The sequence below is a fragment of the Pleurodeles waltl genome, chromosome 5, assembly GCF_031143425.1.
Source record: "Pleurodeles waltl isolate 20211129_DDA chromosome 5, aPleWal1.hap1.20221129, whole genome shotgun sequence".
Taxonomy (NCBI): domain Eukaryota; kingdom Metazoa; phylum Chordata; class Amphibia; order Caudata; family Salamandridae; genus Pleurodeles; species Pleurodeles waltl.
The window spans coordinates 383,748,368-384,036,725 of NC_090444.1; the positions used below are offsets into that span (position 1 = coordinate 383,748,368).

The 288,358-nt window shown below is 44.7% G+C and overlaps 1 protein-coding gene across 2 annotated transcripts; it reads right to left on the reverse strand.

Moving 5' to 3' along the window:
* Positions 1-9,523: 9,523 nt before the first annotated feature.
* Positions 9,524-186,570, reverse strand: LAMP5 (lysosomal associated membrane protein family member 5). 2 transcript variants are annotated; one of them, XM_069234138.1, is made up of 7 exons: positions 185,606-186,570; positions 185,145-185,314; positions 103,451-103,582; positions 99,868-99,973; positions 62,383-62,571; positions 58,283-58,328; positions 9,524-13,849 (listed from the first exon to the last, which is right to left on the reverse strand). In XM_069234138.1, exons 1-7 carry the CDS (start codon positions 185,679-185,681, stop codon positions 13,843-13,845), a joined length of 726 nt encoding a protein of 241 aa, XP_069090239.1. In that variant the 5' UTR covers positions 185,682-186,570; the 3' UTR covers positions 9,524-13,842. The 2 variants fall into 2 exon arrangements, with proteins under 2 accessions (XP_069090239.1, XP_069090238.1); XM_069234137.1 differs by lacking the exon at positions 58,283-58,328.
* Positions 186,571-288,358: the final 101,788 nt, after the last annotated feature.

Genomic DNA, 288,358 nt, shown 5'->3' on the forward strand with positions numbered 1-288,358 from the left:
CACACTCAGGGACCAAGCGTACCATTTGTGTCTCACCCAGCGATCAAAGCGTAATCATATATCACCCCCAGGGTCATGTGTACCATCTGTGTCTCGCCCGTGGGTCCAAACAGAACCTACATCACACCCAGGGTCATGCGTACGATCTGTGTCTCGCACAGTGGTTCAAGCAGAGCCCTATATCACACCATGGATCAGGTATACCATTTGTGTCTCACCAGTCTCACCCAGTGGTCCAAGCAAAGCCCTAGTTTGTCATACGCCAACTGCTGGGACTAAGGATCAGATGTAGTCTCTTATCCACTAATGGCAGCTTCAGGGTGGCCCTCCACCCCATGGATTCAGCAAAACGTTCAATCAATTGCCGCGTCTCTTCACCGCTCTCTGTTGCGCAGATGGGAATCTGTATGGGTGGGGTCCCAGTCCTTTGGCCGCAGTCTAGGCTCGGAGAACCAATCTCTCCTGGCTGCACACCAAAATGTTGCATGAATGCGGATATCCCTTTACACCTTCGGTGCTGAGGAAGGAATGGTTCTGTCCTCAGCATCAGTGCTTGTGAGCCTCATTACACGACCACCAAATCCTTCTGCTGTTTACAGCACAGGAACAGCCTCAGAAGCTGGGAAAGAGCTTTCCCAGCTCCTGAGGCTGTTTTTAGTTTGCCTGAAATGACAAGCAGTGTGCATGGCACGCTGATGTCATTTCAGTGAAAACAAAAGTAAAATGAACCAATCAGCTCATTTTACTTTCACTGCCTCTGTACTCAGGGGGCTATCTCTCCCTCGAGCACAGAGGCAGAAGGAAGGGGTATCATTCGAAAAGGGAGAATTTCCTCTTTACAATGGTATCCCTTCCTAGTGGATCCCTACTGGGGGTTCACCACAGGAGGGCGATTCCCAAACAGGGACCCACTCCATTAGGCACAAGGGAGAAGGGAGTGACCCCTTGAGCAAGGGCTTTTGTTCCCCCATAATACTTTTGCTAGTTTAATGTTTCTGCCTCCCCACCACTAGGGATTATTTTTTTCCTTCAAGCCTCCACCCATCCAAAACACAAGCAACAGTCTTTCTGACCTCTTGGGGGCAGATAGGGGCAATAGCTCCTGATCTGCCTCTGCTGAGGGGGTAAAAAGCACACTAGGCACAAGGGATTATTTTCTTTTGTAAGTAGGGTGGGGGGTTGCCAAGAGTGGGCATGCCATAGCCCCCACTCCTCCCCAGACATAAAGAGCAACAGTTCTTCTGCCCTGCCTGGGGGCAGATGGAGATTATTATTCCTGATTTGCCCCCTTTGTGGGCAGAAAGCTCATTAGACACCAGGGTTTTTTTGTTAAAGAGGGGTAAGCCTGCCCACCATGGACACGGCCAAGCATCCACCCTATATAAATAGGGACCAAATTCTTTCTGCCCACCCTGTTGGGCATGTAGGGTAATTACCCATGATCTGCCCACTCCTGGGGGTAGAACGCCCATTAGGCACCAAGGAGCATTTTTTTTTTAAATGTCTAAGGCTGGTGGCTGCCCAGAATGGGCACGGCAATGCCCCCCCAAAATAGGCACCGACTTTCCGCCCCCTTGGGGGGTGGATTGAGTGTGGGTAGATTGAGTGTTATTACTTCCAATCTGCCCCCTGGGGGGACAGAAAACCCACTGGACACCAGGGATTTTTTTTTATAAAAGAGGGGTGAAGGCTGCCTACCATGGACATGGCCATGCACCCTGCCCCAACTGATAGGGACAACAGTCTTTCTGTCCCCTCCCACCCCATGGACTAAAGCATCTCATTCCAATCGCAAGCAAGAGGACATTTGACTTTTGGGTTTTGATTTTACAGAGAGCTTGGCTAGCTTCCAATATCGTCCCACTTGCAATGGTGAGCGCCTGGACTTTTTGGACTTGGGTGCGCTGCCACCTGGAAACATCTGCCAGACCCAGATAAATCTGAAAACTATACATCTGGGAGAATCCATGGTGGTGTGCTTCACATGCACCCCACACCATTTTGTTACCCACAATGGCCTGCAAACCTCCAACTTTGTATGAAATCAAACATTTTTCCTACATTTCTGTGATGGAAAATTCAGGAATCCACAGCATTGTTACCACACAGCATTGCCCCATCTGTACTGATAAAAACTCTGCTCCATCTGTGTTGGTGCCTAAAACAGAGCCAGCCTAAAAACGTATAAAAAAAACTGCCCTTTTGGACCTGCTTTGGTTCCACCTCAATTTGCACACATTTTTGTCCCTTCTCTGTCGCAGGCACTTGGCCCACCTACACAAGTGAGGTATCATTTTTATTGGGAGACCAAGGGAAACCATGGGTGGTAGGACATTTGTGCTGATACAAGGATCCCACACAGACATGTGAGGACAATTAGATTTGTCAGCTAAATGTGAGGTTTGGAGGCAATTCTGGGTAAGAAAACATTGGGAGATCCACATAAGCCTCACCTCCCTGGACTCCCCCGGCTATCTAGTTTCAGAAATATCTGGGTTTGGTAGGTTTTCCTGGTTGGCGGCCGAGCCAGGGAACAAAACCACAGGTGACCCTTGCAAAAACAAGTCATTTTATGACAGATAATTTTGATGTGACCACTATATGTTTTGGGCAAATCCCTATCATCGGCACTGGGCCAACCCACACAGGTGAGGTACCATTTTTACAGGGCGACCTGGTGGAACGCTGGTTGGTAGCAAGTTTGTAGTTTCCCTTATTTTCCAGAACTTTACATCACAGAAATGTGAGGAAAATGTGGTTTTTAGACAATTTTTGAAGTTTGCAAGGGATTCTGGGTAACAGAACCTGGTGAGAGCAAGACAAGTCACCCCATCCTGGATTCCCTTAGGTGTCTCGTTTTAAAACATCTACAGTTTTTGTAGGTTTCCAAGGTGCCAGCTGAGCTAGGGACCAAAATCCATAGCTATGAATGTTGCCAAACAAGGGTCAGTTTTGGGTGGAAAAATGTGATGTGTCCATGTTGTGCTTTGGGCTGTTTCATGTTGAGGGCACTAGGCCTACCCACACAAGTGAGGTACCATTTTTATCAGGAAACGTGAAGGAATGCTAGGTGATAAGAAGGTTGTGGTTCCCTGAGTTTCCCAAACTTTCCATCACAGAAAGGTGAGGTAAATGTGTTTTTAGATACATTTTGAGGTTTGCAAGGGGTTCTGGGTAATAGAACCTGCCGAGAATCACACAAGTTTCCCCATCCTGGATTTCCCTGCATGTCTAGTTTTTAAAAATGTACAGGTTTGCTATGTTTCCCTAGGTGTCGGCTGAGCTATGGCCCAAAATCCTCAGCTAGGCACATTGCAAAAAAGGGTCAGTTTTGGGTGGAAATGTGATGTGTCCAAGTTATGCTTTGGGCCATTTCCTGTCATGGGCACTAGGCCTGCTCACACAAGTGAGGTATCATTTTTATCGGGAGACTTAGGGGAACACAGAATAGCAGAACAAGTGTTGTTACCAATTGTCTTTCTCTGCATTTGCACCTTTCAAATGTAAGACAGTGTGTAAGAAAGAAGTCATTTTGAGAAAGGCCCTCTAATTCACATGCCAGTACGGGTACCCACGAATTCCCCATATCTCTATATCTTGTGCCCAGTTCAGTAATACATAGGTTTCCTTGATATCTATTTTTCACTCTATCTTTTACCATATTAATTTCTGTATACCCTGTACACAATGAAAAATCATTGCAAGGTGCACCTCAGTTATTGGCTCTGGGTACCTCAGGTTCTTTGTGAATCTACAAGCCCTATATATCCCTGTAAGCAAAAGGATCCAGCGGACGTAATGGTGTATTACTTCTGAAACTCTGCTATAGTTAGATGAAGTAATAGATTAAAATGTGGACACAAATGACAGTTCAACTTAATTTCAATATGTTTGTATTTCAACTGTTACTTTCCAGAAAACCTTGAAGGATCTACACAAATGACCCCTTGCTGAGTTCAAAAGTTCATCTACTTTTTAGAAATGTATAACTTTACAGGGTCCTATGGTGATTTCACACCCATTTCCACCACTAACTGGAAGGAGGCTGAAGCACAAAAAATAGGAAAAATGGGCTATGACCCAGTAAAATGTCAAAACTGTGAAAAATTAGTTTTTCTAATTCAAGTCTGCCTGTGCCTGAAAGCCAGTAAGATGGCGATTTTAGCACTGCAAACTCATTGTTGATGCCATTTGCAGGGGAAAACAGACGCTCTCTTCTGCAGCACTTTTTTCTCATTTTTCCCCAAAAACTCAAAATATAGCATAATTACTAATTATCTCGAATCCCACCAGAGAAATGCACAAACGCTGGACACCTTTAGAATCCCCAGGATGATGGAAAAAAAATATTCAAATTTGGTGTGGATAGCTTATGTGGACAAAACGTTATGGGGGCCTAAGAGTAAGCTACCCCAAATAGCCAAAAAAAGGTTTTCATGGGGCAGGAGGGAAGGCACCGCAGCAAAGGGATTGAATAAATGAAAAACAAAAGGTGTCTGGCAAAGCAGGAACACACTGTTTAATGAAACGCAAGAGCCGGTAAAGTGCGGTACAGATTCGGGGTCTGATGTCTGTCTCTCAAAATTACAGAGTTTTGAGTGTTTTTTTGTGCATTGCGCAGTAAAACGGTTAAATACATTCTTTGAAAAAAGGAATCCAGGCCTAGTCATGAGGCCATAAATCCGACCATCTGATAAAGTGTGCAGGTAGATCTAGACCTTGTGTGGACATTGTGTGGGCCAGTAGGTAACATGTTCAGATGTCTCGCATGGGGAGATCGTGATGGTGTATGTGCTGTATTCTGATTAGCTGTGTGTTCTTAACCTCATGTGGCATCTAACTTTATGGTGTTTTGGGAAAGCGTACCCTGCTGGCCAAATGTGTTGTACTGGGGGCCAACTTTCTATAACCTTTGTGGTTTTGCTGTCTATTTGGGGAATCGATCTAGGTCTTTCCTGTTTTTCACTTTTGTCTATGGGCTACGTGTCACCCCACCTGTGATCTGTCAATCGGTTGCTTCAGGTCTGGGTTGCAGAGCCTGCTTGACCACGTACTTCTGGCTTGATGTGGAGGTCATGTCAGGTGGAAGCGACAATAGCAAAGCAAGTTTGTTGTTATTCTGGCACGCATCATTTCATACATTGACATTGTTTTTATGCATATCAACAAAGGTGTCCCTTCCTGTACAAAACAATCCTGACTGCAACGCAGGCACCCTTGCACCATAGTGCAAGGGTATCTTCGTTGGGACTAGGCAGCCAAAACTGCACTAGCAGAAAGAGAGTGCAAGAATGCACCATATCTCAATAGATATGGTGCATTCCCTCCCTCTTCCTTTCATGTGGCTTAGAAAAGTGTCCTTCTCCTTGTATTACATGAAAAAATTATAATTATGGCTCAGGGTGTGAACTGCTCTGATGAGCTTGAACAAAAACTATTATTATATAATACAGACCACAGGCCTTCCAAATCCACTGGGTCAAAAGCCTTCTCTGCACCTATGCACGTTTTTACTGGCGGTACCTCACTAACTTTTGCAGAATTAATGTGTTCCTAAACATAATGGTTATTAAAAGCAGGCTGTGGCTGTCGTCCATAAAAAGACTCTTTAATTTGAACTTATGATTGTAACAATATCTTTGAAAAACAATGTTTTTTTTTATTTTCCTTTATAAACCAAACATTAGGTAACATGCCAGGAAAACTTTGCAACCATAAGTGATTTCAGTAGTAAATTCTGAACACACCAACTGGTTTAATTGCTAACATTTTGCTTACTACACGAGTACCCATAAAAGCACCATCCATATCCATATCCATATACCATCCATATCCCCTCAGTTTTCATACGAAGGATTTTCTCTGCAGACATTGCGGCTGTGTTGGAGCTATCATTTGTACAAAACTGTGAAACTTAGTCCATGAGAGCCATACTTATTCAAACCACCTACACATATCTTTCCGTCAACATACACCAGTCCATATTGGAAAATCCTCGAACTGTTAGCTGCTTCCTCCACTTACCTGCAATCTGCCCATATCGCGATGAGCCACTGTCAGCCCCATATAATAAAATAACTTTGTACAGTTAGGAGGTGTTTGTTCTTCGCATATAGCCAGTAGCATAATTGTGACATCACTTTCTATGGGCAACTTTATCATCCTGGTCAAAAAAATCTCACAACATTCCATTGTAGTCATGCATTGGAACACAACCAGCAAATATTAGTAACCTGTTACCAATAAGCCAACCTGGCTGCAACCCTTGAAACAGCGATTGATTTGGGCCTTCCTAAAATTCAGTAGCTCAACACGTATGTGAAAATCCCATAACATATTACATGTTTCGATGTTTGATTTGTACAGTATCAGTCAAAATTCTGTTGAGAACTATTCCGTAAACATATCTAGTCAGTTTTTAGCAACTTCATGCTATATTTTAGAGTCAGTGGTGAGCAATGGAATTGTTCAGTAAGACTCACTACGTGTATATTGTGGGATTCAAAATAATAAAAGTAAACCTATATGTAAAGACTCAGGAGACAACTCCCTTAAGAGGTGCATATTAATCACTTTAAAAACGTTACACCCCATGCAGTAAAACTGATGAACTTTGTGCTGGGGCTTTATTGTTTGAAAGTGATTGTATAGCTTGCTTAACTTCGATTAAAATGATATTAATAGGACATTTTCATCCTCAATATCTATTTTCTACAAATCTATTTTAAAAAGATAATTAATTATACTTTCGGTCAGGATGTCAAATATTTGTCCTAAAATTTTACATACAACAATTCTGTAGGTGGATATAATATATTTAAGATAGTGCTCTGTGTCTGCATACTTCTATAAGAAGTTACTGCACACACAGTTACTTTTGTGTATACATTCAAAAGTTCCACCTGAGAATAAAACTATTTTGCAATCAGTAGAAACCACTAGCATCACTATCTGGTTTAAAACCTGGGTATTTCCTGATATTACCTCAGAACAATTGAAAACACAACATGTGGCCTACTGTGGTATGGTCACATAGGGAGAAAGCTATTGCTCAAGCCACTCTATCTTTCTTTTGGATCTTTAGAGAACTAAACAAAGCAGCGGAAGGGCATGCGGAATTCTGCCAACTCCTCCCGGGTTAAGGATAGCGAAAGAGGAGAAATGATAGACGATGTCATGCATTCCCTTTCCTTTTTCAGGTCTTCGTAGAACAGAGTGAGTTGGTCTCCCCTGTCAAAATTCATGGTGGTAGGGAAGGCCCAAATGGTCGTAGAGGAAAATCACAGCAGACCAGTTATTTCTGTTTCCAAGAGAGGTCAGGGATTGTGGCAAGATTCAAGTATTTTGTGTTGTTTTATAGGATAAAAGAGGGAATGGCCAGATGTGGGCAGGTGGTAGGATGAAAGGTATTTATTTTTTAGTTTTTATAGCTCTGAGAGAGTTGGGATGAGGTGACAAAGTTAATTTTGTGTATAATTCCTGTGCTGTTATTGAGGCGGCGATGTTAAATACAACAAAAAATGTGTACATGGATATCAATGATGGATAGTTTCCACCTTCGTATTATATATATATATATATTTTTTTTTTAAACAATTGGAAACAATTGTGCTGCTGCACTCCAGGAAAGTTTGTATGCTTTTTAATTCAGTCATGTATAACACCAACCATCACCATCTTGGTGGTGATGGTTGGTGTTATACATGACTGAATTAAAAAGCATACAAACTTTCCTGGAGTGCAGTGGCACAATTGTTTCCAATTGTTTGTTTGAAAAATATTAAAGAGGAAAGGTCCATTCCTCACGTCTGCACCAGCATAAAATGCGCGCCACAATTAGGACCGTTTTGTTAGATTATATATATATATATATATATATATATATATATATATATAAATATATATATATATATTTATATATATCACACACAAACACCTGGTCGTAGATAGCAATGCGCATTCCTGCCAGTGCAGCGTTAAGGTTAAGTCCAAAACCTTCATAACTAAACACAGATGAACGATGCTGCAATCCCAGAGGCTGCAATAATGACTTTTCATTTATTTCTCTTGTTTTCCTCATGAAAGCTTTCCATCAGACACCACAACACGTTTCGACATAGTGGCAAATTTCCGAGTGAGCAAGGAACTATTTATCTCCTGCCTGTGTAGATTACACTGGAAGACAAGGGACTGTGATCTGACTTCTAAAAGCGCCTGGTGCTACCCCAGAATGGAAGCCACAATCTCATCAAGAAAAATATGGTGAGCAGATGCCTCTTAAGTCTTTTACATAGCTGATGCGGCCCTAAAATATAGGGTCTGGAGACTACATGTTTAACTTTTTTATACATCTGAAAGCATGTTGAGCAGGAAATGGACTGAGGGTTTAAATCTTGTATGGAAACAAAGAGACATTGAGGATGGTGTTTTAAAGGGCACGGTTTTCTATGAACATGGTGGTTTAAGAAATGACATATACTACCTGACCTTGGAGTGAAATAAATGTGCTTAAAGTGAAAGAAAAATTCTGCAATGATTAGTGGGTGAAGAGACATTGAGAATGGCATTTATGTAAGTGCAGACTATCACAAGCATGAGGAAATGCTGAAAATTGAAAATTCACATTACCATACTATTCAAAGTGAAACGAACGTGCTGAAGGTGTCGTAATTGTTTTCAGGTGTGAAAACTTGTGGACTATCAATCCCAGAATGCTGCATATAAATCAGGATGGCAGTAGAGAATCAGAAACAGCAGACAAAATCACCTGGAAGAAGACATTTGCCCTCATTACAACCGCGATTCTACCGCCAACTGGCTGGCGGTACAAATCACCATGTTTTGACCACGGTGTTAGCACAGCGGTCACACCGCGGGGACTGGCGGTTTTCCGCCATGGTTGTCCTGGCGGTTTGAATCCACCAGGGCAGCGCTGATGAAACTACAACTCATGCCGGAAAGTAACATTAGGCCACGAGCTATAGTTTCTTAACATAAGTATAACTATAAGTATAACTATAACTGCTGAATTTCTATGGTTTTGTATGGGTAACGCGTCAACCTAACTATAACTTCCCTGTAACCTTTTTTTTTTTTTTCAGTGATATATATATATATATATATATATATATATATATATATATATATATATGCATATGTTCACTAAGTATACTAAGTAAACAACCTTGTTATTAGCTTTTGGAGGTGTTTAGGAGGTGATGATTGCTTAAGCTGTACCATCATTTAGCAAAAAAAAAAAAAGAAACTATTATTTTCAATCATGGATAGACTAAATTAATTAGCCAAAATGGTTCCATCTACTATCCACGATACTGATACTGACAGATATGTTACCTTGTTTGCAATTACTGCCCCATTTCAATGGGCAATAATGAACAAATTGCATGTGTTTTTCCCTGTCAAGCTTCAAACGTTGATTGTACTGTGATTTGCTTGCACCATTTGCCAGACCCCCCCACCAGAATTGTGATTAACAAAAGAACAACGAAATTAGCACTTTTGTAAAAATTCCACATTGTTTTAATAAAAGGCCCTTCAAAATTGTCATTTGTTTAAAAAAAATGAAGCAGATCCACTTTCATTGGGTTTGCGCCAACATCTAGCCAATAGAAGTAGTGTGAGCAGGAGTCCAGTTGGCAGCAGACGTGCTACATTCCTCTGTGTCTACCTGCAGGGTCGTAGCTTTAGAGGGGGTGTGTGTGGTGTTGCACCCCCCCCCCACAAAATGTAGTCTTTGGTAAATAGTTAGGTTCAAGGGCTTTCAGTCCGGTATGTTGAAGTGTCTGTCGGATTTCACCCGGAATTTTTACATGCCCACAATGTCAAAAATACACACACACACACACACTCTCTCTCTCTCTCTCTCTCTCACACACAAACACACTCTTTCATCTCTGTTTTGAAGACCTTAAAAATGTTGATTAGTTTGAGAAATGTTGTGTTTTAAGTGCCCCTAACTGTTTGCCCTCTCTCTTTCCACTGCCCAGTAAGCCCACTTCATGCCCTGCTCCTCATTTAATATGTTTTAGCAACATATCCCAGCAGGTTTGTTGGGAAATCTGAAAATCAATACCCCCAATCTTATTGACCATGCTATCTGTCTGCCTGTTAACACTGTTCAAATTCACATGGCCACCCTTTGTGCTACCAGGATGCACCCAAATTCTTGCTTTCATCCCTGGCCCTATAAGCCCCCTTTCTCCTCACTTCTCCTTGCCTTGTGGAAGCCACTATCCCACTGCGGTCCCGTAACTCCTCTACACTCCCACCCATTGCTGTGTCCTTAAAGTGATGGGGGTGCATTATGTGTGTTTTTAAGAGTGCAAAATCTGAAGAGGCTTTCCCCAGTGTAACACACTGCTTTCGTAGGCTAGTGTGTCATTTCCAATTCTATTTTTTGATTTCCTGTGGACCAATTATGTCTGCCACTGCCAAGCTTGTGTGATTTTGAAAAAAGCTTCACAACTGCTTTGTGCTATGGTCATTGAATGTTCCACCATTGAATGATGAAATGTAAAAGACGTGGGGGCTTATTTATGGGGAAATGGTGTAGGGCAGCACCACAAGTCTTCTTGCTGCGCTGTCCTAGCTCAATAGAAAAGGGCAAGAATGCACTATATTTTTATAACATGCTGCATTCTGGTCCTTTCTCCCTGCGCTGGCACACAATTGGCTACGTAGTGCCAATGCAGGGACCCTTGCACCATGGTACAAGGCTGTCTGCATTGCATGGAGGATTGTTTTTGTGAAGGAGGGGGCACCTTCCTGCACAAAAACAATCCAGAGAGGTGTTTTCTTCTTTCTTTGGAAAGAGGGAAATACGAGGTGGAAAACAAATACTTCTCCTCATTATGCCTCTCCTGGGGAGGCATAAGGTTTTGGCACTCCCCAGGTTTACGTGATTAAGTAAATCTGGGGCAGTGTCATAACCAATGTGTGTTGCATGGAAAAACCCATTGCAACGCCCATTGAACGGCTCCCTGGGGCAGAGCAAGGCAACTCAGAGACTTGCACTGCTTTGTCTTACTCCATATCTATGAGGCCATTCAAAGCCACAAAAAGTGGCATTGTGTGACCTCATAGATATGTTTGAGATGTCTGCGATGGTGGAGTGTCAGCAAAAGTGATGCTCCGGGGGTGCAAGCCTCTCATAAATAAGCTGCCCTGTGTATTGCCCTGCGTGTCTCCAGTAAGTAACAAATACCATTGTCACCTTCATGAAACACACTGCAAAACCGCTGTCTGGCAGTGGCATAAGATCACAGGAATTTTCTCTCTGAATTTAGGTGGGCACGCTGCGTTGTCCTTTCTTAAATTGACAGCTTTTCTTGATACAGTAGCCAATAGGGATGATATGCCTTGGTGTGATTTCTCAGAGTTCGGGCAGCTGTTTAAAAATGTGCAAAGGCACTGTTTAATGATCTTCTTCATTCCCTTATCCCTTAAAGCAACTTTTATAAAGAAATGTCCGATTCTCAGTTACTTGAGGATTTACCTATGATAATGGTGAGAAGTGGAGACAATGGGAGGCTACATTATGCTCACAGACAAGATTGCGACTGGATTGATCTGATAAGACTCGCAACACCCTTCTTCTCCCTCCTACATCCTCAGGACATTTATCTGGTCCCTATTTCCCCTTCACAACCACCCCGCCCCCCCACCCAGTCACCTGAAACAACCTCAGTGTATTTACCCCTCTGCCCTGTGCATCTTTGGACTGGAGGTTGTCGGATGCTAAAGACAAAGAGTTTTTAAATTTAAATCAGCATTTTCTAGCATCCGAGACCCTCCCCTTCCAGGGTTCGGCGCTGGACACTCTGCCAGGTCACAGAGAGACTTGGTAAAGACAGACCAAGGAGCTGTATTTTTGTGACGCACATTTTCTGCCTGCCGCAAAAATACTGCAAATCTGGATTTGCTGGCAGGTTGACAGGCGGCCCAGTGCGTACATCACAATGTAGAAGTGGTGGGCAAAAATAATAAAGTGAAAAAAACTATCCACTCAACTATGGCCATCACTTTGGTGCTTGAGCAACACAATTTATAGCACCGCATCCAGGCTAGGGCATACATGAACACACCCTTGGGCTTGTCCAGTATACTTTTGATATCCAGATGGGATAAAGTCTGTAAAGTGACCTATATTTTTTAAAGAAAAGCAGAGAGGCAGATTTCTGAGATTAAACATGCACAAAAAATGTGTAGAGTTTATTTGAGGCAAATCCTGAAAATCGACATTGATAAAAGAGGATTTCTACTTTTACTAACAATAATTCTGTGCTAATCCGTCCTTAATTTATCTCTTACACCTTTCACAAAGATATCGAAAACTAAATTGTTTATCTATTGAAGACTTTCAATGAGGCTGGTTGCATAGTTTAAGTTGCATTGTATGTTACCAGACCGCCAAGTTAATGTTTCTCTCGCTAACCATTCAAGTAGCATATTCTAGTGCAGATCTTTTCTAACGCTCTCTTTTGTGAACATATGAAAGCACACTTAACATGAATTGAAAGCATAGTTATTTCTTCACATGCATTATGCATTGAGCTTTTTTCTGATTATGAAATACTACAATATATTTCCATACTCTGCTTTCAACAGAGCTTTCCTTTGTGCATAACAAATATTATTTACATTAAAGTTCTTTAAATATTCCTATGTTGACTTATTTATGTACATGAATCTGAAAGTTAATATCCTTATTTGCCTTACATTGCCTTTGTATAACTTACACTGGAACAATTACAATAGGTTTCAACTGGACCCAGTTGCTAGCCACTGGGTGTTCAGATATGTTTTGAAATTGACATGGAGAAATGTCAGTGTTATGTATTTACACTATATGGTTGCAACTGATGTCTAATTGTGATCACTGGTTTCAATCTGTACTCCTGTATTTCCATTAAAATTTCCATTGTTTTTCTCCTGGACATATGGCATGCAATGTCCTAAAACCATAAGGTTGAAAGAAACCGCATGTACGTGGTCAAATGGAACCTCTCTACTGCAGCTTTTTTTATGAAACTGTTACAACCAAAACTTAAAAAGAAGTACCAAGTCATGCTCATACGGAGTGATAAAAGTCAACAAAAAAAACCCAAATATAATATGATTCTACAACATTGTGTTAGCAGGGTAATACCACGTTATGCAACTTAAGAGAGTTCGTCAATAACTCACTGATATTCGTACAACTGGCCCGCTGCTATAATTTCATGGCATTAAAATCAATAAAATGGCATCTTCAACCGAATGGAATTGTCCTCATACAGCGGGCATACGTGCTGCCAGTACTCGAGAGGCAGTCCATGTAAGTCAAGGTTCAGCCAGCTAATGCAAATGACCTTCCATTCGGTTGCACTGAATCTAAATGTATCTGTTTAATGTTTATTATGTGTATGATTGACTGATTAATTGATTGATTGATTAAATACACTTCTATGGTGCACTCAACACATAAAATGTCCTCTTGCCAAATGCTTGACTTTGTTTGCCCACTCAAGAATCATTAGCAAGTAGCCATATCGAACATTCATAGCAGATACATGGATTCAAAATGCTATTATATACAAGAACAAAGTGCTTTTTGAGTGAACTTGCTGACAAATGTTTAGAATCAAACCATACAGATATAAAATAAGAATCTATCCCATGTGCTTGTAGTCAGATCTGTCTTGAGGAATGTGAACCTGGTTGGCCGTTAGTTTGTGGTGAACGTGGTAGATGGCCAGAGTTATCACAATGGCAAATCCTAGGACCAGACCTAAAATCAAAGGTAGTGTTTCTTCAAGTTGTTCCTGCTGGTCCACTGGACATTTATATTCTGAAATTGAAGAAGAAAAACTCATTAGATTATGCGGTTTGAAACAAAATGAAAATTTCTATGTTTAGATATCAACACTCGGTAACTGCAAGAGGACCATTGTGCCATGTTTATCATGTCGCTAGATCTCTCCTCTTTAAGAGGATAAGGTTTAGACTCCTTTGTCAGGAAATGTAGAGTTAAGCAGTACCTTAAAATATGTCATTTGCAACTAATAGTTTTGATCAAGGTAATGATTTCTGATAAATCATGAAGCACCTACACTCCACTATAGTTTTTAGGACCTGACGGGCATGTTTATGAACCCCTTGCACCACTGGAGTGTCACTTTTTGTGACGCTCCAGCGGTGCACACTATAAAAACATATCTATGAAGCCACACAAAACCACTTTCTGTGGTAAGATATAGAGTAAGGTAAGACAGCACAAATTGCTCCGTTGCCTTACTCTGCACTCTGGAAGTGCTCCATGGGTTTGTGGTGGGTGTTCCTATGCAACACCCATGGATTTTGAAGCTTACCCAGATGTACAAAACCATTTAAAACTGGGGATGTACCAAAACCTGAGGTGAGGTGTAGTAGGAAGAAATATTTGTATTTCTCTTAATGTTTCCTCTTTCCATGTGTGCTGCATTCTGAAGCACACATAGAAAGAGGAAAACGCCTCTCAGGATTGTTTTTGTGCAGGAAGGTGCACCATACTGCATAATGCACCATATTGCATAATGCACCATATAGCATAAATACAGAGCATTCCTGCCCTTTCACTTTGGCATAGGGCACCACAGCAAGGTGGGTTGCTGCACTGCCCTATGCCAAATCCCCGTAAATAAGGGACTGAGTTTAAGCTTAGCAAACGATGTAGAACCATTTCAATGATTCTTAAAAAGAAAACAGTCTGTATTGTCATGCTGAAATTTTGGAGAAACACTTTTCTCTGGTGTCATGTTTTAGGTTTCTTCCCATTACACATTACAGAAATCACTATCTTTTAAAGGGTGGTGCTACTACACAGATGGAGTGCGAGTTCCAGCACTGTCTTTCCTGTTTGTGGCAGGCAAGGTTATGTATATTTCAGCAATCAATTCATGATCATGTCTACATCCTATAAAAAGAGTTTGAGAGACTTCCTTCCTCATGTGGTGTTGCTGAGATTTTTATGCATGCGAGAAGGGGTCCTCTTGCAAGAGAATAAAGGATGTGTAAAAATGAATAACATTGTGGATGTTAAGAATCACCATTTTAAATAGGACGTAGTTGTGGTGAGAGTTATGAGTCAACTGCAATTAAGGTAACAATTCTCTCAAAAACCATTTCATACTAGAACATTATTCATTATCTTTTGAAGGGGGTATAGTGAATTTGCTAAAGCCAAGGAAAACTATGAATGGCAAATCAAACTGACCAGTTATGTTGTTAGATTTAAAATATTGGTTAAAATGTTCTCAAATCAATTGAATAGGGTGGCAAATAGTTTGGAAAATGCAAAGCAAATCAGGCCTAGAGCTAGGAGGTAAGTGACATCTCATACCCATGGTTGCTAGAAACAACTGATGATATGAATATAAAAAATAACAGCATTATTGTTATTGCTTCATATTGAAAAGGCATTGTCTAGGTAAATTAGGAGTTCTCTGGAAAGTCTTAATAAACATGCAAATTCTCTCAGTTCACCAAGTGACCGAGAGGGGTTGTTTTTAGCAATAATCTACAACCCCAGCTACAGCAAATGAGGCCCTGCTGGGAGAGATGTGGTAACCAAAGACACTAAGCAGGTATCATCCTCTTTGGTTATATTATTCATAGAACCACTTACAATTTACACAGAGAAGTGTGTTTTTTTTCTACAGTAATGAGAATGGTAAGCTAAAAGTTGAAGGTATAGTATTTATTTTGCAGGAATACTGTCTTTCAGAAAGCTTTTAGAATGAAACAAGCTTTCGCTCATGTAGGGGTTTCAAAGTTAATGAAAGCAAGGCAACAGTACTTATAATGTTCATCGATAAAATATACTGCCTAATGAAGTGAGATAACATCATTATGTTAAATAAAAGCAGTGTTTAGATGTGTTCCACAGAAGCGGAGCAAATGTATGAATAGACATATGCCAGTTTTATTGCAAAAAAAACCAATCTAGGCATTTACCCAATTTGCTCTTGACTATTGTGGGAGGCATTAATTTAGATAAAGTGGTAGGAATACCTAAATAGCTTTGTTATTTCCATGTCTATTATGCTGATTACATGTGATATCCTTTATACAAAGATATCAATTTGTCACTGACTAATATGGGCCAAGAACACGCCGAGACCCCGCCTTACTATTATTTGTTATAGGATCCACAACTTAGCTAAATATTTCCCCCCACAATTTGTGACAAAATGTAATGATCTTAACCTTTTTATGATTCAGTTTAAGTTAATTACTGCATTTGGGTATTATTTGGAAATATACTATCCAGTCAAAAAACAAATCCATTCAGTCTGACCACTATGCTAGAAAACCTAGAATCACCGCTAACATATTGTGATGCTTATATGAAAGTATGTCAACATTGTGTAGTGGCTATAATAGGGCAAATAGTTGATACTGAACATAAGACATATTTTAAAACAATAAAGCAGGTAAATATCTGATTTGATATACACTAGCCAGGATCTAAGCAAAAAATGTGGAAGGTATTGTGGCAACATGCGAGTGTTTAAATAGACCTTTAGCTTTTCGCCAGTTTTCTTTTTGCAAAATAAACGCCAAAATAGCGGTGAAGCCTGATTCCCTGATATTAAACACATTTGCCAATAGAAGCATATAAACATTTGCTGTCTGTTGACACAGTCAAGGAAGCGTGCTATAAAAGTGTTAAGATCTTATGATTCTTAAAGAAAATACTTTCTACTTGACAGAAACCATGAAACTCCACGTTACTTAAATTAATAACAACCGGTGGGATTTTTTTCTCAATTACTTATATCTATCTGTATGTATTTAAATATGTCGTGTTCTAGCCTATATATAACGTTTATAAAATGTTGCAAAAAAGTAAATATCTTTTTTTGAGCCCACTCTTTTGACAAAGTACAGCACATTATTACACATTGAAAGGCTCATTTATTCGTTTTTATAGCGCAATCTTGCCCATTATTGTTTATGATTAAACCCATATTCTCATACTTGCTGTGGAATTTCTATACGCTACAGGGCACATTTATAAAGAATTGTGGTAACTCAGTGCAGCAATAAAAAAGAGAGCCACATCTACTTAAATATAGCAGCTTTTCTCACCATAGGCAGGCTTGCACAAATTGACACGCACTTGTGCCAAATTACAAGGGCTTGTGTAATGTCAAGCATTGGTTTTGTATTAGAATAAGATCCTTCCAGAACAAACTTCTTTGCTTTGATATATTTTAACACTTTCATAACTTTGTATTTGTGCTATTCAGTACAGCATGCTTGAAAATTTAGAAATACTTTAAGAAAAGAAAACGTTTCTCTAACTTTATACCAGCTTCGAGAGGAGTATGTTTGAGGCACAAATTCCTGTCTATCAAGGTAAACAGATAGAGATTTGCGCCAAAACCCATGGGTAGTTGCAAAGGAACTGCTTTGCACCACCCCTCATATGCCCCCTTGATGCAAAGAAGTGGTGAGTAGTGCAAAGTGCTACTTTCTCTTGCCTAAGGGCTACGCTTCCACTGCAAAACCTGGAAACCTAAAAGGTAAATACCAAAACCAACAGTTGGCTTTGAGGTTGCATCACAACCAGACACAAATCTGTTACAAAGTGTTAATATTAATATAGCTTGCTATAGGGCCGACTCACCCGCAAAGAGGTATCAGGGCGCTGGTAAAAAGCACAGGCAAGCAAGACAGAATGCAAAGAGTAGAACAGGACTGTCTTAAGCAGTTTCCTGAACTTAACATATTCAGGACAGGTGAAGTTGTGATAAGGCAAGTTATTCCAATAAAACGGGGCCAGGTAAGTTGAAGGACCTGCTGCCCCATCTTGTCAATTGAACACAAGGGACTGTTAGTATGGCTTTATCCCTTGAATGCAAGTTCCTAACTGGACAGTAATGTTTAAGTTTCTGTAATAGATAGCTAGGACCGTTGTACGGAATTACTTTGTATGTAAGACAGAAGATTTCACAAATAGTCCTTTTCTTAATTGGCAACCAGTGTAGGGCTCTCAGCAAAGGTTCGGATGGCGAACCAGAAGGAAGATTTGGAGAGAAGCTGCACAGCCGTGTTTTGGACCATTTGAATTTGGACAATAAAGTCTCATTTTCTGAGGCAAGTAAAGCGTTGCCAAAATCATATTTGCTGATTATCAGAGCCTGAACAAACGTTTTCCTGGCAGAGGATGGAAGGTAAGAGAAAGCTTTCTTCAGCAGACACATCATGTTGAAGCAGCTGCAGCTAATTGCAGCAACATGGTCTTTCATGCATAAAGACTGATCTATTTGCAGGCCAAGATTCTTAACTACATGTTTGGGTGTAGGAGCAGGGTCTAATTCTAAAGGCCACCATTCCAAAGTCCAAAGTTGCTGGGCTTTACCAAGTAGCATGATCTCAGTTTTATCAGCATTCTGTTGCAAGCAGTTTGTTGCATCTTTTCAACAACTGCTTTCATGCCATTGGAAAACTGGTCCTTGACTTTCTCCAAGTCTTTGTCAAATGCAAACATAAGCTGAGTATCTTCAGCATGTGATATAATTGCGAAACCAAAGGTTCTGGCAATAGCAGCTAGGGGGGCTACAGAAATGTTAAACAGTGTGGGGCTTAAACAGGAACCCTGTGGTGCCCCCTTAACAATCGACATGATGCAAGACTTGAATGTGTCCAAAGAGAGAGTCTGAGTTATATTTTTTTAAGAAATCACAGAGCCATTCCAAGGCAGTCCCAAAAAGACTGATCTTGTACAGCCTTTGAATCAGCCTAGAAAGAGACACTGAAGATAAATCCAGTAACACCAGCATAGATGGAGTGCCTTTGTCCAAGGAGAGTATTATGAAGTCAGTAACCGCAACCAAGGCAGTCTCAGTACTAGAAGAGAATCAGAACCCAGATTGTGATGGTTCCCGGATCTTATTTTCCTCAAGGTAGGCTGTGAGTTGAGTAGTTATTAAACCTTCCAGTAACTTGCCAAGGAGCAGAAGCAGCAAAATAAGACAGTAATTTGCCAGATTTCTAGGATCAACGTTAGCCTTTTTTTGTACAGGTACAAACTGTGCAGATTTCCAGGCATGGGGAATATTTCCGCTGTCCACAGATAGATAAAACAGTGACCCAGCAGCGGGTGCCATCTGGTGGTAGAGTAAGACTATATTCCATGGTGGACAGAGATCCAATAGTGAGTCAGATTTGGCTTTTTTTAGATTCTTTCAAATGTGCTTGAGAGAAAAGGTTGCAACATTTTCTAAATTGCAGGCACAGTTACAAGGGAGGCAGTATAGTTCAGCAACTCAGCAGATTGATCTGCAGGTATAGCAAATTTCAAATAAATTTGGTTTTGTCGGCTAACAAATTACACAAGTCTTGTGAAGTTGGAATAGTCTGGGAGCAAGCAAATGGATTAACATAGTCATTGTGGACTTTGAATACTTCGATAGGAGGATTAACAGCTAGCTCAATTTGAGTATCAGTGTGGGATTTACAAGCTAATTTAATCTTCCAGTAATAGGAGGACAGTGCCAGCCTTGTTTCTTTGGGATTAGTCTTACACCACCTTATTTCCAGCTTTTTACAGGAAGATTTCTCCTGTGTCAGCTCCTTGGAATACCAGGGACAATGTGGCCCAGGAAGCGTTTTAGATCCTGTTTTTTTGAGGTGTTGATACATTTGGCACTCTGTGTTTCCAGTTACTATCTAACCTTTGCCTTTCTTTATTATGAGGAAACAAAAGTGCTACCCTTCTTTGTTAGGAAGATTGGAGATCATAGCCTTTCAAATGTTGCAACATTTCAACTTAAAGAACTGTTGGGTCATTCTGTGCTGGTATTGTGTACGCCTTCCATGGTGTATGTGGTGATTAGGATGTGCACTTTTTAAAATTTGCTGTCAACTTAAAATCTAAATCTCATCTCAATGTTCTTGTGGCCAGGGTATAGTATAAGAGTGTATTAGTGGGATGACACTAAATGGACAGATCTGATTGAGGCAGCTAAGATTGGTGATAACACAACATTTTGGAGAATCATAGCCCCTGCACGCAAGGACCTTTACTCACAGATCAATCACTTTTCAAGTGCAAGTGAATGGGTTGAACATTTTTCTAATCTCTACTCATATAATAATGATAATGATAATTTGCCACCTGTAGTCTCTTACAACTCACACAGGAGTCACCTACCCAGTGATATGATAATGCATTCATTTTTCACCATGGAAGAGACAAAGCAGGCCATAGAAACTATTAAATTAGGCAAGGCTCTGGGTTCAGATAAAATTACAAGGGACCTACTGTGGTATAACGTATCTGTATTGGTCCCTTATGTCAACTTGCTCTGCAGTGTCATAGCCTCTGCACCTCCAGTTCCCGACACATGGAAATGAGCTGAGATTATTCCTATTTTCTAAAAAGGTGACTGTAGGAAAGTACCATCTTGCCTGGCATGTTACCCCCATTTTTCACTGTATATATGTTGTTTTAGTTGTATGTGTCACTGGGACCCTGGTAACCCAGGGCCCCAGTGCTCATAAGTGTGCCTGAATGTGTTACCTGTGTAGTGACTAACTGTCTCACTGAGGCTCTGCTAATCAGAACCTCAGTGGTTATGCTCTCTCATTTCTTTCCAAATTGTCACTGACAGGCTAGTGACCATTTTTACCAATTTACATTGGCTTACTGGAACACCCTTATAATTCCCTAGTATATGGTACTGAGGTACCCAGGGTATTGGGGTTCCAGGAGATCCCTATGGGCTGCAGCATTTCTTTTGCCACCCATAGGGAGCTCTGACAATTCTTACACAGGCCTGCCACTGCAGCCTGAGTGAAATAACGTCCACGTTATTTCACAGCCATTTTACACTGCACTTAAGTAACTTATAAGTCACCTATATGTCTAACCTTTACCTGGTAAAGGTTAGGTGCAAAGTTACTTAGTGTGAGGGCACCCTGCCACTAGCCAAGGTGCCCCCACATTGTTCAGAGCCAATTCACTGAACTTTGTGAGTGCGGGGACACCATTACACGCGTGCACTACATATAGGTCACTACCTATATGTAGCTTCACCATGGTAACTCCGAATATGGCCATGTAACATGTCTATGATCATGGAATTGCCCCCTCTATGCCATCCTGGCATTGTTGGTACAATTCCATGATCCCAGTGGTCTGTAGCACAGACCCTGGTACTGCCAGACTGCCCTTCCTGGGGTTTCACTGCAGCTGCTGCTGCTGCCAACCCCTCAGACAGGCAGCTGCCCTCCTGGGGTCCAGCCAGGCCTGGCCCAGGATGGCAGAACAAAGAACTTCCTCTGAGAGAGGGTGTGACACCCTCTCCCTTTGGAAAATGGTGTGAAGGCAGGGGAGGAGTAGCCTCCCCCAGCCTCTGGAAATGCTTTGTTGGGCACAGATGTGCCCAATTCTGCATAAGCCAGTCTACACCGGTTCAGGGACCCCTTAGCCCCTGCTCTGGCGCGAAACTGGACAAAGGAAAGGGGAGTGACCACTCCCCTGACCTGCACCTCCCCTGGGAGGTGTCCAGAGCTCCTCCAGTGTGCTCCAGACCTCTGCCATCTTGGAAACAGAGGTGCTGCTGGCACACTGGACTGCTCTGAGTGGCCAGTGCCACCAGGTGACATCAGAGACTCCTGCTGATAGGCTCCTTCAGGTGTTAGTAGCCTTTCCTCTCTCCTAGGTAGCCAAACCCTCTTTTCTGGCTATTTAGGGTCTCTGTCTCTGGGGAAACTGCAGATAACGAATGCATGAGCTCAGCCGAGTTCCTCTGCATCTCTCTCTTCACCTTCTGATAAGGAATCGACCGCTGACCGCGCTGGAAGCCTGCAAAACTGCAACATAGTAGCAAAGACGACTACTGCAACTCTGTAACGCTGATCCTGCCGCCTTCTCGACTGTTTTCCTGCTTGTGCATGCTGTGGGGGTAGTCTGCCTCCTCTCTGCACCAGAAGCTCCGAAGAAATCTCCCGTGGGTCGACGGAATCTTCCCCCTGCAACCGCAGGCACCAAAAAGCTGCATTACCGGTCCCTTGGGTCTCCTCTCAGCACGACGAGCGAGGTCCCTCGAATCCAGCGACTCTGTCCAAGCGACCCCCACAGTCCAGTGACTCTTCAGCCCAAGTTTGGTGGAGGTAAGTCCTTGCCTCACCTCGCTGGGCTGCATTGCTGGGAACCGCGACTTTGCAGCTACTCCGGCCCCTGTGCACTTCCGGCGGAAATCCTTCGTGCACAGCCAAGCCTGGGTCCACGGCACTCTAACCTGCATTGCACGACTTTCTAAGTTGGTCTCCGGCGACGTGGGACTCCTTTGTGCAACTTCGGCGAGCACCGTTTCACGCATCCTCGTAGTGCCTGTTTCTGGCACTTCTCCGGATGCTACCTGCTTCAGTTAGGGCTCTTTGTCTTGCTCGACGTCCCCTCTCTCTGCAGGTCCAATTTGCGACCTCCTGGTCCCTCCTGGGCCCCAGCAGCGTCCAAAAACGCCAAACGCACGATTTGCGTGTAGCAAGGCTTGTTGGCGTCCTTCCGGCGGGAAAACACTTCTGCACGACTCTCCAAAGCGATTGGGATCCGTCCACCAAAGGGAAAGTCTCTAGCCCTTTTCGTTCCTGCAGAAACCTCAGCTTCTTCTGTCCAGTCGAAGCTTCTTTGCACCCGCAGCTGGCATTTCCTGGGCATCTGCCCATCTCCGACTTGCTTGTGACTTTTGGACTTGGTCCCCTTGTTCCACAGGTACCCTAGATTGGAAATCCACAGTTGTTGCTTTGCTGGTTTGTGTCGTTCCTGCATTATTCCTCTAACACGACTATTTTGTCCTTAGGGGAACTTTGGTGCACTTTGCACTCACTTTTCAGGGTCTTGGGGAGGGTTATTTTTCTAACTCTCACTATTTTCTAATAGTCCCAGCGACCCTCTACAAGGTCACATAGGTTTGGGGTCCATTTGTGGTTCGCATTCCACTTTTGGAGTATATGGTTTGTGTTGCCCCTATCCCTATGTTTCCCCATTGCATCCTATTGTAACTATACATTGTTTGCACTGTTTTCTAAGACTATACTGCATATTTTTGCTATTGTGTATATATATCTTGTGTATATTTCCTATCCTCTCACTGAGGGTACACTCTAAGATACTTTGGCATATTGTCATAAAAATAAAGTACCTTTATTTTTAGTATAACTGTGTATTGTGTTTTCTTATGATATTGTGCATATGACACTAAGTGGTACTGTAGTAGCTTCACACGTCTCCTAGTTCAGCCTAAGCTGCTCTGCTAAGCTACCATTATCTATCAGCCTAAGCTGCTAGACACCCTATACACTAATAAGGGATAACTGGGCCTGGTGCAAGGTGCAAGTACCCCTTGGTACTCACTACAAGCCAGTCCAGCCTCCTACATTGGTTGTGCAGTGGTGGGATAAGTGCTTGAGACTACTTACCACTCTTGTCATTGTACTTTTCATAAGAGAAAAATATACAAAACAAGGTCAGTGTATATACACATAGCCAAAAAGTTTTGCATTTCCTCTTTGCACTCTTTTCTAAGTGCTGAAAAGTACTTCTAAAACTTTCAAAAAGTTCTTAAAAGTTTAAAAAGTTTTTTTCTGTCTTTCCAAAAAGTTCTGAAAACTTTTTTCTCTTTTTCTATCACTTTAACTCTCTCTAAAAAATGTCTGGCACAGAAAAAAATGTTGAACTGTCCAAACTTGCATATGATCACCTTAGCTGGAAAGGAGCAAGGAGTCTCTGCATAGAGAGAGGTTTGAGTGTAGGGAAGAATCCTTCCTTAGAACTGTTAATTAACATGCTTAGAGTACAGGATAAGGCCATAAGTGCCCAATCTGTTGAAAAAGTAGCTAATGGTTCTCAATCTGATCCAGGGACTCCCCCAAGAAAAGATTCAGGAAAGAAACTTCTCAGCCTGCCCATTACTAGACAGTCTAGCATAGTTGGTACAGAGGTTGAATCACACCATACTGATGGTGTGCTCTCACATTATACTGGTAGCCAAGCTGTTAGGGTGCCCTCTGTAAGGGACAGGTCTCCTTCTGTTCATTCCCATCATACCTCTGTATCTAGAAATGTCCCTCCCACCCACCCTGATGACAGATTGTTAGAAAGGGAGCTCAATAGATTGAGAGTGGAACAAACCAGACTGAAGCTCAAGAAGCAACAGCTGGATTTGGATAGACAGTCTTTAGAATTAGAGAAGGAAAGACAGAAGTTGGGTTTAGATACCCATGGTGGCAGCAGCAGTATTCCCCATAGTCATCCTGCAAAAGAGCATGATTCCAGGAATCTGCACAAGATAGTTCCCCCTTATAAGGAGGGGGATGACATTAACAAGTGGTTTGCTGCACTTGAGAGGGCCTGTGCTGTACAGGATGTCCCTCAAAAGCAGTGGGCTGCTATCCTATGGCTATCATTTAGTGGAAAAGGTAGGGATAGGCTCCTTACTGTAAAAGAAAATGATGCTAATAATTTCCAAGTTCTTAAGAATGCACTCCTGGATGGTTATGGCTTAACCACTGAACAGTACAGGATAAAGTTCAGAGAGACCAAAAAGGAGTCTTCACAAGACTGGGTTGATTTCATTGACCAGGCAGTGAAGGCCTTGGAGGGGTGGTTACATGGCAGTAAAGTTACTGATTATGACAGCCTGTATAACTTAATCCTGAGAGAGCATATTCTTAATAATTGTGTGTCTGATTTGTTGCACCAGTACTTGGTGGACTCTGATCTGACCTCTCCCCAAGAATTGGGAAAGAAGGCAGACAAATGGGTCAGAACAAGAGTGAACAGAAAAGTTCATACAGGGGGTGACAAAGATGGCAACAAAAAGAAGGATGGTAAGTCTTCTGACAAGGGTGGGGACAAATCAAAAAATGAGTCTTCATCAGGCCCACAAAAACACTCTGGTGGGGGTGGTGGGTCCAAATCCTCCTTTAATCAGAACAAGGAAAAGAAACCATGGTGCTATTTATGTAAAATAAAAGGCTATTGGACAACAGATCCCAGTTGTCCAAAGAAAGGCACCACAGCTCCTACCACTACAACCCCTACTGCTACACCTAGTGTCCCTACTAATAGCAGTGGTGGTGGGAGCAAACCTACTAATAGCCAATCCAAGGGAGTAGCTGGGCTCACTTTTGGTAATTTAGTTGGGGTTGGTCTGATTAGGGAGACCACAGAGGCTACTTTAGTCTCTGAAGGGGCTATTGATTTAGCCACTTTGGTTGCTTGCCCCCATAACTTGGAGAAGTACAAGCAACTAACCCTAATAAATGGTGTTGAGGTCCAGGCCTACAGGGACACAGGTGCCAGTGTCACAGTGGTGATTGAGAAACTGGTGCACCCTGAACAACACATACTTGGACACCAGTACCAAGTAACCGATGCTCACAACATAACACAAAGCCACCCCATGGCTGTTGTAAATCTCAACTGGTGGGGGGGTAACTGGTCCAAAGAAAGTTGTGGTAGCTTCAGATTTACCTGTAGACTGTCTATTAGGGAATGATTTGGAGACATCAGCTTGGTCAGATGTGGAGTTGGAGGCCCATGCAGCAATGCTGGGCATCCCAGGGCATATTTTTGCTTTGACAAGGGCTCAGGCCAAAAAGCAAAAAGGACAGGGAAGCTTGGATCCTGGAACAATGGACCAAGTGCTCCCTAAAGCTAGGGCTAGTAGAAGCAAACCACTTCCTACTATCCCTCCCTCTACAGTGGATTCTACTTCTGAGGAAGAAGAATTCCCTCCCTGTGCAGAACCTACACCAGAGGAGCTGGAAGCAGACACTGCTGAGCTTTTGGGTGAAGGGGGGCCTGCCAGGGAGGAGCTGAGTGTGGCACAGCAAACCTGTCCCACATTAGAGGGTCTCAGACAGCAAGCTGTCAAACAGGCTAATGGGGATGTCAGTGACTCTCACAGGGTTTACTGGGAGGACAACCTCTTGTACACTGAGCATAGGGATCCTAAACCTGGAGCTGCCAGGAGATTAGTGATTCCTCAGGAGTACAGAAAGTTCCTCCTAACACTGGCACATGATATTCCCCTAGCTGGGCACCTGGGTCAAATGAAAACTTGGGACAGATTGGTTCCCCTGTTTCATTGGCCTAGGATGTCTGAGGACACAAAAGAATTTTGCAAGTCCTGTGAAACCTGTCAAGCCAGTGGCAAAACAGGTGGCACCCCAAAGGCACCCCTTATCCCACTGCCTGTGGTTGGGGTTCCCTTTGAAAGGGTAGGGGTTGACATAGTTGGCCCCCTTGACCCTCCTACTGCTTCAGGCAATAGGTTTATCTTGGTGGTAGTGGACCATGCCACAAGATACCCTGAAGCAATTCCTTTAAGGACCACTACAGCTCCTGCAGTGGCAAAGGCCCTCCTGGGAATATTTTCCAGGGTGGGCTTCCCAAAGGAAGTAGTATCAGACAGAGGAAGCAATTTCATGTCTGCATACTTAAAGGCCATGTGGAAGGAGTGTGGTGTAACTTACAAGTTCACAACACCCTATCATCCACAAACAAATGGACTGGTGGAGAGATTTAATAAAACTCTGAAAGGCATGATTATGGGACTCCCTGAAAAACTCCGCAGGAGATGGGATATCCTTCTACCATGCCTCCTTTTTGCCTACAGGGAGGTACCCCAGAAAGGAGTGGGCTTCAGCCCCTTTGAACTTCTTTTTGGACACCCTGTTAGGGGTCCACTCACACTTGTAAAGGAAGGTTGGGAACAACCTTTAAAAGCTCCTAAGCAGGATATTGTGGACTATGTACTTGGCCTCAGATCAAGGATGGCTGAGTACATGAAAAAGGCCAGTAAAAACCTTCAGGCCAGCCAAGAGCTCCAGAAGCAATGGCATGATCAGAAGGCTGTTTTGGTTCAGTACCAACCAGGGCAGAAAGTGTGGGTCTTGGAGCCTGTGGCCCCAAGAGCACTCCAAGATAAATGGAGTGGACCCCACACAATTGTTGAAAAGAAGGGTGAAGTCACCTACTTGGTTGACTTAGGCACTGCCAGGAGTCCCCTTAGGGTGCTCCATGTCAACCGCCTGAAACCCTACTATGACAGGGCTGATCTCACCCTGCTCATGGCAACTGATGAGGGACAGGAAGAAGACAGTGATCCTCTACCTGATCTCTTCTCTTCCACAGAACAAGATGCTCTTGTGGAAGGTGTAGTTTTGGCTGATTGTCTTACTGCTGAGCAGAAAGATAATTGCATAAATCTCCTAGGACAATTTTCAGAACTCTTCTCTACTGTGCCAGGCACCACTTCTTGGTGTGAGCACACTATAGATACTGGAGACAGTTTACCTGTCAAAAGTAAGATCTATAGGCAGCCTGACCATGTCAGGGACTGCATAAAGCAAGAAGTTCAGAAAATGTTGGAACTAGGAGTGGTTGAGCACTCTGACAGTCCATGGGCTTCTCCTGTGGTACTGGTACCAAAACCCAATTCTAAAGATGGAAAGAAGGAAATGAGGTTTTGTGTAGACTATAGAGGTCTCAACTTGGTAACCAAAACTGATGCTCACCCTATACCCAGGGCAGATGAGCTCATAGATACATTGGCATCTGCCAAGTATCTAAGCACTTTTGATTTGACTGCAGGGTATTGGCAGATCAAATTGTCAGAAGATGCTAAACCTAAGACTGCATTTTCTACCATTGGAGGACATTACCAGTTTACTGTAATGCCTTTTGGTTTGAAAAATGCACCTGCCACTTTTCAGAGGTTGGTGAACACAGTCCTGCAAGGGCTGGAAGCTTTCAGTGCAGCATATTTGGACGATATAGCTGTCTTTAGCTCCAGCTGGGATGATCACCTGGTCCACCTATGGAAAGTTTTGGAGGCTCTGCAAAAGGCAGGCCTCACTATCAAGGCTTCAAAGTGCCAGATAGGGCAGGGTAAGGTGGTTTATCTGGGACACCTTGTTGGTGGGGAACAGATTGCACCACTTCAGGGGAAAATCCAAACTATTATTGATTGGGTTCCCCCTACCACTCAGACTCAGGTGAGAGCCTTCCTAGGCCTCACTGGGTATTACAGGAGGTTCATTAAGAACTATGGCTCCATTGCAGCCCCTCTTAATGACCTCACATCCAAGAAAATGCCTAAAAAGGTATTATGGACAGCAAGCTGTCAGAAAGCTTTTGAGGAGCTGAAGCAGGCCATGTGCTCTGCACCTGTCCTGAAAAGCCCTTGTTACTCTAAAAAATTCTATGTCCAAACTGATGCATCTGAATTAGGAGTAGGGGCAGTCCTATCACAACTTAATTCTGAGGGCCAGGATCAACCTGTTGCTTTTATTAGTAGGAGGTTGACCCCTAGAGAAAAGCGTTGGTCTGCCATTGAGAGGGAGGCCTTTGCTGTGGTCTGGGCTCTGAAGAAGTTGAGGCCATACCTGTTTGGCACTCACTTCATTGTTCAGACAGACCACAAACCTCTACTTTGGCTAAAACAAATGAAAGGTGAAAATCCTAAATTGTTGAGGTGGTCCATATCCCTACAGGGAATGGACTATACAGTGGAACATAGACCTGGGAGTAGCCACTCCAATGCAGATGGACTCTCCAGATATTTCCACTTAGACAATGAAGACTCATCAGGTAATGGCTAGTCTTATTGTCCTTCGTTTGGGGGGGGGTTGTGTAGGAAAGTACCATCTTGCCTGGCATGTTACCCCCATTTTTCACTGTATATATGTTGTTTTAGTTGTATGTGTCACTGGGACCCTGGTAACCCAGGGCCCCAGTGCTCATAAGTGTGCCTGAATGTGTTACCTGTGTAGTGACTAACTGTCTCACTGAGGCTCTGCTAATCAGAACCTCAGTGGTTATGCTCTCTCATTTCTTTCCAAATTGTCACTGACAGGCTAGTGACCATTTTTACCAATTTACATTGGCTTACTGGAACACCCTTATAATTCCCTAGTATATGGTACTGAGGTACCCAGGGTATTGGGGTTCCAGGAGATCCCTATGGGCTGCAGCATTTCTTTTGCCACCCATAGGGAGCTCTGACAATTCTTACACAGGCCTGCCACTGCAGCCTGAGTGAAATAACGTCCACGTTATTTCACAGCCATTTTACACTGCACTTAAGTAACTTATAAGTCACCTATATGTCTAACCTTTACCTGGTAAAGGTTAGGTGCAAAGTTACTTAGTGTGAGGGCACCCTGGCACTAGCCAAGGTGCCCCCACATTGTTCAGAGCCAATTCACTGAACTTTGTGAGTGCGGGGACACCATTACACGCGTGCACTACATATAGGTCACTACCTATATGTAGCTTCACCATGGTAACTCCGAATATGGCCATGTAACATGTCTATGATCATGGAATTGCCCCCTCTATGCCATCCTGGCATTGTTGGTACAATTCCATGATCCCAGTGGTCTGTAGCACAGACCCTGGTACTGCCAGACTGCCCTTCCTGGGGTTTCACTGCAGCTGCTGCTGCTGCCAACCCCTCAGACAGGCAGCTGCCCTCCTGGGGTCCAGCCAGGCCTGGCCCAGGATGGCAGAACAAAGAACTTCCTCTGAGAGAGGGTGTGACACCCTCTCCCTTTGGAAAATGGTGTGAAGGCAGGGGAGGAGTAGCCTCCCCCAGCCTCTGGAAATGCTTTTTTGGGCACAGATGTGCCCAATTCTGCATAAGCCAGTCTACACCGGTTCAGGGACCCCTTAGCCCATGCTCTGGCGCGAAACTGGACAAAGGAAAGGGGAGTGACCACTCCCCTGACCTGCACCTCCCCTGGGAGGTGTCCAGAGCTCCTCCAGTGTGCTCCAGACCTCTGCCATCTTGGAAACAGAGGTGCTGCTGGCACACTGGACTGCTCTGAGTGGCCAGTGCCACCAGGTGACGTCAGAGACTCCTGCTGATAGGCTCCTTCAGGTGTTAGTAGCCTTTCCTCTCTCCTAGGTAGCCAAACCCTCTTTTCTGGCTATTTAGGGTCTCTGTCTCTGGGGAAACTGCAGATAACGAATGCATGAGCTCAGCCGAGTTCCTCTGCATCTCTCTCTTCACCTTCTGATAAGGAATCGACCGCTGACCGCGCTGGAAGCCTGCAAAACTGCAACATAGTAGCAAAGACGACTACTGCAACTCTGTAACGCTGATCCTGCCGCCTTCTCGACTGTTTTCCTGCTTGTGCATGCTGTGGGGGTAGTCTGCCTCCTCTCTGCACCAGAAGCTCCGAAGAAATCTCCCGTGGGTCGACGGAATCTTCCCCCTGCAACCGCAGGCACCAAAAAGCTGCATTACCGGTCCCTTGGGTCTCCTCCCAGCACGACGAGCGAGGTCCCTCGAATCCAGCGACTCTGTCCAAGTGACCCCCACAGTCCAGTGACTCTTCAGCCCAAGTTTGGTGGAGGTAAGTCCTTGCCTCACCTCGCTGGGCTGCATTGCTGGGAACCGCGACTTTGCAGCTACTCCGGCCCCTGTGCACTTCCGGCGGAAATCCTTCGTGCACAGCCAAGCCTGGGTCCACGGCACTCTAACCTGCATTGCACGACTTTCTAAGTTGGTCTCTGGCGACGTGGGACTCCTTTGTGCAACTTCGGCGAGCACCGTTTCACGCATCCTCGTAGTGCCTGTTTCTGGCACTTCTCCGGGTGCTACCTGCTTCAGTGAGGGCTCTTTGTCTTGCTCGATATCCCCTCTCTCTGCAGGTCCAATTTGCGACCTCCTGGTCCCTCCTGGGCCCCAGCAGCGTCCAAAAACGCCAAACGCACGATTTGCGTGTAGCAAGGCTTGTTGGCGTCCTTCCGGCGGGAAAACACTTCTGCACGACTCTCCAAGGCGATTGGGATCCGTCCACCAAAGGGGAAGTCTCTAGCCCTTTTCGTTCCTGCAGAAACCTCAGCTTCTTCTGTCCAGTCGAAGCTTCTTTGCACCCGCAGCTGGCATTTCCTGGGCATCTGCCCATCTCCGACTTGCTTGTGACTTTTGGACTTGGTCCCCTTGTTCCACACGTACCCTAGATTGGAAATACACAGTTGTTGCATTGCTGGTTTGTGTCGTTCCTGCATTATTCCTCTAACACGACTATTTTGTCCTTAGGGGAACTTTGGTGCACTTTGCACTCACTTTTCAGGGTCTTGGGGAGGGTTATTTTTCTAACTCTCACTATTTTCTAATAGTCCCAGCGACCCTCTACAAGGTCACATAGGTTTGGGGTCCATTCGTGGTTCGCATTCCACTTTTGGAGTATATGGTTTGTGTTGCCCCTATCCCTATGTTTCCCCATTGCATCCTATTGTAACTATACATTGTTTGCACTGTTTTCTAAGACTATACTGCATATTTTTGCTATTGTGTATATATATCTTGTGTATATTTCCTATCCTCTCACTGAGGGTACACTCTAAGATACTTTGGCATATTGTCATAAAAATAAAGTACCTTTATTTTTAGTATAACTGTGTATTGTGTTTTCTTATGATATTGTGCATATGACACTAAGTGGTACTGTAGTAGCTTCACACGTCTCCTAGTTCAGCCTAAGCTGCTCTGCTAAGCTACCATTATCTATCAGCCTAAGCTGCTAGACACCCTATACACTAATAAGGGATAACTGGGCCTGGTGCAAGGTGCAAGTACCCCTTGGTACTCACTACAAGCCAGTCCAGCCTCCTACAGTGACCAACACTATCCTGGCAACTATAGACCAATTAGCTTCCTGTATAGCCTTCAAAAGGTTTATGTTAGGCAGATCCTGAATAAGCTTACTGAGTTATTTGGAAGTATATATAATTGAGGGAAGGACACCTATATATTGCATTTGTTGATCTGAGGTATGCTTTTGATCTAGTCACAAGGTGCTCATTATGGGACTCCCTTGAGAGGCAGAATCCCCGAAGTCTTCATCGCCCAATAATAAGATTGCACCATGAGAATTATGCCCAAGTTTGCTGAGGGCCACAAGGAGAACTTACTGATCATATTCCAATTTGAAGGGAAGTGAGACAAGGCTGCGTTCTTGTGCCCACACTCTTTTCATTTTATGTGAGTGATGTTATAAACGCTCTTCTAGAGTGTAATAATGACTCTCCCAAGTTTGAATGGGTCCCAGTGCCTGCATTTCTATTTGCAGACCATACTCTCCTGCTGTCAAAAACCCAGAAGAGAATGCAGTCACTATTGGATAACTTTAACTTTATACTGTGAAAAGAAGGGATTAGAAATCAATTTAACTAATGCTAAATACAGGGCAATCAGACTCCAGAAGACCTTTGCAGAAAATATATTTTTGCAACAGAAGAGGTTAGAATGTGTTTCTAAATTTGAGTACTTGGGCATAATGCTTGGTATCAAATTGTTTTGCATCCCACACATACAAAGGTGCAGAGCCATTCTCCAACTCAGGGTGATGGAAATATCCAAAAAGCACCAGGCAGTGATTGCTAGAGCCATTTTCCCAGCCTCTGAAGATTAAAAGTCAAAAACTCATGCAGATACTCTAAAGGAACTGAAATCTTCGGACTAGATTATGCTGAAATGTTGACACTGAGTGAGAATAATTTTTTAGGGTAATTAATATATCTCCCCAAAAGCACTATTCACTTGTTCCATGATGTAGCCCTTAAGAGAGTAGAGCAGGAGACAGCCCTAAGATCCTTACGCTAATGGGTGGGGATCTAGACAGTGTAGGAGTTTGCTCCATATAGCGAAGGCATGAAGGAACTACTGGAGATTGATAATCTTACCAGTTTCCTGTGGTTCCGACATGTTGAAACCTGGTTTGCCACACTAGTTCAAAGATTTTTTTGGACCAATCCCCACTCTTTGACTAGACCTTGTAAAAAACGATTGGAACTGTTTGATTGCGACTATATTATTGCCAACCTACATCAAAGCTCTACGCTGCAGAGATTTTCTGTACAATTTTTGAAAGTTAAACCCATACCACGTTTCAAATTGTTCATGGATGTTATACAACCTCAGCTAGCTAAGACAGTTTACATAAAATTTCACTATAACAACAAAGAAATTAGATGTTATACAATGAAAAGGAACATTTGTAATGGTGACCCGGAGATTGTAACTGTATTATTTTTCTTTACAGCATAAGTGAGGCCCAGAAGGAGATGGCTATGTCCATTATGCCTTAACCTAGGGTTCAGGCAATAATTACAAGCCCTAAGGGGTTCTAAAAAGTGACACATCCATTCATATAGGTGTATATTTATGGCATTGTGGCACAGAGCAACGCGGCAAGTCACCTTGCTGTGCTGCCTTGTATCGAAAGGAAAGGGCAGGAATGCGCCATATCTATGGCATACCACCCCCATCCTCAGGCCGGTTTTAGACCCAAGGACCCCATCATCTGGTGTGATTTACAAAGGGGAACTCGGCCCCCTGTCCCCAGATCATACCCCAGGACCCGGTGTATTTTTTAATGGGAGGGGCCATGTGGCCAACTGTCAGGCTGTTTTCAGACCTGGGGAACTCATCCCCTGGTGCCCGGCAGGATGTTCAAGGAGAAGGCAGCCCCTCTGTCTGAGCCTTTAAGGGCTCCAGGGACCCCATCCCATGGGGCTGTGATACAGTGAAAGGAAGGAGACCACACAACCCCCCTCCTCAAGTCAATAATGGCCCCAGGGATCCCATCCCCCAGGGCTGGCTCACAAGCTAGGTCTCGTGGAGCCTATCCCCTGGGATAGAATGCTTTCCCTGCCTGCACTGGTGCAGACCGAGAAAACCTGTGCTTGCTCTCACTTGTTGGGAGCATTTTGAAAACTCCCGCCAAGTTGGAGCAAACACTAAGGGGGTCATTCTGACCCTGGCGGTCATGGACCGCCAGGGCCAACGACCGCGGGAGCACCGCCAACAGGCTGGCGGTGCTCCCATGGGCATTCTGACCGCGGCGGTACAGCCACGGTCAGAAACGGAAAACCGGCGGTGTCCTGCCGGTTTCCCGCTGCCCTGGGGAATCCTCCATGGTGGTGCTGGATTCCGACCCCCTTACTGCCAGCCTGGCTCTGGCGGTTTTGACCGCCAGAATCTGGCCGGCGGGAACGGGTGTCGCGGGGCCCCTGGGGGCCCCTGCAGTGCCCATGCCACTGGCATGGGCACTGCAGGGGCCCCCTAACAGGGCCCCACCAAGATTTTCAGTGTCTGCCAAGCCGGCATCCTCATGGAAGGGGGTTTCCCGCTGGGCTGGCGGGCGGCCTTCTGGCGGTCGCCCGCCAGCCCAGCGGGAAACTCAGAATTACCGCGGCGGTCTTCTGACCGCGCAGCGGTATTCTGACGGCGGGACTTTGGCGGGCGGCCTCCGCCGCCCGCCAAAGTCAGAATGACCGCCTAAGTCTGCTCCCAGCAGGTGGGAGCTTTGAAAATACTTCCACGAGCTGAAATCAGTTTCCCTGCCCACACTGAAGCTGGCAAGGAAACAGAGCAAACTGTTGCTCCCGTCTGGAGGGAGCAGCATTAGTAGCTGCTACCTATGGGCAAAAGCAGTTTGAGTTCCTGCTGCATGCAGGGAGCTAGCTGGGGTTGCGGGGGCTTTGGGGCTCTGCCGTGGCTCCCAAGCAGAGTATGGTTGGTGCCCTGGGTGGGCACCAGGGCACCTTCCTTTAATTGTGAGTACCCCTGGGGGTGGGGTCCCTGGGGCCACATATGGCTCAGGGAGGGAGGCTGGGGAGCACCCCTCCCCTTTTTTTAAAGTAATGCCCCTGGGGGATGGGATCCCCAGGGCATAATATGGCCCAGGAAGGGGATGCCATGCGCCCCCTCCTTTAGTTAAAAAAGGCCATGGGGGGTGGGGTCAGTTCCGCTTTTATGTCCTTGAGGCCATTAGGCTAGCCCTTGGAGTCACTCTGGGTTCAGATGATGCAGGTCCAATCCTTCTCACCCAGGCAGGGGAACATCAGGCAACAGATCCAGAAGTGTACTGAGTTGGTGGTGTCAGACATCTAGTACTTATACACAGTTGGGCCTTTAAAGTGGCAGACACTTCAAAGACATGTCTTTGAAGTGGACAGAAGTCCTGCCCTACCGGCCCCGGCTCTAGACTCACTACAGGGGGTTATGCAGCCCTTTGTGTGGAGACAAGACACAGCCTATTCTGGTGTAAGTGAGGCTGTGTCCAGCCCAACTCCTCCCTCCCATCCTCTCAGGATGACCTATCAAGTGACACCTAAGCTCCCATTGTGTGTGACTGTCAAGGGGAAATACACAAAGCCCTGCTGTCACCAACCACTGACAAGAGATCAGAGACAGAGAGAAGGCACCAAATGGCTTCAGAACATGTCAACTTTCTAGACGTGGTATTTATAGAATTGCAATTTGAAATCCGACTTCAGCATATGTAATGATTTTAAATTGTGATTCTAGAGACACCAAAAAGTTTATTTCTTCCAGGTTGCAAATTACACTTACAATATGTTAACCTTTGGGAGAGATAGGTCTTGGAGTAGTAAAAACGACTTTGGGAGTTTTTCACTACCAGGACATCTAAAACTTAAAAGTACATGTCCTGCCTTTTAAATACATTGTGCCCTGACCTGCGTGTTGTCTAGAGCCTGCCTCGTGCTCTAAGATAACTCTAACTCGTGCCGTTGTCATGTACATCCAATCACCCCACCACTAGGTGGTTATAGTTAGGACCAAGGGCCAGATGTAGCACACAGTTTGCACATCGCAAACAGCTAATTTTGCTGTTTGCGACGTGCAAACTGCACTTGGCAATGCACAAAACCCCTTTTGCGATTCGCTAACCTGATTACCGAATCGCAAAATGGGTTTGCGAGTCGCAATTAGGTAGCGGAGTCCCCTTCCTAATTGCGAGTTGCAGTGCAATGCCAGATTGCTTTGTGACCGTGAACGCCGTCGCAAAGCAATCACAGTTAGCACCCATTTCAAATGGGTGCTAACCCATTCACAAAGGGGAAGGGGGTCCCTATGGGACCCCCTCCCCCTTTGTGAATGGCATTAAAAACATTTTTCCAGAGAAAGCAGTGGTCCTATGGACCACTGCCTGCACTGAAAAAATGAAACGAAAACGTTTCATTTTTTTGTTTTGTAATGCATCTTGTTTTCCTTTAAGGAAAACGGGCTGCATTACATTTAAAAAACTGCTTTATTTAAAAGCAGTCACAGACATGGAAGTCTGATGTCTCCAGCAGGCCACCATCCATGTGAGTGCTGCGAGTCTCAAGGGGGTCGCAAATTGCGACCCACCTCATTCATATTAATGAGGTGGGCCTTTGCGACCCCCTTGCGAGTCGCAGATGGTGTCAGGGACACCATCCTACATTCTGAATTGTGACTCAGAAATTGCAAGTCGCTCTGACTCGCAATTTGTGGGTCGCAATTCAGAATCTACTTACATCTGGCCCCAAGTTTCTATGGAAAGACTGTTTCCTGTTTTTCTAAATACGTCGGGCCGTTTGATGAATCTTCACCAAATTTTCCCCAAAATACGACGCTCGCTCCAGTGTCTTTCTGAAAAGTTTTGGGTAGTCCATCACAGTGGGGCCAAGAAAAAGAGGGTTCCAGTACACTTTTTCCCCATTCATCTTTGCATTGGGTTTTGAACAGCGATAGCACCTGAACCACTGGACAAAATTAAACCAAATTTGGCAGAAAAGTAGCTCTTTGTCCAGAAATCACCTGTTAGAAATGGGGTCTTTGGTTGGTAGTCAGGTTACCCCCTGTCCAAGCAAGGACTCTCACTCTAGTCAGTGTAAGTCACACACAATCCAAATTATCCCGCGCCCACCCTCTGGTAGCTTGGCACTGAGCAGTCAGGCTTAACTTAGAAGGCAATGTGTAAAGTATTTGTGCAATAAATCATACAATAACACAATATAGCACCACAAAAATACACCACACAGTGTTTAGGAAAATATATAATATTTATCTGGATATTTGCAGGTCAAAACAATCAAAGGTGCAATAAGTAAATGGAGAGATATCACTGAAAAGTGATATAAAGTGTCTTAAGTCTTTTTTAAAGCAAACAAAATCCCTTTTAGCACCAAGTACCTGGTTCGCGTGAAAAATCTCCGCAATAGGCCGCAGAGGAGGAGAAGCGTGGAAACAAAGGAGTGATGCGTAGTTTAGTTTCCACACAGGGAAGGCTGTGCGTCGATTTCCGGTGCTCGGTCGTGGATCCTCTTCGGGTTGCGGGGTTTCCCGACGTTTGTGGGGCAAAGTCACAAGTACTGCGTCGTTCCAGTTTGGTGTGCAGTGAATTATTCTCTGCGGAGCAGGCTGTGCATCATTTCTAGCAAGCTGTGCGTCTAATTTTCTGCGCACAAGGAGTGCAGTTGCAAGACAGAAGTCTTTTTGGTCCTGAGACTTCAGGGAGCAGGAGGCAAGCTCTATCCAAGCCCTTGGAGAGCACTTCTTCACCACGGCCAGGGAGCAGCAACGCAGCAGGGCAACAGCAAGGCAGCTGTCCTTCACAGAACACAGTCAGGTGAGTCCTTTGGGCAGCCAGGCAGTTCTTCTTGGCAGGACCCAGGTTCTGGTTACAAGTTTCTTCTCCAGGAAGTGTCTGAGTTGGAAGGGGCAGAGGCCCTGTTTATATACACAAATGTGCCTTTGAAGTAGGGGAGGCTTCAAAGAGTGGCTTAGAAGTGCACCATGTCCCCTTTCAGTTCAATCCTGTCTGCCAGGGTCCCAGTAGGGGGTGTGGCAGTCCTTTGTGTGAGAGCAGGCCCTCCACCCTCCCAGCCCAGGAAGACCCATACAAAATGCAGATGTATGCGAGTGAGGCTGAGTATCCTGTGTTTGAGGTGTGTCTGAGTGAATGCACAGGCAAAAAGTTAGGTGTGACCACCCTAAGGCTGTCAGGTCTAACATGTGCGCCCCCCAGCTGAAAGTGGGGAGAGGTACCCAACCTCCTGCAAGCTCTCACCGCTAAGGCAGAAGTATCTGGAGAGACCATCAGCGTTGGTGTGGTCAATCCCCTGGCGATGCTCCACCATAAAGTCCATCCCCTGTAGGGAAATGGACCACCTCAAGAGTTTTGGATCTCACCCCTCATCTGCATGAGCCATCCGAGGGGCCAGCTGAGGGGTCTGTCTGAACCTGGAAGTGAGTCCCAAACAGGTAGGGCTACTTCAGTGCCCAGACCACAGCAAATGCTTCTCTATCAATAGCACTCCACCTCTGTTTCCGTGGTAATAGCCTCCTGCTAATAAAGGCTACTGGTTGGTCTGAGCCCTCCTCTTTTAGCTGTGCTAGAACAGCCCCTATGCCAAGCATCTGTCTGCACAATAAATTCCTGGGAGTAGTCAGGGGCCTTGAGCACGGGGGGCCGTGCACATGGCTTCCTTCGGAGAATCAAAGGCTTTCTGAAAAGCCTTTGTCCAATTCACCAACCTAGGTTGTTTCTTGGAAGTGAGTTCTGTCAAGGGTGACACAATGGTACCATAACCCTAGACGAATCTGCAGTAGTATCCAGTGAGGCCTAAGAAGGTTCTCACTTCAGTCTGTGTTCTAGATGGTTGCCAGGCCTTGATAGTTTCAATCGTGGCCTGGAGTGGCTGCACCTCGCCACCACCTCCTAGGTGTCCCAAGTACACCACAGAACCCTGCTCAATCTGGCACTTACTAGACTTGATGGTCAGACCTGCCTGTTGCAGAGCCTGAAGCACCTCCTTGAGGTGGAGCAGGTGTTCCTCCCAGCTGGAACTGTAGACAGCTATGTCATCCAGGTAAGCTGCACAGTAGGCATACTTGCCAGCTAGGACCCAGTTAACCAGCCATTGGAAGGTAGCAGGGGCATTTTTCAACCAAAATGGCATTACCTGGAACTGGTAATGGTCATCATGTGTAGAAAATGCTGATCTCTCTTTGGCCCCCTCAGTCAGGGAGATCTGCCAGTACCCTGAAGTAAGATCAAACGTACTCAGGAACTTGGCAGCGCCTAGTCTGTCAACGAGCTCATCAGCTCAGGGGATGGGGTGATCATCAGTCCCTGTGACTGAGTTGAGACCCCAGTAGTCCACACAGAACCTGAGTTCTGGCTTCGCACCTGGGGCATCTTGGAGAACTTCTCCTTGATGCTGGCCTTCACCTTATCCGATAACCTGTAAACTTTGTTCTTCACAGGGGGACTGTCACACGTGTCAATGTCATGAACACATAGATGGGTCAAACCAGGAGTAAGGGAGAACAGGGAGAACAGGGAGGAGAACTGGTTAGCATCTCATAGCAGTCTCCTCTCTGGTTTAGAGTCAGGGAGTCAGAGAGAATGACACCCTCCACTGACCCATCACCTTCTTTGGCAGAGAGGAGGTCGGGGAGAGGTTCACTCTCCTCTTCCATGCCCTCATCTGTGACCAGGAGCATAATGATCTCAGACCTCTCAAAGTAAGGTTTGATCCTGTTGTGATGGAGGACCCTTAGGGGGTGCCTAGGGGTCTTGAGGTCTACTAGGTAAGTGGCCTCCCCTTTATGCTCCTTGATCTCAAAGGGGCCATTCCAGCGGTCCTGGAGAGCCCTGGGCTCTACTAGCTCCATCACCCAAACCTTGTCTCCAGGTGAGAACTCAACCAGAGTGGTCTTCTGGTCATACCACTCCTTCATCACCTCTTGACTGGCCTCGAGGTTGCTCTTGGCCTGCTTCCAGAAGCGTTGGGTTTGGTTGCGAAAGGCCAGCTTGTAGCTGACCACATCATGGGAAGGTGTCTTGGGAGCTTTCTGCCAGCCCTCTTTAACAATGCTTAGAGGTCCCCTGACAGGGTGACCATAGAGAAGCTCAAAGGGGCTGAACCCCACCCTTTTCTGGGGTACCTCTCTGTAGGCAAACAACAGGCATGGTAAGAGGACGTCCCACTTACACCTCATGGCTTCAGTCAGGCCATTAATCATGCCCTTCAGGGTCTTGTTGAATCTCTCAACAAGCCCATTGGATTGAGGATGATAAGGGGTGGTAAACCGGTAGGTCACCCCACACTCATCCCACATGGACTTCATGTACGCAGACATGAAGTTTGTGCCCCTGTCAGACACAACCTCCTTAGGGAATCCCAAAGGTAAATATTCCCAACAGGGCTCTGGTCACCATCGGTGAAGTCACTGTTCTCAGAGGGATTGCCTCTAGATAGCGGGTGGCATGGTCCACCAAAATCAGGATAAACCTGTTGCCCAAGGCAGTTTTGGGGTCCAAGGGACCAACAATGCTGATGCCCACCCTTTCAAAGGGGGTGCCAACGATGGGGAGTGGGAGCAGGGGGCCTTAAGCTTTTTCCCTGTCTTCCCACTAGCCTGGCAGGTGTGGCAAGCTCTGCAGAATTTATCTGAGGCTAACTTCATTCTGGGCCAATGGAAGTGGGCAACAAGTCTGTTAAAGGTCTTGTCTTGGCCCAGATGTCCTGCCAGGGGAATGCCGTGAGCCAGACCCAGTAGGAAGGCCTGGTAACACTGGGAGACCACCAGCACACGTGCTGCCCCAGGACCTGGAACCTTAGGCTCACTGTAAAGGAGATCATTCTCCCAGTAAATATGGTGAGTGCCAGAGATGTCACATGCTGCTTGGGCTGTGGCCTGTTGCCTCAGACCCTCAAGGGTGGGGCATTCCTTCTGCGCCTTGCAGAATTCTGCCCATTTGGCCCACCCTCTACTTGCCAGCCAGCAAGTTCAGGTAGGCTACCCAGTTCAGCTATGTCCTCCCCAGTTGGCTCAGGGGCCTCCTCCTCCTCAGGGGCCCCATCCACAACCACTGTGGGAACATCTGAGGCGGGTTTCCCACGCCTCTTGCCCTTCCTCTTTGCAGCTGTCTGCGCCATTGTTCCAGGCTCCAGACGCCCTTGACTCCCTTCCCGGGCAGCCATGGACCGTGTGGTCATGATAACTCACTCAGGCAAACCTAACATCTCCAGGTGGGATCTGAGCTCTACCTCATTCCAGGCAGTATGCTCAAGATCATTGCCTAACAGACAATCTACAGGCATGGCAGGGCACACAGCTACTTTCAGAGTACCAGAGACCTCCCCCACTCAAGGGGAACCAGAGACACTCTCGCGATTGTCAGTGACTATGACCTAGTGGAATGTATCTGGGACTATCTGCTCTGATGACACCAGCTGACTCTTGACAGTAGTCATACTGGCTCCTTTGTCACGCAGGGCCTCCACCCTTTGCTCATCAATGGTGACCCACTGCCTATACTTGGAAGTATTTTCTGGCATGTAGGCTTTAGGAACCATCTCTCTCTCTCCTAGGGACATTAGGAAAAACTCTGCCTGCTCCCCAAAGCTAACTGAGACTGTCTCCTCCCCGAGTGCTACACTAGCCAACCCAGGTGTCTGTCCAGTGGTGGACTGTGCCCTCTTGAGGCACTGGGAGTCGCCCTTAGAGTGTCCATGCTGGTAGCACTCTAAGCATTTGGGGATGAATTTCCCTAATGTTTTATCAAAATACCCTGACTTCTTTGCAAACCTAGAAGAGGAATGGTATCCAGCCCCCCCGGGAACCCTGACCATCTTTGTTGGAGTCCCCCCCAGATGCCTTTTTGGACACTCTGGTGCTAACCCAGAGGTCCGCCTCCTCAGCAAGCTTCCTGGGGTCAGTAAGCTTACTATCTACCAAATGCTGGTGCAACTCTGTAAAAGAAATATTGAGTATATGCTCTCGCAGAATCAAGTCATATAACCCTTTATAATCATCTACTTTGCTGCCCCGCACCCATTAATTCAGTGCCTTACTGGAAAAGTTAAAAAAAACTACCCATGTTTGTGTGGACTGTTTGGTACTGTCCCTGAACCTCTGACGGTATTTCTCAGGGGTCAGCCCAAACGTGGCAAGTAAAATGGCTTTTTGAAGTGGGTATGTGTGTTGATCCCTTGGGTCCAGTGTGAGAAGTGTGTCCCTCCCCAGTGCTGGCACATAACTCCACATAGCTGTACCCCATTGCCCTTCAGGAACCTCATGAGCCCTTAGTGCAACTTCATAAGCAGCTAGCCATTTATCTATGTCATCTCCCACCACAAAACTGGGCACCACATTTTTGGGTATACGTACCTTCATTTCTCCAGCAGGTCCTGCCTGTATGCTGCCACCATTACTGCTGGACTCAGACTGTCTCGTCTTGATCTCCAGCTCCTTGATACTCAGTTCATGAGCCAACAATAGCTTTTTCTCAGCCAAGTCTCTCTCAGCTTCAGCTCTTTCAGCTTCAATCTGTTTGGCTGCTCTTTCAGCTTAAGCTTGCTTGGCTTCTCTCTCTACCCTCCTTTCTTCCTGTTGAGCCTCAATTTTTAGCCTTGCCATTTGCAACTGAAACTCTCTCTCCTCTCTCCTTTCCTCTGTGGTCAGGCTTTGATCTGAGACACTGCTCCCTAGTTTGGCAGGGGGCACAGTTGCAGTGGTAACATCCACTGATGGCAAAAAAATCCTATGGGGGACATCTTCTGGCTCGTCCTCCTCAGCATCCTCCTCTGAATGGGCTTCTGCCCAGGCCCTCAGCGCCTTCTGAAATTCCTCCTTTCTGGAGGCACCTTGGGTGGGTACTCCCATATCCCTGCAGAACCCTTTCAGCTGTTTGACAGTGTATGTCTCCAACAAGGCTAGGTCAAAATCTCCTGCTTGGGACCCAGCCTGAGACATGTTGAGTGAGGATTTTGGTCAACAAATTGACAGGATAAACGAAATTGCAGAAAAAATATAAAAATCAAGTTGACCTTCAACTGTGGGTAGTTAGTGAAATACTTACCTACTGTATATAATCAATAAACCTTTTGGAAGAAATCTGTGAAAATTTGCGTCACTATATGCTCTACAATATGGAACTATGTACAATTATTATTTGTGACTCTGTTATTGATTATTAATTGTGGTGCACAACCCTCTTTTTTGTATTGGTGTTTCACCTTGTTGGTTCTTTGTGCAGTAGGAACTCTGTTGGAAGTGCACACTTGATTTTTCTATATATATTATTGTTCATGTACATTGTGATTAATTGGTAATTGTTAGGGATTGATGCGTCTTTTCTCTGGGCTTACTGCACTCTGTTTTGATTAAGGTACTTAGCTACTGTATGTCACTGCACAAATACAAGTCCTATCCTCACCGCTGATCACCAATGTTAGAAATTGGGTCTTTGGTTGGCAGTCAGGTTACCCCCTGTCCAAGCAAGGACCCTCACTCTAGTCAGGGTAAGTCACACACAATCTAAATTATCCTGTGCCCACCCTCTTGTAGCTTGGCACTGAGCTGTCAGGCTTAACTTAGAAGGCAATGTGTAAAGTATTTGTGCAATAAATCATACAATAACACAATATAGCACCACAAAAATACACCACACAGTGTTTAGGAAAATATACAATATTTATCTGGATATTTGCAGGTCAGAACGATCAAAGATGCAATAAGTAAATGTAGAGATATCACTGAAAAGTGATATAAAGGCCCTGATTCTAACCCCGGCGGTCTTCGACCGCCGGGGCGAGGGTCGGCGGGAGCACCGCCGACAGGCCGGCGGTGCCCCGCAGGGCATTCTGACCGCGGCGCTTTGGCCGCGGTCAGAAAGGGTAAACCGGCGGTCTCCCGCCGGTTTACCGCTGCCCTCAGAATCTCCCATGGCGGCGCAGCTTGCTGCGCCGCCATGGGGGATTCTGACCCCCCCTACCGCCATCCTGTTCATGGCGGGAAAGCCGCCATGAACAGGATGGCGGTAGGGGGGGTCGCGGGGCCCCTGGGGGCCCCTGCCGTGCCCATGCCAATGGCATGGGCACGGCAGGGGCCCCCGTAAGAGGGCCCCGCAAGGTATTTCAGTGTCTGCCTTGCAGACACTGAAATACGCGACGGGTGCTACTGCACCCGTCGCACCTTCCCACTCCGCCGGCTCGATTACGAGCCGGCATCCTCGTGGGAAGGGAGTTTTTCCCTGGGCTGGCGGGCGGTCTTTTGGAGACCGCCCGCCAGCCCAGGGAAAAACTCATAATACCCTCCGCGGTCTTCTGACCGCGGAGCGGTATTATGGGGGCGGAATTCTGGCGGGCGGCGGATTAGAATCACCCCCAAAGTGTCTTAAGTCTTTTTTAAAGCAAACAAAGTCTCTTTTAGCACAAAGTACCTGGTTCACGTGAAAAATCTCCGCAATGGGCCACAGAGGAGGAGAAGCGTGGAAACAAAGGAGTGATGCGTCATTTAGTTTTCACGCAGGGATGGCTGTGCGTCGATTTCCGGTGCTCGGTCGTGGATCCTCTTCGGGTTGCGGGGTCTTCCGATGCCCTAGGGTCTCTTGCGTGGAATCCTGAGCTTGTGGAGCAAAGTCACAAGCGCTGCGTCGTTCCGGTTCGGCGTGCAGTGAATTTTTCACCGCGGGGCAGGCTGTGTGGCGTTTTTAGCAAGCTGTGCATCGAATTTTCACCGCACAAGGAATCCACTTGCAAGAGAGAAGTCTTTTTTGTCCTGAGACTTCAGGGAACAGGAGGCAAGCTCTATCCAAGCCCTTGGAGAGCACTTCTTCACCACAGCCAGGGAGCAGCAAGGCAACAGGGCAACAGCAAGGCAGCAGTCCTTCACAGAAAGGAGTCCTTTGGGCAGCCAGGCAGTTCTTCTTGGCAGGATGCAGGTTCTGGTTACAAGTTTCTTCTCCAGGAAGTGTCTGAGTTGGAAGGGGCAGAGGCCCTGTTTATATACCCATATGTGCCTTTAAAGTGGGGGAGACTTCAAAGAGAGGCTTAGAAGTGCACAAGGTCCACTTTCAGATCCATCCTGTCTGCCAGGGTCCCAGTAGGGGGCTTGGCAGTCCATTGTGTGAGGGCAGGCCACTCTCCTTTGACATGTAAGTGTCAGGCCCTCCACCCTCCCAGCCCAGCCCGGGAAGACCCATTCAGTATGCAGATGTGTGCAGGTGTGACTGAGCATCCTGTGTTTGTGGCTGTCTGGGTAAAATGCACAAGTTAGCTGTCAACCAACCAGCCAGACGTGGATTGGAAGGTTCAGAAGGATTTAAGTGTAGAGAAATGCTCACTTTCTAAAAGTGGCATTTCTAGAATAGTAATATTAAATCCAACTTCACCATTAAGTAGGATTTTCTATTACCATTCTGGCCATACAAAATATGAAGTGGTTACTCCTTTCAGATCAGAATCTAGCACTCACACAGTATGTGAGGGTAGCCCTAATGCTATCCTATGAAAGGAGCAGGCCTCACAGCACTGTAAAATGAATTTAGGTGATTTACACTACCAGAACATATAGAACACATATGTTCATGTCCTGCCTTTTACTTAATAAAACCTTGCCCTATGGGCTACCTACAGCCTACTTTAGGGGTGTCTTCTATGCAGAAAAAGGGGAGTTTAAGGCTTGGCAATTACTTTTAAATGGCAAGTCAAAGTGGCAGTGAAACTGCAAACACAGGCCTTTCAGTGGCAGGCCTGAGACATGGTTAGGGGCTACTTATGTGGGTGGCACAACCAGTGCTGCAGGCCCACTAGTAGTATTTAATTTACAGGCCCTGGGCACATGTAGTACACTTTGCTAGGGACTTACAAGTAAGTTAAATATGCCAGTTGGGTATAAGCGAATGTTACCATGTTTTAGGGAGAGAGCATATGCACTTTAGCACTGATTAGCAGTGGTAAAGTGTGCAGAGTCCTAAAGCCAGCAAAAATTAGGTCAGGAAAAAAAGGAGGACAAAGGCAAAAAGTTTCGGGGTGACCTTGCAGAAAGGCCATTTACAAGAGTGGGCTTGAAGCGCTGATTGTGCCACCCACATGAGTAGCCACTGCAGTGTCTGTGTGTGCAGTTTTAAACTACCAATTTGACCTGGCAAGTGTACCCACTTGCCAGGCCCAAATCATCCCTTTTTATACATGTAAAGCACCCCTAGGGTAGGCTCTAGGTAGCCCTATAGGCAGGGTGCACTGTATGTTGAAAGTAGGACATGTACTGATGTGTTTTACATGTATGGACAGTGAAATACTGCCAAATCTGGTTGTCACTGCTGCAAGGCCTATCTCTCTCTCAGGTTAACATGAGGGTTGCCTTTAAATATCTCTTAAGTGCAGTTTCCCTTTGGGAGCAGATAGAGATCTAGAGTTTGAGGTCTCTGAGCACACAATTTAAAAATGCATCTTTTGGTAAAGTTGGTTTTTAGATTGTCAGTTTAAAAAATGTCACTTTTAGAAAGTGGGCATTTTCTTGCTTAAATTATTCTGTGACTCTGCCTGCTTGTGTATTCCCTGCCTGGGTCAGACTGACAGTTGGGTTGTTTTTGAATCTCCACTAGACAGTGACACAAAGGGAGCTGTGGTGCAGCCTACATATCCTGATGGGTCTTCTGGGCTACAGTGGAGGGAGGAGATGACACTTACACCTGAATGGTCTGTGCCTGCCGTCACACAATGCAGTCTCCAACCCCCTGGTGTGTGTCTGCAGCCAGACCCGGGCAAGGCAGGAGCTTGTGAACAACATAGACATTCCTTTGAAGTTTGCCTACTTTAAAGACAAAAAAGGTATACCTAGTGGACCTAAAACCCCAGATTTTCAGATCACTTCTGGAATCAAGAGGAACCTCTGCCAAGGAGAAGAGCTGAAGAGCTGGAGGAGAAGTACTGCCCCTTTGCCTGTTACTGTGCTTTGCTGGGTGGGCCTGCAGTTGCTGCTTCTGCCTGAAAGAGGACAAAGACTAGACGTTGTGGCATATTCCTGCTTGTGAAGTCTATCTAAGGGATTGGACTGAGCTTGCCTCCTGTTTTGAAGCCTTAGGGCCATCAAAGACTTCCTCTGCCAGCACCGGGACTCTCTGCTGAGACTTCTACCCTGCCAAGTGGTACCCACTCCAGTCCGTGGGCCCTTGAAAGGTGAAGCTGGTGGTACCAAGGTGGAAATGCACACATAGGAGCAAACGGAGAAAACTTTGACGCACCACCTGCAACGCGGCTGTAAAAATGACACACCACCTGCATCACAGCAGAGAAATCGATGCACCACCTGCATTGCAACTGGGAAATCGACACATCACCTGCATCGCAGCTGGAAAAACAACACTGAAATCGATGCAACCCCCTTACAGTGTGGTTCTTCATCACTGTGTGGCCGGATTTAATCTGCTTCATAGCTAGGCATCAAAATCGACGTGAATCTGCCCGGACTCAAGTTGCCTGTCTGGAAATCGACGCATTGATCTCTTGCAGGTGAGAAAAAATATGCATTTCCTACCCGACCGGAGAAGAAACGACGTTCTGCCTCACTTGTAAGGAATCGACACATCACTGACTCGCCCGTGCAGCTTTATTTTTGACGCAAACCAGGCACTTTGTGTAACCTCAATGCACCCATTGTTTTCTATGGAGTAGTACTCTTTTTAATTTAAAAATTCATAACTTACTTGTGTATGTTGGATTTTTGTCTTGTTTGTTTTAGATAAATATTGCCTATTTTTCTAAACTGATGTGGTGTCTACATTGTAGTGTTTTCACTGTATTACTGTGTGTTTTGATACAAATACTTTACACATTGCCTTTGAGATAAGCCTGACTGCTTGTGCCAAGCTACCAAGGGGGTGAGCAGGGGTTATCTTAAGTGTGTATCTCCCTGTCTGGAGCGAGGGTCCCTGCTTGGACAGAGTGCAAACTGACTGCCAACCAGAGACCCCATTTCTAACAGTTCCAAACCATAGAAATTCAACTATTAGAGACATCTCAAGTAACTATAACTCGTGCCCTAAAGTAACTGTAACTTGCACCCTTGTCATGCACTGCTAATTACCCCAAAAATTATAGCACTCAGAACATCTTTGACAACATCACTGAAAATATCAATGTAACATTTGCAGCAAAGTTTTTGATGAAAAAACTGCATGGTGGGGGCGCAAGTTATAGTTGCCTTAGGGTATGAGTTATAGGTACTTAAGATAACCCTAACTACAACAGGTAAATTTCTATAGTTTGCTACATTTATAATCTGAACCTAACTGTAACGTCCCTGTAACCTTTGGCTTTTAAGTGAATTCCTATTTTGTTTTTACTTCTATTTCCTAACTATAACATCCCTGTAACCTTTGTTTTTTCAGTGAATATATGTACATGTGTGTGTGGATGTGTGTATATATATATATATATATATATATACTTTATTACAGTTTTAGCTAGAGAAAACACTACCAAATGGCATCAGAGTGCTTTACATGAGCACCATCTTACATTACATAAGTCAGATTCATTGAATTTTAAGGACAGAGGGATTAAAATGATTTGCCTAGAGCCAATGCCGAGACTCTAATTTGGCTCCCCAGATCAAAATTGGCAGCAATGGCTGTTAAGCTACATCCATATTTCTCTGTGAAAGTCATATGCAAGTGATATGATTGTGCCTGATAACGCATAGTGAGCACATTCTATGTTGAAATGGCTTTGTGAAATAAAACAAAATAACTGCCAAAAGTATTGTGAATACTTGCAAGGATTTGCTTTACAACTGGACTTAGACATAGTTTTGCACCTTTGCACTAGTGGAAGTTTCACCCTTGTCCTTGCTTGAGAATAATCATTGTGTGAGAAATTGCGTTGTTGGTTGAGTTGGGTGTGAGCCTTTGTCAATCAACAGTCACAATCCCTTGCAGGGTGAACCACAAAAAGTCACTAAATTAACTTGTGCTTAACCCTGGGTAGCTTGGTACAAAAAGCAGTGAGGCTTAACTTGTTATGCCGCAACAAAACAGTAATAAAGTGAAACCACAACACAGTAAAAATCCTAAACAAATTTAGAAAAATAGAGTATATTTTAGTAAATTATTTGACACCAAAACAACAAAAATCCAATCAGTAGAACTGGAGTTATGATTTTTTAAACAATAAACTGCAGTATAGGACCTAAAAGCTGAAACCGTCAACTGTGGACATCTGATCGCACTGAACCGGGTCAAAGTCAAAAGTTCAGGCCAACTGTGATGGAACGTGGGTCAGATACAGTCCCTGATTAGTCCTGTTGACGGTTTATCTTCTCATGTTTTCTGCCAAGAGTCAGTTCTCGTGGAAGAAGGTCGCTGGAAGCAAGGAAAGCATTGAGGGTCGTAGTCAGGGTGGGTCAAAGAGCAGCCAGGCATCATGGACTGGAGGGCTCAAGCTTCATGTTGGTGGCCCCCCACAGGATGGCAATGCTTCTGGGCAAAGCAATGGGCTTGCAGCAGCCGTTTCGGTGCGAACAGGCCCATTTGCAGCTGCAAACAGCCCAAAAGCTTGAGTTTAAGAGCTACACCAAGGGTCCAAGACCTGAGAGGCAACTCTTAGGGATCAGGAACTCACTGAAAACAGGTCCAGGAGTTGATGGGAAAGATTTTATGTTCCTGAGACTCCGATCATGAGCCCAGCAGTCTTACCTTTTGAATCACTCCTGGGTGCTGGGATCAGGATGAAGTTGCAGGTCCAGTTCTTCTTCCCTAGGGAAGAGAGTAGCAGGTCGGCACACCAGAACAACAGCACAGCAGAGTGACAGTTCTTGTAGCAGCACAGCAGTCCTTGTTCTTCACAGAGTATCCACAATTGCAGAAGTGTACTGAAGAGTTAGTGCCTGACTTCCTTCTTTTGTACTCTGGTGCCCTGGTTCTGGAAATGTGGCAGAAGCTTCTAAACAGTAGCATGGAATTTCCTGTCTCCACTGCCCTAGCTCCAAGCTGCTGAAGTGACAATACAGGGTAGTTAAATCCTTTGTGTGAAGGCAGAGCGCAGGCTATTCAGGTGTAGGAGGGTTGTGTTCAGCTCCAAACCCCCATCCTGCTAGCAGGTGACCCACTCTGCCACACCTAATCCCTCTATTGTGTAACTGTCTGGGAGGAACTCACAAAGACTAACTGTCAGTTACACCTAGTCATGTGACCCAGGCAATTGGCACAATAGCGCTAATGGCAGAAAAATGCCAACTTTCTAAAAGTGGCATTTTTAAACTGATGATTAAAAAAATGTCACCACTAAATAGGGCTTTTCACCCAATTCCAAAGACACTAAACAAATTACACTTATAAATGTAATAAGGCAACTCCAATGGGAGAGATAGGCCTTGCATGGCCTAGTGAAAAATTAATGTAAGAATGTTTCACTACCAGGACTTGTAAAACTTAAAAGTGCATGTTCACCTTTTTAAACATATTGCACCTTGCCCTCTGGGCTGTCCAGGTACTTCCCTAGTGGTGACATATATGAAAAAAAGGTTTGGGTGTGCAAAAGGCTTATTTTGCCAGGTCAGAATGGCTGCATAAAACTGCACACACAGACACTGCAATGGCAGGCCTGAGGTATGTATAAAGGGCTACTAAAGTGGGTGGCACAATCAGTGCTGCAAGCCCATTAGTAGCATCTAATTCATAGGCTCTGGGTACAAGAAGTGCCCCTTTATAAAGGAACTACAAGTACATCAAATAATCCAGTTAGGTATAAGGCAATCTAACATATTTTAAGGAGAAGGCACAGACACATTATTACTGGTTAGCAGTGGTACGGTGCACTGAGTTCTAAGGCGAACAAAAATGAATTCAGCAAAAAGTGGAGGGTACAAGGCAAAATGATTGGGGCGACCCTGCCGAGTGTGCCAGGTCCAACACATAGCTTCACACAGAGGAAGTATTTATCACAATTTTGTGCTGGGTTGGTGTCATAAAAGTGATGCAAACCAGTGTAAGATGTTTTTTTAATTATTTACTTTCTAGCATGAAACTTGTTTTACTCTTTAAACTGACTAAAAGTAAGGCAAAGCAGCTCCAAACACTGCATTACCTTTAGCGTCAAGGGGCCATTACATGGGTGTTCCCATGCAACTACCTACCATTTCTAACATAAAACCCTATCTACTTAAAATGTGAGACAGGGTTTTGCATCAAAACGTTTTACTTTTTGAAACCATGTGTTATAAAGATAAATGTATTCATTTCTTCTTCCTTGTATCACTTTGCATGTCTGCAGGGAGGACTGTGTGCCATCTTTGAAAAGTGTAGGTGGCTGCCATCTGCACTGTGAAACACTGTGTAGCTTGAGGGAAGTTGCTCCATGTTTTCAATAACATGCTGCCTCTGGTAGCTGCGAGTTCGCAGCTGTACTTGGTCCGACATATTGTTTGTAATAGTCCACACTATCACTGTTTGCATTCGCAGCACTTGCTTAAAGGTGTGCCATGAAGCAAAAAGGGACAGTGTGCCCATTGCATATTTCAGGTCCTGGTACATCCTTTGCCATAGCTAATTGCAGGCAGTGCCACTAGAAATTGTATTGGTAGACATATAAACTTTAATAGAAAGCAACATTGAAAATACTAGAGCTGTTACACTGCATTGGCTAAGAAATAAAGGAACTGCATGTTACTTAAGTTCCCTAATATAATAATGGAAGGGAGGAATTCATGGATAGGACTGTTAGGTGTGCAAGCGCCCCCAATTCAGAAGGGCCTCATTGTGTGGCATTCAAGAGGGCTGCAAAACTTGCTGCTGTTTCCTTGATAAATATTACCATTCTTACTTCTTTAAGTATATAAAACTAAAAACTGCTATGAAATTAGGTAAGGTTTCATATTGACGTCTGTTAGGTATTTGGAATTGGTGCTATCTTACAAGAGTCTGTGATACCCGTTATTTTCACCTACTATCATCAATAAATATTACACACAGTGAATTCAGCAGAGTGTTATTTAAGAGAGAGAGGCAAATGGCACAAGGTATCCACTCATTTTATGGTACCTGGAGTATTAACATATTTACAACCGAAGGAGTGTACTCTGTCTCCAAGCTATCTTTATGATGGAACTTCACCCAATTCATCATTTTAGAACTTCAGAAAGTTTCAGTTTATTACTCTGTGTTGTGGGATGACATGTTTTCTGAAGTGAATAAGATAGGTCGGTCTAAGAACAAGAACAATGGAATAAATAAAGAGGGCATTATAATAGCACTCGCCACTTTAGAGGTGCATGATACTAATAAATATGTGTATGCAAATTTATCTCCCTGTGGTCAGAAGATATTATTCCCATAATGGTATTTCAGCACGGTTTTAGATCTTGATCACCTTGCCTCACATCTAGGGACTTAGAATTAAGTTCTTATTTTAGGATTGTGACTGTCATGTTATTGCTAAATGTTAGAAGCACTTTTTCAATATCAACATAAACTGTGGATTTATTTGCTTTCTTTCAACTGGTGTCATTCGTTTTGGATGGGACCATTATGCTTACATTTTATTAATACACAATCTACACTTAATATCTCATATTTTATTTGCATCTTCATATATGTCCAATCTAATTGTTTCATATATATCCTTTTCTTTACTTAATGTTTGTACGGTGTTCTTCTCTCCTAACTCTAATGTAAAAACAAAAATGCAGAGAAGGAACATGATTTAAGAATCCTGTGTGTTTTAAGGATCACAAAACTTGCTAGACTGATGAAACTCTAGTTGAAAATGAACTTGACGACAGCTCAGAGTAATATAGGAAGGATAGGCAGACCCAAGATATCTAAGAATAGATGAGTGGCTCATGTGAGTAGAAATTGGATGATTTCATAGGGATTGTTGACTGCCTACAATAATTATGAAAAGCATGGTGAAACGGGAGAGAACACTTCAAGTCAGAATTACGACATAGTATGGAACTAAAAATAACCAATGGAATCTGATGCCTGGCATCCAGACTAGTGCTCAAGGTCGCACAGTGTGGGTCCGGTAAACATAGGGCTCATGTCAAGGGGACCATTACCACATTTATGTAATTGTTTGATAACATGCTAATATTTTCATTATGAGAATCCAATAAAGAGCTTCATTAAAAAAATCAACATAACGCTTTTGGAGGAAAGCAGTGGCATAGAACAGTGCTAGTTCTAGTGACACCACATACCTGATAGATTTGAAATGCACAATGATACATGACATTGATTGACTCAGATGGGCCACAGATCTACATCACCTAACCTCATCTCTGCAAAAGTTCATGAGGCTGACTTACAGGTTAATGGTACTGAAAAGCTTAACTTTTCTGAAAGATGTACAGTATCGATCAAAATGCGTTGATGGGATTTACTCCTACTCACTTTTTCTATGTTGGAAACATTTTCCTCTAAATTTAGGAGCATATTTATACTTGTTTTGTGCCGAATTTGCGTCATTTGTTTAACGCAAATTTGGTGCAATACTAACTCCATATTTAAACTTTGGCGCTAGACCCGTCTAGCACCAAAGTTATGGAGTAAAAGTCATTTTTGGGACGTGGAAACCTACCTTGTGTCAATGAGATGCAAGGTAGGTGTTCCCATGCAAAAAATGACTCTATGGCCTTAGCGCCATATTTATCCCTCCATGCTAAAATCATGCACGGGGGAAGAGGGGTCAAATAATGGGGCAAAGCGTGCTTTGCCCCATTATTCAACACCTGGGTCAGGGCAGGCATTGGGGGACCTGTAGGCCTATTTCTGGCCATTGGGGTCGTGGGCATGACTTCTGTCTTTTTTAAGATGGTTTTGCATCAGAAAATTACACTAGGCTGGTTAGAGTATTTATTTTTTTACTCTAACCTGCCTAACGTCATTTTTTGGTGCAAAACCCCCTTCTCCGATACCGCCACCCGCGTAACATCATTTTTGTTTACGCTAGCCCACCCTTTGTGCCAGCTTGCGCCATTCCATAAATATGGTGCCCGGCTGGCGCTTAGGAATGAATGGTGCGAGCCAGTGCAAAACGTTTTGATGCAAAACTGCGTTCGTGCAGTTTTGCAACAAAAAGTATAAATATGCCCCTTAGTGCTTTCATCAGAAATTGAAAACATTTCAATTACCAAACACCTCTAAAACAGAATGGTCACAGTAAAAAAGAGAAATAAGAACTAAGCATGGGACAACAGATGTGTGGGGTTTTTTAAATGGAAAAATCCGACTGTTGGTTGATGGATTTTATGCCAGCTCATGGTCTTAGTTACCTAAATGATAGGACATAGTGAGAATATGGCGAATTATATGTATATTACCAGAGGGTACTAATTTAAAAGCTCAATTTAGAGGAGGGTGGCAAAGGGACATCTGCCACAAAGCAGAAGTCCTGTCTACCTTCCACAGTATAGACATTATTGAAGTATCATCACCATGTTTGTAGCATACACCTGCCTTGTTAGGCCAACGATTTTTACATTCCCAAACTGCCAATCTAAGCTCCCTGCATGTCAGGGGATACATTTGCGGTACTCACTGTGGAGGAACTTTCACACTTCCATGGTGGAACTGTCATCATTGCATTTTTTCTAAGATGGTTCCCACCATGCTGACAGACACCACAGTGGGACAAAGGACCTGCTGATGTCGCTTAAAACTCTAAATGGGGTAGATCTTCCACTGCTTCACATAATATTCCTTCATCATACTGATGGCTGGGTAGTCCAGTCACCAAATTAAGCTTTTTATCACCGAATACACAGTTACTTCTTTGAAGTGTTCCTTCCATATACAGTTTTGGGATAACAACTATGCTATGACAGAGAATGATGCAACACTGCTGATGGTTACACTGAACTAAGGTTCACACGGTTTCTTGAAACCTATGCTGGTAGTGTTGGACAGTAATTGAAAACGTATACCATGTGATTCTTGAGATACAATGGCTGCTTTAAAAATGTACTAAAATCTGTGAAGAAGTATAATACATAATTGTTTGATAAACTGGACTTATCAGCTAATATGTTTCCAGCAGATAGCACCCTAATCCTTAGATTTCTTCAGAACGCGAGGTAGCACACTTCAGACTGTTATATTATTAGTAAATATATATTCAAATGCACTCAGGACACATGCAAACAATCATGTGAAGCAAAAATACATTTCGAGGTAACAAGCTTTTAAACATGTTTTAAATAAATTGCCCCGGTGGTGTTCTTCATTTTTTATCAGTTATCTGAGCTGTTATAATATGATGGCAACTGGCATCATGTTGACTTCTGGCATCAATCAGTTATAATGACAATTTAAAAAAAAGTGTACATAAGACAAACCCAACCTGCAACTGACTAAGCTCATTGATGAATGCCACAGCAACAATTAAAGGCAGTCTGATATTCTCAATTATGCAACATTGGGCAGAATAAAGGAGAGTTATGACATATTCAGCATGGAGTTAAACCATAGTTATCTATTGTCAATGATTTACTATGTGCTTGTTGGTATCAAAACATCTTATTGCAAGGATATGTTCCTTAAGGTGAAATAGTTTTGTTCAACATGAGGCTTTAGATGTGGACCTGTCTTGTGCCACTCCTCCTCCATATGTGCATACATTTATTTTTAGATAAGTGGCAACCTGCTTAGTCGGATTCTCCAATCTTTGTCAGAGACACATCTCTTTGGTAATATATAGGATTCAGTTGTAATCTCATGTCCAGCCAATGGACTAGAGTAGTTCATTTCCTGATGTGTTTAATATATGGATTACCATGATTTAAATATCAGGTCCCATTTTAAGAAATAGTCAGTTTCTTTCTAGGAAACTTTTTTATTAAATCCTAAAAGGTATATGGCAAGATCAGTGGATAATACCACATATGAAAGCAGCATTTGGGGCTATGTGAATTTACATCCTTTATAACTGGAAGAAGATAGGTTCATTAGAAGGTTGTTGCAACACCCCCAAGCAACTGCCACTTTCATTCTCTACTTTGAGATATCCCTGCCATACATGACTATTAGTATGAATCTGAATCTGTTATTTTCCTGGGCCCCTATTTGGACCAAAGCCTATGTGGCCTCATATAAAGCTATTCTAATGAAAGCATACCTTGATGCTATCACCATCCTTCCCTTAATGTCCTCCATCAGTCCTATGTTAACCTAGGCCATCCCAGTGTTTACAAGAATACAAACGTAGTTACTGTAATGCTGGAAAGATGACATCATAGATATCAAGAGTCAAAGCTAGGTCAATAGTTGAGCTATCAAAGTCACACAGAATGGTGAACACACCTGCAAAATGCTTAGAAGGACCTTAGTGTTATTTTCTATGTGATACAAAATGTATATGTTGTAATTGTGATTATTATGTTCCATCTACAAATAAGAGTACCCAATGGAAAAGTCCTCCATTAATGGTTATTTCTTTCTTTGTGAGTTATCAACAGATTCTTTGTTTTATTTGCCTCCTTGACAATAAACTGAGGCTAATAGCAAATACACCTCTATCATCTTTCTGGTTGTTAAGCAATCCTTCTGCGTATTTTATTTTTAAGAAAATCTGTGAGAATACGATTAAATTACATATTTGATCAAGGGTGAACGTAACATACATATAGTTAGCAGATTCTTTTAAATATGGTATTCGAATGGTGGGATTCTTTGTCTAATTTATAATATTTGTGTATATTTTAATTAATGTTTCATGATTGCATACTTTATGTTATGAATGAAATTGTAGATATATAATAATGTGTTTTGAATTAATTATTTTTTGTCAATCAACGTAAATGTTGTTTCTGATAATTACTTATCTTGATTGTTTTAATGGAGTTTGTATATGACTTGAGAACGCTTTTAATACTCAAATACCACTTCTTGCACTCTTTCACATACATAAGTGTTACATAAAGATCTTGAATCGGATAGTTAGGATTGTTAGTAAAAACTGTAATTACCCCCATTACATGTAGGGTTTTTTAAATATGTAATCAGTGTTCACTAAATTATTCAATGAAGAACCCAGCACATGAAGATTGATTCCTTGGTTAAATGTCCAAGAAAAGATTTTCCTAACAGTGGTGCTGATCCATTGGAAAACTAGAACATTAGGAAATGAATGTATCCTCTTGATTAATAAGACACGATTTAGACAGGAAGTCGTACCATTCATCATTGTTGGACATTGAATAGATAGTAAAGAGGTCCAGAAAAATAAAACGTTGTGAAACCGAAACATTGATATGTATTCAGCATGGGGGAGGTATTGTTATATTCCACTAATCTACATGACATAGGTATTACATTAATATTTTTAGTTTTAGTGTTAGAATATATTTTATGTATGTTTTCAGCTTCATGAAAATGTTCTGTTCTTCAATTGTTTTTGGTAAACAGTGGATGGAACTCTACCAGGTAACATAAAACGTTACATGAGAAGCAAAATAGTGTATTGTTCAATTGAAAAACTCAGTTTGCTAAACTGCATTTAACGTCTTCAGTTCTGGCCAGCTTGTAAAATGAATAAAGACTTTGTATTTAGAGAGTGGTGGACAAGAGACATCTTTGAAAAAACAGTAGTGGCCCATCCACCATTCATATGCTGTTCCTATTCCATTTGAGCATGTTAATAAACCAAGGGATTCCACTGGCAGATCCTCAATGGCGGACCCTTGAACTGATGGCTCTTTCACCACTGTACTGCAGAATGTGTTTTTAGCTGGGAAGCCACCTTTTGAAGATGGCTTCTTTAATTACCAAATAGTTTCTGGCACATGCATAAAAAAATGATGCATTTCAATAGAGGCACTTCTTATTCTATGAGGTGGGATGATATACTAAACAGACATTGTCACGAGGTAAGTGCTGCATAATATACTGTGTGTACATTTCTTGGAAGATTGGAAGATTGGTGACAAAAGCTCTTGCAGAAAGCTATGGTGGTAACCCAGACCTAGGAAACTGAGCAATACAAGCCTGCCAAACCACATGATATTACTGTGCATCCTAACAGAGAGCAATCCAAGCCTGCAATACCACAGGCGTCTCAAGAATAAGCAGCACACCCTAGCAGTACCACTTGTTACGAGATGTGAAAAGAGTGATCAGCACGAACCATCAGTAGCACAGGTGGTTTCTATGTTTTGTGAGAGTGAACAGCACCAGCCTGCAGTTCCACAGGCTATTACAGAGATTTAAATAGAGCAGCTGCAGTTTATTATAATGGGCTGCAAACTTTACAGTTATATAATTTGGAAAATACTTAGGAAATTAAATTGTATTTATAATAGCAAGAGTGAATCCAAAGTTGCCATATTTAAGAACAACCACAATGGCACACATACCAGTGACATTAAACATAGACTACAGTGACTACAGTGACACATACAATCAGAAACACTGACAAAAGACCACAGTGGCACCTCTAACCAGTGACATACAAAACTGGCCACAATAGCATAAAAATAGCAACACAGATGAAGGACTACAGTGGCACACACAGTGAGCAACATTGAATAAGGACTGCAACTGCAGGTACATCCAGCAACACAGCAGAACATCTACAGTGGAACAGTCAACCAGCAACACCAAAGAAGGACCACAATTGCATATCAATCTTTGTGTGGGGCACACTCACAATGAAAAGAAACCGTCCAATCTGTCCTCAGGAATGAAGTGGGAGCCTGAGTAAAGTAATGAAACAGCTAATCAGGAAAACGTTTATAAATGCTGGATTATATTTGTCAAGTGCTATTGTTTTAAAGAAAAACATTTTTATGCAGCGTTTCTTTCCGATAATAAAAACTTATTTTCTTTAAAAATAGCGAAAACACATAATATCGAGCTTTTACATACTTACTTTTCATATCATACTTAAAGTAAGCAGTTTCTTATAATGCGGAACGTTTTGCATTTAGAGTAGGAAACCGTGTTTTCAAGATGAATTCTGCATTCATCAAATAGACCCTTCCACATAACGTAAACAATTGACCACATCCATTGCAAAGGACGCACAACGTAAAAGGTGGGGTGATAGACCAAACAGCCAATAGCTTGTGGTGAAAGATGTTTACTCTTCTGACGCCCACTGTATTTTGCCCTTCTTTGCTGAAAAGCCTTCATGAGAAAAACTGAGAGGTGCCCTCAAAGAAGGCCATTATGAAACGAGGCAGAAGCTGAAATATTTCTAGATGGTAAACTTAAAGGAATAAACAAAAAATGTTGCATAGGAGATATGTCCGATAACGGGCCAGTACGTTCATTGTATCTTTAGGAAAACCTAAGAGCTTGTTTTTACTTTGTGAAGAAAAGAAGCCATACATTAAAAAACGTATGATTATGACAGCAAAGTAAGGGAAATTAAAGTGCAAGTGGAAATGCTGAATCTCTCGTTGTCCTCATGACAAAGGAAAAAGCCATAAATCAATAATTAAAATGTAATCATGTCAGCAAAGCAAATGCATAAAATAACACATTGGTTTTCAAGTCACACCTGTAGTCCATCAAAAGCACGAATTGATGTGTCCTCACCAAAACCGAATGGATCAATGTAATCTTTGAAATACTACAGGCTCGATGGAACGGCCAGCTAAACAATGACAAAGAATGAAAAAAGAGATGACTGGGCTGACCCAAATCCCACTCCCTCTACACGTAATGGTATTGTATTTCTTTGAAGTATTGATAACAAGAGGACCCAGGAAGCAAAAGCTGTTAGCATACCAACAAAAGTAGAGACGTTATAACCACAACGTCTGACAAACTGAAATGTCACTTTGCAAGATGCACTACAGTTACTTGAAAATTTCACAATTTTATAACATGTGCCCCATGCAGAGTGCTGACTGGTTAGACTTAACATGGATGCTTTCATTCTATTTTAAAATACTCTCTGTCTATACCTAAACCTGTAACGGTGAAAGTAAATGTTGACTCAACATTGGTAAACTCATTTCTGTATTGGGATTCAAATAAACTATTTCCAGGAGTTTGGATGAGTAATACAAGTAAAAAGCTGTGCAGATGTCTAACTTTCTTTCTGTAGAAATTCCTAGACTATAGACTTGTTACCTCATATGGGTGTAATTGTCTACAGCAACATGAAACATGCAACACTTTGTGTTGTACGTTTTCACCCTGAGGAATTAGACAGAAAATAGTTCTGAGATGATTCTCAGGTACTCAGGTGATAACTTCGTTGCAAGAGGCAACACGAAGGGCTGTGGTCGCATGGAGCACTTTTATCATAACTTTTTTCTGCACTTAATTTGGCTTAAGGTGATGTATTGCATGCGACTTAACAAGTAGAAAACTGAATCGTAATAATTCCCACTGCTCACTCTGCTGTTATAGATGGCTATGTGCCTCAAACAGGGACATTTGCAATAGATTAGTTAATAGGCATTCTTATTCTACCAATAACAGCTCACATTTCTCTATAGTAAACTGTGTCTCATTTACCTTGAAAACTTTGTAGCACATCTAGCCATCTTGCCAGCAGAAGAGGTACTTACTAGACCCTGGTGACATTTTCATTATGGCAGCAAAACTCACATAGTTCCTGAATTTCACATAACATGAAATTCGTACATTTCTCAAAATTATGCTCTGCATCACTTAGCAAATATTTTAGCACACATTTCCCATTAAAATGTCCCATTGTGACATTTTGTGAGTGATTGGCTCACACAGAGAATGTCTCATCAAGACATATTTTCTACTCAATTCAGTCTCCTGCCGGTAACTTGCAAGACTTTTTAGGTATACATGCATTAAAAGAAAGTGACAAGAGATATTGGTTCAACAGATTTCACTAATTTTTGACATTTTCATAGACTTTAGTGAAACTTTGCGAGAACAAATTATGTGATTTTTGCCCAGCCTACCCACTTGCCAAGTGTACATGCAGGACTGAATAGCACTTCCATTGATGGGTTGCCTCACACACCATTCCCAGAAATGGTGGATACTTCTTCTTATTGATAGGGCCGTAGGGTTATCTGCTTTGGGAACCTCAGGCCCTGAAGGCCTTGACAATAGTGCATGTTTGCTGCGATATGTTAAACCTCTACATAGAGGAAATTAATAAGTCTCCACTTCAACTCTGAGGATATCTTTTTTAGATTAGCAGGAACATTCCTGTAACTCACTGCTGCTATCAACATCCATTTGTCCACACCAAAGTAGGAGATTTAAGTTAACACCAGGATGGCACTAAGAAATTAATGAACTGACTGCAGAGTTCCATAAGACCTAGCAAATTACAGAATTGCTTTTAAATGCATCTGTACAACACTATGGCATGAAAACCAATGTGATTCAAAAGACTTATGTTTCAAGTTCTTTACTGAGGGCTCCACCCTAGTCAATTTGGAAGCATTATGGCCTCCTTGACCATGGCTGCAACCAGCTGTCACTCAAAAATCTAGACTTTTAAGATTCACCATTGAGGAGAAATGCCTTAGCAACTGACATGTGGATCTGCAGATCTTACACCTGGCTTTGCATTAAGGCAATGCATGCCTCTACTAAGAGATCTGAAAAATGTCAGTAATGCTGGGCTTAGACACACCAGACCCAGAGTTCTGTGCAGTGCTGTGTGGGCAGCAGCACCCCCTGCCCATCTGCCCTCATACTGCAAACAAGAAATAGCAGAAAATGCTGCATCCACTTCACTGGCATGAGCTGTGTACGTTTGGACGTAATTATAACTTGCACACCAAATGCAATGGTTATGACCTAACCATAGTTTTACCAGTAAGTAACAACACCTAAATGCACAATGTAATTACATAACCATACATGCTTAAAAAACCAGATTTAAGAAAGGTGGCGCTGCACTGGGTGCTCCCCTTACCGCCCTCCTAACGTCACCATGTGTGTGGCGTTTCTATGATATGGTGCACAATGTTGGTAGTTAGGGAACTACCATCAGAAATTTTGATACTAGCAGAGCTGTGAAGGATTAACGTAAAAAATGTTGACGCTAATCATGCAAAGCCCATTGAGGCCCATTGTAAACAATGGTGTGCCTCCTTTTAATACCTGCTTTGAGCAGGCATTAAAAGTGCCCAAAAAATGATGCAAAGAAATCTCTTGGATTTCTTTGTGACATTTTTTTGCCCCCCCTTAATGGGGTAACGTCCCCTTTGCATACATTATTCCTGGTGCAAGCACAATGTAGAGCAAATGTTTACAAAGTGGCATAATGCATGCATTGTGCCACTTTGTAAATGTGGCACAGTGATCTTGGCTTCCTTGGGCCACCTTAGCGTAAAAAACAAAATGACGCTAATGTGGTGCAAGGAGGCGCTAGGGGCTCTTAAATTTGCCTCTAATTAGCACTACATTCATAGTCACCTTTTCATTGTGTTAAGGGTAATGTGCATGTAAACTTATCTAAAAAAATATTTACAATATTTGTAATTGCATCTGTCACATCAAGAGTGAGGTGTGCAGCATTGCATTTGATGTGAAAATTATGTTTTACCGGATTGTGGTGTGAGTTATGGACCATAGAATAGCCATATTTGACCAAACAACTTCAATTTGAAACTATAACTGTATTTTAACTGCGTGTTTTTAAGTGAACTTTTCAGGTTTTTAAACATAGGCAATGTTATAATCAAAGCTAGTCATTATGTGTATATTATCCTTGATTTGTGAGTAAATATATCTATTCACATACACAAATAAGCATGGCCAATCTGATAAATAAAAATAGCTCAATGTTCTTACCTTCACTGAAGACAAAATCATTCTTAATGTCAAAGGGCTGAATGCGAACCTCTGATAACAGCAGTGTCACGGCCTTCTGGTGGTCAGTGGAGATCAGTGAGAGAGTTTGTTGAGCTTTACATTCATAGGCCCATCCAGCAGGAGTTACCAAGGCAGAGAGATGGTGGGTAGTAGCTGTATACTTGCCCGCTAAAGACAAACCCATTATTAATAAAAGCAAGACGCTAAATATTATACAATCATTGTAGAGTAGTATTACTAGAGAAGCATGCATAATAATAGTTTAGGCATATATATATGTATATATATATAAATATACTGGTGGATGGAATTACACCACATTTGGCAGAAAGCTAGCTCATGGTCCAGAAAGTGTGCTTTTTGTGATTTGGTGTAAATCCATTCAGTAGTTTTGAAGTAATTAGAGATAAAATAATATAGATTTCTAGAGACGCGGATCCTCCACGGATCCAACTGTCCCCGCTCTGATATCTGATTGGCTGACAACACTTCAACAATGAAGTGTTGGCAACCATCTTGGGACTCAGCTTCAGTTGAGTCCCACCAAAAAAGTTTTAAAAAAAAAAAAGAGAAAAGGGGCCAGGGTAGGGTCACCCCTTAAGAATGGGCTCCAGTGATGGGGTCCCTGGGGTCGAGATCTGCCCAGGGAGGGGTGCCACAAGGCCCCCCTCCCCAAAAAAATAAAATATATTATGAGGCTGGGCCCTGGTTGATGGAGTTCCTGGGGACAAAATATGCCGGGGGCCACGTGGCCACTCTTCCCCATTGAATAGAGCTGATCACGTGGAATCCCTGGGGCTGAGATCAGCCAGAGGAGGGGTGGCCCCCAGGAAATGACAAGAAATAACCCACTCAGCACAGTCATATACAGATTGTGCTCCAATAGACCAACGATGTCTTCACCTCCACAAATGATTTCAAATACCTTGCAATATGGGATCGCCGAGTAAACACACTTGCTTTGCCATTGCCAAGCCCAGGTGTTAGGATCATTTGTCCTTTCCAGAAGTGGAGCTTTAACTGGGGCACCTGCCACGTTTATATTTGTAAGTGCTTCCTGTTGAGGTTTGAATTTCTTTGAAATGAGCATTATGGTCAAAGAAGAAGCTCACCTGCTTGTTTATCCAACAAAAGTCCACAGTTTTGCACAAAACGTCTACCTAACTGGAGTGCTTTCAAGTTAGTTAGTAAATGCTACCTTGTTGGGTAAATGTTCAGCATGTATTCTACACTACAGCAGCCTAATGGACCATGAGGAAATGTCTCCAGCAACCTTGTGTGCGTTTGACAATGTGATTTTCCTCGTGCAGCTTTCTCCAGAATTCTGTGATAACATGAATCCTCCTATATAGAGGCCAATGAGACTACAAAGACGTCACTGAGGGCCCCACAGTGTGTCTCCCTCTGATTTTGATGGCGTGTTCTTGATGGCAAGGAATATGAGGACATCTCCACAAAACAAAGAAGCATATAGATGAGAGGAAGATTTCTTGTTTGGTGAAGATTTATGTCTTTGTATTCTCTTAGACCTCCATAGGAGGATTCATGTTATGACAGAATTCTAGAGAAACAGGCAATAGGAACAATCATGTTGGTGACATTACCTTGTGCGCCATTATACAGCTGTAATGTAGAACACATACAGGACATTTACCCAAGGAGGCAGAAAGAACCCCACTTGGGTAGATATTTTGAGCAAAGCTGTGGACTATTGTTGGATAAAAGGGTAGATTAGGTTCCTTTGTAGCAGAGTCATTCTAACAGCTACTGACACACCCATACAGACACTCATAAACCCCCTCAGAGATGCACTCAGACACGCACTCAGACACTCATGCACCCACTAAAAGACCCATTTACACACTCAAGCACCCACTCATAGACCCACTCTGAGACTCACGCACCCCCTCAAAGACACACTCAAAGACCCACTCAAAGACTCACACACCCATTCACAGACCCACTCAGACACTCATGAACCCACTCACAGACCCACTCAGGCTCAAACATTCACTTACAGATCCACTTAGGCAATCATGCACCCACTCACAGACCCACTCAGACATTTATACACCCATTGACAGAACCACTCAGACTCTCACACATACACTCAGAGACCCACACAGACACTTACAAACCCACTCACAGAGACACTCTCATACCCACTGTCACACCTAGAGACACCCTCTTACACCTACTCTCACACCCAGACAGACACTCTCACATCCATATAGAGCATCTCACACCCACTCTTACACCCAGACACTCTCGCACACAGTCTCACACCTATTCTAGAGAGACAAGCCCCGCGGCCAACTGCCACTGTACATGGCCAAAGGGATTAAACAGTGTGGGTTTAGGCTGTTGGCCACAGGGACTGGCCTTGCGCTGCTGTAGTTAGATTAACATATAGTAATGAAAATTACTTTATGTTTAAAACAAATAGAAATTCATGAAAAAAAATTAAGGTTACAGGGACGTTCTCATTAGGAAATAGATTTTTTTTAAAACATAGAAATTCATTAGAAAACAAAAGTTACAGGGACGTTATAGGTAGGGTTCCAAAGTTACTCACAGAAAACCAGAGAAATTCAGCAGTCATAGTTAGAGTTATTTCAAGTAACTATAACTCGCAGCCTAAAGTAACTATAACTCACGCCCTCGCCATGCACTGGTTATTACCCCAGATAATACAGCCTTCATGACAACTTTTATAACATCAATAAAAATATCAATGGAACATTAGAAGTCAAATTACTGAAGAAAAAACTGTGCATGGTGTGGGTGCGAGTTATAGTTACCTTAGACCGTGAGTTCTAGTTACTTGAATAAACTTTAACTATAACTGCTGAATTTCTCTGGTTTTTGTGCTAGTAAATTCAGAACCTAACTATAACGTACCTGTGACCTTTCGTTTTTTAAATTATATATATATGTATATATATATATATATATATATATATATTTATATATACACAAACACATATATATTACCTAGTGGTGGTTGCCACTAGGTAGTTATAGTTAGGACAATGTTTCCATAGACAAAGCGTTTTTTGGCTTGACTATATCTTTCACACTGGTTGACGAATCTTCACAAAAGAAGTGCGCCAGTGATTCTTGATGCACACAGAAAGTTTCTGGGTGGTCCGTCAAGCAGGGCCGAGAAAAAGGGGAGGGTTAAAAACTTGCCTTTGCTATGTAAATTTCCATAGGATCTATAGACATGACTACAGCCTGAACCACTGGATGGAATGACACCAAATTTGGCAGAAACCTAGCTGTCAGTACACAGATTGTGCTTCTGCTTATTTGCTGTAAATCCATTTGGTAGTTTTTGAGATATTAAAGGGAAAACAAATGTGTATATCTCTGGCCGCGACAACTTTGCAAAGATTAAGAGCTCCTGCATGGCAAATGCACAGCTCTGATTGGCTGCCAACACTTCAACCCAGGAAGAGTTGGCAGCCGTCTAGGGACTTGGCTTCAACCGAGTCCCACTAAAGAATGTGAAAAAAGGAAAAGGGGCCAGGGCAGGGACAGTCTGACCCCCTAGCTCTGGTGGTGGGGTACCAGAGGGACCACCCAGGGCTAAAAAGCATTTTTCTTTTAAATCTTTTGCCACAAATTGGCAAAATTTGCAGCAAAAAAAAAAACAGGCACCAGCACTTGTGTTTTTTTAAAGCACGTGGATGGGCCAGGTCTTGGGGCATGTGGTAAATAAGGAGGGGGCGTACGGGGCCTCCTCCTGGGCTTTTTACAGCCCCAGGGACTGCCACCTCCATGGAACATTTCTGTTATGGTAGCAGGAGGCTGTGCACCCTCCACAGCCCTGGGGACCACCACTTCCCTAGGACAGTAAATAAAATGATGTGTGAGGGGAAACATGACCTCACGCAGCCCCAGGGACCACCACCTCCCTGAGGCATTTATGTAATGGTGTAGGGGGGCCATGCAGCCCTCCCCCCTGCAGCCCCGGGGACCACTACCTCCCTGAGGCAAACTAGTAATTGTATTTGGCTGGGCCATGGGGTCCGCCGCACCCCCGGGGACCACCACCACCCTGGGGCAGTAAAAACAATGATGTGTGGAGGGGGCTGCATGTCCCCCCTACAGCCCCAAGCACCACCACCTCCCTGGGGCAGTTAATAAAATGACATGGGGTCGCTGCATGGCCATCATCAGAGCCCTGGGGACCATCACCTCCCCGGGGCTATTCATTGAAGGGAGGCTGCGTGGCCCCCTCAATGTGCCAATGATGGCCCTGGGTACCGCCACCCCCCATGGGCTGCTCCTGCTATGTCCCGGAGTGCCCATCACTGGGACATAGCTACTTGCTTTGGCTTGGATGCAGCTTTACAGTTCCCATCTAACCACAACAAACACTGCTTGCAGCAAGGAGAGCTGTCAAACAGCTTTTCCTCACTCTTCCTGTCCGTGGAGATGCAGGCAGGTGGACAGAGGAAACAATTGCTTTCACATAGACAGCTGCTTTAGCAGCTCTTTTTATGTGACAGCAATGCTGGCTCCCGCAGGAGTCGGGAGCCAGCCAGGGCCCTGGGGGCCTTCAGGCTTCCCCCATGGTCCCCAACATTATCACTGGGTCACATGGCCGGGCGAGAGGGGATGATATTTAGGCCAGGCCTTGGGAGATTGGGTCCCTGGGACCAAGTTGGGCCTGGGCAGGGGGGCCTTGCGGCCCCCATCCCCCCAAAAAAATTAAATGTTTAGACCAGGCTCCAAGGGATGGGGTCCCCGAGGCTGAGAACAGCCTGGGGAGGGGTCTTGTGGGGCTGGGTTGTTATAGTGGTTGGCCACAAGGACTGGCCACATGCCAGACCCTGCAGCCAACCCCCAATGTGCACACCCAAAGGCTGTGCACAGCGCAGGGTTGGCTGGTTATAGGGGATGCCTGCAGTGCCTGACCTCAGGCCAGGCCCATTGATACCATGGACAGCGTGGGGTTGGGTTGTTATAGCGTTTGGCAGCAGGGCCTGGCGGTAGGCCGAGCCCTGCGGCCAACCTGTGCTGCACATGGCCGAAGGTCGTCTGCAGAGAGGGGTTGGGTTGTTATAGGGTTTGGCTGCAGGGCCTGGCTACAGGCCAGGCTCTGCGGCCAACCGCCACTGCACATGGCTGAAGGCCACGTGTGGTGGTGGTTGGATTACCGTATAGTAATACAAATTACCGTATAGTAATTAAAAACTTCACTGAAAACAAAAGTTACAGAGACGGTATAGTTAGGTTCTGAATTTATTCTTACAAAACCAGAGAAATTCAACAGGTAGAGTCATTTCAAGCAGCTATAACTCGCGCCCTAAGATAACTATAACTTGCGGCCTCACCATGCACTGCTAATTACCTCAGACATTACAGCACTCATGACAACTTCTATAACGTTATTAAAAATATAAATGAAACATTACCAGTCAAATAAAAAATTAAAAAAATTGGGCATGGCAGTAGTATGAGTTATAGTTACCGTAGGTCGCAGTTTATACTTACTTAAAATAACTATAACTATAATTGCTAAATGTCTCTGGTTTTGTACAAGTAAGTTCAGAACCTAACTATAACCTCTCTGTAACCTTTGGGTTTTTCAGTGAATTTCTACATTTTTTAAATTCTATTTCCAACTATAACGTACCTGTAACCTTTTATTTTTTCAGTGAATATATATATATACGCACACACACATATGTATGAAAAAAGAGTGCAGTATCTATAGATGTATAATTACTGTTGCTTGATTTCTGCTTCATTAAATAAAAATAATAGCTACATTTTGCAAAGACAACGTATCCGAGTGGCCATCCAGTGTAGAGAAAAAACGGTTCTCTTGTATTGTCCTGGATCTCTAACAATAAAGCATAATAGACATTCTAGAATGTTTGTTTGTTTGATGATGTTAACTGGGATTTTGAAATCTATTTCCGTATTATGCACTGGATGGCCCATTTAAAACCAGCAAAGAGTGTTATGTTCAATGATATTGCAAAGATGTTATGGGCATTAGTGCAAGAAAAGAAGATGGATCCTGACTTCTATTTAGGTAGCAAAATACGTCAATAATGAGAGTTCAGTGGGCTCTTCATGTTTCTGTGCCCTAGTGTCCCTGCACCTGCTGCATGATTGGTACCTACGACCTTGTTATAGATTTAGAACTGCAATTTCCATTTACTATTCACTGGCAGTGACCTAAGCATTCATCCTTTAAGAAGGCTGTTTCAACCGCTGAGTGCTGTTTGTAAATATTTATATAGAAGGTGTGTATGCAGGTCCATGTTATCCATATGCTATCCATATGTTTTAATTAGAAAAGAGAGAATAAAATAGATCTAATGAGGTGTGGTGCCCGACTGCACGCTTAGTTCAGAGATGTGTGACATATGTCAAGATGGTGCCCACCTTATTGTCAAGATGGTACCAATGTCTTTCTTATTAGAGCACCGTCAGCCCACTTCAGACTTTGGTTTACATTTCTGTAAGTGATGGCATTATGCTGTTGCACAATGTGAACGTACAAACAAAGAAAGGTCCTTTTTTTTAGTTTTGCAAAAAACATTAAGAAACATTGGCAAAGCCAAATGTTTACAACCAACACCAGACTTGTTGGCTTTGTCAATGTTCGTTACTATTTGAAACATCTTTACTTTGGATCTTTATCTTTCTCTGTGTTAGTTAGATAGTTCAATATAATAGGAAACATGCGGTGGGAGTCGGTAGGTAGCCAGCAATGTACATGTGTAGTTATATTCTGCTGTATATGTTAGTAGCTGGCCTCTGGTCCATAAAAACATATCAACTGCGTACTATTGAAATAGCTAACACGAACGTGTGCCATGAAAGTATTTACTATCACCTGTTATGTACTAGTGCTGCACATAATATGAGATACCTTGGCTCCCCTTTAATGGCCCACCCTTTCTTTTCTTTAAACAAGGGAATTCTGACATCAAAGTACAATAAATAGCAAAACTACCCAAGTCAGGAATTAGGTTAAAAACTGTGAAACTATGGTCAGCAGTAACTGAACAGTAATAGTGCAGCCCCATTTAACCAAAAGGTAATACTAAATTGCTGTTCACTATTATTTCTGTTGCAGTGGTGGTGAATGATATGATTTTTAAAGATCAAGGGTAGTTTTACACTAAATGTACAAATCAGCCTTTGAATTATTCCTTTCATTAAAATAGCTTAGCGATGTAGCTTTTAATACTCTCAGTCAACAGATTAATTGGTTCTCCTGGGCAAAGAAATGTATCCAATTGGCTGATACTAATTGTCCTTTGGGGGTTCTCGTCCAAGGACTTAGCTAGACACAGTGAAAGATGTGGACGGTTTGGTAAGGAATTGATTCTCCTCTGCCTGAAAGATGTGATTAGTGGTGTTTCTATTAATTTCACTGGGTAAAGGTTCCCTAATGTATTTGTTTTAGTAATGTGCAGAAGGCCTAGCCTGCCACTTTCACAGCAAAAAACAACTGCCTGCAGTTTTGGAGGGAATGCTCATTCTACTTGGCTTTGAGAGAGATATTACACAATGAGGAAGTCCTTATTGAATTTGAGCCAAGATACTGCAACTAAATACAGAAAGTCTGAGTCAAGGTGATGCTAAGCGCAGTGTTTCTTAGCCCCGACTGAAAGTAAAGTAAAGCTCTGTAAGAAAGTGGATTATTAGTTAGGGTGGAAGTACTTCTACCCCTAGTGTTAATGTAACTATTCTTGTTAGTTTCAGTAAACGTTTCAGTAATTCGAACTTGAGCGCAAACCTTGGTAGCTAGGGCACAGAGCAGACAGGCTTAATTTAAGAAATGGGCAGAGCATTTAGAAGAAACAGACCAGTGAAAACATCAAAAACAAAACACAATGAAAATCCCACCACAGTTTATACAAATAAAAAATAATTTAATGAACAAATAACACAATAACATTCAATAAGGCGAACTAGAGAAATACATGTCAATAATTCTAAAAAAAATAGCACCGACAAGCATTGAGCCCCAACCATGGTCATCTAGTTGCACTTGACCAAGCCAATAGTAAGTTTTCAAGCCATCCACGATGAAGTGCGAATCAGATACAAGGACCAGGTTTTTTGTGATAGAAAAGTTACCTCCTGATGTTGACAGCCTTCAATGAAAGGAGGAAGTGGGCTGGCGTTGAAAGAAGGGGCTTAACCTCAGCAGATTCTGGCTTTGAGATGGAACCACAGCAAAACCCTTGGTTTAGGCAGGAAAAGCTTTGATGGTAGAAGTTTACGTTTTCATGCCTCAACATTGATCAGGTTTCATTCTATGGTGGTGCTGATGAAGCTGCGATTGGGGACCTAGGAGGACTTGACAGTGTTAGATTCCGATGTTGAGAGAGCATAGTGGAAGCTATGGTTAAGTCAGCCCAGCAGCATTGCACCCTGCTTGGATAAAATGGGTAGGTTTCTCCCTGCCTCCCAATGATTTTTTAGGTGAAAAGTTTACAGATCGTTTCTAAGTACAGAGTATTAGGATTAGGCAGGAGGAGTACACTCTGACACCAGCCAAGGGCTCCAGGACCTCAGGACCAGTACTTGGGGGCCAGGACTCACTCCAACAAATGCCTCCAACAGGGTCCTGGGCAGGTTCAGTTGAAACTGGTTAGCTAGGCTCTTCCCTATAGCTTAACAGGACGTCAGCCAAATGACCATTGTACTCCACTTCTTTGTGCTGGGTACAAGTGGGAGTACATCCAGCTTTTCAGATCACCTCACAGATCTCAAGAGAAGGTGCAGTCCTTCTGACTTCCATAGGTCCATTAGGGTTCTAAAGAGAGTTCCGATGGGGTGCCACATGTATGCCTGGCACTAGCCTGTAAGGGTGACTCCTGACCCCTCCCTAACCAATAGGAAAAAAGTTCCCAATGGAAACTTACACTTTGTTTCAGCATTTCCTGTGTGCTCTACTGAAAACAATTCCACATTTCCCTTCCCAACCTAAATCCAACATGGCAGAACCTTTACTTCGCTCTTCAGAGTTCCTGTGCTTGCCCAAGAGATGTGGCCAGGGAAATGAGCACCCCCTCCTATGTGGCAACTCAAACCGATCTTGGGAGCTGCTTGTCTCCCAATGGGACTGTTGCCTAGGGCTGCTTAGAGAGACAAAGGAAGAGGCAAACCCAGGTGTTAGCGACATCTTCCTGTGAAGGGTAGCCCTTTGGAGTTTGTTTAGTTCCTGGGCACTGCCCAGATGGTCATCCTGTCAGAGAAACAGAACATCTCCCCACACTCAAGGCTATTGAAATCCTAGGTGACAGCTGGAAGTTCACACAAATGAGCTTCTAGAGGCTTTCAGCAGGTAAAAGGCAACTTTCTAAAAGTACCTTTTGTAAAATGTTCAGTACAAATCTGACTTTACCAGTGAATTTGGCTTGTAAGAAATATTTTAAAAAGCCCAAGAATTAACTTTGTAGCTGTTAGAAATGGGGTATCTGGTTGGCAGTCAGTTTGCACTCTGTCCAAGCAGGGACCCTCACTCTAGTCAGGAAAATGGAGAACACACTTAGATAACCCCTGCTACCTCCTTGGTAGTTTGGCACAAGCAGTCAGGTTTATCTAAGAAGCAATGTGTAAAGTATTTGTACAACACACACAGTAATACAGTAAAAACACTACAAAATGACAAAAAACAAACATACACAAGTCAAGATATAAATTTTTAAAAGAATAAGAGTCTTACTCCATGGAAAGCAATGGAAACGTTGATTTTACACAAAGTACCTGGTTTGCATAAAAAATAAAACCGCACGGGCAAGCGTGCATCGGAAAAGTCAATTCCTTACTTGCAAGTAAGGACGTGCGTTCTTTCTTCTCCGTTAACGTAGGCGGTGTGTTGTTTTTCTCCCTTGCAAGAGAGCAATGCATCGATTTCCAGACTGGGCACCTCAGATCTGCACAGGGATGATGCGTGAGAAATCCAGTTGTAAAACCCTGCTACGTGGGGTTTGCGTCATTATCAGCAGCTGCATCATTTCTCCAGCCTCGATGCATCGATCTCCCAGCCACGATGCAGGTGGAGTATCGATTTCACCGGTGCAGAATGTGCGTAAAAAATTTCCCCACACAGCATTCTGTGAGTGGATTTCAGTCCTTGTTTCTACCAACTTTACCTTTCAAGGGCCCAGGGACTGGATAGGGCACCACCTGGCAGGGCAGGAGTCTCAGCAGAGAGTCCAGGTGCTGGCAGAGGAAGTCTTTGATGGCCCTGAGACTTCAAAGCAGAAGGCAAGCTCAGTTAAAGCCCTTGGAGATTCTTCTTCAAAGCAGGAATGCACAACAAAGTCCAGTCTTTGTCCCCTTTCACAGGCAGAAGCAGTAACTGCAGGATAGCCCAATAAAGCACAGTCACAGGCAGGGGCAGCACTTCTCCTCAGGTCTTCAGCTCTTCTCCTTGGAAGAGGTTCCTCTTGATTCCAGATGTGATCTAAAGTCTGGGGTTTAGGGTCCAATACTTATACCCCTTTCTGCCTTTGAAGTAGGCAACCTTCAAAGGGGAGTCTCTGTTGTTTACAGGATCCTGTCTTGCCCAGGCCAGGCCCCAGACACACACCAGGGGGTTGGAGACTGCATTGTGTGAGGGCAGGCACAGCTTATTTAGGTGTAAGCGACCAGTCCTCCCTCCACTCCAGCTCAGACGACTCATCAGGATATGCAAGCTACACTCCAGCTCCCTTTGTGTCACTTTCTAGAGGAGATTCACAAAACAGCCCAACTGACCCAGACAGGGAATCCACAAACAGACAGAGTCACAGAATGGTTAAAGCAAGAAAATGCCTACTTTCTAAAAGTGGCATTTTCAAACTAACAATCTAAAAACCAACTTCACTAACAGATGTACTTTTAAATTGTGAGTTCAGAGACCCCAAACTCCACATTTCTACCTGCTCTCAAAGAGAAACTTCACTTTAAGGATATTTAAAGGCAGCCCCCCATGTATTCCTATGAGAGAGATAGGACTTTCAGCAGTGAAAACTGAATTTGGCAGTATTTCACTGTTAGGACATGTAATACACATCAGTACATGTCCCACATTTAATATACACTGCACCCTGCCCATAGGGCTACTGAGGGCCTACCTTAGGGGTGCCTTACATGTATAAAAAGGGAAGGTTTAGGCCTGGCAAGTGGTTACACTTGACAAGTCGAATTGGCAGTTTAAAACTGCAACCACAGACACTGTAGTGGCAGGTCTGCCCATGTTTACAGGGCAACTAATCTGGGTGGCACAACCAGTGCTGCAGGCCAACTAGTAGCAGTTGATTTACAGGGCCTGGGCACCTCTCGTGCACTTAACTAGGGATTTACTAGTAAATCAAATATGACAATCATGAAAAAGCCAATCACACATACACTTTACACAGGAGCACTTGCACTTCAGCATTGATCAGCAGTTGTAAAGTGCACAGAGTACCAAAAACAGCAAAAACAGAGGTCCAGCACATAGTCAAAACATGGAAAGCAGAGGCAAAAATGAAAGCATAGGCCCGCCAAGGATGACAGGTCTAACAGTAGATATTTCCTGCATGGAGATAACATTATTTAATTTTAACATTATATGCCACTGCTTTCTAATGGAACAGGTAACCCTACTACAGTGAAAATAGCTTTTTGACACTGTCAGGACATGATTTACATTAAAACTTTATAGGTCCTGCTGCTTTACTTGACTTTAAGGACTACTTGGAGGCATGACCTACTAATATTTAAACGGAGGGCTTAGGCCTGTCAAAAGGAATTATTTTAGCAGGTTGACATTGCAGTTTTAAAACTGCACAGACATGCTGTAGTAGTAGGCATGCAATGATGTTTTGCACTGTCACTCTAGTGGTGGAACAATGTGTGCTGAAGTCCACTAGTGACATTTAACTTACAGGATTTGGGTACACTTTATACCGTGAACAGGTGAGTTAAATATGCCTATTAGAAGAATAGCCCATGTCAATATGTTTTAAGGCCCATATTTATACTTGGTTTGCACTGCATTAGTGTAATTTTCTTTTACGCTAATTCAGCACAAACCTAACTCCATATTTATACTTTGGCACTAGACCCGTCTAGCGCCAAAGTAATGGAGTTAACGTCGTTTCCTGGACATCAAAACCTATCTTGCGTCAATGAGATGCAAGGTAGGCGTTCCCGTCCAGAAAAGGACGATATGGCCTTAGCGCCATATTTATCCCCGTGCTAAAATCCAGCATGGGGGGATGGGGGCCTTAAATAATGGCACTAAGCTTACTTAGTGCCATTATTTAATGCCTGGGTATGGGCAGGTGTTAGGGAACCTGTAGGCGTATTTCTGTGGTCAGAGACCATGGAAAGAGCCCACAAGTGCCCTTCCCTGGCCCTAGGAACACCCCCACGCACCCACACCAGAGGGACACCACAGGGTGGGGCACCCATCTCAAATAAGTCCTGATGAGTATATATTTGTTTTTATTTTTTTCATGCTTGGGCCATGTCTTGGGGCCCCCTGCATGGTGCTGGCATCAATGGCCATGCCCAGGGGACTTTTTCACTGCTAACCAGTGTACCCAGCATCCCTACTGTCTTAGATTGTTTGGGGAGCATAGACCGAGGGATTCAACTGGGTTCAGATTGGCATAGAACTGGATCACGCCCCTGCAGTTGCGGGCCAGGGTCCTGGTTCTATCGCCCCAAGAAGGGAAGTCCATCAAGGTATTGAATGGTCTCTCCTGGCTTGAGGCTGGTAGGGGGTCATGTTTGACCTGGCCCTTTTACAGGGTCATTCCCCAGGCTTTTTTGCCTTCTACCTCCTCATTTTTCTGACCTTTGTTGGCTGACGTTATGACTCTGAATACATTTTCACTGCTAACCAGTGCTAAAGTGCATGTGCTCTACCTTGCAAAATTGGTATGATTGGCTTATACCTAATTGGCATATTTAATTTACCTATAAGTCCCTTGTAAAGTAGTATCCCCATACCCAGGGCCTGTAAATTACAATGCTACCAGTGGATCTGCAGCGCTGCTTGCGCCACCCACTGATGTAGCCTTTCAAACCTATCTCAGGCCTGCTAGCGCTGGGCCTGTGTGCGCAGTGTTCTGCCACAGGGACCTGGCATCAAAATTTACTTGCCAGGCTCAGAACTCCCCTTTTACTAAATGTATCTCACTGCTGTGAGTGCTGCCTTCTGACAGGATTGCATTAGAAATGCCCTGCCTTATGTGTAAGGGGTATTGTCTGATTTATGGGGGTAGCGAAGGCATGTTTCGTATGGTTGTAATGGTGATAAGAAATGCTGCTTACTGGTGTAGGTGTATTTTTTATTACTATTACAGAAATGCCACTTCTAGAAAGTGTGCATTTCTCTGTGCTTATGACTGGTGTTTTTGCAGCTTGACTCCAATCCACGTCTGGGCAGACTGACAGTTGGGGCTTTGTGCATACTTTTCAGATAGCCTGTACACAGGGAGGGTGGAGGTGTCACAGAGGTGCATCTACGTATTGTTTAGTCTTCCTGGGCTGAGAGAAGGAAGAGGCGGGGCACACCTGCATTTTTAAAGGCCGTGCCCTGGCCTCGCACAATAGGGTTCTTTACCCCCCACTGATGTTTGGAGCCTGTGCTGGAGGAGAGAAGGGGCACTCCCAGAACCAGCTGTAACTGGTTGAAACCCCCTCTCCTCCTCATTGAGAAAGACACTGTAAACTGAGTATAAGTACAGGGGAATTTTCCCCACAATTTGGACATTCCTTGAACATTCTTGGAACTGGACAGAAGGCTGCTGAGAAGACTCACCAGGAACAGCCATGGACTGCTGCTGTTGTGCTGACCTGTGACCCACAGGAGGAACTGCCACTGCTTGCATCCACTTTTTGTGCTGGCCTGTAGCTGGGTTCACCAGCCATGTGCTCCTTCTTCATTTTTGTCTCCAGAGGCAGGGTGTTGTGGCCCCTGACCCCTGTAACCTACCCCAGCATGAGGAGTGCTGCTTCAATAGCTTAGCGCTTGGAGAGCGCTCGTGTATGCCCCCTTTGCGCTTCTAAGCACCTTATCCTGCAGGAGATTCACCGCCGTGGCCTGGGCTCCTTAAGAATGCCCCTACGCTCGTAAGTGTGCTGTATTTGGATGGCAGCAGCCCCAGAAGGGAGTGAGGCCTCATCGGAGGTCTCCTTTGGATCCCAGGGCCACCTTGAAGAGCAGGACTTGGGGGAGGTGAAGGGAACGTCCCCCCTACCCTTGGTCACTGCCATAGGAGCAGGACGCTCCAGATTTTTGCCCGGCATTCTTTTGAGGAACGGTGAAGGGAGGCCTCACCAGAGGCCCCTAACTTTCGCCCCCATTGCTTTCTTGGGCTGCCTTGCCCCCCCATTGGAGGGCCAGCGAAGGCTAGGGGGGAGGCCCCCCAGAGATCGTGGGCCCCAGGAGGGTCCAGTTATGAAATCAGAGAGGGTGTTGACCGCCCCTCTCCCTTAAGAGCCATGTGTGGCCCCCATGAGCACATAGGAGCACCGGGGCCCCTACCACGACTTTCCAGGCACTAGGAGTGCCTTGTTCCACAAAATAAGGTACTTTTGGGAACACTGGGAGGGTGGTAGGCTCCAAGGTTATTTTTCTAATGATATGTATTGGCTATATGTTCCTGTTATGGCCATGCTAGGCTGATGTATGTTTACTCCCTTATGACTTGCCATGTGTACTCCACTGTTCCTAGTAGGGACATTTATGAGGTGTTTATGACAAGTACATATATTTCTTTATGTGATTCTTGACTACTGCTTCTGTTGCAGAATCCTGAGTACTTATGTGTTTTAATGTGACAACTGCTTATTCTTGCAGAGTATTAGTAACTTGTGTAACATTCTGACAACTGCTAAGGTAGCAGGGTATTACTGACGTGTGTCACATGTGTTGTGCAAACGCATTACACATTGCCTTCGGTTAAGGCCTGACTGCTCGTGCCAAACTACCAAGGGGGTGAGCAGGGGTTATCTTTGACGTGTAACTCCCTTGCCATGACTAGTGGGTGGGTTCTGCCTGGCTTAGGTGCATACCCTAGCCAACCAGAAACCCCATTTCTACCAATAAACATAACAGACTTCCTGTCTTTGGGGTCTTTCACACATCGTCTATGCCCTGCATGTTACAGCTGTGAAACGTTTGCGATCATCAGCATTGCTTTCTTTGGAAAAATATGTTTTTATGTATGTTGATTTTGTTAGTTGAAATGTCTTCAAGAAACATGACAGCAACTCTCAATACCTTAACTGAAACATTCAGAGATTTTCAAGAGATTGTGTTTTTGACTCAAGTATTGCTCAGTTTGCCCGTTTTAAATTTACGCAACCTCACACACTATGGGTCTCATTTACAAGGAAATACCAGAGCACTGAGCTGCGCCATACTTGGCAGCACCGTGCTTTGACATTTCAAAAATGCAGGGATGCATAATCTTTACAACAAAACAGCACACCTCTGTGTGTTCCCTAGCACTAGCCCTAAAATTAGCTGCCTAGCACCAATGGAGGCAACCTGGCACCATAGTGCAGAATGCAGTACACATAGAAAAAGCATAAATTAGAAGAAATAAAAGCATTTTTCCTCATTGCACCACTCTAACGCCTCCCCTGGGGTGGTGTACATTTTTGGCACTGCCTCAGGTTTACGATTTTCATAAGTTTGGGGCAGTGTCAAAAGCAATGAGTGTTGAGTGGAAATGGCCACAGCAACACCCATTGTACGCCCCACTGCCGCAGAAAACCACCTCAGGGGGGCAACTATGTACATTTAAGCCACACAACGTAAATATGGAAAAGGGCACAGCACCACCAGAGCGCTGCTCAAAATGACGCTCCGGTGGTGCTAGGGGTTTGTAAATGAGCCCCTGTATCTGTGAGTGCTTCAAAGTGGTCTGTCTTCCGTTTTTGAAAATCATACTTTTTCATTCATCATACTTCTTTTCAATATGAAATCCAGTTCATAGCTCATGATAATATCTTTGATAAAGACACTACCCAAACCTCTCTATTTTAAAATGTTCATGGTTCTTTTGGGATAATTCATTTTCTGTTGCGGTCATTGTAGGAGGCTGGCCCTCTAAGTAATGTGCAAAGCTAGTCACACTGTGCAGGGGGTCCAGGCAACCACACATTGGTTTACAGAGGTAAAAACTAGATCACCTAATGCTCTAATTTTTATGGTAGCTTGGTCTAGCAGATAGGCCACTCTTGGAGAGGTGCAAAACATTTTGTTGTACTCACAGTATCAATCATGCAACTCACACATCCAAAAGATACTACTAGATATTTCTACTATTGCCCAGATTATGAGAAACTAAAAAACGCAAACAAGCATAAAATGTTACTCTCAATTAAAGGTTGGTGGTAAATAAGATCACATAACTGCGGAAAAAGAAAAATTGAGCCAATATTTTGAATTGTACTGTAGGAACCTTGAATCGACACCATCTAGAAGTTGTAAATTAAATATTCACATATTATTTCATACTTCTCTATGCAAACATGTGCTCAGGTCTGACAACACAAAAGTTTATTTTATAAGTTATTTATTGAGCTATTCTAATATTTATTTTACACTCAGCTTGCTTTTCTGACATATGCTGAGATATGTGCAGTGTGAGGCAATTCAACCAATGTTTATTACTTCAAACAAATAATAAAAGTAATGTCAAGGACAGTATGAAATCAAAGGGGTCAGTCTGAGGAAAGACACAGAGGAAGTGAAGTGTTTGATGAAGCCAGAAATAGACCTGGTCATCAGTGCTCCATGGAGAGGGGGTGAGCAATGATTTACCATGATACTGGAGCCAGAGCTGATGTTTTGTTCACTTGCTGTAAGATTTATCCCATTACAGATAGAGAAAAGGAGAAAGGTGATGACTGAACTGATGGCACAGTCAATCTGGGAGAAGCCTGAAATGTCTCTCTCATTTGTGACTGGTGAGGTAAATCACTGAGGTGAAATGAGTAAGAGACTTGTAGAAGTAAAGAAGGAACACTCGTCCTGCACTGATAAAATCTCTAGTAGCTGTTTAAATGCTTGATTTAATTTGTAAATATGCCATACTGCACTAAACAGAAACTAGAATGACGTTATTTTCCCATTATCGTGCTTTGAATGTAGCTAACTACATTTCGAAATGCACTTTTAGATGGGATGTTGTACTAGAGTAGTACTCTTTTACATACTCTCACAACCCTTTGTGAATCAACCCAATCTAACTCCCTATTAGTAACCTTGCAAGAATGGCACAGTCTTTGCTACTTGTACTAACTGTATACAAATATTGTGTGACCGTTTACATTTTCCCATTTTAGATGTTTTGAGACCATTTCTCAGTGGCATGTAAGACTACCTAAAAGATAGATTCCTAGAGGAGTACTACATTACATACACCAAATTAACTTTGTGACTATCCCCCATGTTTTCCATGTAATGTTAGCAGTAAAAAAATATCATCAAAATCCTTTTGCAAACCGAATGAAAATGTTACATTTAGACTGCATTCAAATGCACATAGGGGCATATTTACAACCCCCTAGTGCCACCGTGTGCCACTCTAGCGTCATTTGTTTTGCACCACTTTGTAAAACTCTTGCACCATATTGTGCCTGTGCCAGGCATAACGTATGCAAGGGGGGTGTTACGACGAAGGGAGGCCCGAAAAAATGGTGCAGTAAAATTTACAAGATTTCACTGTGCCATTTTTTCCATCATATTAAATGCCTGCTCAAAGCAGGCGTTAAAATGACAAAACCATTTTAGTCAATGGGCCTCCGTGTGCTTTGCTGCACTAGCATCAACACATTTGATGCTAGTGCAGCAAAGCACCTCAATAGCGTCAAAAATGTTGATGCCATTGTCCTAACAACCACCATGGTGCACCGTTTTGTAAAGTCGATGCAACCATGGTGTTGTTAGGAGGGGCATGGCCGACACAAGAAAAGTAGCGCATTGGGACCGATGCGCCACTTTCTTGTAAATATGCCTCTAAGTATTAAAAACAGCACAGTGACTAAGAAACTACTAGATTATAATTGACAAAAGGGAACCATTGCAATTACAGCAATAGCAGAATAGCTCTGGAGGTTTTTTTTAACACAGGTTAAAAATACAGCTAGCACTGTTAGATCTGGTGGCAATGACAAGAGACAAGGGGCCTGATTTAGAGTTTGGCGATGGGGTTACTCCGTCACATACGTGACGGATATCCTGTCCGCTGCATTACAAGTTCCATAGGCTATAATGGAATTGTAATACAGTGGATGGGATATTTGTCACATTTGTGAAGGAGTAAGCCTCTTCGAAAAAGTCTAAATCAGTCCCAAGGTTTTATTGGAATTGAAATTGTGATATAGTACACAACAGATTTTACAGAACACAATAGACAGCGTGTTTTAGGAAGGTTTACATAAAGTTATAGAGTTGAATATTTAAGTAAATGTTATGCTTTCCAAGCTTTAATTTCAAGTTTCTGCTACCCTATTTTTCGTCTCAATTCTCCCCGGTGTTTAACAATATCCTGAACATAGAGCTACCTCCTTGTAGAGATCTACAGATATAGAGGAGTCACTATTGTAAGTTTGAAAATCTCCAGTTTTGGTTGGTATCTAAGCCTAAAAATAATTCAGTTCAACTTAACTTTAGGAAACTAAAAAAAACATGAAACCCCGTGCTCCAATTACCACAGCCACATCATTTTACCTTTGTTTAGAGAAAAGGGGATCAAACAGCCCGAGTTCCATTATTAAATGTAGAATCTAATTTTATTGAAATATGAGAAGTCATATTATAAGGTTAGTGATTAATGATAACTTGCTTCCATTTGGATTAGCATTTAAATTCTTAGATGGGGTTGCATAGGCTTGAATGTAGGACAGACATTCTGAAAATCCCCCCAAAATCTTGAATTATAAGGAGGTAGGTGAGAGTGTCAGTAGACCTGTTATCTTCTAGTTACATGTATTTGAGGAAATGATTGTTGGCAGGATACCTAGCATACTTTTGTAGGGCTGGGGCAGAAAGCTGGCCACAATATTGATATCTGCCCAAAACATATTTCTGCACCTCTTACCGTGTCAATGATTACAGTTAAGGGGTGTTTGGAAAGGATGCAGAGTGTCATATACCACAAACAACTACACATGGATAAATATTAATGATAAGATATTTTTCCATGTCGGAAACTGGAGTGACAACATATGCAAGTTGAGCTCTGTTTTTGTTGTTCATGATATCGCATGGAATTTCCCACTGGAGAAAACCCCTCTTGTTTATATTCGCCCAGGTGCAATACAATATTTGTGTTAATGAAGTCTCATATCACTTTCAGGTTTTGTTCGTGAATTAGAATTTCAACTAAAAGAAATCGTGGGCAAGCTGGCAAATGAAAGATTGACTGTTAGGCAGAGATCGATTATTAAACATATATGACGCCGAATGGATAGAATTATTACGGTATCCTAAGAGGCAACCAACACAGTTAAGCACTTACTTTGAGGAATGGTTTCATTGTGACAATCTGGGAAAGGTAGCAAGTGATTCTGATCTAAACTATTAAGCCTGGCAACTATGCATATGAAAAGTGAAATTTCAAGGTAGAATTTATATCTACCCTATAACACTGCTCAATTTATATGTATTAGTCTGCAGATTGCCAAATGAAGTGAGGACACATCAACCCTCTAGAAAAGGTTTTAGGTAACTTTGCACGGTTATCTTGGGGTATGTGTATTCTAGCCTGTGTTGTGACTGCTCTGATATTAAATTACCCGTCCTTCACTGGCATTTTACTTCTAGCAAGTCCCAATTTTGTGTTTTGTAATTAGGGGCTTTTTATTTCAGTATATGTAGGTATGGTCAGGATAGATGTCTCTCGTAGGGTATGACCATTTTTGCTTCTACTCCTCTTTACCATTCCCCCTCCACTTTCCTTTTTTTTGTGAGATTTGTCAAAGGCAGGAATTTTAAAGGAAATATCTTTCACCATTGGTGACTTGCATGTTGCAAGCTGAACCTTTTGTCACATCCAAATTTCCAGCATATTTGTTGTTTGTTCTAGGTTAGATGTCTGAAATGGGAAAACCTTCTAATAGTGTTTTCTCCTTCTCCTTTGAATCCTGTCCCTTATTTCAAGGAAACACTAAGGCGCAGATTTAAGAAAAGTGGCGCTGCATCCAAAGCAGAAGCACTTTTCTTGCACCCCTTAGTGCCCCCATAATGCCTCCATGTGTGCCCTGTATTTAAGATACTGTGCTCTATGGCGATACTTATGGAACGTCTGTCAACATTTTTGAAGCTAGTTTGGCGCTTTGCAGGATTAGCGTCAATTCTTTTTACGTTAATCCTGCAAAGCACAATGAGGCCAATTATAAAGGATGGTGTGTCTCCTTTGAACGCCTGCTCTGTGCAGGCATTAAAATGCCGCCAAAAAATGGCGCAAAGAAATCTTTCAGATTCCTTTGTGCTATTTTTTCAGCCCCCCCAATGGGGGAATGCTCCCCTTGCATACATTATGCCTGGTACAGGCATAATGTGGTGCGGGGGGTTACAAAGTGGCTCAATGCATGCATTGCGCCACTTTGTAAATCTGGTGTAGCAATTTTTGAAGCCTATGTGGAGGCTAGAGCTTCTTAAATCTGGGCCTTAGTTCATAATTGCCACCTTCAGTAGAAAGGGGTAGGCAACAGTCCCACATTTTCCTCTTCCACTATGGGTTGTGGATACTGAAAAGACAAATTAAGTCCAGTCTTTCTTTGTTTACTGGCACCTATGATAGACGTCTGAATGATGAAAGGGGACAGTTCCTGCAAGGACAGAGAAGAACAATTTGGGGCCACTCTGCAGGGTCTTTGAAACTAAAGAACCAGGGCTCATCTGTTGATTGGATATCTCACTTGTGGGATACACCCCTATGCACACATACTTATAGATGTAGGGAAACCCATGCATACAGACCAACAAACAAGGGTTCACAGACCTAGAACAGACATACAGACTTCCACATGTACAGCCACACACCTCCAAAGCACGCTTATATCAATGGATGGATGGACAAACAGAGGGCTAAAATGATAGATGAATGAAGGCTTAATGTACAGTTAGGCTCTCATTACGTAGACCCCCATTTCAATTTGAGCGGAGAAGGGTCAGGGGTTTACCACACCTGATAAATACAATGACTGCAGGGTGAGGTGTTTACCGAGTGTGGAAAGTACCTCCTATTCCAAGTTTTCAGCTTTTAAATGATGCATAAATTGCACCATAGGTATTTAATACCACAATTTCCAAGTGTAATGCCATTTCTTAGGCCTTTCCCTCCAATAGACTTTGGTAGGTTTGACTTCGAAATCTATGGGAGAAAAACTTTTACCATGTGATAATTATCACACAGTTCATAATTTCAATTTGCAGGTGCTGGAATTTTAGCCCCGATCTTGTAATGAGGGTCTTAATTGTCAGTCTCTCTGTTGAGGAAATACAATTTGAATTGGAGAAAAGGGTCATGTGTCAATAACTATTGTTGAAGCAGATATGCTAATTAAGAAAATTATTAATGATACATAGGTGTTTACTAATATGAAATGCGTAGAGAAATTAATCATAGAGAAATGATGTGCACGTTTTATATTGTGCCCAAGGGGTGTGATCACCATGTGTACTAATGGAACTGAAACTGTATGAAATAATGAAAATATATAAGAAAATTTAATAATATGTCATAATGAGATGTATAACCTATGTTTTGCATTAATTTGTTGTGCTAAATTAGCTGAACTAAAGGCCAAGTCTTCTTAGGCCTCACACACGAAGAGCTGAAATATTGAACACTTTGCAAAGGACTGAAACCATGCACTGACCCGTTCTATGTCAAAGTTGCTTAGCTAGAATTTTCTGCAATGTACCAGTGGGCTGGAGATGATGGAGATGATGAAGACAATTTGATACTATTATGTGTAGAGTAGGATACATGTACTTTCCCAGGACTTGAACAATGAAGGCACTGACTGAAGAGGAACATGCAACAATTTCCATACCTGAAGAGCCGGATGAAGAGAACATCGTAAAGTGGACCAATCCGTATCTTGTGAACGAACTGATATTAGAATTAGTAGATTCGGTAAACAAATACTATAGGTTAAAGTTATATCTGCTGACTGACTGACCAATTAGAAATTAGGGGGATGGACTGGGAGACCCTAATAAAAAGTCATGACAAGGGGCTAAAAACTTGAGATCATAGGGAGAAATGCGGGAAGAGGATTGATGACATCAGGAGATGCTGTCCGAGGTGCTGACATTGACAAACTTATTTTGCTGAACTTCGCTATTAATGCTGGTATTCTCAGTTTATGAAATTGCATTGTCGCATATGTTTCCTTCAAGTGATGATGTCTTCTATTAATGAATTAATAAATTAAGTGGATTGAATAAAGCTTGAACTAACGGATGATTTAGAATTGTAATCAATAAGGAAATAAAATTGTTTAACTCATTCCTGAGTTGTGGTTATTCATGAGTAGATGGTTTTAGCTGTTTTTCCATAGAATGTTTCTTGATTATTGATGCTAGCCATTGATTCAGTAATCACTGCATGACTAGGATACTACATGCAATTCAAAAGATTCATCGACCTTTACGTGTCCCCTTGTAAGTTTACTTACTAAGGACCTAGCAGTTTTTGGTAGCAGCTTGATGGTTAGTTTCCTTGGAGAACTAGTTATGTGGTGATTATTGGTTATGGTGGTAGTTTAAGTTAGGGTTAGTTGTTCGTATTTTTACAAGGTCTGAATTTTGTTTTTCTGAAATGGCAATTGTAGCAAAGATGATGTCCCCTTAAGCCCAGAAATGACTTTCCCAGATCCTGGATTCAGGTAGAAAAGTTAGGTATGTTCTCGGCGTTTATTGTGATAGTGTGAAAGTGGTAGGTTTCGCTTGCACAGGCTTAAGCAAACCGGAAGTGATGTATGTGAGATAAAGTAGGTTGTCTGCGTACTCCAGTTAAGGTTTAGTAGGAGTGTGTGTACTCCGCAGTATGAGAGTAGGGAAGTCATCGAACTTCACATGTGTGTGGCGCTTTGTGCTAAAACATTATCCACATGGTTGTTGGTGATGTACGGACCCTGTGTGGTGTAAGACTCCGGAGTATATTGACAAGTGTAGGAGACACTTGGTTATATGTTGTAATCTGTCTGGTTTAGTAGGTTGATCGGGCGTGGTCCACAAGTCGGTATGTGAGATAGATGAGTAAAATAAGTTTTTCGACTGAGATTTGGTGAGTCCTATGTGCACAACGACAGACCCATTGATCGGTTGAGAGTAAAGTTTGCGGGTCGAATTTTGCTTGCGAATATGGGAGACTGAGAAAGAGGAATAGCTATATGAGCGAAAGGGTCATTAGTGAAAATCCGTCAGGTCTCTGAAGTGATTGTGTCACTTCCTGTAATAAGCCAGCAGGTTTGTTTTAGTTATTGGTTTTTGGTAAGTGCTCGCAATAATCTGCATTAGTTATGTGAATAGAAGTTTACAGGGACAAGCCGCAAGACTTTGCCAGCCGCTGTGTGTGGGTGTGACGTTAGAGTGTGCCGCGCTGGGATAGGTTGGTTAGTGAGAAGAGTCGTGAGCGGATTGGCAGCTGTCTGTTAGAGGACATTGGTTGAGCAAGCGGGTGAAGGGAATCTTGGGAGTAAAAGTCATTTCATTATTGAATCGAAATAAATACAACAGACAAAATGAACTTTTTCAAGGCATTTAGAAGTGTGATGAAGGGTGATTCTTACATTAAGGCGTCAGTGTGGGAGCCGACCCCACCGGAAAATTCTCCGGCTTATATTGTGATGGAGGAGCGAGGTGTGGCACCGTGTCTTTAGTTAAAGCAGTGGTGTAAGCTAACAAAGAAGCGAGAATCCTTAGCGTTTCCAGAGCATGGAACATTTAATTTGAGAATTTTGGACGAATTGCGAATGGCATTATATGAGATGAAGCCGTTACCGAGACCGGCACAGTTTGATGCTTTAGCGGTTTGGGAGCTGGTGGCCAGACAGCAACAAGAGACACAATTCAAGAGTAGAATGAAAAGAGTGGAAAAATCCTTAGCTGAAGCTAGGTGGGATTGGGAACAGAAAAGGTGTAGAACAGAGACGCTACAGGGTGTTAAATTGTTTCCTGCAATTACAGAGGAAGACGAGACAGCGAAAGAAGATAATGCTAAAGAGAGTGAGAGTGCAGGGACAAAGAAAAAGAACAAGCCTTATGTAGACGATGAGGACTCTGATGTTGAGGACCTTATTACACAGTTGTTGAGGGTTCGACCTCCACCCTTTGGGACTTATTCAGGGGGTCCAAGTACTAGTACCATTACAACTGCTCCAACACGAGCATCGGGAACAGAGGGGGCAGTACAGATAGATAGTGGACAGATACCAGAGGTAGTACAGAGTACACCTAATGCAGGGACTACTACTGTGGTCCAAGCACAGATGCATCCACCATCAATACGAGAATTTATCCAGATGTGCCAGTCCTTGAGACGATTTAGAACTTAGTGGTGCCATCGGAGCAAGTGCTCCTGAGGCCAGTGATAGTTCAGACAGAGACAACTCCAATCTTATTGCCTGCAGCACAGTCACAGGGTTTGCCAAAGTTTACACTGGTAATAGGAACACAGTCAGATATTACACCAGTCATGAATCAGGCGATGGGAGTAACTTTTCCACAAGGTGCGAGTGTCAGGGCAGCTCCAGATGCAATATCGCTACCAATTACTGTTGGTCCAGCTGCATCCTTATTCGCACAAAAGAAAGCAAGTGCAGGAGATCAGCGTGAAATATCACAGAGTCTTGTGAGAAAGGGAGTGAATGATCCTGGGCAGATGATGTCGTCTGTGGGTCAGACTTTCAATGGATCTAGACCATTAATGGATCTTAGTCCACTTGTAGCACTTCCAGATGCAGCAAATGGCCTGAATGCGAGTCAAAGTTTGAAACTTTTGACACCGCAAACCCCAGGTGCAGTGATGCAACAAGTGCCAGTGCCAAATGCAAGTAACATCTCATTACAGGGATTGTCAGCACATCAATTGAGTGACTGGTTAGATAGTCTAAATACACCTCAAAATACATCCAAAAGTGAAGAGCAGATAAATCGTGTGAGGTTAAATATAGAAGCAACTTAGTTAGTTGAGGGAACAATGGGTGTGAACAGGTTAGAATCCTACACACAAGGAGAGCTGAGGTATTTGTGCCTAAAGATTACCAAAGATGTGAGTAAAATACATCAGAAAATGGAAGAGCTAGCAGAGAAACATGACATTGAGATTGAGAAAATAAAGCATTTGAAACGTAGTTACAGGTTAGATTTTGAGGCGAAGGATTTTGAACACATGAGAACAGCAGGAATGAAGGCCCACTTGAAAGAATTGCTGCAGAGTGCTCAGATCTGGGGAGCATTAGAGAAGTGGGAAGGTAGATGGGCAAAGAAGAAGGATAAGCAGAAGCGAGATTCGCAAGAGGGGTTTGAAGATGTTCAGAAAGAAAGGGAATCAGTAAAGATGCTTCCGATGAGAGAGATTCAAGGGGGGCAGTTTGTTCATGTCCCATGGCACAGGAGTGAAATATTGTCATTCACAAATGATTATCCAAAACTGAGAGAGAAACCGGTCGAGTGGTATCAGCAGACAGACAGATTTGTGAAACTTTCTAAATGTTTGTGGGAAGACTTAAACATACTGTTGGAGATAGTGGTTCCAGCTGATTTGTGGTTTGAGTGTAAGAGAGCAGTGGATTGGCCAACAAGTGAACCAGAAAGGGATAAGGTAACTGGTGCACCGTCACCTGAGGTGATGAAACATTATTATAAGGTGATTGAGTTTCTGAAGACAAGAATTTCTCCCTAAAATATTGATTGGCAGAGAATCGACAGAACGGTTCAAGAGTCTACCGAGTCAATACATACCTATTATGAAAGGTTGTTAAAAGTGTTCAAAGAGTACAGAGGTAAGGAAGCAATTGAACCGAAAGACATGTTGCATTTTGTGTTCAGGTTCATTGAGGGTTTGAGACCAGAAGTAGGGCAGATGATTAAGAGCCTTTTGATTTGCTGGCAGGCAAAGCCGATTGATGAGGTGTTGCAGTATACAAAATACTGTAGTGATGGGATTGAATTGAAGCAGAAAAAGCTGAAGGAGAAAGCAATGGTAATGCAAATAAAGGCAGCTCAGACAGGAGTGCAGGGAGCTTTAGAACAGCCTATGCCGCCACAGCAGAGAACTGTTATGTTCCAGCCTCAAATGGGAGGTAGGGGTCATGGAGTTGACATGATGCGTGGTCCGGTTTTCAAACTGTGAAAGTTCCAAAAATGAAAGGATTTATTCCTAATGTTCAGAATTGAGTGAAAAATCTCCAACCTGTGCAGCAAATGCAAGTGCTGTGTGCACAATTAACACAGTTGCAACCAATACAGTAGAAGGTTCCCATGGTACCTAGACAGCAAATGCAGATACCTCAAGCCCCGATGGAGCAGCAACAGGTGATGCTTACTCAGCAGGACATAGGTCAGAGACAAGACAAAAGTAATTACACAGTACATCAATTTCCATTTTACAGAGAGGATGAAATAAACGAAGAATGGATGAGTGACAGTTTGTATGAAGGACAGTGTATGCTTGCAGCATCCTTAAAAGTAGATCAGAGAGGACCTTTTGTGAAGGGAAAGCTGATGGGTTACAAGGTCTCATTTTCGGTGGACACAGGAGCTACACGCTCTACAGTGAGAAGCGTGGAAGTTCCGAATTTACCTCTTTCAGGCAGAACAGTTCAAGTTGTAGGTGTGGAGAATAGACAGTTGACAAACCCAATCATGGAACCAGTGCAGGTTGAGATCGGCAATTACCAAGGACTACATAGATTTGTAGTATGTGACTCAAGTCCAGTATCCCTACTGGGAAGAGATTTACTGTGTAAGATAAAATGCTCCAATAATTGTTCAGACACCGGAATAGAAGTTCAAACTAATAGCGATGATGAAGAAGAACAGGTAACTGAAATGGTGGTTAATAATGCTAGTGAGGAATACCCATCGATTGAATTTTTCCCAATGTTCACAGTGAAAGAATTACATGCAGACTTACAGGGCACGGTGAAAGAAGAAGTCTGGGACCTGACAGGTAAAGAAGTAGGTCTGATTAAGGGAGTGGAGCCGATTAAGATCACTTTGAAGCACATTGCAGTATTTCCGCAACTCCCACAGCATAACATGCCACAAGATGTGCTGATGAAATAATTGGAGATCTTCTAAAACAAGGAGTATTGAAGGAAGTGTTAAGCAGTCCATGTAATTCACCAATAATAGGCTTAAAGAAGCCCTGTGGGAAAGTGCGCGTTGTGCAGGACTTGCGAAAAGTGAACGATTTAGTGGTCAAGTGTTGTCCCGTGGTGCCAAATCCAGCATTGATATTGTTTCAAATTCCTTGCGATGCAGAGTGGTTCACAGTGGTTGACTTGTCACAAGCTTTCTTTTCCGTGCCTCTTCATGAGGATAGTCAGTTTCTTTTTAGTTTAAAAGTCCTAGACAGAGTCTACAGCTGGTGCAGGCTTCCACAAGGGTATATGGCTTCACCATCACTGTTTAATCAGATCTTGAAAAAAAATCTGGAGTCATTGGAATTGCCATACCAATCGACTTTGATGCAATACATTGATGATTTGCTGATTGCATCCAGAACAAGGGACAAGTGTAAGTACGACTCGATTGCCCTGTTGAATCATTTGGGAAATTTTGGACAGAAGGTCTCACCTGTAAAACTGCTGTATTGTCAGAAATCAGTGAAATACTTGGGACATCAGATTGAAAAGGGATTAAGGAGAATCTCCAGAGAAAGAATTACCATGATACTGCAGAGAAGTCCTCCGACTTTGCAGAGAGATGTCAGAATGTTTTTGGGAATGGTGGGGTACTGTAGACAGTGGATCCCAAACTTTGCTGAGATTGTGAAACCCCTACAGCAGTTGACACACAAGGAAGCTACAGATCCCATTACTCTAGATCATGGATAGATCATGCGGCCCCTCTGACCTTTACATGCGGCCTCTTGGGCAACAGGAGCACTGGCAGCTGTTTGCTCGACTCTGCACTAATAATAAAAATATTAAATACACACACAATCATTTATTTGAAACTTAATTGGTGTTAAAGAAAGGAAGTAACTAGGGACTCCTGCACTTAACTTTAGACATGCCTTCATTTTTAAAGACATCTTGCAGCACAAATGTAAAACTAAGACAGTGTCTTTAAAATTAAAAACGTGTATTTAGTTAACATGCAGAACCTTTTTGCCTTAGTACAATTTATTTTATCAGTGCACTGAGATGTATTCCTTTAAAAGTGATAGTTTTCAAACATATATTTGGAAACATAAATTTTGAAACATTAATTGTTTCCCTTATCCTGAGAACACAACCAATGGTAAATTGAAGAGGCCAGTCACATGGTATGTGCACTTTATCGGTGGCCTGGGTTCATATCATACATTAACAACATTATAGTTTATTGAATCAAACATAGAGGCAGATTTTGTGCAGCGCACACCATGAATCATGTATTTCGAGGTCATCTTAAATATGATGATGCAGAAAAACGACTGAAGTGAGACTAAACAATGCCTAGGATCACACAATTTGGAAAAGTGGGTAAGCTGGGATTCATTCCAGGTTTTCTGGTTTTCCATTGTTTATTTCAGCCACTAGATGTATATCATTTGCTTCTCCTACACCTACCTTGCACCAATCCCCCGAGCCACCCCACTTGACCGCCACAGCCCTGGCATCAATGCGGACCCCAGGCGCGTCACAGACCAAACTTTTTGGCTCCTGGGAAAGTGTTTGCGAGTACCCATGCTCTAGATGAAGATCAGATGAAAGCATTCACTAAATTGAGAGAGAGTTTGTCCAGAGCTCCAGCGTTGGGAATGCCTGATTACACAAAGCCATTCACATTGTTTCGTCATGAACGTGATGTTGTTCTTTGTCTGTTTTGACACAGGTCCATAGGGGTGTTTATCGCCCAGTAGCTTATTTTTCAGCTACCTTGGACCCGGTTGCAGCAGCTTTACCAGGTTGTCTACTTGCAGTAGCCGCAGTTGGTCAAAGTCTTTCCCAGTGTGAGGGGGTAGTCATGGGATACCCTTTGAGGGTAATGGTACCACACTGTGTTGAAATTTTACTGACAAGGACGAAAACGCAATATTTGAAGGTTGCAATATTGACAAGGTCTGAGATAAGCATATTGGGTGCTCTAAATGTGACATTGAAAAGATGTAAAATAGCTAAAGAGTATGATATAGTATTAGTTAGAGGCTTCTTTGAACGGACATTAACGTTTGGCACCGCGTACGCTCATAAGAATAATCTGACATGCTTACTCATCCCGTTAGAAAATAGCTTTATAGGGCATACTGATGACAGGAGGAAGGCATTAAAGGAGAAGTTAGTGAAAGGATTAGAGAAAAGCACTTATAAGAATGCCTATGCTTACACTGCTATTAAAACACAAGGAAAATTAGCTTTTGATGCATTACATGTAGGAAAGCTTTGTGTATATATAGGCCAAAATCATGCACTTACATTTTATTTGTGGGAACGAGTGAATGTAGGCATGTGTTTTTATTTCAGAGCAAATGGACTTTTATGCTGAATGGTCAGCGCCCTGCGATTCCAGGGATCTACTATATTTGTGGACTTAATGCTTATTACCCGATTCCTAGAGGATGGTATGGGACATGCTATTTGGGGATAGTTTTCCCTAAAATGTATCAGATAGATGATTTAAAGAAGTTTCCGAAAGTGACTGAATTACATCATAAGCGACAGAGGAGGGAAAACTCTTCTGCAATTGTGGGAGATATTTTTGTTGCAGTAATTCCTTCTGTAGGAGTTATTTTGAATGCAATTAAGATACAAAAGTTGTCTACTATTGTGGATAACATGCTGACAAATTTTACAGGGGCAATACTCCTGTTAGATACTGAATTAGTTGCGGATAGAGCTATGAGGCTTCAAAATAGGCTTGCTTTAGACATACATTTAGCGAAAGATGGCAGAGTCTGTAGGGTGATTAGTGCTAGGCATTGTTGTTCTTGCATACCTAATAATGATAAGGAGATAAAAGACTTACTTGCTAACTTAACTAATTCAAGTAAGGATTTGAAAGAATTGAAGGAACCAGGGGTTTGGGAAAAGGTTGGGAAAGGATTTTCTTCAGTAGGCAATTGGTTTAGTCAAATTTGGAATGGGGTATTATTGAAAATTGTATAGGGAATATTAATTGTGATTGCTTGTATATTAGGATTATGGGGTACATGCAACTTATGGCAAAGAATAAAATTAAAAAGGTCTAAAAATAATCAGAGGAGGGAAGAACAGCCCAGGGGAAGAATCCATAGAGAAAAGTTGAGAAGGAGGCAGAATACATCAGAGACTGAATTGTAAAATGTTGGTAAAGAAAGTTGTGATGACATATTTAGACATCAGAGGAGGGACTGTTAAAGCAGATATGCTAATTAAGACAATTATTAATGATACATATGTGTTTACTAATGAGAAGTGCTTAGAGAAATTAATCATAGAGAAAATAATGTGCACGTTTGAAAATGTGCCCATAGGGTGTGATCACCATGTGTACTAATGGATCTGAAACTGTATGAAATAATGAAAATATATGAGAAAAATGTAATAATATGTCATAATGAGATGTATAACCTATGTTTTGCATTCATTTGTAGTGTTAAATCAGCTGAACTAAAGGCCTAGTCTTCTTAGGCCTCACACACGAAGAGCTGAAATATTGAATGCTTTGCAAAGGAATGAAACCATGCACTGACCCTGACCCGTTCGATGTTAAAGTTGCTTAGCTAGAATTTTCTGCAATGTACCAGCGGACAGGAGATGATGAAGACAATTTGAGACAATTATGTGTAGAGTAGGCTAAATGTACTTTCCCAGGACTTGAACAATGAAGGCACTGACTGAAGAGGAACATGCAACAATTTCCATACCTGAAGAGCCGGATGATGAGGACATCGCAAAGTGGACCAATCTGCATCTTGTGAACGAACTGATATTAAAATTTGTAGATTCGGTAAACAAATACTATAGGTTAAAGTTATATCTGCTGATTGACTGACCAATTAGAAATTAGGGGGATGGACTGGGAGACCCTAGTAAAAAGTCATAACAAGGGGCTAAAAACTTGAGATGATAGGGAGAAATGCGGGAAGAGAATTGATGACGTCAAGAGACGCTGTCCGAGGTGCTGACATTGGGCTCATTCTCTGTGAGACTGATTCGTGGCTGACTAATTGATGACCTGAAGACAAAGACTGACTTGTTGCTGATCCATCCTGGATAGGTAGCTATGAAAATATGACTGATTATTTTTTTGCCTTTTCTTCTAGGTAGCAACTGCGCTGATTATAGAAAATTCTCATTTAAATAGATTTTTTCCAAATTAATGTTTTCTCTAAAGGTATTTCGCATGAAGACCCACATGCTGATGCTAATCTTGGTTAGGTAGGCTGTTAAGGGTGACATTGACAGTGACAAATGACTGACAAACTTATTTTGCTGAACTTCGCTATTAATGCTGGTGTTCTTAGTTTATGAAATTGCATTGTCCCATATGTTTCCTTCAAGTGATGATGTCTTCTATTAATGAATTAATAAATTAAGTTGATTGAGTAAAGCTTGAACTAATGGATGATTTAGAATTGGAATCAACAGGGAAATAAAATTGCTTAACTCATTTTTGAGTTGTGGTTATTCTGGTTTTAGCTGTTCTTCCATAGAATGTTTCATTGGTTCAGTAGTCACTGCATGACTAGGATACTCCATCCGATTCAAAAGGTTCATCGATCTATATGCTTCCCCTTGTAAGTTAACTTACTAGGGAGCAAGCGCGCTAGCACTATTGAATACTTTCACACTTCTTGGGTGATTCGTGATGGGAAACTTTAGCCTCCATGGCCATCCACTAGTCAATGTCTGCGGCAGAACACTATGAGCAAAAGAAGTCCAATTAGACATAGCAGGGGTCAGGCCATCTCAGAGTTACTGTGTCTTCTATAGGACATTATTCAGTTCTTACTCACTAGAGACTCTGTGTTCCACTCGAAGGGTTTACTAAGTGATGGCTGGATAATCTGAGCATGCTATCAGAATTTTTAAATGTTTTGTGATCATTCAGCCTTCATCACCCGTTGACCATTGTTCTTATATCTCTACCAATATTTGGCATAGGATTCATAATTCCAAACATAAATATAAGGTTAAACTTTAAAAGATTTGAAAATGTTAAAACAGGCATATAGTCATATGTGTTCTCCATGGTCATATTTATCAGCTGACAGGAGCAATATCCCCAGGAGTATACTGCCATTCTGAGAGTACCAGTGTACCCCTACCTGAAATCTTTCGGTGTACTAATCACAGTCAGAGTTCTCTGGGTGCATTTCCACATCCAGTAAAACACCAGTGCATTTGCTTGACATTTTCCATCTGCTCAGAGCAGATTAAAAATGTCTGAGGTGAAGTCTCAAGAATCAGGAATTCATATGCAATAACGGTCCTAATGTTCCTATATCTACATATTATTTACCATTCCTGGGGCTTTTACAAATGGTTGTAATGCCTGAATTCAGGGATGGAGATGCCAGTTGGAATCTTTAATTATGCCCTAATGTGTATCCCCTCCTGAATATCATGCAACTCGTAATAGGATCCTTTAAGCTTTCAATGAAGAATAGAAGGAACTTTAAACTCCTTGACTGGTTGTTAGTTAAACTTGATTGGGGATACGGATCCATGGTCCTACTCAGTTTCCAAAGAACATCCAGAATGAAAACACACAAAACCACTACAGGCAAATACTGAAGTGCCTTACAGAGGCAGAATGTGCCCTATGAATACTTGACATTCAATCAGCCAATATGCACTAGTTTCAAGGATTTGTAAAAATATGAAGTACTTTCTTTCATTTAACTACTCCTTTTAGATTATTCTTGCCATACCACAAGGAAGGATCAGATATACTACTAGCATATGCCAAAAAAACCATGGACCATCAGGATCAGAGATGCAGATTTTGTTGTTTGCTAACATTTTTTTATTTCTCATTTTCTTTGACTCAGTCCCACTCGATGACCTAAGCCCAGCTCAATGGACACAGAAGGTGCTGTGCTGCTCTCCATGAATTTATGGGTGTAGTGCTTCTCATTTACTTGGTAGAGAAAGGGGAGGATGGAAAGATGGTGGCACATTTCCAGTTCTTTGTACCCATTTATTTAGTGATTGATTAAAGTGTGGCGAATGCCTGTTTAAGTGATAAGAAGACTTTACCTCTTGTAAAGAGCATGCAGGTAAGGTATTTTATAATTCACATTAGCATGTTCTAAGGCAGACATGGAAACATCTGACAGAAGCCACCAAGGCATGTGTGAATTTCAAAGATTTTAAAACATTCCACGACAGAAGTGGTTTAAAATGCGTTTCTGGGTGGTGGGCATGAACAACGTGGAGTGAAGGTTTTGCTTAGGGTTTTGGATGGTTTTGAATATATTCTCTAATCCTATTAGTTTACAAATGTATTTCTTTGAAGGAGGGCTTAGCCTTAAAAAATTATCTGCCAAAGTTGAGCATTTCTGTGAACTCAACATGATTTTCGACTAGTCATGCACTCTTTGCCAGCTTCCTTTGGCCATTGACTGTTCCTCAGCTTATATTATTTTAAAATCTATGCTTATCTTACAACTACGAACATTCAATTTTCTTTCAAGCCTTTACATACTCTTTTAAATCAGGATCACTGCTTGTTCTAACCAGTGGTTTATGTGTAAATTAATAAATGCTGGTGCCCTAGGTTTTTCTCAGAAGCCCGCAGCCAGCTTAGCAGAATGTTAGGGTTTCTGAAAACCAAGGCTTTCTAGCTCTGATTCTACCTCTTGCATCTTTCATACACCACCTTGAACTTTGTGCCCATTTATTCCATTTTTACAAGCAATTTTTCATCTCTGCTTTCTTACTGTCATCTTTTTTCATCATTCTTGTCATATTTTTCTCTTTTTCTCCCTTTCTCTTGTTTTTGATCTGAGTCAAAGTATGAGGTTTAAAACTAAGAGCTAGTCCTAAAAAATGAGGGCGAGTGGACCCCACATACAGCCACAGGCTCAAATTAAACACTTGTTATAACTCAATTCACTGGCTTTTCTTTTGACTTTTGTTTGCACATCTTTCAAGTGTCTGGTAGAAGAGGTTTTATCTCCAACCCCATCTTTGTCAGAAAAGAGAAAATGCACAAAACAATAAATATCCAAAGGAAGCAGAAAATGTTCAAATTTGGTGATTTTGTCTTTCTTGTGTATAACGTTACTGTAATAAACTCAGTATAGAAATCTGAACAGTTTCTCATGGATCTTCATTGAAGTTTCACTCGAATTTTGCATTCATACAAAAAAATCCACCCATAATGGTTAAACTCTGGAAGAACCTTTATGCCTTGGTTTTACTGATATTTCTAATAATACAACAAAAACAATAAGGGGCATATTCAATAGCCCCTAGTGCCACCTTAGCACAGCTGTAGCGTAATTTTTTTTTATGCTAGGGTGGCGCTAAAGTGGCTTTTCTGCCGCGCCATATTTACAAAGCGGCACAATGCATGCATTGCACCACTTTGTAACCCCTTGGACCACATTATGGCTGCACCAGGCATAATGTATGGAAGGGGATGTTCCGGCGCTATAAGGCCAGCAAAAATGGCACAGTGAAGTTTGAAAGATTTCACTGCGCCATGTTTGGCGTCAATTTTAATGCTTGCTCAGAGCAGGCATTAAAATGACACACCTATTGAAATCAATCTGCTTTTTTGCACTTTGCTGCACTAGCATCAACATTTTTGAGGTTAGTGTAGCAAAGCATCACAATAGCATCAAAAATGTTACAGCTATTATGCTAATGCCTGCCATGGTGCACTGTATTAGAATATGGCACAACCATGGTACCAGTGGCGGGGGGCACAAGAAAAGTGGTGCATCATCTGTTAAGCACCACTTTTTCGAAATATGGGCCAAAGTATGTTAATGGAAAGAAACGAAAGATGAGAAAGTCCAGGATTCATTATTAGAAGAGCTTTCGGAGTTAAATGCAAGTTTGAAAGCGTCACTCTCACTTCAAGAAGCCAGGAAACATGGATTAGACTACCAAACGTTTATTCCCATCACAATATCATTAGTAATTCGAATATTAATAATGGAACAAAAAATTTAATAAAAATAAATGTATAAACTAAATGTAAGCAAATTTCAACCAAACTTTGCGAATCTTTGGTATAATTAAGCAGTTCTTGATTGGGGTAAAATTAGCATTTTACATTGATCAAGGAACTGGTGAAAACACATATAATAACTATTGTTTATCACAGGCATTCAGCGCAGATACATGCCCAGGAGATCATAACAATATAGGGGGAAGATTTAGGAAAAGTGGCACTGCACTGCAGTGGCACTTTCCTAGAGCCCCTTAGCGCCCCACTACCACCACAAGGTGTGCACCCTATTTCAAATACAGTGCACCATAGCGCAGATTAGGGAGCAATAGTGTTAGAATTTCTGACGCTATTGATGTACTGTTTTTTGGCGCTAACCCTGAACAGTACATAGAGGCCCATTATAAATAACGATGTTCCCCCTTTGCTCTGAGCAGGCGTTAAAAATGTTTTTAAAATAACGCAAGAAATCTTTTAGATTTCTTTGTGCCATTTTTTCTGTCCCCTAATGGGGGAATACCCCCCTTGCATACATTATGCCTCACACAGGCTTAATGCAGCGTAAGGGGGTTACAAAGTGGTGCAAAGCACGCATTGCGCCACTTTGTAAATCTGGTGCAGCGTTTTTGGCCATCTAATGCCACATTAGCGTAAAAAAAATGACAGTAAAGTTTTGTTAGATGGTGCTTGGCCCTATTATATCTGGGCCTATATGTTTATGTATAAAAAGCACAAACTTTTACAATCCTTCGTGGATGTGGCAAAAATATGGTTGACCATGATCTCTAATTAGTAAAAACATTCAAAGAATAATACAATTAACATTTTGTTTAATTAATCGAAAGCAGATATCACATTGAATATAAACTAAAAGCTTATCTTCCTGGAGAAGCTTAAAATTCTGAAAGTATTTCTCTCACATCAAGTCGAGGCATAATGTGCATTCAAAATGTACACTTTGTAAGATGCATGAAAATGTACAGAAGGACATGTTAAAACGTCCATGCTGTTGTTGATTGTAGAATGTCAGACCATTGTGTACAGAAATTTCATTTATCACAAATATTGCTCCTAAATATTTGTTTTACAAAAATATTGTCCATGTGGGTGGATATTTTCTATTAGTATCTCTCATTGGGGGTGATATTTATGTCAAATGATATTCTGACAGGGGTATTCTGGTACCACACCTTAGGGGGCAAATAGTACCAAATCAGCTCTGCTTCATTATCGGGGTTCTTCCACATCATTAAGGAAGTTAGGGCCTCATTTAGAGTTTGGCAAAGGGGTTACTCTGTCATAAACATCAAGGTTATCCCATCCGCCATATTACTATTTCCATAGGATATACTGGGATCATAATACGGCGGACAGGATATCTGTGACATTGTAACCCCATCGGCCAAATTCTAAAACAGGCCCCACTGGCCTCATTTAGATATTGGCAGAGGGGTTACTCCATCACATGGTGACCAATATCCCATCCGCCGAAATATAACTCCCATAGGATATAATGGGATTTAGATTTCGGCGGACAGGATATCTGTCACCCTTGTGACGGAGTAACCCCTCTGCCAATATCCAAAGCAGGCCTTTAGACCTGCAGACACGTCCTTCCCTTCCCCCAGCATGCTTGGCCAACTGCATCCCCTAGAACATTGAAAAGGAAGAAAAAGCCTCTCTGCAGATGGGCGCAGAGTTGTTTTCTAAGCAGCTCTAGACGAACATCTGGTAATTGCATGTCATCAGTGAACCGAAGAAAATGACTTCGCAATTGCAGCAAGAATGTGACCATTTTGGATGCCGCTCTCTCGCCTGATGCTACTTATCTAATTAGGTGATTTCCACTCTGAGAATGCATCTAATTAAAGGGTTTTCCTTGCGTGTCATTTTGTGTACACATACAATAGTATTCCATTGACTGTGGCTCATATTACCTTAGTTTTCCGCAAATCGAAATTAGGAATTAATAATGTCTGTCATGGTTCTACATTTTGTCATCTCCTACTGTTAAATTTTAAATAGTTGTTTTGGCCATTGGTTGTGTCTGTTCCCCATTTCTTTTGGATCAGATGGAAGCTTGTTGTTATATTTACAAGTTATTTGTAGTTTATGTGAACTACGGAGCATTAAACAAAAACACTTACGATTTATTGCATCCTTGAAGTGAGTAGATTCGGATGAATCATATATAAATTGTACTTTATTCATTTTCCAAAATGCTTCGCGCCCCTTTGTTGAGTTTTGACCTTCCTGCAGATACAAATATGTATACTTTGTAAACATAAAACTGTAGGAGAGGGATACAAATATGTATACTTTGTAAACATAAAACTGTAAGAGAGGGTGTTCAGAAAAGACAAATAGAATGAGTGGCAACACTTTGAAACTACTTTGATGACCTACTATGCAACAATAGCTTTGTGAGTTTAAACTAAGGGCCTGATTTAAGAAAAGTGGTGCCGTATTCAATGCAGCGCCACTTTTCATGCACCCCTTAGCACCCCCCTACCGCCACCATGTGTGCACCATATTTAATATACGGCACACCATGGTGAAGGGTAGGAGTAATAGCGTCTACATTTTTGGTGCTTTTGATGTACTGTGGAGGATTGGTGCCAAAATGTTGGTGCTAATTCTGCACAGTACATAGGGGCCCATCGAAAGCAATGGTGTGCCCCCTTTTAATGCCTCCTCTGTGCAGTGTCAAAAGTATCTGCAAAAAATGACGCAGTGAAATCTCTTACATTCCGCTGCACCATTTTTGCAGTCCCCCTAACGGGGAAACGTCCCCCCTTCCATACATTATGCCTGGGGCAGGTATATCGTGTGCAAGGGATTACAAAGTGGCGCAATGCATGCATTGCTCCACTTTTTAAATATGGTGCAGCAATTTTTGCCTCGTTGGGCCACATTAGCGTAAAACAAAAGGAAGCTAATATGGTGCAAGCAGGCACTAGGCCCTCTAAAATCTGGGTCTAAGTATACAGGTAGTGTACTGTTTCATATGGAGCACTTCCGGTGCGTGCCTGTAAATTAATGAGGCCAGTGGGGACATTTTTATTTTGCACACTCTATTGCCTGTTCTGAAAAGAAAATAATACAAAACTACCTACAAAACAAAGGACATGCATCCTTGGCTCATGTTTTACTAAATTGATAAGATTTAATTAGTGAACTAAACTATCATGCACTGTGATCCACGTTGTCCCTTGGTGGTGCCCCTCAAGACCAAAACACATGAGACTTCCCAGGAAAGTGTTATGAGAATAGGGTTTTAGAATTGCTCTCAATGACATGAGGTTCTGTCCGGTTCTTAATATAAGAAACAATGAATTCTTCAGAAAAAGCCATGGAACAGAAAATCTATGGAAACTTTTGTTGGAAGTAAGCAGGTTTTGTCCACTACAAATGGCACATGAAGGTGTACCACACATTGAGCCTTTTTGGCAAAAACTGAGGTTTATTTCCCGAGCAATGAGAAGTCTTTAATTTATCTGAACTTCAACACTGTTTGCCTTTCAATAATTCAAATTTTAGTAACACCTTGTAGAAATTTCTTAGGATGTATTTGTACGCGTATTCCCAACCGCTGATGTTTTGCGTAGTCTCTTTTGACTAACATTCATTTGTGCGGGAAATTTAAGTGTAAAAATGCACAGAAATGCTCATAGCTGTCAATAATGAGACATAATGAAATAGGAGCAGCGGCAAAGATCAACTATCTTTAAATTGAGCTTTTGGATTCCAAATTTATTGGCTAATTTTTGGAACCAATGAATTTTAGGAGGCCTTTCTTTAGCTCACCTTAGTACATTCAAGAAGACTGAAATTTGATGGCGCCACCTAACGACGCAATGGGTGCGCCGTATTTACAATATGGCACACCATTGTGCACGTTATGCCAATAGCATCAAAAAAATTTATGTTATTGTGGCGCTTTGCTACACTAGCATCAAAAATGTTGACGCTAGTGCTGCAAAGTGCAAGGAGGCACATTGACTTCAAGCAAGCATTTAAAATGATGCCAAAAATGGCACAATGAAATCTTGTAGATTTAATTGTGTCATTTTTGCAGCCCTCCTAACACCGGAATGCCCCCTTGCATACATTATGTCTAGCACAGGCATAATGTAGCGCAAGGGGTCTTAAAGTGTGGCAATGCATGCATTGCGCCACTTTGTAAAAATGGCACAGCGATTTTTGCCATGTTGAGCCACATTAGCTTAAAACAAATGATGTTAAAGTGGTGTAAGGAGGTGCTAGGGCCTTTTAAATCTGGCCCATAGTGTTTTTGGGGTATTGATGGGGCTAATGTAAACGTGGATCAGAAAGGTGTACATGATTAAAAATGTGATCAAGATCCACCCAATCTGACATCTTCGTAAAGTGGGATAAGAGGTTTTGGGTTTTTTGGTGTTCTTGATACAGTGGACACCTACATAAAGCAGTCTAGCTGAAATAGTTATCCATATTTAATTAAGCTAATTAATTCATAAGAATGATGAAGTAACCTCCATTCCCAAACTCAAGGATAATAGTCCTGGCCATAATGAAAGTTCTTTGAATGAGGTTATCCTGGTTGGATTGGATCGGCCTTCCTCTTTTATGCGAGAAGTCATTTCAGTAACTTTATCAGCTAAGCGGAATTCAGGTTCAAACAATGTGTTTACAAATGCTGACTTTCACTGTAATGGGTATCACAGCCCTCCAACACCAAAAAGGTAATGATGATTTAGTTCAGGAGTCAGGATTCGGGGACCTGAGAATTCTTAGGATTGAATGTGGGGTACTAACTTCTCTGCACCCCTTGACGCCTGGGCTCTTTATGTCATGTTTGGAACGAGAAACCGATGATACTGGAATTCTGGGTGACATCATCTGTGGGTTCTATTTCGTGCTATAGGTATTTCTGTGAAATGGCTTCATACCCTTGGCTGTGTACCACACCGTCATTGAGAGCATCCTTCTCCTTCGCAGGTTTTACCATCGCATCTGAGCGCATTGTAAGATAGACAATACAAGCAGGTTCTAAATGTTAGTGTTTGGAGTAAGCATTGCTTATAACATACATTATTTCAGCGTTTGGAACAGAGGTCACAGGCTTAAAGGAGGACAGCAATACAGCAGGGAGCAATAGAAAATAATAACAGACAATGCGTGAATGCTTCACTTTGGACTGCATAGAATTTTAAGGCTTCAACAAAGTTTACCGGGGAAGGGTATTTGCTTTGGGTTATTTTTAAAGTGTTTTTGAAACTACCTCTCATTTACCTCTGTCACCTCAGGTTTGCTCTGAGAGGGGAATAGTTAGTTGACAGGCATTAGTAAGCCACACTTGAGTTAAAACCCATAGACTGCCATCGGCAGTGAGGGCGGTGAAATAAGGTTGGTATCCCTATGTAGCGTTTGCTGTTGTAAACCAGGGAGAGTAAATGGACATTTACCCCTTCCCCTGTAAGAATTCAAAGTGAAGAAGTGGAGCGGTAAATGGAGTTAATTACTTTGTTCATATTCGGGAGAAGGTCTTCTAAACTACCATTTACGAGGGTAGTCATACTGCAGTTTCCAAGTTGGAAGCAGTGAAGGGGTCACAAGAGGACATACACAGAAATGGGATGTGTTTTCCTGTAAATAGTATGCACAAATAGTGCTTTTCGGTTTGAAAATCGACATGAACTGCATTTCTTCCAAAGACTGCAAAATAGCTTAGCATGCCCATTATATTACCTTGACGAAAAACAGCTTTAAGGTGTAAGACGCACCAATCCAGGAGATCTGAAGATCTGCATCGTTATTTCCACATTTCCCTTTAATTTCGACTCCTCTAGAGATTTGGATGGTGGTTTGTTCTGTGATTAGCTGGAAAATGCACAAATACTCTCAAAATAGCACATTATTCGCAATATAACACTGATTCAGATTATTTTACTGATCACTGTAATTAGTACCCCAGGGGAACGTTTTATAGAAGTGCTACACATCAGTGACTCTATAATCAACACCAGCATGCAGAAGGGCGGTAATCTGAAAGGTTGCAATGCTTGATAATATAGTTAATTATATTCCGTTCTGTTACTCTTAACAGGCAATCTAGAATTCTATTTAGTCTGCAGAGTGATCCATGTTGTTGTAACTGTTATTACCCATGAAATGAAATTAGAACATGGAGTAAAACTACAGAACAGAGTATATTCATATATATATTGACCACCCCTTCAGCCCTGTCAATGGCCCAAACATATAAAGAATAATCAGAAAATAAATAACGAATTTAAAACATAAATTAATGTTGTAATCTTAGACCCATCTGCTTCTCTGACATGGGGCTTGATTTAGAACTCGGCAGATGGGTTACCCCGTCACAACGGTGATGGATATTCTGTCCGACAAAATCTAAATCCCATTATGTCCTATGGGATTTAGATTTTGGAGGACCAGATATTCGCCACCATTGTGATGGAGTAACCCATCTGCTGAGTTCTAAATTAGGCCCATAGTCTCCTAACATGGCTGTGAGATATATCTGCACCATTATTCTTCGCAATATTTTTACACGATCTTCGATTGCCAACTTTTGTGCAAATGTGTCAACTGGGACAAAAGTTATATATATGTATATATGTGTGTGTGTGTGTGTGTATATATATATATATATATTCATTAAAATAAACAAACGTTACAGAGACATTACTGATGTTATAATGGATAATTAGCAGTGCATGGCAAGGAAGCGAGTTATAGTTACCTTAGTGCACAAGTTATAGTTACTTGAAATAACTTTAGCTATAACAGCTGAATTTCTATGGTTTTGTGCATGTAAATTCTGATCTTAACTGTAACATCCCTGTAACCTTCGTTTTTTTGGGTGAATTTCTAAGCGTTTTTAAATGGTAATTTTTTTTATGCTGCTGGGGGTTCACGCAGGGCATGGCCATGTATCCAATTCCACACCCTACATGGCTGCAGCTAAACCCTTGCATATATACACTCCATGCCGTGAGGGATAAGGAAGGAGATGGCACTCAAAAACCATTGAAGAAAAGAAAGAAGAAGGCAGTGAAAATGAGGGAAAAGCAAGGAGAAGACACTCCAAAAACAGGTGAAAAAGCAAGGCTAAAGCAGTGAAAATGAAGGAAAAGCAAGGAGAGGGCACACAAAATGCAGGAAAAAAGTAAGGAGAAAGCAGTGAAAATAAGGGAAAAGCAAGGTACAGGTACACTAAAAAACAGGGGAAAAAGCTAGAGGAAGCAGCGAAAACAAGGGGAAAGCAGAGAGAAGGAACACTGAAAAAGGTAAAAAACAAAGGGGAAGCAGTGAAAATGAGGGAAAAGCAAGGAGAAAGCACACAAGAATGGGATAAGCATCAAGGAAAAAGCAGGAAAACAGGGAAAGGCAAGGAGAGGGCACTCAAAAAATTGGTGAAAAACTAAAGAAAAAGAAGTGAGAATGAAGGAAAAGTAAGGAGACGGCACTCAAATTTCGTGGATCCACTGTGATTTAGCAACAAAAGTTGAACAAACGAGTTTGGCCCCAGGCGGGGTCCGTGTGGGATCCCATCACCAGGCCTAGATGGTCTGGGTATTCGTTTTCTGCCCTTTCTGTTCTTTTTTGGAGTTTTGTCTTAGGACTCTGCTGAGTCTGAGTTCCAAGATGGCTGCCAGCAATTCCCGGTTGAAGTGCTGGCAGCAAATCATCCCCAGATATACAAATTTATTTTTCGTTTAATAACTCCAGAACTACTGAACTAATTTACACCAAATTACAAAAAGGTCTCTTTCTGAACCAAGAACTAGCCTTCTGCCAAATTTGGTGTAATTCCACCCAGCGGTTCAGGCTGTAGTCGTGTAGTTATGTCTAAAATCCCTATGGTAATTTGCATGGGGAAAATGTGTTTTGGGACCCCCTCTTTCTTGGCCCCCCCTTAATAATTCACCCCAAAACTTTCAAAGGAGCAGCTGAAGTGAGTGGTGTACTAGTTTTGAAATGTTAGTAAAGATTCATCAAACGTGCTGAAGGTATTTGCAAAACACAAATCACTTTAACACTTTTCCTATGGAAACTAGGTCCTAATGGTGACCATCAGTAGCTAATATATGTATGTATACATATATATATATATATATATATATATATATATATATATATATATATATATATATTACTTACTGGCGTCGTAGTTATAGTTAGGACCATGTTTCCATAGGAAAAACATTTTTTGACATGCCTATATCTTTGGCACCTTTTGACGTATCCTCACATAATTTTCCAAAAAAAGTATCGCCATTGCAATGGAAAGATCAGTGAAGTGGGGGCCGAGAAAAAGGGGGTTAAAAAAAGGTTGCGTTTCCCACGTTAATTTCCATAGGATTCTTCAGACACAACTACAGGCCAAACCACTGGATGGAATTACACCAAATATGGCAGACAGCTAGCTGTCGGCACGCAGATTATTTTTTCGCTTATTTGGTGTGGATCCGTTCAATAGTTTTTGAGAAATGTAGGGAATTTCAAATTTGGTTATCTCTGGTTGTGAAGTATTCACGAACAAACACAAGCTCTTGCAGGGAAATGCACAGCTCTGACTAGCTGCCAACACTTCAAACCAGGAAGTGTTGGCAGCCTCTTAGTACTCAGCTTCAGCCGAGTCCCAGAAAAAAAATATTAAAATAAAATAAAAAGGGCCAGGGTAGAGACACGCTGACCCCTTAGCACTGGTGGGGGGGTCCCAGAGGGACGCCCCCAGATTAAAAAAAACATTTTTTTTTCATTCTTTGTTTGCCATGAGTTTGCGATATTCATTAATTGTGGCAAAAAAAAAAAAAAAAACAAGTGCGGACTTCCCACTTGTTTTTTTTACAGGACCCAGGGTGGGTCGGGTCCCAGGGGCATTAAAAAGTTAGTATGGCTGAGGCCTTGCAGTCCCCCCCCACAGCTCCGGGGACCACCACCTCCCTGGAGTTTTCATTTTTTAAAATATATATATATATATATATATATATATATATATATATATATATATATATATATATATATTAATAAACACACTCTGAATCTGTGCCTGGAGTAGTAAAAGGCTACTATGATTTGCATGAATAGCACTGTGCTAATCTTATGCTTAACTTTGTTATAAAAATGGGAAAAGGCTTTGTCACTTTCACTTTCTAGCTCAGTGTGAATGGTACTGTGCTAGTTCTTAGCTTAGCAACTTTGCTGTAAAAAGTTGCAAATCACTTTGTCACTTTCTAGCTCAGTGTGGATGGCACTGTACTAATCATTTACGTAAAAACTCTACTAGAAAAACAGACATTTGAGGTGTGCGGATTCAGATTGTGGGTAGTGTTTTAGGGTGCTCCATATAAAGAAGTTGCTCTCTGGCTAAACTTGGGAAGTATTTAGAGTTCCCTGCTTCCTTTTTTGCATTATTTATGTAGCACTCTAAACCAGAAAGGGTATTGTCTTGCCTTATACTGGGTGCTCCCTTATGTCTCAACAAATCTATAAACCTCTGATGAGCTCTAATTAGAGTAAACACATGTGTCCAGGATTACTTTTATTCATTCCAGTTTGTCTTGGATCAAATTTACCAATTCACAGCTGTAATACTGTGTCTGGAGTAGTAAGAGGCTTTTGCCATTTTTCAGGTCGGGAAGGATGGCACTTTGCTAATCCTATGCTTAGAGAAGATGCTGCAAAAATTGCAAAAGGCTTTGACACTTTCCAGCTCGGCTTGGATGGCAATTGGCTAATCCTTAATCCTATGCTTAAAACCTCTGCTAGAAAAACAGACAGTTTAGGTGAACAGATTCAGAGTGTTGGTGATGATGTAGGGTTCTCCATATAAAGGAGCTGCTCTCTGCATAAACCTAGCAACTACCCGCAATTTCCTTGCTTCATTTCTTGCATAATGTATATGCCATACTAAACCTGGAAGAGTATTATCTTGATATATAGCTAAATGTATATATGTGTGTGTGCATATGTGTGTGTGTTTTGTCAGTGGCCCCACCAGTTTTATTTGTGGCCCAATGTATGCCCCTCTAACATTCAATTCAAGAGATTTAATTCTGCACTATTGCCAAGGCCATGATCAAGCAGTGTGCACTTGCATAACTAAATGGATGGCTTTTGCGATCATTTACAAGTCCTAAACTCTGAGAATGCTGGCGGGAAAAGGGGTGCTCACCTTAGGTGACTAAGCACAGGACTGCACAAGAGGAAGGCCTAAGATTACAGTTGCAGAGGATGCATTGCATGCAAACTGCAACCCCATGCTGCCTGAGCAGCTACTGACCATAACATACAAACACCCCCACCACACACACATATACCCTGAAATACTGAAGAAATCTAGTTTATTTGATAAGGTCACAGGAACAGCAAGTAAAATTCTTGTGTAGGCCAGGGGGATCTAAATACCTGTAAAAAAGCTGTAGTTCTCTGGCAGAATACCATAAAGCCAAGCTTCTCTTAAGTTTTCCTCTCACAGATTTAGAGAGACCTCCACCCTCAAGCAATCTATCTTGGGAAATGCACTACAGATACTGAATGCCCTCTATGTACATGCACGAAAGGACATGTCAACCTCTGCTTCCAAGTGAGACTTCGAGCATCAATTTTTTAAAGGACCTGCAATGTGCGCTTTAACCCAGACTCTCCAAAGTACGTGCTGTTCCCCTGCTGTTCTACTGTAAAGTCTGGCTAAATAGAAAGTTGACTTTTTACTTATTGTAATTCCATGATTTATACATCATTCCTTGTGTTAGGGCCTTGGGAAACAATATAAAAAATAAACAAATACATAAATAAATATAAATCAACTTGATGAGCATGTACAAAAACTGATGAATGACATAATTAAGTAATATTGTTTACAACTTGGCCTTTGTTCTAATTTCATAGCTCAGCCAGAGACTACCATCTTATTTGCATACAGTTGATAAAATATAATTAAACGAAAGGCATATTGAACACACATGGTAAACGGTTATGGTTGGTGTGAAGAAGTGACTCATTTTGTGTGGTCACCGTCATTTATTGTGGACTGATGCTGGTGAGCTTTTTGACTCTATGCACTGGAGCAGTGCTTACTAGACTACAGAGCATGTGCTATGTACCTTAAAACACGGCAATGTTGGTCAAACCCCTAATTGGCATATCAAACTTTCCTATGAGGCCATATTCTATGGTGCTTAATTACACCCATGTCATGGAAAGTTAAATGTCACCTATGAATTACAACACTACTGTACCATCCACTATTGTGACCAGGCAAACATGACTCCAGACCTGCCATTGCAGTCTTTCAGCTGTAGCTTCACCGTGCAGCTCAATCTGTCAAAATAAACCATTTTTCTGTCAGGAGAAAACCTTCCTTTTCAATATTAATAGGTCACCATATTTAGGCCTTTTAGCCCACATGGCAGTGTGCGCGGTAAAAGTAATACATGTAGAAATTTAAAATATATGTATTTATACTGAATTGTGCTTCAAACTATTTTCCCTGTAGGAGGGCAGTCTGGCTCATAGAAAAACAGCAGGAAGCAATATCAAACTGTGTCATATCAGGCTAGGAGCCAGCAAGATAGGTACTGGTTTGGATTGACCAAGGATGAGGGGACTCCTCATTGTGCTGGCTACACCTCTGGGTGTCCCACAGGCTCTGCATAAGGCAAAGATGGGTTTCCCTATCTTGTATTTAGCGTGTGAGGGGCACTGTGATATTGTTTATAAAAGGTCTTAGAGGAACTGCTGCAAATGTGGGTGTGGTCAACCACGGGAACCTTTGCCCAATTGGCAAGGGAGGAGCCAGGAGTCACCTCCATCTACAAGCTTGTGCTGGGCATAAATGTGACATCCCCTGGCACCCGCTTTAAAACATTACTGGACCTGCGGAAGAACAGAAGAACTACTTCAATTGCTGTTTGACCTATGAGACCTGAAGGGTTGGAACTACTTCCAATTGTACCCAGGACAAAGAAGTGGACTCCAAGGGTTAGTTGGTTGACCACTTGTGTAAACTACAATAGCAACAAGAAAACAAGAGGCTTATTTCTGAAGTTCCCAGCTAACTGGTACCAACTGGACTTAACCTGGACCTTGCTGGTGGCCTTTACTGGAGTGAGTGTTGACCCCTGAGTTCTGTTCCTGAGGTCCTGAAACCCTTGGCTGTGTCTAACTGGATTTCTCCTAACATCTCTGAAAACCTTTTGAACTTCATCACTTCTGGAGGACTGGGACACACCTCACAAGGTGCCATGGGCTGCCTTACTTTCCTTCTTCTTTCAAAGCCATTGACATTTGCGTGGCTTTCGTAAATATCAAAAAGGATTTTACGTTGGGGCTGCATCAAAAGAGTAACACAACTCCAATGCAAAATCTGGGCCTAAGTCTCAAGGTAAAATCTGTGACTGGGTCACACCTGGATGGTGCATCCAACCCGGGCTCCATTGTAGTCATCCTGAAATTGCGCCTCAGCCCAGGTCTACAGTGACCATTAGCTGCTATTGCGACTTTGTGCTTTTTGCCACCATATATAAAAAATTATTATTTCTGATTTTCCTAATTGGATTTTTTGTTAATAGATTATTATCTGTTTTCATAAATTGGAATGGGATTTTTATTGTGTCATCCTTTTGAGTTTTTAACAGTTTTGGTACTTCTAAATGCTTTACACATTCTTTTAAGTTATGCCTGTCTGTTCTGTGCCATAGCTATCAGAGGTTGAACTCAGGTACAGGACCTAACTTGATAGGGTCCTTGTTATTTGTGGTAGACCACCATCCACCCCAATTAATTATTCACTTTCTCACAGGTGGGGTGTGGATAATCAATGATAATTTACATATTTTGTCATGAATTATGATGTATATCGTCCGTAGATAGCAATTTATGCAAATACTGTGTTGGAAAATCAATGTAGTGTGTAGTTCTGCTATCAATCAAATAAATCTATATAAGAGACTTGTTAGACCTGGCAGCCTTAGGGTGGTCAACCCTAACATTTTGCCTGCCTCCCTCCACTTTTGAGATACTGTTTTTGCTGGTTTTTAGACTTTGCGCACTTTACCACTACTAACCAGTGCTAAAGTGTATATGCTCTCTCCCTTTAAACATGGTAACTTTGGATCACACCCAATTGGGCTATTTAATTTACTTATAAGTCCCTAGTAGAGTGCACTATATGTGTCCAGGGCCTGTAGATTAAAAGCTACTAGTAGGCCTGCAGCACTGATTGTGCCACCCACTTCATTAGCCCCTTAATCTTGTCTCTGGGCCTGCCATTGCAAGGCCTGTGTGTGCAGTTTCACTGACAAGTCGACTTGGCATTTAAAAGTACTTGCCAAGCCTAAAACTCCCCTTTTTCTACATATAAGTTACCCCTAAGGTGTGCCCTAGGTAACCCCTAGGGAAGGGTGCTGTGTAGGTAAAAGGCAGGACATGTACCTGTGCAGTTTACATGTCCTGGTAGTATAAAACTCCTAAATGTGTTTTTACGCTACTGTGACGCCTGCTCCCTTCATAGGCTAACATTGGGGCTAGCCTCATACATTGTTTGAGAGGTAGCTGCTGATCTGAAAGGAGTAGGAAGGTCATATTTAGTGTGGCCAGAATGATAATTCAAAATCCTGCTGACTGGTGAAGTTGGATTTAATTTTACTATTTTAGAAATGCCACTTTTAGAAAGTGAGCATTTCTCTGCACTTAAATCTTTCTGTGCCTTACAATCCACGTCTGGCTGGGTTTGGTTGACAGCTCCTTGCGCATTCACTCAGACACACCCCAAACACAGGCTACTCAGCCTCACATGCATACATCTGCATTTTGAATGGGTCTTCCTGGGCCGGCAGGGTGGAGGGCCTGCTCTCACACAAAGGACTGCCACACCCCCTACTGGGACCCCGGAAGACAGGATTGAACTGAAAGGGGACATGGTGCACTTCTAAGCCACTCTTTGGAGTCTACCCCACTTCAAAGGCACATTTGGGTATAAAAACAGGGCCTCTGCCTTACCACCTCAGACATTTCCTGGAGAAGAAACCTGAACCAGAACCTGCACCCTGACAAGAAGAACTACCTGGCTGTCCAAAGGACTCACCTGACTGCTTTCTGAAGAGGACTGCTGCCTTGCTGTTGCCCTGATGTCTTGCTGCTCTCTTACTGTGCTGCAGAAGTGCTCGCCAAGGGCTTGGATAGAGCTTGCCTCCTGTTCCCTGAAGTCTCAGGACCAAAAAGACTTCTCTCCTGCAGATGAAATCCCAGAGTGGTTAAAATTTGACGCACCGCCTGCCAAGAAGGACGCACGGCCTGCTCACTGTGCAAAATTCACCTCATTCACCGCACACCGAGACCGGAATGACACAGCCCTGACTTCACGACAGAAGATCGATGCAGCACCAGCGACGTGACCAGAACTTCGATGCACGGCCCTACTGGATCGACGCAAGCCGACTCAGAACATCGCTGCCCGACTTCCTGTGAGGAATCGATGCAGCGCCTGCCGGGCGGAGGTACATTCCACGCATCGCCTACCGGAATCGACGCAGCCCCTGTGACTTCGCTCCGCAAGCCCAGGATTCCACTCATTGTCCCTGGGGCGTCTGAAAACCCCGCAACCCAAAGAGGATCCAAGTCTGCGTACCGGAAATCGATGCAACGTCTTCCCTGTGTGGAAAATAACGATGCAAGTCCGTGTGCGAAGGGGCGAAACCAACGCACACTCACCGTTTTCCACGCACCTCCTCCTCTACGGTCCCTTGCGAGGATTTTTCAACGCAAACCAGGTACTTTGCCCTGCAAGAGACACTTGTTGTTTCTAGGAGAACTTAAGACACTTTTTTATTGCTTGTACAGTAGTATTTCAACCCTAAGACATTTGATATCACTTTCAGTGATAGCCCTACATTTGCTTATTTCATCTTTAATCGTTTTGACCTGCATTTATCCAGGTAAGTATTATACATTTTTCTAAAACACTGTGTGGTGTATTTTTGTGGTGTTATATTGTAGTATTGTATGATTTATTGCACAAATACTTTACACATTGCCTATTAAGTTAAGCCTGACTGCTCAGTGCCAAGCTACCAGAGGGTGGGCACAGGATAATTTGGATTGTATGTGACTTACCCTGACTAGAGTGAGGGTCCTTGCTTGGACAGGGGGTAACCTGATTGCCAACCAAAGACCCCATTTCTAACAAGACACAATAAGAAGTGTTGACGTAATATATCACATTGGCATATTTATGTTCTGTATATAATGTTTAAATTTCCTATAAATACTGAGTATACTGACTATACTTGGGTTTTAATTTGACCTTGAAAAAATCCACAGAGGTCAGAGACATGTTGGCATGAGTGGTTGCCCTCACTTGCATTTTTTCTTTATTATTTTGTACATGAACATTGGCACTTGCATAATAAAGAACTTTATATTTTTGCATCAAGCATGGGCTTTGTGTTGATTTGTCTAATTAAGATTTATTACAAAACTGTATTCACCCTAATGACTTGCACCTTGTGGCCTTCTCCTTTACAGTTTTAAATACTGAAGGGCATATTTACAAGCACTGTCGGAGCATCACTTTTTTGACGCTCTAGTGGCGCAGTGTGCCAGCCTGCATTTACAAGGCCATGCAAAACCACATTTCATGGCTTTGCATGGCCTTGTAAGTAATGGCCCCCTTTCACGCATTACTCTGCTTGAAGGGGGCATTCCATGGGTGTTGAGGTGGATGGTCTAATGCAACACCCATGGAATCTGATGCATTGTCAGATTAACAATGCTGGGAATGCGTCAGATTCCTACGCCACACGAGTGGAGGCGTAAAAGTGGCACAACGCGTAGAAATATCTTTATTTCTCCTCGGTTTTTCCTTTCCTATGTGTGCTGCATTTTGTAGCACACATCGAAGGAGGAAAACGCCATTAATGATAGTTTACATGCAGGAAGGTGTCCCTTCCTGCACATAAACAATCAACCCTGCAACGCAGGCACTTTTGTACCATGGTGCCATTGCAGAGCAAAGTACAGGGATGCATCATATTGCTGTATATAGGACGCATTCCTGCACTTTCTTAATGGTGCAGCTCGAACCTGCAAGATGGTTTGCTATGCCGGACTGTGTCATTATTTAGTAAATATGCCCCTGAGTGTCCTCATCTGTCATAGAGGCAATGCTTGAAGTGTGGTGTTGCAGATAATCATAAAAATTTTACTGATGGAAAAATGTGAAAACTTTGGCCCAGATTTACAAGAAAAGGCACAGAATGCAGCACAGCAGCCAAATATTATGCACTGCAATACGTGACAGGAAGTGAGATTGAGAGAGCCATATGTACTGAGGTATGGCACTCTCCTCCCCCTCTTCCTAGCACTGGCACTAATTTCAGCTGCTGTGCACTGCTTACATACCTTTGCGGCATAGTGCAATGCAGTGTGTGAGTCTAACATACGTTTAGTAAGGTTTAGTACTGGAAGTATACCTTTCCAATACAAAATACTATGCTTCGACACACTTTAAATGTTTTCCCACTTTGCATGCATGCAGTGCAACATACATGCAAATTCAAAAAAGAAAGGAGAACTTAAAACATTTCTCCTTTTAACGCCTGCTTTCAAATGGCAATAACTTTTGGCACAAAACCCTGTCTACTATTGTTTGTAGATAAGGTTTTGCATTAAAGGGCATGGGTGGTTGCATGGGAATGCCTCACGTACCACCCATGTAATGCCCACTTGGCGCTAAATTACCCAAAGCAGTGCTTCATGCTGCTTTGCATTATTTGTAGGGTACTCTTCAGCACAAAACAAATTTTGTACTGGAAAGTAATTAAGGGAAAACCATTTTGTGTTAGTTAGCGTCAACTTTGTGACACTAACCCAGTGCAAAATGTTTGTAAATCTCCCTCCTATAAATTTTGCATTATGCTTGGGAAATAGATATATGATGCCACTTTCAAATTGCCCCACCCAAATTTGCGCCTGAGTAATACATTCCAAAGGAGTACATCCAAGCCAGCATGGAGGCCTAACAAAGTATGTGCTCACAGCAGACATGACTGTGAATGTAGGCAAAACCAGCCAGGGACACAAATTCAAAAGCCCTGGGCGGGGTCGTGGGTGGATGGGTATGTTATGTTCTTTATCACACCTGGCAAAATCCATTACCTTGGGGTTCAGAATTTACTGTGAGTGATAAATTACTCCTATTATGAACTTTCCACTAAAAATTGGAAATTATGGCCTGATGCAGAAAGATCCATTCTCAATCCAGGATGTGCAATTTGCAGACTGAGATATCTGTGAAAGGGAATCCAATTTGCTTATGGACTAATAAGTTGTATACCAAATTGTACATTCACTGGGAATCGCTAAGCAACCTTAATTATGAACATTGATTCAAATCTCAAAATTTGTGATTCTATGGAATAGCTGTGGATACAGAGATAGAGGCCTACAACAGACATAGACAACATCCTTGCAAATGCTTCCCACACTGGAAAGATTTTTTTAAAGTGTCTTGTGTTGATTAAGGGCCAGGTCTTGCTTTAAAAAAAACTATTTGGAAACATCACAGGGGAACATGCAGAGGTCCTCATGCCCACTGCTTGCTCCCCTTGAGGCAACCTAACATTCTTACAAAAGGGGAAACTGTACCACATATTTGTGATTGGTAATGGATTGCACATTTATTCAATTTTACAGATCAGGAAGGCTTTTACAACTTGTAAATGGGGTTTTGACATAACAAAATATTCTTTTTCAGTCCGAAGTCTTTATTTTGCAATTTTCCGACTTTACAATTGCAAAGGAGTTTTGTGCAAGGGGCCTTCCATGAAGATTTTAGTACTTTCTGCAAAACAAAATGACATGTACTTGTATGTACCTAACATTTTGACAAAATATACATTGGGAATATTATACTGATACAGAGTTTATCCCCTTATTTGCCAGATGTGTGAAACTCTGCATCTCTTGTAATTCTGATCCCTGTGTAATTCCAATAATTGTCCAAACAATGGTTTGCACAGAGATCAGAACCACTTGTAGTCTAGGCTTAAGGGCCTGAATTGGAGTTTGCGGATGGGTTACTCTGTCATAAACATGGCATATATTCCATTTGCCTTATTATATAAGGGATAAAGTATCCCTTGCCCCACATTATAAGTATATTACCAGCCACCTAGGAGCTCCATAACCATAAAGAGTTACAAGGCCATATGTCAAGGTCCAAGCACTTTTGAGTCCGAAGCCAGCGGCTGGCACACAGACAATGCATGTTCACCTGATTATGACATGCTCATGAGCGCCACAGGGGTCCACCCCTATGCTAAATATAATTCATGACACTATATACAATGAACCATTAGGACATGCCAGAGTTTTACCTAGATGTCTGCAAAGCACCACCTCTGGCTTCTAATTTAAAGATCCACTGATGATGTTGAATTTGACTACTTAATCCCTGGGACTAGATATGAAAATAGCGCTTTAGCATATAAAGTAGAACACAATGGCACAGTTTAGGCAGACAGCTTATTCTCCACATCAATATAATACATAGCACATATACATGAAATACAGAGAGACAAAGGTGTGTATAGAGGGGCATTTCTGCACTGACGGCTAAGGCAGCTGTTCCCAAATATTGAGTATGCAGACCTGCCACTGTGCGACACACTATATTGCCTCCCCTCACACGGTCTCCCGGTGAGGAGCCAATATCACACGGTGAAAAAGATGGTGTAAACAGTGGTTTTCAACCCGTTTTTGGAGGCTTTTAACTGCCAATGTCTATTAATGGGTGAACACCCCAGCACACCGGCAGCAGCCTCAACTTTTTGTTTGAGGAAGGGGTTTGGGGTCGGGTGGGGTTTGGGGAAAAGTGCTTCATAGGTCCTTCTCAGCATGAAGCCATGCCATGCCCCCTCTAAGGCCCCACCTCCTCCTCACACTGTGAGGTTTATTGTGAAGTTTGCAGGTCTGAATATGTAATCAGAAATCACTGACCAATAACATTTTCATAGAATGGAGGGCCTTTCCTCTGTATATTGGGGGTTATATAGACCCTGGTGGATATTCATATGGTCCGCTTGGGAGGGGGGCAGAGGCCATAGTCTCTGTCACCCTGATGGATGACCTTCAGCCCTATTTAGAGATCCCCAGTTACCTTTCTGGGATCTCTGTGATGTGAAAGGAGCTACCAGTGTGCGGCTACCTTTTAGGCAAAGACTATTCGGCTATCAGATAAAATGTTTAAATCACCTGCATTTTTCATAGAAAACAAACTCTCAAAGATCTCTTTGATTTCACTCACTGCCTGTTGTGCAAGTTCCTTGGACAACCTACAGAATGTTTCTTGGACTATCTCTCAGAATGTTCATGGGAAAAGTGTTTTCTTGACTTGTACGGAATCTTATATTATACTGAGCTATCCCTCAGACTGCCCTAGGCAGCAAGAGATGGGCAGCATCAACAATAAACAAAAATAGTTAATTACAGAATATGTTACATTCAAAATTCACATTTTCTTGGCTCGGCTAATGTATTTGCGTCCTCCCAGACCTTATAATTAGATGGTTGTAAACGGAAGTCAACGTTATTATTATTAATAATAACAAAACCAATTAATTCTAATAATCATTTTGTAAAAACACTTAATTTTTAATTTTCATGTGTTAGAAACAGAGACACAGCAAACATACATACAATTAGGAACGGCCGTAGTTAGCTTGTCAGGCATATGTGATTAAAACCGTAGTAGAAAAACAGGTTAGCCTTGATACAATGCCTGTACATAAGGAGTCAGAAGTTGCATCAGACCCATCAGAGTCAGTGCTCAAAATTGGCTGTAATTTGAACACCGCAATGCACTGGGATAAAAATGGGATAAGCAGCACATACAGAGGTCTAGGCCTTATGTTATCTCAGTCGGAAATATCACAGTCCAGTGTCAATAGATAACTGCATAGTGGTTTCCATATATCTTTGAATTGTGATGTGGGGGGTTGTAGGGAGATGTACACTCCACTTGTAGTGTCACAATAAATCATATCTTTCAACCGGTCAGAATCAGTGGGACCATGTCTACTACCCTAGCACATAGCCAGTCTTCTCTTAGTAAGTAGCAGCACTATAGCAGTCAATCTATGTGTACTAGGTGTGGTATCCTTGACATAGCCAAGCAAGCCTTGTAAGGGATCAGGTGCAATTGCATTACCAGTCATGGTGGAGATAAGAATTTTCTTCTGGTAGGTTTGGATAGTTGGGCAAGTCCAGGCGAGATGTATGAAATCAGCATTGTCTGCCCGGCATTAACACAAACAGGGTGAATTCTAGCCAAGCCATGTGGGATGGTGTACACGCAGTGGAGAAACTTATAATGTTAAAAAGATTATGTAGATTATTGAGGAAATAAGCTCTGTTAGGTTATAACAAGAGCGCCAGGTCTTGTCAGGGAATGAGCATCCCAAATCTCTAGCCCACACACCTCTGATGCTCCCAGTACCATTTAGTTTCAATACCATAGAACCCTGGTATAGCTGGGAGACCGGTCTAGTTCCCTTCGTGGAGTCTTGCAGAGTATTATGAAGCCGTCTAATTATGAAGTGGTCCATATAAGTGGCATCCCTAAATTGGCCAATATCTGCCTGCATGATGACATGGCCTTCTGAGAATAGGTCCCCTACAGAGTGTAAATGGAAGATAACTAGTGTACGCTGTACCAGTTTTTCTGTTGTGAGAGGAAGCCATGGATTGTGTGATAACGGGATGGCAGGGGAGCAAAGTAAGCCCACACACAGGAAGCGGCAGAGCCTACCCCATGCTTAACTGCTAGTGCATTGTGTCTGAATACCAGAGGGTCCCTTGGTATGCCCAGTGGGAGAATAGAGGAGAGCAGGATTATCCCTGCCTGGTACTCCTCCAGTTTCACATAAGGCAATCATGCATCCGGGTGATACCAGTGGTGTGCAACTGGCACTGCACCACCAGAAATTATCTGGCACACCAAAGCCACCCTTGTCATAAGGGAGTGTGACATTTAATCCTTGGTCTATGGCCCACCCAAATTAGCCATATCAGGAGGCCCTTCAAAGTAGCGAAGAATTTGTTCATCAAAGGAATCATGATGTTTGTGACAGATATAAAAAGCGAGGAAACACAACCATTTTGATAATGGCAATCCAGCCAGCCATGGAAATCGGCAGCTTGATCCAGCGTTCAATATATATGGTCAGCTTATCAATGCTGGGCCATAATTTAAACAAATTACAGCTTCCTTTTGGTTATGAAGTATAATGCTAAGGTATTTAGTTGACTCTTCACACTTAGCACAGGGGTGTTCCAAAAACCTCAGATTTCGTAACAATTAATGGAGAGGCAAGAAAGGCCACCAAATGACTAGTTTTGTGCATGATAGTGGCAAAAGCGGACACTCTTGACTGGTTCAATTAGTCACTGGGAATGAGCCAGTGAGGACACGACTGATGCTCAGACGTGGCACTGTTCTAGAGTATAACAGCATAATACAGTTGATGCACCCTTGTGGACATACCAGATTTCCCACTAATGTTTTCAAAAAAGGCCATTCAAGTGAGTCAAACACCTTCTAGACATTGAGAAGGGCAACTGCTGCTTAGACATTAAGAGATATCTGATTTAGTACTGCAAAAATAGTGCACAGGTTAAGGGCAATGAATATGTGCAGGATGAAACTGGTTTGCACTGGTGATATTATTTGCTCCATTAAGACAGTGAGGTGAGTTGTGATGACCTTAGCTAAGATTTTATTATCATGGTTAAGGAAAGAGAGAGGTTGATATGACGTGCATGAATTAGGGACTTTATTGGGTTTTAAAAGCAGAGGGGCACAGCCACCAACAGTCCAATGCCTCAGCATATACTTCTAGGAGATGAAAGTGAGCAAATGCTTGTAAGCCTTGTAAAAATTGCCAGTGAGGCCATCTAGGGTGTATATTGCCTAAACAATTTCTTAACAGGAGATGGGCTCACTTAGAAATTGCTTCTGTCCGCCTGTCATCCATACCAATGACACTTCAGCAAGCCACTCTGCAATTACAGAGGTATTTTTCTCGGTCTGGTTCATATACAGTTGCACACAATATTACACCAATTCCCATGTTATGTTCTCATTATCCACTATTGGCTCTCTCCAGAATCCAGCAGTTCCATTAAGTACCTGCTCTGGTAATTGGGGTGCAGTAAGTGGGCCTATGTGCGGCCAGGCCATTCCCCCCCCTCTATCATTGTGCTTGTGCATATTTTCCCAGGTAGGCCATCTCTCTATCTGCCAAGTCCCGAAACTCATCCATCAAAACAGAGCGGTGGTGTAGAAAATCTCCGTGCCTCAGCTGTGGATCCACCTGTGCAATGTGGAGTAGCTCAGTCTAAAGGCAATTTAGCTAGGTGTGAATGACACATAGGACACCCACATGCTTTGCAATACTAAACCCGCAAATGTAGGACTTAAAGGCTCCCAGAAAGTGGCCTGTGTGTCAAAGGGCCAGAATTGACTGTAAAATACTCTACAGTAGAGTTGTGCAGCTCTGTGTGAAGACCGAATCCTTAAGAGCAGTATAGAAGGTACCTGTAGTACCATTTTTACTGTGGCATGATTTGACAATATGACAAAGGGTGGTACTAGTGGAAAGAAAATAGTAATCTATGCAGGTCTATAGCCCTTGAGGAGCAGAGTAGAACGTATATGATGAGGTCACTTAGTTTCGCAGACACCACGCATCAGAAAGCTTGAATGTGTCAATAATATCCAGGAAGATGCACAATGCATGCGGTTTGCTTCCCACACTGGATCCCGTGGTATCTACTAAAGTATTAAGAACCATATCCAAATCCCCCTTCCAAAGCACTAGGACTGCCTCCACTCTGCCCATTAGCACAGAAACCTCATGGTAAAATTCAGAGGAGTCTATATTAGGCATATACACATTGACAATAAGTATGCGCTTATCTGTTAGAATACCAGACAGTATCACATACCTCCCAGCATCATCGATAAAACTGGCCCTGAGAGTAAATGGTACACTTTTGTTAATGAAAGTGCACACGCCATGTGGGTAGGAGCTTTAGTAAGAAAAGTATTGATTGTCTCCCCATGTCAAGGCAAATGGACAAGTGTCACTGGGTGAAAGATGGGTCTCCTGAAGAAATGCCACTTTCACGCTATGTTCCGTTAAGTAAGAGAGCATCTGCTTGCCATTTTGAGGGTTGTTAAGTCCTCTAATGATCCATGTCATATACAATAGCTTCATAGTCTGTGCTCTTCTAGTAGGGGTCCACATAAACTGATGTCACATAGGGGACTGTCTTGTAAGTGTAGTGCCTGGTATGTTGATTGGCAGCCTGATAGCCAGCAATCAAATGAAGCTAAACATCAACAGAACGTCCCCTCACCCACACTGAATTGCAAAACATCCAGCGAATCCCAAGGTAACACAAGAAGTAACTCAATTTTAGTCAGTGCATCTGAACAGTGATGAAATCCCCAGCAGATGCGGATCAATCAGGGGGGGTATATCAGGAAGAACTCCTCTCTCTGTAGTGCTGCTTGCAGAAGTCTCCAGCATCTACTGGTGTAGCAAAAATCTGAGGACCCCCATCAATTTCTACCTTTAACAGAGGTGGGTACAACATGTTGTACTTAAGTCCCTGTTTGTGGAAGGTGCTCTTTACATCTGCAAACTTACATCTTGGCTCTTGTACTGCTATGGTAAAATCAAGGGAAACGGTGATAGTTGAGCCCTGGAATGATAAGGGGCTCTGCTCTTGGGCGAGGGGTAGAGCTGTGTCCCTGTTCTCGAAGTTGAGTAGGTGGGCTATAGTCAGGCATAGGGGAGTGGCAGGTGCAGGCCAAGCTACCTGCGGGCTCTCTCCACCACACATGTGTTTGTGAAGCTTTTCTTGTCAAAGAGGTCTGTAAGGAGATGTTTAACAAACAGGTCAGGTCTGCCCATATCCGTGGAATCTGCCACTCCTAGTATCTGTATATTATTGTGGCGGGACCTGGCCTCAAGATCTTCATTCTTAGCTACAGCTACTTAAAGCATCTCAACTCTTTCCACCTTTTGTGCAACTGATGAGGTGTAATCAACCAGCTCCAAGATATGTTTCTCTGCACCATACAGCCTAGTGTTCCTCAGTCTATCTGCGCATCCATGGGATCCAGCCTGTCTGTGAGAGTGTCAAAGCGGGCATCAATGTACCTGAAGCCTGCGCAGACCTCTGCCATTATTGCAGCGGTGCCTTCCGCTGCTCCGTTCACATACTTGTCAATCAGGCCGTCCTCAGTGTCAGGCAGGAAGTACTGCAGACTTGTTGTTCTGTTATGCTAAAAAATAGCTTCCTCTGCTTGGGATTCCCTCTTCCCACTCTAGATTCCGTAAGAAAGACGGGGTGGATGCTTCAGCGATAAAAAGTGGTGCTCAGAAGGTTGAGGCAGTTTATGGCACCCCAATCCTAAGCTCAGGGAAATACCAGGGGTCCCACACTCCAGTAGTAAGATCAAAAGCAGCTATTGGCACCAAGTCATCACAGTGGACAATAGTGTCCGAGCACCACACAGTACAAGTGCGCCATACAGCACCAGTGGGGACTCCATTCTATTAATGCGCCAACAAGCCACCCAGAGCCAGAGGCCACGAACTCCACACCAGCAGCCAGTCCAAAATCTCATCTGGAGCAGAAAATGGTCCCCATTTCTACACGGTTACCCATCATCTAGTATCACAGAGCAGGTCTCAGGCTGCAATGGAGGGTATTCACTGACACCATTCCAGGAGATCCCGGCAGGTGGTTCATTGGAGCGGGGCACTCCAAACCAACCCCCTGATGCATGGGGAATAAGGAAGCAGGGTCATGCATGGCCCAGCCATCATCATGGCCCACACAGCCCCCACGCAATCTGCTCCTTCGTTGCAGTCCTAGCTCTGCAGCATTCATAGGACAGGCTGGTTGTGCTGACCAGCGAGACTGGGTATCCTTGGCCTCAGGCTTGCCCTTGGCCTGTGTCACTGTGAGGCTTCAGAGGCCAGTGCCAGGCTGTGATAACCGGCCACCCCATCACCAAATCACAGTGTTGTGACTCCCTAGCCCAGGGGCGCATCACAGACAGAGGAGTTTAAGGCCCATGATCTTGACATCCTGCGCTTCTCCAGGATACAGAAGGATGGTGAAATCAGGCAATAAAGGGCAGCCAGCACTGGAGCTTCACAACTAGGTGACTATCTTGGTCACTAGCTTGGCCACGTCCACAGTTCCAATGATAATGATAAAGATCTAATAAAGAGAAGTCAGTGACCCTAAGGACACCCAATCCTGAGATACTTTGGATTGGAAATATTTACCTGAATGAAATGCAGAAGGTTACTGTGTGATTGTGTTTCCTTAGTTAGTAAGGCCAATTAGAGTCTTGAATCACAACTCAATGTACAGTCTATTGCCTGTGATAGCCCTACAACATTTCTACACCACACAAAGTGTGCACAGTCTGAAGCCTTTCACCCAGCTCACAAAACATATAGGCGGTCATTCTGACTCTGGCGGTCATGGACCGCCAGGGCCGGGGACCGCGGGTGCACCGCCAACAGGCTGGCGGTGCTCCCAAGGGCATTCTGACCGCGGCGGTATGGCCGCGGTCAGAAACGGAAAACCGGCGGTCTCCCGCCGGTTTTCCGCTGCCCTGAGGAATCCTCCATGGCGGCGCAGCTTGCTGCGCCGCCATGGGGTTTCAGACCCCCTCACTGCCATCCTGTTCCTGGCGGTTTTGACCGCCAGGAATAGGATGGCGGTGAGGGGTGTCGTGAGGCCCCCTGCAGTGCCCATGCCAATGGCATGGGCACTGCAGGGGCCCCCGTAAGAGGGCCCCTAAAAGATTTTCAGTGTCTGCCATGCAGACACTGAAAATCGCGATGGGTGCTACTGCACCCGTCGCACCCTTCCCACTCCGCCGGCTCCATTCGGAGCCGGCTTCCTCGTGGGAAGGGGTTTCCCGCTGGGCTGGCGGGCGGCCTTCTGGCGGTCGCCCGCCAGCCCAGCGGGAAACACAGAATAACTGCGGCGGTCTTCTGACCGCGCAGCGGTATTCTGGTGGCTCCCGCCGGCACCGCGGTTACCGCGGCCGGCGGGAGTCAGAATGACCCCCATAGTTTCAGAGGCTTGCACTCCAACATTAGCTGTGGGTGCATGCTGAGGCCCCTCCCAGTCCATTATCAGAGCCAGTTTATTCAGCTGATGGCCTCTCACACCCTTGAACCAACTATTGTCACTGCTCAGGGTTGGGCTGGGACAAGAAATTGGCTTGGGACCGAATTAGAAAACCAGATAGCTAAAAAAGTGGCTCACATTTACTTCTTTTGTGGAGTTCTTTAATGAGATTTAAGTTTCCATTACGTGCCTACACCATACTTAAGCTGCTGTTGCAGTTAATTAGGAGTTTCTTATGATCAGGGGCTTTTCATCTTACATCTATTTTGCAAACTCACAAGTTTTGCTCAACACAAGACATCTCTTTTCAGCTTCCTCTCATCCTCATTGATTTGCTATAAAGAGCAGAGGCGTTTTTATACTTATTCTTTGCCATTATTCATGTCTGCAAAAAGGGTCACAGGTAATTTTTTATTATGGTGTTTTAGAAGATCTTTGGCAATATTTGGGCACTGTCTGTATAATCTATTATGTAAAACCACGAGGTCATGAATTTCCAATATGCTAAAAGAGATCTCAGAGGGTTTTGTGTGTTTGATATCCTTCTGCCGATTTTCATCGTTCACCTTTTTTGCATCCTTCGTTATCTTTATATATTTTCTTCTTTCTTTGGCAATATGTGCATCCAATATACTTCTCTTCTGAAAATCTCTCAACTCTCAACTATCCACTAATTTAACAGGTCCAGTGCCTGATTATTTTGCAATAGGTTGTTTGCTTTAGTTTTCGTAATTATTTTTCTGTCTTTTAACTTATTTCTTCCCTAAATCTGGTCTTGTCACCTTTTCATCTTAGTGCTCTATTACAAGATGGCTGTTCTGATTGTGCCTTCAGCCCTCCTAGCCCTCAGCGCTACTGGATATAAGAGAGGACAGGTGACTTCCTGGTAGTTTGTTCCCAAACCCTCTTTGTTGTGGCATAAATTATGGGTATCCTTTCTTGAAAATGTCTCGCTATTCCTTTACCCTGTTAGTCATATTATGTTTGCATATATGATCTTCTACGTTTGGAAAATGTTTGGCTGGTAGCAGTATGTTTGAATACCTCTACCAGCCCCACTCCTAAGTGGCTTCCGAGGATTTCTGTTCAAACATAGTTTCTGGGTTCCTTTGGACCATAAGCTTTCTGTTATGTACTGACCAATACTCTTGTATGTAATCTGGAGTGTTGGATGGTGGAATAATCCCCAGATTCCATACAGCTGCAGGTGGACCAGGCCTGTTGTTAAGTGAGATCTACTTTTATGGTCTCTGCAAATAAATATTACTTACATAACCTTATTTAAAGAACGTTATACTGGCGATGAATTAAAAAAGGTGACAAGAAGCCTGGAGCCCTGTGACTGTCGGAATTACAGATTACAAATAGTGGTGATCAGGAAGATCAATCTGTGGGCAGGGCATTGGACATGGGTGGTTTGTGGTGGATTTAAAATCGGTCACACCAAGCATAAAAAGGTGAAGTCAATTTTCATTTTTAACATATTTTGAGGCATTTTAATGGAGTGTGAGCATGAGTAGAGTGTGAGCCAATTAGTCAAGTAGTGCATAAACTGACAGCATATAGATGTGCACCTTGTAACATCTTGAATGGAGCACGAGAAGCAACAGGAGCGGCATGGTGGGAACTGCATATGCACCTCTTAAACACACAACAGAGCATAAACGCTAACTTCTGGATTAGAGTGCAAGGAGTAACATCTGTGATCAGAAGTGCTGTGTAGTCTGAACTGCAAGCAGGTCGAGACACACACCAATTGAAACCAGAGTGTGCATCTGCTTTTCAGCCATTTTATGAGAAACAGAATCTTTATTTAAAAAGTATAAATCAATACAACAGTAATTCCCACACCAGTGTGGATGTTTTCAACATAATATATTAATGGATCAGTAACTTCTACACTGATGTAGACAACAGCAACCAGAGAACACATAAATAAAACGGCTGAGACACTGGTACAAGGTGGTTATTCACACACCATTGCAATCACTGAATATACAATAATTTTGGTGATCCGCACACCGTTGTGGACACTGACAACAAAATATTGTCAGAGATTCGCACACTATTGAGAAAATGACCATTTACATATCTTATATACAGTAAGTTTTAGTGTATATGAAATGGATTCTATAAATGCCTCCTTACCTTTCTTACCAATGCCAGGTGATCCAAGATTAGAATGGAGACAGTGGAAGGATGGGTTTAAGCATATATAGACGTCATAGGCAGTTACATATATACAGATAAAAGAGAATTAGCCATTTTTACGCATTGTTTAGGTGTAGAAGGTATGCAGGTTCTCTGTCATTTACCGCCAGCATCTGTATGTGTATGAAATAGCGATAACACAATTGGATAACTTATACATCAAAAAAGTTATTGAAGTAGTTGCACATCATAAATGTTTAAGCTGGGGTAAGCTCCATAATGAATCTATTGATGATTTTGTAAATCGTTTAAAGATTTTAGTAGTTAAGTGTAACTAAACTTCATTTGAGGATCAAATGATATGAGATCAGTTGGTACATAAGATAGCTGATACAAAGATACAACACAAATTGTTATCTGTTGAGGATTTAACCTCAAACAAGGCTATTAGCATGAGGTAGAAATGATTTTAAAAAATGGATACTGAGGAGAAAATTGTGGGAAAGGGAAATTTAAAACTCAAACTTCAGCCCGAAAGGGTGGAAAAAAGGAAGAGTTATGTTTCAAAGGAGGCTTAGCAGGTCATCTAGCTAATGATAAAGCATGTCCAGCTATAGGACAAGTATGAGATTATGTAGGACCAAGGGACATTTTACTAGGGTGTGTAGAAATATAAATAAGACTAGAGGAGGTTGAGGAGAAATATATAAACAATGAATTATATAAAAGAGGTGAGTCATGAACCTGAAGATGAATCAGAAGAATTTGTATTAAGTATATATGAAATGAATGAAAAGAAAACTGATGCTCCTTTTGTAGGTTTAATATTGGAGGAAAGAAAATAAAAGTAATGGCAGACTCAGGCACCAGACACACTTTAATTGGTGACGAGTGGTTAAAGGAATTTCTAAAAGTACAATTCTCATCACCTGATATTAAATTAGTAGGATGTGGCAATAAACATGTGATGTAATGGGTTATTTTCCATCTAAATTAAGTTTCAAAGGTAAATCATTTGAGATAAAAATGTATGTGGCTAGGGAAGGATCCTGTTTATTAGGTTGGCCCCAGCAGAGGGCTTAATGATCACCCATGACCCAAATCATCCAGATCAGGTGTTGGGGTATGATGATCCAATTTTACAAATTAATGAAGATAAAACAACAGAGTGGAAAAGATTATTTCTTAAAGTTTTTTTCTGCACATTTGGGATACTTAAAGAATTTTGTCCATAAAAGTGCATCCAAACAACATGCCAGAGCAAAAGTATGCAAGGTTAGAAATATACCTTTAGCAATGAGAGGAACACTAAAAACAAAACTGGAAAAGCTTAGTCAACAGGAGATGATAGAGCAATCATCAGACTGGTTGTCTCTTGTAGTGGCTATGCACAAACCCAATGAGAAAGTTAGACTGTGTATAGATCTAAGAGACCTCAATGAATGTGAATGGGTAAATCATCATCTAGTACCCAACATTGGAGACTTATTTGCAAAATTAAAAGAAGCATCAGTATTTTCAAGGCTGGACTTATTTAATGCGTACCATCAAATAGCATTCCATGATGACAGCAAGCAATACACTTCATTCATTACATCTGAAGGACCATATAGATACAAAAGGATGCCCTTTGGTTTGATTTCAGCATGCTCGGTATTTCAAAGAATTATGTACAAGTAATTTAAAGATGAAAAAAGTCCTAATTTTCAGGATAACATTCTAGTTTTAGGAAACACAAAACAAGAACATGTAGATATTTTATATAAAGTGTTAAATGTTTTGCAGCACAAGTTGCTTAGTTAGATCGATAGTACCAGAACCTCAAAATAAAGAACAGCTGAAGTCATCTTTAGGGCTGGCAGAATATTATGCCAAGTTCATTCCAATGTACTGAAGTCAGACAGTGGATATGAGAAACTTGATGAAAAAAATCAACAATTTTTGTGCGATGAGAAGTGTGTTACCGAATTCAATAGACTGACAATTGAGATTGCTTCAACTCTTATGATAGCAACATTTGACACCAGATATGACAGATGGCAGTAATGTTGGAATAGGAGCAGTGCCTATGCAAGATCACAAAGGTAGATTATTTGCCATTGCTTCTGTGTCTAGGCCATTCAAGGGGTGCTGAGTTTAAGTTCTCAACACTGGAGAAAGAATCTTTAGCATGCTGGTGGGGATGTGAATACTTTTGAAACTATGTATCTTGTACCAAATTTAGGGTGAGAACTGACAATAGACAATTAGTGGACCACAAAATTGTGTAGATAGGTACCACCCAGGAATGCTGGGTGGCAGTATAAATTGCAGGAATTTAATTTCAAAGATGAATTTATACCATGAGAAAAGAACACTCTTTGTCCAGGCTTTCAGCAGTTGAAGAAGAACATGGTATAAAAGATATCGACATGGATATGGTTAAATCAGTTTGTGAAGTGTCAAAAGGATGTATTAAGGGAAGTCAATAGAAATAAGCTTGTGAAAATGATGAAATAATCCAAAAGGTATTAGAATACACAAAGTCAAATTGGCATAAAAAGAAAGATTTGGATGAAAAATAATTGCTTTATTTTTAAATGTCTCATGAGTTATCTGAACAAGAGAAAGTACTGATGCATGGGGAACAATTGGTAGTTCCAGAAAAACTGAGACAAACAGTTCTGGACATGGCTCCTGAAGGGCATCAAGGTATGAGTAGTACGAAGAGGAGAGTTAGTAATGAATTTTGGTGGCCAGCTATTGATAGGTGCATTGAAGATAAAGTTAGATCTTGTATTGAGTATGCCATTAGTGACAAATCACAAAAGATAATAAGCTATAAGAAAATGCCAGTGTCAAGACGCAGTAATGTGTGGAAAAGAATATCTTTGGATATATCAGGACCCACGTGTATTGGGAACAATCAAATGTTAGCCATTGTGATGACTGATCGATTAGCTCTATGGCTGGAAGTCAAATTTGTACATCAAGTGACTACTAAACAGTAATTCAATTTCTGAATTAAGTTTTTGAAAGGAAATGGTTTCCAAAGTGTTTAGTGACTAATAATGAATTACAATTAGTTTCCAATGAAGTTCATTCTTGAAGGCTCATGGGATTGAACATATTCATACTTCAGTGTATTTTCCACAAAATAATGGAATTGTAGAAAGGTAGATTTGGGTGCTAATGGAAAGAATACAATTGGCAATAGTTAATGGGAAAAACTGTCAACAATGCATTAAGGGATTCTTATGGTGTTATAGGTAAACCATTAGCGCTGATGGATATATATCCCCTTTTGAGAAAATGAGAGACAGAAACGCAGTCTGCAGTCTAAATCAGACATGGATGTGGACATAGTAAAAACAAGTAAAAAGTGGAGGAGAAAGTTGGGTCAGAAAAAAAATGTGCAGAGAAAAAAATGTGATGAGAGTAATCAGAGATTAACCTTGGTGAAAGGGGATTGGGTTAGAGTGAAGAAAGAGAGGATGGTGGAGTCAGGTAAATCAAGCATTTCTCTCCCATTGAAAGTAATCAGAGTAGGCAATCAGGTAGTAAAACTATCTAATGGTAATGTTTGGAACATGAGCAAGATTGTTAAAGTACCAAGATGTGTGGCCAGATGATGATAATGGAACAATTGAAATGTGAAAACAGAAAATAAAAGTGATAATAATGATGGATAAGGCAAGGGAGAACCTGCAAGCATAGTAGACAAAACCCTGTATGGAGTAAAGACGATCATATGTCAAATTAATAGGAGTCAAGACATACAGACAATATTATAGTACTCAAGGGTAAATGTAAGTCAAGAATATTTTGAAATAAATTGTTTAATGAATTGGTTATTGATTGTAATAAGTATGTTTGACATTTATGCAATGCACATTAATTGTGTAATAGTGTACAGTTCAACCTATATATTTATTTATTTAAATAGTTGTAATCATTTATTTATTGTCTTTGTTGAATTTGGATGAAGGGGAATGTGTTCTGTATTTACCAATCCTGTTGTATGGAATCTGTAACGTTGGATGGTGGAACAATTTCCGTATTCCATACAGTGACAGTTGGCCTAGTCCTCTTGTTTAGTGAGATCTACTTTTGTGGTCTCTGTAAATAAATATTACTTACATATCCTTTGGCGTGAACACCTTATCTAAAGAAGAACGTTATACTTTCCCAGAACCAAATCTGTTTGTATGACCTTCCAGCAAGATCATATCTCAGTTGAAAGGCATAGCCTTTTTTGAGGGGAGGGTGTCTCTTATCAGGTTTTCTCTTCTCTACATATCATACTCAATATCAAACTGTATGTAAACTATAATGAAACATCAGAAACAATTTTAGTGATTTATTGCTATGATGTAAACCAGAACTACATGTTAAAATGAGGGAAAGCTCTGCGTATGAAGATCAATATATGAAGTGTATATTAATTTAATAGTGAAATGCCTGATAAGCTGCATTATTTTGAAGATGGGCATTAAGGAGATATTGTTATATGGAAAAACTGTACCAGACACTCAACCTAAAAGCCTACAAGAAAATACAGCAAACATGGCAAATTACCACCTTTGAGACATTTAAATAAAAATATAATCCATTTTAGCTCTAATTGGCAATCGTATTGAGCATTTAGGCAACATAAAAATGGATTATAACGCAAGGCAGATATCACATCATTAGTTATAGGAACTAGAACTATCATTAAATTGTGACCACAAAATATAGAGTTATCGGAAATGTTATAGGACAAATATGAGATGTCTGAGGTCCATGTAGTTTAGATATAACAGGAAACAGGCACTGAAGAATAAAAGGAGTAGGTCGTCCACTATTTTGACCTACTGCATGAAATCTGCAATCTGGATATTTTTACAGAAGTGATACTGTGGCCATTATGACAAGATACACATTCAATAGTATTAACAGGGGATACTCTAACTAGCCCCCTACTTAATTTTTCAGTCTTGATGCCCTGGTTTTTCATCTATACATTTCAACTTCTTGCCTTGTTTAAGCTATTTTGCTGCGTGTGCAACATATTGATATGTAATATATTTTGTAATAATAAGAACAACAACAACATCAACAACAAGAGCAATATTAATAATAATCATCATCATAATCATAATAATCCACACCCTTGAGATAGTCTCTTATTAAGACAAACCGCGTGTTGGATATTACTCGATATGGCATCGGGCCTTACAAGTGAAATAACCACGACACTCCTTGAAAGGGGTAAAAGGCCGCTTTAATAGAGCAGGTCTGGTAAAATACAACCTTGGCACAAAGCCTCACAAAACTACCCAAACCTCACTAATACAAATTCATCACCTACACCCCTACCCCTCCCTCTAAAGTGACCCCACCTTACTACCCCTTGTCCCATCCCCACCTTGACCCGACCAACCCATTAACCAATCTGTCCTGCATTCACGTTCTCCAGTTACCCTTGTCTGTGAAAACCCCCTGCCCTGTCCTCTTTTCTGATCTACCCCTTCCCCCCGAAAGGCCACCCAGGAAAACCCGAGCAGGCGTTTTCCTGCCCCACCAAAACCTATCCCATAGACGTTCACCCAGTAATTCAGCAATACACAGCCTGAGCTCCAACAAATAATGCTCATTCCCCAAAAACTATAAATGTACACCATCATGCCGAAATAACTCTACATCAGAAACCACAATGTTCTCATGCGTAAGAACTGAAATGCCCTAAGCCTTACAAAAATTCCTCATTTCCCTGTTAATCTTCCTACGCTGCTTCTCAATCCCTCTAAATGAATGAGCACCCCTCCACACTCTTCTCGGCACCAAACTCGTCCAAACAATATGCGTCCCTGACCAGCGTTCTTTAATCCTACCTAAATCTGACTGCATGACCTTCAATAAACCAATACCTGACAATGCCACCACGTCATTCTCCCCCAGATGTAAAACCAACAAATCAGGACAAACCCCTTGCTCCATCCGTTTCGCCAACACATAGAGTAACTCTCCCCATCTCATCCCACTCTTTCTTACCCAGCTAATCTTTATCCTAGCCCCATCCAGCCCAAGTTGTCTCCCAAAATGCTGCGATGAAGCTTGTTTCTCAGCCCAGCGAACAAAAGAGTGTCCTACAATCCAAACGGAGCACACCTTGTCAGGACCCCCAACGCAACCTACAAGAAAAAATATGTTAAGTAAACCGCTACATTGATATATAAGAAACAACCCCTCAGAGTTAAAAGGAAAAGAACAAAATAGAAAAAGGGGAAAAGAGAGTGGGGGGGGGGAATGAGCAAGGAGGAAAAAAGGGGAGCAGGAAAAGAAAATAACAGATACAACGAAAAACACCTACCAAGAAATCTACTGTTTAAAAGAACGCACATACCTCTGAAAACATCTCAATCTCCACCTACCCAATTGTTTAATTGATTGGTCTGATTTACCTTGTCTCCTCGCCTCTGTTGCAGCTCCAATCCGAAAAGAATGAGTGCCATAGCTACTAGGATCCAAACCCAACCTTCGAACCGACATTCTCAACACCGCTAAAAACTGAGATGCTGACAAATGCGACCCATCCTCCTGAACAAATACAAACCTTGATGATTGGGACAAATCTGCTGAAAAAGCAAACCAACAAAGAACTGGGCAATCAATAGAATGTTTAGCTTCTAAAATCACTTCCTGGCCCCTCCCCAACTGATCCCCTTTAGAAAAAGGCAACCATATACCAATTACCCCATCACCGACTCTCACATTCTCGTAAAGATGACCCTCACTCCCTCTTACCCCCAACAACTCGGAAATGCGAAATGATCCATGAAAAAGCCAAGACATACAAAGAGAAAATAAGCGTACCTCCCAAACGGAAAAACAAATGCCACCCAAATTACCCAACAAGGACCTCAACATAAGAGACGTAATAGGGCGCCTTCGGTCACACCTAACCCCGCCCGACCTGGCCCATCCTGCCAAAATCCTCCTACATAACTCGCCTTCCATTGGATCATAACCCAAAAAATACTTACCATAAAAAGAAACCCCGACAACTTACCCGATATCGTAACTGCCGCCAAACCGCCCTCAATCTGCTGCATAACAAAGTGAACCGCATCATCTTGTCTCCTAGAAATCACATCACTGCCACCAGATCGACGTACCGCACCGGAATTAAAAAATTCCAACCTGAAAATAAGTCCTCCTCGTTGACGGAGCTAAAGACTGCTGAACAAGCTCCAACATTTTTAATCTCCTAGATCCCACAACTACCCAGGTATGGCCGTCTTCTGGACATCCGCTCCCGGCGCCAAGCCACGGAATCTCTGCCACTGAAAACGAGACAGGGCATCAGCGATGTCGTTATTGATGCCAGGCACATGACGAGCCTTGAACAATATATTAAATTTTAAACAATACAGCAAGAAAACCCTCAACAGCTTAAGGACCTTCTCATCTTTTGCTTTTTGAGAATTCACCAAATGCACCACCGTCTGATTGTCCACATTAAACATGACATTCTTATAAGCCAAGAATCAGCCCCAAACTGTCAACGCAACTACTAAAGGAAAAAATTCCAAAAATGCAATGCTGCATTTAGCACGTTTCCAACTCACTGGCCACGCCTCCGCTGCCCAATGACCATCCCAGAACAAACCAAAACCATGAGCTCCAGACCATCTGAAAATATCTGAATGTGCCAAAACCAATCCTCATCCTCCACCAGCATCGTCACACCATTAAAGTCCTTCAAAAACACAATCCACATCCGTAAATCTTCCTTAACACATGCTCGAAGACGAATGTGATGATGCGGCAAAAAGGCACCACGCATAGCAAAGCCAAGTCTGTGGCAAAACGCCCTATCAACCCTTACCACCTTACATGCAAAATTCAAATGACCCAATAAGGATTGTGCCTGACGCAATTCCAGCTTAGGTTTCCTCACTGCTTCCTCCAACATAGCAATCAACTGTTGCACCTTGTTCCTAGGCAGCTTCACTTCCATCCGCAAAGAGTCCAATTCGATGCCCAAAAAATTTAGGCACGTTGCTGGCCCTTCCGTTTTCTCTCTCGCCAGCGGGACCCCAAAAGAGGACATCAAACACTGAAATTCCTTCAAAGCCCTGCCGCAATCACCTGAGTTAGCTCTTCCAACAAAGAAAAAATCAGCCAAATAATGAGTCACTAATCTGCAACCGCCCTGAAATTTAAAGCACCATTCCAAAAATGAACTAAACATCTCAAACAGTGAACAAGAAACTGAACACCCCATTGGCAACATCCTGTCCACATATATAGAACCTTCAAACTGCATTCCCAATAAAGAAAAATCATCTGGGTGAACAGGCAACAGTCTGAAAGCTGACTCCACATCTGATTTTGCCATTTCTGCACCTTTCCCACACTTCCGTACCAACGCAATAGCCTCGTCAACCGACGCGTAATGAACCAACGAGTTTTCCGCTGCAATAAAGTCATTTACTGAAGCTCCCGCTGGCCATGACAAATGGTGGATGAGCCTGAATTCACCGGCCTGCTTTTTAGGGACCACGCCCAGGGGGGAAATAGTCAAATTAGGCAAAGGCCACTGCAAAAATGGGCCAACAATCCTGCCCAGACACAATTCTTTTTCCAACTTAGACCTCACTACCTCAGGATGTTCCCTTGCTGACCTCAAGTTATTAGCCCATCTTCTCAACCTCGGGCCCTGATAACATAACCTGAAACCATCAGAAAAACCACTAAAAAGAACCTTAACCTCCTCAAAACTTGGATAAAACTGCAACCAATAAGCAACCACATCAAGTCTAATAGGCGTAGGGCCCTTTACCTGCCACCGGCTGAATATGTCCCCTACCTCTGTCACCACCTCTTGATGATGGCCCATGCCCGGCCCACTGAAGGCCCCCAAAGCATTGATATACTGGGTGTCTCCCACCACAATTGGAGCACTCATGTCTGAATCTACATTGCTGTCTGTTGCAGAGCCCGCTGTTGAAGGACCAGACCAGCAACAGACCTCTGAAACCAAAACCCACCCCGACTTGGGTGGGACGCCCCTGAAAGGGCTTATATTGAACAGGTAACCCACTCGCCGTATGAGTTGTAGGCTCATTCCTTGCAGTACGCAACCACTGCATCCATAACTCATCATCAATTTCACCCCACATTTTAGAGGAATCCATTGCCTTCCTTGCCCTAAATTCCTCATCATATCGAAACCATCCGAATCCACCAAAATCCATCTGAGCTCGCCTCACAACGTCCATGTATTTAAACAAAGCCACGCAAGAGTCCTGATGTTTTTCGCAATAAACGCTAGCATAAATCAAAAAGGCAGATGTCCAATTTTCAATTGTGGTTGGGACTCTAGGCCTTCTAGCCAACTCCCATTCTTCTTCTTTTGACCCCTCTTTTGCCTGAACCTCCCTATGAAGCAGTTTAAAAAGATCAATAAACTCCCCTTTCCAAATTTTTTCTTTCAAATTCAGAGTGAGATGCACCCCCAAAGGCATCGACACTCCCATATAAGGCAACTTCTTAGATTTAACACCCCCCCCGCTGACTCACCACCCGCTACGGAACCCGTAGTCTTAGTATTACCGTCACCTGACTCAACTTTTTTAACAGACCCATCAACATTGTCGCCACTTACCTCCAACTTACCATTCCCTTCCGTGACCGAACTCACCTGAATGCATGCATCCATCTTATTCCTGCGCTCTTTTGAACCACCCAATACCCCCAAAACACTTGCCCCGCTAACCCCTCCCACGCTTTCCCGGAATTCACGAACCCTTACCGACCCCACCAAACCAACCTCACCTCTCGGAAAACCGCCAGCCGTTATGTCCTGAAAGTGAGCCTTAGAGGGGCTGCCCTGGACCTCACCAGGCACATCACCCGATAAAACCACCCGCTGACGTGACGAAACCGGTTCCTCAAAGTCTTCATCGTAGTCGAGTAATTCTTCTTCCATAGAAGCCAAACCAGCACCAGCGCCCAGGCTAGTGGATGGCTGTGATTCGTCGTCACCAAACGTCTCCCTCGAAGTCGGGTAAACCGCTCCAGGTTTAACCCTCCCTTCAAACCGGTGTACTGAAGGCGCCCTGACCTTCACCGGCTAGCTCTGCTCACCAACAATCCGCCCAGACCGCCGGTGAATCGCCTGCAACCCATGTTCGCCCGAAACATGGGACGTGTCACACCCAGAGAGACCCTCCCCTACCTCGGGGTGACGCAAATCTAAACTAACATACGCTCTATCTATAGCACCAGAACTGCTCCTCTCTCCACACACCGTACCTTTTAAAACAGTCCCATCATGATCCACTAACTCAATCTGCTCCCCTAGTTGCAGAACGGCCTGATTACTTATCCCCTAAGATTGCACTCTATGCAGCATAGGACTAACCACTCTCGGAATTAATTGCATGAAACTGCCACCTTTCTTTCCACTTGAAACTAAATTACGTTTTTTTTCCTTAGCTAATGTCCAAACCTGACTCACCTGAACATCCTCCTCATCGTCAGAAATAACTACCACATCCTCTTCAACCCCTGAAACACGAGCGTCACCTCTCGCGTGCAACCCCGACCTCCTTTCATCCGAAACTGCCGACTGCTGACTAAATCCGCTGGGCGCCGCCATCTTGGACGTGCCCGCTAACGTCCCTCCCTCTAATTCCTGCCTCTCGCGCTCGGCGCTTGTTTCTAAAGGCGCGCAAGCTTGATTTTTTGATCCGATTCGTGCATGCGCGACTCGAATCTGAGCCCCCATGCGGCCTCGTCTCGCCACCGCAGCCGCATTTACCGACCCTCTGCCTCCCGTCGTAACGCGCATCAGCAACGACGATCCCTGCCGCCTAGACAGACTGCAAATACCCCGCCTCTTCAGACCACCTAAAGACTGTCCTGGCAACCCCACATCCGCAGTATCTACATGAACAGGTGAGCGCGCTACCTTCCTACCAGTGGCGCTCTTCCCACTAAATTTCTTCCCTGCCCTGACTGGTGATGTACAGGCTGCCACAGCAGCAGACACCCCTTCAGCAGAAAGCCTTTTAGGCCTTCTTAATCCCACCCAAGCCTCCTCGAGCACACCTTCCCTCAACAAGTCTTCACGGCCCCCGTCCTGCAAAACCTTTAACGCTTTCACCACTTTGCTAGGTTCCATGGCAACCAAACAAATATAACCACACTAAATATGAAGCTAAACTCCGCCTACTAATAGCAAATACCGCCCCAAAACTCACTACAACTCCTGACAGAAGCACAACTCACGAAGACAAAAACGCCCACTGGGTGTGACAAACGGCCAAAGAGGCCGCCCACACCCAGCCCTTGTCTTTTATCCCCTGCCTGAAACAACCGCCCCTTCCTGAAACCCTGCCCAATCCAAGCCCGTGATCGTGGAACATTCCACTCGAGCCCGATAAACCCAGGGGGAGACAGGGCAAGCCCTTTGCTCCCCCAAAGTCCCCATTGAAATTACTAATGTTCTCCAATGATGTTTTGCTATGATTAAGACTTTTTAGTGCAGACCTTTTGGAACTAGTAACAAATAAAAGCAACAAAAAACGAAATTTCTACAATTGATTTTGGACATTGAGGAACTGTTCCATATTACAGTACCAATGTACTTCCATCCGTTGCTGTATGATCTTTTTTGACAGTCTTGGCTGATCATTCATTACAAATATTTAATTATTTGTGTAAATGATTGGGTCATGCATTCTTTGAATGTGTAATTCTCATCTTACTGCTACTACTATAATACTACTACTGTTTAATTATCACAGACTTCTCAATATAAAACCCTTTCCTCTTGCATTGATCCGAGCATTCAGAATGTAAACCCTTTGATTTGCATTTGTCAAAGAGATCACAGTGTGAAACCTTTACTTTTGTTTCACAATACATGTTAAGTTTTCACCATAAAGTTAAGTATGTGTTTGCTTGACAATGCTGTTGCTCTAAAGTTCCCCTAAGGGATATCTCTTTGTTTTTATCTAAGATGTTCTACCTCGTAGTTTATTCTTTATTTATCCTTTCGCGCAGACCAATTAGGAGGTTTTCCTTCTTATTTTTTCTGATTATATTAAGAGACAGGAGAATAGCAGAATCTTATAGTTTCTTGGCAACAACATAAATTGTTCTGTTTCATTTGAATTATAATTGTATAAATTGATAGAATATTTTTGTTCAAGAGATAAAAATGTGACGGAATTGTAACGAAACTCCGATATTGTTATCTAGACTGACAATGCCTATGGAAAAAAGGAAGTAGCACCGGGAATATATCGTTTGGTATGACAGTGCTTCAAAGTTTTTTTCTACCTGCACCTTAAATTCACTTTAACCTTTCTCTCTTAGTAAATATGTTTATCCTAGGGTTCAGGATCCTCTTTTTCTTTTCACTCTCTTTTCAATTCCTGTTTAGTCAATATTTGTTATGGTTATAGTAGCTAATCACTCAAAGCATGTTTTCTTGTTCATTTTCTTTTTTCTTTTTTTCATTGACTCCCTCATTATGATTAATATGTCACTGAGGTGGACTTACATGGGATTTGGCCATCCACTTACTCACACCTTTCTTTTCTTTTTCTTTTTTCTCCCCATTATGGGGATAAGGAATTGACTTTTATTTCACTCTTTCTTTGTAGTAACTTTCTCATAGCTCATATGAACTGAATTTATGATTACTTATTCTTATTGCAGCCTTGAAAAAGCCCCGGGCTAACCGACCAAATAAAAGGGTTGAAACACGTGTCGGCTGTTCTTCACTATACATTGACTACTATGTTTTGAGTCTTCATCCTTAAACTTTAAGACTTTTTAAGTGGAATGCCTTGATATTCACGTTTCTTGATATTAATAAAAGGAATCCATTTGCAAATAACGTTGGAATGACTTCATGTTTGACTCTCAACTGATGGAATTTGGATTACATTGATTTTTTGAGTGGGCTATAATACTTTTTGGAAATTTACAATGTGAAACATGACTCTCAAGATATCGAATCAGAGGATTACAAGGCTGACTCAGGGAAGTGTTTCAGGTAATAAACACTGAACTGAGCAACACACAAAATAACACAATAAATCTATGTAATTTATTCCACACACAACAGAATACCATATTCAGAACAACATATTTACAAGATTTCAGTTGGAATTACAAACTGTAACCTTTCCTCTAGGAGCCTCAAGGACTAAAAAGGGTGCAAATCATGTTCCCTAAAAAGCTATTACAGGGGCAACTAACCATGTACATGCAGAATATGTTTTTTATCTGTGAAGTACCATGTGACATTTGTGCACCAGCAGGGTCTAATCGTAAAAGGAGCAATGATTCTATATGGGCATATTTGAAAACATGAGGCTTTTTACAAGCAAAAGAGTTAAGCCTACAGGCTTTGTCAAGTCATTCATTATTTAGAATGAGAAGTCACTACCATAGTCATCACATTTAACGTGAACGCAACGTGAACATAAACATATCCATGTTGTCTCTGCTAGATAGATGTAACAAATAGTTTAGGCAGACCCAAAGCATTCACTGATTTGAACACTAAGGACATATTTATAACAAAATCACACAGCGCAGCACACCGTCACCTTGCTGCACTGTGCTGCGTGATAGGGAAAGGGTAGGAATATGCCATATTTAAACAATTATGGTGCATTCCTGCCTTTGTCCCTGCTCAGGTGCTGTGATTGCTGCCTAGCACCAATACAAGTAACCTTGCACAATCGTACAAGGTTGCCTACATTGTAAGGAAGATTGTTTTTGTTCAGGAAAGGACACAAGATGCTGAGAAAAGATTCCTCAACAAGCCTATTTTTTTCTCTGAAAATGGAATCCATTCTAATAAGGTGTCCCAGTCCTTTCAACATTACGTCGAAGAAAGTTTAAATGGTTCTCCATCTTTTACCATGAGCTGGCCACTCTACATTATTATTCTAATTGTCTATGCACCATTATGTCATGACACTCATGTGCCACATAAGAGCATTATCTGATTTTAAAATATGTAGTATCTTCACACAGATGTAGGTCTTGCATGAGTTTGGACTAAGCATTTCTGTCCTGAGTTTAGTTCTTAGACCCTGTCTGACACAATTATTGAATGGCCACAGACCACTGACGTCATTTAGGGGTCTCAAATAATTTGATAGAGGACCCCACTATTTCTACACCCCAAGGGAACAGGGTACCGTTTCCAGCAGACAAAAGAAGAACCCCTAGGGGCAACCCCTATAAATTGGTTAACACTCAAAACACACACCCATTCAATAATACACTTGTCTTTGATAAAGGAAATTCAAAAAAAGGAAGTTTAATGAAAAAATCCCATAAAATACATTTCTATAATAATTACAGATCACAATAAAAATCTCTTTAGAAATATCTAGTTAGACACAATAAAAATATATACACAATAAAAATACACGACATGGGAGACAAAACACAGACAATCTCCTCGTCTATTGTTATCTGCTGTTCACAAAGTTATTTTATCCTGTCCCACAGATATAATAATGCCAATCTTAATAGGATAGTTTCAGCAAGAGTGTCCAGCAGTAAAACAAGCGTCATTTAGGGGTCGCCAGGAGTCACAGCTGCGACTCCTGGTTTGCCGCTTGCGACCCTTGCTACTGCCTTTGCGACCCCTGATCTCAGAGATGGCAAACATCAATCCCTGGAACACAGGGTAGTTCGTTCTAACGGATGTTGTTTGGGGCTCCGCTTTCCTGGCTTTCTGTCAAATGTTTGATTACACAAATAGTGAGTAATTTCATTTACTATCTGTGTAATAAAAATGGAGTACAATTCACTGGAATATGACTATTTGGCAGATAAGGTAAGTAAATGTTTTTAATATAAACGGGATGGGGCCACAGGCGTGGCAGGGACAGAGGGGGAGTACACAACACTCCCCCTCAGTGTGCATGAATGTTTGGCCGGCCGTCTCACTGTGCTCTTTCCAGTCCGGCACTGTGTTGCCAGGCTGGAGAGAGCAGGCACAGACTCCCAGTCTGCCTGGGGGCGCCTTGGCTGGGTGCTCCCAGCCAATCCAAACACTGCACAGAGCAGCATCATGATTGGCCCCAGGGCAGGCTGGGAGCCTGTGCCTGCAACGCAGGACGGAAGGGATGGAGTGGTGTGGAGGCAGGGTGGTGTGGAAAAAAGGTTAGTTTTGATTTTTTTTTACTATTACATTTTTTGGGGTTCTCCCCCCGCCTCGCACCGCCCCTTCCCCTCCCGCAAGTTGCGCCTGTTGCCAATTCTAAGATTTATAGTTTAGATAATCTCTCCATGGATACATTCTCCCGTCATCTTACTTCAATAAAGTAGTTAAAATTGACAGAGTTGGGAAACTTCAAATTACTTATATCACTTGATCCCAACATGTGCTTCTATCATACAGGTGGATTTCAGGATCGCACATGTAGCTCAGTAAGACAGGAAGAATTGTTACATGAGCACGCCTTGGAATGCTGGTTCCGATTGAGTTTTCACCTTTATTCCACAAAATAAAGTAACGGATATCATTTTCACTATTGCACCATATTTTGTATATTGATTCGGGCAGTTTGCAAATTCTAGCAGTGCAGATGCATGAATTTACACATTTTATTTCCTTTTTCGTGTATGCAAAAACATATCTGCATTTGTAAAGCACTCATTCACCCAGAAGGGCATTTTTAGTGCTAAATAAGAGATGTTTATTGTTACCCGACACAATAGTCGACCTTTGAAGGATGAAAGGCAGAGTTAATCTGTAGGTTTTTAATGTAAGACTATGAGAACAAATACAGGTTCTTGCCGTAGTTGCATTATTTCGCTGAGTCACCAGAGTGGTGTAAGGTTTACGCTGTGAACTGGTTCACCTCGGTGCAAAGAACAAGAACGAGTTCAGATGATGGGACAGTCAATTCAAATTCAAATCAATCTTTATTCGGATTTTACTCCATAAAAGATAAACAATCTCTTTAAAAATGATAATAAAATAAGAAAAGAAAACATTACTAATAAATAAATGAATAAAACATTTGCTACAACAAATTGGGCGATTATTCATTCTCATAACGGAGGTTTTCTAAATACGACAGCTTTTTTCTTTGTTCTATGGCATGTAGGGTAAGTTTTATCACTGCATCACATTTCTCATTAGTATCCAATTTACATAAATAATTAAAAGCTTCTCTACAATAAAATAATTTGTTAATAACAAATAAAGATTTAAAAAAATGTTTCCTAATGTCATGATAACATTTACAAGATATGATAAAGTGCATTGTAGATTGTGCAAATCGTCCCACACAGGGGCACTTCGGTAGGCTTTTGCTCCAAATCCTCACCTTTGGGAAAGGTACTAAAAAGTGCAACATTCTAAAGCGCATTTGAGTCAAATAAAATCTATCCTGAGTATTTGCAACTGTCAGTAAGTAATTTGGCATTACCTCGTTGGTTTCAATCGTATAAAGTGCTACTGTTGATTTCCTACATTCTTTATTATCTCTATCACTATCCCTCTATGTCATTAGTTGGTTTTTCACCTCTTTCTTGCTAAATTGGAGGATAATACCTGGATTGTCCAAATTTGGAGCTAGATTTATGCCTTTCAAAAAATCTTTTAAATGCACGAACCATGGAATTCTATCCCAATATTCTAATGTAAGGCAATCTTTAATAATCTTTTGGGTAAATTGCGTCCCTTCTTTAGACCAGATGCCATGCCAAGCCAACAGCGCATTGGTATATATTAGATCTTCCAGATAAGGGCAGCCCAGTTCCTTATGTACCATAAATGCGGAGGTGGTATTTGGCACTGCAAGTAGTCTACAAAAAAAATTGTTCTCTAGCACTTTTAATGAATGGATCTCGGGCATTAACCCCCAAAGGGCAGAACCATACATAATGCTGCTAATTGATTTACTTTTGTAAACTTGCAACATTTCCCTAAGGGGTTTATTACCATTTTTTTTTTTAAATCTAAAAACAGCCTCATTTGTCCTAATATACTTCATTTTGGTAATTTCTAGATGTTGTTTCCAATGACCCATATTAGAAAACTGTATACCCAAATATGTAAATCTATTCACCTCTTCACATTTATGGCCCTTAATAAAATAAGTTTTCTTCCTGGCCTTTTCCTGTCCACAAGTCATTACAACAGTTTTGCTCATATTCAACAACATATCTCTTTCCTCCATAAATTCCTCAAAGCCCTCGATTAGCCACTGCAACCCATTTGCAGTTCGTGACAGCAGTACTGCATCATCTGCATATAAAAGGACTGGGATAGGACATTATCCTATTTTAGGGGTATCAATTTCTATATTTTTTAAGTGGGCATCTACTCCATTTATATAAAGGGAAAATAGAAGGGGCGCCAAAACACAACCTTGACGTATTCCTCTCCCTATCCTAAAACCTGGGGTACACTCGCCGTTTCTTCCATATCTCACCCGCGCTGTTAGATGGTTATATAATTGCGCCAAGAAGCTAATTATATCTAAGGGCACACCCATATCTGTTAAGACTTTCCACAGCTTTGCATGGTTCACCAAATCAAAAGCGCTGCTAAGATCTGCAAAACAAAGGAACACATGACCCTTCCTTGCTATTGTATATTTACTTATTATTAAGATAAGGTTTATACATTATTCCAGAGTACCAACCCCAGGTCTAAATCCCAATTGAGCCTCTGTGAGTATATGATTGTTGGTTACCCATAACTCTAGTCTTTCTAGGAGTACTCTTCCAAGCAATTTAACAGAGGTATCTAAAAGGGAAATAGGTTGATAGCATTTGGGGTCACCTCTATCTCCCTTTTTAAAAATAGGAACAGTTATACTTTCAGTCCATGATGTTAAAATATATTCCTTTGTCACACTCAAAAAAACTTGGGTCAAAATAAGGCACCATAGATCGATGTGTGTCAAACAGGCATCTACTGGCACCCCGTCGGGGCCCGGTGCCTTCCCTTTCAAGCATCTTCCCATAGCAGATTTCACTTCCCCTAAACTAACTGGTTTCAAGAAGGGTAGCTTGATCTCAATTATCCCATTATTCGATAAATGAATCCTCAGATTATCTGGGTTGAAAATTGAGCCAAAATGAGAAAGCCATTCCAATGATGGGATGTGTACAGTTATTTCGAGTGCATCACTATTTTTTAGGAATGGTTGGTTAATTGTTTTCCAGAATAGAGTACTATCTCTTAGTGTCGTTGCTTGCTCAAGATTAACCCATGCCCTGGCTCTCAGTTGTGCCTTCCTGGTCTTTAGTGCATGTTTGTAGCTAGAGCGTTTAATAATTACTTCTTCAATATTTCTTGGTCGAGCCTGCAGGGCTTGTTTTAATTCCTGGCTTGCTAGTGAACAATTATGATCAAACCACCCCACTTTTTCTCTCTTTTTCTTCCAGAATGCTCTCACTAGGCTTCCTGCGATGGCGTTTCTAAGCTGGTTAAAAGATCCTAAAATCTCGTATGGACTTTGAGTATATTCTGTACATGTGAAAATTTCTTTACTGTGTCGTGTCACAACTTTTGTCATCACATCTATTTCATTTACCCCAGTCCATTTAAGTACAATTCCATTTTCCCTTCTTATTCCTATATTCATTGCCAATCGTTCACCTATGTTGAAGGGTTTAGCTAATCTCATAGTAAGTAACAAGGGGTGATGATCAATATAGATAGTTGGCTCAATCTTCAGGGATTCAACCATATATATATTACTCTTAGAAATGAATTAATGGTTGATTAATGAAAAATTACTCTTTCTATAAACGTTGGAAGCTTCATTCCTTTAAGCCCATATTGTTCCGTCAATTCTAAATCATAAGTAGATATTATTTCATTCAAAACAGTTCCATAATTATTATGCCAAAAATGCGATTGGGCGCTTCCACCATCATCGGTAAATCCACATGTCTTTCCTATAGTATTCTGGCATGTCCCGATATTAAAATCTCCAGCCCATATTATTGTACAACTAGAAGTTATATCATTTATAAAGATCTGTAGATCATCCTGGAGGGTCAATGCCACTACTCTATTGGTGCCATCACATTTATTATTATAATAGTTTCTTAATACAATTCCTAAAATTCCTTTTATCTGGAAATATAGAAACTGATAGTAAGGGGAATCAAGGGAGGATTTCACCAATATATACGGTACCTTTGCTCTACCACTAGCTGAGGCAGAAGCTGGTGTGGAGAATATGGCATATCCTTCAATAAAAAAGGATCCCGTATGCCACGTCTTTTGTAGGCAGATTATATGTGATGAACTTATTATGGTTTGCCATTCCTTCTCAGCCATTTTCGTTTTTACTCCAGCTATATTCCACGACATGAGTATAATTGAGTCTCCTGCTAGGGACCTCCCATCTGACTCAACATCACCATTACAGCTTAAAGATTTTAGTTTGGGCACTACAGCAATAGATTGTATTTTGTCAGGTAGCAAGATCCCTTTTCTACTCATGTCCTCCTGCTCTCAGTCCAAATCCTACATATTACTCAGGGGAGCGAATCGATTGGAACACTCTAGTTTATTATGCCTATCCAAATTACTGGGTATATTCCTTGTAGCCCCTATGTCTCTTGTACCTGAGATATTCATCATTCTATAAAAATATCCTAGGGGAACAGCCATAATCTCCCTTCTCAAATTTTTACAAATTCGATGTCTTATATCCAAGTCCACTAGCAGTTGACCCACAAAACGAGGATTACTGAAATTGACCACAATGCAATCTCCCTCTTCTTCCTCCAAATATCCCACCCAATAGACTCTCCTTGCATATAAAATTTCACAAAATAGTATATCTGGTGTACATATATTCTCTGACATCCAGTGTACTACTTTGTTACGTAAATCTGGCCAGGTCTCAACGATGTTTGGTCCCAATTTGGGAACATTTTTGAGAATGATTGTGAATGGAGTAGCATCTGGCGGTAGTTGTAATACCTCTTTCACAGATCTATTTCTAATCGAGGACTGGCATCTATGATTTCTATCCGATTGCTCCATTTGATTAGTCATAGGTACCTTAGACTGGGGAATTTCTTCCTGTATGGGGTACCGGCATTCCTTACTTCTTTTATTAGGATCTGCTTTCCCTGTCATTGCACTGTTACTTATATCTACAGCCACTTGACTCTCATTTGATATAGTATCACTACCAAGGGACACAATTTTCACTTTAGTCACTGAATTAACACTTACTTCTATCTTAGTTATGCGTTCTTTTATCTCCTTGAATTCTAACAATACTTTTGACTCTATATGGTCTAGCTTGCCATGCAATTTCTTGAGAAGAGTTTTCATACGTTTTTGTAAGGGACCATTGTTACCTGATGGTAATACTATTGAATGACCCCCATGCATTTCAGTAATTATTTTGCTGCCCTTAGGGGACTGTGGAGGTAGTAACATAAACTTAAGTTTGGTGATCTGACTACTTCTTTTTTTCTTGGGTGGTGGAGGAATTTGGTCATCTGTACTGTTCGATGGATCGATTTCTTCTATTGTGTCTGTGGGTAATGAAGGGCCTAAGGAAAATCTAGGATCCACCCCAGTAAATTTTTCCTTTGGAGATTTTAATTCAGTAATTAAACCTACAGCCTCAGTGCTCACTTCAGTGATGGCCTCATGTAAGACATTTTTTGTTGCCACTAAACATGCTTCAACATTAATAATTTCTTCATGAATTTTCCCCATTGCATCTGTAAGATAATTGGTAATCGTATTGGTGCTTCTCAGGGTTTTTGTGTTGATACCGTTCCCCATTTGATTTTGCTTTCTTTTTCCCATTGTAAATATGGGTTACTATATTAGATACTCTTTGCTAGTCACAGCAAAGTATATGCAAATCTCTAAACCTGTTATGCCCAGCCCAGCCTTCTCCGGGGTCTGACGGGCGCAGACGGGCCCGCTCTTGGCCCGGCCTTCACCCCGGCGGCGCCCGCGCGCATCCCGCGAGGCGGGAGCGCTACAATGTTTTTAAAGAGGGCTCCTGCCCTGTGAGTGGCCCAGCAGCAGTGGCGGTCATTAGCACGTCCCGCGAGGCGGGAGTGCTACAATGTTTTTAAAGAGGGCTCCTGCCCTGTGAGTGGCCCAGCAGCAGCAGCGGTGATTAGCGCGTCCCGCGAGGTGGGAGCGCCACAACGTTTTCAAAGAGGGCTCCTGCCCCGTGAGTGGCCCAGCAGCAGCGGCGGTGATTAGCGCGTCCCACGAGGCGGGAGCGCTACAATGTTTTTAAAGAAGGCTCCTGCCCCGTGAGTGGCCCAGCAGCAGCGGTGGTGATTAGCGCGTCCCGTGAGGTGGGAGCGCTACAATGTTTTTAAATTTAAAGAGGGCTCCTGCCCTGTGAGTGGCCCAGTAGCAGCGGCGGTGATTAGCACATCCCGGGCAGTCAATCGATCACAGAATCACCAGGTCAGGGGAACAAATTAAGCAAAGGGAAACGCTTTGAGTACACTTTAAACTGCGCCAATGATGGTAAAGTTTTTATCTCTGGTGTCCATGTGCTCCATAGCGAAGGTGGCTACTAAAACCAGGGGTCACTATAGCTCTTGAACATAATCAACCACAGGACTGTTCATGAGAATGATCAGCAAACCTGATTGGTTAATAAAAATTTGCATTCGAGAGACCAGCGGTTAACTTCAAAGGCAACAAAATCTGTTCAGGATAATCCCGCTACAACCAATCGCAGGACCTCACATGCAGTTCAGACCCAGAGCCTGCTCTTTTGCAGACCAACTCCAGCAGCACACTACAGTTTAAATCACAGCTTCAAGCAGGATTGACCATCAAGGCAAGCAAGCACCAGATAGGGCCAGATAGTGGCCTTTGTGGTCCCGCTGAATGATCTTACCTCAAAGAAACAGCCCAAGAAGGTCATTTGGACCCCAGAGTGTCAAAAAGCCTTTGACACTCTGAAGCAGTCTATGTGTTCAGAACCAGTGTTACTGACCCCTGACTATAGCAAAGAGTTTATAGTGCAAACAGATGCATCAGAAGAAGGAATGGGGCAGTGTTAGCACAAGTTAATGAAGAGGGCCAAGATCAGCCAGTTACCTTCATCAGCAGGCGACTAGTCCCCAGAGAGAAAGGATCAGTGCCATTGAGAGGGAGGCCTTTGTTGTGGTCTGGTCCCTGAAGAAGTTGAGGCCATACCTGTTTAGCACTCACGTCCATGTTCAAAATGACTACAGACCTCTCAGATGGTTGAGGAAAATGAGGGGAGAGATCCCAAAACTGTTAAGGTGGTCCATTTCCCTACAGGGAATGGACTTCACAGTGGAGCACAGACCTGGGACTGCCCATGCCAATGCAGATGGACTTTCCAGGTTTTTCCACTTTGCTGATGAGGACCACCAGGGTGTAGGTTAATACCCATCACCTTTTATCTGCGGGGGCAGTGTAGGAAGTCCTCCTTTTTGCCCTGGTCACCCCAAACGTTTTGGACAAATAATGGTGGTTACTGACTCTTGGCTGTGCCCTGTGTACTGCTTACCAGTCCCAGGGCCAGTGCTCTGTGTAAAGTGGATATGCAAGTTAGGCTAATTATAACTGGCAATATTAACCTACCTATAAGTCCCTAGTATATGGTACAGCATGTAGGTTTAGGGACCCCCTATACGTGCCCTGCTGAGGTGCCCAGTTTCGTTTTTAAAGGCAGGCCTGCCTTGCTGGCTGCTTTTAAATTAAAGTTACATGCAAATTCGACTTTGGAATTAAAAGTACTTCCAAAGTCTTAAACTACCTTATTGTTACTTTTAAGTCACCCGTAAAGTGTGCCCTATGCTCCCCCTAGGGTTGGGTGCCATGTAACTATAAGCAGGGACCTTATAAAATAATTGTATAAGCCCTGCTGAGGTAAAACAGCCAAATTTGTTTTTCCCTCATTGTAGTGAAGGGCCTCCATACGTTAGAAGGAGGGGGAGGTATTTTAATTTATAAAGTCCCCTTAAGTGACAGATACCTCAGGTTTGGTAGCAAATGAATTGTTATTATAAATCCCACAACTTACAATTGTTGGATTTAATATAACTTGTTCAGGTAAAGTGTTTTACACTTTACCTACAAAGTTGCCAACTTCAGCCCTGTTGTGCTTTGCTCTGATTGGCCAGCCTCTGGCAGCCTGGCCAGGCTGCCTTGATGAGGGGTGAAGTAGCCTGGGCTAAACACAAAGAGATGTGCCGGGGGGACTTCCTTCAGCAGATGGAAAGGCAGGAAGGTGTGAGGGCTGCCAAACTGGTCTTAAAAGGCAGGGAAGGACATTTGTAGCAACCCAGCACCACTCAGATCCTGCAAACCCAGACAATTAGGTGTCCTCTTGATTAGATTGGGAGAGGGCAGGAGAGGGGTGTGTTTAGTATTTTTAGCCACATCAGTGGGTGGGCTCAGCCAGATGTAACATCCAACAAATTCTTCAGCCATGATGGTTTTTTTGAGGAATGTTGCTCTCTGGGATTGATTTTTGCCACACTTCCCAGGAATAGGTCATCACGGGGAGGGCCCTGCACCTGATTGGAGAATAAGGAACCCCCTGTTTTTTTCCAGAGGAGCAAAGATAAAACTGACAGACCTGCACCCACACCTCAGATCCCTACAAGGAGGTACCACAGAAGAAGAAAGACTGCCCTGCTGGATCCCTGGCCTGCACCTGGACACTGGACTCTGGAGGACTGCACCAGTGGCACACTTGGGCTTCACCACAAGAAGGACTTTGCCTGGCTTCAACTGGTTCAAGGAGGGACTCCCTGTCTGCTCAAGGAGGGACTAAGTCCGAAGGTAAAAATCTTCACGAGGGCTCCCGCGGCGCATATCCGAGGAAGAGTTCCAGGAGGTCAGATTGGACTGGCGATTTGGTCCCTCTGAAGAAAATCTTCAAGAAAACGACTAAGTCCGAAGGTAAAATTTTGACCGAGGCCTCCCACAGGCTGTAGCCAAGCAGGGCTCCATCACAGTCGGCCTTAAACTTTGACTTTGCCCCAGTCAAGGTGCGACCAGTTGACCAGATTGGCACTATTCATTTCTAAGGGCTAAAAAGCAGTAATTCTTTTAAAATTCCTATCTCCGGTTCCCTTTATCTGATTTTATTTATTTTGGTGTCATTTTAAAGCTAAGATATTTCCTATTTTTAGAAATTGGTTTGGGATTTTATTTAATTTTGTTTGGTGATATTTGAATGCTTTGTCTCCTAAGTTAAGCCTTGTCGCTTGTTGCCAAGCCACCAATGGTTGAGCTAGGTTTAATTTAAAGAGACTTAACTGGACTAAGTGGAGGTTAGTGGCCTATTGCTAAGTGTAGGTACTTACCTGCCCTTACAAATAACCTATTTTCCAACAATCTTCTTATAGTGATAACCATATGCTGCAAATTTTAACCTTGTATCATCTTCTGGATGGAAGTTAGCTAAATATTGTTTTTAATTTGACACACTTTGCAAACAAGCTTTTGCATCCTTCTACAAAATCATGGGCTTTTATATGAATCAATTTTATTTACAGGTACAAGCTAGAAAAACGTTTCATGTGCTCCTTTACATCATGATCAAACTTTTTTCAAGCCCTCACAACAAAAAGTGTTATTCAAGACATGTTTTGCAAAAAGCATTTTTCTTTTTCAGCAAAGAGAGTCTATATATGGTTCAGCTCAGCTATTGTGTTGGATCAAATGTTCATTATAAAACAAATTAGAAAAGAATAAGATGGAGTACCTGACAAAGGACAACTTTCAAGCTGAGGACCTAGAGACCTGCAAAAGCAGTGATTACTTTCCTTATAAAAATAGAGGACCTTGGCTTTATGATCTTGGTGAGTCGTCTAGCATGCTCATTAAGCCACAAGCTGAATCTAGAGCCCACACACAAAACAGCAGCCTCTGATATTGCAATACAGCTACAATTATGTAAGACCAGAAGAAAAATAGCTTGGCTCATCCATGTATTGCTAAATTAGCATGCTCCATCATGGGTGGCACAATATCCACCTGGTTCTAACCCATAAAAGCTGAGGGATGATTATGGCATTGTGGCATAATGATTACTTGCATCACCAAGCCTGGAAAGTCACTAGTGGCAGCATTTTAAAATGTGTTGTCTAAAGGTAACTCTTGATGGGACCATGTTCTGTCAAGTACAGAACATGATCTAGAATGTATTTATTGTCAATATTCTAAGCAAACACGGGTAAGCAAAATCATGACAACACTAACATTTTGTGCCACATGCATTGTGCACAAAAGACTGCTGATTCTGGGGGATAATATAGGCCAGTCTGTACACTCACTACTCTATCCACTATATGATGCACGACTATGGAGAAAAAAATGGAATCATGACCATGGTGGAAACCGCCAACATAGATAGCCACTTTAACACTCCGACCGCCACGGCGGTAGAAAGAAACACCACAGCGGTAATCGCCAACAGACAGGCAAGGTTCCGCCCACTGTATTACAACACGCCTATCCACCACCTTTTCCGGGGGGTACCAACGGCATCAAAAGCACGGCGGAAACAGGACTTGGAACTGAAACCATTCACCTTTCAACACTTTATGAATAACCAGGAGGCCATGGAGCCCAAACTACAGGTCCTGCTCATGCTGGTCTACCTCCTCCTGTATCAGGAGCAGCAAAGATGCTGGCGACGACCACGGTGAGTACTGCAGCTAGCACACAGGGGAGGGGGGGGAGGGAAAAAAGAGTGACACACACACGCAACATGTGACACCCCCAACCTCACCCACAACACCATACACACATATACATGCAGCAACATTACATATACACCCTGTCACTCCCTGGAAGAATGCAAGGACAAAAGGAAATTATTGTAACAAGTGTAATCAATAAAAATCAGATAGGCCAAATTAAAAAATCAGTATATACAAATATGTACACCAACTACACAAGTCCGGATATTAATGAAATCATTGTTCGTGGATCAGTGTCCCAAAATGCATGGGCGACGCCCACACAAGATACCTAACTCGAAATGGAGTTAACAATGCAGGGGCATCAGATGGAAAATAAACAGGCACCTCAGGGGGAGGAGGATAGGGGGCACCTCAGCCGGATGAAAGGACGACGCCATGCTCCACGAGGGGGCTCCATACCCACTGTTTGGTCCTGGGGATTGCAAAGCCACAGTCTCTCAAGTCTTTCCAGTGGGTGGTTTGCCCACTGCTTTATCCTGGGGAGTCCAAAGCCACAGTCTCTCAAGTCTTCCAGTGGGTGGTTTGCCCACTACTTTATCCTGGGGAGTGCAAAGCCACATTCTATCAAGTGGATAACAGTCTCCACTGGTTCTGGAGGGGGCTTTGTGTCCAGAGTGCTTCATCCTGCCAAGGACTGAGGGAGTGGATGTGAATCTCCACTGGTTCTGGAGGGGGCTTTCTGCCCAGAGTGCTTCATCCTGCCAAGGACTGAGGTAGTGGATAACAGTCTCCACTGGTTCTGGAGGGGGCTTTATGCCCAGAGTGCTTCATCCTGCCAAGGACTGAGGTAGTGGATGCTTTTCTCCACTGGTTCTGGAGGGGGCTTGGTGCCCAGAGTGCTTCATCCTGCCAAGGACTGAGGTAGTGGATGTGAATCTCCACTGGTTCTGGAGGGGGCTTGGTGCCCAGAGTGCTTCATCCTGCCAAGGACTGAGGGAGTGGATGTGAATCTCCACTGGTTTTGAAGGGGGCTTTGTGCCCAGAATGCTTCATCCTGTCAAGGACTGAGGTAGTGGATGTGAATCTCCACTGGTTCTGGAGGGGGCTTTGTGCCCAGAGTGCTTCATCCTGCCAAGGACTGAGGTAGTGGATAACAGTCTCCACTGGTTCTGGAGGGGGCTTTCTGCCCAGAGTGCTTCATCCTGCCAAGGACTGAGGTAGTGGATGCTTTCCTCCACGGGTTCTGGAGGGGGCTTTGTACCCAGAGAGCTTCATCCTGCCAAGGACTGAGGTAGTGGATGTGAATCTCAACTGGTTCTGGAGGGGGCTTGGTTCCCAGAGTGCTTCACATGCAGTGTGGCAGGTCCCATTCCCTCACCTGAGTGTGTGTGCCACGAGATTGCCTGGGAACAGGTAGCATGATACTCCATGGCGGCAGAGACAAACTCCACCCTGCTACGACTTCAGCAGGCACCTGCTGGTACAAACAGTGCTGGGAGTCATGCCTCATGTACGCTGGGCAGGGTCCAGGACGTCTCCTGCAGCCTCGGATGGCTGGCCACTTGGGATGATTGCCATGTCAGCTGTGGTGGCACTGTCTGAGCACGTCGCAGGGCTGGTGGCGGTGGTTCCGGCGGTGTCTGTGGCGGAGGTGCTGGCGGTGGTGCATGTGCCTGCACCTGTTGAGGGACACAGCAGGACGCCTCCTGCAGCCTCGGATGGCTGCCCACTGGGGATGATGCTGGAGACTGTTGGTGAGGCAGCAGACGTGCAGGTGGCAGTGCTGGTGGCGGTGCAGGTGGTGGTGCAGGTGGTGCAGGTGGTGGTGCAGGTGGCGGTGCTGGTGGCGGTGCAGGTGGTAGTGTCCACTGCCATAGTGGTTGATGTTGTGGTTGACAGAAGAGGTGACTCTGGTCCCTCAGCCGGAGCCTCCGTGTCCTGTCCTGACCTGCTCTTTGGCTTGTGTCCCTTCCCCACCTTTGATGTTGCTGCTGGTGCCTTGCCACTGTCCCCTTTTGGCTTGGAAGAGCTCTTGCTTGCTGGGAGGTGTGGCTTCTCCCTCCGGCATGTGGGCACCTTCTTCACCTTGGCAGGTGGCGGAATGGCCTGCTCCTTGGCCTCGCTAGGTGGCACACTGGCAGCCCTGATGGGTAGCGCCCGCGGTGTGACCGGACTTGCTGAGACCACTGTGCTGGAGGATTTGGTGGCTGAGGTGCTGGGCTGGGACCTGGACAGCCTGGCCTTAGGGGAAGGACGGGGGGGAGGTGTAGGGAAAAGGTCAATGTTAGCCAGGAACAGTTTCTTAGACACACTGGGACTGGAAGATGGAGGGGGTTTGGGAGTGAAGGAAGAGGTAGTGGTTGTAGGAGGTGTACGTTTGCTGAATTTTGGTGAAGGTGCTTTAGCTGTTGTGAGGTGGATGGCTGTTGGGTGGGTGTGTGCCTGCGTTTGTGTAGTTTGGGAGGAGGGCTCACAGACACACTGGGAGAGGACACAGGGGATGTGTGAATGGTAGTGGGGGTGGTGATTGCACTTGAGCGGTGTGTGGTGATGGGCGTGCTGGTGATGGAGGTAGTGGACAAAGATGTAGTGCATGCAGGTGTGAGTGTAGACGAGAAAGGGAGAGAGGAGGAGTACGTGGAGGAGGAGGGGGACACAGTGGAGGCAGTGGATGTTGGGGTTTCTGCATGGGGATGGTGCTTGTGTGAGTGCCGGTGGGATGTGTGGTGCTTATATTTGCCATGTCCACTCTTGTGTATTGATGAGTGTGCATGCTGGTCTGATGGTGTGCTTGGGATAGGCTGAGGTACAGGGGATTGAATCTGGGTGGAGGAAGATGGAGGGGGGAGGCTGGACACAGGGACAATGGCTGCCATCAGTGCTGAGGCCAGAGCCTGAAATGCTCTCTGTTGGGCCACCTGGCCAGAATGAATGCCCTCCAGGTATGTATTTGTTTGCTGCAAATGCCTCTCGACACCCTGGATGGCATTCAAAATGGTAGATTGCCCAATGGTGAGGGATCTCAGGAAGTCAATAGCCTCCTCACTGAGGGCAGAAGGGCTGACTGGGGCAGGGGCTGAGATGCCTGGGGTGAAGGAGATGCCCACCCTCCTGGGTGAGCGGGCACGGGAAACTCGATGAGGGGCTGCTGGGAGGGTGGTGCTGGTACGGGGGTGGCGGCTGTACCTGTTGATGCGGTGGGCACAGAGGTGCCCGCCACCGCAAAGGAGCTCCCATCTGAGGAGGAGTCGCCGTCGCTGGTGTATGCTCCTGTCCCCGTCGTGGAGCTACCCTCGCTCTTCTGTCCCACTGGTGCCTTCGGACTCCATTACTTCACCCTCCAGCGCCATGTGGGAAGCAGCTCCCTCCTGCTCCGGTGCCACTGCTCCTCCGCCAGATGATGCTAATGCATGCAAGGACAGGGTGACAAAACAAAAAGGGGAGGGAAAGACAGAAGAGACACATGGTCAATGCATGCAACACCACTATCATTGGCAGACACAACACACAGGGAGCAGCCCTATGCACTAAGCCAATCACTGGCAGGGCAGGGGAAAAGCACATGCTCATAGGGGACTCTGTTGAGAACCATATAATGCACAGCTGGAAGCCATAGGAGCCTGACTAGGTGTAGAGGGCAAATACCACTTTTGGGGTTGGACAGGGAATGAGGCTGCAAATCAATGGATCTACCTTTGCGCGTCTGCCCTGGCCTAGGGGAACCCACAGCCCACCTCCCCCACCCAGACACCTGGTAATGCGCACAGAGTCAGCTGAATGAGAGTGTACTCACCCCCTTGTGGCTGCTGTGATGCCCCCAAGTGCCCATCCAACTCCGGATATACCACGTCCAGGATCCGGTACATCAGGGGGGTCATGGTGCGATGGGCACCCCTTCTGCGTGGGAGGCCATCCCCAGCTGGGCCTCTGCTGTCTTCTTGGTCCAGCAGCGCAGGTCCTCCCATCTTTTACGGCAGTGGGTGCTCCGTCTAGGGTAGACCCCCAGGGTCCGCACTGCCTTGGCGATGGCACACCAAATTCCCTTCTTCTGGTGGCCGCTGATCTAGAGGAAAAGTGAAGTTATAATGGATGTTACTCTCCCGTACAGTTCTTCTCACAAATTGGCCACAAACCTCCCAGTCTGGCCCAGACATACATACACACACCATCCTCACATGCTGGCCTGTCCCCCCGTCTCTTCCATCCACGACACTCCATACAATCATGTCCCATCCACCATGCACACAGTTTACTCACCTGTTTGTCTGGAGGACTGTACAGTTGCGTGTACTGGGGAGGACCCCATCCACCAGTTTCTCCAACTCCTCTGCAGTGAAGGCAGGGGCCCTTTCCCCAGACACTGTAGCCATTGTCGCTTCCAGACACAGGTCACAGCAGCACTTGCTGTATAGTTCATCTCCTGTTGAAGGTCAGGTATCAAGTGAGGGAACTGATAGAAAATGGCGGTCACGTCCACGGCGATGCGTACCGTCACCGCCGGCGTAAATCATCATTGGCTCATGGAACCCATAGGGCCCAATGATAACCAATGCCAAATTGCGCCGCGGTCTTCGACCGCCTAGCATGACGGTGTACAACGCCAGCGCAGTTACCTCATTTCCTCTTGTCCCACCTTACAGGTCAGGCAGCCGCCATTTCAGGGGGCCACATGGTAGGCCAACTAACTGTGTCACACCTATTTAGGCCATGAATACGGACAGACAAAGGCCCACAAAGAATAGTTCACTATTGTGCTAAACAGCCTTGTGAAACCTATGTGTTGTATGACCCTCTGCTCACCGTTCTCCTCCATGGGGCACGTCCGCTAGGGCAGGTGATGAGATGGCGGCATCCTCCGGTGTACAGACCCCTGGTGGACCTGTCGTCAATGGAAGGCAGACACATAATTATCACTTACAGACTTGATCGTGCAACAATCCAGGAACTGTGTGCCCTGTTGGAATCAGACCTGATGTCAGCTATCCACCACCCCACAGGAATACCCCCTCTAGTGCAGGTCCTGTCAGTATTCCATTTCCTGGCCAGTGGGTCTTTTCAAACAACAGTAGCCATGGCATCAGGGATGTCCCAGCCAATGTTCTCTAACGTGTTGTCCAGAGTGTTATCTGCCCTGCTGAAACACATGCACAGCTACATCGTTTTCCCTCAGGTGAAGGATCTGCCCACAGTGAAAGGTGACTTTTATGTCCTGGGACATATCCCCAACATCATTGGTGCCATTGATGGTACACATGTGGCATTTGTTCCCCCCCTTGCAGGAATGAACAGGTGTACAGAAACCGCAAAAGCTACCATTCTATGAATGAGCAGATGGTGTGTTTGGCAGACCAGTACATCTCCCATGTGACTGCCAAGTATCCTGGCTCAGTGCATGACGCCTACATTTTGAGGAATAGTAGCATCCCTTATGTGATGGGACAACTCCAGAGGCACCGTGTGTGGCTAATAGGTGAACCTAAAGTCCCCACACAGTTTCATTTGCTTCTCTGGGTATGGGAGATTCCCTAATGTTTGGAGGATGTCTAACAGTTGTCCCTCGATATTTGCAGGTGACTCTGGTTACCCCAACCTGTCATGCAGAGGAACGCTACAATGAGGCACATGGGCGAACTAGGAGGATAATAGAGCGCACCTTCGGCCTCCTGAAGGCCAGATTCCGCTGCCTCCATCTGACAGGTGGATCCCTATACTACCCACTGAAGAAGGTGTGCCAGATCATCGTGGCCTGCTGTATGTTGCACAACCAGGCTTTGCGACGCCGATGCCTTTTCTGCAGGAGGATGGGCCTGATGCTGGTCTTGTGGCAGCTGTGGAGCCTGTGGACATTGAAGAAGAGGAGGCAGAAGAAGAATATGCTATATTTCAGAGATGTTGCAATTATACATTTGTGAAAGCACAGACTGACTCCAGGTTGTTTTCTGATTCAAGGGTGTTTATTTCTGTGCTAATAAGTGGAGGGGGTGTGCAATGGGCTGGGGTGATGGTGGAGGAATGCCCATGGCAGAGTCCAGTCTCTTTGTCTCACTGGTGCATTGTCCAATGGGGCATAGGAAGTGGAGCAATGGCAGTTTAAGGTGGACTAGCGCCGGCACAGGTGGAGGGCTGTTCATCGTCCGGGCTAGTGTCAGGGGTCTGTTGTGTCCCACTGTGTCCCTCATGGTGTTGACAAGGTCTGCCAGCACCCATGCAATGGTAGCCAGGATGGTGTTAACGGATTTCAAGTCCTCCTTGATCCACAGGTAGTGTTCCTCCTGCAGCCGCTGGGTCTCCTGAAACTTGGCCAATACTGTGCCCATGGTCTCCTGGGAATGGTGGTATGCTCCCATGATGTTGGAGAGTGCCTTGTGGAGTGTCGGTTCCCTGGGCCTGTCCTCCCCATGTCTCACAGCAGTCCTTCCAGCTTCCCTGTTATACTGTGCCTCTGTCCCCTCAACCGTGTGCCCACTGCCACTGACCCCAGGTCCCTGATTTTCTTGGGTTGGTGGGTTAGCCTGGGTTCCCTGTAGTGGTGGACACACTACTGATTGACGTGTCCTGGGGACGGAGGGATGGGCCCGCTGGGTGGGTACTGTGCTGGTGTTTCCTGAGGGGGAGGGTCTGTGGTGGCTTGTGACAGTGGCAGGGGAACCGACTGTCCAGAGGTCCCTGATGGGCTGGGCTGGTCATCTTGATCCAGGCGTGCAGAGCTGCTGTCATCACTGTGGGCCTCTTCTGTGGGGGGGACTGGAAATGTCTGGCACATCCTGTCGTTGGGTATGGGTCCTGTTGGGGTGTAAATGCATAGTTTTAGTATCTGTGTTTGCCATCTTGTGCATTGGGTGAGGTACCCTCTACTCCTGTGCTTGCATCATTGTGTTTGCCCTTTTGTGATAGTTGGTTTGGGGTCTGTGTGGGTATCTGTACTGGACATGCATTGGTGACGGTGGTACATGCATAGGTGTTGCATGCAGGGCCTTGGTATTGAGATGTGTGGGTTGTGATGGTGGGACATATGTGAGATGATGGAGTGATGGGAGTGAGGGTGAGGTTTGGGGTATGTGATGGCATGCGGGTGGGGGATATGGTAAAAAAGATATGTGTTACCAGAGTCCAGTCCTCCTGCTACTCCTGCGATGCCCTCAGGACGCAGTATTGCCAAGACTTGCTCCTCCCATGTTGTTAGGTATGTGGGAGGAGGTGGGGGTCCACCGCCAGTCCTCTGTACAGCAATCTGGTGTTTTGATACCACAGAACGCACCTTCCCCCATAGGTCATTCCACCTCTTCCTGATGTCATCCCGTGTTCTTGGATGCTGTCTCACTGCGTTGACCCTGTCGACGATTCTCCACTATAGCTCCATCTTCCTCGCAATGGAGGTGTGCTGCACCTGTGATCTGAAAAGCTGTGGCTCTACCTGGATGATTTCCTCCACCATGACCCTGAGCTCCTCATCTGAAAACCTGGTGTGTTTTTGAGGTGCCATGATGTGGTGTGGGTGATGTGTGAGGTGCTGTCTGTTGTGATGTGTGGGGGGATGTGTTGGTGTATGTTGTTTGAGGTGCGTGGATGTTGTGTGGGTGATGGTGTTGTGTGTCTGTGGATGCTGGTGTTGTGTTTGTTAATCTCTCTCTCTGTGCTTCTTCCGAATTTGTTCATTGTAAAGGTTTGTGGGTAATGTATGTGTGTGTTTTATAGTGTTGTGGGTGTGTGGGTGTGGTGTGTGTATGTGTATCAGGTGTGTGTATTTTGAATTGTCCAATGTGGTTGTGTTTTGGAAATGTGTGTGTATTTTGAGCGCTGCGGTATGTGCCGCCAACGGATTACCGCGGTTGAAAGACCACTGCGTTGATTCGTGGGTCGTGATAGTGTGGGTGTATTCTTGTTGGCATGACAGTGTAGGATTTGGTATCGCCAGTTTATCACTGACCTTTGGTGTGGCGGACTTGTGTGGGTGTCTGTATTGTGGCAGATTCCGAAATGTGCGTCGTAATACCTGTGGCGGAAGTCCGCCGCCTCAACGGTATGTTGGCGGTCTTTAGCACGGCGTAAAGTGGGATTTACCGCCAGGGTTGTAATGAGGGCCTATGTGTTTGAGGATGGGGGTTCCTAGAGTACTGTGAAGACAGCAGCAGTGGTCATGTGACCTGAAGCTTGTGGGCCTGGGGAGAATGTGATAACTGATAATAAGGGAGTCACAGTGTATGACAACATTCTTAACTAACCATTTAATTACGTTTCTATGTGTCCCTTTGCCACCAGTCTCAAATCTGCGTTTTTAAGCCTGTAACTTTTTAATAGTATTTTCTCTCTGCAGTGATGTAGTTGACAGGTTCATCTGGATTCAACACAGCTAATCCACAATCTAGCCTGTTTTCACAACTTGGAGTTAGCTGGTGGTTGGTTTATTCCTTGCCTGGCTTTACAAGGCTTCGTTTTTAGATTCCCACCCTCAAAGGTAGAATACAATCAGCATGTGATTGGTTGGCCACCGTAAAATGTCTGTGCACTGCTAACCAGTGCAAACCACTTTTTTTAGAATATATTTTTATTAACATTTTGCTATTACAACGTTACATATTTATTCATTTCACATGCACTTTTATATCTGCTTCTTATTTTGTACTTTTTCGCTTATTGCTCAATCTTTATTAACAGTCTTTTTATTTCTCTTTATTCAACCAGTTACTCTTTTACTTATTCAATCACTTTTCTTTGTTACAGCTCTTTGTTCTGCATAAGCAATAGTCAAGCAACAGGTTTAAACCCCTTCTTCCTTGTAACTTGGAATAATGATATAGAGGATTAGGTGCCACCCAATTGGGTGTGGGAGGAAGGAGGAAGAGGCGGGAATAAAAAAGAACAGGCCACACAGGGCCAACCATGCGGCTATGTGCAAATGATTTTTATAGTTGTTGAACTGAAGGTGCTATGTCAGATCCACTTTTTATTTTAATTTTAAGCAGGGGGTGATATCGACCCAGGGCGCAGGGACGCGCCGTGTAGGCGGAGGGGCACGCACACTGCCTATCATGTTCGATGGCGAGGTGGGGATCCACGGCCCAGCTGTCTTCAGGCCTCTACACTTAATGAAAGCCACGTGGAGGTCGGGTTTGTTCTGGGCGCCTATCTATGTGCTACAATCGCCTGGCTCCGACCTCGGCGTGGGTTGGGAGTCGCTGGTTTCTCTTGCTGGGTTCACCAATCTCCTAGTTATACTCTCCCAATTCGTCACTAAGTTCTCCCACCCCGGAGCTATGGGAACCCGGCGGATACTCCTGGCTTCTTCTGCTTTTAGGACCTGTAATTCAGCTCTAGCCCACGTTAATGTATCATTCTCCCAGACAGTCAGTAAAGGACAACCCGCAGCTTTCCAGCCCCTCGAGATTAGTCTCTTATATAGTGCCAGGGTGAGGTCCAAAAAGCGCCCCTTCACTTTTCCACGGAGTGCCGTTGGTCCAAGGCCCAGCAAGCACATCTCGGGGCTGGGTCTTAACTCAACCTCAAGCAATTCAGTTAAGGTAGTCAACATTTCTGTTGGACTTTTGCTTATGCAGGGTCATCCCCAGACTTTTTTGCCTCCTGCCTCCTATATTTTTCTCCTATGTTGCTGTTGGCTTTTCAACTCTGAGCACTTTACCACTGCTAATCAGTGCTAAAGTGCATATGCTCTCCTGTTTAAATTGTATGTAAGTGGTTCATCCATGATTGGCATATTTGAATTACTAGTAAGTCCCTAGTAATGTGCACTAGAGGTGCCAGGGCCTGTAAATCAAATGCTACTAGTGGGCCTGCAGCACTGGTGGTGCCACCCACATAAGTAGCTCTGTAATCATGTCTCAGACCTGCCCCTGCAGTGTCTGTATGTGTATTTTTACACTGTAAATTCGACTTGGCAAGTGTACCCACTTGCCAGGCCTAAACCTTCCCTTTCCTTACATGTAAGGCACCCCTAAGGTATGCCCTAGGTAGCCCCAAGGGCGGGGTGCAGTGTATGGATAAGGTAGGACATATAGTAATGTGGTTTATATGTCCTGACAGTGAAATACTGCCAATTTCGTTTTCACTGTTGCAAGGTCTGTCTCTCTCTCATAGGATAATATGGGGGCTACCTTTAAATATGATTAAAGTGTAGATTCCCCTAGAGAGTAAATGGACAGGTGGAGTTTGGGATCCCTGAACTCACAATTTGAAAATACATCTTTTAGTAAAGTTGATTTTGAGATTGTGCGTTTGAAAATGCCACTTTTAGAAAGTGAGCATTTTCTTGCTTAAACCATTCTGTGACTCTGCCTTGTTTGTGGATTCCCTGTCTGGGTCCGTTTGACAGTTGGGTTGTTTTTCACCTCACACCAGACAGTGACACAAAGGGAGCTGGGGTGTGATCTGCATTTCCTGATTAGCCATCTCTGCTAGGAGGGAGGGGTGGAGTGGTCACTCTCATCTGAAAGGACTGTGCCTGCCTCTGACAATGCTGTCTCCAGCCCCCTGGTGTGTGTCTGAGGCCTTGCCTGGGCAAGGCAGGATTTCACAAGAAGGTGTGAGTCCCCTTTGAAGAAAGGTGACTTCAAAGACTAAAATGGGTATAAGAAGGGCACCCAAACTTACAAACTTGAGAAACACTTCTGGAATCAAGGGGAACCTCTGCCTGGAGAAGAGCTGATCGCTGAGGAACAAGTGCTGCCCTGCCTGTGACTGTGCTTTGTGGAGCTTTCCTGCAGTGCTGCTTCTGCCAGAGTAAGAGGGCAAAGACTGGACTTTGTGTGCCTTCCATCTTGAAGAAGAAATCTCCAAGGGCTTGATGTAGAGCTTGCCTCCTGTTGTTGAAGTCTCAGGGATAGCAAAGACTTCTTCCTGCCAGCACCTGGAGTCTCTGGAGAGACCCCTACTCTGCTCTGTGGTGCCCTTCCAGTTCCTGGGACCCTGAAAGGAGAGGCTGGCAGCCTAAGGACAAAAATACACGCACCGAGCACCGTGCGGAGAAAAGATCGACGCGAATCCGATCGCGGCTGAGAAAACGACGCGACGCCGGCTCCGCAGCTGAGAAACGACGCCGCTGGAAACGCGACCGGAGAATCGACGCCCGGAGCAGGAGAAACGACGCGCAGCATCGCTGACGAAGGCTGAGAGATCGCAACCAGCGCCGCGGGACTTCGGACCGTCGCGTGGCTGGCTTTTTCGACGCGCCTCGCCGAGCCGAGCTGTTTTCGACGCATATACCCGTGCAGGGTTATTTTCGACGCACATCGCCCGTGCGGGGTTATTTTTGCCGCAAACCAGGTACATTTTCACGCTAGCAGCGCTAGTGTGGTGTTACAACTACCTAAAGACTCTTTTTATTTTAAACCTTTAAAAAATCATAACTTGACTTGTGTATGTTGGATTTTTGTCGTTTTGGTCTTGTTTTGTCTAGATAAATATTTCCTATTTTTCTAAACTGGTGTTGTGTCATTTTGTAGTGTTTTCATTAAGTTACTGTGTGTGTTGGTACAAATACTTTACGCCCAGCACTCTGAGGTTAAGCCTACTGCTCTGCCAAGCTACCAAGGGGGTAAGCAGGGGTTAGCTGAGGGTGATTCTCTTTTATCCTAACTAGAGTGAGGGTCCTTGCTTGAACAGGGGGTAACCTGACTGTCAACCAAAGACCCCATTTCTAACATTGGTGACCAGCGGTCGGGATTGGACTTGTATTTGTACTTGACATACAGTAATTAAGTGTACACTACTGTTTTGAGTTCAGACCACTACGTGACCACATACTACTTGTCTTGTGATTCTGCTTTTTGTTCTCTGATGTCCTCCTGGAAGTATTGCTAATATTTTTGGACTTTGTTTTTTGGTTGTGAAGCCTTTGCAGAATGGAAGTCAATTTCTGGCACCTATTTATGTATAAAAAGTGGCAGCTTAAAGCATTCTGCATGGAAAGGGGACTGGCTGTGAACAAGAAATCCAGAAGGGAGGATCTTGAGTCAGCCCTGTTTCAGTATGAATTGAAACGTTGTCAGGCAACACCACCAAATGACTCTGAGGAGGAGGACTACTCCGAAGAGGAGGGCAGTGGCCCTGAGGAGGGAACAGAAAGAGATGATTGGCTCCTAGCTCGAATCCGGAGTCTGGAAGAGCTAGATGCAGAGCTTGAGAGGGCTGAGGAGCAGAGAGCCTTAGTCCTGGAAAAAGAAAGGATTGCAGCTCAAGAGCTGAGCTGTGAAGAGCTGAAGCTGGAGGCCATGAGGGCTGAATCCAGTTCAGATGGTGGCAGCAAGAATCTTGTATCCAGTACTGCTGAAGAAGTGCACATGCCCAGAGAGGTGGTGCCCTACTTGAAGGAGGGAATTAACACACGCCAGGAGGTTCAGGGGTATGAGGTAGCTCCAGTGATGCACAGGGTCTCTGAGGTGGATTGGGGAACTGGCATGGGGAGTCATATTCCTACTGGTGGGAGGGACACTCTACTGACTCTAGGTGAGAGTGACAGGGAGAGGGGTTCCCCCCAAGTAGAAGTCCTGGTTATGGAGTGTGAAGACATCCCAGAAGAGTGTGGGTTGAGTGTCAGGGACAGTCAGGTACTGTCTCACCAGTCTCAGGAGGGTGATGTGGGGTGCTTTTTCAAAGCAGAGTCACTGGATGGTTGGGTGAAGGGTACTTTGGTTAATTCATGTGAGGGGCTGAGTGATGTAATTGCTGGAGAGCATATGTCTAGTCCTTATTTTCCAGAGCTATGCCAACCCCAGGTGGAGTGTGAGTTCTCTGACCCCAGGGAGCTTACAATGGAGGCAGACTTCTGGGTGAGTACCAGAGAGTCTGAAGAGGCATTTGGGGGTGCTCCTGAGAGGAGTGGTCTAGGTAGTTCCCAACCAGGTGAGGTAGGGAAGGATTGTAGTGTCCCAGGTAGGTCCCAGTGTAGTGGGATGGGTGAGGGACCCCATGTCCAGTCTCAGAGGAGAGGGAATGGGGATGGGTTGAGGCCCAAGGTGCCCGAGATCCGGTCCCAGGTCCTGGAGGGTTCCCTGCGGGAACACCAGGAGGGGAGCCTAGCCTGTACCATAGGGCCATCTGTTGAGGGAGACCCCACAGTGTCAGGAGAACTTGGGGGGGCCGCTGTAGCCAGCGTCCCACCAGTTCTGGTGTCTGGCAGTACCACTCCTAGTGAGGGGGTGCAGAAGTCCAGACAGAGGGTTGAGAGGGGGTTGCGGACCCCAGTGGAGAACCTGGAGGGTCAGGGGTCAGCTCTGAGAGCAGAGCCCCCCATGAATGACCTTGGTGAGACCATTTCTGGGTTGGGGGGAATCCAGACTCTGTCAGATGGGCAGAGGTCAGGAGACCTGCGCCAGCCAGACTCTTGTGTGGCCCTTCGGGACAGTGTGTCCCTTGAGGGGGGTAAGTGTGCCCCCCTGGAAGTCCTGGTGTGCCAGGCAATGGTTCAACCGCAGGGTGGTGACTCTGGGTTGAATGATCAGGTTCAGGGGGTAAACTCTGACCTGATGGGGGGTAAGTGTGCTCCCAAGGAAGTCCTGGTGTGCCAGGCAGTGGTTCAACCGCAGGGTGGTGACCCTGGGTTGGATGACCAGGTTCAGAGGGTAAACTCTGACCTGGTAGGGGGTAGGTATGCCCCCCAAGAAGTCCTGGTTTGCCAGGCAGTGATCCAGTCTGTGGGTACAGGCCCTGGATTGGGAGGCCAGGTTAAGGGTGTCCCCCCTGACCTGGAGGAAGGGGCTACTGCTAACAGTGCCCCTACCATGTTGTCTTCTGGGGGGGCCACTCCTAGTTGGGTGGTTCAGGACCCCAGAAGAGAGGGCAGGGGGAGGGAAGCCTCGCCCCTGGCCCTGGTCCAACCTGAAGGTACAGACCCCAGGTTGGAGGATCAGTTGCAGGTTAACATCCCTGCACTGATGGAAGAATTGTGCAGGACTGCTTCTACAAGCACCCTGACAGTTTTTGACTCTGGGGGTGCCGCTTCTGCAGGAAGGGTACAGAGCCCCAGAGGGGAGGACCAGGGTCAGGTTGTCATCCCTGACCTGGTGGAAGAGAGAGTGGTCAAAGGGTGCCAGGCACCTGGGGCTACCACCCCCCACTCTCCACAGTCACAGTGGTTAGAGAGGCCTGAGGTCGGGCTCTCATCCCTGACAGTTGTCTGGGGCCACTGTGGCTTGCTGTCCTGGTGGACAGAGTTGCCCCTGGGGGGGGGAGGACGAGAGTCACACCCCGGGGGTGGAGTGGGCAACACCACTGTGTTGGCCCTGGTGATACTATCTGCCCATTGCAATACATCTGTGAGCAAAGTAAAGTTAGGTGTTGCACAGCTGGTGTCTGTAGATGTGGAGAAGGGTTCCCCATGGGTTAGCTTAGTGGGCCCTGAGAGTATGGACAGAGGGATCCAACTGGAGTCAGGAAGGCGTAGAACTGGAACATGCCCCTGCTGTTGTGGGCCTGGGTCCCTGTTCTATCGCCCCAATCAGGGAAGTACATCAAGGTATTGATTGTTCTCCCCTGGCTTTAGGCTGGTAGGGGGTCGTGTTGGACTTTTGCTTATGCAGGGTCATCCCCAGACTTTTTTACCTCCTGCCTCCTATATTTTTCTCCTATGTTGCTGTTGGCTTTTCAACTCTGAGCACTTTACCACTGCTAATCAGTGCTAAAGTGCATATGCTCTCCTGTTTAAATTGTATGTAAGTGGTTCATCCATGATTGGCATATTTGAATTACTAGTAAGTCCCTAGTAATGTGCACTAGAGGTGCCAGGGCCTGTAAATCAAATGCTACTAGTGGGCCTGCAGCACTGGTGGTGCCACCCACATAAGTAGCTCTGTAATCATGTCTCAGACCTGCCCCTGCAGTGTCTGTATGTGTATTTTTACACTGTAAATTCGACTTGGCAAGTGTACCCACTTGCCAGGCCTAAACCTTCCCTTTCCTTACATGTAAGGCACCCCTAAGGTATGCCCTAGGTAGCCCCAAGGGCGGGGTGCAGTGTATGGATAAGGTAGGACATATAGTAATGTGGTTTATATGTCCTGACAGTGAAATACTGCCAATTTCGTTTTCACTGTTGCAAGGTCTGTCTCTCTCTCATAGGATAATATGGGGGCTACCTTTAAATATGATTAAAGTGTAGATTCCCCTAGAGAGTAAATGGACAGGTGGAGTTTGGGATCCCTGAACTCACAATTTGAAAATACATCTTTTAGTAAAGTTGATTTTGAGATTGTGCGTTTGAAAATGCCACTTTTAGAAAGTGAGCATTTTCTTGCTTAAACCATTCTGTGACTCTGCCTTGTTTGTGGATTCCCTGTCTGGGTCCGTTTGACAGTTGGGTTGTTTTTCACCTCACACCAGACAGTGACACAAAGGGAGCTGGGGTGTGATCTGCATTTCCTGATTAGCCATCTCTGCTAGGAGGGAGGGGTGGAGTGGTCACTCTCATCTGAAAGGACTGTGCCTGCCTCTGACAATGCTGTCTCCAGCCCCCTGGTGTGTGTCTGAGGCCTTGCCTGGGCAAGGCAGGATTTCACAAGAAGGTGTGAGTCCCCTTTGAAGAAAGGTGACTTCAAAGACTAAAATGGGTATAAGAAGGGCACCCAAACTTACAAACTTGAGAAACACTTCTGGAATCAAGGGGAACCTCTGCCTGGAGAAGAGCTGATCGCTGAGGAACAAGTGCTGCCCTGCCTGTGACTGTGCTTTGTGGAGCTTTCCTGCAGTGCTGCTTCTGCCAGAGTAAGAGGGCAAAGACTGGACTTTGTGTGCCTTCCATCTTGAAGAAGAAATCTCCAAGGGCTTGATGTAGAGCTTGCCTCCTGTTGTTGAAGTCTCAGGGATAGCAAAGACTTCTTCCTGCCAGCACCTGGAGTCTCTGGAGAGACCCCTACTCTGCTCTGTGGTGCCCTTCCAGTTCCTGGGACCCTGAAAGGAGAGGCTGGCAGCCTAAGGACAAAAATACACGCACCGAGCACCGTGCGGAGAAAAGATCGACGCGAATCCGATCGCGGCTGAGAAAACGACGCGACGCCGGCTCCGCAGCTGAGAAACGACGCCGCTGGAAACGCGACCGGAGAATCGACGCCCGGAGCAGGAGAAACGACGCGCAGCATCGCTGACGAAGGCTGAGAGATCGCAACCAGCGCCGCGGGACTTCGGACCGTCGCGTGGCTGGCTTTTTCGACGCGCCTCGCCGAGCCGAGCTGTTTTCGACGCATATACCCGTGCAGGGTTATTTTCGACGCACACCGCCCGTGCGGGGTTATTTTTGCCGCAAACCAGGTACATTTTCACGCTAGCAGCGCTAGTGTGGTGTTACAACTACCTAAAGACTCTTTTTATTTTAAACCTTTAAAAAATCATAACTTGACTTGTGTATGTTGGATTTTTGTCGTTTTGGTCTTGTTTTGTCTAGATAAATATTTCCTATTTTTCTAAACTGGTGTTGTGTCATTTTGTAGTGTTTTCATTAAGTTACTGTGTGTGTTGGTACAAATACTTTACGCCCAGCACTCTGAGGTTAAGCCTACTGCTCTGCCAAGCTACCAAGGGGGTAAGCAGGGGTTAGCTGAGGGTGATTCTCTTTTATCCTAACTAGAGTGAGGGTCCTTGCTTGAACTGGGGGTAACCTGACTGTCAACCAAAGACCCCATTTCTAACAATTTCCTTCCAGCCAGTCTGGATCACCGGGCAAGTCCAAACCATGTGGTCGAAATTCGCCCCACCCCCCCCGCACCTCGGGCAGGTCGCTGGAGATCCACCGTATATACGGAACAGCCTGTGGGGTGTGAGGTATGTTCTATGCAGGTAATTATATTGAAGGTACCTTAAGCGTGTATTACGGGACACCATCCGGGTGTAAGCCAGTATCTTTTTCCACTCTGAGTCTGTGAGTTCTCGACCAACCGTGCCCTCCCAGCCTCCTCTCAGTGAACGTAGGGGGTCTAAAGCTGCCTCAACCTGGGACCGATATATCTTGGTGATGAGACGTGTTTCCTCACCTAATGTCATCAGTGAGTGCAAGACCCCGTGTGTGTCAGGTTCCGCATTTGCCGTGTCCCAGTGAGCCCTAAGGGTATGTACCAGTCTCCCGTACAGTAGAAACTGTCCACCGGGAACACCCTCTTCCATCAAGTCAACAAATCCCCTCAGGACTCCCTCTTTGAAAAGTCCTCCCACTACTTCTATTCCCGCTGCTAGCCAATGACTGAGTCCCATACTTCCCGGCCCCCTCCCCCTGGGTTCTATAGCAAGTACTGCCAGCGGCAGAGCTGGAGAATACGGGTGACCAACTCCTACTCTTTTCGTGCATCTTTTCCAACATCCTATTGCCACTTTTATCATTATGTTGTTCCCAGGGAGAGTTATCTTCCTGTTTGCCATGTTTGCCGCAATCCACGCCGTATCAATCACTCCCTGGGCCGTATATAAATCCAATTGGCCCCGACCCGTAAGCCACCCGGCTATCCACTGCAATTGGGATGCAAGGTAATATGCCTCAAAGTCAGGTGCCCCCAGGCCTCCCGCTTGGGGAGGCCTGCAGATGGTCACGAGAGTGGTACGTCTTCGCCCACTATCCCAAATTAGTTCTCTAAGCAATGTGTTCAGATCACGGAACCATGCCCGGGGTATTAGCAGCGGTAAATTGGCAAAGTAATAGAGCAGTCGGGGGAGCATGATCATTTTGGATAGCGCCACTCTAGCCATCACTGACAATTTTAAAGAGCGCCAGAATGTTACTGATGATCTCAGCGAACGAAGCACTCCACCTAGGTTACCCTCTCTTAGGTCAGCCATACCATGGTAGATCTGGATCCCCAAGTATCTAAATGTACGCGGAGCCCATTTCAGGTCCACCGGGCACGCTATGGGGCGACCATATCCAGACGTCAGGGGGAACACATATGTTTTATTACGGTTAAGTCTTAATCCTGATACTAAACCAAATTCCTCAAGTACGTTCAGGGCCCAGGGGAGTCCACTCGCCCCGTCTCTAAGGTATATCAAAATGTCGTCTGCATATAGCGAGATAATGTGATCCCCTGGTCCCCACCGAATCCCTCTGCCCGCTCCTTCACCTCGCACCCACGCCGCTAAGGGTTCCATCGCCAACGCGAACAACAATGGGGACAGGGGGCATCCCTGTCTAGTTCCCCGATGCACTGGGTAAGCAGCTGAGACCGTCCTACCCGTCTTGACCCTTGCCAATGGGGACGAATATAACAGGTCCACCCAGGCAACCCAGCCACCACCCAGGCCCATTTTTAACATTGTCGCCCTCAAGTAATCCCATCTGATCGAGTCGAAGGCCTTTTCAAAGTCCACAGCTAGCAAAGTCCCGGCTGGTGGCTTCGCCTCATCAGGCATATGCATTATAGAGAAAATCCGCCTAAGATTCAAGGAGGTGCTGCGACCAGGAATAAAACCATTCTGGTCAGGGTGCACCAGGGTCGGCATAAGGGGCAGTAACCGATTAGCTAGTATCTTACTCAAGATCTTAAAGTCGCTATTTAGCATTGATAGTGGTCTAAATTCTGTTACCGATGGATCACTAATGTTTGTTTTTGGGAGCGGCACAACCAATGCTTCACGGAGCGTGGAAGGGAGCACCCCATTCTTTACCGCCTCCATATACATTTCCTTCAGTCTGGGAGTTAATAAGGATTTATACTTTTTATAAAAATCCATCGGAAGACCATCTGTGCCCGGGGTCTTCCCAGGAGCCAGCTGCGTGATTGCTTCGTTTATCTCTTCTGCAGTCACTGGACCCCCCAGGCCGGCCCCGTCCTCCGGGCTCAAAGCCGGCAGAGACATCCGAGTTAGGAAACCATCAAGGATCCCCACCTCCAAGTCTGTGGGCTTCCTATACAAGTACGTATAATAATCTTTGAATGCGTCGTTAATGGATTCTGGACTAATTCTGCGTGTCCCACCCCTGTCCAATACACTTGCAATAGGACCACTATCACCATTCGGGCGCACTAGCCATGCCAAAAGTCTACCGGATCTCCCCTCCTCTGATTGCATGGATACCAAGTATCTTTGCACACTGTGGCATCGAAGACGCTCTTCTATTCGGGAGTGCTCCCTACGCGCACTCTCGTACTCTTCATCCGCTTGTCTTGTGGGGCCCTGTCTCAACTCCCCCTCGTGGATGACCTTCTCCAGTGCGTTTAATTCTCTCTCAAGTGTACGTTTTATCCCCACTGACTGTCCCAGACAATGACCCCGCGTCCCCACCCTGAGTGTCTCCCACTCTATGCCTCTGGAGGAAGTGGATCCCCGGTTATCCTCTATGTGTTCCTCTAAGTAGCTTTGTACCCCCTCCCTGTACGCTTGGTCCTCCAAGGCCGACGGAAGCATTCTCCATGCCGGTATAGGAGGTCTGTCCCGAGATACATTCAATGTCATCAATAGAGGATTATGATCAGATATTGTGCGGGCAAGGTACTCCGCGTGGGTCATATTTCGGGCCAGCCCTGCTGTGCAAACTATTCTGTCGATTCTAGTATGTACCTGGTGGAGGCCCGAGTAAAACGAATAATCCCTGGCAACAGGGTGTTGTAGCCGCCAAGCATCCACCAGTCCCCAGGCGTCCAGCCACTCTGCTAGTTTTTTTGCTGCTTTAATTGATGTTGCTCCCTGCAGTGGGGGGTTAGACCTATCTAGGTCGATATCAAGCACTGCGTTAAAGTCTCCTCCTATTAGTACTTCCCCCGTGCATTGACGAGTGAGATGCCCAGACAGGCCCGTCATGAATAATGCTTGTTCCTGGTTGGGGGCGTATATACAACTCAGGATCAACTGGAGCCCCTGTAGTTTCCCTTCTAGAATGACAAATCTTCCCTCCCTGTCTATGTTGGAGGAATCTAGCACAAATGGAACTCCCGCTCTAATCCAAATTAGGGTTCCTCTTGCGTAAGCTGAATATTCTGTGGCAAATACCTGACCCCTCCATCTCCTCCGTAATTTCTCCCCCTCTCCGGGCGCGAGGTGAGTCTCCTGTAGCATAGCTATATGCACCCCTCTTCTTTTTAAAAAGGAAAGAATTCTATGTCGCTTACTCGGAGTGCCCATCCCCCTAACGTTCCAGGTCATAGTGTTGTAGCCCCCCATCGTATTCTTAGAACCCGTTGTACATGGAGTCTACGCGCCCCCGGCCCCGGCCAAGCCCCCCAGAAGCTTGCACCTTCATTATGATCAGCCCACATCGCACATATAGCCGGTATAACTAATAACAAAAAAACCCAACTCCCCTTCCCCAGGGCGCCTCCAAAACTGTAGGCTGCCCAGTAAGTCCTACAACACTGCAGATCACACAAACACATCAAGTCAATACTCGCCGGTCAGGGTTGACAGGCGAGAAACAGGTCCGGGGGGGCGGCCAGGTCCGGAGGGGCCACCGTACTTCTTATCTTGACTCGCCTTTCAGCGCCGGTGCGGGTTCTGTTTAGATCAGTTCATCAGCCGTTTGTGGGGTTACCTCCGGCGCACTAGTCGATCCCCCAGAGCCCTCGGGCGAGGACACCACTATGTCTTCTGATTCCTCTTCAGAGACCGCCGGCGGAGACGATTCCACTCCCATCTTGGCTGCCGCTTTTAGGGCTTCTCTCTTTCCAGTCTCCCTTTGTGCCTGCGTGGGTGCTAGCCGTCGGCCGCCCCCCGGCCTTCTCCCTCTCAGGGCCCGCCGGGACCCCCCCCCACCGCGGCCCCCCGGCGCAGGCCGCGCCGGGCCCGACCCCGAGCTCTCAAGCCACTCCCATGCCTCCTCCGGAGTCTGGAGTAAAGTGGTTTTCCCCTCCACAATCACTCGTAGTCTTGCTGGATAGAGCAATGAGTACTGTATCCCTTCTTCTCGTAAAGTTCTTTTAACGGCCAGGAAGGAGGCACGCTTGTTTTGGACCTCCAAGGTGAAGTCAGGGAACAGTGTTGCTTCGCCATTGGCCACTTTAAACAGACCCAATTCCCTGGCTTTCTGCAGGAGGATGTCTCTGTCACTATAGTGCAGGAGTTTAGCAATTACAGCCCGGGGCGGTCTGCCAGGGGCAAGCGGTCTAGCCGGCACCCGGTGTGCACGTTCCAATGAATAAAAGGGGGTCAGGCATCCTGGTGCCACAACCGTACTTAGCCATTTCTCCAGAAACTCCACCATGTTAGTCCCCTCGACCCCCTCAGGGAGACCCACCACGCGAATATTGTTTCTCCTGTTTCTGCCCTCTGCGTCCTCAGCTCGCCGTTCGAGCTTCGCCACTCTGTCTGCCAGAGAGGTCACCTCCGCTGATACTTCTGCTTGTTTTGGAACAACTTCCTCTAGTGTTGCTTCTGCCTCCTTTACTCTGTCGGCCAATTTGTGGTGGTCGGCTCTCAATAGCCCAACCTCTATCGCCACCTGATTAATGTCACGCTGTAGAGTGGATTTGGTGTCCTCAATGGCACCCAGTATCTTGTCCAGGGTGTCCTGAACCTTGGTTTGTGACTGGCTCTGTGTGGTCAGCTCGTTGTCCGCCATTGGTATCAGTGTCATGGGTTCCATGGCTTTGTTCTTGTGTCTGCCCTTGGAGGGCATTGGATATGCAGAGGAGGGCGTCTCAGCGAGGCCGGCGAGCTGCGCAGGTAATTATGCTGCCTGCTGTTGGCCTGCTCGTTCACCCAATCTGTTGCCGTCAAGATCTCAGGTTCTGGTCGCTCTAGGAGGAGTCTCAGCCACCAAGCCAGTCATCTCCAGCTCGTTGGGCCACAGTAAGCAGGTGCGCCCAGGATCCTCGATGTCGCCGTGTAGCTCGCCTCCGCCGAGCGTCCCCACCAGCGGCGCAGTCGGTAACAAGGTGGTTTGGATCGGGTCGGGGGTGGCGCCTCCCCCAAGACCGCGCCGCCCTGCACGGGAGGGGCAGCCGCGGCAGGCCCCCAAGGCCGCGCCGTCTCCAGCAGCCAGGAGGGACCCCAACCCCGGGCAACAATGGTGCGCAGTCTCAAATTTCGGATGATAACAGCAATCAGCACGGGGCGGACCCTCGCCGCCACACCCCGCGACGGGCGATCAGGGTCCAACTTGAACCGTCCTAGGCACAGGGGGCCCCCCCGCCACCATACAGGGGGCACCCGGGCAACGGCAGTCGTACGGCCCCCAGGGGGCACAGGAGAAGCGGGCTCCCTATCAGTCCTCCTCGGGGCGCCTCTTGTCCCCTTGTCTCCTCACCGTCCGTGCCCCCGCAGCCGGGAAGCACCAGGCCCCGTCTCCCGGGTGGGAGGCCAATTTCACTCCGTCCGGCGTCCCCACTCGGCACTCCGATCTGCCCCTCACACCTCGGGGCGGGCCCGCGCACAGCCTCCGCGCCCGGCGCGGCACGCCGCACGTCCCAGGACCGCGGCCGCAGCCCGCCAGCAGGCCCCCGGGCACGATCCCCGCCGGGCCACACGAATCCGCAGGGGGCCACCCCCGGGGCAACGGCCCCTCGCCAGTGGCCCCACCCGCAATCGCCGCTCACCTCCTCCTTCGCTCCGAGCCAGCGGCACCTCAATTCAGCGCGGGGCGGCCCCGCCCGTCAGCTAGGCCGCAGCCGCTCCGCAGCCCCGATCGGCCCCGGGAACCCAGGCGCTCACCCCGGGGGCCAAGCCGCGCCGCCACCGTCTCCCCACGTCTTCAGCAGTCGTTCCGCTCCACTTTGAGCGCGACACTGCCCGCCCCAGCGCGTCTAGGCATACGTTTGAAGTCGGCCCCTCCGGAGCCGAGCGGTTAAGTGTGCGCCATGCTCAGCTCCGTGGCCACGCCCCCACCAGTGCAAACCACTTGTGCATACTTGGTACTATTTTGACATGTGGCTATGTGGTGGGACATGTTGGATATACATTTATGCCTCTCACATCTGTGAATGTGTCTCATGTTGACTCACATGGCTTGAATTATGCAGTACCATGTAAGTCTGCTGAAGTTATAGAGTGGGCCTTGCGGTGCTGCGACCTATGCCTGCAACTGAATAATGGTAATGATTGACAATACACCTAGGTATTTCTGATTGGTATATGGGGCACTTGGAAGCATGGTGTGTCAATACATATTATCCTTTTTGGGCCTATTATTATTACTTTATGAGGCAGGTACTAATAAACACAAACTGTTTAGGTCACAACATATTTTAAGAGAATCTATCCTCAACCCCTGGCACAATCAGAAACTGAGACCCCACAGAAAAGTGTGTTACTTCAAATAGTGACAAACAATTTTAAATTTAAAAACATATTACAATAGATTTCTCAAACAGATATAAAATAATCAAATAAAATATTATACAAAATTACACCAAAGCATTTAAAATCAAATAAAGATATAGATTTTAAAGTTGTAAAGCAAAAAGCAAAAAAGAAGCAGCAAAGTGTCAATTGAAAGTCACAATTTGCAGTTGGTTGATACTTATGCATGACTTTAAGCCAATCAAAATGGATCAGAGATCGGGTTAGTGTTTATCTTCTGGTTTACTAGATTTTCAGAAGCTTCAAGATCTCCAGTGGGAGAGGGCAAGAAGATGAAGCTTGCAGAGGACCCTCTAAGCTTATTGATGCCATCAGGTTGGGCATCATAATCTACAGGCCTTACAAAGTATGATTTTACAGCTGTCAAGTTCACTTTGCTGCTTGGGTAGATTTGTCACCTCGATCTGTCCATGGATCTTCCTTTGAACGTAGGCCCTTATTTAGAGTATGGCAGGCAGTATTCCCTTCTGCCAAGTTAGTGTAGGGATTTAACAATGTAAGGATGTACTCCGCTTCTTGGCAGATTATAACCATATTTAGAGAGCTCCAGCAGGCAGGAAGGCATCTTGAAGTGCATTTCCGGTATTTGGGTGCCATTCGTGAGTCAGGAATCCTTAGATCTTCTTTTGTACAGCTTTCAGGCAGTGTCTTCTTTCTTCAAAAGTTCTCTTCCCGGGTACAGGAATGTTCTTAGGAGGTGGGGTGAGGACTCAGACAAATATGGCCAACAAGTAAGTAATTGGAGAATCCCCTACACCCTATCCTGGTACATTTCTAGCAGAAGCCTCCCCAAAACATTTCTCAGTTTACTACCAATGACTCCAGAGTGCCTCATTCAAAATGGCACTAGGTTTCATGCAGATACAGGAGTATTGCCCTCCTTCTAGCCACTCATCTCTGGAGATGAGGTTTTCAGCCAGTGCTAAAACAGGTTTCCCTCCTGCTGTGGGCACTGGCAGAAAGTCTAGAGGCACCTTGTTTAAGAATGGTTTGAATTCCTGTCAACCTGACTTGGGATTTCCACTTCAAAGGGAGACCTAGGAATGTTGCCCTTTGTGATGCAAACTGTTCCATTCTCCCCCTCAAACGGCTAATCCCTGCAGAGTGATCACTGTTAACACGACCCGACCTTCCTGCTGTCAGAGGGAAAGCCTTTGTCGTCCACAAGGAGAGTCATTAACAGCTAACCAAGGATGTGTATTTAGCCTCTGGAGCAGTGCTGTTAGGCACACTTACTAGTTTATTCCAATAACGTTTTCCAAACATCTATGTGCCTCATTGAGTTAGATTTTTAAAATTAAATTGAAAATAACTTTGATTGACTGTTCTAATATTTTCCATGGCCATGATGCAAAAAGTGGCTTTTATTAATTTCTCTGTTGGACCATGGAAAATGGAACTTTGCCTACACACTGACAAACAGCTTCTGTAAGTTTTCACTGTGGAGGCATAGTTTTCTCAATGTCTAGTAGGCTCTGCTTTTATATGTTAAGTACCTAACAGTATGGGCTTCCAAGGTAGACTTTTGGGGGCACGTAAAAGTAATTTTTTCAACATTGCAAAGTCACTTTCCCTTGTCTAGTGTGAGTGCTGAAATTATTACTAATAAATATTTCATGTAATTTGTATTTTGAATCTGCAAAGAAAATGAATTAACAAATAATGTGCAACTTGCAAATGTGCCCACTTGAATGGCCGCTACCTACTATGTAATGTTTTATTAAAAGCATATTAGTGTTTATTCAGAACTTATATGAATATGCAATTTGCAGTAGTATGTTATACTTACGATTAAATGCTATGTATTTGCTTAAATTAACTGTAGGCCTCAAGTTAGTAATGCACTGCCTAATATAAAAAATGCAATGCCAGAATAAAATATGCTTGCTGAATAATAAAGATGTATTGTGCTAACTGAAGGTTGACCAAATCATAGTAGTAGCAAATGTTTTTCTCGTGAAGAAATGTGTGTACAAACTTGAATGTTCTAAACTCTTACAAATGTTAACTCGAAGCGTTTGAGCAAGCGATGTTCCTGGGAACTAACAATGGATGTACTGACAGAAGCAAGGAAGGATGTTAAAATTGCTTCTTGCTGAGTCAAACGATGTGCACAAACGAAGAGGAGCCAATCATCAATGTGTTAAAGAATGTTTAGTTATATCTTAGATATGAAATAACAATTTTATTGGACTAATGACTATCGCATGATTATTTGACCAATGACAATGTGGAACAATTTTAACTTAACCGCACTGCACTAAGAGTTCTCGACACTCAGCAGAGATCCACTCCACTTCTTACTTCACTTCTCTCATACTCCATGCGTAAATGCTGGTGCTTACTGTAGCGCCTTTGCTGCCTATTCTAGATATTTTTTTCTAATGGTTCGGAGAGCTTAGAGTCCCCGATTCTGAACTATTACCCCTTTCTTTTGCCATTGTTGATGCTGCTTAAACTGATGTCCACCTGACGAAGATTATCCCAGCTTGCTGATCCGTAAAGGAAAGGTATATACAATTGCTAAATGTCTGTCTTTATTGTTGATTTGTCTTTTGTTTCTAGGTACCAACTGCTGCTTTTTGGTAGAGCCATAGTTAGATGTTTTCAAAATTTATGTAGACTAAAATCTTTTGCATGTAGCCCCATCATGCTGATGCTAATCTGATGTTAGAGAGATCTCCACTCAACTAAATTGCTATTTGATGTTACTCAATTGCTGAATTCGAATGTATGTTATTTCCATTGCTCAATTACTCTTATTGTTCATTTGTACTTTGGCTTTGGAAGGATTAGTTATTAACGCATTAGTTACGTTGAGATTCTTTAATAGATTCGGTCAACCAGTGTTGTTTTTATACTTATATCATGGGGTTTTGAGACTAATTTATGTGATACTAGTATTGTTAATCTAGGGAAATAAATATTCTAACTAATTCTAAAGGCGTGGTTATTCGTGGCCTAATGGGTCATGGTGAGTGAAAGTTACTGACTCCAAAGATTTTAGATTGTTTGTTTGATGATATTTATGATATGTACAGCCATAGGGTGTGAACATCTTAAATGAGTCAAAAGGTCCATCGACCCATGAATGCGTCCCCTTATCAATTAACATAAAGAAACCAATAAACTCAGACGCGCTCGCACAAGTGACACTGTGGTGCTTTGAAAGTGCAGTCCAGCCATGGCACAGTGGTGCTCCTTGGAGTAATGTAAGTACATACTGCAACCCATGTACGGCATTTAACTTCATGCCATTTCATTGGTGCAATATATGTTCCATCTCATAATTGCCTTACTGGAGAAGTAAATAAATGAGTTGGGTGTATTCAATGTAAAATAAACTTGTAATAGGGACAGGGTACACAAATTGTGGCACTAAATTGCAATCATAATACCAGCATCATACCATCAAAGGTGAATAATCCAAGGTGACCTTGCAGAAAAGACTACGGCTGTCATTTACAAGAATCTGACGCATCGTCTCAGATGCTTCAGATTTGTTGCGCTACCCTGCGACCCGCCCCCCAACGATGCCATGGATGCACTGTATTTCCAATACAGAGCTACATGGCGCACGTTTTCACAGATGCTTCAGAATTTCTGAGCGTCTATGGAGCTAAACTGATGCATTGGTGGAGTAGCATTAAAAAAATGACGCTACCCCAGCAATGTGAGGAAGGCTTCCATGGGGAAAAGCCCTGTGTCAGTTTGATGCCTGTTCTGAGCAGGCGTTAAAATTCTGACGCAGTGAAACTGTAGAACGACACCGTGAAATTTGTAAATTTCACTGTGTCAGTTCTGTGTAGCTTTTCCTGAGGGAACGAATACCTTGCATACATTATACCTGGTGCAGGTATAATGTGACGCAAGGCTTTAGAAACTGACACATTGGGCCCAATGCTTCAGTTTGTAAATGTGGAGCAGTGTAAACCACTGCTAACACCACCGTTGCATAGAAAAAATGATGCAACAGTGTCGCAAAGGCCTTGTAAATGAGGCACTAGCTGCCTAAAGGGCAACGCGCTACAAGCAGTTTAAGTGACACTAGTGAGATAACTTGTGGGTTATGCAGAGGTCCTGCAAAACTTCAGAGAGTAGAGGTCATGGTTTGGTGAAAACACCTTTAACCACCATAATGTGAACTCAACTTTCTGAAAGTAGTAGTATGTGCCAGGAATATTTTTACACATCTGGTGTGATGGCATTTTGTTACGATGATAATATGTTCTGTTGTATTTTGTGCTTCTTTGTTTTGTTCTGTAATTAATGTGATTATGTTCTGTTTTGATGTGTTTTGCTAAATATGTTTCTAATGTTGTTAGATTGCTTTACGTACTATGTACTGCTATATTCTATTGTATACTTTAGATATATGAACAAATGCTGCTACATTTTCAGCCAACAGCAGTACATGCATTTAAAGTTCCAGTGAAAAACAAGCATTCTCCACTGCCTCCAGTAGTAAGAAAGCGCTAATCCAGCTATTGCTCTTCAACTATTGCAGACACCAGCCAGGTCAAAAACGTGTCCAACATCGTACCTAAAATTAGCACTTGAGATGCGCACTTTATATGTTACGGTCCTGTATTTATAACCCTGTGAATGTATAAATAATTTGCATTTCTAATCAACACTAAGATGCCATGAAAGCTAAATTGAGCACAGAGGGTATATATAATACAGTATATATAATTGAGTTTATGTGCGTGAAAATTCACAATGACAACATGTCTTTTCAAACAGTGGCAGTGCCATCCCCTGAATAAATACCCACACTCCTCTACAGGTCGAGCTTCTGCCTAACTGGTGTACTCAAATGGGTTTTCTTGCTTCACGTATTTCGCCATAGAGATGACCCACTCCAACAAAAAAAAACTGAGGAAACACTTTATCTCCAGTATTACCTATGTCATGTGAAAAAACATAATGGCAGAAATAAAATAAAAAAACTACAATTAAAAAAAGTCTAACAAATAAATGCTGTCACTAAATGACCCAAATGCAAAGTAATCTAAAAATATCTGTAAGGTGTCTGCAATATTAAGATACTGTTTGACAAATAGAATAATTAAAACCCAGTGGGCTTCATGTTTACTTCAGGTCAAAGTCCTTATACCAGGTTCCCATTTCTACAGGGGTTTAAGATCTATACCAGTACATTGAATGCATCAAACACACAAAAAAACAAAAAATGCATTTCTGTTGCGACAAACCTTTCAACCATTAACAGGAAGTCCACAGTAATCAACAATAACTGGTGGGCTGTAAACATAAGTAAAAAAAGCATTTTGTAAGTAGTCTTAACCACTGACAATCTCTCTAGATAGCACTCCAACCCAATTGTTTTTCATCCACTGTGCCACTCTACACAGAGGCCTGCAAATTAGTACTGACCCTGCTTCTCGTGGGAACAATCCATTCTGAAGTGCCAAATGAGGCCCCTCCCTAAGAGAACACAAGTCGACCCTGACCATTTTAAGCCTTATGTCCAAGAATATGCTCAGACGTTGTTCGCTCGTTCGTTCTGGCACAGGATCCAAGCAATGCCCCACTTGACAATGTCTAACAAGGGCACAACTGGCCTGGGCTTGCTTCTGTTCTCTTCTGGAAAGAGCCGTGTCTGGCAGCTCAGATAGACTCTCAAAAGGGTCTCGCCAGGCAGTAGGGGATGGACTAAACCCCATGAGGAGCAGGGTTTGCGTTAGGCTGATCTCTATCTTGCGTGGCACAATCAGCAAAAAACATGGTTTTGAACACTACCCAAAGCAATTGCCAGTGGTTTGGACAATTTGCAAAGATTTCTCTCATCGCGTTTTGTGTTTCTAGTGTAATGCTCCGTATATACTGCTTGCATAAAGCCTAGGCATCCTGTTAATTCTATGTTTTTTTTTCAATTAGTTTATTCTTTTTTTAGACAAAGATCGAACATACAGGAAAGGTGTGATGCTTATCATTATACTTTTATTGAATTTCAATCATTTAATTGCATTTTCACAACCCTATCATTGTTTAACTACTTGTTTTATTAACTGTTATCCGCACATTCTACGTTTAAGACGCCGATTTATGAGTAATACTATAAAATCGCGGTCTAGTGTGTCTTTATCAATGTACTCCATCGTGCTTTCCTACCTACATTTTTAATACAACTTTCTGAAACATCTTGATTTTTTAACAAAATGTGTGCCACGTGATGTGGTCACACGATATCTGTAAAAGAAAAGGGGGTACTGAGGGGCAGTGGTTTATTTCATGATCGACTACGGGCATCATGTAAATTTACATACTGGATCTGTCACCACTCCAAGGCCTAGATATTTTAAAACCAATTGGATTCTCGTTGTCTCACCGCACAGCAATGGCCGCTGTGACCTTTTGTGCTACCATTACATGCTGTAGAATTCTACAGTATGACGGGCCATAACCTGCCCATGCATTATATCACTTCTAATTTTAAATCGGTTCCCACTTAAAAAAAAGAAGTGATATTCATCAAGAACTTGGAGCGAAAATAATATTGCTTAACCTAAAAATGTTATCGTTTTGAAATGCTAATGTTACAGCATATTGCAACACCTCCTCGGTGTTGGAATTTACAAGGATGGCACTGCACATCAATAGCGTGATAGATTTTCATTGGCAGGACATTGCTAGTATGCACGGTGCAATCGGAGATCCTTGCCTCTATGCGTGTGATGCTACATGTGAAGTACATTGTAAAATCCACCACCTATACTGTATGCATATCTGACCAAATGTAGAGAACACAGTGTAACTAAAATGTCATTGAAACAGATACACCTGTTTGTGTGATGAAATCCCTAAAGATAGTCCTCGATTTATGGCCCCACTACACAATATGTATTACATTTGAAGATATTTGTAGTCATTTCAAACACACAACCATGCACCCACACACACACCATGTACTCATCCAAAACACAGATTATTTTTGGGTGAATTTACCTAATCGTTCTGTGTTACAGGTCCACACAACTGTGCCTCATTACAGAACTGTATATCACATTACAATGGCCCCTAAACCTATATGAGGTAATCAAATAATAAATGTATTTATACAAAGATATAAACTTTTTTTATACAGTAAACAAAAATGGCGGTGCAGTGGATGTCGGTGAAAAACGTGCTTGGTGCTCTCTCAGAAGAGATACACAAATTTGACAAAGGCGGTCAAAGTGCGTATCTACAAACAAGAACAGCATGGCCCGTTTATTATAATCAATGTAGATTTAGTCCTCATTTAAAGGCAACGTTTCAGTTCCAAAACCAATCCCAGCATCATTTCCAGGACCATGGGGATATAACTGAGCTCGATATGGTGAATATCGCTAGGTTGGTGACAGAGCTCTAAGAGGATGTGTGCAGCAATTGTGTACACGGTTTTTGTAGGAATTCAGTGGGCGAAGGTCTGAAGCCAAGGGTCATTCTCTGTCAGCCACAGCGTGTACGGGGAAGCCCCTGCTGCGCCTGACTACAATGGCGGGGCAAGCTATGTCCGATGGAGAGTCATTCGAGCGTGTTCAAAATGTGAACAGAAGGCCTAGGAGAGAGGTAAGTAACAGGGTGAGCATTGTCAATTCCTAGGCTGGAAAGGTGTTTGTGAGGCTAGGACAACGAACCAACGTAGTGTGCACACTACATTACAAAAGCCGGGCTTCGGGTGTAACTTGCTGTAGGGCAAAGTGGAATGGAGGACTGTTTAGTCTAGTGTAAGGTATTTAATGTGTATGAGATGTACACCATGTGGACAGCCGTAAGACTTTATGGGCAATATTACGAATTTATTGTTGGTAAAAATCGGTGCAATCACCCATTTTGTAACTGGATCAACACCGAGCGCGCACCAAAGCTGGTTCTCTAGAAAATACTAGCATATTATAATTTAATCTAATAATTTAACTTAACCTTTTCAGTTTCCTCTCCCACAGAAAGTTAAAATGAGTATGTGTTTTCAGTCATGGTACCATTGGTGGTGTTTGACTGCAAATTTCAGTATGACCACTACAATTCTCCAAGGAACCATTTTATGACAAGCGACCACCTACCAGATTTGAGTTGAAAATCTTTACCCAGTTAGACTTTGATGCAGTGAAAACATACCAGAATAGCTCTCTGTCGGGGCAATATTTCTATGTGAACATGCAGCACATTTTTTTTTAATTAAAACAAAAAGTTTGACGGATTTGTGCATACTATATCCCTCAAGTAAGCCCACACAATCAACAAAGAAAAAATCAATTTATAGCATAAAAACCTATCTTTCATAAAAGATAAGAAAACACTGCATGGTTTATCACAGAAATCTCAATCTAGGTTTCATAAACCCAACGGCTTCAGTGTTGGGTTGAGTTGCACAAAGCTGAAGGACTATTTTTTACTATCAAGTGATACATTACGCATATGATGATGATATGACTCTTGTATTTCTTTCTTTTCCAAATTTAGCCTCCTTTACTCAATTATGTATGTCTCACAAAATGTTTACAACACACAGACACACAACAGAGTTTGATTAAATCCCCACAGAGCTCTGTGAAATATGTTGCTTTGTGATTTTATTTCCTTCTAGACCTTATTTTCAGGCCTATACTATAACAATGTATCGTCTAGGATGACTAAGTAAGAGAGACTGCGCCTGATGTAAACACCTACCATTACTTCCAAGATGCAGAGACTTGTGTGGGCTGTGTTGCCCTTCCCTCAAAAATGGTAGTAAGTAGCATATTGCTTCCAGCTGATTTGGATATATGGGTTATGCCAGTGGTTCCCAACCTGTGGTCCGGGGACCCCCGGGGGTCGGCAAAGCCTTCTAAGGGGGTCCGCGAGAGCCTAGAAAATTAAAAAATATTACCAAATATTGACAAATTAGGTCCCCAGCTTCCAGTAATGACTCAGGCGGGGGTCCCCGGTTTCCCATGATGATTCAGTGGGGGTCCCTGGGTTCCATTAATGTTAAAGTGGGGGTCCACAGAAATCAAAAGGTTGGGAACCACTGGGTTATGCCATACTGTCTTTTGATGTGTAAAAGTTTTAACGATAGGCATTTAACCAAGCACAAGAAGCTAAATCCATGCAGTGAGAATGAGTCTAGTCAAAAAGGCATTTTGAGTATGGGACCAGTTGTTCTTTAAGGATAGCTTTAGTTAGCATGTACTATCGTAATAACATTCAATTTGACTTTTTGTCTGCATAGAAAAATGTGTAGCTGCAGGTTCCTTAGTATTTCAAATAAGATGTATAGGACAATATTTACTTTCATTGCTATCACACACACACACCCAAACGCGTTGAACAAACAATTGATAGGCATGTGATTGTATTTATTCATACATTTTATAAATAGATGGAGCGGTCTGTACGTTCATGACTGCTAGAAAGCAAGAGTGTGATGGTATATATGTTTTCCTTTATGTATTTATAAAACATGGACACCCAGGGTAGGTGCATACCATGCAAATTATCGTGCACTGAATTTGTTTTGATGCATGTAGGTGAAAACAACTTACGGTATACATACGTCTTACTCCATGTATGTTTGACATATTGTAAGTTGAAAGGACCCTGTATGTAGTATCCGTAGTCCAAGTTAAGTGCAATGTTTAAACAAGATACGTTACCTGGATAATTTATAACAGTATGATATACAAAAGTATAAAATATGAATGTGTATACACACACACATATCAGCACACATATGAAAATACACGAATGTTATACTGGAGTATACCTATCCACAATCCCGCATACACTAAGGATGATCTACATGCAACTATTATTTCACGGGATTTGAAAATTGTTCACTTATGGGATATTAAATTACAACATTATTTTTCAATGTCGTTGGTAAAGTGCAAAATGCGTTGTTTAAATGTTACAATAAAATGAATAAAGTCATATGACCGTCAGTTTCTTCTAATAAAAACGGCACTGCACACTGTAAATGACTGCAGTCTGACCTGAGCACTCGGCGCGCCAGTGCTCTGCGGCATTCGTGCTTTAACTGTCTTTGTTGCATGCATCTCTTTACATTTAAAATTGACCTACAGCTAAATGAGTTAGCATTGGAATAGTATCAAGTATGTTAGCAACTAATGTTGAAATGATTGCTTACATCAACGTAATTGCTTGCCGACACGTCATAGGGCACAACAAACTTTGCTGCAAACTCTGCCAGGAGACAGGTTGTCCCATTTTCACGAACAACGAATATGTCCTTTTCGGGATCTCGAGAGAGCCCAGAGAGATTTTCAACTTCTTGCTCTGCCAAAATCTGAGTCACATCTGTAGAGCAATAACGGCAGGCGTGTTAGACATCGAAAGTTGTATCCACGACGTTACATTATCTTCAGACTATCGGTTCTTTTTTAAGGGGTGTAGGGTAGGGAGGGCTGGAGAGGTATCGTTAGCAGAATAAAGAAAACGTTTAGTTGCATAATAAAATATTACTTCGCTTTAATGTCTTTTTGATATTTAAGTATAATCGTGCATAGACACGGCAGTATCGGCAATGTATACACATCTTAACAGTTTGACTTAAAAAAAAAAACGTGTAAAAGAGCAGCGGTTACTCACTGAAAATATACAATAACGCGTTGAGTCCCAGGAAACCGATCATCGTTCTCTTTCTGCATTCCACGTTTTCGCCCATACTTTGATTCTGGCTGAATAAGTTAAAGATAAATTGCTGAACCCCTTCAGTAAGCAGCAGCCCCAGCAGGTAATTCCGAAAGAGCTACGAACAGGCTCGGATGGGAGGTGACAATGAGCACCGTCAAGATCCGTTTAAATCTCTGAGCGTCCGTCAGCTTAGCCAGGAAAGGAGGAAGCGCCGGGAATGTCACCAGGGATCACTCCAATGTGGGAGGAACAGGGGTGCTGACCTCGGCTCCTTTATCGGCGCCGAGCGCTGTCCGAAGTGCTGAAACCTCGCGGGCGCAGACCAGATGGGGTGCGCTAGGAGCTATCCGACGTGCTCGCTGCGCCTCTAGTAAGAAAGGCGCGCGACGCCTCCGTGCCGTGCCCTCGCCTACTTAAAAGAGGGGGCGACACCGGCAGCTGCCCAAGGGACTACTGCATCTATTAGGAGAGGCGGCCGGGATAAAAAAACTAACGGCAACATATACCGTGCGGAGGAAACCATGTACAATGTGATATACCTGTGCGGTTATGGTAACTTAATCTGCATATTTTCTGTCAAACGTGAAATAATTTTAGCGAAGCTCAAAACTGAAAGACTGGAACGAGCGGGCTCCCCATTAAAGGTCGAGTCCTAGAAGCAGCGCTGCGAGCGCACGACTACAGGATCCACAGCGCTTATCCACGGGCATCTAGGAAATCTCTGCAGATGTTTGCTGGGGGAGCCCTCCACTCCGGTAGTGACGATGCCTTGAGTGTGCTGAACCATGCGAAGTTGTTGTCACGCCTCCCTCCCCCACTATCATCCCACACGAAAAGCTGCATGGGCAAGTCGTGCAACCAACCAGGGGCACGTCTTTCACCTTACCGGGCGTACCCCATCGAATTACAAAACGAGCAATGTAAAAGAGAACAATGTTCGAACCCTTTAACGTATATTCTGATTGTAAAGAACTGAAGCATTGAAGCTAAAAGCGACAATGAACGTAGTCGGGTCTGATAGCTCAGTGTATACTGCGTTCTCATCAGGAATCTTCGCTTGACTCACTGCTTACAGTTTGGAATCCAAGTGATCCAACCTTGACTTTCATCCTTCTAAGGTCTATAAACTGACCACTATTGACTTCGGTAACAAAAAACGTCTAGGATACCAAGATACCCGAAAGGAGGAGCAATGCTGTTTACAGACGGCAGATGCGTATTGTTTATAAAACTATGCCCCAATAATGGTAATCGACATTGCCCTAGAGTGGTGTATGCTTTTGATATACCAAAGGGTCGCGGATGAAGGTCACAAATGTAGACAATACCCATACCACAGAAAGGCATTTTGGAATGTATGTAGCGCATAGCTAGATGGCAGGCAACGGAATGCTGTAGAGGCCAGGGGCAAGTCAGCATGGTGCACTGCGGGAGCAGAAGGCTTTTTCCCTTTTATTGGGCTTGAGGTGAAGTGTATACCTTCCCTTTCCATTGTATGTACTACATATCTATGTACGTGTAACGGTATTTGCAGGTACAATATATAATGGGGTATCTGCAAATAATGGCTTTGAAATACTGCAGAACAACATTTTCAAAACCACAATCACAATATATATGACCATAGGATAGCCTTTATACGTGTTTATTTTGTTCCGTTATACATTAAGCATACTTATCCTACAACACTTCATGGAGACATTCACTTACACCATCACTCATCGGTATAATTTACAGATCATGATTCACAGATGCGCTATATTTCTAACCATTTACGGATTCAAAACGATTGGGAAGTGTACAATCAACTAATCTAATCATTCAGAAAGTAGTGTACACATAAGGAATAACCGATTATTATGGTCTTAAGTGTGTTCCCCTTCACCTGAACCTTTGAAGGGTGAACATTCACAAATATGAGCAGGGCACCGGTCCTCCTCATTTTATATATATGTTGTTAGTTGTCTCCTTATAATTAATTTTATTTCCCAGTCCGGCACCCCTGCTGGGGAGCCTAGCCGTCGTGCCAGTAGCGGCTGGGCTTCAGCCAGGATGTTGGTTCTCCTCTCCATGTTGTGACCTTTGTGCTCAAGGTGAGCGTTCTAGTCTTGTAGGCCATGCCTCTCTCTAAATGGCAGCCTACTTCGCAGGCGATAATGCGCGTCTGTACTGGATATAACATGTGCTTTTCGTCCTTATCCTTGCCATGTTAGTATCATTGGCCTTACAGTCTCCACTAAAAAATTCTTCAATTTTCTTTCCTTCACAGTCTTTCGCAGGTGACTGGCTCCACCCCGTATTTCTCTCAGCTGGCTTACAATGGTTAGCAATCAGAGGCTGCTTTTATTTATCTTATCGTTTTTATTTTTCTCATTACTATTTGAATTCATTTTAATTTCCTTGTATAGCACTGTCACTAGGGGAGCCTAGTGGTCGGGCCAGGACTGGCTGACTTCAGTCAGGCATTTAGTGTTTGCCTCCATTTTGTGATCTTCATAATTGAAATGAGTGTTCTAAACTTCCAGGCCATGTCTCCTACTTACACAGAGGCCTCTTTGGTGAGTGATAATGAGTGTCTACGCTGGCGGTATACCGCAAATAAGGGTTGCGGCTGTGATGCCACAGCAGAGAAAATAAAATAGTCCTGGGGTTGCTCCTCGTGCTTCATCCCACCACACGTAACTGCTTGATGTCATTTGTTTCCCAACACTGTTCAGCACCTTAACTGCAAGGCCCACCGCACGCCACCCAACAACTGGTGACGAGGAGGTTGTCGACCCCGCACCCTTGTGCTGTGGCCTCCTGTTCAGACAGGTTTCTTTTCTCTCCTGCCCGTCGGCCACTGAGCGTATCCCGTTGCTCCGCTGGACCTGAGTGTGGCCCTTCTTCCCGCTTAGCTCATGGCGGTGTTTCACCTTGCTGCTCCTGAGCACCTGCACGCGGCTGTGCATGTGCAAGTCTTCTACTCTTCACGACGAGAGGAGAGTGTCTCGCCACTCCTGGCAGGGTGTCTGTGATAGCGCGTCCAGTCCTTATAAATTACTTATACTTGGACACGCTGGAGGTCGGTGAATCTTTTGACCGGGTTGAGCTCTCCTCATCCAAAGAATTGTCGGATCCCTCAAATCAATAATCAATAACCATTTATAATCAATAACCAATACTCAATTAGTAATCAAACAACTAATTAGTTAAACAAAAAATCAGTAATTAGACACACCATGACCTTTCAGTCATGAATAACCACACCTGTTTATTAAAGGTTAATAAGTTTATTTCCCTATATTAACAAAGCTAACACAATATAGGTAAGTCTCAAAATCAAATGATATACGTATATGAACATTACTAGCTGTCCATAACAACGGAAGAAACGCAATCTACGCAATATCTGGATTATAATGCACTCGGTTATAGCAATGCAAATCACCAATGAAAGTAACTGAATTTGACTAATTGCATAGATGGTCAGCATAACAAGATTTCAATTCAGCATGGTGCATCAAATGAATACCTCAACTAACCTCTGATTACCATTGGCATGTGGGGCTTCATGCAAAAGAATTTAATCAACATAAGTTTAGAAAACTTCTAGTTTAGGCTCTGTCAAAATAAGCAGTTGGTACCTAAGAAGGAAAATACAATGAGTAATACATTTATCCATTCATAATTACCAAATACAATCAGCATTCAAGGTAAGTCTTCGTCCTTCAGGTACCGGTTCGATCAGCATGGGGCAGATTTCGAAGGGGCAAAGTTTAAGTCAAGTTTTCCTAGCGGCAGCAAGGAAAATGGGGCAAAAGTTATCTTATGGGCAAGACGGGGTAAAGTTAAAGTTAAAGTCTCTAGGGTGAGAATTCTTTAGAGACTCTCTTTCTCTGGGATAGAGAAAAAGCATCAAAGTGTCATCAAAATGGCTTCTAAAATCTGGCTTCAAAATGGCATCAAAGAAAAATGTCTGGCTTCTCTTTGTCCGGTGGGTTTAAGTAAGAAAACTTTCCAAATTCTTCAGGGTCTTCCATTGGAATGTCCATGGGGTGGTTTCTCTTTAACCAATGAATAGTGTTCTTCTCTTAATGTTCACTTACGCATAAGGTGTCCTTGGAGTTTTGGAACACAAGTAGCAACAAAGTTTGCCAATTATTTCTGTATCAGTGTCTTTATTTTCTGCAACTGCAGAAACTGACCTTGCTTCAAAGGGGATGAAACTTGCCTAGCACGCAACTTTTGAGATAAGTGTATTAGTCATTCTACTGGAAAAATACAGCTTTTAAAGTTAAAACATGTCTTTGTTAAATACAAGTGAAAACTACGCAGTTAAAATTGAGACCAGGCAACTAGGCCAAAGCCTCTGCTAAATTTAAGCTAAGCAAATAACAGTTTTAACGAGAAAATCATAAAATACATCTGCAATTATGACGGATTACTACATTGTCGATTCTTCATGATTAATCAAGCTAGTTTATGCTAATGGCGAAGTACTTCGTGGGCACATTTTCTACACACATTATTTTTCTCTGCTAAAATCACATTGCCTTATACGATTTTGTTACATGATATATGAATGTTTGTGAGCCTTTCTTTTTCTGCTTCATCAATCCCTCCTCTGATGACTAATTATGTCATCATATTAAATCTTCCATCACAAATTTATTTCATTAAAATTCTGTTTTAGTAATTTGGCATTTCAGTCAATTCCCTTTTTCTCTTCACTCCCTTTGATTTATTCCCTGTAGATTTCTACCATTCTCTCTTGTTCTTTCTTTTCTATTCTTCTTTTGTTTCTTGATTTTAATGTTTTAATAGCTTTCCATATTCCCCAAATACCTATTAAGCAAATTAATATTATTAATATTCCTTTTACTATTTTCAGTAATAATCCGTTCCAAATGTTGCTGAGCCAATTTCCCACGGAAGCAAATCCTTTTCCAACCTTTTCCCATATTCCTGGTTCTTTCAATTCTTTCAAATCTGTACTATCGTTAGTTAAATTTGTAAGCATATTTCTAATTTGCCTACTGTTGTCTGGTATATATGAACAACAGTGACGTGCACTAAGTATTTTGCAAATGCCGCCATTCTTTGCTAAAAGAATGTCTAAAGCAAGCCGATTTTGAAGAGTCATAGCTCTTTCTGCAGCAAGTTCAGTATCCATCAGGATCATTGCTCCTGAGAATTTTGTCAGCATGTTATCCACAATAGTAGACAACTTTCGTATTTTGATTGAATTCAATATAACTCCTACTGAAGTAATCATTGCTCCAAATATATCTCCTACCACACCAGAAGCTGTCTCCCTTTTCTGAATACTATGTAATTCAGACAGCTTTGGAAATGTCTTTAAGTCGTCTAGTCGATAAATCTTTGGAAATACTATTCCCAAATAACATCTCCCATACCATCCTTTTGGAAGACGATAATAGGCATTAAGTCCACAAATATAGTATACCCCTGGAGTAGATGGATCTAGGCCATTTAACATGAACGTCCATTTACTCTGGAATAAAAACACGTGTTTACATTCACTCGTTCCTACAAAGATTGTGTCATAGTATGATTTAGGTCTATATATACAAAGTTTCCCTATGTGTAATGCATCTAAAGCTAGTTTTCCTTGGGTCTTTATTGCGGCAAAAGCATAGTTATTTACAGATGTCCTTTGGTGTAATTCTTTTTCTAATTTTTCCTTTACCATTCTCCTTCTATCTTCAGTGTGATCTAAAAAGCTTTTCTCTACGGGTGAAAGCAAGCATGTAAGGTTTTCTTTATGAGCGTGAACTGTGGAAAAAGGTGATAATGGTTCAAAGAAACCCCTAACTAATTTTATATAATAATCTCTTGCTACTTTACTCAAGTACTCTATTATGGGGACATATGAAAATACGACATCATGATTGGAATAGAAGTATTGAATATACTCCTGGCCATAAAATCTAGTTAGTAACAGACTACATGTTATTCAATACGTAAGAGGCATGCTATGATATGTCACCCCTTCTATTACTGAGGAAGGTATTTGTGTACATATATAACAATCTTTCGCGTCCATTGTCTCAACATACTCATTCAGCAAGCGATAGAAGACGTTAGAAGAAAGTTATTTCTTGTCATGTAAATATTTTTCGTCTTGTTCGAATTTCTTCAAAGGAGTTAATTCAGTAGTAGTTTTAAAGGTAGAAGCATCATTCACATCTCTTTCATTCCATCCATGCATTCCAAGAATTATTACCATAATTATTAGTACGCATGCAATTATTAGGCCTATACACATATATTTACAATATTTCATTTTATGTCCTTGTGTAGTACTGCCTGCCATGATCTATATAGAATCAGAAAGTTGAAGACACTTTATCAAATCAAATTCGCATATATATATATGTATATATATATATATAAAGATGAACGAGGTCAAAGTTCACACGGTTTTCTTTAGCAGCTAAGGGCCAGATGTAGCAAAGGGTTTGCGCCTCGCAAACGGCGAAAAACGCCGTTTGCGAGGCGCAAAAGCCTCTCTGCTATGCAGAAATGCATTTTGCGAGTCAGATCCGACTCGCAAAATGCATTTCCGACTCGCAAATAGGAAGGGGTGTTCCCTTCCTATTTGCGACTCGCAATGCTATGCAATTTCATTTGCGACCGCGAAAGCGGTCGCAAATGAAATCGCTGTTACCATCCACTTGAAGTGGATGGTAACCCATTCGCAAACGGGAAGGGGTCCCTTTGTGAATGATCACAAAAACAATTTTTCAGAGCAGGCAGTGGTCCTATGGACCACTGCCTGCTCTGAAAAATACCGAAACAAAAGGTTTCGGGTTTTTTTCTAAGTGCAGCTCGTTTTCCTTTAAGGAAAACGGGCTGCCGATAGAAAAAAAAAATGCTTTATTAAAAAGCAGTCACGGACATGGTGGTCTGCTGTCTCCAGCAGGCCACCATCCCCGTGACTGCCCATACTCGCAATGGGGTCGCAAACTGCGACCCACCTCATAAATATTTATGAGGTGGGTCTTTGCGACCCCATTGCGAGTTGCAGAAGGTGTCTGAGACACCTTTATGCATAGCAAATTGCGACTTGCAATTTGCGAGTCGCACGGACTCGCAAATTGCAAGTCGCAATTTGCTTTTTTCCTACATCTGGCCCTTAGTCTCTTATCGGTTTAGCAGCTTTGTCTCAAAATCGGTTTCAAAAGTCAATCAGGTTATCAATGTCTTATTCGGTAATGTTCATGAAATTTCACCTTTCAAGTACCAAAGTGTCGTTCTGCTTCTTCGTTTTCAAGACTAAGAGTCAGAAATTAGTCTGACCAATCGTTAGTGGCTGTGTATGCCCATTCTGGACCAGAATATCTTCTGCTCGGTATTCTTTTCCTTTTCAATTTTGCATCTCCTTTCGATTCCCTTTCGCTTATGTCTTGTTCTTTGGCTGTGTCTTTTTCTTCATTCGATGTGGTTATGATAGACACTTCCTTTCTCTTCTCCTTCAATTTTGGCCATTTGTTTTCGTTCAATGTTTCTTTAGACTTTGATATGCTTTGTCTCCGTTTCACATTGCTTTCACCTGATGGACCTGCAACCGGTTCTGGAAGAATTGGAACACTTTCACTTTGCTCTGTCTTGTCTGCCTTCACCTGGGAGATCAGTCAGGTCTTCTCCTTCTTTTCCTGTATCGTCTGCTTCGGGGAAAGCCCTCCTCTTATTAGGCTCTCCTGCTTCTTCACCTGAGATAGGACCTTTGTCACCTCCTGAGGCTTCTTCTCTGCTGTCCTCAAAAGGATCGACTTCGTCTTCCTCAGAGACTATTTCTCCTGTCTCAATTTCTTCTTGTTCGCTTTCAGGCTCTCTTCGTTCTGTTTCAGTGTCTGGTACTTTCCTGTCAGCTGTTGGTAACTTCAGTGCTTCAATTTCCTCTTCTGTGAGACACGTCACCCTTTTCGTGTGACTGGCGTGAATCCAGTTGGGAACTCCCGCACACTTCACAGCGGTGGTAGTTGTCAGAATCACTTGGAAAGGTCCTTTCCAACGGGGTTCCAAACATGACTTCCTCACGTGCTTCTTTATCACGACCCAGTCACCTGCTTTCAGGGTGTGTCCTGGACCTTGGATCGGTGGCAAGGTGGTTGCCTCCACCTGGTGAGAAAAAGAGCGAAACACATCAGCCAGACCTTTGCAGTAGTCCAATACCATATAATCTGTAATATTTACAAGAGTATTTGCAGGAACTGCTGGAAGTCTCATGGCTCTGCCCAGGAGAATTTCGTGTGGTGATAGTCCAGTTTTTCTATCAGGTGTATTTCTCATTGACATTAACACCAAAGGCAATGCGTCAGGCCATTTTAAATTTGTGGAGGCGCATATTTTCGCCATTCTTGATTTCAGCGTGCCATTCATTTGCTCCACTAGTCCTGATGCTTCAGGGCAGTAGCTACAATGCAATTTTTGTTCAATGTTGCACATAGTAATTTAATTACTTTGTTATTGAAGTGACTTCCCCTATCTGATTCTAAAGAGATCGGGAATCCAAAACGTGGTATTAGTTCTCTCAAGAGTAGTTTTGCAACTGTGAGACTGTCATTTCTGCGTGTAGGGTGTGCTTCAATTCAGTGACTAAAAATACGCACAATCACCAACATATATTTTAAGCCTGCATGCATAGGCATCTAAATGAAATCCATTTGCATCCTGCTGAATGGCCCACCTGCTCTTCCAATGTGGCTCAATTTTACTACGGTTCCCTTCCCTGCGTTCATTTGTTGGGAAATGACGCAACAATGGCAAACTGCTTCAGCAACTTGGCGGAATTTGGGATTACACCAATCAATTTTGAATAATCTAATCATAGCATCTCTTCCAATGTGTGCTTGTCCATGGTACAGCCTAGCTATTTGCGTCAAAAGACTGTCTGGCAAAACCAATCTCCCTTCACTTGAAACCCACAAATCATCTGGTGTCTTTACGCATTGTAATTTACTCCATGAGAGTTTTTCATCCTTACTAACATTATTTTGTAGGAATTTTAATTCTTCGATGGTGTCCACAACTTTTAGAGCAAAGGCTTCACTTGGATCAAGTTCTGGTTCATTTATCAAATTCCATTCGTCTAAGAGCAATATACAATTCAATGCGCAAAACCTTGCGACTTGATCTGCATATCCATTTCCCAAAGAAACAAAGTCTTGTGATTTCGAGTGAGCACTGCATTTTACCACTGCTACTTCTCCTGGTAACTGGATAGCATGTAACAATTCTCTTATTCTTTCACCATTTTTCACTGGTGATCCTGAAGAGGTCATAAAGCCTCTTTGTGACCACAATTGTCCAAAATCATGCACTATTCCAAATCCGTACTGACTGTCAGTGTAAATGGTGACTTTCATTAATGCCGAAAGTTGGCAAGCTCTAGTAAGGGCTACTAGTTCTGCTACTTGTGCATAGTAAATTCCTTGAAGCCAAGATGCTTCTAGAACACCAGTTATTGTACACACAGCATATCCTGCTTTTAATATTCCTAGTGCATCTTTGATATCAGGTCTTGGTTTAGTACAAAATTCAGTCACCTGAAGACAATCGTGTTCGATGTCTTCGGCATTTTCAATTTCAACATTTTCACTGGGAAACAAAGTTGCTGGATTCAATGTAGTGCACCTTTTTAATTGCACATTAGGTGATTCCAAAATTATTGTCTCGTACATTGTAAGCCTAGCACCAGTCATGTGCTGTGTTCAGGAATGTGTCAAAAGTATTTCGACTGAGTGAGGGACCATAACTGTTAAAGGATGTCCCATCACTATTCCTTCACTCTGATTCAGGCTCATACCAACTGCTGCCACAGCACGCAAGCATCCTGGTAACGCTGCTGCGACTGGATCCAAAGTAGCTGAAAAATATGCTACTGGTCTGTTTACGCCACCATGGGCTTGAGTCAAGACAGACAAGGAACATGCATCACGTTCATGACAAAACAATGTGAACAGCTTTGTGTAATCAGGCATACCTAAAGCTGGAGTTCTGCACATGCATTCCTTTAATTCAATAAAGGTATCCATTTCATCTCTTTTCAACACTATTTCATCCTGCGCATCTTTCTGGGTCAGTTTCAGTAAAGGTTTGGCTAGAGTTGAGAAATTGGGAATCCATTGGCGACAGTAGCCCACCATTCCCAAAAACTTTCTCACCTCTTTTCTCGTTCTGGGTGGACTCATTTGAAGTACACTCGTTATTCTTTCTTTCATGATTTTTCTTGATCCTTTTTCTATTTGGTGACCCAAATATTTCACTTTCTTTTGGCAGTATTGCAATTTCGAAGGAGACACTTTGGGGGTCATTCCGACCCCGGCGGGAACCACCAGAAGACCGTACCGCGGTCAATTGACCGCGGCGGTCATTCTGACTTTCCCGCTGGGCCGGCGGGTGACCGCCAGAAGGCCGCCCGCCGGCCCAGCGGGAAAGCCCCTTCAACAATGAAGCCGGCTCCGAATGGAGCCGGCGGAGTTGAAGGGGTGCGATGGGTGCAGTGGCAAAGCAGACACTGAAAATCTTTATGGGGCCCTGTTAGGGGGCCCCTGCACTGCCCATGCCAGTGGCATGGGCAGTGCAGGGGCCCCCAGGGGCCCCACGACACCCGTTCCCGCCAACCTGTTCCTGGTGGTAAGAACCGCCAGGACCAGGATGGCGGGAAGGGGGTCGGAATCCCCATGGCGGCACTGCTTGCAGCGCCGCCATGGAGGATTCCTATGGCCAGGGGAAAACCGGCGGGAAACCGCCGGTTTCCCTTTTCTGACCGCGGCTTTACTGCCGCGGTCAGAATTGGCCAGGAAGCACCGCCAGCCTGTTGGCGGTGCTTCCGCGGTCGGGGTCAGAATGACCCCCTTTGTGTCCATTCCTTCCCAAATGGTTCAGTAGGGCAATAGTGTCAATTGTACAGTCATTTTCTGTTTTGGATGCAATCAGTAAATCGTCAATATACTGTACTAAGGTTGATTCAAAAGGTAATTCCAATGATTCCAAATTTTTCTTTATAACCTGATTGAAAATTGATGGTGACTCCGAAAACCTTTGAGGAATTTGACACCAACTGTAGACTCTGTCCAGGAATTTGAAGCAAAAGAGAAATTGGCTGTCCTCATGAAGAGGCACAGAAAAGAATGCTTGTGACAAATCAATGACTGAGAACCATTCTGCATCACAGGGAATTTGAAACATTATTACAACTGGATTTGGTACTACGGGACAACATTTGACTATTATGTCATTTATTTTTCTCAAATCTTGAACAATTCGGACCTTTCCGCTTGGTTTCATTAGTCCCATGATTGGCGAATTACATGGACTACTTAGTACTTCTTTCAGTACTCCCTGTTTCACAAACTCGTCAAAGAGTTGGGCGACTTTCATGAGCGTGTCTTGTAACATATGGTATTGCGGAGTCTGAGGAAAATTTACATTAGGTTTTACAGTCACTTTCAATGGTTCTGCTCCTTCAACCAATCCTACTTCTTTCCCTGTCATATCCCACACTTCCTTTTCAACTGCTTCTTGTAAATAAGCTGGAATATCTGCTTCAGTGAGCATAGGATAAAGAGTAATCAGGGGATACTCTTCATCGACAGTTTCCATTTCGTCTTCTTCTAAATTGTCCTCTTCTTCTTCATCACTGTTTGTCTGAATTTTAATTCCATTATGTGAGCACATAATCGAGCATCCTAATTTGCATAATAAATCTCTCCCTAATAGAGATATCGGACTTGAGTCACACACCACAAATTTGTGCAACCCTTGAAAGTTACCAATTTTGACTTGCACTGGATCTGTAATTGGGTTTGTCAGATACCTATTTGCTACTCCTACTACTTGAACTGTTCTCCCTGAAAGTGGCAAATTTGGTACTTCGATGCTTCTAACTGTAGAGCGTGTAGCTCCTGTGTCAACCAAAAATGAAACACTGTGACCCATAACTCTTCCTTCCACATATGGTCCCTTTTGATCAACTTCCAAAGATGCTGCAAGCATACAATTTCCCTCCTCATTTGAACTTTCACTCTCCCATTCATTGTTTATTCCATTCTCACTGTGTAACGGGAATTGGTGTACTGTGTCACTTTGATTCATTCCTTGACCTGTTACCTGTTGAGGAAGCATTACTTGTTGCTGATTCATTGGTGCTAAGGGTACTTGCATTTGCTGATTAGGTACCAAAGGAAACTGCTGTTGCATTGGCTGCAACTGTGCCATTTGCACACGGGGCATTTGCACCTGCTGTTGTTGTATGGGTTGTAGACCCTGCATCTGATTTACATTATTTTGGAAATTTGGATTTGGACCTCTCAATTTCGGTCCTCTCATATTCTGAAATGTATTGACATCATTGTTTTGCTGACCTACACTTTCCTGCACCAACATTGGGCACTCCCGTTTCCAATGTCCGACGATTCCGCACGTGTGACATGGCATCACCTTCTTCATTGCCTGTATACCATTAGGAATCACAACAGTATTTAAATCAGGACCATTATTTATAAAACCTCCTCAGCCTCTGCCTCTCATCTGTGGCTAAAACATAGCATTTCCCTGTTGTTGCTGCTGCGGCAACTGTTGTTGGAAACCTTGCAAACCTGTCTGAGGTGCTCTAATCTGCATCACCATCACTTTTTCTTTCAACCTTTTCTGCTTTATCTCAATTTCATCACTGCAGTATTTTGCATAGTTCAACACTTCATCGATCGATTTTGACTGCCAACAAATCAAATGCATTTTAATCATCTGGCTAATTTCGGGTCTCAATCCTTCCACAAATCTGAATACAAAATGTAGCATGTCCTTTGCCTCAATTGTTTCCGTGCCACTGTAATTTTTAAATGCTTTCAACAATCTCTCATAGTATACATGTATCGACTCCTTAACCTCCTGTGCTGTTCTGTCAATTTTCTGCCAATCTACGTTTTTCGACGCAACTTTTGTTTTCAAATACTCAATCACCTTATGGTATAAATTCATTACCCTAGGCGATGATGCACCTGTGTCCCTATCTCTTTCTGGTTCACTTGTTGGCCAATCTACAGCCCTTTTACAATCTTCCCACAAATCTGCCGGAACTACAATTTCGAATAAAGTATTCAGGTCTTCCCAAAGACATTTTGCGAGTTTCACAATCTATCTGTTTGTTGATACCATTCGATCGGTTTCTCTCTTAACTTAGGGTAATCATCCGTAAAAGATTGAATATCACACCTGTGCCATGCTACATGGATATGTTTTCCTCCTGCTGTTTCTCTCATTGGTAACATGGTTATAAGATCTTCATTCTGTTGTACTTTCTCATTCCGATCTGGGGTACTTTCTTTCTTCTTATCCTTTTTCTTAACCCACCTACTCTCCCACTTGTCTAAACATCTCCAAACCTGCGCGCTTTGCAATATTTCTTTAAGGTGTGTTTTCATTCCTGCAGATCTCATGTGTTCAAAATCTTTTGTCTCAAAGTCTAACCTGTAACTTCTGCTCAAATGCTTGGTTTTATTTATGTCTATTTTGTGTCTGTCTGCAATTTCTTGTAACCTCTTATGTATGCTGCATACTTCTCTTGTAATTCTAGGGCAAATGTATCTCAGCTCCTCTTCTGTGTATGATTCTAACCTGTTCAAACCCATTGTTCCATCTACGAGTTCACCTGCTTCCATGCCCAATCTTATTTGATTCAGATATTCTTCTCCTTTCCACTTGGTTGTATTCTGTGGGGAATTCAGACTGTTCAACCATTGTGTTAACTGTTGTGCGTTTAGTCCCATTAGTGTGGCATCTACGTCTACTGCTACTGATGGTTTCTGTAATATCTCTGTTTTTGAAGTTAGCAATACTATTAGTGGTGGACTTGACCTAACCACAGTTGACGGAACACAAATTGGAATTGGACTAAATTCCAACAAAGACCTAGATCTGTTTGACAGTGTTCCTACGGGAGTCGTTTCTTGGATATTTTCTATGTATCTTTTTCCTGTCTCGTTCTGCGTTATTACACCTTGATCGCATACACTTGGCTTTGCCTGTATATATAATGGTACTGGCGGACCTACAGTGATAGGCAAAGATATTGAGTCCAGATTCTGTCTGTTACCCAAATTCTGTGGCATATTAATTCCCACATTATGGTTCATCATTGCTGGCATGTCTAACTGTGTTTCTGCTGTTCGAATGTGCTTTGGCATCTCTTGCATCTGCTTTTGAGGCATCAAAATTTGCGTTGATTCGGTTTGAATCAATGTCGGTCTTTGGTAATTCTGTCCTCCCTGCACCATTAAATTAGAAGTCATTTCCAAATTATGCTCAACATAATAGCATCTTTGGACCTGTGGCTCATAATCATTAACAGGGTTCAGTTTAGTCATGTCAGGATATATTCTCTGAACTTGTGGTATTTCTGGTGTAAAAGGTATATCGGGACTACTTTGCCTCTGCAATATTCTCAAATTCGGGGCTACAGTACCCTGTATTGGTTCTGGAGGGGCAGTACTAGTGCTTGGGGCATTTTTGTTTTCCACATACGGTGGTGGACGGTCATTTAACAATTGCAGAATGAACTCCTCATCGTCTGATTCGTCTGACCTTTTCGAGTTTCTCTTGTTTTCTCTATATCTGGACTGACTCCTGTTTGTTTTATGGGTAGCTTTCCTTCCTTCCATCTCTGCTTTGTCAGTAATTGCTGGAAACAATTTAATTCCCTGCAATATATCTGATCTCCAAACCTTTGGAGTACTATCCCATCTAGCATCCGCTAGTGTCTTTTCTACTTTTCTCACTCTTGTCTCAAATTTCTTTTGTAGTTGCCTTCTCGCCATTTGTTCCCAAATTGCTAATGCTTCAAACTGTGCTGGTCTTGGAGGTATTTTCATGTCATATAGCGAAAATCTTAAATTCTCCAAGATTCTTAAATTAAATGTCCCATGGATAGGAAACGCTACACTTCCATGCTTTTCTGTTAATTTACAGCATTGCTTTAACCAAAGACATGGTGCGACACCCTTTTCTTCAATTACGATGTAAGCTGGTGTACCCTCAGGCGGTGTCTCTTCTCCTACATTTGCTTTAATATATACATCTCCCCTCAAGGCACTCTTAAGTGCGTTGAAAAATTTCATCTTTCCGTCTTTTATTTTCTCAAAATGTAATCAATAAGTGACTTTAATTCACGGAATACTCTTTGCTTGCCTTTCCCCACCAATTGCGCTTCACGGACTGCGTCCAATCCGTGTGTGACCCTTCTCACCAACCAACCTATCCCAGCGCAGCTCCTAGTGATGTCACACCCACATACTGCGGCTGACAAAGTCTTGCGGCTTGTCCTCCTTCATTCAGCTTCACCCAAAACTAATTTCTGCAATATATCGCGAGCACTAACCAAAAGAAGAAAACAAATCTGTTGGTTTACTACAGGAAGGGTAATACAATCGCTTCAGAAACCTTAGGGATTTTTCACTAGCCTAGGCAGTTATTCCATCTTTCTCGGTTTCCCACTTTCGCAAGCAAAATTTGACCTGCAAACTTTACTCTCAACTGATCAATGAACTATTCTAGTGCACCTTAGAATTCGTCAAATCTCAAAGTCGAAGATTTTCTTTTATTCCTCAACATTCGTACCGACTTGTTGACCACGCCCGATCAACCTATTAAACCGAACAAATTACAACATCAATCAAGTGTCTCATACACTTTTCAACATACTCCGGAGTCTCTTGACCTCGCAGGGCCCGTCTCAACATCAACAACCACGTGGACAATTTTTCCTGCACAAAGCACTACACACATATGAAGTTTGACGACTTCCCTACTCTCACACTTTGGAGTATCACTCCTCTAAAATTTTGATTTGGAGTTCGTAACCCCCTAAAAATCCTCACAAACTTCACAATTCATCTACGACATAAGCTATTCAAGCGCAAAAACCTAACTTCTCTCATACCGTCACTAGAAACGCCGAAAACATTCTCACACCTCCATTTCCTCCATTTGCAAGCTCCGAGATTCCGGGAAAGTAATTGGGGGTTTAGGGCATCATCATCTTGAGGAAATTCGATTTTTAATACGATCGTATCGACCCGCCATTTTGTGGCCCGCCGCCATTTTATGTTGCCTTCACTCAGGCAGCACAGCGAACGAAGTCCATTCTGCCTTTTCTGCTTATTCTGCAACATGGTGTTCAAAACAGCCTTCTGCCTCTATCTTTACAAGGCTGGTATTAAGGTCTGACCGAGTACACTAATCCCTGTCTGGTTTTCTAATCCTTGTTTCAACTATCTGTAGGCTCACACTATTCTCCGCCGATCTTATCTTATCGTCTGGCTTTCGCTGTCCTTTGCTAGTATTCTCTCATTTCACAACTGTCCTCCAAACGCACACAAACTTATCACACCACATGCAACTTCGTTGTGGATCGGTTAATGAATTAGTTCAAGGGAGGGGTGACAAACACAGCTGGAGGGGAGGCAACCTTAAGTCACTTGATACTTTGTTCTGTCTTGTTTTCCGACATTTCTATTGGCTCTGTTCTATCTTTACATTATTCTTACTGGCTCCTTTCTATGTGTTCTGGGAGTGTATGTAGTTAATAAATGGTTTTTATACGGTATATAAGATTGTGCGCCACAAAGTAAAGTGGCAGTCTCCTGAGAACATACCTTGTGTACTTCTTGGACAACTGTACTAGCTGCAGCTAATAAAATCTGATCTTTTACACCTGACAGAGTGTCCCGTGTCTCTGTTAGTTGAGGCAGGTGAATCCAAGGAGATTTTAGGCGTACCCTGCGCCGCCAGGCCCATAAGGTTCTGGTTCTTCAACTGGCGCCCAACGTGGGGCGGCTTCAGCGGTACCGGTTCTGCCTGAAGGTCGTGAGGAACCCCGCAAGAAAATTCTGGAGGAATCGCGAGCCACGTCAAGCGACCCCTGTATGTCGAAGTGGTCCGAAGGTCTTTTTCAGCGCGGTTACTCCTTCCTGACGGCTACTGACGACTGCTGCCCTGACTGCCGCCCTGCCTTGGCCCTTTCTTTAATGATGTATGGTAAAGCGAGACGATAGACGGGCCTCTGTTGGTGTAAGAAGACATCCTTAGTTAAGTATTTGGTGGGTCGCGCCCACAAATTTTGGTCTTTGTTTTGTCCTTAGGTCCTTAGATTTGGCCATTGCAGTGGCCAAAGCCGAGGGGTAAGTGCATTTGTGCTGTGTAAACTGAAAGTTTTACCCCCTTGATGTTTGTGAACAGCCAGTAAAAATCGTGAGATGTCTGGTCTGACTAAGTTTGGAAAACTTTGTTGCTTTGGTTGTAATAGGGACTCCCAGCTTGAGGACTCCTGTCCGATTCCTTCGGTTGGAACTCCCACATATGAGCTCTATTCTAAACATGGTGTTGGTCCTATTGCCTTTAATAAGACATGGACCCGATATACAAAGAAAGATGGTGTTTTAAAATGGCCAGAAAATGGTAGTTTCGAAACTGATGTGCTAGATAATTTAGAAGCAACGTTATTTAAAAGAAAAGCCCGGCCGGCAATGTTTGACTCTTTTCGCCTTTGGCGTAAGGAAGCCAAACAGAGAGAAATTAAACAAGCGAAACGAGATAGGAAAACACAGGGAATGACGATTATACAGGCTGCTCAGCAATTCAAAGATGATGAAATAGATAATGCAATGGAAATTTCAGACAGACAGCATCGAATGGCAATAGATAAATGCTATCCGACGTTGCCTATCTCTTCCCTTGATAAGAGAAAAGATTTTGAGGAAGATTCCTTAATGTCCCACTTATTGAAATTGCCTCCGCCCTATGTACAAGGTGCTAATGCACCCCCGATGTTACAGCCTGTTCAGCCGCCAGTTGTGCTTCCGCCTGCTCCAGCTTTTCCACATTTGCCTCCTCAAGTATTGCCTATGCCAGCTTTGCCTTTAACTCCTTTGCCTTCTGCTCCTTTGGCAATTCCTAATGCTCCTTTAGTTAATTCACCTAATACCTTGTCCCCTATCCTTATGTCAAATTCTCCATCTATGCGTAAGCGATTTGCAGATACTGTCTCTGGTCTCTTATCACCTTTCTTTGAAGCTTTAAACGTGTCTCCAGCTTTTTCTCGAAGACAGTCTCGTAGTCAATTCCCAGACTCCAAAGAGCGAGAAAAATTGGACTCACTTGCTTGTAGATGGATCAAGAAGGGTCCCCAATATAGTACGTCTGATATTATGTCCACCTTTCTGCAATGGAATGCACCTACGCAGAGATATGTTTTTAAAGTTATGTGCGATACTCTCGCTAAAGAATGGGAGGATATGAATTTGGGTTCGGTCCCACAGGATCTGTTAGATGTTCAGGCTGACTTTGACAAAGGACTTATTGTGGGTCCTAAGGTTGAAAACGCTGTCAGAACACTTATTTCTTTCAGATCCCTATTGTTCTCACAGACTTTTCCTGATTCTGATCCTTCAGTTAGGACAGCACTGAAAAACTATCCCATGAGAGAGGTTTCTCCAATATGGAAGGAAGAAGTTGCAGCAGCAGGTGCTAATCCAGCTATTCCTGCGCATTTTCAGCGCATATGGATACATGTCCCCTGGAAAAGGTCTGAAGTTTTAGCACTTAAACAGTCACTACCAGATCCACGCAAAAATCCTGCTGGTTACTATAAAGAGTTGTCGCAAACAGTTGATGCATGTACTATGAATCTAGCAGATATTGACATGTTGATGGGAAATGTAGTTCCACAGACAATATGGGCTAAAATTCGTAGAGAGGATCACGCTCAAGAATTAGGCGGCGATTGGAACGCTATTATTGCCGCAGATAGAGGTCAAGTAGGTGGTGCAAAGCCCGACGCTTTGATCTCAGAACTCCCTGGTAGGATTATTACATTAATGAAAACAATGATGCCTGCTTTGAGAGTTAATTGGGATAAGCTAGCAGTATGTAAACAAAAGAAAGATGAAAGTGTTTCCGATTTCTTTACCCGATTCGAGGAGACATTCATTGATCACAGTGGTCAAGATATGGCTACAGAAGGGGGACAGCGATTATTTGTGGATAAGTTCGTATATAACTTGCTTCCTGAACTATCACACAAGCTAAAAGACTCCGAGAGTTCATGGGCAGTTTCTTCTTCCGCCCAGATATTGGCTACTGCACAATATTATGAAAATAGAGACAAAGAAGAAAGGGAAAAACAAGAGAAAAAGACGAAAGAATTAAAAACTAAAGTTCTCTTGCAACAGGCTTATCCTCCTCGTTATGTTCAGCCTCAGTTTCAACAGCCTCCGCAGTTTCAGAGGTTGTATCAAAAGCCTGAACCATTCATTCCAAGACCTTTGCTAGGTCCCAATCAATGTGCTTATTGTAGGGAGGAAGGTCATTTTAAGAACAATTGTCCGGCATTGTTGCAGCGTAATGGAGCAACATCTGCTTCACGAGGTCGTGGTGGTCCTCAGTCAGCAAATAGAGGTAGAGGTCGAGGTGTGTTAACCCAAGGGCAGCGTTCTTTTGTTCCTCCAAATTCCGGAAATTACTTTGACCAGCAAAATGTTAGGTCTACACAGTATTACAGTGAGGATCAGTATATTGAAGGAGGGAATGAAAGTCTTCATTTTGAATAGGACAGCCATGGACAAAGTAAGGGGGTTACGTCAATTCCAGTGGATCAGAATGGACCTTATGTTAATGTCACTACAATGGGTGCTTCAGAGCCATTTCTTTTAGATACTGGTGCCATGAGAAGCTCTATCATTCATTCTAAACTCCCTGGCGCACCTTTGTCTGGCTTAACGAATGTATCTGTAGGATTTTCTGGCGCCCCTGTTCGCAATCCAGTTTCTTGCCCTTTGCCTGTTTCAATAGGCCCTTATGATTTAGAAGCTCCGCTTCTTCTGACGAATGGTTGTGGTGAAAATCTGTTGGGTTTAGATCTATTAAAAAGAATGCATGCTACGATATATTGTTCACCTTCTGGTGTATACCTCACTCTAGGACAGAAAATGACTAGTCCAATGTACTTATCAAAAGATCAATTCCCACCTGAATTGCTTTCTCTTCCCGAAACGCTTTGGGCTACGGGTCCGAATGACGTTGGTTGTCTTGAGATCCCACCTTATGTTGTTACTCTTAAGCCCAATGCTGAAATGCCACGTATTCGGCAATACAGAATCTCTACTGAAGGGGAGAAAGCACTTCTGGAAATTGTCCATGATTTGATTCAGAAGGGTGTGGTTGAGGAAACGAGAGGAAATACATGTAACAGTCCTGTTCTTCCGGTTCTTAAACGCACTGATCCTTCTCAGCCTCCTGTTTATCGTTTTGTAATTGATCTTCGGGAGGTAAACAAGATTGTCGTACCGCAGTTTCCTGTAGTCCCAGATATCACTGCTCTGTTGACGATGATACCTTCTACAGCGACTTGGTTTTCAGTTATTGATCTAAAGAATGCTTTCTTTAGTATTCCCATCGCCGAAGAGAGTAGAGATATTTTTGGTTTTTCCCTCGGAGGCCGAAGCTTCCGGTTTAAACGCGCACCTCAAGGTTATTGTGAAAGTCCCTCTATTTACAGTCAAGCTCTAAAATGTCATCTTGATGCCTTTTCCTTACCGTCCGGTGCCGCTCTCATTCAGTACATGGATGACTTATTAGTTGCCGCTGATTCAGAGGAGATTTGCAAAAACGTGACCGTTGCACTGTTGCGTCATTTGTTTGATCTGAATCACAAGGTTTCTCCTTCTAAATTACAATATGTCTGTCGCGAGGTGACTTATTTGGGTCATCTCTTGTCAAAGGAGGGACGACGATTGACCCCCGAACGAATTCAGGCAATTGCACAAATGTCAGTGCCATCCACACAAAGAGAGGTACGTGCCTTTTTGGGCATTACTTCTTATTGTAGACAGTGGATTCCGAGTTTCTCTTTATTGGCTAAACCGCTGTTGGCGCTAACTTTAAAAGATACGCCTCAGCCTCTTCCGTGGACTGACGAATGTCAGAAGAGTTTTACTGATTTGCGTATTGCTTTGTGTTCTGCTCCTGTATTGGGTACTCCTGATTACAGTAAGCCCTTTACGCTCTATGTCCACGAAAGAGAGGGTTGTGCATTGTCAGTCTTAACGCAGCGTTTTGGAGATCAACAGCGACCATGCGCATATTTCTCAGCTACGTTAGATCTAGTAGCTAAAGCATTGCCTAGTTGTCTTAAGGCGACAGCGGCAGCAGCAATTTCTATTCGACAGTCTGCTGGAGTAGTGCTAGATAATACTCTCATTGTTATGGTGCCACATGCAGTGGATACTTTACTAAATAGGACAAAAACGCAGCATCTTTCGAGTGCTCGGTTGTCCGGATATGAGCTGACGCTTTTGGCTAGTCACATACACATCAAACGATGTAATACCCTGAATCCAGCTACTTTGTTGCCTCTTCCAGAAGAGAGAGATGTCTCTGAACAGCATGATTGTTTTCTCCGTACTGAAGAAGAGACTAAGGGTAGAATTGACCTAAAAGACACGCCATTAGTGAATCCAGATGGAACACTATGGGTAGATGGTTCTTGTTTCAAGCTCCCGAATGGAGATACAGTTTCAGCCTACGCTATTACTACTTTGCATACGATTGTGGAGACAGCACGCATTAGACATAATTCAGCTCAGGCAGCTGAATTGATAGCCTTAACTAGAGCGTGTGTGTTATCCAAAGGAAAAAGAGTAAACGTGTACACTGATAGCCAATACGCTTTTGGTGTAGCGTTTAACTTTGGGCGTTTATGGAAGGAAAGAGGATTCTTTACTTCCCATGGTACTAAGATACAACATGGTCAATTAGTGACTGAACTTCTTGAGTCACTTACAATGCCTACTCAGATAGCGATCGTGAAGTGTAGTGCACACAAAAAGATTGTGGACGATGTTGGTCGAGGAAATGCATTTGCAGATGAGGTAGCGAAAAAGACAGCCAGAGACAACACAAGTCGAATGTATGTTGCAAGTCCCGCAAACTGCGTAAGAGAAAAGGGAATGTGTGAAGATACAGTAGAGAGTGTGAAATCAATTCAAGGAGAGGCTACGGAGAATGAGTTGAGAAAGTGGAAGGAAAGTACAGGAATGTTAGATGAGATGGGATGTTGGGTTGAATTATCAGAACATCAACGTTGGCTGTTACCAGATGCTTATGTACTACCTGTAGTTACTATGGCACATGGTCCAGCTCACCTAAGTGCAAAAGGAATATGTAAACTTCTGGCTCCAGTGTGGCAAAATGAGGGGATCCCAAAGTGTGCAAATAATGTAGTAAAACATTGTATTGTTTGCTTGATGTACAATCCGGGAAAGGGAACCCCAACTCCAGCAGGTCATTTTGCTCCTCCAACATATCCATTTGAGGTGTTGCAGATCGATTATATTCACATGGAACGATGCAACAACCTCAAATATGTTCTGGTGGTAGTATGTGCTTTTTCTAGATGGGTAGAAGCCTACCCTCTGAGGGACAATACTGCTTTATCAACTGCCAAAATACTTTTGAAAGAATTCTTCCCTAGGTTTGGTTTGCCGCGCATTGTCTGGAGTGACAATGGGAGCAAATTTGTGGGTCAAGTCATGCAAAAAGTTTGTGCAGGTCTTGGCATAAAGCAGAAGTTCCACGCGGCGAATCACCCACAGTCGGCTGGTTTAGTAGAATGCTACAATGGAACCTTGAAGCTTAAAATTGCTAAGGTGCAAGCTAGCACAGGACTTAATTGGCCTGATGCTTTACCATTGGCTCTTCTGTCCACCAGAACAGCAGTACACTCTCGTTTGGGGCTTAGCCCTTACGAAGTGATATTTGGTCGCCCAGCTAATGTATGGGGAGTTCCTCGCCCTAAGAAATACTCAGACTTGCCATACCCGATGTTGATTGACTACTTGCATGACCTTACAACTAAATTGCGTGTTCTTCATCAACAGGTTCAGAGTGCTCTACCAGAGGCTTCCACAGACCCAGGTCATTCCATCCGACCAGGTGACTGGGTCTGCACGAAAAATTTCCAACGACAGAGAAATTTGGAGCCCAGATGGAGAGAGCCACGCCTGGTTCTTTTGACCACAAGAACAGCAGTTAAAGTCGAAGGAAAGAAAAACTGGGTGCATGCCGTGCACTGCAAGAAAGTGCCTTTGCCCTTGCCTTTCGATCAGTGGGTCCGTAGAGGCATCAGTGACTCTGAAAGTGAGAAAGTTCCGCAATTTGTACCATTCAGTGATGCGCGTCTAATTGGAACACTTTCTGAGAAAGAGGACGACGACATCCTTCAAGAAGCAATACCATCGCATCGTCGCTTGAACACGACAAATCCAGGAACATTGTTTCAAAACCAGACTGCCTCTGGACAGGAACGCTATAATTTGAGACCAAGACCAAAGAACTTGTAAATTTCTCTCCTATGTAGTACTCTATCCCGGTTGCAGGGTCACAGTAGGAGTCTTAGTTACGACCTGAGTAAGTGGCAATAGGCCTGCAGGACCTCACAGTGTCATAGGACGGTAGATAATCGTGACTACAGTGATTGAGGAAGATTGCCGTGAGCATCCACTTAGAAAGATGGAGGCTACATTAGATAAAAGAGAAAGTAAAAATGTAAAGAATAATTGTAAAGAAATATGTAGTCGTTGTAGTATTGCTCTATGCGTCATTATATTGTCGTGTATTCTTTTGGCATCTGTAAACTGGATCATTATTACTCTGCAGCAAAAAGTTGTCTCTTCTCCTACCTCTACATCTTCTTCTACTATCTCTCCGCACCTATTTCACACTCTTCCCCAGCATGAACTCATCAGAAGAACTGAATACTTTAACAATTCCTTCGTCCAGTTGTTACATCAACATCAGTTAGTGATCAATACAACTGACTGTTGGGTGTGTGGACTCATACCACATACGGTAGAAAAAGGAATGCCATATTTAGTTCTTCCATTCTCCTATGAAGGTTCCGCTTGGGCTTATTTTGTCATTTTCAATAATGCATATCAAAGTAAAATTAAACAACCTGTCAGTTCACATAGTGTTGGTTCAAATTTCAGTCATAGTTTATTGATAAAGGGAATGGTAGCTATGGCTAAAATCATGGAAAAAAGTGAAGCTTCCATAGATGAAAGAAAAGCATATACTAATTGGAACATAACTAATTACATTTCCAGCCTCAATGATAAGGTTAAGCAAGGAAAATCTCCTCCGATACGGGTCATACCCCAACAAGGAAATTTCTGTCTGCAAATAAATGGTAGAACTCCAAACACCGGACAAAGAGAAAGTTTATGTTCCCATACATATGTTTATTCAGCCCTGAATTCACTGCCGTTAGTACCATCTCAAGGTACATACTTCGTTTGCCACGATAGGGCTTATACATGGTTGCCAGCTGATTTCTCTGGTACTTGTTATATAGCCTTTCTTCTTCCCCCTACATACACCGCTCCTGCGAACCATCATAAAAATAGATATGGCAGAGGGATTGTGGATTCGAAAGACACAGCAGGACAAGAGGGAGGAGATTTCCTCAAAGGATTTCTTCCCTTCTGGGGTCCAATGGCCAACAGCAGAAATATAAGGCAATTGGTTCGTGTCGTAGAAACCACCATAGACATCACTGTAGGAGCTTTAAGTAACATTACAGCTGAACTACAGGCTGATCGTCTTATGACCTTGCAGAACCGTGTTGCCTTAGACTTTGTTCTTGCGGACCGTGGTGGAGTATGCAAATTGATCGGATCAAGTTGCTGTATTTTCATACCTAATGACGCTCCGACAGTATACCAAGCTATCTCTAAGTTACACATAATCTCCGAGTCGATTCATCAGGACGAAGGAGATTGGTCCTTTTCAGAGTGGTTTTGGGGATTACTGTCCAAATGGGGTTGGAAGGTATTGACATTCTTTGGAGTAATTTTAGCTTTTATATTCTCTTGTTGTCTTTGTATGCACTGCGGTCCTGCCATCTGCAACCTATGTGCTACTGCATGTATTCCCAAACCCAAGTCACAAAGAGCAGAGAATATCAAAATGATGGTACAGCAACAGCTTGATGACCTCATGGCCATAGACATCGACTCAGATTAACATGAGTTTGTGTATCTTGCCTGAGTTCTGGCAAAAGGAGGGTCTGAGGAAATTCGATTTTTAATACGATCGTATCGACCCGCCATTTTGTGGCCCGCCGCCATTTTATGTTGCCTTCACTCAGGCAGCACAGCGAACGAAGTCCATTCTGCCTTTTCTGCTTATTCTGCAACATGGTGTTCAAAACAGCCTTCTGCCTCTATCTTTACAAGGCTGGTATTAAGGTCTGACCGAGTACACTAATCCCTGTCTGGTTTTCTAATCCTTGTTTCAACTATCTGTAGGCTCACACTATTCTCCGCCGATCTTATCTTATCGTCTGGCCTTCGCTGTCCTTTGCTAGTATTCTCTCATTTCACAACTGTCCTCCAAACGCACACAAACTTATCACACCACATGCAACTTCGTTGTGGATCGGTTAATGAATTAGTTCAAGGGAGGGGTGACAAACACAGCTGGAGGGGAGGCAACCTTAAGTCACTTGATACTTTGTTCTGTCTTGTTTTCCGACATTTCTATTGGCTCTGTTCTATCTTTACATTATTCTTACTGGCTCCTTTCTATGTGTTCTGGGAGTGTATGTAGTTAATAAATGGTTTTTATACGGTATATAAGATTGTGCGCCACAAAGTAAAGTGGCAGTCTCCTGAGAACATACCTTGTGTACTTCTTGGACAACTGTACTAGCTGCAGCTAATAAAATCTGATCTTTTACGCCTGACAGAGTGTCCCGTGTCTCTGTTAGTTGAGGCAGGTGAATCCAAGGAGATTTTAGGCGTACCCTGCGCCGCCAGGCCCATAAGGTTCTGGTTCTTCAATCTCTCCAACTTGTTTTATCAAAGAAAATTCTAACTCGAATCCGTCTATTGTTTGGATAGGGTTCCAAAGGGCCAAACCATCAAACTCTGCTACCATCTACTGATAGCGCGCCCAGTCCTTATAAATTACTTATACTTGGACACGCCGGAGGTCGGTGAATCTTTTGAACGGGTTGAGCTCTCCTCATCCAAAGAATTGTCGGATCCCTCAAATCAATAATCAATAACCATTTATAATCAATAACCAATACTCAATTAGTAATCAAACAACTAATTAGTTAAACAGAAAATCAGTAATTAGACACACCATGACCTTTCAGTCATGAATAACCACACCTGTTTATTAAAGGTTAATGAGTTTATTTCCCTATATTAACAAAGCTAACACAATATAAGTAAGTCTCAAAATCAAATGATATACGTATACGAACATTACTAGCTGTCCATAACGACGGAAGAAACGCAATCTACGCAATATCTGGATTATAATGCACTCGGTTATAGCAATGCAAATCGCCAATAAAAGTAACTGAATTTGACTAATTGCATACATGGGTCAGCATAACAAGATTTCAATTCAGCATGGTGAATCAAATGAATACCTCAACTGACCTCTGATTACCATTGGCATGTGGGGCTTCATGCAAAAGAATTTAATTAACATAAATTTAGAAAACTTCTAGCTTAGGCTCTTTCAAAATAAGCAGTTGGTACCTAAGAAGGAAAATACAATGAATAATACATTTATCCTTTCATAATTACCAAATATAATCAGCATTCAAGGTAAGTCTTCGTCCTTCAGGTACCGGTTCGATCAGCATGGGGCAGATTTCGAAGGGGGCAAAGTTTAAGTCAAGTTTTCCTTGCAGCAGCAAGGAAAATAGGGCAAAAGTTATCGTATGGGCAAGACGGGGTAAAGTTAAAGTTAAAGTCTCTAGGGTGAGAATTCTTTAAAGTCTCTCTTTCTCTGGGATAGAGAAAAAGCATCAAAGTGTCATCAAAATGGCTTCTCGAATCTGGCTTCAAAATGGCATCAAAGAAAAATGGCTGGCTTCTCTTTGTCCGGTGGGTTTAAGTAAGAAAACGTTCCAAATTCTTCAGGGTCTTCCATTGGAGGGTCCATGGGGTGGTTTCTCTTTAACCAATGAATAGTGTCCTTCTCTTAATGTTCACTTACGCATAAGGTGTCCTTGGAGTTTTGGAACACAAGTAGCAACAAAGTTTGCCAATTATTTCTGTATCAGTGTCTTTATTGTCTGCACCTGCAGAAACTGACCTTGCTTCAAAGGGGATGAAACTTGCCTAGCACGCAACTTTTGAGATAAGTGTATTAGTCATTCTACTGGAAAAATACAGCTTTTAAAGTTAAAACATGTCTTTGTTAAATACAAGTGAAAACTACGCAGTTAAAATTGAGACCAGGCAACTAGGACAAAGCCTCTGCTACATTTAAGCTAAGCATATAACAGTTTTAACGAGAAAATCATATAATACATCTGCAATAATGACGGATTACTACATTGTCGATTCTTCATGATTAATCAAGCTTGTTTATACTAATGGCGAACTACTTTGTGGGCACATTTTCTACACACATTATTTATGATATATGAATGTTTGTGAGCCTTTCTTTTTCTGCTTCATCAATGTGCTTCACTCATACGTAAAGCGATGAGGTCAGTCCGGATCACGTTACCCAGTCCGCCATAAAGTCACTATTTCAAAGTAAGGGTGAATGCCTTTCCTGCTTATGAAGTGCCTTTTATTTTCAACCTCAGGGATTCTTTTTCCATCATGGAGGGCTTGCCTGCCTGCTTATAGTCTACCCTACATCGGCCAGGTGCATTTTGGCACGGGTTTGGCCTATTTCCACTTGTGGCTGTTGAACAAGAACAAAAGGTTGCGTGTCTCATTCTGCACGTTGGCTGGTTTTCTTGCATAGGTTAAAGTGAGCATGTGCTACACACCCAGCTAACGCCAGAACTCGCGCAGATCAATTGGCCCTGATATTCGCGTGGAAAGTTGACACAGAAAAGTGACAGAACACTAGAAACAAGCATGCTATATCAACTATCACGGCTGTAATACCAGCTCTTGAGTCATTCCGGGTGGATGGTCCTCCGTCCTCTCAAGCAGTGAGGAAGAAAGACTAGGTTGAGCGTTTGGAGACGTTTTTTGCAGCTGTGGCACTGGACAATGATAGACGGCGTCCCGTGCTTCTACTTTCGGGAGGTGCGGCCATCCATAAGCTGGGGAAGTCTGTCACGGAAGCTGGACTACCTTTCACATATGGCACATTGAAACCGGCTCTAACTGCACACTTCAAACCACTTGCAAACTCACATTATGAATCCAGGTCCCAGGGAGGCCAATGGCCGACATGCTGACAATGGGTTGTTCCAAAGAGCTCTCCATAGTGCGAGCAGCACACATGGAAGTGGGGTTTAGCCCATTAATGTAGTGACTGAGGGGAATCCAGAAAGGAAAAAACACAAGCTGCACACCTAGCTCAGCACCTAAGACATGTTATGGTTGTGGAGGGTGCTATCCACACCAGGGGTCCTGTCCTGCCCAAGGGAAAAGGTGCTTGGCATGCAACACACCTAATCATTTTGCTAAGGTGTGCAGATCTTTTGCACCATAAAAGGTGGATGATTTAGTAGCTCAGTTTGCACCCGTGTTCGAAGCCATAGGATGTCTCAAAGACTGTTTCATACACCTGCACACTGATAACTTGATCCAGACCGTTGCAATGAAATATCGCAGGGTGGCCTTCAATCTACGGCCAAGGGTGGAAGATGAACTGAAGAAATTGGAACAGTCTGACATCAAGAGGGTTGATGGCCCAACACACTGGGTAGCCCCAATCATGGTGGCGTGAAAAACTAATCAGCCAGGTGAGGTCAGAATCTGTGTTGTTATGTGTTAGAAATAGGGTTTCTAGTTGGCTAGGGTAGGCACCTAAACCAGGCAGTAACCACCACTCTAGACAGGGCAAGGGGGCTACACACCTAAGATAGCCCGTGCTCACCCCCTTGGTAGCTTGGCATGAGCAGTCAGGCTTATGCCAGAGGCTATTTGTAAAGCGTTCATACAACACACACAACCCAGTGACAGAATAAATACACCACAAACAAAGTTAAATAATAAACTGTATCGCATAAAATATTATTAGACCAAAAACAACATAAATCAGTAATATTCTGCTAATCAAGCAGTTGTCAGAACATCGTCACCATGAATGCAAATGGAAAGAAAGATTTCCATATTAGATGTGTCATCCTAACACTCCCTCAACCTGCATAGAAAGTAACCCTGATGACAAGTGCATCACCCAACATGGCAAGCACGACATATGTCATTACATCACGTCATGAAACTGAAGGGTGAACACTGAGGGCAAAACATGCCCTGGTCCTGGGAGAAATCCTAGAGGTAATCACCCCACAGCATCTTAACTAAACCTTGGTGTGTCTGCTCTTCTTTTACATATACAACGGCAAAGGGAGCACACTCCTTTCACACTGGAGCTCCTGCGCACCTCTCCTAGAAAATACAGTATTTCCCAAGAATAACACTAACAGGATCAGGGACCTCCGTCGAGGGTCGCCACCCCATCTTGCCATCTTGCTATCTGCACAAGTAATGCCCCCAAAGAGATGTCACTATTATTAGGAGGGGGCAATCTGCGGGACAACCTCTCTGGGTCTTCCGCCTGAAAGGAATCAAAGGTGCCTGCCCGCAAATGCACGGAGGAGTCAAAGACTAGGGCAGCCTCTCACCATCTGACATTGCCCTGATGCTGTGACAGATCAAGGTTCTCTCCAAAGACCTCTCTAGATCCCCTTCTCCTAGCTGGAAGAACATGAGCCAGCCCCCCACATTTGCACGGTGCAGCTGCCAGCCTCGGGACTCCTTGCTCAAGCCTCGCTGTGCCGGCATGAAGAGTCGTCACTATCCCCTTCTCCTGAGGATGGATCAGTGCAGCACTGGCTCATAGTGGTGAACGTCCTTCAAAGTAGGAGCCTGCTTGTGCCCCCAGGGCATCACAGGGCACGTACCTCATCTGTGTTTACCTAGGACTGTTGGTGGCTACCCTGGGCTTTTCTCCTCCCCACCGTTCTCCTGGAAGGGGGGAAAGCAGACCAAGGGCCCTCAACCACAGGGTTAACAGGAGCGCTCTCCTCACACTCTTGATCAAACAAGAACAGCGCTCCTCTTGCGCTGAAGTAATGAAACACAGAGCGATCTTCATGAGCTGAAGTGATCCAACAGGGGCAAAGGGGGCCACCACTCAGCCCCTAGCAACAACTGTAAGACACAGACAGGGGGCATGCAGCAGGCCAGCACACAAAGATCCTTGCAGGAAATGGCAGTCCTTCTTGTGGCTCAGCAGGTCACAGGTCAGCACAGCACAAGTCAGTCCAGTAGCTGTTCCTTGCAGCATAACAGCCCCCTCCTCTAGCAGCATCTGGTTCCAGGTCCACGCAGTGCCTAAAAAGATGGAGAACAACCTTTACACTTATACTCATTTTGTCTTTGACCTCAGGGGGCACTTCAAAGGACCTTTAGATGTGCATAACACCCCCCTTCAGCCCCAGCCCTGGCTCCAGACATCAGTAGGGGGTAAACGAGCCCTTAGTGTGAGGGCAGGACACAGCCTATACAAATGTAAGTGTACCCCACCTCTCCCTCTCCCAGCCATGAAGACCATTCAGTATGCAGATGTAATCCTGTTAAACCTCCACCCTCGCTGTCTGAAAAGTAAGCACAAAACCCAGCTGTCACTCTACCCCAGGAGTGGATTGGATTGGAGTCAGGCTGCAAAGCATGAGGGTCATAATCACAGAGAAATGGCCACTTGCTAAAAGTGGCATTTCTACAATGGTAATAAAAAATCTACTTACATCAATAAGCCTCATTTCTCACTACCATTCCAAACATAACAAACATGGCCAAGCTGTGCCTCTGTAGTGAATCCTAGTTTGTTTTAATGGGATAACAGGAGTTAGCTTAGTCTTTGGCTTGCAGACTCGTGCCCCCCATCACCTAGTGACCTTTAACCTACTTAGCTTGCTCTGTATTAGCCCATTTATTTAATTATTTCTTCTAAGATGGCTGCCTTGTTTATAGTTAGGCCATTTCTTTAGCTTTATGTTATCAGTGCCACTGCGCTAAGGTGTCAAATCAAGCGACAAAGACAAACAAACTGTAGGTGTTCACATTAGGTACCTTCCCTCTTCACGCTTTTGAGGTAATTGTTTATATTAATTACGTCCCAAGAATGCTGTGTTATCTATTGTTTGGGAGCAACCTACGTCAGGGGTCCAAGTAGATCTGTATAAATACACCTCACTTTAGACAGATAATCTGAGGGATTCCGACCAGATACCATCGCTGCTATCGATGCTGCACATCGCCTTGACGCTGACCCGGACATTGTACCTATGGAGTCTGAGCTAGGGACCTCTTTCCAAGGTAACAAGGGTTGGGGGCTCTTCTCAGGGACATGGCATTGGCAGATTAGGTTTAACATACCCAGCTCTCCAGCTCTCCTTTAGGTAGAAGGTTAGGCCTATCAGAATAGGGTAATAGGACATACTACACACTCTATGTCTTTCTATGTTACTGCAAGATGGTGGGGGTCTTTAAAATCATGACTCTTGTTTTTACAATTCTGTCTCTTGCACTTTTCATTATCCTAATCATTGCAGCCCATGCGGTTTACCGCAGATTACAGATTGTATTAAATAAAAACCATTGAAACATTACTGCATCTTCATTATTGCCTGTGTTTGGTTGAGACATGATGTGTCTGTGAGAAGGGGATGATCTCCGTTTAACCACAATGCTCCCTGAGATGTCATACTTTTGAGTCCATGCGTAAAGGCTGCCACAATTAGAGGGGTGATGGCCCACCTTGAAGACGTTATCAATGTCAGTGACGACATTCTGCTGCATGCCCCTGTGCTGTAAGTACACCTTGACCGTTTGAGAGTGACCTTCCAACGGTTGCGAGACAATAGTCTTATGCTCCACAGAAATAAATGTACCTTCCTCCAGAAAGAAATATCGTTCTTTGGGTACCGGTTCTCAGAAAATAGGGTTATGCCAGGCCCCGCAAAGGTCCACGACATTCAGTCAGCTCCAGCGTCCCCACCATTGCCAGTATACAAAGTTTTGTAGGAATGGTCACATAGGCCCAGATTTATACTAGCTTTGCGCTGAATTAGTGTCATTCTTTTACACTAATTCAGCACAAACCTAACTCCATATTTATACTTCGGCACTAGACCCGTCTAGCACCAAAGTTATGGAGTTAAAGTCATTTTTTGCTAGCGGGAAACTACCTTGCGTCAATGAGATGCAAGGTAGACGTTCCCAGGCAAAAAATGACCCTAGAGCCCAGGCGCCTTATTTATCCTCCCGTGCAAAAAGGGTGCACTAGTGGGAGGCGGGCCTAAATAATTATTTACAAACATTATTTAACGCCTGGGTCAGGGCAGGCATTAGGGGACCTGTGGACCCATTTCTATGGTGGAACACCATGGAATAATTCCACAGGTGCCCTACCCAGGCCCTAGGAACACCCACACCAGTGGGACAGCGGAGGATGGGGGACCTCATCCCAGGTAAGTAGAGGTAAGTAGAGGTAAGAATTTAGCATTATTTTTTAGAATGCCATTGGGGCCCTGAAATGGGGCCCCTACATGGCACTGGGTGCAATGGCCATGCCCTGGGGACCCTTGTCCCCTGTACTGAACACTGGAGTGGTGGGCATTACTCCTGTCTTTTCCAAGACAGGAGTCATGTGGTATTGTAGTATAGCCATTTTTAATATAGCTTCATGCATGTTAGTTTAACATACTAGGCCGCAGTGCACTTTGCCTTAGATACATTTTATTCAACCTCACACTGTTATTTTTCAATAACCAGTTTTACGGTCTTGTTTTTATTTCCTTCTGTTGGACTTTTTGCCTTACGCAGGGTCATCCCCAGTCGTTTTGCCTCCTTCCTCCTGGTTTTTCTGACCTCTTGCTGTTGGCTCTAGGACTCTGAGCACTTTAACACTGCTGACCAGTGCTAAAGTGCAGGTGCTCTCCCATCTAAAGTTGGCATGATTGGCTTATACCTAATTGGCATATTTAATTTACCTATAAGTCCCTTGTACAGTGGTATCTCTTTACCCAGGGCCTGTAAATTAAATACTACTAGTGGGCCTGCAGCGCTGCTTGCGCCACCCACTGAAGTAGACTTTCAAACCTGTCTCAGGCCTGCTAGTGCAGGGCCTGTGTGCGCAGTTTTCTGCCACAGGGACCTGGCATCTAAATTTACTTGCCAGGCCCAGAACTCCCCTTTTACTACATGTAAGTCACCCCTAAGGTACGCCCTAGCTAGCCCTATGGGCAGGGTGCCATGTATGTAGAAAGGCAGGACATGTGCCATATTGCATGGCCTGTCCTGGTAGTGACAAACAGCCTAACTTGGTGTCTCAATGCTGTGAGTGCTGCCTTCTAATAGGATTGCATTAGAAATGCCCTGCCTTATGTGTAAGGGGTATTGTCTGATTTATGAGGGGTAGCGTAGGCGTGTTTGGTATGGTTGTGATGGTGATAATAAATGCTGCTTACTGGTGTGGGTGTATTTTTTATTACTATCACAGAAATGCCACTTCTAGAAAGTGCGCATTTATCTGTGCTTATGACTCTGGTGTTTTGCAGCTTGACTCCAGTCCACGTCTGGGCAGAGTGACAGTTGGGGCTTTGTGCATACTTTTCAGACAGCCTGTACACAGGGAGGGTGGAGGTGTCACAGAGGTGCATCTGCATACTGAATAGTCTTCCTGGGCTGAGAGAAGGGAGAGGCGGGGCACACCTGCATTTGTAAAGACTGTGCCCTGGCCTCACACAATAGGGTCGTTAACCCCCCACTGATGTTTGGAGCCTGTGCTGAAAGGAGAGAGGGGGCACTCCCAGAACCAGTTGTAACTGGCTGGAACCTCCTCTCCCTACCATTGTAAAACACTGTAAGAACTGACTATAAGTACAGGGGAATTTTCCCCACAATTTGGAGACACTTGGAATCATCTTGGAACTGGACACCACAGGCTGAAAGGACTCACCAGGAACCGCCATGGACTGCTGCTGCTGTGCTGACTTGTGACCTGCCTGGTCACTGTGAAGGACTTGCCACTTGCTCCCTTTCCCTTGTGCTGGCCTGTAGCTGGGCCCTCCACCTGAGGACCTTGTCTTAAGATTCTGCTCCCCAGGGGCAGGGTGCTGTGGCCCCTGATCCCTGCATCCTTTTCTTCACGAGGAGTGCTTCTCCGTGGTTGCTGCTGCCATAGCGCTGATTGCAGCGCGCTTATGGAGCCTTGGGAGGTCGTAGGCTCCTTGCTGCATTGTGCCCCTTTAAATAAGATCACCGCAGCTGCCCGGGAAGCTGGAAGAACACTCGCGCACCGCATCGGGTGGAGACGAGTGTCTGCTCGGGCCCCAGGAGGGGTCCGATCTTCTTGTGGCTTCACGGCAGGACCAGGGGAAGGCGCGGGGAGTGCCCCCTTCCCCTTTGCCTTTGCGTTAGGAGCAGGACGCTCCTTTGCTGCTGTTAGGTAAAACCGGCATTATTGTGGGCCCCCCACTTGGTGGAAGGGCCAGTGGAGGCCCGGGGGGGGCCCCCAGAGATCGCGGGTCCCGGGAGAGGCCTGCCATTAAACCGGAGGGGGTGCGTGGTGCCCCCCTCCTGCCCTAAGTTGTTTTTGCTGGCTTTGGCCTCCCTCGTGAGGGCCGGTTGAGGCCCTGGGGGGCTCCCAGTAATCACGGTCCCCGGAGGGGCCTGTCTATAAAAGAGAGGAGGTGCATGTCGCCCTCCTCTGACCCCAGATTATAAGGGAGGCCCCGTTTTGCGCATAGGAGCGCCGGGGGCCCCATTGTTCGCCTTCTAGGCACTGGAGGTGCCTTCATCCAACCAGGTACTGTTTAAAGGAACAATATAGTTGCAATCCAAAGTTCTTTCTACAGACTTTTGTGTGATTCATATATTACCTACCTGCGTTTGATGTTTTTACATATGTGTATGCAAAAGTTCCTTTTATGGACATGCTTGCTAATATGTTTTTCTAACTTGCCATATGTTTTCTAATGTTCCTACTATGGGCATTTTATGATATTCTTTTGACAAGTGCTGTGATGTAATAACGTGTTTTCCTGACTACTGCTTATGTTGCAGAATACTGAGTAACCTGTGTGTTATGTGTGACTACTGCTAGGTTGCAGAGTAACTAATGTGTAACGTTCTGACAACTGCTAAGGTAGCAGGATAGTACTGATATGTGATGTTTGGTCTGATAATTGCCTTGTGTACAATACAGTATATTTTCATATAATCTGGTGTTGTATTTCCTTTGTGGTGGGGATATTGCGTCACGTGTGTTGTGTGTGTTGTGCAAACGCTTTACACATTGCCTCCGGGTTAAGCCTGACTGCTCGTGCCAAGCTACCAAGGGGGTGAGTAGGGGTTATCTTGGAGGTGTAACTCCCTTGCCCTGACTAGAGTGGGTAAGTTCTGCCTGGCTGAGGTGCATACCCTAGCCAACCAGAAACTGCATTTCTAACACCTTCTATCACACTGTTTAGCTTAGTTCAGCACTGTGTTCTCAAATAATGCATTCTTGATCGCCCTGTGCTTCAGTCAAGGCTACAGTCTGGTACATTGCCGGTAAACGTGGTAGAAGTTTAGTCTCCAGTATTCGTAGAAAATAAACATCCTTACGTAGGGACATTTTCTTAGAACGTCTGCGTGGTAGTTATAAAAACACTTCCTAGTCCTAGTACCGGCCAGAGGGAGATTCGGGCCAGGAATCTAAAACTAGATGCTGACTGCCTCGTTGCAGATGCTGATGCAGATTACAGGCCTTTACTCAGGTATGAGGGTTTTGTGTCCTCCCGGGGGAACCTGAAAGGCAGGCTTAGGGCTTCACATGCTGTGCTCGAAATATAACTTAGAGAGAACATAATCTAGCGGCACTATGATAGCTTTATTCTTGTGCTTCACTCTCATCGTCACTATTTAAATCCTACGGTGTAGTGTAGTTCCGGTTATTGCAGCTCACGCTTTGCTATCTAAAATGCAGTCATTTTATTAAACCAATCTTTAAAACTTAGGTGAGGCACTGCTAGTTAGCCGGAGCAAAACCCGGATTTAGAGTGACAAGGGTCCTTCACAGTGGGTTAGACATAGTCCCCCACACTGCGAATGATCTTGTCGCTCAAAATCCAGTAGTCTCATTAGGATAATGAGAGCCTTCGCGACATGGCGCCGCCAACGTTTGGTCAGGCTCTAATTTTCGGGTCCACCAGTATATCTCGGTCTCATTTAATATAATGACCCCTCGGTTCCGTATACGGAGACGTCCGTGGTACTGAGGATTTCCACCACAGACCCTGGGGTGTCTGAAAACCCTGCAACCCGAGGAGGATCCACGACCGAGTGCCGGAAATCGACTCACAGCCGTTCCTGCGTAGAAACTAAACAACGCATCACTGTGTGCGGCCCCAGAAATCGACGCACACCCCCTTTGTTTCCCTGCTTCTCCTCCTCTGCGGCCCATTGTGGAGATTTTTCACGCGAACCAGGTACTTTGTACTAAAAAGAGACTTTGTTTGCTTTTAAAAGACTTAAGACACTTTATATCACTTTTCAGTGATATCTCTACATTTACTTATTGCATCTTTGATCGTTTTGACCTGCAAATATCCAGATAAATATACATATTTTTCTAAACACTGTGTGGTGTATTTTTGTGGTGCTATATTGTGTTACTGTATGATTTATTGCACAAATACTTTACACATTGCCTTCTAAGTTAAGCCTGACTGCTCAGTGCCAAGCTACCAGAGGGTGGGCACAGGATAATTTGGATTGTGTGTGACTTAGCCTGACTAAAGTGAGGGTCCTTGCTTGGGCGGAGGGTACGCTGACTGCCAACCAATGACCCCATTTCCAACAGAGCGTTTTATCCAAAGTTTGCCCACACTAACTGCTCCACTGAGAGAATTGACTAAAGTCAATGCAACATGGAGTTGAGTCCCTGAATAAAAAAAAAAGGCTTTTCAAACAACCAAACAAGAGTTGTCGGCGGACATTACCCTGGCTTACTTTGACCCCAGCCGTGAGTCAGAACTGTCCGTAGATGTGCACCTCACTTGTTTGGAGGCTGTACTATCACAACAACAACAAAATGGTGTTGAAAGGTGGGTCACTAATTGTGTGGCCTACACAAGTAATGGGTCTCTACACGACCACCACTGGGAACCAAACAGTCCACTGCAGCGCTTGACTCCCATAGGGTAGCATTGCAGAGCAGCCCAAGGCTTGCCCAGGGGAGGTGATGTGAGCTAGTAATTGCCCTTCAGGAGCACACAAGAATAACACTCAATAAATGATTGTCCAGTCTTTGCTTTATCATTTGATAAAGTAAAAGTACATTTATTACACATACCCTACTCAATGCTATGCAACAATTTACATATATATATACAAACTTATGGAATTACTTCTGGAAAACATTGCGTGATCATTCTTGTCTCCCTCCAGGGGAAACATAATCCAACAACCCACAAGGCAAAACATTTACGTGTATCCCCATGCAATATTTTACTATAACTTGGAGTGAGAGCACCTACGTCTGACAATAAAGTACATCTACCTTGAATACTGGTAGCTGTCAGTCTCATTACCCAAATAAGCATGAACAAGAATATATATATGCATTTTGGAATGGTTTGTGTGCCCATGATTACTCTTAGATTACTTTCAAATTATTCTTGATTAACATGGTGTAGTCCCATCCTGCACCCCTGGGGAGTGCTTTCTAATATGATCTAACACAAGTCATACCATTGGTCTCAATACTGAGACCAAGCCTCCCCAGAATACATTTAGCATAACAGATTATCCTTTAAACTACTGTTGTAAAACTACACCTACAATTACAGCCTTTCACCCCTAGAGAGCGCAGTTCCACAAAAGAAGAACAAAAGTTCCAACCAGAATGCTCTAGTGAATGTATTGAACTTTGGAGGGTGTTCATTCTGTTGTCCCAGCCAACCTAGGGTGCGGACACAAAACTTTGCTTTGGGGGGAAGGCTGCATTGCTCCTGCATCTCCCCCTATCCATGGGTGTTCTGTTGGTGGTGACCCCATCTCCCAGGGGCCACCACAAGCTGCATTTTTTACGGGAAGTGGGATGGCGCTCCACAACTTTGCTTCGTTGACGGCCCTGCCCATATCTTTGCGGGGAGTGCCATTTGTCTTCACCGCATGTGGCATTGGGATGGGGTCCAGGGCCCCTTCACCACTGCAAAAGGGGGGGGGTTCGTGACAGCACCCCCCCTTTTTTCTCCAGGGGGCCAGTCTTCATGGGGCTCTGGGATGGAGCCCCTTCTTCCTCCAGAGGGGGAGTGCGACGACACTCCCCCAGCTCTTCTTCTGGGGGCAGCCATCAGGGCCTGGACCACCTTGGGGGCACAGTCTGGAACAATGTCAGAGCCCCACATGCTTCATCGCTGCCTCTGGAAAGGTTGCGGGTCTTCTTCCCTTGATATCTCAGGCCTCCAAGGGCTGGTTTGGATGATTCTGGTGTCGCTTCGCTCCTGGTGACGAGCCCTTGCCACAAGGAGCCTTTCGTTAGGCCTCCTGGCCTAGAAAGGTCCCAGATTCTAGGGAGCCCTCCTTTTCTTCCTGGCAGCGCCTTCTCCTTGCACCAGCCTAGTCTTTCCCCCAACTAGTCCTCGCGGGGTTAATGGGGCCAGCTTACCTGGCCCTGGCATGCACCTCCCTGGGCCTGAAGTCCTTCAGGATCATAATGCCTGCCCCAGGGGGCATTCAGGGTGTACTTCCTTCCAGTTGCCCATAATGCCCATCTGCAGTCCCAGTGTCCAATAGTGAAGCACAGTCAAGAGAGAGAGCTTTCCCATGTGCAGGGCCTTTAAGTGGGTGTGGTTCTTCAGATTCGGATTGCAAGACTCCAGCAGGAAGCCTCTGCATCCTCCACTTCAACTTCTCACCAAAGAAACTGCATCTGGATCCTCCAGGAACTCTACAAACTGCAACAAAGAAGCAATGACACCTTCTGCAACATTGTATCTTCAGCTCCTGCCAGCAACTGCAACTGTTTCCCGGTCATGCATCCTTGGAGGACAGCCTGTCTTCAGCCTGCACCAGAAGAGCAAAGGAATCTCCCCTGGGGTGAAGGAGTCACTCCCCTGATTCAGCAGGCACCTACTGCAACGACGACCAGCTGCGTGGATCCCCTCTTCTGATGAGCTGCTTGGATCCTGCATCACGGGTGGTAGACTGAAGTGGTCCTGACGGTCCTGACGTCCCACTGTCCAACTTTGGTGGAGGTAAGAGCTTGCCTCCCCACACAAAACAGCACTCCTGTGCACCACGTGTTTTGCGGTTGCCAAGGCTTATTGGCATCCTTTCACAAAGCTCTTCATGCACCGTGCAGCACCGGCCCTCAGCACTCTATCCTGTGATGCACATCTTCCTGAATGGTTCTCCAGTGGCATGGGAGCTTTTGTCGTAATGCTGCATGGGCCTCCTTTTGCACCTCCTTTGTCCCTGTGCTGTGGGACTGCTGTGCATGCTGCCTGGTCTTCTGTGGGCTCTCTGAGTTGCTGAAAGTCCCCTCTGACTCTCCCTCCTGGGTAGAGTCCACCTGGTCCTTCCTGGGCCCGAGCAGTGTCATTTTGCGCTATCTGCAAGCTTTGCATGTGCCACGGCTTGTTGGGGGACTCCAGCGACACAAACCAGACTGCATTCCTCAATCTGGCATGGGGCATCACCTGCACCAACCAGAAACCAAAATCTGTCTTCTTGGATGCAGTACTGACTGTTCTTCTTCACCGGTGTTTCTTCTTTTGCACCTTAATCTAGGTTAGCAGGGGCTCCCGTTCTCCCTGGACTCTTCTGTGCTTCTTGGACTTGGTCCCCTTCTTCCACAGGTCTTCAGGTCCAGGAATCCACAGTTGGTGTCTTGCAGTCTCTTCTGGTTCTTGCATAATCTTCTTTCTCGTGTTTCTGTGTGTTGTGGGAATGTTACTATGTTTTACTCCTGCTTTCCTGGGCACTGGGGTGGGTTCTGGTACTTACCTTTGGTGTTTACTAGTACTCCCAGTAACCCTCTACACACTACACTTGCGTAGGTGGGAAACCGACATTCACATTCCACTTTCTTAGTATATGGTTTGTGTTCGCCCAGGCCCATTTCTAACTATTGTGATTTTCACTAATTGCACTGTTTTCTATCTGTTTTCATGCACATTTCTGCATACTAGTGTATATAATTTGTGTAGTCCTCACCTCCTAAGGGAGTATATTCTGTATGGTATTTTTGGCATTTGTGTCATCAAAATAAAGTATCTTTATTTTTGTAACTCTGAGTGTTTTCTTTCATGTGTGTGAGTACTGTGTGACTACAGCAGTATTGCATGAGCTTTGCATGTCTCCTAGATAAGCCTTGGCTGCTCAGCTACAGCTACCTCTAGAGAGCCTGGCTTCTAGACACTGCCTACATTTCATTAATAAGGGATAATTGGACCTGGTATAAGGTGTAAGTACCATAGGTACCCACTACAAACCAGTTAAGCCTCTTACACATGTGCTCTGAACTCAGCCCCTCCTCCCTGACATTCCTTCCCAGGCCTCTCTGACCTGTTCCTGGCAAAGAATGACAGCTGTTTGATTGATGCAAGGCCCTGCTCAGGCAGCTGGAGAGAGTAATACTGGACCCTTATCTTGAGCTGAGTCTGAGAAAGATGCCATTCCTTGATGACCTACAAGTGGTACAACTATACTTTTGTAACCTACTGCATTATTTGTTCCAGTGTACCTTGGTGCGACTCTGGTCTTGGTGAACCCCAGAGGACTGGAGTTGCACCCTAGGTCATCCTTTCCCATTGACATTTAATGGAGTGTCCCTACATTGAAAAGACAGTAAGCACACTGACATTGGTATTTAATGGAGTGTTTCTATAGTAAAAGACAGTAAGCACACTGACTATCCCTTACATGGGTACACCCATCTCATGAGGCTTACTCCAGTTTACCACCCACTCTGCATTGTTCCTTTTGCGCCAGGCTACCTAAGCACAGCTCTTGAGCTGAGTACGCCGGGAATCCTCCACGGGGCAGCCCTCACATGGGTGCACACACGTGTGCACACAAGATTGCGTGTAACCAGCCTTGGGCCTCCTACTTTTGCTACATCACAGTAGCCTTTCCTTAGCAAAGCGGCAATGGTGGTAAACACTTGCAGTCCATTTTACCATGAGTTTACTGTGGATGAGTCCCCGTTTAGGAGGCTCCCTCACAGTAAAATGTCAAAAACCAGGTGGTCAAAAAGTGAAAAATCAGAGCAGACCAGAGGGTCAGAACCATCATCTCTCACACCCCACGCCCAGCTGATTCCTACGGGGAAGATGTAGGCGCCACACAGGATAGTTTTTACCTGGTCAGCGATAACATGTGACAAGGGGTTCTGACCAGACACCTCCTTCGTCAATTGTCCTTGACCCCCAATACTTTATGCTGGTCATCGGTCACTAGGACTACCTCCTTTGCCCAACCACGAGATCAACCTACATGGTCAGATCATCCTTAGGCCTACCCTTGCCCTGGATCATGCAACACTACGCTCCCCACTCCTTTGCACAAGAGTACAGTGCCTCTGCAGTGCTGCCTCCACATTGGGTATCTGTAGAACCTACTCCCCGGGCCACTGGCTGTTTCCCCTTCTGGAGTTTAATCTTTCCCCTGGATCCCTACATCCTGAAAAATGCAGACTCATTGGACCCTCACCCTCAATAAGCCGCTGGGGTCTTTACTACCACCACCCTTTTGGGACAACTGCCTTTCCACATGGAAGAACAGCACATTCAGAACTCTTGGTACCTTTCCCTCACAGAGAAGCAGCCCTGGCCCTGGCCTGTCTCCCAAAAAGAGTACCAGTCCTGCCTCATTACTGCACCAGCAGTGTTTGAGGAGAAGTACTGTGGGTACCACGTCAGGCAACCCAAAGCTCCCTCCCACTATCTTGGTGGCTCCACACGGAACCCACCCCAGAAACCTAGACCCTAATCTTGTTCTACACTGCAAGAACAGGGCCTCAGGCCCCATCTTCTCTAGGAAATGAGCTCTACCCCCTAGAGCACCATTGGAGGACCCGCGAGCCCTGGATCACCTATACCCAGGCCCCCTTCCTTGGGCCCTCCTAGGTCTTCCACCATCACGTCAGGAGACCTCCCAGGAACCTCCAGATCCCTGGCTAGCTAGTGCCACCCTGTACAAAAGCACAGGGTCCCTTCACTAAAGATAGGCCCCACTGTCTCCTGGGAGTACAGGGTCTCTTCACTCAAGATTGGCCCCACCTGCTCCCGGTGAACGTCCAGGGACTTCATGATCCCTGATTGGCTAGAGCCACCCCCACACAGGAGCACAGGGTCCCTTCACTTAAGGTAGGCCCCACCTGGCTCCAGGTGACCACTAACTCTGCCATTGTGGGCAGATCCACATTTAGCACCTTGTTGGGGGGCACCCCCACTGCCATTGCCACCTTATGGGACCCCAGGGCTCACCCTGGGGATGGGACAACAACAGTGCCCCACGCAGGGGGCCGCTAAGTAAAGGCCTCTGCAGCCCGTCACTCATTAACAGCTCAGAGTGCCCCTAACAGACGTGGCCCCCTTCTCTTGTCCTGGGGTCTGACCCACAGGAACTACCTGATTGGTCAGTCGGTTGGGCACCACCACCACCACCTCGGGTTCCAACTATCTTTGCTCCAGGATGGCATCCTCTTGCTTCTTTTGGGTAGCCTCCTATCCTACTCCTATGTTAGAAATAGAGTCTCTAGTTGGCAGAGGTTAAAGTAGGGACCACAACCCTAGTCAGGGTACGTCACACACAATCCAAATTATCCTGTGCCCACCCTCTGGTAACTTGGCACTGAGCAGTCAGCTATAACTTAGAAGGAAATGTGTAAAGTATTTGTGAAATAAATCATACAATAACACAGTGAAAACATCACAAAAATACACCACCCAGGTATAACTTAGAAGGCAATGTGTAAACTATTTGTGAAATAAATCATACAGTAACACAGTGAAAACACCATAAATTTACACCACCCAGGTTTAGAAAAATAGATAATATTTATCTGAATAAAATAAGGTCAAAACGACAAAGATCCAATAAGCACAAGTTGAAATATCACTTTAAAATGTTTAAAAGTGTTTCAATCTTTAGAAATAAACAGTTGTCTCCTTGTTACATACAGTACCTGGTATGCGTAAAAAATAATGATGCATGGAGACCGCAGAGGAGAAGATTTTCCAACACGGCACACCTGATGCGTCATTTCTTTCCAAGCTGCAAGAGGTTTGCATTGTTTTTCTGCACGCAGACTTGGTTCTTCACTGCAATGCGGGGATATTTTGACGCCTGAGATGATGTGTTGAAAATCCTTGTTGCACTGGAAGAAGGAACAGGCGCTGCGCCGATCCTGTAGGTGATACGTCAAACTTTCCATCCCAAGGCAGGCACTGCGTTAAATTTCCAGTCGGGAAGTCAGGGCTGCATCGTTCCAGTTGGCTGTGCGGCAATTTATCGGCTGCAGTGCAGTCTTCGTGTCGATTTCTGCAGCGTTACAAGGAGGTTATTGGTGAGGTGAAGTCTTTGTTGGCCCTGAGACTTCAGAAAACAGGAGGCAAGCTCAATCCAAGCCCTTGGAGAGCACTTTTGGGGAAGGCAGAGTCCTTCTCAGCAAAGTCAGAGGGCAGCAGGGAAACATCAGGGCAGCAGTCCTTCTCAGCAAAGCAGTCCAGATGAGTCCTTTGGGAGGCCAAGCAGTTTCTCTAACAGGGTGCAGGTGTAGGTCCAGAAGTGTCTGAGTTGGTGGGGTCAGAGACTCCGTTTATATACCCAAAAATGCCTTTGAAGTGGGGGAGACTTCAAAGAGTGGTTTTGAAGTGCACAAGCTCCCCTTTCAGCCCTGTCCTGTCCACCAGGGTCCCAGTGCGGGGTTTATCAGTCCATTATATGAGGACAGGCCATTGGTCTTTCAAATGTAAGTGTCAGGCCCTCCACCCTTCTAGCCCAGGAAGACCCATTCAATATGCAGATGAATGCAGATGTGATTGAGTGCCCTGTGTTTGTGGTTGTCTGGGTGAAATGCACAAGGGAGCTGTCAACCAGCACAGGCTTTCTAAAAGCGGCATTTCTAAAATAGTAATATTAAATCCAACCTCACCAATAAGCAGGATTTTCTATTACCATTGTGGCCATACTAAACGTAGTTACCCCTTTCAGATCAGAATCTTCCACTCAAAAAGTCTATGAGGGCAGTCCTAATGCTAGTCTATGAAAGGAGCAGGCCTCACAGTAGTGGAAAATGGATTTAGGAGTTTTTCACTACCAGGACATATAAAACACATATGTACATGTCCTGCCTTTTACCTACACAGCACCCTTCCCTATGGGTTACCTAGGGTGTGCCCTAGGGGTGACATATGTAGGAAAAGGAGGGTTCAATGCTTGGCAAGTACTTTTAAATGCCAAGTCAAAGTGGCAGTGAAACTGCACATAAATTCCTTGCAATGACAGGCCTGAGACATGGTTAAGGGGCTACTTATGTGGGTGGCACAATCAGTGCTGCAGGCCCACTAGTAGCACTGACCACCCTAAGGCTGTCAGTTCTAATATGTGTCCCCCCAAGCTGAAAGTGCGGAGAGCTAGCCAACCCCTTGGGAGCTCTCATAATGAAGGCAGAAGAACCTGGAGAGACATCAGCATTGGCATGGTCAATCCCCGGCGATGCTCCACCGCAAAGTACATTCCCTGTAGGGAGATGGACCACCTCTAAAGTTTAGGATTTTCACCTCTCATCTGCACGAGCCACTTGAGGGGCCTGTGGTCGGTCTGAACCAAGAAGTGAGTCCCACACAGGTATGGTCTCAGCTTATTCAGTGTCCGGACCACAGCAAATGCTTCTCTCTCAATGGCACTCCACCTCAGTTCCCGTGGTACTAGCCTTCTGCTAATGAAGGCTACTGGTTGGTCATGGCCCTCCTCATTTAGCTGTGCTACAACCACCCCTATGCCATGATGTGAAGCGCCTGTCTGCACGATGAACTTGGTGTAGTCAGGGGCCCTAAGCAAGGGTGCTGTACACATGGCTTCCTTTAGGGAGTCAAAGGCTTTCTGACAAGCCTCTGTCCAAATCACCAACCTAGGTTGTTTTTTCGAAGGTAGTTCTGTTAAGGGGGCCACCATGGTGCCATAACCCTTAAACCTATGGTAGTTTCCAGTGAGGAATAGGAAGGCCCTCATCTCTGTTTGGGTTCTTATTGTCTCAATCTTGAACTGGAGGGGCTGGACCTTGCCACCAACTCCTAGGTGTCCCAAGTACACAACAGAACCCTGCCCAATCTGGCACTACTGGCCTTGATTGTCAGGCCTGGCTGTTGCAGGTCCTGGAGCACCTCTTGGAGATGGAGCAGATTTTCCTCCCAGCTGGAACTCTAGATAGGCAGCGAGGAATGCATCCTTACTAGCCAGGATCCCATTAACCAACCGCTGGAAGGTGGCAGGGGCATTTTTTAATCCAAGGGGCACCACTCTGAACTGGTAAAGTCTCTCAGGAGTTGAAAAAGCAGATCTGTCTGTCGCCCCCCTCAGTCAAGGCAATCTGCCAACCCTGATGTGAGATCAAAAGTACTGAGAAATTTGGCAGAGCCTAGCCTATGAGCTCATCAACTCAGCAGATGGGGTGTGCGTCAGTTATAGTGACTGAATTGAGACCCCGGTAATCCACGCAGAACCTAAGTTCTGGCTTGGCGCGGGGTGGTGTAGCCTTTGGTACCAGCACCACAGGGCTGAACCAGGGACTGCTCAATTTCTCAATTACCCCTAGAGCCAGCAGCTTGGCAACTTCATCCTTGATACTGGCCTTCACCCTGTCTGACAACCTGTAAATTGTATTCTTTACAGGGGGACTGTCTCCTGTGTCAATATAATAGACACACAAGTGTGTGAGTCCAGGAGTGATGGAAAAGAGGGAGGAGTACTGCTCCAGTAGCTGGAAGCAGTCCCCTCGCTGGTCCAGGGTCAGGGAGTCCCATCACCTTTTGGGGCAGCGAGGAGGTCGGGCAGAGGTTCACTCTCCTCCTCCACACCTCATCTGTCACCAGAAGCATGTTGATTTCAGTCCTCTCAAAATGAGGCTTCAGTCTATTCACATGGTGCACCCTTAAGGGGCTCCTATGGGACTAGAGGTCCACTAAGTAAGTGGCCTCCCCTTTGCGCTCCTTTATCTCATATGGGACAGTCCAGCTGTCCTGGAGAGCTCTAGGGTCTACTGGCTCTATCACCCATACTTTGTCTCTAGGCTGAAACTCCACCAGGGTGGCCTTCTGGTCCTACTGTTGTGTAGCCATTTTAGTTATAGCTCCATGCACATTATTTTAACACACTAGGCCGCTGTGCACTTTAACCTAGATATATTTTATTCAGTTTCGCCTTATTATTGTTACAATAACCATTTTTACGGTCTTGTTTTATTTCCGTCTATCTAACTGTTTTTGCCTAGGCCAGCACTCTGTTCTCAAACAAGACATTCTTGATCACTCTGTGCTTTTTCCAAAGCTACAGCACGGTACATTGCTGGTGAACGTGGTAGAAGTTTAGTCTCCAACATTCGTAGAAAATACACATCTTTACGTAGGAACACTTTCTCCGAATATCAGCTGTGTTATTATAAAAACACTTCCTTGTCCCTTACACGTTAGAGGGTGATTCCAGCCAGGGAACCACGACTGTATGCTGGTCTGGCTCTAATTTTCGGGTCCTCTGGAGTATGTCTGTCTCAATATACATAATGACGCCTCAATAGCGTATACGGAGACGTCCGTGGTACTGAGGATTTCCACTCCCTGCTACTTAGGCTATCCTATCTGAAGCTTGAACTTTAAAAGGGAAACCCTATTTGGTGTGCCGTCTCTGAACTTACAGCTGGTTTATAATGGTGAATCCACAGCAGGTACAGATAGCAGTTAACATGAGACAACCTCTAACTACACATCTATTAGCGAATGGCTTACCACCCCAGGGGGGTCCAGTCACATTTGTGGTGGATGCCCATTCAGTTTATAGAACAGAACTTTTTTATTCTTGGGTCACTTTTCCAGCAGTTGATGGGAACACAAATACATTTCATTATTATACACTTGCAAATGCGCCTGGACAATACAGAGCATACGCACACTTAGAAATAACTTTATCTTATCAAGAACATAACAATTGGCTTGATGGAGCCCTACCCCACACAATTTTACCAGTAAGGTTAGGTCCTCTAAGTAACGATGGTCCTACCTGGCCTTTATTGGCCACCTATACACCACATCCTGCAATTGCAAATTTAGCAGTAGCTGAGGTTTGTCGCTTATATATAGAATTAACAGCGATATATAGATGATTACTACAATTTGTAATGCAAACATTAAATACAAACCCAGCATGTTCTTCTCCAGCGCATCCACATGCAGTAACACCAGGTATAAACCCTGCGACTGTACTTTCGATTATGGGTAAAGTACCCGCCAAACGGGAGGAAACTCCGTTTTGATTAGCACAAAAAATAATGCGCTGGAGGCAGTATTTCCCCATATGGGACGTCAGGATAAACATAGAATATTAACGATGTGCTTGCCTTTTGGGATGGTCCCTACAGTGGATAACTGTAATACTTGGGGCACGGTATTTGCCACGCTCTATACAACTGTGCATGGTACACCAACACTTGCCAATTTACCAGAGGTGTTGAAACAAATTCAATATGAATATGGGGCTGCCCCGGCACTGGATTTGGGGATGCAAATGATGGGCAATTTTGCCACAGTTTCCTCAATCATTTTAGGTAACCTTAAAGGGTAAGCAGTTGCACTTGCAGTGTGCATGCAGATCCGTGATGTTCCGCAACAGGATCAGGGACGCAAGCTGCCTAAAATAATCGCAGAGACTTATTCTAGCGTAGGCCAAGACAGTTTAGGGGCCAGACCATCTAAACCACAATTTCAGGGCAAATCAACTAAAGATTTTCCCAAGCAGGCTCCTGAGGGTAATAAGAAACGCTGGGATAAAAAACAACAAACTCCTAAAAAAAAGAGGGGAGAATCTCCGCGTATGGAGACCCCATAGAACAGATATAATCTCAGAAATAGAGACAATATAAAAACACCTGATAGATATCAATACACTGATACACGCCAAAACGAAATGAGAGAGGTGGGCGATCAGAGCGAAGGACAGAGTTTGTGAAGCCGAGACAGGAATCACAACGCTCTTCTGAGGTTTTTGTTAAAAAGGAAGAGAAACACGCCCAACAAAAACCACAGTTCAAAAAGGAAAAAGTGGCAGCAGTCACAGTTCAACATGCCACTCAGGAAGAGGGTCCTTTTGAAGAACAAGAAGTGGGCTCTAGCACTGCTAGACAGCGCGGCAGAGGTCACAAATAGTTCTCCGGAATCTTCTAGAGCATCTGGAAATGAAAGCAACTGATGACTTTATTCAAGTAGAAACTGCGGACATGCGTGTCTCCACGCCTGATAGGGTGTATAAAGTAACGCTACACTTAGAAGGAGACATTGAGCGCATAATAGACGCAATCTTTTGGGATTGCGTAGCAAACATATATGATGTTTTGTTGGCCGAACAAGATTGGCCACCTGATTTTGTCCGTACCAGCCCATATGGGGAAGATGTGATTAAGCCTTCCTTCTCGCCACTTGTTCCAGAGGAACTCGCTGAATCCTATGCCATTGGTTGGGTTTTGGCACAGGCTCCTGCATTATACAGAAATCCCGTAGGATGGGATAGAGAATCCCCCTACCATGTAATTCCAATCAAAAATGAACCTCAACCTCAACTGCAGTATCCAATAAAACATGAAGCAAAAGCACCTGTGAGAGAAATACTCACACAATTAGAGTACCAGGGTGTAATTGAACACTGCGTTTCCCCAATGAATAATCCATTATTCCCGTTAGCTAAACCCGACCATTCATATAGAATAGTCTTAGACTACAGACACTTAAACAGTCATGCACGCATTTATGCTATACAGAACTCACATAGCACCGCACTAATGAACAATATAGTGCATAAAAAATACAAAACAACACTGGACATTTCCACTGTTTTTTTCCGCCAGAATATAGCACCTGAGAGTAGAGACTTAACAAGTTTCAGCGCACTAGGCTCCCAGAAAAAATTCTGTTGTTTACCTCAGGGGTAGAGGAACAGTCCAGGACTGTTCGCAGCTCGTGGGACGGCAATTTTGCATGAGATTGACCCTGAGGCATTGTCCTATGTAGATGATATCTATCTTATGGATGATGAACTACTACAACATCTAAGACGGGTAGCCCACATTGTGGTAGGATTTGCTGAATTTGGCTGCAAATTAAATTAAAAAATAAATAAAATTGCCTTCCTTAGCGTCCTGTTTTTGGGATATGAGCTGTCAAGTGAAGGAAAGAGCCTAGCACCACAATTCTTAGAAAAATGCACACAGTTACAACCTCCAAAAACTCCAATCTCTATTGGGTTTTCTTAATTTTGGCAGAATTTACATTCCAGATTATGCTACATGTATAAAACCTTTATATCATCTGATACATCCTGATTTTTCAAGGAAATTCTGAACAATTGAACACACACAAATTCTTTGAGATTTGCAAACAGACATTCTTGCAGCACAACACTTACTTACGAGGGACAACAAAACACATTTGGTCATCAGAGTAATAGCTGGTGCCATCGGTTTCACCTATGTGACATTTAATGAAGGTGAGACAGTCCAGATTGCATTCAAATCACACTTATATTCAGCGGCAGAACAATGTTTTGCTCCCACTGAGAAAATTCTCCCTGCTGTACAGATGGCGGTCATTAAAGAAAGGCCTCTTGCCCAAGGAAAACGCATTATTGTTGTTTCTCCGATCCCAGCCCAAGAGGCTGTTACAAAAGCCAGCGTTCTGAACGAAAAAGCATTACATCCACGTTGGATACAATGGGCTAAGTCTTTGACAGCCACTGATGTAGACTACATTTTTGACCCAAAATTACAAACTCAATAATTTTTACAGTACGAAATAGAATACCCAGTTCCAGCAAATACATTGCCTATTGAACAATATCATAGAGTCACGTACACCGGTGGCTCAGCACAATCTGCGATTGGCACAAAACACCAATATTCTGCTGCTTGCGCAGTCGTAAGTGGCTATATAGAGGGCGATACATTTTGTCCTCTACATACCTTTACGCAAACCCTAGGGGATTGCACAGCACAGTTGGCAGAGCTAAAGGCTGTGCTGATGGCACTAGAACACACGGATCCTGCACAGCCTACGCTGGTTGTTTGTGATTCATATTATTGTGGCCATTCCTTTAATGAATACCTGCATTATTGGTGCCAGAATGGGCTGAGAGCCTCCAAAGGCAACACCATCAAACACAGACTTCTGTGGGGGAAAAGTAGCAGATCTGAAAGAAACGCTACCAAATGTCCATGTTGTACATACACTTGGACAACAGTGCGTTGGGATATACGTTGCTGGAAATACATTGGCTGACTAAGCAGAAAAGTCAGCTGTGGCTGTGGCTACTGTAGCTGCAGTGACTTGCTTGAGTTCAAAACCAGACATATGGGCTGCCGTGACAGCTACGGCTGATGGTACACCCTATCCTAAAGGATTTCCTAACAAGTATCACTACCGAATGGGAGGTATGCTGAACGCTGAGGTTAAGATAGCAGGTGTAGGAGTACGAGACATTCCCAATAGAGATATAAGATCACAATTGATTAAAGCAGCGCATTAGGGGGTGGCATCTGCCCATGCTAGTGTGGCAGCTACAATTCCGACCTTGCAGGCCTGTTATTGGTGGCCAGGTCTCTATAAAGAGACCAAGCAGTATGTCCTTTGTTGTGACATCTGTCAACAAATTAAAGTTTCCACTGCAAAACTCCAGCTGCAGACACCCGTCCTGATTTCAAACAAACCATTACAATGTGTGTACTTGGACCACTGTGGTCCCCTAACACCGGACAGTGCATACAAGTATATTTTAGTTGCTGTTGATTCATACTCCAGATTTTTATGGGTGTGGCCACAAAGCTCTGCTGATGCTCGGACTGTTATTAAAGATTTGCGAGTCTTTATCGGTACATATGGGGTTGCGGCTTTCCATTCGGACCAGGTCCTTGCTTTCGCCTCAAGGGCATTCAGGGATGCCATGGCTTCGTTGGGGATTCCAACTCCAGTACTCGTCTCCATTTCATCCCAAGGGAAATAGTGTAATGGAGTGATTAAACCATGATTTAAAGCAATCCTTAACAGCCAGAGTCTTAGGTACGGGTCGTAGTTGGCTTAACCACCTATATGGAGTCCAGAGAGCACTTAATAATCTGCCTAAAAGGTCCCTGGGGGGTCGTACTTCATATGAGTGCCTGTTTAGAACTCAATTGTATGTTCCGGATCTTAATGGTCCTGGCGTGGAGGCAGCAGAAACACCTTTTGACATAAATGAACATGTCACTGTCTTACAGTAATTACAACAGTTCTGTGATGATAATTCTTCCATCAGTGCTGCCTCCACAGGAATCAAGGATGTGCCTGTAACATCTACTGGCTGGATTCCCAAAGTTGGGGAAAAGTTGCTGTAAGAAAGGAATTTGGCCCTTCATATCGAGCACCAGTCCCAGTACTAGGGATACACGGTACCAGAACAGTTATTCTACCTCTGTTGGCAGGTGCCAAAGAAAATCGTTTTCTCTCCATCGACAATGTCAAATTACACCATGTGGCCGATCCTGCACAGCAGACCAAGAGGAACATCCAGTAGCTCCTGAATCCCTCTCACTACTGGCAAAGAGGTTCCTCTACAAGTTTTTTATACCAACACCTCTCTGAGCTTGGGGAAGGGTGGAAGATGATCTAGCATTGGTTCCACTAACATCCAACAATTTAGAAATGTTTGATCGAGTTGACTCAACTCCAACACAGCCTGATGGTGCAATTTACAGTGTGCTACCAAGGGAAACACCAACTCTTCCACTGACCACGGCCCCACCATTTGCATGAACTGCTTCTGGATATTTTGCCGACTTCAATGACGACTTCTCAGACTCATTCGCTTCTTCAACATCTGACTTGTCAAGAGCACGTAAGCTAAACGACTGGCTTAAAGAAACATATTTTGTTTTTCCATGGAACTATCTATGGCCCTCCTTGACTGTCCTAGCTTTCTTACTATGGATTGGTTTTGTCAATACCTTTTTCTTATTAATATATGGTCATCTTCTTCCTGAAAAATCAACAGTTGAATTGGTGGAAGAGGTCTTAAATCCACATTTTTCATCACATAAGGTCCAAAGAGACTTATCATTTGTGAACATTTGCGCAGTACCAATTCCTGATGGGATTGTTTGGGACAAAGTACTATTGATATATTTGATATATATGGTCCCACAGAAGTAACTCAAATACCATATGTGTTCAAATTATCACTGAATGATATTGTAATACCAGGCATTGTTTCTGATGATTGGGATGTGAAAACAGTTGATTTTATGATGACTGAATAGCAATATTATACTGTCTTTGAAAACGAAGATGTTTATCAATCTAAAGAGAATTATGGTGATATGTTTTGCTATAAGTATTATGGGCACCATTTCATACATAGAGTGAGCAGCCCCAAAACTGTTTTTAACTATACACAATGGGAACATTGTCCGACTCCACCACAGGGGAGTTCTAAAACATATTATGAAAAGTTTACATATTTTTTGGGCACAATGTAACAAATGCTGAGTCATGTTATTTTAAGGTACCACCCACTAACGATATACATATATTAATGACAAATACGAAAATTATATATTCAGAATCCTTTGTTTCCCGATTGTCTATAGAAGGCTATGAATATTGGCTGAAGTCGATCGATTTGAAAAGTGTGTGGGAAACTAAAAATTGGCAAATTAGGGGAAGGGAAGCTTTGTTTAGAGCATGCCTTATTCCCATATAAATGATCTTTTTAAATGAAACAGTACAACAAACTAGTTGTTTAGGCTTAGCTAAAATTAAGGAATTAAACACGCCCAGTATACCGGCCCTGCAAAATATTATAAATGGCAAAAATATACAAATGCAACTGAAGATCAGCTCGACGAATGGGTCCTGAATGGTACAGTTAATGTTTCACTGACACGTCCTGGCCGGTGGTTATTGTGGCCAATAGTTACTAATGGGTGTCATAAATGTTTTATTAACTTCTCAGGGGGTTTTAGAACTAGTAGGCCAGACCCTTCCTATATATCATCCAAACATGTGGGTATAGTAACGACATATAGTGTAGGGAAATTGTGCCAGCAATGGTTAAAATCATCCTCACTAGACGCGGTTAGAGAACACCTCAGTCTCCTGTCTAATAACACTGACTTGCAGGACTTCTTGTTAGGCCCCAGAAAACATCGTAGGAAGCGTTTCTTATATGAAGTATATCATGACATTTGGAAGCTTTCCCAACAACAAGCAGCTGCCCGCTTATGGCAAATAGACCAGGAAAATCTAAAAAAGGCATTAGCTGTTGTGGATAATGGGAATAATACCTTGTACGACCGGATATATATTTTAAATAATATCGTCTCTTCTGCTATAGACATTATACAAACAGATATGTCTTCTTTACACCATGGACAGAGTCAGCTAAGGTCCATTATGTAGTTGGGTCGGACACTTCAAACATTGAAGGCAGATCGCGTTCCCTGGCAGCATGTCAGTGCGAGGGAAATATTTTCTTCCTTTAATTTGACGCCACAACAATAACTGATGGCTAAGAAGGAAGTAACTTATGTCATGTTTAACATTGAGAAATTAGAAAAGTTGCCTTTTACTGTGGCTGAAATACCATCTGCTGAGTGGCTAATACACGGGGTCATTAATCTGCCTATTTCTACACTTCAATTCACCTCCTGTTTAAAACACATTCCGGTAGCCAGATATGAAAGGCTGGGAGATAGTTACATCCATGAGGTGTGGGAGCTTCCCTTCTTGTACAAATGCTTCAGTGGCATGAAATAAGTCTTTCTTAGCGGTAGTGTATGCGAGACTTCAGTCAGCCACTCAATGGTTTGTAAACAGCTGTCCTTGCATGGGGCGTGTAACGCCTCGGCTGCGAACTTGGCTTGTTATCTGAAGGGAGTTCCAGTCCCCTTGAATAGACCTACGTTCCAGGTGCTTTCAAACAGCAGCTATGTCCTCCTCAATGGTGAAGACTGTTGTGGCATGCGAACCGGAATAGTTTACGTTGTTTCGGTCTCTAAGGTCGTTACATGCTGTGGGAACGTACTCTTTCCCCCAACTAAAATTAAAGAGGTAGCTGACATTTGGGCTCACATTGCTATTTCAAATGTGAATTTTGACAAGTTGAGCAGACTCAAGGCTTTACTGATTCAAAAGCATGTGGCCCTTACATCTGCGCGTGAGACCTACGCACTTCAGGTGGCATGGTCGTCGGCAGAGATACAGTCCCTATTACATACAAACTTTCCGAGACACTTTGGTATGCTCGTGGGACAAATATTTAATGCGTCCAGTGTGTGGAATCGCACATTTTTTCAAAGCTGTTGGTTCTGGTTTCATTCAGACCTTCTCCTCTGTATCCGGTTTGATACCATCAGCAATCCACTCAATTTTCTCTAGTATTTTCAGGGTATTTCCGATAATTTTGGCTTTATTAGCTGGCATCCTGCTGTTGCTATTTTTTATGTGCAATGACTGTCCCGCCGCAACGAGGAGGAATGATGGCGCTCCCATCAGCGCAGCTGTGTTGTGAACGCATGATGCAGTATTTTGGAGCAACACTCCTGGAGCAATTGGAGTGTGGCTGGTCTTTGTCATTCAGACCGGTCTTGCATTGTGTGCATCCCGTGTTTCGGTGCCTCTGGTGCTCTTTTGAACATGTACTGGAAGTTTGTCTTTTGACGCAGTGCTTGCCTACATTGGATGCTGATCTGTTGATGTTCTCGCTGAGGGTTCATTACCGGACATGCACATTGAGGTTGCGTTTGCTACGAAAAGCAACTTATGAGTTACCCTTCTTGGAGAATGTAGCTCATGACTCATCACTGGGCACACCACGGACTGCTGCCTTGGCTGAGGCTGAGGCTACGGAACACATCTGCTCCTTGACCCTTCTTGGCAATGACTTTGTGACGTTAACATTGGTCGAAGTGGAAGATCTCCTATTATCCATGACTCAGGAATCAATTGGAACTTTTCAAAATTGACTTGCCCTTTTGAATTAGGTCTTATGCCACATGCTCAGGTTTTAAATTGTCACGTTGGATGCTCATGTTTCTCTTCGACTTGTCATCATTGACATTGCTTTTACATATATCTCAGCTTGAGCTTTTTAGCAATACATTTTTATATCTTTGGCTTTGAACCACTTTCAACCGACAAGGAGAGGGTGTTGTGTAGCCATTTTAGTTATAGCTCCATGCATGTTATTTTAACACACTAGGCCGCTGTGCATTTTAACCTAGATATATTTTATTCAGCTTCACCTTATTATTGTTACAATAACCATTTTTACGGTCTTGTTTTATTTCCGTCTATCTAACTGTTTTTGCCCAGGCCAGCACTATGTTTCAAACAAGACATTCTTGATCACTCTGTGCTTTTTCCAAGGCTACAGCACGGTACATTGCCGGTGAACATGGTAGAAGTTTAGTCTCCAACATTGGTAGAAAATACAAATTTGTACGTAGGGACACTTTCTCAGAATATCAGCTGTGTTATTATAAAAGCACGTCCTTGTCCCTTACACGTTAGAGGGAGATTCCAGCCAGAGAACCACGACTGTATGCTGATTGCCGAAAGCTTTGCTACAGATGCTAACGCAGACCGCAGGCCTTTGCTCGGGTATGGGGGTTGATGCCTTCCCAGGGGAACCTCAAGGGCAGACTTAGAGCTTAACATGCTGTGCTCTATCATAGCCTAGGTACTAATTAGTCCATTGACAATAGTGACAATATGATAGCGTTGTTTTTATGCTTCACTCTTCCCGTCACGATTTTAATACTTTCATGTTGTGTCGGCCTGGTTATTGCAGCTCACGCCTTGCTATCTAAGATGCAGTCGTTTTTATTAAACTCCTTATTGAAACATATACTGCTTCTGTTTGTCATTTATATATGAGCCTGAATTGTAAGCGAGAGAACCGGATGCGACCTGAGTGACCACGACTTCCCTGAGAAGCCAAATATTTCATGCGCTCGGCTGCCCAGTCATCCCTATCCTTGGATAGAGATGAGGCACTGCTAGTTAGCTAGAGCAAAACCCGGATTGGAACGACAGGTGTCACCGGCTGTGGGTTAGACTAAGGGGGTCATTCCGACCTTAGGCGGAAACCGCCATGCGGCCGCCAATGCAGCCGCACTCACGCGGCCCCCATTCCGACATTCCCGCTGGGCCGGCGGGAATGAGGCCGCAACACAGGAGCCGGCTCCTAATGGAGCCGGCGGTGTTGCGGCCGGGCGACGGGTGCAGTTGCACCCTTCGCGCTTTTCACTGTCTGCTATGCAGACAGTGAAAAGCTGGCCGGGGCCCTGTTAGGGGGCCCCAGGACACCCCTTACCGCCAGCCTCTTCCTGGCGGTGCAAACTGCCAGAAACAGGCTGGCGGTAAGGGGGTCATAATCCCCTGGCGGATTATCACCGCCGGGGCATAAACGGCGGGAAACCGCCGGCCCCAGCGGTGCGACCACGGCTGTACCACCGCGGTCAGAATAGGGAAGAAAGCACCGCCAGCCTGTTGGCGGTGCTTTCGTCATTTTTGCCCTGGCGGTCTCGGACCGCCAGGGTCAGAATGACCCCCTAAGTCTCCCACACCGCAGGTGATTCTGCCGCTCAAAATCCAGTAGTCTGATTAGAATAATGAAAGCCTACGCGACACTACAAGTGTTTCTTTACCTCTTGACTGGCCCTGAGGCTGCTCTTGGCCTTTTTCCAGAAGTGGTGCATCTGGCTGCGGAGGGCCAGCATATAGCTGACCACATCCTGAGGGGGTTCCTAGGGAGCTTTCTCCCACACCTCTTTCACAATACTTAGAGGTCCCCTGACAGGGTATCCATAGAGAAGCTCAAAGGGACTGAACCCTACCCTCTTCTGGGGTACTTCTCTATAAGCAAAGAGAAGGCATGGAAAGAGGACGTCCCACTTACTCCTCATGGCCTCAGGGAGGCCTGTAATCATGCCCTTCATGGTCTTGTTGAATTTCTCCACAGGACCATTGGACTGAGGGTGATAGGGTGTGGTGAACTTATAGGTCAACCCACATGCACTCCACATGGACTTCATGTTCGCAGAGATGACGTTTGTGCCTCTGATAGACACAATCTCCTTTGGGAATCCCACACGGGTAAAGATCCGTATCAGATTTCTGGTCACCACCGGTGCAGTCACCATCCTCAGAGGGATTGCTTCTGGGTAGCAGATGGCATGGTCCACCAAAACCATGGTAAACCTGTTGCCAAGGGCAGTTTTGGGGTCCAAGGGACCAATGAGGTTGATGCCCACCCTTTCAAAGGGGGTGCCAATGATGGGAAGTGGGATCAGGGTGGCCTTGAGCCTTTTCCCTGCCTTCCCACTGGCCTGGCAGGTAGGACAGGACCTACAGGTGGCATCTGAGGCCATGGGAAGTGGGTGACAAGCCTGGCAGAGGTCTTGTCTTGCCCTAAATGCCCTGCCAGGGGAGTTTCGTGAGTCAAGCCGAGTAGGAAGTCCTGGTAGCTGCCCCAGCCTCCGGTACCTTAGGATCACTGTAAAGGAGATTATGCTCCCAAAAGATAAGGTGATCCCCAGAGACTTCACATGCTGCTTGGGCTGAGGCCTGTTGCCTCATGCTCACAAGAGTAGGGCCCTCCTTCTGCACCTTCCAGAATTCTTCCCGGATTGGTCCAACCTCAACCTGCCAGCCAGCAAGCTCAGGTAGGTCACAGAGGGTAGCAATGTCCTCCCCCAGTTGGCTCAGGGGCCTCCTCCTCAGGGAGCCTATCAACCACCGTGGGAACATCTGGGACTAGATTCCTGCGCCCCTTGCCCCCCCCCCCGGCAGCTGTCTGGACCATTCTTCCAGGCTCCAGACGCCCTTGACTCACTTCCCCGGCAGCCATGGATCTTGTGGTCATGCAGACCCCCTCAGGCAATCCCATCATCTCCAAGTGAGACATTAGCTCTACCTCCCTCCAGCTAGTGTGCTCAAGGTTATTGCCTAACAGACAATCAACAGCATGGCAGGACTCACAGCTACTTTTAGAGTACCAGAGACCCCACCCCCAATCATAGGGAACCAGAGCTACTGGTAGGTGGCTCTGACCATTGTTGGCAACTATGACTTGGTGGAATGTCTTCTGTAGGACCTGCTCTGCTGACACCAGCTGACCCATGACAGAAGTCAAGCTGGCTCCTATGTCACGCAGAGCCTCCACCCGTTGCCCATTAATGGTGAACCACTGCCTATAATTGTAAGTATTGGCAGGCATGTGGGCTTTTAGCACCATTTCTGCATCCCCCAGGGACACTAGGGTTACCTCTGTCTGTTCCCCAAAACTAACTGGGACTACCTCCTCCCCAAGCGCTACACTAGCCAACCCAGGTGTCTGCCCTCCAGTGGGGGGCTGTGTCCGCTTAGGAAATCTGGAGTTGCCCTTAGAGAGACCATACTTAAAGCACTCTATGCATTGGGGTACAAACCTCCCTGTCTTATTGTCAAAGAAACCTTTCTTCTTAGAATCAGACTGGGACTGGTTACCACTATTCTCTTGAGAATTATTTTGGGGGCCTCCTGAGAACTCCTTATTTTTAATTTTTTCTCCTACCTCTTTCTTCAGTTGAGGACCCTGACCACCTTTGTGGGTGACCCTCTAGATACCTTTTTGGACTTTCTGGTGCTAGCCCAGAGGTCCGCTGCCTGAGCAAGCATCCTGTGATCAGTCAGCTTAGTGTCAACTAGGTGGTGGCGCAACTCTGTAAAGCAAATACTGAGCATATGCTCTCTCAGAATTAAATTGTACAACCCATCATAATCACTGACTTTACTGTCCCAAACCCAGCCATTCAGTGCCTTACTTGAAAAATCAATAAAGTCTACCCAGGTTTGGTTAGGGAGCCTGCATCGGTCCCTGACTCTTTGGCAATACCTTTATGGGGCCAATCCAAATTTGGCAATCAAAATGGCTTTCATGAGAGTGTGCTCGTTCTGGTCCCTAACCTCTAATGTCAGAAGGGTGTCCCACAACAATATTGGCACGTGTTGCCACAAGCCCACCCCCCATTGCTCTTCAGGAACCACTATGAGCACTTAGTGCAACTTCATATGCAGCAAACCACTTATCAATGTCATCTCCCACCACATAACTTGGCACCACATCTTGGGTATACAAACCTTTTTGTCTCCAGCAGGTCCTGTATGTATGCTGCCACCATCACTGCTGGACTCAGACTGCCTAGACTTGAGCTCCAGCTCTTTCAGACTCAGTTCATGAGCCAAGATGAGTTTCTTTTCAGCCAAGGCCCTTTCAGCCTCAGTTTGTTTGACTTCTCTCTCAGCCTCTTTTTTTGCTCTCCTCTCCTCCGCCTCTATTTTTTATCTTGCCAACTGCAGCTGGAATTCTCTCTCCTCCCTCCTTTCCTCTGCAGATAGGCCGTGACTTGAGACACTGCTCCCTGGTTTAGCAGGGGGCATAAATCCAGGGGTGTCATCCCCAATGCTGTTGGCAGCACCTCGGGAGAGCCATCCACTTGCTCCCCCAACTCATCATACTCTTGTGAGCGGGCTTCTGCCCAAGCCCTCAGCGCCTTTTGCTACTCCTCTTTATTGGAGGCTTCACGGGTGGGTAGCCCCATTTCTTTACAAAAGCCCTTCAGCTAGTTATCTGTGTATCCCCCCAGCTTAGCCAGGTCAAACTCCTCAACTCCCTTTGTGGACCCAACTAGAGTCATGAGGTATAGGATTAGATTAGAAAATGTCAGTCATAGAAATTGTAGCAAAAAGATAACAAATCAAATTGACCTTAACTGTGGGTAGGTAGTGTACACATAGCTATTGTATGGCATTGCACACACACAAGTTCTATCCTCACCGCTGAGCACCAATGTTAGAAATGGGGTCTCTAGTTGGCAGAGGTATACCCCCTTGTCCAAGTTGGTACCACAACGGTAGTCAGGGTAAGTCACACACAATCCAAATTATCCTGTACCCACCCTCTGGTAGTTTGGCACTGATCAGTCAGGCTTAACTTAGAAGGCAATGTGTAAAGTATTTGTGTAATAAATCATACAGTAACACCATGGACACAACACAAAAATACACCACCCAGGTTAAGAAAAATAGATAATATATATCTGAATAAAATAAGGTCAAAATCACAAAGATCCAATAAACACAAGTTGAAATATAATTTTTAAAAGGTTTAAACGAGTCTCAATCCTTAGAAATAAACAGGTGTCTCTTTGTTACACACAGTACCTGGTATGCGTCCAAAATAACGACGCACGGAGACCACAGAGGATGAGATGCGTGGAAAAATAAGGTGTTGCGTTGAATTTTCTGGAGTGGCACAGACAATGCATCGTTTCTTTCCACGTTGCAAGGGGTTTGCGTCACTTTTTGGCACACAGTCTTGGTTCCTCACTGCAATGCGGGGATATTTTGATGCCCAGGGATGATGCATTGAAAATCCTTGACTCGCTGGAAGAAAGAACAGGTGCTGCACCAATCCAGTAGGTGATGTGTCGAATTTTCCATCGCAAGGCAGGCACTGTATTGAATTTCCGGTCGGAAAGTCAGGGCTGCATCATTTCAGTCAGCTGTGCAGTGATTTCTTGGCTGCAATGCAGGTTTTGCCTCAATTTCTGCAGGTGTTGTGTCTATTTTGTGACGCCCAAGGAATTTCTTGGTGAGGTGAAGTCTTTGTTGGCCCTGAGACTTCAAAAAACAGGAGGCAAGCTCAATCCAAACCTTTGCAGAGCACTTTTGGGGAAGGCAGAGTCCTTCTCAGCAAAATCAGAGGCCAGCAGGGCAACAGTAGGGCAGCAGTCCTTCTCAGCACAGCAGTCGAGATGAGTCATTTGGGTAGCCAGGCAGATCCTCTAACAGGGGGCAGGTGTAGGTCCAGAAATGTCTGAGTTGGTGGGGTCAGAGACTCAGTTTATATTCCCAAAAATGCCTTTGAAATGGGGGGGGGGGACTTCAAAGAGTGGTTTTGAAGTACACAAGTTCCCCTTTCAGCCCAGTCCTGTCTACCAGGGTCCCAGTATGGGGTTTATAAGTCCATTGTGTGAGGGTAGGCCACTGGCCTTTGAAATGTAAGTATCAGAACCCACACCATTCAATATGCAGATGAACGCAGATGTGACTGAGTGCTCTGTGGTTGTGACTGACTGAGTGAAATGCACAATGGAGCTGTCAACCAGCACAGGCCAGATGTTGATTGGAAACAGACTGTAAGGCACAGATGGTTTTAAGTGCAGAGAAATGCTCACTTTCTAAAAGCGGCATTTCTAAAATAATAATATTAAATCCAACCTCACCAATAAGCAGGATTTTCTATTGCTGGCCATACTAAATATGACCTGGTTACCCTTTCAGATCAGAATCTACCACTCCAAAAGTCTATGAGGGCAGTCCTAATGCTAGTCTATGAACAGAGCAGGCCTCACAGTAATGGAAGACAGATTTAGGAGTTTTTCACTACTAGGACACATAAAACACATATGTACATGCCCTGCCTTTTACCTACATAGCACCCTGCCTTATGGGTTACTGAGGGCGTACCTTAGGGGTGACTTATATGTAGAAAAAGGGGACTTTTAATTCTTGGCAAATACTTTTAAATGTGAATTCTAAGTGGCAGTGAAACTGCACACACAGGCCTTGGAATGGCAGGCCTGAGACATGTTAAGGGGCTACATAGGTGGGTGGCACAATCAGTGCTGCAGGCCTATGAGTAGCATTTAGTTTACAGGCCCTGGGCCCACATTGTGTACTTACTAGGGACTTAAAGTAAATCAAATATGCCAGTTAGAGATGAACCAATGTTACCATGTTTAAGGGAGAGAGCATAGGCACTTTAGCACTGGTTAGCAGTTATAAAGTGTGCAGAGTCCTAAAACCAGCAAAAACAGTGTCAGGAAAGTAAAGGAGATGCAGCCAAACAGTTGGGGGATGACATGACTAAGGCAGTTAGGTCCAACACCTGACTCCTCAGGGTCCACTACTAACTCCCTCGGAACTCCTCAGGGTTAGTCACTTAGCCCGCCTAGAGAACCTAGGGGCTAACACTGCACTTACTTTGGGACCACCCACCGCCATGGGTCACCCCTGGGTCACTCACCCGCCCCACCAGATAACCTAGAGGGATCAAGGGAATCATAACTTTCTCGGACCCTCCCACCCCCTGGGAACATTTTTTGTGGGAACCTCTTGGGTTGTCACTACCTGTGGGTACGAAATCTCCCAACCCCACCCTTCCAGTGGTTTTGGCCTGTGCCAATGGCAGGAAAACAAAATCTCTGCGGGGAGAATGACTGACTGGGGTCCCCTCCCTTTGGAAACCGGTCCTACCCTTCACAAGCATAAGAATTTCCTGGGGCCCCCTAACCACCTCCTAACCCAAGAAGTCAGGTCCACCCCTAAATCCCAGTCTGTAGTGTGGGTATCAGTTGCTATCCCTAAATGTTTAGAGAAGAACCCCTCCTCATGCAGGCCTAGTGTGTGTAGTGTTAGCGTTCAAAAGGTTACACTATGGCCTGAAATACTTTGTGAACATTTCTTGGAAAGTTCTCCCCTCTCCCCCCCAGCATCCTATCGCTTGTGCAGGCAAACAAGTCATACAACACAGTTAAAACATTGATTCTTCATTTCCTCACTTGACATATATGTGTGCATGGGGGCTTTCCTTTCTCATTCTTTCAGTTCCTGAGGCCAAACCTTTGAACCCTTCTCAGAGCCTTGTTCTCTCATATTTGCTCATTACTGCATAGCTAATGTGTGGCAACACTGGACTTATCAAGTGCCATAAATGCATACCGGAATGGGATACTATGGGCCTGATTAATGGAAATTTAGCACCGCCTTAGCATCATTTATTGATGCAAAAGCGGCGTAAACTTACAAAATATCATTATCTTTTGTAAGTTTACGCCGCTTTTGCGTAAAAAAACCAGAAAGGCGGTGCTAACGTTTCAGAAATCAGGCCCTATGCTTCTCGCCGCTGAACACCAAATGTTGGTAGGTGGGTCATTAATTGTGTGGCCTGCACAAGTAATGGGTCCACACGCGACCACCACTGGGAACCAAACATCCCATTGTAGTGCTTGGCTCTCATAAGGTAGTGTTTCACAGCAGTCCAAGGCTTACCCAACGGAGGTGGTGTAGGCTAGTAATCACCATTCAGGAGCACACAAGAATAACACTAAATAAATGATTGTCCAGTCTGTGCTTTATCTTTTGATAAAGTAAAAGTACATTTATTACACACACTACTCAATACTATACAACAATTTACAAATATACACAAACTGATGGAATTACTTCTGGATGACATTGTGTAATCATTCTTGTCTCCCGCCAGGAGAAACATAACCCAACAACCCACATGCCAAAACACTTACTGGTATCACCATGCAATATTTGACTGTAACTTGGAGTCAGAGCACCTAAGTCTGACAATAAAGTATATCTACATTGATTAGTGGTGGCTGTCAGTCTCTGTCAGTCTCATTATTCAAAAAAACATGAACAAGAATATATATATAGGCATTTTGGAATGATTTGTGCACCTATGAATACTCTCAGAGAACTTTTAGATTACTTTCAAATTATTCTTGATTAACATGGTGTAATCTCATCCTGCACCCCTAAAGGGGTTACAGCCTTTCACCCCTAGAGGACACAGTTCCACAAAAGAAGCACAAAAGTTCCAACCACAATACTCTAGGGAATATATTGAACCTTTGGAGGGTTATCATTCTGTTGTCCCAGCCAACCTAGGGTGGGGACACAAAACTTTGCATTAGGGGGAGCCTGCGCTGCTCCTGCAGCTCCCCCTATCCATGGGTGTTCTGTTGGTGGTGACCCCATCTCCATGGGGCCACCACAAGCTGGAAGAGGAGCCTCACAAGGCATTGTGGGGCTTGGAGCATATCTGATTAGCAGCTCTCCTGCTGTGCGTGGGGGGCCAACCCCCGGCTGCTCTCATCTTTGGGGGTGCCAGGTCCCACCCGGACACCCCGCAAAGTAGGTGATGTTGGGGAGTGGCTCGGGGAACCCACCACCAGCCTCTCCTGCCAGCTCCCCACACGGCCAGCACCTCGTGGTGTTGCTACGGGAGCCGGCACTCCCCTTGTTGGAGGTGTGCCCGCTCTGGTGGAAAGATGCTTTAGAGGCAGCCTGGGGTCAGGGCATGCAGTGGATGCACGCCGGCGCTCCCCTGCATCTCCTCTGGTGCCTGCTCACACCTGCGGGCAGACGTAAGGGAGTGCGATGGCACTCCCGCTCTGCATCTTCATGAGGCGCTCAACAGTGCTCCCCGGGGTGCTTTACCTTGCGGGGCCCTGGCATGGGGTCTGGGGCCTCTTCAGTCATCTTCTCCGGGGGGTGCCATTAACTTTGCTCCTATGTGGGGCCCCGAGATGGGGTCCCGGGCCCCTTCCTGCACTTTCACAGGGAGCTCAACAGCGCTCCCCGTCTTTGCTTCGGGGCAACGCTCCCCCAATATCTTTGCGGGGAGAGTGATGGCACTCCCCGTCTTGTCTTTGCCACATGTGGCCCGAGAATGGGGTACAGGGCCCCTTCACCATTGTGGCGATGAGGATGTGTGACACCATACCCCCCTCCTTTCTTCTCCAGGAAGCCAGTCTTCACGGGCCCCTTCTTCCTCCAGAGGGGGGAGTGCGACGGCACCCCTCCAGCTCCTCTTCTTCTGGGGGCAGCCCCCGGCCCATCCCGGGGGCACAGTCTGGAGCAATGGCAGAGCCCCACACGCTTTGTCGCTGCCTCCGGGAAGGTCAATCATCACAGGCCTTCTCCCCTTGCTATCTCAGGCCCCAAAAGACTGGTTTGGATGATTTTGGTGTTGCTTTGCTCCTGGTGATGACCCCCTGCCACCAGGAGCCCTTTCATTAGGTCTCCTGGCCAAGAAGGGCCCCACATTCTAAGGAGCCTTCCTTTTCTTCTACGCAGCACGCTCTCCTTGCGCCAGCCCAGTCTTTCCCCCAACTACTCCTCATGGGGGGTAAGGTGGCCAGCTTACCTGGCCCTGGCATGCGCCTTGCTGGGCCTAAAGTCAATCAAGGGCAGAGTCCCTGCCCCAGGGGGCAGTCAGGAGGCTCTTTCTTCCAGTTGCTTATGATGCCGTCTGCAGTCCCACTGTCCAGCAGTGAAACACATCCAAGAGAGAGAGCTTTCCCCTGTGCAGGACCTTTTAAGTGGGGGAGGAAGTGTCCAGCAGGCCTGCACATCAGGCCTATTCAGATTTGCCACATCACTTCCTTGCCCAACCCCCTCTTTCCTGCACAATCTTCTGGGATAGCTCAAATGGCGTCATTCAGGAGCTAAGGAGACATGTGCTCTGAACTCATCCCCTCCCCCTTGACATTCCTTCTTAGGCCTCTCCGGCCTGTTCCTGGCATGGAAGGACTGCTGGTTGATTGATGTAAGGCCCTGCTCAGGCAGCTGGACAGAGCAATACTGGGCCCTTATCTTGACCTGAGGCAAAGAAAGATGCCATTCCTAGATGACCCATAACTTGTACAACTATGCTTTTGTGACCTACTGCATTAATCATTTTCATACAGGTTACAGTGTGCCTTGGTGTGACTCTGGTCTCGGTAAACCCTAGAGGACTGGAGTTGCACCTTAGGTCATCATTTCCCATTGACATTTAATGGAGTGTCCCTACAATGAAAAGACAGTAAGCACACTGACGTTGGTATTTGATGGAGTGTCCCTACAGTGAAAAGACGGTAAGCACACTGACTATCCATAACATTGGTACACCCATCTCATGAGGCCTACTCCAGGTCACCACCCACTATGCATAGTTCCTTCAGTGCCAGGCTACCTAAGTGCAGTTCTTGGGCTGCGCACACTGGGAATCTTCGCCGTGCAGCCCTTACATGGGTGCACACGCATTTGCACACATGATCATGTGTAACCAGCCCAGGCTTCCTACTCTTGCTGAACCACAGCAGCCTTTCCTTAGCAAGGTGGCACTGGCAGTAAACATGTGCAGTCCATTTTACCATGAGTTTACTGTGGGTGAGTCCCCGATTAGGAGGCCCCCTCACAGTAAAATGTCAAAAACCAGGTGGTCAAAAAGCGAAAAATCAGGGCGGCCCAGAGGTTCAGAACATTCCTCTCACACAATGGTGAATGGGCTCTAGTGAGTCTGCCAGTTGTGCCTTAACAGAAATTGAAGAGCGCTGCTCCCACATTGAAAAGGAGGCCATTGTGGTGCACTGGCGCTGCTGCCATTTTCGTATATATCTCTATGGTCAACCATTTACAGTTCATACAACCACAAGCCCCAAATCCCTTTGTTCACCACCTCATCCTCTAAACCGCTGCCAAGGATTGAGAAGTGGATCTTTCAACTGCAGGAATACCGTTTCTTAGTGAAGTATCGTATAGCTCAAAATCATGCAGACTACTTATCAAGACATGCGAGGCCAGCCACTGTGGGGGAGGAGTTGGATGCTGAAGAGGTGGAGGAATATGTTCAACTGGTAGTGGAAAGGTCCAGACCGCTGCCCATCTCCCTTGAGAAAATCATTAAGGCACCCACTACTGATGAAAGTCTCCAGCTGGCTATTTCCATAGTAGCATCAGGAAATTGGCACTCTCTCACTCAAAAAGCCTCCTTTCGTACTGAGGAAGCATGGCCAACGTTGGCCTCATTGCACAATGTTCGATTGGAGCTAGCTGTGTCTCCCAAAGGGTGCTTGATGAGAGGTCCCGTCTGGTGATCCTAAGAACTCTACAACAACAGGAGGTCGACCTCGCTTACACTGCTTATCAAGGGAATGTCAAAACTAAGTCCAGACTGTGGTGCAAGGTATGGTTCCCTAGTTTGGATTACCTAGTGGAACGGACAGTAAGGCAATGCCCGCTGTGTCAAACTGCTGTTCCTGCAGAGTCTCTACCACTCATATTCTCAGAAACTATTCTCCCTTTTCCATGGAACAGGGCCAGTGCTGACTTTGGAAGCCTACCCAATGGCAGGCACATGCTAGTCATCACAGACGATTTCTCAAAGTACCCGGAAGTCGAGATCATTGAGTCAACTTCAGCCAGTCTGACAGTACCCCGACTGGAAAAAGTCAAGGCTACTCAAGGGTTTCTAAAAGAACTCCAGAACAATAATGGTACCCCCTTCTCCGGTCAGGGATTCACTAAATATGTGCAGTCCCATGGCATACATCATTGAAAAATCACACCCTGTTGGCTGCAAACCAGCATCGAAGCAGAACGCTTCATGCACACATTAAACAAGCCTCTTAGAATTTCTCTTGCTAATGTGGAGAACATCAAATGTGTTCTCTACGTTTTCCAAGAGAATGCCGTCTCACACCCTAAGCCACGACACAGGTCAGCCACAGCACTATGGCCCTCATGATGACACTGGCGGTAAATCCGACTTACCGCCATGCTGACTGCCGGCCAAACATACCGCTGCCGTAGCGGATATCCTTTCACCATATTATGACACACATACACCAATCCGTCACTATTCAGCCACAGACACAAGTCCGACCACATCAAAGGTCAGTGATAAACTGGCGGTATCAAAACCCACACCATTACGCCAACAGAACTACACCCACCACATTATGACCCAAGAATCACCACGGTGGGCATTCAATGGCGGTACATACCGCCGCGCTGAAAATACACACACACATACAAAACAACAGCACATTGGACAATTCAAACTACACACACCTGACACCCATACACACACCACACCCACACAACCATGCCACTATAAAACACCCACCCACATTATCTACAACCCCTTACGAATACAAACAATTGGCACAAGACAGACACCATGACCACAGACAAGACCAGAGCTACACACCACCATTACCTATACACCACCCACGCACCTTACATCACACACCCCAACACATCACCCTACACACCCTCACCCACAATACTCACCCAACACCCATGGCACCACAAAGACACCCCAGATTCTTTGAGGAGGAGCTGAGGGTCATGGTGGAGGAAATCATCCGGGTAGAGCCACAGCTATTTGGAGCACAGGTGCAGCAGATATCCATTGCTAGGAAGATGGAGCAATGGCGGAGGATCGTGGACAGGGTCAACGCAGTGGGACAGCACCCCAGAACAAGGGATGACATCAGGAAGAGGTGGAACGACCTACGGGGGAAGGTACATTCCATTGCAGCAAGACACCAACTCTCTGTACAAAGGACTAGCGGTGGACCCCCACCTCTTCCCCCACAATTATCAACATGGGAGGAGCAAGTCTTGGCAATCATGCATCCTGAGGGCCTGGCAGGGGTAGCAGGAGGACTGGACTCTGGTACGTCAAATCCCGATTATTATCACCCCCCTACCTGCATGCCATCACATACCCTCACCCACATCACTCCACCACCTCCGACACACCCCACCATCACAACCCACACATCCCAATGCCAAGCCCTGCATGCCATACTAATGCATGGACACCGTTCACAGACCTGCATGGGCACCTATCACTAAAGCATGCACACTAGAGAGAATCAGTTAGCCCACCACATAACAACTCACACAAGGTAAAGCTGCCAAGGCAATAACAACATAGAGGGCAACCCACCCATGTACAATATGTCACACACAGAAACAATAACACTGCATTTACATCCCCACAAGTATCCCAGCCAATGTCACCAGAGAAGAGGTGCCAGCAATATCCAATCCCCCCACAGAAGAGGCCCACAGTGATGACAGCAACTCTGCTCGCCTGGATCAGGATGTCCAGGTGAGCAGAGTTGTCCATCAGGGACCTCCAGACAGTCGGTTACCCAGGCACAGTCACACACCACCACAGAGTCTCCCCCCTCAGGAAACACCACCACAGCGTGCCCATACCTCTGTCCCCAGGACACCTCAATCAGCAGTGTGTTCACCACTACAGGGACCCCAGGGCACACCACAAACCCAAGACCTGTGGTCAGTGGCAGTGGGCACAGGGTTCAGGGGAAAGAGGCACAGGATAACAGGGACACTGGGAGGACTGCTGTGCACCAGGGGGAGGACAGGCCCAGGGAACCGACTCTCCAGGAGGCACTCACTGAGATCCTGGGAGCATACCAACATTCCCAGGATACGCTGGGCCAGATCCAGGACAACGTGCAGGAGAACATGTGGCTTCAGGAGGGGCAGTACCAGGGGATCAGGTAGGACTTGAAGGCCATTAACACCACCCTGGTCTCCATTGCAAGGGTGTTGGCAGATATGGCCAACATCATGAGGGAGGCAGTCCCACAACAGCGGGCACCTGCCACTAGCCATACTACTGAACAACCCTCCACCTCCGCTGCTGCTAGTAGACAGGAGGCCCCGCCACAGGACACCAGCACCCCTCCCCTTGCAGAAGGAGAATCACCCTGCATATGTTCCCTGCGATCCAGGCAGAAGCCAGAGACTATTGCCAAGACCCCGCCAGGAAATGAGACTCTCATGATTGTCACCCTTGTGTCCCACTCCGTCACCCTGTCCACCTTAAACTGCCCTTGCTCCCCTTCCTATGTCCCCATGGACAATGCGCCTGTGCACCAACTAGACTGGAACAATACCCTGGACTTTCCTCCATCATCACCCCATCCCAATGCACTTACCCCTCTACTTCTTAGCACTTAAATAAACATCCTTTGAAAAAATACAAGTATGGAGTATGTCAAACTTATTTTAGTATGTATTAGTTTAACCAGGTTCAAACATTGCAATTCAAATGTACAGTAATGTTCAAATAGGAAAGACCTGTGGTTGGCTGCAGTGTTCACACCAGGAGCGATAGTGGGGCACCAACATCTGCAAAATGAGTTGCCAAAGGATACAGTGAGTGGGCATTGAAGTGGGAAATAACAGCATGCCAGTGCCAAAGATAATCTAAATAATGACACTGAAATGTGTAACACTGTCTTACCTGTGTGTCATTGGAATTATTGTCGAATCACTGCAGTTCTGTTGTCCTCATCTTCATCATCTGCCTCCACATCCTCACTGTCCACCGATTCCACTGCTGCCACACGGCCATCTCCAGCCTCCTCCTCCTGCAGAAAAGGCGCATGGCGTCTCAAGGCAAGGTTGTGCAACATGCCACGATTATCTGGCAGGCCTTCTTGGGTGAGTAGCACAGGGATCCCCTAGTTAGACTTTCCTCTATCATCCCCCAGCCCATTGCACTTCTGCCTTTACTTTATAGCACAGCAATAAACACACTTTGAAAAAATACAAGTATGGAGTATGTCAAATGATTTCAGTATATATTTGTTTAACAAGGTTTAAACATTGCAATTCAACTGTACAGTAATGTTTACATAGGAAAGATCTGTAGGTGGCTGCAGTGAACACACCTGGAGCAATAGTGAGGCACGAACATCTGCAAAAAGAGTTGCCAAAGGGTATAGAGAGTGGCCATAGAAGTGGGAAATCACAGCCTGCAAGTTACAATGTGAAGCATTAAACTGTCAATGAAATGTGAAGTTACACTGTCTTACCTGTGTGTCATTGGAAGTATTGTCAGATCACTGCAGTTCTGTTGTCCTCATCCTCTGCCTCCTCATCTTCACTGTCTTCAGGGTCCACTGCTGCCACACGGCCATCTCCAGCCTCCTCCTCCTGCAGAAAAGGCACATGGCGTCTCAAGGCAAGGTTTTGCAACATGCAGCATGCCACGATTATCTGGCAGACCTTCTTGGGTGAGTAGCACAGGGATCCACCAGTCAGATGGAGGCACCGAAACCTTCAGAAGCCCAAATGTAAGTTCAATTATCCTTCTTGTTCGCCCATGTGCCTCATTGTAAAGTTCCTCAGCCCTTGTCCTGGGATTCCTCACAGGGGTCAGTAGCCAGGATAGGTTGGGGTAACCTGAGTCAACTGCAAATATCATTGGACAACTGTCAGCCACAAACTATCCCTTATGGCCCACACCATACCCATACACCAACATCCACTGGGTTGGAACTAGGGCTCACCTATTAGCCACACTCTGTGCCTCTGTAGTTGGGCCATCACATTAGGGATGCTGCTAGTCCTCAGGATAAAGGCATCATGCAGACCCAGGATAGTTAGCATTGACATGGGAGATGTTCTTGTCGCCAAACACACCATCTGCACATTCGAGTGAAAACTTTTTTGATTATTGAAGACCTGTTCATTTTGCCGGGGGGGGGGACAAATGTAATATGTGTTCCATCAATCGCCCCAATGATGTTGGGGATATTTCCCATTGCATAGAAGTCAGACTTCACCGTGCGCAAATCCTCCACCTGGGGGAATACAATGTAGCTGCACATGTGTTTAATCAGGGCAGACAACACTCTTGTCAGCACTATTGAGAACATTGGCTGCGACATTCCTGCTGCCAAGCCCACTGACACTTGGAAAGAACCAGTTGCAAAGAAATGGAGCACCGATAGGACTTGCACAAGAGGGGGGATCCCAGTGGGGTGACGGATTGCAAATATCAGGTCAGGCTCCAGTTGGGCACACAGCTCTGTAGTTGTGGCCCTGTCAAGTCTGTAGGTGAGGATAATGTGCTTGTCCTTCATTGTTGCCAAGTCCACCAGAGGTCTGTACACGGGGGGTATCTCCATCTCCTATTCATCCGCAGCGGTTGCAATATATGGGGCAAAAGAGTGAGGAGCCTGTCATAAACTGTACATTGTAGCCACTACAGTTCAATGCATGATATGAATTTTATGTGTATTAGTGGCATATGTCCTTTTTGTACAATTGTGATCTGTGACACTGTTATGATCCATGCACTGCCGCCTCCTGAAATGGCGTCCGCCTGTCCTGTATGGAGGGACATGTAGAAGTGAGGTAATTCCGCTGACGTTGTGCGCCATTGCAGGAGGTGGTCAGGAACCGCGTGCAACGTCTCATTATTATATTATATAATATTGGGCCCTATGGGGTACAGTGGCCAATGGTGATGTACGCCGGCAGTGACGGTATGACGGTATGCACCACTGTGGACGTCATCACCATTTTCTATCTGTTCACTCACTTGTTACCTGACCTTCAACAGGAGAGGACCTACACTGCATGTGCTGCTGTGACCTGTGTCTGGATCCTACCATGGCGCGTGTGACTGGGGAAGGGGCCCCTGCCTTCACCTCAGCGGAGTTGGAGAGACTGGTGGATGGGGTCCTACCCCAGTACAGACTGCTGTATGGGCCTCCAGACCAACAGGTGATTACACTGTGAGCACGATGCATGGTGTTTGTGAAGGCCTCGAGTAGGGGGGTTTGGTGGATGTCCCCTGGGTAGCGTGCAGCTTGTGTGCTGGGCCCTGTGTATGCAAATGGCAATGTGAAGGGATATGGTGGGCCATAAGTGTAACAGGCAGGATGGTCTGACTAATACCTTTCCCTGTGTGTATTTCTCTGCAGGTCAGCGCCCATCAAAAGAAGGGTATATGGCGTGCCATCGCCAAGGACATGCGGACCCTGGGGGTCTACGGCAGGTGAAGCACCACAATGGCGGAAACAGTGGGAGGACCTGAGATGCTGGGCACGGAAGACCGTGGAGGCCCAGCTGGGGATGGCCTCCCAACGAGGAAGGGGTGCCCATTGAACCCTGACCCCCCTGATGACCAGCATACTGGCAGTGGCCTATCCGGAGCTGGATGGGTGCGTGACAGCATCACAGCAGCCACAAGGGGGTGAGTACAGTGCCCATCATTACTACCCACGCATACTGGGGTGGTATCTGGGTGGGGGATGTGTGTCTGTGGGTGCCCCTAGGCCAGGCCTGACATTGCAGAATATGCTCCATGTTGAGCAGGGATCGGATCCACTGCCCGCTCTGTGGCCCCCTCCTCCTCGTCCTCCACCTCACTCCCAGTTGCATCTACACTCACACCTGCATGCATACACATCCTCATCCACTACCTCGATCACCAGCACACCTATCAGAACACACACCTTACTGGCAGTCACCAGCCATGCACACGTCCCCTGTGTCCTCTCCCACTGTGTCTGTCTCCCCCTCCTAAGGTACACAAACACAAGCACTCAGACACCCAATAGCCATCACCCTCACAATAGCATACAGCCCATGCACCTGCACCCCAAAACAGCAGACAGACACCTCAAACAACCAGTCCCTCTGCCTCTACTCCAAGACCTTCTCCATCCTCCCACCCAAATGTCCCTAAGAAGCTTTTCCTCTCCACCATTGACCTCTTCCCTCCCCCTCCCCCCTCCTTCACGTCTGGCCAGGGTGGGTAAAACCCAGGCAAGCACCTCAGCCACCCAGTCTACGGGCCCAGTAGTGTCCATAGCAACTCGTGGTGGGAAAGGATCTCAGGCACCAAGCAGACACACAGAAAGGGTTATTGCCGCAAGTGCTGCCAGGAAGGGCAAGGAGCCATCCCCATCTGCAGCCAGGAGGGTCAAGGTACCAACCCCAGCTGCTGCAAGAAAGGTCAAGGAGCCACCCCGAGCTGCTGCAAGGAAGGGCAAGGGACCACCCCCAGCTGCTGCAGGCAAGGGCAAAAAGCAATCCCCTGCTGCTGCCAGGAAGGGCAAGTGGCCTGCTGCTGGGACTCAGTCGGAGCCCCCACCACCACCCATGGTGGTGCAGCCGTCCGAGGCTGCAAGGAATGGACTGGAGCTTCCCCCACCAGCAGCAGCAGCACCACCATCACCAGCAGTGGGCAGCCATCCGAGCCTCCCCCCACCACCAGCAGCAGCACCAGCAGTGGGCAGCTTTCCGAGGCTGCAGGGGATGGGCTGGAGCCTCCCCCCACCACCACCAGCACTACCACTAGCAGTGGGCAGCTGTCCAAGGCTGCAAGGGATGGTCTGGAGCCTCCCACCACCACACCCAGAGGCAGCACCACCACCACTGAGCATCCGTCACCACCGGTGGACAGTCTGTAGTCCTGCGTCCATGGGTTGTTGTGCGGCCTGCCCCCTGCAAATCCTGTGGGTATGACACCCACCTGAGAAACTGTGACCTTGCACTCCCCAAGACCTGCATCACGAGGCTCGATGCCCCCTCCAGAACCAGCGGGTATGGCACCCACACACCCCATCCTCTCCAGGATGAAGATCACAGGGCACAATGCCCCCTCCTGAACCAGTGGTAAAGACAGCCACTCAGCCTATCCTCTCCAGGATGAACATCACAGGGCATGATGTCCCCTCCAGAACCAGTGGTAAAGACAGCCTCTCAGCCCATCCTCTCCAGGATGCAGATCACAGGGCACGATGCCCCCTCCAGAACCAGTGGATAAGCCACTAACTAACCCCAGCCTCCCCAGGACCAAGCACAGGGCATGTTGCCCCCTCCAGAGCATGTGGGCAAGTCACCCACTTGAGAGACTGTGGCCTTGCACTCCCCAGGACCAAGCACAGGGCATGTTACCCCGTCCAGAGCATGTGGGCAAGTCACCCACTTGAGAGACTGTGACTTTGCACTCCCCAGGACCAAGCACAGGGCATGTTGCCCCCTCGAGGACCAGTGGTGTAGTTCCATCTGCCGGCTGAGGTGCCCCCCTCCCCATCCCCCTGAGGTGCCTACCTATTTTCAAACTGATGCCCCTGCAGTGTCCTCTCCGTGTTGTTGCAGGAGTCAAGTAGGGCCTTGGACTTTTTAATGTGGCCCTGTGACCCACGCAAATTGAGGACTGGGCAGTGTCCCTTGTTTGTATATATGTATATACTTTTAGATTTAATTTTCTTATTTTGACTTTATTTATATTATTACACTCACTTTCATCTATTCCTGTGGTCCTTGCATTATTCCTGAGGGGTAGGGAGTTAATATATTATGTTACTGCATCTGCTTGTGTGTATGGTATTGGGGGTGGGAGTATTGCATGTGTCTTTTCCCCCCTCCCCTGTGTGCTAGGCGGCTGTACTCACCGTCGTCATCTTTGCCGTCGTTGGAGTTCGTGGTGGAGCAGGAAGTAGAAAATCATGGGGAAGATCTGCAGTTCGGGCTCCATGGCGGCGTGGTTCTTCCCTGTATCTCCAATAGTGAGTCCTTTCCCTTCTATGCAGTGTTTCCGCCAAGCTTTTGATGTCATTGGTACCGCCCCGGAAAAGGTGGCGGATTGGTCTGTCATAATACAGTGGGCGGAACATTGGCTTCGGCCTGGCTGTTGCCAGCTATCGCCGTGGTGGCTCTTGATACAGCCCTGGTGGTTGGTGTGGTAAAGTGGCTGTCTATCTGAGTTCTAACCGCCTTGGTCATACTTTGTCGGTAGCTACTGCCAGCTTGTTAACGGTATTACCGCCACTTTATCACCGACCGCCAGGGTTGTAATGAGGGCCTATGTGTTTAAACCGGGCTGTGGGCGACACCATTTTTCATGTGGAAGAACCATCTCCACTAAGAAAACTAGTGGCCGAAACCCTTCAGTGTCAGACACAAAATGATCAAATGTCCTGGACCAGATGCATTCGGCAGAGACTTATCAAAATTGGCGACCAGGTACTGGTCAGGAACCGACATCCACAGATTGCAGCTTGAAATTGATCCTTGGAGAGTGAACTCTGTAAAGGGAACCATGGTAACTGCCCAGACGCACGGATAAACCATCATGAGAAATGTATCCTTCTTCAAGCTCTACAGGCCACCAGTCAACAGACCTTGTTGATCATTTATATATGCCCTCAGTGGGAGATGTGAGGAATGACAATGAATATGCATCACTCAAATATCCGAGAACTTTGGTTGCAGCTCCACCAATGACGAACTCTCAGGGAGTCGGTGGATGCCAATCACTAGAAGGCTTTTTGTTTCTAGTGAAAATGCAAGGAAGGGTGGTTGGGACCTGTCATCTACTCCTGATGTTTGCCCATAGTGAGAAGAACCAGACGACAAGGGTGAAACTCCCAGTTAGCAAGGGACAGAGAGCTCTCTGCTCACATCCAGTGAAGTTTTCCCATTTGCAAGATTTTGAACTGAACTGAACTGTTGTCGAAACTGAAGATCAGTTCAGTTTTGCCTCAGTATATTTGCTGTCACCATGTAACTCATTCTCTTTTTGTTCCCTCTCTCTCTCTCTCTTGCTCCATCTTTGCCTCCCGTTCTATTGAGTTCTTATTTTGTGATACCCTGCATTGTGTCTCATCAAAGAGAAACCATGTTTTTCAAGTTTAGTATTGTTTTTCATTTATATGTTTGATGTCTGGGCAAAGGAGGAATGCTATGTTGGGGATGGGACATCCCAACATGTATATTGGTACAGGGATGTTTCAAATGTGGGCTCCATCACTGTCCGCAATAATGGTTGCTGCTGTGATGCCACAGCAGAGAAAATAAAAGAGCCCGGGAGTCACTCCTTGAGGTTTATTCCAACACATGTAACTGTTTGGTGTCATTTGTTTTCCCAACCCTGTGCGGAACTTTGCCTGCAAGGCCCACCACATGCAACCCAACATTCCTCTCTTATACACCAGGTTTGCCTATGGCCGCCACATTCTCTGGGCGGGTTACATAAATTGCTTACTATGAGAGAATGTATTTCTTAACCTGCCTCCCAAGAATCCCTTGAGTTTTGCACAGGGATAACATACACACCCCTTCATTTTCCTGTTACAGGACACTGGTGTATTAAGATTCTGCCTGTGTCTTTAAGTCTATCACCCATTCTACTCAGTAGACTCCTAACTGCTTTCTTGTAAATGTTAGGTCTTTCCCCAGACGCTATCTGGATGGACTTGATTGAAGAACTGCCCATCAGCCTGTTGCTTTGTTCTTAACTGAAACCTGGTTAAATCATAATTCTTCTTCCGACATTGCAGTCTGCATCCCTGACGGTTACTCTTTCATTTAGTCACACCCTTGTTGACTTTCTTGTACCCGATATACTCAAACTGTTCAATTCCTCTGTCTTACAAGACCTTAACTATCATCTTGGTGATTGTTAGAACTGGTGTTTCTGGTTGCCAGAGTATGCACTTTGTATAGGCAGGAACCACCACTTCTAGTCAGGGTACTCTAGATACACACTTAGCCCCAAATTTACAATGAGCCTGAGTGGCTTTACATGGCCTTGTAGATATGAAGTAAGGCAATGCAGCACAAGTCGATGCGTTGCCTTACTTTGCGTCACAAAAACTATCATCTCCGCAATGCAGGCACCTTGCACCATGGTGGAAGGGTGCTTGCATTGGCGCATGGTAGCAATTTGTGCTGCCAGTGCAGGGGAAAAGGACAGGAATGAGGTGTATCTTGTAGACATGGCGCATTTCTGCCCTTTTGTTTTGACGCAAGGGCAGCACAGCAAGAAGACTTACGGCACTGCTCTGCGACAAAAGATTGTAAATCTGATCCTTAGAGATAACCTGTGATCACCCTCTGGAAGTTTGACACAGATCAGGAAGGCTTATCTAAAGAGGTAATGTGTAAAATATTTGTGCAACACACACGCAAAGTAACACAATGAAAACACCACATACTCCACACAGGTTTAGAAAACAAAGAGACTATTTATCTGAATATAATTAGACCAAAACGACAAAAATACAATCAGTAGAAGTTGAGATATGAATGTTAAAAGAATAAACCACAGAAGTCAATGGCACTAACAAGTTACTTGAGGTCACACTTGACCGGGGTAAATCCAAAGTTCTGGCCGAATGCGATGGAAGGCAGATTGGCTACAAGACTTACAAAGAGCCCAAAGAGAAAGCACTTTGGATAGAGCAAGTGTAAATATTGAGCACCAATGCGGAGGTGATGCATTGTTTCCGATCTGTGCAGTCGGGTCTATGCATCAGTGTAAAGCATTGGAGTCAGGTCCAGAGTCGGCATCAAACCTAGTTGAGATGTATGCAACGGGCCATCTTTGAGCTGCGCAGCTATGTCCTCGGATTGGCGCTGAGTCAACGTCGAACCTCACAGTCAAGTCCCATGTCGTCATTGAATCAGCAATGCTTCTGTTCGTAGTGGCACCAAGGTTCAGATGCGTCAATTGTTGCAGAAAAATAGCTGCAAAATGTACTTCTAAGGACCAGGACTCGATTGGCACCTCAGGCAAGGGTAGGACTCACAGATGGTAGAGTTCAGCAACCTGGAGCATGGGTGCAGACAGTCTTTGATGTCCCTGAGACTGCAGGAGAACAGGGGTCAAGCCAGCAAGCCCTTGGAGTCACTCTGGGTCAGATGAGAGGGTCCAGTCCTTCCCAGCAGGGCAAAAATCAGCAAGGTGGCTTATCAAGGCAGAGAACAGTTGTTTTCTGGAAAGCAGTCCAGCAGCATGGCACTCCTTGTAGCACAGCAGTTGTTACTCCTGTCAGAGTACTTCCCAGGCCCAGTAGATTACTGTTTTTGTGGGGTCAGAAACCCAGTTCTGATACCCAAATGCACCTTTGAAGTGGGATTGACTTCAAAAAAGGTTCTTTGAAGTGCACAGAGGTCATTTCTTCCTAGTCCTGGCTCTAGACTATTAGTAGGGGGTGCTCAACCATTTCTGTGGTTACAGGCACTTCCCTATTCAAGTGTAAGTGTCAGCTTCCTGCCACCCTTCCTACCCAGGAATTGCCACTAAAATGCAGATAAATGTAGGTGAGTGCTCAGACACACTTAATCTTTCTGTGTTTGTGGTTGTCTATAGGGAATTCATAAAGTGTAGTTGTCACCCTCCCCAGATGTGTATTGGAAAAAGACTGCAAGGCACACAGAGCAGTAAGAGCAGAGAAATGCCCACTTTCTAAAAGTGGAATTTCTAAAATAGTAATGTTAAATCCGACTTTACCAATAAAGATGATTTGTCGTTACTGTTAGAAATTGGGTCTCTAGTTGGCAGAGGTATAAACTCTTGTCTAAGTAGGGACCACAATCCTAGTCAGGGTAAGTCACTACACAACCTAAATTATCCTGTGCTCACCCTGATGAAGTTTGGCACAGAGCCGGGAGGCTTATCTTCGAAGGCAGTCTGTAAAGTATTTGTGTAATAACTCACACAGCAACACTCTGAAAACACCACACAATGTACTCCACACCATTTTAGCAAAAATAGATAATACTTATCTTAATAAAATAAGACCAAAATGTCAACAGTCTGATGTACACAAGTAAAGTTATATATTGTGTAAGATTAAATCCTATTATAGCAACTAGAAACACAATAGCTCCAACTGGGGCTATTACGATGTTGTGACGGAGTTGTTTCCAGCAATACGACGCCACTCGTGGAGTGCAGTCTGGTCATGGAGTCGCACAGACCCCAGGCACAATACCTTTGAAAAATGAGGAAACAATGATGTTGCGTGAGGTCGGGGAGATGAGGTGTTACTGAAATCAGTCCAACATCAGTTCCTTACTGCAGCCGGAGAGGTATAGCGTCGGGTCCTTACTGCCAGGCAGAGGAGGTGATGCGTCGGTTCCATCAGTTGCAGGGGAGGTGATGCTGCGTCGGTGGCGAGGCGTCAGTTCCTTACAACCTGATGGGGTTGATGAGTCCACCAGGTCAAGATGGCCTAGGCCTAGGGCCTACCTTAGGGGTGACATATGTGGAAGAAAAGGGGAATTTAAGGCTTGACAAGTAGTTTTACATGTCAAGTCGAAGTGGCAGTGAAACTGCACACACAGTCCTAGCAATGGCAGACCTGAGACATGGTTAGGGGGCTACTTATGTGGATGGCACAATCAGTGCTGCAGGCCCACTACTAGCATTTAATTTAAAGGCCCGGAGCACATCTAGTGCACCTTACTAGGGACTTATAGTTAACTTAAATATGCCAATGGGGTATGAGCCAATGTTACCATGTTTATGGGAAAGATCACAAGCACTTTAGCACTCGTCAGCAGTGGTAAAGTGTGCAGAGTCATATAACCAGCAAAAAGGAGGTCAGAAAAATGGAGGGAGTCAGGCAAAAAAGTTGGAGGAAGACCACCCTAAGGCTGTCGGGTCTAACAATTACCATTCCAATGATATGAATCATGATGTAACTACTCCTTTCTGATCAGGAAGTAGAGCTTAAAAGTATATTAAGGAATTTCCAATGCTGGCCTATGAGAGGAGTAGGCCTCACAGTAGTGAAAACGTTGTTGTAAATTTTTTCACTACTAGTACATGTCCTGTCTTTTGCGCATATAGCATCCTGCCCTATGGGCTACCTTGGGTTGATATATGTAATAAAAGGGGAGTTTAATACTTGGCAAGGGGTTTTAAATGCAAAGTTGAAGTGGCAATGCAGTGGCAGGCCTGAGATTTGTTTAAAGGGCTACTTGAGTGGGTGGCATGATCAGTGGTGCAGGCCCACTAGTAACATTTAATTTACAGGCCCTGCATATATGGTATACCACTTTACAAGGGACTTACAAGTAAATTAAATATCCTGTTATGTATACACCAATGTTACCATGTTTAGGGGAGAAGCACATGCACTTTAGCACTGGTCAGCAGTGGTAATGTGCTCAAAGTGCTGAGGCCAACAAAAAGATACAGCAAAAATGTTTATAAAACAGGCAAAAAGTTTAAGGGAAGACCACCCTATGGTTGGCAAGTCTAACAATTATGCTGTTTCTCCTGATGCAAGAGAGACAACAGAAGGGTTTGGCTTGTTTAAGTATCAGCAAGGCTAAGGCACAATAACTAAAACAACAAGTGAAATGCCAATGCTGACCAAGCTTTTATAACACTCTTAAATACCTGATTGCATAACTCAATCAAAATGATTGGCATACATTGTTTATTTATACATTAGAAAAACAGATAATTTGTCACTTACAAAAGGACCACCACCTACAAAATACCTATTCAATAATAAATATACACAACCAACTTTTGGCAGCCTACATTAAACAAGTATTTTTCAAACACATACACAGACAACATTGACAAACAACAAGCCTTCAAAGATGTGTTTCATCCTACACAGTCAAGCAAATGTATACAGGTTCTGAATTTCACATCCCAAAGGGGGTATCAATGTAATTCAATTGTCACCCCTCATAAATGATGAAACACCAGACAGAGGACCACACAACTCAACTTGTGAATAAATCACCAGCAGGGGTAATCTGGTTGAGAAATTCTAGCTCATTATTCCCTGTATATTTTTCAATTTATTATCAACGCTCCCTGGTGGATAGAGTTGACGCGTTTTGAACCCTAGATTGATTCACAGGTTCTCATCAGGACACAAAACCAGTATATAAATCATTTTGAAGTATGTTAGAAATTGGGTCTTTGGTTGGCAGTCAGGTTACCCCCTGTCCAAGCGAGGACGCTGACTCTGGTCAGGGTAAAGGAGAATCACCCTCAGTTAACCCCCGCTCACCCACTTCGTAGCTTGGCACGAGCAGGCAGGCTTAACTTCAGAAGCAATGTGTAAAGTATTTGTACCAACACATACAGTACTACAGTAAAAACACTACAAAATATTGGTAATATTTATCTAAACAAAACAAGACCAAAATGACAAAAATCCAATATACACAAGTCAAGATATACATTTTTAGAAGAATAAGAGTGTTAATCCTTAGAAAACAGTGAGAATGCTGTTGTTACACAAAGTACCGGTTAAAGTAAAAAATAAAGCTGCACGGGTGAGCGTGCATCGGAAAAGTCAGCAATGCGTCGATTCCTTACTTGAAAGTGAGGCTGTGTGTCGTTTCCTTCTCCAGTCGGGTCCAGGATGCATAATTGTTCTCCCTCGCAAGACAGCGATGCGTCGATTTCCGGACGTGGCACCTTGGAACCGCTAAGAGTCAGGTTGGCTTTGACCCCAGGGGCAATGTGCGGAAATTCCGGTCGCACAGCATCAGAAAACTGCACTGCGTGGGGTTTGCATTATTGTCAGCCTCCGTTAGCGGGTGTTGTGCATCGTTTCTCCAGCCAAATTGCATTGATTTTCCAGCTGCGATGCAGGTGGAGCGTTGATTTCAGATGCGAAGCCGGCGGCGCGTAGTTTATCCGCCACGTCACGGAAGCTGTGGCGAAAAGTTCCCCGCATGGCGGTCTGTGCGTGGATTTTCAATTGTCTGCCTACTTCACCTTTCAAGGGCCCAGGAACGGGATAGGGCACCACTTGGCAGGGCAGGAGTCTCAGCAGAGAGTCCAGGTGCTGACAGGGGAAGTCTTTGATGGCCCTGAGAATTCAACAACAGGAGGCAAGCTCAGTTCAAGCCCTTGGAGATTATTCTAAAGCAGGAATCCACAACAAAGTCCAGTCTTTGTCCCCTTTCACAGGCAGAGGCAGCAACTGCTGGATAGCCCAACAAAGCACAGTCAAAGGCAGGGGCAGCACTTCTCCTCAGCTCTTCAGCTCTTCTCCTTGGCAGAGGTTCCTCTTGATTCCAGAAGTGATATAATTTTCAGTGGTTTTGAGTCCACTACTTATTCTCCTTTCTGCCTTTGAAGTAGGTAAACTTCAAAGGAAAGTCTCTCTTGTTTGTAAGATTCTGCCTTGCCCAGGACAGACCCCAGACACACACCAGGGGGTTGGAGACTGCATTGTGTGAGGGAAGGCACGGCCCTTTCAGGTGTGAGTGACCACACTACACCTCCTCTCCCTCCCACCACAGATGGCTCATGAGGATATGCAGGCTACACCCCAGCTCCCTTTGTGTCACTGTCCACAGAGAGGTGCAAACAGCCCAATTGTCAAACTGACCCAGACAGGGAATCCACATACAGGCCGAGTTACAGAATGGTTTAAGCAAGAAAATGCCTACTTTCTAAAAGTAGCATTTTCAACAACACAATCTAAAAACAAACTTTACTAAAAGATGTATTTTTAAATTGTGAGTTCAGGGACCCTAAACTCCATATTTCTATCTGCTCCCAACGGGAATCTGAACTTTAATAATATTTATAGGCAGCCCCCATGTTAAGCTATGAGAGAGATAGGCCTTGCACAGTGAAAACCAAATTTGGCAATATTTCACTGTTAGGTATATAAAACACATTAGTATATGTCCTACCTTACACATACACTGCGCCCTGCCCATGGGGCTTCCTAGAGCCTAACAAAGGGGTGTCTTACATGTAAGAAAAGTGAAGGTTTAGTCGAATTGGCAGTTTAAAACTGCACGTACAGACACTGCAGTGGAAGGTCTGAGCCATGTTTACAGGGCTACTAATGTGGTTGGCACAACCAATGCGGCAGGCCTACTAGCAGCATTTGATTTATAGGCCCTGGGCACCTCTAGTGCACTGTACTAGGGACTTACTATTAAATCAAATATGCCAATCATGAAAAGCCACTTACACATACATTTTACATAGGGGCACTTGCACTTTAGCACTGGATAGCAATGGTAAAGTGCCCAGAGTATTAAAAACATCAAAAACAGAGTCCAGCACACATCAACAACCTGGGAAACAGAGGCAAAAAGTTAGGGGAGACCACGCCAAGGAGGCCAAGTCTAACACGTGTCCCCCCAGCTGAAAGAGGGGAGCAACTACCCAACCTCATGGGAGTTCCCATCACTAAGGCGGAAGAATCTGAACAGACCATCCGCATTGGTGTGTTCTGTACCAGGGTGGTGTTCCACCGTAAAGTCCCTCCCTTGTAGGGAAATGGACCACCTCAACAGTTTTGGATTCTCACCCCTCATCTGCATTAACCATCTGAGGGGCCTGTGGTCAGTCTGAACCCGGAAATGAGTCCCAAACAAGTAGGGTCTTGGCTTTTTTTAGTGCCCAGCCCGCAGCAAAAGTTTCATGCTCTATTGCACTCCACCTACATTCCCTGGGAAGTAACCTCTTGCTAATGAAGACTACAGGTTAATCCAGGCCCTCTTCATTAAGCTGCTAGAGCACTGTTCCTATACCATGCTCTGAGGTGTCTGTTTGTACAACAAACTCCTTGGAGTAGTCAGGTGCCTTCAGCACAGGTGCTGTGCACATGGTAGCCGCCAGGGCATCAAAAGTGGTCTGACAGGCCTCTCTCTAGATTACCCTCTTTGGTTGCTTCTTAGACGACAACTCATTCATGGTGGCAACAATGGTGCCATACCCTTTGACAAACCTCCTGTAAGAGCCAGTGAGGCCTAAAAATGCCCTCACCTCAGTCTGGGTCTTGGGAGGAGCCCAAGCCAGAATGGTGTCAATTTCGGGCTCTAGGGGTGCCACCAGGCCACTCCCTACCTGGTGTCCCAGACACACAACTGAACCCTGCCTTATTTTGCACGTGCTTACCTTAATAGTGAGGATTGCCTTCTGCAGGGCCTCCAACACTCTGCAGAGGTGCTGCAAGTGTTCCTCCCAAGTAGAACTGAACACTGCAATGTCATCCAGGTAAGCTACGCTGAAGTCATCCAGCCTAGTCAACACTTGGTTGACCAACCTCTGGATTCTGGCAAGGGCATTTTTCATTCCAAATGGCATCACTTTGAATTGGAAGTGTCCATCTGGGGTAGAAAATGCTGAACTCTCCTTGGCCCCCTCAGTTAGGGCAATCTGTCAATAACCAGACGTCAAATCAAATGTGATGCGGTATTGGGCAGCTTCCAAATGATCTATGAGCTCACCAGCTCGGGGGATGGGGTGCGCATCAGTTTTGGCGACCACATTGAGACCCCGGTAGTCCACACAGAACCGGAGTTCTGGGGTGGCACTAGGAGACCACAGGGCTGGCCCAAGGACTGTCAGAAAACTCAATGACCCCTACCGATAACATCTTAGACAAGTCATCTTTGATACTAGCCCTGACCTTATCAGTCACCCTGGAAACTTTCTGTTTAATGGGAGAACTGTCCCCAGTGTCCACATCATGTGTACACAAGTGTGTGACCCCCTGGGATCAGGGAGAACAGGGAGGCAAACTGACCCAATACCTGGTGACAGTCCCTCTGTTGTTCTGAGGTCAGGGAGGGGGAGAGGTTCACTCCCTCCACATACCTATCTTTCTCTCCAGCAGACAGAAGTTCAGGAAGAGGCTCACTCTCTTCCTCCTCCATCATTTGTCGCTAGGAGCATGGACAATTCAGTCCGCTCAAAGTGTGGCTTGAGACGGTTTAAATGCAGAACCCTTAAGGGGTTTCTGGGAGTCCACAAGTCCACTGGTTAGGTGACATCGCTCTTGCACTCTACCACCTCAAATGGCCAAGTCCACTTGCCTTGTAGCGCCCTGGGCTCCATTGGTGCCGTTACCCACACTTTTTGTTCAGGCTGAAACTCGACCAGAGTGGCATTTGGTCATACCACTGTTTCATGTCTGCCTGGCTTGCTTCCAGATTCTCTTGTGCGAGAGCTTTGAAGCGGGCAGTCTGGTTTCTGAAGGCCAGCATGTAGCTAAATACATCCTGAGGTTCTCTAAGCCCTCCTTCACCAGACTCAAAGGTCTCCTGACAGGGTGGCCATACAGTAACTCAAAAGGACTGAATCCAAGCCCTTGTTGAGGTACCTCCCTGTAGGCGAACAGAAGGCAAGGCAAGAGGACATCTCAATACTGACACTGGGGCACTAACCACTGGAAAAGGTTGGAGGGGAGCCTTACATTGCCCCCCATTCTTACCACTTGGCTGACAAGTTTGGCAAGACCTGCAGTGAGCATCTGAGTGCCAGTGCATTACGGGCCAGTAAAAGTGGGTGACAAGCCTTTCAACAGTCTTTTCCTGCCCCAATTGTCCAGCTAAAGGCACATCATGATCCAGACTCAGTAGGAAAGCTCAGAAGCACTGTGGTACCACCAGGACACGGCCTGACCCAGGCTCAGCAACCTTAGGCACACTATGCAAGTGGCCGTCCTCCTAATAAATCAGGTGAGATCCAGGCTCCTTGCCAGCAGCCTGGTCTGCAGCCTGCTGTAGCAAACCCACTAAAGTAGGGCATGTCCTCTGTGCCTCACAGAATGCCTCCCTGGTGGGTCCCCCTTCCTGATGCCACTGTGATAGCTCAGGGACCTCTCCCAGCTCAGCCACCTGTTCCCCTCTAGGCTCCAGAAGTCACCACCAGGCCCGCCTCCTTCCGGACCGTGGGAACTTCTGAGGCCGTTTTCCCACACCCCTTGCCCTTTCTCCATTTGGCAGTCCCCTGGGCCACTGTTTCAGGCTCCAGGGGCTCCAGGGGCTCCCGACCACCCTGACGGGCTGCCATTGACCGTGGGTACGCATACCCACCCAGGCAGACCCACCATCTCCCAGTGTGACCTGTGTTCCACCTCCTTCCAAGGGCAATTCTCCAGGTCATTGCCAAGCAAACAATCCACAGGCATGGTTGGACTCACAGCAACCTTCAAGGAACCTGAGACCCCCCCCCCATTGAAAGGGAACCTGCACCACCCTGCACAGGCGCTCTGAGTTGTCCACTACAACTACTTGGTGAAGTACATAGGGATCTATCTGCTCTTCAGACACCAGGTGACTCCTCAATGTAGTTACACTGGCCCCTGTGTATCTCAGAGCCTCCACCCTCTGTCTATTAATGGTCACTCACTGCCTGTACTCTTTGGTGTTCTCAGGCACTAGGGTTCTCTGGACCATCTCACTGTCCCCTAGTGAGACAAGGGTCACCTCAGCTGGCTCCCACCCACATGGAAACAACTCCTCCCCAAGTGCTACACTAGCCAAACCCTGGGACTGAGCACCAGTGGGTGCCAGTGTATTCTTGGGGCATTTGGGGTCCCCCTTCACATGACCCACCTGGTCACATGCATAACACTTATGCTGGGGACCCTCTTACACAGGTTTCCCTTTGGAAAACCATGGTTTCTTTTCACTGGGGGCTTACCTTGGGAATTAGGTTGGGGCCCTTTAGAGAACTCCCCCTCTTTACCCTTACCCCCACCTTTCTTCTGAGAGGGACCCTGTCCATCCTTGGCGTGGTCTCCCCCATACCTCTTCTGGACCCTGGCACTCTCCCAGCGGTCTGCTTCCTGCGCAAACTTTCTGGGGTCAGTCAGCTTGCTGTCAATCAGGTGCTGGCGCAGCTCTGGAAAACATAAACTGTACAAGTGCTCCCAAGCAATTAAATTGTAAAGCCCCTCATATGTTGTCATCTTACTGCCCTTCACCTAACCATCCAGTGACCTGCAAAAAGAATGAACACATTCCAACCATGTTTGGGATTCCTTCTTCTTACAGGACGTAAACTTGTTCTTATACTGCTCAGGGGTGAAACCATACCTTGTGAGTAGGGCATCCTTCATGATAGACTAGTTGAGACCCTGAGGATCCCCTAAAGATGTCAGAGTATCCCTCCCATCTACCTCAAAGTGCTTCCACAGCCCCGCCACCCCCAATGAGCTTCAGGGACCAGATTCATATGGAGAGCAGTCTCATAACCCTTAAACCACAACAATATGTCATCCTCCCTTTTGTAATCCTTCACAAGGTCCTTAGGAATGTGCACCCGCCTCACAGCCTGTCTGTCCTGCAACTCTTCAGGAGTCAGACCCTTGGATGACTCATTGCTACCTGCCCTAGAGACCTTCTCCCTGGACATAGCAGGCCCACCCACTATACCATTGTGTATGGATTGCACCTCCTTATCCTCCTCCTCCTCTGTGTGCCCCTCTGCTTCCATATCTGTCACCAAGGCCCTCAGTGCCTTCTGCAGTTCCTCCTTCCTGGTGGAGCCCTTAATAGGGCAGGCAAGATCTTTGCAGAACTGCCTCAACTGACATTTAAAAATTATCGATATACAGTAGGGATAAATGCATGTATATTTTATATCAAAGTGAAAATATTAATTGATCACTGAACAAAGATTAATTATTTTAATCATCAGTCTTAATGCAAAATAATATTAGTCTCCCTTTGTCTCACTCTACCATTTCAAAGGAATATAACCAATAAAGTAACTCAAACATTAAACGTACACTTAACATATAAAATATACACAACATCTACATATTAAACATCTATACACACCTTATCACACAATACATAATGGCTTAACATATACCACTCAATATTAAGTACTCAATAAGTCTCTTGCACCGAAGGCTTCCAACCAAGTTTTTTATATCTATGGGCTGCTGAACCTTTTGCCAAGCAGGCAGTCTTCCAACTGAGGTAGTGGTGATTGATACCGTCACTCTTGGACACTTAGGCGGTAAATCCCACTTACCGCCATGCTGACTGCTGCCAACATACCGTGGCGGCGGCGGATATCCGTCCACCATATTATGACACACACACCAATCCGTCACTATTCAGCCACAGACACAAGTCCGCTACACCAATGATCAGTGATAAACTGGCGGTATCAAAACCCACACCGTTACGCCAACAAAACAACGCCCACCACATTATAACCCACGAATCACCACAGCAGACATTCAATGGCGGTAAACCATTGGCGGTACATACAGAAGCTCTCAAAATACACACACTCAAACAAAACAACTCTAAATTGGTCAATTTAAATAACACACACCTGACACCCATACACATACCACACCCACACACCCACACCATTATAAAACACACACCCACACTACCCACAACTCTTTACGACTACAAACTATTGGCATGAGACAGACACCACGACTACATACAAAACCAGAGCCACACACCAGCCACACCTATATACCACTCACACACCCCACATCACACACCCTAACACATCACCCCACACAACTCACACAACACCAGTGGCACCACAAAGACACCCCAGATTCTCAGAGGAGGAGCTAAGGGTCATGGTGGAGGAAATCATCCGGGTAGGGCCTCAGCTATTTGGAGCACAGGTGCAGCAGATGTCCATTGCTAGGAAGATGGAGCTATGGCGGAGGATCATGGACAGGGTCAATGCCGTGGGACAGCACCCCAGAACAAGGGACAACATCAGGAAGAGGTGGAACGACCTACGGGAGAAGGTAAGTTCCATTGCAGCAAGACACCAACTCGCGATCCAGGGTACTGACGGTGGACTCCAACCTTCTCCCCCACAACTAACAACATGGGAGGAGCAAGTCTTGGCAATCATGCATCCTGAGGGCCTGGCCAGAGTAGCAGGAGGACTGGACTCCGGTAAGTCAACTTTATACTACTATTACCCCCCTACCTGCATGCCATCACATACCCCCAAACTCACCCTCACTCCCATCACTCCACCACCTCCCACAACCCTCCCAAACATCTCACTAGTCCCAATGTCAAGACCTGCATGCCATGCCAATGCATGGATACCCCTCACAGACCAGCATGGACATCTATCACTAAAGCATGCACACTAGAGAAATTCAGCTATCCCACCACATACCAACGTACACAAGTGAAAGCTGCAAGGACAAATACAAACAAAGAGGGCAACCCACTGATGCACAATATGTCACACACATAAACAATAACACTGCATTTCCATCCCCACAGGTATCCCAGCCAATGTCAGCGGCAAAGAGGTACCAGCACTATCCAGTCCCCCAGCTGAAGAGGCCCACAGTGATGACAGCAGCTCTGGTCGCCTGTATCTGGATGACCAACCTGGCCCATCAGGGACCTCTGGACAGTCGGTTAACCAGGCACAGTCCCAGACAACCACAGAGCCTCTCCCATCTGGAAACACCACCACAGCACCAACCCAGCGTACCCATAACTCTGTACCCAGGACACGTCAATAAGCAGTGTGTCCACCACTAGAGGGACTCCAGGGCACACCTCATACCCAAGACAACCAGGTACCTTGGGTCAGTGGCAGTGGGCACATGGTTCAGGGGACAGAGGCACAGGACAACAGGGACACTGGGAGGAGTGCTGTGCGCCAGTGGGAGGACAGGCCCAGGGAACCGACTCTCCAGGAGACACTTGCAGAGATCCTGGGAGTCTACCAACATTTCCAGGATATGCTGGGCCGGATCCTGGACAACGTGCAGGAGAACAGGCGGCTTCAGGAGAGACACTACCAGGGGATCATGGAGGACTTGCAGGCCATCAACACCACCCTGGTCTCCATAGCAGGAGTGCTGGCAGACATGGCCAACATTATGAGGGAGGCAGCCTCACAACAGTGGGCCCCTGCCACTAGCCAGACATCTGAACTGCCTTCCACCTCCGCTGCCGCTTGTGGATAGGAGGCCCCGCCACAGGACCAACAGGCCACCAGCACCCCTCCCCCTGCAGAAGGAGAGCCACCCCGCAAACGTTCCCTTCAATCCAGGCGAAAGCCAGAGACTATTGCCAAGACCCCCACCAGGAAATGAGACTCTCATGATTGCTCCCCTTCCTATGTCCCCATGGACAATGCACCTGTGCTACAAATAGACTGGAACAATACCCTGGACTTTCCTCCATCATCACCCCATCCCAATGCACTTACCCCTCTACTTCTTAGCACTTAAATAAACATCCCTTGAAAAAATACAAGTATGGAGTATGTCAAACTTATTTTAGTATGTATTAGTTTAACCAGGTTCAAACATTGCAATTCAAATGTACAGTTATGTTCAAATAGGAAAGACCTGTGGTTGGCTGCAGTGTTCACACCAGGAGCGATAGTGGGGCACCAACATCTGCAAAATGAGTTGCCAAAGGGTACAGTGAGTGGGCATTGAAGTGGGAAATAACAGCATGCCAGTGCCAAAGATAATCTAAATAATGACACTGAAATGTGAAGTAACACTGTCTTACCTGTGTGTCATTGGAAGTATTGTTGAATCACTGCAGTTCTGTTGTCCTCATCCTCATCCTCTGCCTCCTCATCCTCACTGTCCACCGATTCCACTGCTGCCACGCGGCCATCTCCAGCCTCCGCCTCCTGCAGAAAAGGCGCATGGCGTCTCAAGGCAAGGTTGTGCAACATGCCACGATTATCTGGCAGACCTTCTTGGGTGAGTAGCACAGGGATCCACCAGTTAGATGGAGGCACCTGAACCTGGCCTTCAGGAAGCCAAAGATCCGTTCGATTATCCTTCTTGCTCGCCCATGTGCCTCATTGTAACGTTCTTCTGTCCTTGTCCTAGCATTCCTCACAGGGGTCAGTAGCCATGATAGGTTTGGGTAACCTGAGTCACCTGCAAATATCGAGGGACAACATTTAGCCACACACTATCCCATATGGCTCACAACATACCCATACATCAACATCTACTGAGCGGAAACCAGGGTTCACCTATTAGCCACACACGGTGCCTCTGTAGTTGGGCCATCACATTTGGGATGCTGCTATTCCTCAGGACAAAGGCATCATGCACCAACCCTGGATACTTAGCATTGTCATGGGAGATGTACTGGTCCGCCAAGCACATGATCTGGACATTCATCGAGTGGAAACTCTTTTGATTTCTGTACACCTGTTCTTTTTGCCGGGGGGGGGGGACAAATGCAATATGTGTTTCATCAATTGCCCCAATTATATTGGGATATGTCCCATTGCATAGAAGTCAGCCTTCACTGTGGCCAAATCCTCCACCTGGAGCACAGATAGGACTTGCACAAGAGGGGGGATCCCAGTGGGATGACGGATAGCAGATATCAGGTCACTGCTCTGTGATTGTGGCCCTGTCAAGTCTATAGGTGAGGATAATGTGCCTGTCCTCCATTGTTGCCGAGTACGCTAGGAGTCTGTACATGGAGTATGTCTCCATCTCCTATTCATCCGCAACGGTTGCAGTCTAAGGGACAAAAGAGTGAGGAGCCGGTCACAAACCGAACATCAGAGCCACAACAGAACAATGCATGATGTTAATTTGTAATGGGTAAGTGGTATTTGTCCTCTATGTCCAATTTTTAACTGTGACGCAGTTATTATCCAGGCCCTGCCCCCACCCCTGAAATGGTGTCAGGACAGGTGGAAGTGAGATAATTCCGCTGACGTTGTGTGTCGTTGCGGTAGGCGGTCGGGAACTGCCATGCAACCCCTCATTGGTTAACATTGGGCCCTATGGGGTACAGTGGCCAATGGTGATGTACGCCGGCAGTGACGGTATGCACCGCCTGGACGTGACCGCCATTTTCTATCTGATCACTCACTTGCTACCTGACCTTCCATAGGAGAGGACCTACACTGCATGTGCTACTGTGACCTATGCCTGGAACCTAGCATGGCGAATGTGACTGGGGAAAGGGCCCCTGCCTTCACCTCGGCGGAGTTGGAGTGACTGGTGGATGGGGTTCCACCCCAATACAGACTGCTGTATGGGCCTCCTGGCCAACAGGTGAGTACACTGTGAGCACGATGCATGTGGCATGAATGCATGTAGGTGTGTGTGAGGCCTCATGTAGGGGGGTGGGTGGATGTTCTCTGGGCGGCGTACAGCTTGTGTGCTGGGCCATGTGTGTGTAAATGGCGATGTGAAGGGGTATGGTGGGCCATAAGTGTAAGAGGCAGGACGGTCTGACTGATACCATTTCCTGTGTGTATTTCTCTACAGGTCAGGGCCCATCAAAAGAAGGGATTATGGCGTACCATTGCCAAGGACGTGCGGAACCTGGGAGTCTACGGCAGACGGAGCACCCACTGTTGGATACGGTGGGAGGACCTGAGACGCTGGGCACGGAAGACAGCGGAGGCCCAACTGGGGATGGCCTTCCAACGAGGAAGGGGTGCCTGTCGAACCCTGATCCCCCTGATGGCCTGCATACTGATTGTATGGTAGTGTGGTATACGGGTGGGGATGTGTGTCAGTGGGTACCCCTAGGCCAGGGCTGACATTGCAGAGTAGGTCCCATGTTGGACAGGGTTCTGAAGGGGGTGGGGATGTGTGTCAGTGGGTACCCCTAGGCCAGGGCTGACATTGCAGAGTAGGTCCCATGTTGGACAGGGTTCTGAAGTGATAATCCTGCTACCTAGCTTGTAGGCATCCACAACTGGTAAGGGCTGCGTGGGTCCCAGGTGTGCTGCATTTGGCGGTATGTGCCCCTTGCCATGTCTTGGTGGCTAGCATTATAACTGGTAGTGCAATGCCTAGTGCGTAGGGCTGTTCCCTTGTGTGACAGTGGTGCGTACGCCAACGGTGATGTTGGTGCATCCATTGACCCAGTGTATCCTTTGTCTCTCCCCCCCTTTGTTTTGCTTTGTTATCCTGTCCTTATGTGCATTAGCATCATCTGGTGAAGGAGCAGAGGCACAGGCGACAGAGAGAGCTCCATCCCACAGGACCCAAGAGGCAGAGTCCACTGCTGCTGAGGGGCACCAGTGGGATGGAGGGCGAGGGGAGCACCACGGCGGAGACTGGAGGGGACAGTTCAGACTCTGATACCGCCTCCGATGGAAGCTCCCTGGTGGTGGCAGACACCTCTGTGACCACCCAGCTACAGGTACAGCCTCCACTCCCTGTACAAGCACCGCCCTCCCAGCAGCCCCTCATCGAGTTGCCCGTGCCCACTCACCCAGGATGGTGGGCATCTCCTTCGCCCCAGGCTCCTCAGGCCCTGCCCCAGTGAGCCCTGCTGCCCTGAGTGAGGAGGCTATTGACTTCCTTAGATCCATCTCTGTAGGGCAGTCAACCATTGTGAAAGCCATCCAGGGGCTGGCAGCCCAAATGCAACAAACTAATGCATTTCTGGATGACATTCACACTGGCTTGGCGGCCCAACAGAGATCGATCAAGGCTCTGGCCTACTCTCTGATGGCAGCCATTGTCCTTGTTTCCACCCTCCCCCCTCCAACTTCCTCTTTCCAATCCCATTTCCTTCAATCCCAACCTATCCCAAGCACAAAGGCAGACGAGCATGAACACAAGACAACACACAAGAGTGGCACAGGCAAACACAAACACCACACTTCATCCCACAGGCACTCACAAAAACACCATCCAGATGCAGACGTACCAACATCCATAATTTGCCCTGTCTCCCCCTCCTCCTCCTCCACCTCCCTCCCACTTGCGTCTACACTCACATCTGCATGCACTACATCCTCATCCACTACCAGCATCACCACCACACCTAGCAGAACACATACCTTACTGGAAGACATCTCCATAACAGCCATGCATACGCCCCCTGTGTCCTCTCCTACTGTGTCTGTCCCCCTCCTCCTTAAGTACACAAACACAAGCACTCAGACACCCAACAGCCATCCACCTCACATAAGCATCCAGCCCATGCACCTCCAGCCAAACACAGCAGACCTCCTACAACCACTCCCTCTTCCTCCACTCCCAAACCTTCTCCATCTCCCCCCCCAATGTCCCTAAGAAGCTTTTCCTCTCCATCATTGACCTCTTCCCTACCCCTCCCCCCATCCTTCATGTAAGGCCAGGGTGGCAAAAACCTCAGCCACCCAGTCCACAGGCCCAGTAGTCTCCACACCCACTTGTGGTGGGAAAGGATCCAGGGCACCAGGCAGCCTCAAGGAAGGGGTGCCTGCCCCAGCTGCTGCCCAGTAGCACCACCACCACCAGTAGCCAGCCGTCCAAGGCTGCAGGGGATTGGCTGGAGCTTTCCCCCACCACCACCAGCAGCAGCACCACCGCCACTGAGCAGCCGTCACCACCGGCGGTCGGTATGTAGTCCTGCCTCCATGGGCTGCTGTGCGGCCTGCCCCCTGCAAATCCTGTGGGTATGACACCCAGCTGAGAGACTGAGACCTTGCACTTATCAGGATCAAGAGCACAGAGCATGTTGCCCCCTCCAGAACAAGTGGGCAAGTCACTCACCAACCTCAGACTCCCCAAAATCAGAAGCACAGGGTACGTTGTCCCTTCCAGAATCAGTGGGCAAGCCACCCACCAACCCCAGCCTCCCCAGGATCAGAAGCACAGGGCACGATGCCCCCTCCAGAACCAGTGGGCAAGTCACCCACCTGAGAGACTTTGGCCTTGCACTCCCCAGGACCAAGCACAGGGCATGTTGCCCCCTCCAGAACCAGTGGTCTTGTTTCATCTGCTGGCTGAGGTGCCCCCCGTTTCCCGTCCCCCTGAGGTGCCTGCTTATTTACCAAATGATGCGCCTGCAGTGTTCTCTCCGTGTTGGTGCAGGTTACAAGTGGGGTCTTGGACATTAGCCTGTGGCCCTGTGCCCTGTGGCCCACACACAATATGGACTGGGCAGTGTCCCTTGCACTGTACATATGTATATATCATTACATTGCATGTTCGTATTTCTACTGTGTTATTATCACACTTACTTTTGCACAATCCTGTAGTCCTTGCATTATTCCTCAGGGGTACGGGGTAAATATGTTTTATTACTGCAGCAGATTTTGTGTATGGTGTTGGGGGTGGGGGGGTGTTGTGCATGTGTGTGTCACTCTCTTTTTCCTCCCTCCCTCCCCTGTGTGCCTGGCAGCTGTACTCACCGTGGTCATATTCCCCGTCGTTGGTGTTCGTGGCGGAGCAGGACGTAGAAAATCATCGGGAATATTTGAAGTTCAGGCTCCATGGCGGCGTAGTTCTTCCCTGTGTCTCCAATGGTGAGTCCTTTCCCTTCTGTGCAGTGTTTCTGCCAGGCTTTCGATGTCATTGGTACTGCCCCAGAAAAGTTGGTGGTGGTCTTAATATGGTAGGCGGAACATTGACTTCCACCTAGCTGTAGGTGGCTACCGCCGTGGTGGCTGTTGTATCCGCCCTGGCCGACGTTGTAGTAGAGTGGCTGTCTATCTGAGTTCTCACTGCCATGGTCATAATTTGGCAGTAATGACCGCCGGCCTGTATCACCAACCCCCAGGGTTGTAATAAGAGCCTTATTACAGTAAGTTATTCGCTGTATAATCCCGTATTATAGTCTCATAAATAAAAAATTCGTAACACACCTCAGGTTAGTAGTTGACACGTTTCGGCTCTCCAACTTCAGCCCCTGGAGGGAACGACTATGTTGTAATTTAAATGATAACTTAAGAGTAATATACCTTTAAAATTGTGTATATAGGCATGCTTCCTATGTCCTGATGAGGCCTGAAGTTGGAAGGCCGAAAGCGTTGACTACTAACCTGAGGAGTGTTACGAATTTTTGATTTATGAGACTATGATATGGGATTATACAGCAAATAAGTGTCCAAGAGTGTCGGTATCAATCACTACTACCTCAGTTGGAAGACTGCTTGATTGGCAAAAGGTTCAGCAGCCCATAGATATAAAAAAACTTGGTTGAAAGCCTTCAGTGCTAGAGTCTTTTTGAGAACTTAGTATTGAGTGGTATATGTTAAACCATTATGTATTGTGAGAGAAGATAAATATATATATGTTATATGTAGATGTTGTGTATATTTTATATGTTAAGTGTACGTTTAATTTGTGAGTTACTTTATTGGTTATATTCGTTTGAAATAGTAGAGTGAGACAAAGGGAGACTAGTATTATTTTGGATTAAGAATGATGATTAAAATGATTAATCTTTGTTCAGTGATCAATTCATATTTTCACTTTGATACAAAATGTACATGCATTTATCCCTATTGTATATCAATCATTTTTAAATTGTATTTGGCCCAGGTACAGTGGGGTTATAAGGGCTACCCTATGTGTTATAGAACTACCTCAACTGAGCAACTGTATAGCGCTCCAGTTTCCCTAAATCAAAAGCAGCTCCAGCTGATGCATCTCCAGATTGAGACATGATGAAGAATCAACAAAAGTACAAAGTTCCAAAGACATAAAAAAGAGTTCCCAATGAAGTTCAAAAAGTCAATAAAGGATCAGCAAAAATATGGAGGTAGGAAAAAATCCAAAAAGAGAAAAAGCAAAGACAAGCTGTATGTGGTCACGGATTGGTCTGCACTTCTAACAGTACACTTAATCACAGTATTTCAAGTACAAATACAAGTCCAATCCTCACCGCTGATCACTGATGTTAGAAATAGGGTCTTTGGTTGGCAGTCAGGTTACCCCCTGTCCAAGCAAAGACCATCCCTCTAGTCCCAATCACCGACTTGGTAGCTTGGCACGAGCAGCCTGGCTTAACATCAGAAGCAATGTGTAAAGTATTTGTACCAACACACACAGTAATACAATGAAAACCCTACAAAATGACACACCAAAGGTTTAGAAAAACAAGTAATATTTATCTAAACAAAACAAGATTAAAACTAAAAAAATCCAACATACACGAGTCAAGATATGAATTTTTAGAAGAATTAGTCTTAATCCTTAGAAAACAGTGAGAATGCTGTTGTTACACAAAGTTCCTGGTTAGCGTAAAAAATAAAGCTGCATGTGTGAGCGTGCGTCGGAAAAGTTAGTGATGCGTTGATTCCTTACTCGCAAGTGAGGCTGTGCGTTGTTTCCTTCTCCGGTAAGGTCGTCGATGCATTGTTTTTCTCTCTTGCAAGAGAGCGATGCGTCGATTTCCGGATTTCCGGACGAGGCACCAGGGATCCGTGCAGAGTCAGGTTGACTTTGACACCCAGGGACGATGCATGGAAAATCCAGTTACACTGTATCAGAAAACCGCGCTGCATAGGGTTTGCGTCGTTACCAGCCTCCGTTAGCGGGCGGTGCACATTGTTTCTCCTGCTGCGTTGCGTCGATCTTCCAGCCGCGATGCAGATGGAGCATTGATTTCAGCAGGGAAGATGGCGGCGCGTCATTTATCAGCCACCTCACGGAAGCAGCATCGAACATTTCCCCGCACAGCAGTCTGTGCGTGGATTTTCAGTTCTTGTCTGCTAACTTCACCTTTCAAGGGCCCAGGAACTGGATAAGGCACCACTTGGCAGGGCAGGAGTCTCAGCAGAAAGTCCAGGTGCTGGCAGGGGAAGTCTTTGATGCCCCTGAGAATTCAACAACAGGAAGCAAGCTCAGTTCAAGCCCTTGGAGATTATTCCACAACAAAGTCCAGTCTTTGTCACCTTTCACAGGCAGAAGCAGCAACTGTAGGATAGCCCAACAAAGCACAGTTACAGGCAGGGGCAGCACTTCTCTTCAGCTCTTCAGCTCTTCTCCTCAGCAGAGGTTCCTCTTGATTCCAGAAGTGATCTAATTTTCAGGGGGTTTGAGTCCACTACTTATACTCCTTTCTGCCTTTGAAGTAGGCAAACTTCAAAGGAAAGACTCTCTTGTTTGTAAGATCCTGCCTTGCCCAGGCCAGGCCACAGCCACACTCCAGCACAGCCCTTTTGGGTGTGAGTAACCACTCCTCCTCCCTCCAAGCACAGATGGCTCATCAGTATATGCAGGCTACCCCCCCAGCTCCCTTTATGTCACTGCCTAGAGGAGAGGTGCAAACACCCCAACTATCAAACTGACCCAGACAGGGAATCCACAAACAGGCAGAGTCACAGAATGGTTTAAGCAAGAAAATACCTAAGCCCGTATTTATACTTTTTTAGCGCCGCATTTGCGGCACTTTTTGACGCAAAAACGGCGCAAACTTACAAAATACAATTGTATTTTGCAAGTTTGCGCCGCTTTTGCGTCAAAAAGCGGCGCAAATGCGGCGCTAAAAAAGTATAAATACGGGCCCTAGTTTCTAAAAGTGGCATTTTCAAACACACAATCTAAAAACAAACTTAAGCAAAAGATGTATTTTTAAATTGTGAGTTCAGAGACCCTAAACTCGACATTTCAATTTGCTCCCAAAGGGAATCTGCACTTTAATAACATTTTAAGGCAGCCCCCATGTTAACCTATGAGAGGCCTTGCACAATATAATCCTTCAACACTTGCACACTCAAAGCCCTCTGACTTTCTAGGAGAAACAAATTTTAATTTTTCCGCATTATACCCAGCGGGTCCAAGATCTCTGCAAAAACGTTGTGCCAATCAAACATCACTTGCAGGAGCATAACATTAAATAGGCCTGATATACCCATCTAAGCTCCACATCCAACATAACAGAACAGTCCAATTCTTCAAATCAGCCAAAGAGGCAACAGAATGGCTAGATGCACAGAGCATTGGGCAGGGCCAGCAACCCACGAGTTGATGGAACAGCAGAGGCAAGGTCTTTGATGCTCTCATAGAAACAAATCAGTACAAAAAAAATCCTCTAAGACACATAAGGGCTGAGGAAAAGGACATATGGTGGGCTGCTCAGATGGAACTTTAAAGGCTAAGTCTCTGGTGGTACCTACTCAAAACTCCTTTTGACAACTCGTGGGGGTCCAGAAGCACTGAGTGATAGCACAGATGTGGAGCAACACACAGTCCAAGCCTAGCAACTAATCTAACTGTAGGAGATGTCTACCACAAAACATAAGAGAACAAACTCATCCTGTAGCTCAGCCCCCGTCATTAAAGTCGTCATTAAGGCAGTAATGCTGGATGGGCACCTGGGACTGGAAATTTCACAAATGGTATATCCATTCTGAATGCAGCAGGGCTCACACCTAAATCAAGAGATACAGGATACACATGGCATTTCTTCAAAAAAGACACATATGGGGAGATTGTATACCCTCCCTACAGAGAAGGTGGCGGGGACAGATTTATGCTACCTCCTTTTTTGGCTATGCACGAGGAACACTTATGTGGGTAGACCCAGGGACACCTTTTAAATACACCAAGATACAAGTAGATGCAGAGGGACTCTACAATATACTGGGGGGGCACACTGGCTGGTCATGGCACCTGCTTCCTTAACAAATACGCAGCCAAAGTTTATGATGGTGTATTTTTTGGTAAAATATTGACGGCTGTGGGTGTCTGCTGACACTGAGGTAATTATGGTGGGAGATTTCGACTGCATCCTAAACAGCACAGTTGACTATTCTCCCCCAAGACCTGGCGTCAAACCTAAAAGGTCAGCGGCACTGCCACAGCTGAGAAGCAGATTGGGACTTTTTAACATATGGCGCACACGTCACCCCACTGCCCGAGAATACAGGTACACATAGGGGAAATGACTACTTCCTGGTCCAATCTATGAACGCTTCCAAGTCCAGGAGGTGTCTTATCTGGGAGGGTATATCTCCGACCACTCGCCATTGTTATTGACTTACTCACTGCACCAGGCACTGCCTAGGGTAGGGGGTGGCCTCTCCAGGTTGAGGTGGTAACGGACCCAGGCAGACATTAAAGCGAGACTTGACAAAGGGAGAAAAATAATTAACCAGACGACAGCGAGTGTTGGTGGATGCACCAGAGTATAAATTAAAATGCAATAGACATAAGCACCGTGTGTACGAGTTGTGGGACCAACTAGAAAAACGCATATGGAAGGTGAATGGACGTCGACTCTGTATGGAAGAGGACAAAGCGGGTAGACTGCTGGCACACCTGATTAAAGCTGAATCCATGATACAGACAGTAATGGCACTGAGAACACCTGTGGGGAGAGTCACTATAACACAACAGGGAATTAACAGAGGGCCTCATTTACAAGGCATGGCGCACAACGGCACAGCAAACACCTTGTTGGCCACCCTGCGCCACCATCAAAGGGGAGAAATGTGCTGTATCTACAAGATATGGTGCATTTCTGTCCTCTACCCCTGCACTGGTGCACAAATTGCTGCCATGCACCAATGCAGGCATCCATGCACCATTGTGAAAGGGTGTCTGCATTGTGGGGATGATTGTTTTTGTGCAGGAAGGGACAACTTCATGCACAAAAACAATCACAAGAGATGTTTCCTCTTTCTATGTGTGCTGCAAACTGCAGCACACATAGAAAGAGGAAAAAAGCTGTGTTACTCTTATGCCACCCCTGAGGTGGTGTAGGAATTGGACGCATTATCAAACTTGTAATTCTGGGAATGCATCAGATTCCTTTGGGTTCTATAGGTGTTGTGTGGAACACCCCAAGCAATACCATGGAGCACCTAGCACTGTGTGAAAGGCATCCATATTTACAAGGCCGTGAAAAGCAACACAAGTTGGCTTTGCGTGGCCTTGTAAATATGGGCTGGCACAGAGGGCCACTGGAGCATTAAAAAGAATTAAGCTCCAGTGGTGCAGTGTGCCGCTAGGGCCTCGTAAATGATGCCCAGAGTATTTTCAACCCACTAGCAGATGGTATATACAGTGCCCCCTGACTTAAATGTGGGTGGGCTTCCTTACCATCTGATAAAGTTGTCCCGTTCAACATTGTCAGATAACGACAGAAAGATGTTGGGGGCCCCACAGACATGGCAGGGAATTAAGGAAGCAATTAAGAATATGAAAACTGCTTAATTCCTGGGGAAGACGGATTCCCAGTGGAATTCTACAAGGTGTTCCCAGACATAGTTGTGGAAGAACTATTAAGAGTGTACGAAGAAGTCTGTAAAGGGGGGTACTTCCCACTGCCATAAGAGAAGCCCTAACAGTATGATCCCAAAGCCAGATAAGGATCCAATGGTACCAGGGTCATACCCCCCACTGTCTACGCTAAATGTAGACCAAAAGATACTCAGCCACATACTGGCAGTGCAACTCTTGCAGTTCCTTCCATGCTTGATCCATGTAGACCAGTCGGGATTTATTCTGTGTCAAAATACCTTCTAGAAATAATAGATGTCTGACACATGTGCTGCACTCCCCAAGACTAGCAAAAACCCTCACACCTTGGCCTACCTAGACATAGAACAAGCTTTTGACTCAGTGTCCCAGGAGGACCTGTGGCAGGTGCTGGAGGCGGTGGAGCTAGGACACACTTACATAAAATTGATGAGACAGTTATAGGAATGCCAAGTGGCAAGGGTCCAAACAGGCCACTATGTATCCACTGAAATCTTACTCTGGCAAGGTACTCGGCAGGGATGCCCTTTGTCCCCCTCTGTTGTTTGATGGAGCAGCTGGACTTCCACCTGAGGCAGACTGCAGGGATGGGGGTATCAGAGTAGGAAACACAGACCACGTGGTCTAACTGTATTCGGATGACACAATGGTGAATCTTCATCAGCCTGACATATCTGTCTAATACTTTTACACATTATGCAGGAGTTCAGAGAATTCTAGGGACTCTGCGTTAATAAAGAAAAATCAGCATTGTTCGCACGAGGGACGTACAGTGAGCTGAAAAACAGATTCAGTACGATATCTGCGCATTCAGATCACACAAGGGGAGTGAACCACATGTGACCTCAACTTAGGACGAGTGATTAGGGCACTGCACCCAGCAATAACATTCTGGAACACATTATACTTGTAGTTTATGGGGAAAATAGTTCTGTTAAAAAACGGGAGTCCTGCTACACTGCCTTTACGTACTGCCATGGACCATGTACAAAATCCTGCGCCAGTCTTTAAAGACTTAGACAAACTCCTGATGCAACTACTATGGGGTGGACAATGGTGAAGAGTGGGGCTTGCCATCCTGAAAAGGGAATGAGGTAAGGGAGGACTCAATGTCCCTGACCTAGTTGGCAGCTCACCTGTAGCATTCGGGACACTGGCTGGATGGAGAAGAAATTTGGGAAAGGTCTCTAATGGTGGCTTCTCATGACAAACACCAGTTGGGTGAACTACTAATGAGAGAGTGACACATCCTGGACACCCTACCACACCTCATTAAATTGACCTGTAGCCTATGTAACTGGACTATTCGGAGGGTGATATGTAGCGCTCCCTATGCTTTGGACTTGGATATATGGATAATACGCTTGTTTAGACAGATAGCACAGATGATGTCAGTTGACGGGTGATAGGAGGTAGGATACATAATGGTCTCGGACCTATATCCAGTGAACCATTTTATTACCATGCAAGATGCTTATGAGACGT

Coding starts and splice junctions, on each gene's coding strand:
- LAMP5 (XM_069234137.1), bottom strand. CDS start 185,681: ATGGGCGAAAACGTGGAATGCAGAAAGAGAACGATGATCGGTTTCCTG. Junction 185,315..185,605: donor CGCGTTATTGTATATTTTCA/GTGAGTAACCGC, acceptor ATTGCTCTACAG/ATGTGACTCAGATTTTGGCA. Junction 103,583..185,144: donor CGGCAAGCAATTACGTTGAT/GTAAGCAATCAT, acceptor TGCATTTTCCAG/CTAATCACAGAACAAACCAC.